This window comes from Homo sapiens, chromosome 19 (assembly GCF_000001405.40).
Source record: "Homo sapiens chromosome 19, GRCh38.p14 Primary Assembly".
Taxonomy (NCBI): domain Eukaryota; kingdom Metazoa; phylum Chordata; class Mammalia; order Primates; family Hominidae; genus Homo; species Homo sapiens.
This window is the reverse complement of record NC_000019.10, coordinates 41,534,897-41,773,081: the sequence shown is the minus strand read 5'-3', so window position 1 is coordinate 41,773,081 and position 238,185 is coordinate 41,534,897. Positions and strand designations below refer to the sequence as shown.

The window sequence follows — 238,185 nt, the reverse complement described above, 5'->3', positions numbered from 1 at the left end:
GGCCTCTCAGAGTGCTGGGATTACAGGCGTGAGCCATTGCACCCGGCCATATGTACACATTTTATGCGAACATAAAAAGGACCTCTTGTTCTAAACAGACCTCTCCATATAAATAATGTGGGCTTTCTTGAGTAGATAGCAGGCTCTATCACAAGAACATTCCAGCAGAATCAAGAGAGAATGGGTAGCTGGCTTCTTTGCTAACTGGTAGGGTAGACTGTGTAAGTTGCTGAAGAGAAAGAAGATGAAAGGGCAGATGGGTGAGGGTGAAAGAAACAGGATGTTGAAAGGAAGAGACTGAAAGGAATGTTTACCGAGGGCTCATCAGGTACCACGCTCTGTGTTTAGTATCTTAATTTACTCTTGCACTGTCATTTTCTGATGCAGTAAGTGTCATCCTTGTGCTGCAAATGAGAAGAGACTGTGGGAGGTGAAGTGAGTGGTCCAGGATCATCCAGGCAGTTCACAGCAGAGCTGGTGTGTTTCACCTTGAAGTTTGTGCTCTGGCCTGTGATTCAGGCAGAAAGGTGAGACACAGAAGGAAGGCAAAGCAAATTTTTGTTGTGGGTGATGTTTATGAAAGTTACTTGTGTTAGGCAGAATAATGACCTCCTAAAAATGTCCACATCCTAATCCCTGGAACATGTGCATGTTACATTATTTGGCAAAAATACTTTGCAAATAAGTAAAGTTAAGGATCTTGAGATGGGAGGTTATTCTGGATAATCTGGGCGAGCTCAGTGTATTCAGAAGGGCCCTTGTAAGTGAAAGAGGAAGGCAGGAGGGTCGGAGTGAGAATGACGCCGCCTGAGAGACTCCACTGGCCGTGGCTGGCTGTGAACCCACATCAAGAGACAGAATTACAACAAATTTAGTTATAGAGCTAATTGGCTTTTATTTGTGATTTATGAATTAAAGCAGCACCACTCTACAAGTACAGTGATAGCTCCCCCTGGGCAATACAATACAAGAACAGTGGGTTTTGTCAAATTGGAACAAGGAAACAGAACCACAGAAATAAATACATTGGTTAACATCAGATTAGTTCAGGTTACTTTTTTGTAAAAGTTAAAGTAGAGGGGACTTCTGTATTATGCTAACTCAAGTAGACTGGAATCTCCTGTGTTCTTTTTTTTTTTAAATTGGTTTTAATTTTTTTTAATTGGATCTATCTTCTTCCTTAACATTTCAGTTGGAGTATGTAGCATTTAGCACCACTGGCTCAATGCGCTCACCTAGGTGAGAGTGTGACCAAATCTTAAAGCATTAGTGCTATTATCAGTTACCACCATTTGGGGCTTTTATCCTTCATGGGTTATGATGTTCTCCTGATGACACATTTCTCTGAGTTTTGTAATTCCAGCCAAAGAGAGACCATTCACTATTTGATGGCTGGCTGCATGCAGACATTTAAAGCTTTTAGAGAATACACTACACCAGGGAGTATGACTACTAGTATGACTATTAGGAGGGTAATACCAAGAGTTGGACTACGCACCTTAGGCAAGATACAAACCAACTAAAATAGAATAAAGAATGAGTCAGATGAGTGTAGCCATTTTAACCAAGCAGCACATTTGTTAATTTCTACAACTTAGTCTCAGCGATACCCATTGTATTTAGCCATGTTCAACAACAAGTGTCAGAAACTGCACAGACTCCTCCCTGTTCAGCTGGTAGGGAGCAATTCTATTATTTGGCATTGCATGGCTGGGTTGAATTAAAACAGGGAGTGAGAACAGGTGAGTCTAGAAGTCCAACTCTGAAAAGGACCACTGTACATTTGAACACACGGCTGTGTTAAAGATGCTGCTAATGTCAGTCACTGGGTGCACTAAAGGATCTCTTATTTTATGTAAAACGTTGGGATTGACAAGATAGATCTGACACTCTGTTAAGTTACCCTCTGAAGCTACTTCTTGTGAAATACTAATGACAGCATCATCCTGCCAAGCGAAAGAGGCAGGCATAAGCAAGGACAAATTAAAAGGGGGTAAGAGCCTTATCATGATGAGGAGTCTTGTTTTGACATCTTGGGAAAAGCTGTCCATAGTGTGAAGTCGTCAATTTCTCACCATGGTTTGCAGTTTGACTGTCTCTAGTTAGGTGAAGTCTCTGAGTGGCACACACCTCAGGCCTGAGGGTTTTCCCTTTAAATTTTCATTGAGTTGTCCATCTCCAGCATATAGGGCTTCAGGAGCAGAGCAGACCTTGTTTTTAGTGGTTCCATGGGATAAAATGGGATTGGAGGAGCTAGAAGAATTCAGGGTCTGGTCCAATCTATAGGTGGATAATGAAAATAAAAAACAATAAGCAGAGCTGTGATGTCATAACAGGTGTACTATAGTTTTTTTCAACATAATTTTTCTCTTCATAGGCATCTTTATTTCTACCAAAGATAATCCCAGTAAGACATATTTGTTTTCCAAATAAGTTTAGTCTCATCGAACTTGGCCTCATTCTTTATATAAGTGCAACAAGAGTAGCAGGTGACCACATAGTCTTTTTTTTTTCCTTTTGAGACAGAGTCTTGCCCTGTTGCCCAGGTTGGAGTGCAGCTCACTGCAACCTCCACCTCCCAAGTTCAAGCGATTCTCCTTGAATAGGAGTATAGGCCTATGTATAGCCCTATGTATGCACATGAATAGTATAGGCCCATGTACGCACATGAATAGTATAGGCCTATGTATGCACTCCCAGGCTGGAGCGCAGCTCACTGCAGCCTCTACCTCCCAGGTTTAAGTGATTCTCCTGCCTCAGCCTCCCGAGTAACTGGGATTACAGGAGCCCGCCACCACACCTAGCTTTTTTTTTTTTTTTTTTTTTGTATTTTTAGCAGAGACGAGGTTTTGCCATGTTGGCCAGGCTGGTCTTGAACTCCTGATCTCATGATTCACCCACCTCGGCCTCCCAAAGTGCTGGGATTATCGACGTGAGCTACTGTGCCCAGCCTGGGGTCTTTTCAAGTTTGTTTTACAGGAAGTTTTTATAAGGAATCTCAGATTAAACTTTTAGAAACCTCTTGACATGAGGAAGCCAAACCAAGGCCGACTTCAGACTTTGCCAGCAGTGCCTATGGGTTCATCTATGTATATTCCCAAATATAACATCCCAATCAAAGCCTGGGTAATATAACCAGTGTTTTCAAATGTATCCTGTTATAAAGGGAGCAGATTTTTATTGAGCAAATAACTATACTATTATATTTATTATATAATATTAATATTAATTAACAATTACAATTAGTCGTTAAATAATAATTATTAATTTATTAATAAATATTAATAAATTATTAAATAATGATCATCAAATAATTGTTTATCAATAATAATTATTTTATAACAATTAATATTAATAACTATATTTTTTGTGCAAATAACGATATTATTATAAACATATAAATATTCATGAATAATTTCCGAATTCTGGAGCAGTCAGGTAGGGAGAAAATATAGATGTTTCAATTTTTGTTCGCAAAATTGTTGAAGCTCTAGATAGCTTAAAAGAAAAAATGTTTCCTGAAATCTGGGAAACAAAACAAAGAATCCACAAAATTTCAAATAAAAAATCATAAAAATATTATTTTCATTATTATCTTTTAGTCTCATGAAATGAATTCTCTGCTTGCTCTTGGTTGGCAGTTTCATGAAGCTATCAGTTTGTTAAAATTTTGGAAATTCTTAAATAGTCTAATGGTATGATTTTAATGTTATCAGAAACTTGTATTCAAGAGTACATGTCGGAGTATTTTCTGTAAATATCCTCAATGAAGAAGCAATTTTGGATGGTAGCTGATTGCAAATGCTTTAAGGAAGGAAGAATCAAAATAATTGTCGGGGCTGGGCGCGGTGGTTCATGCCTGTAATCCGAGCACTTTGGGAGGCTGAGGCGGGTGGATCACCTGAAGTCAGGAGTTCGAGACCAGCCTTATCACCATGGAGAAACCCCGTCTCTACTAAAAATACAAAATTAGCCGGGCATGGTGACGCATGCCTGTAATCCCAGCTGTGCAGGGGGCTGAGGCAGGAGAATCGCTTGAACCCAGGAGGCAGAGGTTGCGGTGAGCCGAAATCACGCCATTGCACTTCAGCCTGGGCAACTAGTGAAACTCCATCTCAAAACAAAAACAAAAACAAAAAACAACCCCCCCACCAAACAAAACAAAACAAAAAACAATTGTCAGTGAATGACAAAGATTGAAAATGAGTATGGTTAAACATCTGATGAGAGTTCATTATGATAAGAATGCATCTCCCAGGTGAGGGGCGCCTCTGCCCGGCCGCCCCTACTGGGAAGTGAGGAGCCCCTCTGCCCGGCCAGCCGCCCCGTCCGGGAGGGAGGTGGGGGGGTCAGCCCCCCGCCCGGCCAGCCGCCCCGTCTGGGAGGTGAGGGGCGCCTCTGCCCGGCCGCCCCTACTGGGAAGTGAGGAGCCCCTCTGCCTGGCCACCACCCCGTCTGGGAGGTGTACCCAACAGCTCATTGAGAACGGGCCATGATGACAATGGCAGTTTTGTGGAATAGAAAAGGGGGAAAGGTGGGGAAAAGATTGAGAAATCGGATGGTTGCCGTGTCTGTGTAGAAAGAAGTAGACATGGGAGACTTTTCATTTTGTTCTGTACTAAGAAAAATTCTTCTGCCTTGGGATCCTGTTGAACTGTGACCTTACCCCCAAACTTGTGCTCTCTGAAACATGTGCTGTGTCCACTCAGGGTTAAATGGATTAAGGGCGGTACAAGATGTGCTTTGTTAAACAGATCCTTGAAGGCAGCATGCTCGTTAAGAGTCATCACCACTCCCTAATCTCAAGTACCCAGGGACACAAACACTGCGGAAGGCCGCAGGGTCCTCTGCCTAGGAAAACCAGAGACCTTTGTTCACTTGTTTCTTTGTTCACTTGTTTATCTGCTGACCTTCCCTCCACTATTGTCCTATGACCCTGCCAAATCCCCCTCTGCGAGAAACACCCAAGAATGATCAATAAAAAAAAATAAAAATAAATAAAAATAAAAATAAAAAAAGAATGCATCTCCCATAGACATTTAGTTACTTCTGTGGCATATGACATTATGGCTTATAATCTGTTAGATTTCTGGGAATCTCTTATAATTTTTGGAACACTCACATCAATAACATAACCATAAATATAACTTAGAGAAGGTTTAGCATCACTTATCATTTGACAGTGCTTCCCATATAATGTAACATATCAAATAAGGCGGCTTTTCCTTTTAGTTTCTGTTTCTCAGTTAGATTACTGAGTTCTTGGTGGAGCCCATTAATGAATTAGGCCAACAAAGTATAGGCCCATGTATGTTGAAAAAGCTCCAGAGGTAATTCTAATCCTCCTAGCTAAAAACCATGGGTTTAGCCCCAAGTCCTACCTATTAGAACAGGGATCCTCCATCGTGGCTACACATTAGTAGCGTCTGGAGAGGCTTAAAAATTACCAATGCCTGGGTCCCACTCCAGATCAGTAGATCAGAATTTATGGTTGGGGCTTGAGCATCCGTTTTTAAAAATGTTTCGGAGTGATTCCAATGTGTAGCTATATTTCCCATCAGATTTATCTGAATTTTTGTGGCATTCGCTCCTTTCTACTTTGGTATCATGATTATTTTTCAGGTCTTATCTCCTGTCTTGGGCTTTATGTTCCCTGGGGGTAGGGACCTTGCCTTCTTCATTTCTGTATCTGTTATGAACACATGAATTGATTGTCAGGAAAAGGTTCTCAGCCACATGCAGGATGTGTCCAAAGTTCACATATTAATACTACACAGTCTGTGTTCTCCATGAAATAAGAGGTTGCTTGTGATGAAGGGTGTGAGTAAGTCCACAGGGCAGGTAGTGGAGGGGAGATCACCCTGTTTTTAGGTGTAACATTGAAACTAAGAATTCTATGTGCATCCGGGGTAAAGGGGCAGGGATGTGTAGAGAGTCAGATTCTAATTAAGATGGAGGAATTATACTGGGAAGTAGAGGGAAAGAAAGTAAGAAGAATTAGTAAAGAGAAGAAATTTGAACTTAACTAGTAGGCCAGAGCAGGTTCCTTTGGCTTCTTTTTTTTTTTTTTTTTTTTGAGACGGAGTCTTGCACTGTCGCCCAGGCTGGAGTGCAGTGGCACGATCTCGGCTCACTGCAAGCTCCACCTCCCAGGTTCACGCCATTCTCCTGCCTCAGCCTCCCGAGTAGCTGGGACTACAGGTGCTCGCCACCATGCCTGAATAATTTTTTGTATTTTTACTAGAGACGGGGTTTCACTGTGTTATCCAGGATGGTCTGTATCTCCTGACCTCATGATCCGCCCACCTCGGCCTCCCAAGGGGCTGGGATTACAGGCATAAGCCACTGTGCCTGGCCCCCTTTGGCTCCTTAAGTAGGTGAGTGAACTAGATTTTAGGAAGGTAATGAGGCAGTCATATGCAAGAAGGATTCCAACCTTACAACAAGGGGTCAAGCAGGATGTTGAACAATTATTGAGGTTGATGGGAATGGAGAGACTGACAAAAGTGAGAGATGTTGAAAAAGGACGAAGAGGCTTTGACAATGTATTGACTCTAGGAAACAAATGAGCAGAGGCTGGGGATAATTATATCTAGGAGACAGTGGGGTACAGGGAGCATGAAGACCAGGGAAGAAGAGACCTGCAGGAATTAGTGCTGAGAAGCAGGAGTTTAGCGGTAGAAGGAGATCCAGTCCCAGATACAGGTGAAGAAGTTTTTTTCCTTTCCCAAGCATGGTGGTCAGCCCTGCAGGAAACATGGCAAGAGGAAAGGCGATCATACCTGCCAGTCTTCCTGAAATATCGAAAATACACCAGGGCTGCTATATCAGAGCCACCCTGGCCAGCACTCCAATCGTGATGCCGACGGTGGCCACAGCTGAGAGGACAGGAGCACTTCCTTGTGGGAAGAAGAGAGAAGGAATGAAGGTGATGTTATTCTACAGTGGGGTCCCCAAGAACTAGCTGTCAACATGAAGTAGGCTTGACTTGTTCCTTCAAGGAATACACTAGTTTTGTGGGAAAGTTGCAATTTTTTTTCTCTCTTACCACGTTTCTAGGTTGGTGATCAGTCTTCTGTCAATTTCATCCTGTTCTTTCTGCACTCAGACATTTTTGAAGGCTTTGAAAATTTGAGAAAGTCTGATTGCTATTTTTGCATGTCATTAGAACTTTCTATATTTTTATGTTTGCATCTTTTTCTCAGTGTCTCAATTGTGGCAGCCATGAATAAGAGCCTGTTGGAGCTCTATGGCAGGGACTTGATGGACAGAAGGCCCAGGCTAGTGCATTCTGAATTTACTATGTTCTTTGCACAGAGAACTCACTTCCCATGGGCTCCCACCAGGGGAAAGAAAGCAAGCCCAGGTCTGTGAGACCCTGCTTCACTCTCATGGGTGAGGGGTTCAAGGACTCCCCATCGGTCTTGGGGAAACTCAGAACTGCACTGCTATGTAAAACTTCCCTCCTTCTCTTTCTCCTTCTCAGGAATGAGATCTGCATCGTGGTCTGAGGGCTCTCTTAGGCTCTCCTGTCACTGCTGCTCCACCTTCCCTCATGGCTGTTTTACCCAGTGAATTATCTTGTACCTCTAATCCCATCTTGGCTGCATCTCAGTGGATGAAAGCTAACATACCAGGCTTGATTCTTTGCACTGTTTTTCCTCTCTCCCATGTTTAGCCAGTAACCATGTCCTAGTGAGTTTCCATTTGGTGCTTAGCCCTCACCAGTCATCTCAGTGCGATGGTTAATGCTAGGTTAGCTACTGTTGAGGGGCATGTCCTAGATACCAGGCCCTGTGCTAAATACTTTACCTGTATCTCATTTGATTTATACAGTAACTCTCTTGGGTAGACATTATTTCCATTTTACAGATGAAAAGACAGAGGCTTAGGGTGATGAGAAAACTTATCCAAAGTCACATGGTTAGTGACAAGTGGATTTAGAATTTGACTCTAGGACTACCTGACTTTAAGGTTAATGGTAACAGTAGTAATAATAATAGCTAATATTTGTGAAGCTTTTCTTTGTGTGTGGCATTTTGCTGAAGGCTTAATCAAATGTTACATTAAATCTTCAAAACGATACTATGAAACAGGCATTGTTATTTCAATTTTCATTTTTTCCACCCATTTCTTAGTGATGAGAATTATTGCAATTTTCAGTTGAAGAATTGAAGGCTCAGAGAAGTTAAGAATCTTGTGCAAGAAATTGATAGTGGTAAATACTTACATTAAAGAGAGACCTCAAATCAACAACCTAACTTTACAAATTCAGGATATAGAAAAAGAACAAAATCAACCCAAAGATAGTGAATGAAGGAAACAATAAGAATTATAACTGAAATAAATAAAATGGAGGCTATAAAAACAATAAAGGGAGTCAATGAAACCAAAAGTTGGTTCTTCAAAACAGATCAACAAAATTGACAATCATTTACTAGGTTGACTGAGAAAAAAAGAGAAGATTCAGATTACTAAAATCAGAAATGAAAATGGGGGCATGGTGGCTCACACCTTTAATTCCAGCACCCTGGTAGGTCAGAGGATGAGGGTTGCTTGAGGCCAGAAAGTCATGACCAGCCTATGCAACATAGGGCGACACAGTCTCCACATTTTTTTTTTTTTAAACTAGCCAGGCATGATGGCATATGCCTGTAGTCCCAGCTACTCAGGAGGCTGAGGTAGGAGGATCACTTGAGCCCAGGGGGTTCAGCCTGCAAGTAAGCTATGATCAAGCCACTGCACTCCAGCTTGGGTTGGGTTACAGAGTGAGACCTACTCTCAAAAAAATTGATGACATTGCTACCAATTCTACAGAAATAATAAAGATTAAAAGAGTGCGGTAAATAATTGTATGCCAACAAATTGGATAACCTAGATGAAACGGACAAATTCCTGGAACACACAAAAAAATCTGAATAGACCTATAATTAGTAATAAGATTTAGCCAATAAAAGCATTTGACAAAATTCAACATTCTTTTATAAATAAAAACACTCTGTGAATGGAAGGAAACCACCTCAACATAATAGAGGGATACTCAATGGAGAAAGACTGAAAGCTTTCCCTGTAAGACCAGGAGCAAGACAAGGATGCCTGCTTGCCCCACTTCTCTTCAACATAGTGTTTTAAGTCCTAGCTGGAGAAATTAGGCAGCAAACAAACAAATAAACAGACATCCAAATCGGAAAGAAGTAAAATTATCTCTGTTCACAGATAACTTAAACTTATATGTAGAAAACTCTACAGGGTTGGAGTTGTTGCTGGTGACCGAGGGCTTGGGCAGCTCCGCTGTGCAGAAAACAGAGAGAAGATTGCCGTGTGTGGCACCTTTGATTCCTCTGCAGGCATCGTTCAGTCAGAGTTGGCATCTCCCACCCCTCAGTCCACCCAAGTCCTTAAGAGCCCAGGGCAGGTGTGTGTGTCAGAAGACGGATGCACAACGATCTGAGGGCTCGGAGATCGAGGCCACCTGCTTTGTGTGGGAGAAGTACAGACTTTCTCAAATGTGAATAGGGCAGAAGCATTGAGTCTTGGGCAGATACAGGACTGACAGCCACAGCCTCTGGCACCTCTCCTGTTTCTTCCCTGACTGGCTGACTGCCTGGTCTTTTGGGGTACTCACCTGGAACATGCAGGTGCTGTTTCTTTCAGCTGCACAGTCCCACACCACCCAGCCAAGGTGTGTTTTTTCTGAGGCTTTGCTATTTAAGGACATCCTGGAGATGGGTGATGATGGGGATGGGGGTTTGAGCGGGAGACCAGAAGCAAGTCTAGAGGTGAGTTCAGGGGTCAGGCTGTGGGTCACAGGTGGGCAGCTCTGCCCAGGAGTTTGATGGGAACAGAGTTTCATTTTGGGAGGAAGAAGAGAGTTCTGTGGGTGGGTGGTGGTGATGGTAGCAGAACAACGGGAATGTGTTTAATACTACGGACCTGCACACGTGGAAGGGTTGAAAAGGTAAGTCCTATATTAGATACATAGTGGCTGGTAGTCTTATCCTCTCTATAAATACACACTTTTTGTCACTGCCCCTTCCCTGCCATGCAGAGTCCCCATGGCTGAATCTCCCTATGTCTCCAAGTGTGCGTCACTTGCTGTCCTCTGTGCTGTGTCCCATGTGCTGTGCCCACAGTCTTATACAGCCAGTGACTTCAGAGCCAGGACACAGCTCAGCAGTCTGTCATGAGGCTCCATGTCTTCCCATTTTCCTGCGGCCTGATCCAGGGGAGGCTTTGGTGTTGATTAGCATCTTGATTTAGCCTGATTCAGGACAGACACCTGGGCACCTTCTCCATATGCCCTGGTTCCACCTTAGGTGGCTTCAGGGTGGGGTCAGTCAGTCACTGGGGGTGCTGGGAGCAGAGATGGGGGCAGAGTCTGAGCTGCTCCTCCATCACCCAAGGGGCTTCCTCTTCTCATTTAAGGAAAAAGTGTGAGCTCATTTCAAAACCTCCTTGTCCCTTGTAGCTTATGGAGTAGGTAAAAGAACACAAAGAAGTGACAGAAAGGGAATTGTTGGTGACAGAGAGCAGGAACTTGACCCTGAGGACCCTTCCTCCTTTTTTCTCTGTGAAGCCCCTTTCACTACACAGGGCTCAGTGCTGAGGGAGCCCCCTCCTCTCATTCCAGGATGGACCCAAAGTCAGACATGAGAAATCAAAAAACAAAAAACAACAAAAAACAAAAAAACAAGGGGAAAAGAGTCTGCAGAGGTGAATTGGGAGGGTTCAGGGGAGAATTTGGGATTTGCGTGTGCCCCTTGGACACAGGTTGGGAAAGAAAATTTCTTCCTGGCTCTTCTCTGAGAGCCAGACTCCACCTGAAAATGTGATGCTAGTGCTTCATGGATCCACTTACCAGAGACTGTGATCATCGTGACTGTGGTCCTATTGAGGCCAGTGGCTGAGTTATGGGCTTGGCACATATAGGATCCGCTATTATTCACAGTGATGTTGGGGATAAAGAGCTCTTGTGTGGATTGCTGGAACGTCCCATTGATAAACCAAGAGTACTGTGCAGGTGGGTTAGAGGCTGCGTGGCAGGAGAGGTTCAGATTTTCCCCTGGACGGTAATTGGCCTTTGAGGGGGAAATGGTGGGGACATCTGGGCCATCTGGAGGAAACAGAATAAAGCCACAGGTGATGTTGTCAGAGGGAAGCATAAGTTCCTGGTCTGTGGAAGGGCCACGGTGTCCCCCTGAGCCATGTCACAACCCTGAAGTCTCAACCAAACCCCCGCTATGTCCCCTGAGCCAAAGTCTGAGACATTCACCTGTTTCTCCCATCAGAAAATGTGAACCCTGAGCCTTAAGGACATCCTGGAGATGAGTGATGATGGGAATGGGTGTTTGAGCAGAAGTAGCACAGGAGACAGCCCCTCCCCTCCCATTCTTGGTCAAGGCCTGGTCTGCCCAGGTTTGCTCAGGGCAGGAAGTCATGGCCAGCCTGGGTGAGGGTCTGAGTCCTTAGACCTGAGAGGGACTGAGAGACCTGGACTCTGGCTGTGTGGATTTGGGCTGGCAGCCTGGGCCACAGAGGAACAGAAGATACTCACAGAGGACATTCAGGGTGACTGGGTCACTGCGGTTGGCACTCGCTGGGTTCTGTATTTCACATTCATAGGATCCTGCATCGTTCCTTTTGACGCTGAGTAGAGTGAGGGTCATGTTGCCATTGGACAGCTGCAGCCTGGGACTGACCGGGAGGCTCTGACCATTTACCCACCACAGGTAGGTTGTGTTCTGAACCTCAGGTTCACAGGTGAAGGCCACAGCATCCTTGTCCTCCACGGGGTTGGAGTTGTTGCTGGAGATGGAGGGCTTGGGCAGCTCCGCTGTGCAGAAAACAGAGAGAAGATTGCCCTGTGTGGCACCTTTGATTCCTCCACAGGCATCTTTCAATCAGAGTTGGCATCTCTCACCTCTCAGCCCCCTTGAGTCCTTAAAAGCCCCTGGCAGGTGTGTGTGTCACACAACAGATGCACGATGATTTGAGGGCTGAGATTGTGTGAGATCACCTGCTCTGTGTGGGAGAAGCACAGTCTTTCTCAAGTGTGAATTGAGCAGCAGCATTGGGTCATGGACAGACACAGGACCCGGGGTCACAGCCCCTTGTGCTTCTCCTGGTTTCTCCCTGACCAGCTGCCTGCCTGGCTTCCCTTGGAGTCCTCACCTGAAACATTCAGGTGCTGGGTCTTTTCAAGCTTTAGTCCTACTTTGCCCCCCTAGCTGTATTTTCTGTGTGGCTTCCTTTTCTAAGGACATTCTAGAGATGGGTGATGATGGGACTTCTTATTGTCCTTAAACCCCAAGGATACTGTGCAGCCTGGCCTGGGATTGGACCTTTCAGCAGAAATAACACAGGGGACACCAGGGGCAAGCCTGGAGGTCAGTTCGGTCATCAGGCAGTGGAACCACAGGTGGGGCAGTTTTTCCCAGGTGTTTAATAATGACTGACTTGAGCCTGTGACACCTACAGATAGAGCAGAATTCAGAGAATGATCTAGAAGACAGTGAGGGGGACAGGCAGGAGCTGCCTGAATTTCCCAGCAGAACCGTGTTCCTTTTCTTTGGCCTTTAATGTTTCTTCTCCCTCTGCGGAGGGCAGGTGAGGACCCTGTGGCTCTCTCCATAAACACATGTGGATGTTTGCAAATGCACAGCTGAGTGGTGGAAAGGGGGAGCATGAAATGCTGCAAATCTGACTCTCAAGGACCATGTGTGTTTGACAGATATGAGACAGAAATTTGAGGAGAAGTTTTGCAAATATTTTCTCCCATTGGACATTATGCTAAATGCAATAAGTCACTCACAGGACAGATACTGTAGGGTTCCACTTATATGAGGTCCCTAGAGTAGTCACACTCATGGAATCAGAGTAGAATCATGGTTGCCAGGGATTGGGAGAGGCAGAATGGGGAGTTAGTCAATGGGTGTGCGCTTTCAGTTATACACAGGATGAGGTTCTAGAGATTTGCTGTACAGCTTGGTACCTATAGTTCATACGGATTGAGTATCACTTACGCATAAGGCTTAGGACCAAAAGTGTTTTGGATTTCTGACTGTTTCTGGATTTTTGAATATTTGCAGTAGACTTACCCGTTTAGCACCCTAATTTTGAAAACCCAGAATCTAAAATGCTCCAGTGAGCATTTCTTTTCAGCATCACTTTAGTGGTCAAAAAGTGTTAGATTTGGGAGCATTTCAGATTTTGGATTATTGGATGTGGGATGCTTGACCTGTAGTGTTGTAATTTGCTTTGAAAAGTTTGTCAGGAGTTTAGACCTCATGTTATGTTCTGAATATAGTAAAAAATAAAAGAACTTTGGGGGAAACATTTAATTTTTTCCATAAGTGGAGATCGTTACTAATGTCCTAAAGATCAAAGATCAAGGGCTGGAAGTAGTATTTTTCTTGATAACATACTAAGGTTTAGGTGTGCTGTGAATTCCAGCAGGATCATATTGTCGTCAAATGAAGATGCTGAAGTTGGTTTGAAATTAGCAACTCCTTGAGTAGAGAGAGGCATATGAGTCCTCTTAGGAGGATAGAACCAGTAGGAGAGGAAGTCTTAGGTGTGTGTCAGTTACATAAAGGAAGGAACGATGCCAAATTAGAAGCAACGTGTGTTATGTTAGTAAATTTAGAAAGAGCTCCCTGCCCCTAATTCCTGTGCAGTTAGGCAAATAGGGAAGGAGCCCCAAACAGTCATGTGAAATGCTTTCTTCCTCTCCTGTTAACCTGAGAAAACACAATGAGAGTTTAAGTTCATCTAAACTGGGCAGAGTCTATGTGAGACTCCAGTGGCTGGTGCACTTCTCAGTCCAAGGGACCCCACCTTATGACAATGGCATCATCATGAGGACACAGTAGTGTATGTGGAATGGGCAGCAAACCCATCAGACAGCACCTGCCTGGCCGGCTCCACCTGGGGAAGGTCCTGGGGAATGACTGGAGGATGTGAGCCTCACACCAAGATGAGGACGGAAGTCAATGGATGAAATTAGCCTCTGGGCCTTGGGGAAAGCAGACCTGTCATCCTGCCTCTGACTGCCTGGTGAGTCAGTAGAGACTGTATGGAGGAGTCGCTTGTCCCTGTCCCGTGGCCTGTTCCACATGTCGGCCTCACTGGGGGAAAGAGCCCTGGATGGGGACACAGTGGAAGCTCATTCTCCTGTTGACTTGGGGACATTGGCTCGTGATGGAGCCCGGCAGGGGCGGCTGCTCCGGCTGATTTCTGTGCCTTCTCTGTTGCCTGGGATGTGGGCCAGGACACAGTGTGAGCAGGAAGGGAACAGGACAGCCAGCCTTGTTAGAGGGGTTTTCTGGGGAAGGCCTAAGGGTGGAGGAAGCTGTGCAGGGCAGGGCATCCCAGCTAGAATGAAAGGGGAGGAAAATGAGGGACAGAGAGGAGCAGAAAGAGCCAGAGATACCCATGGCAGTGAGCAGTGGGGGATACAGTGACCTCAGAGACCCCAGGGACCAGGAGCCTCTTGGCTGCCCCAGACCAGGACCAGGGAGACCTGAAAACCCTCTAATGACCAAGGAACCCCAGAGTCACATGAGATGGGGTAGGTTTAGGGACAGGGGTTCAGAGGGATGGAACATGGGTGTCAGCCCCTGAGGGACAAGAAACAGGTGTGGCCAGAACCTCATAGGATTCTGCATCCAGGAGCCGGTCTCTAAAGAGGTTATGGATCCTTTTTTCATTCCTTCTTCCTTTCTTCCCTTTTTCAAGAGAGAACTCCTGAGCGAGCGTGTGTCTCACTTTGGGCCTGTGCTGGTGCAGGGTGTGAGTGGGGAGAGAAAGCAAAGTCCTCTCCTTTATCCTCCCATGGGAGTGACACCCACACATCGGGAAACAGGATTTCAGGTGCAGTGAGGGGACTGTGGATCGAAGGGAGAGGCCTGGACAATCCCAGCACTGACTCTGTTATTTGAGGCAGGTGATTTAGTTCTAGAGTAAAACTGATTAATTCTCTGTTTGCTTCTTACTTTCCAGACCAGAATCTCCACTTCTGAGCTGCGGATGCACAAGACAAAAGGAAGTGAACCCATGACTGGCCTCAGATGCAGATGCCTAACAACAAACAGCCCCATCACCCCCGGTTGAGGAGAGGAGGGGGCTGTGGCTGCAGACAGACCTCATATGTCTCTAATCTGCCACCTATGGCCTGTGTGACCCTTGTTAGTGACTGTCTCCCTGTCCCTCAATTTCCTTTCTATAAGTAGGATAAGTGCTATTTGGCTGTGAGGTTGTTTGTGAGTTAACCTCAAAATATTTACAATTACTTGATCTCAGCTCTGCACAGAGGAGCTGCCCAAGTGAACAGTTATCTATGATTATTTGCTTCCAAGACAGAGGGCCCTGGGCCTGATCCCTGGTGGACATGGAGCTGCCAGGAGCATCCTCTCTTCTCTGTTCCTCCCCTTGGGGACTCTGAACTTCCCAGGGAGTAACCTGTGTCCCCCAGGGCAGTGGGCTCATGCACTAGTAATTTTTTCCATCTGTCCTTTCCATGCTGAGCCTCAAGTGAAGGAGGAGGCCCTATCCTCAGCTAGATGAGGCTCTGGGTGCTCGGACCTGGCTGGTGACCAACTCCAGGAGTCATGGCCCTTGGATAGCTCACATCCTTGCTCCCAGCCAGCCCTGCCCAAGAGGCCACCACACAGCCCTGGCACAGACTCCCCAGGATCACCTGGAATCAGGAACCAGGGACAGGGCTTTGTACAGGGGCTCAGTTCAGGGAAGAGTTGAGCTTCTCTCTGAGGGGTCCCTAGGGGGACCCCTCAGGCCAGGCCCTGATCCAGTTCTCCAGGGTCTTTCTCAGGGTCAGGTCCATGGGGAGACCATGGGGTGCTTGTCTGACACTGACCTCGCCCTGCTGAGTCCCCCCATCAGACTGTCCTTCCTCTGCAGCGAGTGTCTGCAGGGTCTGGATCCAGGAAAGGAATTCTGATCTGTGGAAGTTTGTCTCCCCCGTGTGTGTCCTGCACTAAATGTCCAAACCCTGATACAGGATGTAATGCAGAGAGGGCCACAGGCACAACCCAGGCCTGACAATCCCGTATGTGGGAAGTAGAACTGACCCCCAACACCCAGAGGTCATGTGGAAATACTCACGGTATACATGGAACTGTCCGGTTGCTTCTTCATTCACAAGATCTGACTTTATGACTTGTAGGGTATAGAATCCTGTGTCATTCTGGGTGACGTTCTGGATCAGCAGGGATGCATTGGGGTATATTGTCTCTCGACCACTGTATGCGGGCCCTGGGGTAGCTTGTTGAGTTCCTATTACATATCCTACAATTAGACTGTTGCCATCCACTCTTTCGCCTTTGTACCAGCTGTAACCAATACGATTCTGGGGCAGGTTGTGGGCGAGTAGAAGAACCTCCTTCCCCTCTGCGACATTGAACGGCGTGGATTCAATAGTGAGCTTGGCAGTGGTGGGTGGGTTCCAGAAGGTTAGAAGTGAGGCTAGGAGAGAGGAGAGAGCATCGGTCAATATTGGGACCTATGCATTAGGGTGGAAAAACAGGGCCCTGGGTCCTGAGCAGGTCTCTTCACCCCTCCACGTTGGAGCGTGTGTGTGTGTGTGTGTGTGTGTGTGTGTGTGTGTGTGTCCTACTGAGTCAAAGTCAGCAGTGTGACACCCCCATTCCTTCAGCACCTTTGACCTTGGCATTTCCCTGTGTGGAATGCTCTTCCCCAGGGGTCTGCATGGCTCCCTCCCCACTGGCCTCAGGTCCTGCTCACATCAGGGCATTCTTGGGAGATCCCTTCCCTGACACCCCCTCTACAGACCCTGGGTCTTTTCTTTCTGACCTTTCCCTGCTCTGTTCCTTCCAGGGCTCTTGTCAACACCTGACCTCACATTCTATATCTCTTTGTGTGTGTGTTTTCCTCTTCATGACAGCATAAGCTCTGTGATGACTGAGACTTGTCTGATGCTTGTTGTATGCCATTGACTAAAATTGATTGCAAATGCTTGTGGATGAGTTAATGAGTGTATCTGGTGGTTATTTTTCAACTTCTGATTGGTGAGTAAGGGCAGCATTTAGTTTCCTTGTTATATTTTTATTTGGAGTGTCATCCTAATGCAGTTCTGATTTCTATCATTTTTCTTTTTTTTCAAATGGTAATGACAAATGATGATTAACTTGGAAAACATGATCAATTGATTTTCCTCCCTTTTTATCAATCCCAGTTTAGTGTGACTTTCCTGTTGTGACCCCTGTCCCTCTCTGGTGTTCTGTTTCCTCAGGCTTCAACAAAAGCCCTCTGTCTCCTCTCAGAGCCTTGTCCTCCCCAGGAGACCCTAGCCAGTCTCTGTGCTCCCTCCTCCCATCCACTCCGAGGGAGTCCTCCCCTCACCTGTGAGCAGGACCTCCTTCCAGGGGACATGCAATCTGCAGGGAGGGGCTGAGGGGGGTCCCATGGTCTCTGCTGTCTTCTCTGTCCACCTCTTTGTAGAGGAGCTTGAGCTCCAGGAATGCTCTGGTCAGGGCTGCTGTGACTGTTGGCCCTGCTGTCCTTCCTCCTTCTGTGCTGAGCCTCCTCTCAGGGATAGAAGCATTTCCCAGGGTCACGTGGGTCATGGGTGCGGTCTCTGTTCAGGAATCCTCTATCCCCTCCCCTCTCATTTCTGTCTCTTTTGTCCCTCCTCCTCTTCCCTTTCTGTTTATATTCAGTTCCCCAGAAGATGCTCTGAGAAGCAAGCTTGTTTGGACCCCTGTTCCATAACAGGACGACCCGCCCTCCCCAGCACGGACCTCTGCTGTGTCTGGGCCTTGGGTCTGTCAGCACCACACAGAGAGTCCCTGGGGTCCTCAAACCTGGTGTTATTTTCTCTGTGACAGAGAAACCCCTCTATGTGTGCAGGATGTTCCTAGTGTTCTCACACGTCTGGGAAGGTTGGATTTACCTCCAGCAAGGAGGTCACAGAGATGTTTGGGGTCCTAGGAGTGGACACATCCAGGGCTAAAGCCCGGGTCTAAGATTCTGAATTGTTCTTTCTGCAGTGTTATGTGACTCTAATTTCCTGGGAGTAACTGAGAATGAAGCTGCATGGTGCTGTAGTATTATGTCATCCAGACCCCAGACATTTCTAGACCAACTTTATGATTTTCTCTACAGCTTTACCACCTTTATTATTATTTACTTCATACTTTTTTTGTAATTAAATTTAGTTTACAAAACATCCTTGTCTTAGCAGGGCTTGGTGGCTCACACCTGTGATCTCAGCTACTCAAGAGGTTGAGGTGAGAGGATGGCTTGAGGCCAGGAACTGAAGACAAAATATTTTTGTCTTATGCAATATTGTCCATGAAATCAGAGATTTGATGTGTGCTTAATTTTTTTTCCTGTCATGCGTTAAAATAAACACAGTTAAACTTAAAAGTTTATTTATGTTTCACCTAAAATCAGTTTTGGGAAATGCTTATATAGTGGCATAAGCATGGAATTTATATCCAGATATAGACCTGGGCTCAGCTAATGGTTCTGTCACTTAACTATGTTGACTTGGACAAGTCACTTGGCTTCTATGATCCTTGATTCCCTGATTTGTAAAAGGAGGATGGTAAAATCCTCCTTGCAGAGTTGTTGGGAATATGTGGGAGCCCAGTGTCCAGGCGGGTGTTGAGTACGTGATGGTTATCATTGTGTTTATTGCTGTGGAATTCTGGTTATTTTCCAAAGAGAGTGTCTATGCTGGAATATTGGGCTTGTGGCTTTCTGCTAACATGCATGTGTGAAGAAGTTACTTTTGCTTGTTAGGACTTGTGCATCTGTCATTATTTTTGTTTTCCAGTTCTACTACCTATTTTCTCTGTGATGTTGGTCAAGTTGTCTAACTTTTCTGTGCCTCATTTACCTAATTTGTGAAATGTGGGTAACAGTACACTAGTGTGGGTGTGTTATTTCCCAGCTCCGACCACTAGAGGGCATAGAAGCACCGGCACCTACTAGCAATGGGCATATGGGTGCCCATGGTCTGTAAACATCATTTTCCCATGAAAGGAACCAGGGGTCCCTGGAGAAATAGCTGATCCAGGGCTGGGCAAGAAAGCACAAGAGGAGCCTTGTGGGGCCAGAAGTAAACATTCTGTGGGGCCAGAAGTAAGGAACTGCTTGAAAAATGATGGGGTTGTGTCAAAAGTCACAGAAACCAACTAGAAGGAACTCCCAATGGCCAAATTTGGGACAATATCAGCGACATAATAAACAATGCCAGCCACTCGGGGCGGTGGTTTACGCTTTGGCACTTTGGCAGGCCGAGATGGACGGATCACTTGAGGTCGGGAGTTCGAGACCAGCCTGGCCAACACGGCAAAACCACGTCTCTATTAAAAACATGAAAATTAGCTGGGTGTGGTGGCAGGGACCAATAGTTCCATCTACTAGGGAGGCTGAGGCAGGAGAGTAGCTTGAATCCAGGAGGCAGAGGTTGCAGCGAGCCGAGATTGCGCCAATGCACTCTAGCCTGGGCAACAGAGCAAAACTCCATCTCAAAAAAAAAAAAAAAGGGATATAAAATAAGATTAGATTTTATTTTGAGATTTATTTTGGGAATGGAGGGGCTATTATTTCTTCCAGCCACTAAGTAGCTCAGAGTCAGGCCCGCATTACAAACTACTTGGCTGGGAAACAAAGCTCGAGCCCGGCGCCACCCACCGAGGTGGTTTGTGATGGCGCCCCCTGGCGGCGCAGCGAGCTTTCCCCAGTTCCTCACCCTAGTGCTTTAGGAGCGACTTTAGAAATTCCATTCAGTCCATTTATTGAACCCTTTCCAGGTTACACTGAGGTTCATCTAATCTTCACAACAAGCCTGTGTGAACAGTGGTATTTATTCATCTTAAGACGATAAAAAGGCTAGAAAAAAAATGAAGCGACTTGTCCAGGGTTGCAAAGGGAGTGACAGAACCAGGATTTGGATCTAGGCCCCCCTGACTTCCAGGCTGAGGGTAAATGCCTAGATAAGTGTAAATGTGTGGGCCAGGTGGAGAACTATTGGTATAAAGCAATGGTTGTCGACTAGGGGTGGTTTCCCTCAAGGAGACATTTGGCAATATCTAGAAATATTTTTTGCTTTCATGAAGGAAGAGGGTGCTTGAGGGAGGGGGAAGGCTGCTATTGGCATGTAGTGGAGAGAGGGCATGTGGATGCTGCTGAACATCTCACAATGCACAGAACAGCCCTCACTACAAGGAATCGGTCAGCCCAGTTGTCAGTAGACCTGCTCTGAAGCCCTGGTTTGATTTAGAAACCTGAGGACGCATTCGTGCGGTTAGCTAATGGTTGCTGAGTGCTGAGCTGGATAGCATGAGGGATATGGAAACAGTGCACCAGTCTGTGCTGCCAAGGAGGCTGCAACCTCTAAGGGTAGTGGGTGGAGGCAGGAGAGACACAGGAAGGTCTTCAATATAAGGCAGCAGATAAGTGCAAGAAGAGAGAGTCCAGTAGGGCTAAGCCAGCTTTCAGGATGGAGAGTGATTGTCTGGGTGTGGGAGGAGCTGAGCACTTGTCTGGCCTGTGGGAAGATGGTTTTTGAGTTGAGTGTATCTGCAAAGTTGAACTGGTGGGAAAACACAAGCCCTGTTCAGGGAAGGGCAAACAGTCTAGTTTGGGTGGAGAGAGAGTAATTTTTAGTGAGTGGAGGGGGTTGCACTGGAAACGGAGGTTGGGGCTAGACCTTTTAGTCTAGGCTGAGGACTCTGGCCTGGGTGTCTGTCACAGTGATGGAAAAACCTTCCCTTCCTGAATGGTGGTTTAGGCCCCAGGGCTATGGGGCTCAGCAGCTTCCAGAGCGCTCTCTCTACAAAGCAAGGAACATTGGAAATTGGAGTGGAGAAGGCTGAACATCTCCTGATTTTAGGACCAAGTTGACGCTGAGTATGTAACAAAGCTGTTTCACCTCAAAGTGGCCCTTGGGGAGATGGTGCTCCCAAGTGGAAATATACATGGGGCTAAGCTGTCTTCTGCATGATTTCTTTGCAAAGGGCTTGGCCACTTTGGTTGTAGTGAAAACTGGAGCAGATTAGAAAGCCTTAGCCAAAGGTCTGCTACCCAAATGGTGCACTGTTGCAGCAGGGCTTGGTGTGGCTAAAGCTTCAAATACGGACACTACCTGGTGATAGGATTTTCTTCCGTTTATTAGCTACCATTGAATAGCATTAAAGTATGTCATGCTTGGTGCACTCTAAAGAATATAAACAATACAAGCAAAGTTTGAGATCTGACTGAGAAACATAGTGATACTTTGACTCTAAAAAAAAAAAAAGGAAAAACTAGGCAGGCAGAGTGGTGCACACTTTTAGCCCTACTTACTTGGAAGACTGAGGCAGGAAGACTGCTTGAGCCCAGGAGTTTGAGCTGTAATGAGCTATGATTGCACCATTGTACTCCAAGCTTGGGCGACAGCGTAAGATCCTGTCTTTAAAAAAAAAAAAAAAAGAATATAAGCAAAGAGTTCCTTATCTTTTATAAATATATGGTTGCCTTCAATACCCTCCCACTACTGCCACCAAGTTTGACCCTGGGGAAATGCATTACTCTTCTGGAAAAGGCTTGGGGGTGAAGGCATGGGAGCAAATATTCGTTGAACCAATATGTACATATGTATATATCTGCCAGCTGTAGTTGCAGACACTTTCACATACAATATCTCATTTAACCCTCACAACACTAGATGTAAGTACAGTTTGCTCCTTTCAGTAAATGAGGAAACTGGCACTGAAAAAGGCTCACTTGCTCCCAATCCCTGTAGCTGAAAGGGCTACATTTTGATGCACCTGTGGCCTGTTTTGCTCCATTTCCTCCCCCCGTTTTCCCCTTCATAGACAGTCTTATTTACCTGGATTCAGGCTGCTAGAGACCATGGACATCAGCAACAGGAGGAGGGAAGATATTAGAATTTTTATTGTGACTGTCGGTGGAGCTGTACGTTGCTTGAAGAGTGTATGAAAGGTTCCCGGTTGGAAGCTCCTGACCTCTGGGGATGGCTCAGCCTGGTGGTCTGCAGTATAGTCCCAGGGCAGTGTTCCTACTTGAGGGCAAGAACAGGTGAGATCATGCTTTCCTGCTGTTAGGTAACAGATTAGACCATGTGCTTTACGGGAATCTGGGAAGTGAAACTGGTCAAACAAAAGAAATGCAGCATTCTTAAGAACATAAGAAGGTGACTGACAACTTGGCAGCCATGCCAGTTCTCTCCTGTACTCCTTCCCACCTCCCCACACCCCAATGCCTCATGGTTTCTTCCTCAAGTCTTTTTTCTCATTTGAATTTTCTTGTACTTTCAGTGACCTTCTCTATCTGAGTATTTGGCAGGAAAGTGGGTGTTATGTGTTGGTGGAGGAGACGTTGACAAGGTCTGTTTTCCCTCTGTGCTCCTGCTCCCATCCTTGGCAAAATATTGGCAATAGTAGTGTTGTTGCCTGGGAAGTTGCCCTGTCCTCTCTCTGTTCACAATTCCCTCCAATTCTGCAGCCACATAAGGTGGCAGCAGAGCAGGATCCGGGACAAGAGGCAGCTCCCCTGCCGAGAACACCGCCCCTGGAGCAGTGGGTGACACCAGGCCTCCTTGTGTGTCCATCGGGAAGGTGGCCATGGCTTAGTTGTTCTGGTCTAAAGGGGAGGGAACTGGGTTGGGGGAAGAGACCCCCAGAGCTGCAGGTCCCAGAGGGTTTGAGAAACAGGAGCCACAGGAGGGAAGGAGCCCTGAAGTGTGTTTGCCCAGCTGCTGGGGCGCCTGGCTCCAGCCCTTGTTTGGAAATGGCCCCGGGCAAAAGAAGAAAGGTAATAATACTTGAAGTAAACATTAGGGGCATAGAATATCAGCACTCACTAAACTTGACATTTATTTGAGACTTTAGGCAATGTGCTCAAAGGGAGAGGAGAGGCTGGGCTTGAATGCTGGGTGATATTCATGGGGGCTGAAGGGAAGGCTAACAAGGGAGCCCTCCCTGGAAGCCTCCAGGCAGGAGTGAGAGCAGGGGGTGTGACTTTGTTTCCCTGAGAAAAGGGAAGAGGCAAGGCATGAGTCAAAGCCCTTTGATTTTTGTTTGACTGTTCTTCTCTGTCTGCATTTTCAACTTATCCCAGCCTGTTGACTGACACACGAGTTGATTGTGGACTTTGCTACTGCAGGGTTTATAAAGCACTGCAGGGACCAGGGACTGTGCTAGGCAGTGGAGTCTCTGTCTAAGTTGAAGGCTTGAGCAGAGTCTAAGCTTGTTCTGATGCAAATTACTGATGTGGCTTTTTTTCTGGAAAATTCTAAAAATGGTCTCTGCCTTCAGGAGGCTCAAGTCTAACCAGGGAGATGACATCCACTTCATAAAACCTAGAGATATGAGTGCAGTCATCTCTCAAAGTGGCAGGAGTGCAGGGGGACTGAGAGGGACTTGGTTGGGTGGAACTTGAGCTGGAGGTGGAGGAGGATTTGGGTTGGTGGAGGGCAGAGAGGAGGGCCGTGCAGAGCAGGGGCGTGTTGTAGGAGAGGTGCTCCCTGGAGCTCATTGGATGGGGATCTTAGAGGACAGGAGCTTTTATGTTCATTTTTGTATTGCCTGAACTCACACAGGGCCTGGCACTTTGGGAGTATTCTATAAATGACTGCTGAATGGAACGATGGTTTGTAACCTATTAACTTGTCCTGATGTGTTAGAAAGTGGGCAAAAGTGAAGCCCATTAGCAGAAAGAAAATCTTACTGAAAAATGGTCCCATGTATGCATAGAGCCTGGTGCGGCCACTTTACTTACTTATGCTGCTGAGTTCTGCATCAGTCCACACCGAGGCCACCGCAGGGGTTGGGAGCAACTCCTCAGACCTCCCTCCGGGTGCCTCAGTCTCTTTACCCCCTGTTCTTCCAGGTCCTGCTCCCTGTCAACTCACTCCATCTGGTTTCCCCTCCATGAACTTAGGGTGGGTGTTGCACCCTGTGTGTCATCAGAGGGGGCTTCGGGTCCTTCAGATCCATTGACTAAAACACCCCCAAGACAAATGGACTTTCCTCTTGTTAACATGACTTCTTGCAATGCATCTCAAGAACATTATTTGTGTCAAGAGTCTCCCTGATGTACAGAGTCCTTCCCACCTTCAGGAAGGTGGTCAGGGGAAGTTAGGAGAAAACACCACCCTGCCTGGGTTACTTATTTCCCTATTCTACAGTGTACTTGGTAGATGTTCAAAAATATTTATTGACTTTGTCCATGATCCACATGGCTCTCATATAGTCATTTATTCACACACACATTCAGTGAGGCTTTGAGCGTCTAGTGTGTGCCTGGTATTTGCTAGATGGTGGATGCGAGAAGATCAGATGTGCTGCTGTCTCTCAGGAGCTCTCACTATATAGCTGCACCTAGGGTGACCGAATCCACCTGCCCCACTTTACAGACGTGGAAATTAAAGTGCAGGGAAGTTATAGGAGTAGTTCAATGTCACAAGGTCACTGGCCTCAAATTTACAGGAGTAAATCAAGTTTTCTGACTTGCTGGATTTTCTATTAGTGTGCAGCCACCTGGCTGCTGCAGGTGCAGACGTGGTGAGCTCCGATAGGAAAGAGGACGCTCAGAGTGAAGTGGGAGCCCTGAGCACCCTGGATTAACTGGGAGGACATGCCGGGTACAGCTGTGACCGCACAAAGGACCATCAGGGACATTTACATTCTCTTTTTCATTCTGAACTTGAAATGAGAAAAACTGAGCCCAGAAAACCAACAGCAGATTTTTCACAGGGCATTGGTGAGATGGGTCAGAAAACCCTTTTCTGATGCCTGTCACGGTGTTTCTCACTGAATAGTAATGGTCTGACTTTGAGTGGGTTCCGTCCATAGCCTGGAGCTCTGCAAGCCAGGGACCGGGTGTGATTCACCTTTGTCTCTCCAGTGACAGTACACAGCAGGCTCCTATAAATCAATCTTTTCCTTCCTTCCTTCCTTCCTTCCTTCCTTCCTTCCTTCCTTCCTTCCTTCCTTCCTTCCTTCCTCCTTCCCTCCCTTCCTCTCTCTCTTTCTTTCTCCCTTTCTCTCTTTCTTTCTTTCTTTCTTTCTTTCTTTCTTTCTTTCTTTCTTTCTTTCTTCCTTCCTTCCTTCCTTCCTTCCTTCCTTCCTTCCTTCCTTCCTTCCTTTCTTCCTCTCTTATCTTTCTCTTTTGATGGAGTCTTGCTCTGTCGCCTGGCTGGAGTGCAGTGGCGCGATCTCGGCTCACTGCAACTTCTGCCTCCCTGGTTCAAGTGATTCTCCTGCCTCAGCCTCCGAAGTAGCTGGGACTACAGGCGCACGCCACCAAGCCCAGCTAATTTTTGTATTTTTAGTAAAGATGGGGTTTCACCATGTTGGCCAGGATGGTCTTGATCTCTTAACCTTGTGATCCACCTGCTTCAGCCTCCCAAAGTGCTGGGATTACAGGCATGAGCCACTGTGCCCAGCCTCAGATAAATATTTCTTACAAATAAAACTGAATAAAAAGTAGACACCTGCACAGGTGTGGGATGACTGAGCAGTGGCATAAGCAGGAGAAGTCAGCGTCCCCAGATCAGCTGATGTGGCATTTGGCTTCTAGGTAGCGGTGAGGCGCCAGGACGGGGACGGGGGTCCTGTGGCTCTGCTGCTCTGGGGACACTCCTAGGATTCAGAGTGTCTGTTGTTGTTACTGCACTTCACTTGCCCATTGGAACGTGATCAGAGGGTGTGGGGCTTCAGGTGACCCCACATGGGAAACGGCCAAGGAATGGTGGTATGGGCAGCACATGGTGGTTTTGTTTTTTTCTTAACCAATATTTGAAGGTCAGTTGTATGAAAAGCTGTTAGACTTATTCAGCCTACAGAGAGTAGTGTGAGGATCGGTGACTGCGAATCAGATACATTTTGTCTCCGGATGAAAAAGAACTGTTACAGTAGAGTAAGTTTCCTTGGAAAGTTACAAGTTTACTGGCAGAGTTCAGGCTGAGGCTGATGTTGAAAATACCTGTTAGAGTAAGTTTTAAGGTTACAAGGGCAGAGCTTGACCTGGAACCATTTCCTACTGATATCACATAGTAAGTATTATAAAAACTGTCCTTTGCAAGGGGACATTGCTTTATGATGCAGGCTGAGCCCCCTCTGACAGTTACTTCCAGCCTTTGTGGGTGGTTATAACTCCCTTATCTCATCTGTGACTTGGAGTTCATCCCGTATACCCTCTCTGCTCCAGCCCCGTCCCGTCCTTGACTGGTGAGACTGGTTAAGAGTTAAGTGCGTTTCCTGATGATAGTCACAAGGTGGCAGCCCTGCCTCTCTGGTGTTTTCTAAAACCTCTACCCAGATGCGGGCGAGTCTAAGAGGCTGTTAGGATTAAGAAAAGGTCACGAACGAGGTAAAATGTAAATGCCATTTTCCTTCTTTCTCCTGTGAGGTGACAAAGTTCAGATGAGTGTGAAATCACTGCATTTTAGAACTGGAAGACATTTCGGAGAACTGCTTCACAATCTTTAATGTGCTCACAGGTCACCCCAAGTTCTTGTTAAAATACGGATTCTGATCCTTCTGGTGGGGTCTGAGATTCTGCATTTCTGAGGAGCTTTTGGACATGTTGTTGCTGCTGGTTGGTGGGCCACACTTTGAGTAGCAAGGGTTGAGGGTCATTTAGACATTAATTCTCACTCCATGTGATTTATAGATGAAGAGATACCAAACTGCAGAGAGAGAATATAACTTGCCCTCCACAGCCATGCCCTTACTTTATGACTTTTTGCATTTAAACTCAGGGCTTCAGCTTCTCCATCCAGTTCTTTCTCCACACATCTCATGGCTCCTTCACTGTTGTTGGTGGCATCTCTTTAGCTTAGGAACCCAGAACCCCATTTTCACACCCTCTTTTGTCTTGTCTTTTCTGTAATCAGAAGATCAAGTTCACACGACTGTCTAGTGTTCATGCCTCTGCAACATATGATCCCCATTTAGCAAGCTTACCTAACTTCCCTGTTTTAAAATGGTTTCTTTCTGCTTTAACTCTCTCTGCTCCTACCTGTTCCCTACACATACCCTGTTCAGGGCTCTCGGTGGTAGTGGTGGTGGCATGGGCTCCGGTGTTAGACTCACTGAGGTTCTAATCCCACATCCACCAACAACCTTGGCAAGTTACTTCCCCTTTCTGAGGACGAGAATCCTCCTTGTGAAATATCCCCATATGGTGTTTGAGAAGAGCAAATAAAATAACATCTGCAAACCCACTCTTCTTCCTGGGACCTTCTTCAAAACTAGCATCTCCAGTGGGGCCTGTGTGCATCTTTGTGCATCCAGAGTGGTGCAAAGTGTGTATCTTTGCGTGCGTTGTGTATTTCTATCACACGATTCATAATTTCCGTCCCATCTGTGGCAATTAGGAGCTCATGTCAGGCTTAGGATAGTAAATTTATATGACATTTGCTTTCACTACGATAAAGGTCTCTCTGAAGTCTGAATAGAAAATTGGCCAGGAAGGCTAGATGCTTTTCTTGGGCTTCTGTTTCTCTTTGTGTCTGCTTTCTTAAGGCTGAGTCTTTCGGGGCCTAACCCAAATCCTTCCCGTTTTGTGAAATCTTCAACCTTTTCTGACCCAGTTGATCCCACCCTTCTGTAAATTATTTTACCCATGTATTGGCATTTAATTATGTGCCAGTCCTCCCAGTGAGGCCCCACAGGGAGGCTGGAAGGGTATTGGCTGTGTGAGAACTGAAGGTGAATTGAGTGAGCTCCTTTCTTACTACCCCCTGAGTGTTAGAGCTGCCGTCCCTTTTTTTTTTTTCCAGCTATTGCCAGCAGCAGTTCCTCCTGCACCAGCTGCACCAGACCCTGGCAGGCATGTGAATACCTTAGGGATTGTTCCTGTCAGGGTCCTTCCTGCCTCTGGGTTTTGGTGAAATTGGCATTTCCTTTTGCATGTTATTAGATGGTCCCTCTGAAGAGAGGATTGATGGCATTCCTTTATGGAGAACCCAAGATAATAACTCTAGGGAAGTTGAGCACAGTGTCCTGTTGCTTAAACAGCCAGGTGACAGGAGATTTGTACACTTCCCTATTTTGTGAAATTTACAACAGTCTTCGTTCTCTTACTTCAGAAGAGATTAAGGACAAAGGACCAAGTGGGGAGGGCGGGGTGGTGTACCTCTGACGTGGATTCTGTGAATTTTTCATTCAACTGTATCCGGAAGTGTGCATCTCTGCATATGTGGTCATATATTTCTATCACATGATTTATAATTTCCTTCTTCTTAGTGGCAATTAGGAGTTCACATCAGGCTTATGATAGTTAAATTTTATGGTGTGTGCTTTCTCTACAATACAGGTTTCTCTATAGTCTGGAGAGAAAATACTCCAGAAGGGCTGGACACCTTACTTAGCATTTTGCCTTCTCTCTCTCTCTCTCTCTCTCTTTTTTTTTTTTGAGACAGGTTCTTGCTCTGTTGCCCAGGCTGGAGCACAGTGGTGCAATCATGGCTCACTGCAGCCTCAACCTCCTGGACCCTAGCAATCTTCCCACCCCAGCCTCCCAAATAACTGGAAGTACAGACACATATTACCTATGCCTGGCTATTATTTTTTTTTGTAGAAATGGGATTTCACCATGTTGCCCAGGCTGGTCTTGAATGCCTGAGCTCAAGTTATCTGGCTGCCTTGATCTCTCAAAGTGCTGGGATTACAGTCATGAGCCACCACACCTGGCCCTGCCTTCTATTTTTATTGGACAGCAGTCTACTCACCCATCATTTTCCCAATCAGGAGATTTTTGGCCTTCCATTCCCCTACCATGGGCCCATGCCAAATGTTGTGTCTGGAACTGGATGTTAGGCCCAAAGAATGGCTTCCTGACTGATTTCCAGGATTCTAATCTTCACTGTCTAAGCTGTGGGTTTCCAATCCTGGATGCTGGTTACAGTCAGCTGTAGGGCATTTAAAACCTACCAATGCCTGTGCCTTTTCCCAGGAGTGTCTGATTTGATTGGTCCATAGTGTGGCCTGGGGTATTGGTCACTTAAAAATGCTTCCAAAGAAAATAGCCATTTTACAGTGGAGGAACTTTAGCCCAGTGCTCAAAGTTAACATCTCCAGTAATCAGAGATATCTGCATCTTAGGGCATCTTAATACAATGCATGGAGAAGGCGCAGCATCATATCTATGCTATTCTTGCCTAAAGTGCATAATCTGAGTTTAATCAGGAGAAAATATTAGAAAAGCCCAAACTGAGGGCCATGCTACAAAATAACTCCAATACTCTCCATAAATGTTAAGGTCATGAAGGCAAAAGAAATTCTGAGGAACTGTCCCAGATTAAGGGAGACTGAGAGGACAGAAAAATGAGATGCAATGTGTGATCCTGGATTGGATCCTGGTCTAGAAAGAGGACATCACTGGGAAGATAAAAGGGATTTGAATAAGGTCTGCAATTTATTTACTGTACAATGTCAGTGATCATTTATTGATTTTAATGTTTGCACTGTGGTTATCTAAAACAATATTTGGGGAAGTTGAGTGAAAAGTATATGGGGACTCTATTTTTGGAACATTTTTGAAAGTCTGAAATTATTTCAAAATGAGAAGTTAAAAAAAAGAAAAAAAAAAAGATGAAAGCTTCCAGATAATTCTATTAAGTTGCCAGAGTTCAGAACCACTTGTTATCTTGCCTAAGACTGTTGTAACCGAGTACCCCTATTTTTCTAGAGGTGGCCTAATTTTTAAAATTATTTTAACAGAAATAATTATTTTATTTCTCATAGCCCCACATTGTTGCTACACCAATGGGTAGTGTCCTGATTTGGGTCAGAACCATCCTAGTGGCAAAAGCTGCTTGTAATATTGGCCCTGCTTGCAGGGATAGGAATATACCTCTGTTTTGGAGCTTCCTGCTTTTACATCCTCTATATAAAAATACAAGGCAGGCTTTCCAAGAGACCTTCTAGACCTCACATCATAATGCTCCAACCTATATCATCTATAAGCCTGGGTACTCATAAATATTTTTAACTCCAAGTAAATTGGTTCCATTCTGCTGTCCAATGACTATGCCCCCTTTCAGCAAAAAGCAGGCAGAACATATGTGCCACCCATATCTCATAAAGATAAAATAAAGCTTGGCAGTGGAAAACTGGAAGTGAGTACCTCTATTTTTCTAGAGATGGTTTAATTATTTCCCTCTCTTTTCTCATTTTTCCGGCACCCCGTTTCCTACTTAGTCCTTCAGAAATGTATATATAACCTTTCACCTCCCCCATCACCAGACACTCCCTAAGGGGCAAGTTCTTCTAGATAGGTGCTCCATGACGGGTCTCTCCTCAAGAGTTGACAGTTGATCAGCAGACCATAGCATACCTGCCATGGACCTTTCATCTTTAGGGGATTGCCTTAGAACTTCCATCCTGGGCCACCTCGGAACTCACACACTTTCGGAGGGTGCGTCAGAAGCATATCCAGGTGACTGTTTTTATAACTTACTTCTGTCCAGGAAAGTGCCAACTCTGCTGCCCAGGAGACACCTGCCCAGTAGCAGGAGGACCGGACAGTTATCTACTGCTCATTTTCTCTTTTGCTCATTTGTTGGTCATTCTCGCTCATTTCCTCTCTTAACTTATAAAAATACCTGCTTTTTGCTCCAAAGGCGAAGCAGCAAATTTAAAGGCAGAATGCTTTGTGCCCCTTCCTCAAAGCTAGCTTTGGAATAAAGTTACTTTTTTGTATCAGATCTTGCTTTTTTTTTTTTTTTTTTTTTGAGACGGAGTCTTGCTCTGTCGCCCAGGCTGGAGTGCAGTGGCACGATCTCGGCTCACTGCAAGCTCCGTCTCCCGGATTCACGCCATTCTCCCGCCTCAGCCTCCCGAGTAGCTGGGACGACAGGCGCCCGCCACCACTCCTGGCTAATTTTTTGTATTTTTTAGTAGAGATGGGGTTTTACCGTGTTAGCCAGGATGGTCTCGATCTCCTGACCTCGTGATCCACCCGCCTCGGCCTCCCAAAGTGCTGGGATTACAGGCGTGAGCCACCGCGCCCGGCCCAGACCTTGCTTTGGTTAGTGGGACTCTACATGCAGCCTGCAACTAATCTGCTTTTTGGTTACACTGTCAGAGTAATCTTCCTGGAAATGCTGTTTGTCATGTCTCTGACCTTCTCAAAGCTTTCCAATGACTCCTATCATCCATAGGATGAAGTTCCAATTCCTTAGGCTGCCATTCAAAGCCCCCATAACACAGCCCCAGTCTACTCCCTTGGTCTGTGTAGAAAGACTTGACCCACATTTTATGTTTTCATGTCTGAACTTATTCTAATTCTTTCACACCTTCCCGCAATACCTTCAACTGTCTTCTCAGCCTCCTGAGCTGTTCTTTGTCCTAAGGCCCGTTTCAGACCCTGACTCTTCATTGAAGCCTGTGTGGTTATTTCTGTTAGAATCAGTCATCCTGTCTTTCTTTGAGTTCATGTACGCTCAATCGCTCTGCAGTGAAACAAGACCTTTAGATTCAGAAATATGTGAGTCGGAATCCTGGTTCCACCTTTGACCAATTCTGAGATAAAGGACAAGTTAATTGATGTCTTGGGATAGGGTGATAATAGTGCCTACTTAAAACATCATTGGGGACATTAGATAAGGTGGAAATATAAAGGTCCCAGCATGTAGCAGGTTCCTTCCCCATCACTTTTGTAGCTCAGTGCTCTCCAAAGCTACTGTGGGTTGTGCAGAGGCTCTTATCACAATTTTCTGGAGAGCGTTTTAAAAATATTTGTGCCTGGTCATCATTAAAATGAGAGACACTCTTGAACTGAATTAAATGCTTGGAGCTTTAAAGAGTTCAATTGAGATTTTTTTCCCCGTGGAAAACAACTCAGTAAATACGTGATCTATGGACAGAGGAATGTAACCCAATAAGGGAGAAGGAAGGGACAATGGATTTCTAAATGGGAGAAAGGTGTGATGCCTTCCACACCCATCCTTTTGACCTCAGTCAGACAGCATCAAGGAAGTACAACTCCTAAAATTATGTAAGGGAAAATAAAAATCTCATGTCACACTCATTACACCAAAGGGATAGTTCAGTCTGAAGACTGAGTCACATAATGCCACCATCTTTTCTCCAGATGAACAACTGTTACTACACAACCTTGTGTCAAAGCATTGTACGTTATAGCCAGACCTCCCACAAGAAGGTGAAAAGGCCTCAGGCATCTCTAGATGACTGCCTTCACAAATTGTTCTTTGCTGGCCTTGAAACCTTTCAAGATGTATATCCTTCCACAAAACAAGGACATGTCAATACTAACTTTAGGTTTGCAATCTAAGATTTCACACTGATAAGGCTTATCTATCCAAGAAGAAAGACAAGATGAGACAAATCATTCTTTCCTCTACTTGTATCTTCCTACGTGCCTTCCCCCTTTTAAGGAGAAGTATAAATACCAGGCCTCCTGAAAACCTCTTCAAAGACAACACAAGCCACAGATGGTTTCTATGACTTATGTTTTTCCAGGGTGCACCCTCAAGCTCTGGCTCAGTAAACCTCAATGGACTGACACTTGCTTGCCTCAGTCAATCATTTTGGTTAACATTTTGGTGACCATGAAGGGATCCTCTGAGTGGAGCTTAGCCCCTTAGGCCTGCAGCGATTCTCCTGTTTATGCTCAGTACCAACTATCGAGCTTTAGCTCTGACCAAATGTGTGACTTTCCAAGGACTGGATCCTACTCCCTCTTGAGGTCCCTGCTCCCCACAATTTTTTGTTTGAGATCCGAGTTTTGTTTTGCCATGGAACTCCTCTACTCATGCAGCTTTGCTCACTTCCTATAAGGAAGGTGAGTTGCCTTCTCCTGTGACAATGGAGAGCAGCCTTCAGCTTGGTCCCCTCTGAGATAAAGAGCTGGGTTGGGGTTTTGTTTTAAAATGTGGTAGCTGCAGGTCAAAGTTTATTGCTAGTTTGCTTTAATCTCTCCTCATGCTTACAGTGTTCAACAATATGTAATATGTAAAGTGCAATCACTTTTTGTGTTTTTGGTTTTTGTCATTCTTCCTTTGAGTTTGTCCAACTCTTGGCCCTGTCTAGTGTCCAAAACACCTTCCAACTTGGTCAAATCCAGCAGGAGCTCTACATTATGGTGAGCTGGCCTCAAAATTGGCTAAAACCCCTGCAACTGCAGAACATCAAGTTCTACCTCTGGGAATCACCTGTCAGTTGAACGAAATAAGAATATTGTACCCAAAAATATATTTTTTGACATATTTTGAGATGTCTGTCAGAGGGCCAGCAGGCAGAAGTGGCCTGCAAAGCTGTCTTTCATGTGAAAAATTGGCATCTGTAGAGAATCCCCATTAATACAGACAGGCTTTCTTTTGTCTGGATCTGGGAAAAATGAACTGAGCCTTATACCTTAAAGACCTGAATGAAATATTTACCATTTGTTCTCTCTGAGGGCTGCTACCTGTGAGGTTTCATCTATATAACAAGACCATCTTCGTTAGCCAGACTTCCTCCTTTCTCCCTCGAATAACCTGTCTTGCTACTTAAACCTGATTTACCCCCATAACCTGTTTTTGGCCATGCAGGAATCCAGGAAAATGATCAACCACCAAAAGGGTAGAGTTTATTATCAGCGAGGCTCCTGGCTTCTCCCTGTGCAATCTGGTCAAGCAGACAGGAAAAATCAGTTTTCTCTGCAAAATTTTGGTTAATGGGAGAAGATTTGTGTATGACTAGCCTGGGTGTAGAGATTGTGGTGTAGTATTTGGTGCATTTTTCCATATGAATATTTATATTGTTTAATCCCTTTCCTTCCAGAAATAGTCTTTTCCTCTGTCTCTTTCATTCTGTGTTGTTTATAAAGAAGGGTACCAAATAAAATTCCCTCTCATCTTGTTTTATGTCCTTGAAGGCTTCATTTGTGACCAAGTGGGAGCACTTGCTCTTGGTCCCCACCATCTGGGAGGTGTGATTTTTGAGTCATATCAGGTGATCAGCCTGAGAATGACTGGGACCTGAGATTTTTTTGTTTTGTTTTGTTTGTTCCAAATGAGTTGAACTCCCAGGAGGATTTGTTATAAGAAGTCCCATCTATAAGGGGTTTTTGTTGTTCCAACCGTTGTTGCCTGGTTAGTGCTATGGAAACAAAAGTCTTTTGCTGTCCTGTTCTATTCCTGGGAGTGAATATTTTATTTTGTTGAGGGGACAGATCTTTGGGATTGCTTCATCACTGAAGAAACTGCTGGGTTGATTCATTATTGGGATCAGTACACCATTGGAAATTCTAATTACTAATGGCCAGAAGATGGATCCTTTAAATTGGACTCCTACATTAAAAAAAGATTTTGGAGATCTTTTATTTTAAATAGGTGATGGAAAGATAAAATTAAAAGAAAAAGACGCATCATAGTGTTGTAGCTAGCTTTAAAAATTCTCTTGAGTAAATTACAAAAATTTGACCTAAAACAAAGTTAAAATCTTTTGTAAGCTCAAACTGCTTGCTATAGATCTCCTGAGAAAATACGAATAAAAGGCACTCCACCTTCTCTTCTAATAGTTAAAATTCTGTGCTTTAATACTGCAGCCTGGGTTTAATTCTAGTCAGGAAACTAGTCCCTTTTGGTTTTATGTTTCTGTGATTTTGGACTATTTTTTTGGGAGTACTCATTCATTTTTTTTCTTTTTTTTTGAGGCGGAGTCTCGCTCTGTCGCCCAGGCTGGAGTGCAGTGGCAAGATCTCGGCTCACTGCAAGCTCTGCCTCCCGGGTTCATGCCATTCTCCTGGCTCAGCCTCCCGAGTAGCTGGGGCTACAGGCGCCCACCACCACTCCCGGCTAATTTTTTGTATTTTTGGTAGAGACAGGGTTTCACCATGTTAGTCAGGATGGTCTCGATCTCCTGACCTTGTGATCTGCCAGCCTCGGCCTCCCAAAGTGCTGGGATTACAGGCGTGAGCCACTGTGCCTGGCTCATTCATCTATTTGGATATGCCTTGTACATCCTTGGTTAAGTCACAACCCTGGTTAAGCCTTATTAGTTTTAATTGGGAGGGCAACTTTGGTTAAAAAAAAAATTCAAAAACCAGAAATAGCAGTTGTTTGTCCCAGCTAAAATCTGATAACAAGGTACCTAAAATATTTTTTTTTTTAAAAAAAGTCTGTTTTTCCTCATGGAGCCTCAGGAATTTTAAGTGACCAGATTTCTCTCAGGTCTAACACTCTGCTCTTTTCTGTTGTGTTATCTGATGTTTTTGGCTTCTGGAGGCATCAGAGATTGCATCGTACTGTAAAAATACTCGGCCTTGTGTGTGTGATGGCTGCTGGGTCAGGGGTGAGAGCTACAGTTTTGGAGATGACTGACAGTGGTTACAATAAATAATTATTACTTCAGAAGGCTACTCATTTCTTTGCATGTTTTGATAAGAAAGACACGGTTTAAACAATTAGAAAAATGCCTTTGTAGCAAAGTACAACTGTGGAAGGGTTGTACAGCATGGTCCTTTTTGCATTTTCCTTTTTTTGGGGAACCTGGGGTTCAGTGGAATCCTTAATGTTTAAAGATCTAAATGCTCTGCTTTCCAACTGTGCCCACTTTTCCCATATTTAAATTATTAGGCCCCACAAACTGCAAATAATTTGTTGGCCCTGCTGGGCTCCATCTTGAGCTCAGCGGTCCAGTTGGAAAACACACCCTAAATCAAAAGTGACCTATCTAAAGAAAATAAATCTCCTCATAAAATCCTAAGGTAAATATCTATCATTTTGTGTTACCTTGGTGTCTATTTTTTTCCTAAGCTAATTAACACAGGTGGCATCTTTTTTTTCCCTTTTTTAAAAATTATACTTTAAGTTCTAGGGTACATGTGCACAACATGCAGGTTTGTTACATATGTATACACGTGCCATGTTGTTGTGCTGCGCCCGTTAACTTGTCATTTACATTAGGTATATCTCCTAATGCTATCCCTCCCTCCTACCCCCACCCCATGACAGGCTCCGGTGTATGATGTTCCCCACCCTGTGTCCAAGTGTTCTCATTGTTCAGTTCCCACCTGACTTTAAGATCAGCCTGGGCCACAAATAGAGACTCTGTCTCTACAAAAAACAACAACAATAACAAAATTAGCAAGGTGCGGTGGCATGCACCTGTAGTCCCGTATACTCAGGTGGCTGGGTTGGGAGAATTGCATAAGCCCTGAAGGTCAAGGCTGCAGTGAGGTATGATGGTGCCACTGCACTCCAGCCTGGGTGACAGAGCGAGACCCTGACTCAATAAATAAATAAATAAATACATAAATGAAAAAAATGAAGATTTTTCCCTCTTAAAATTTTTGAATTATCACTTTGGCTAAATTAATAACTATGATTTTATAGTGACCTATGACCAATTTTGAACAAGTGTCTTAGACCTTTGATATTTGACAAACTTTCCAAAATGAAAATTTCAGGCCAAGTATAAGACTAAAACTTATTTTGCAAATAATTTGGGTCCTACTATAATTTGGCTTTTGTAAAAATGGAGAACTGGAGACAGAAAACATTATGTTTCAGAAGAAACTACAGTACAGCTGTTATTAAATTCTGGTGTTGCTCATTGTTTTTGAGTTTTGTTATTTCCTTACAATTTGTACTGAATCCTGAATTCTTTCCTGGCTACAAGTCTTGAAAATAACACTTTCAAATTTTTCTTCTGTTTTTCTGACTTGGAATCATTAGAAATTAAAACTGTGCTTTTTCCTAAAGCCCTGCAACCTGAAGCTAGACAACTTAAGTGAATTTCAGGAGAAATTACAACTTATATAACAACAACCTTTGTGCCTGCTGATGTATGGCTACTCAAAAGGTTCACTTGAACATCTAATTCAAACTACAATCCAGAGAAATCTGCCACTGCAATCTCAAGGAGCTTCAGAGGCTCTAGAAAAACTAGTCCATAGACTGCTCCAGATATTACGATCGAACCAACATACAACTGAAACGGTTAGGGTGATGATTGCTCAAAGAATTGCTTTAATTGAAGAGGCAGCTGTGTAGCCCAAATAGGGCTCCACAATTACTTTCCTTTTGTTCCTGTAACTTGGCTTCGGTCCTTTTCTGATGCAACTTCACTCCCTTCTCCATGAGACACAACTTCCTAGGAATGAGCTTTCCTGGTGATGTAGGATCAGATGAAACATACAATCACAAACTCGTATCTTCTATAATGCTTTCTCTGAAAGATTTTGAGGAATTTCAGGGGTTGGCCAGGTGCAGCGACTCATGCCTGTAATCCTAGCACTTTGGGAGGCCGCAGTGGGTGGATCACTTGAGCTCAGGAGTTTGAAACCAGACTGGGCAACATGGTGAAACCCTGTCTCTACAAAAAGATACACACACACACACACACACACACACACACACACACACAAATTAGTTGAGTGTGGTGGGATGGGCCTGTAGTCCCAGATACTACTTGGGAGGCTGAGGTAGGAGGATTGCTTGAGCCTGGGACGTGGAGGTTGCAGTGAACCATGATCACACCACTGCACTCCGGCCTGGGTGACAGTGAGACCCCGCCTCAAAAAAAAAAAAGAGAGAGAGAGAGAGAGAGAATAGCAGGTCAGGTAGCAGGTAAATGTAAAGGGAAAGAAAAACTTCAGGACTCTCTTTAGGTCAAAGGGAAAGTTAAGCTTTGAGACTGAGTCATGCAACATCATCATCATTTCCCCAGATGGATCGCTGTTACTATAAAACCTTGTGTCAAAACATTGTACATTAAACAGACCTCTATAGGAAAGCAAAAGGCCTTAGGTATTTCTGGATGACTGCCCTCACAAATTGTTCTTTGCTGGCCTTAAAATTTTTAAGATGTATATCCCCCCATATAACAAGGACATGTCGATTGTATCTTCAGTTCTGAAATCTAAGTCTGGTTCCTAAGGCTTTAGTCTTAGTCCTTAGGATTTCAGGCTGATAATGCTTATCTTTCTAGGCACAGAACAAAGACAAGAACAATCATTCTTCCACCTACCCGCCTCTTCCTACCTGCCTTCCCCCCTTTAAGGCCTCCTGAAAACCTCTTCAGAGAGAACACAAGCCACAGAGGTTTTCTGTGACTTGTGTTTTCCTAGGGTGTACCCTCAAGGTCTGGCTCAATAAACAATTAATTTAGACACTTGCCTCAGTCACTCATTTTGGATAAACACCATGAGTTCTGCACAGCCCTTCACTAAACCATTTCCCGCCCAGGTGATGTGTACCTAAGTGAGTCAGGTCTTCATAAGTCAAACACTCTTCTCCCTTTTCAGCTCCTCCACCCCACCACTCAGTGCTGTGTGCACTGGTCTGGCCCCAATTCCAAGCTATTAGTATCGGTTTAATAAAGCAAGGCCGGGTGGGGCAGGTTGAGAAGGAAGTCAGAGGCCACCAGCCATGGAAAGAGGCAGGTGGGGCTGTCATTGCTCAGAGGCCTCACACTCTGGGTGTGTTTTATGACTGTTTCTGGATTTGAAATCTTCTCCTCTTTGTGACCATTCCAGGAACTCATGCTTTTCCTGCTTTCTTCTCATTACACTTATTGTTGGTACTATACATCATTTATGGCCAGGGAATGGCTGTGCAAATAGTTGACAATAGAGTACAAATGACTTTTTATGATGACTGGGAACCTGGCCCTGTTTTTTTCCCAAAGAGATTGAGGTCCGTAAAAGCCAGCTTTTATTCCGGGCTGTGCAGTTGTGAGTGTGGCGTTAGAGAACAGGTGCATAAGTGAAGGGTAAGACAGAAAACGAAATACTGGCTGTTTGTCAAATCCTGAGAGTAGAGGGGGCAAAAACCATTCTGGAAGGTGGATGTTATTCAGGACATCTTGGAAATCTTAGGGTGTCCTCTTCCCAGATAAAGTGGAGGATGAGGTTAAATGAGTTGGGTGACACTGGGTACATTACTTCACATCTCTGCCTCAGTTTTTTTTTAATCTGTAAAAATGGGGATGATAACACTCAGGATTTTTTGGCGAGGACTGTAGCTAGCTAGAAAGCTCTTAGGATAGTGCTGGTGCACAGTGAGTGCTGCATCAGTGTGAGCTATTATAGTTATGGGAATGGGCAAAGGTGCCACCCTGGGCATGGAAGGTGGGGAGGTATTTCCCAGCCATAGTCCTGGCAGGCCAGCTGGAGATGAAGATGTTGAAGGGGGAGGCTTAACCTCCAGGAGTGGAAGGATTGGGGAACAGTAATTCATGCACAACATTCTGTGAAAATGCAGCAGGCATACTAAGAGTGGATGTGGCTTCTGTCACTGTTATTACCTCCTGGGGTCTAGAATGTGTCCTAGAGCCAAATGATTTTTCTTCTTCTTTTTTTGTTTTTTGAGATGGAGTCTCGTTCTGTCGCCCAGGCTGGAGTGCAGTGGAGCGATCTCGGCTCACTGCAAGCTCCGTCTCCTGGGTTCACGCCATTCTCCTGCCCCAGCCTCCTGAGTAGCTGGGACTACAGGCGCCCACCACCATGCCTGGCTAATTTTTTGTATTTTTAGTAGAGACGGGGTTTCACTGTGTTAGCCAGGATGGTCTCGATCTCCTGACCTCATGATCCGCCCACCTCAGCCTCCCAAAGTACTGGGATTACAGGCGTGAGCCACCGCGCCCAGCCAGAGTCAAATGATTTCTCTAAAAGCCAATCCTAGGAACAGGTTTCAGGAGTGCCTTGCAAATTAGCATTCATTATGGCAAAAGAAAGCATTCATCTTTTTAAAGGAAAGCATTCATCTTGCTAAAGGAATCCTCTCTTTTGGCCCAGCTCATTATTTTTGTCTCTGTACTATCCAAATTTATAAAGTGTAAAGAGAAATACTGAAGAAGAGTGAAAACAAGAAAGTGCATGTATAAATTAACGGGGCAGAATTGGGACTGGTATGTGTAAATTAAGAGGAAACATGTATAGGTTTTACGTGAACATAAAAAGGACTTGTTTTAACTAGACCTCTCCATATAAATAATGTGGGCTGTCTCGTGTGGATAACAGACTTTATCACAAGAACATTCCAGCAGAATCATGAGAGAATGGGAAGTGTGGCTTCTTTGCTAACTGGCAGCTTAGACTGAGTAAGTCACTGAAGAGAAAGGAGATGAAGGAGCAGATGGATGAGGGTGACAGAAATAGGATGGTGAAAGGAAAGGACTGAAAGGAATGTTTACCGAGGGCTCATCAGGTACCAGGCTCTGTGTCTAATGCCTTACACGTCTTAATTTACCCTTTCATGTAAATTTTCTGATGCAGTAAGAATCACCCTTGTGCTTCAGATGAGAAGAGGCTGAGGGAGGTGAAGTGAGTGGTCCAGGGTCATCCAGCCAGTTCACAGCAGAGCTGGTGTGTTTCACCTTAAACTTTGTGCACAGACAGAAAAGTGAGACACAGAAGACAGGCAAAGCAAATTTTTGTTGTGGGTGAAGTTTATAAAAGGTACCTGTGTTGGGCAGAATAATGGCCTCCTAAAAATGTCCACATCCTAATCCCTGGAGCCAGTGCATAACACTTTTATTTGGCAAAAGGCTTTCCAGATGTGATGAGGTTAAGAATCTTGAGATGGGAGGTTATTCTGGATAATCTGGGTGGGCTCAGTGTAATCAGAAGGGTCCTTGTAAGTGAAAGAGGAAGGCAGGAGGGTCAGGGTGAGAATGACGCAGCCTGAGAGACTCCACTGGCCATCGCTGGCTGTGAACTCGTATCAAGAGACACGATTACAACAGCTTTATTTATAAATCTAATTGGCTTTTATTTGGGATTTGTAATTTGGGGCAGGTCCCACTTTACAAATACAGTGATAACTCCCCTTTGGCCATACAATAACAGAACAGTGGGTTTTGTCAAATTTGAACAAGAAAAGAGAGCAGTAGAAATAAATATATTGGTTAACATCAGTTTAATTCAGGTTACTTTTTTATAAAAATTAAAGCAAAGGGGACCTCCTTATTGTGTTAATTTAAGTAGATTGGAATTTCTTTTCTTTTTTTTTTTTTTTTGAGGTGGAGTCTCACTCTGTCATCCAGGGTGTAGTGCAGTGGTGCAATCTCAGCTCACTGCAACCTTCACCTCCCAAGTTCAAGTGATTCTCCTGCCTCAGCCTCCTGAGTAGCTGGGATTACAGGGCATGTGCCACCACACCCAGCTAATTTTTGTATTTTTAGTAGAGATGGGGTTTCATCATGTTGGTCAGGCTGGTCTCAAACGCCTGACCTCGTGATCCGCCTGCCTCACCCTCCTAAAGTGCTGGGATTATAGGCGTTAGCCACCATGCCTGGCCTTTTTATTTTTTAATTTATTTTATTTTTTTAAATTGGTCTGTTTTGGGATCTATCTGCTTTCTTAAAATTTCAGTTGGAGTATGTAACATTTAGCATCAGTGGCCCTATTTGGAGTCTCTATGCTCTCACTTAGGTGAGAGTGTGACCAAAACTGAAAGCACTGACATTACTCTCAGCTACCATCATTTTGGGCTTCCATCATTCATAGGTTATGATGTCCTCCTGATCACACATTCCTTTGAGTTTTGTCATTCCAGCCAAAGAGAGACCATTTGACATTCGATGGATAGCTGCATGCAAACATTTAAAGCTTTTAGAGATTATAGCACACCAGGGAGACTACTAGTGTGACTATCAGGAGAATAATACCAAGAGTTTGGAGTATGCACCTTAGGCAAGATGCAAACCAACTAAAATGGAATAAAGAATGAGCCAGATGAGTCTACCCATTTTAACCAAGCAGCATGTTTGTTAATTTCTGCAACTGAGTCTCTATAATACCCATTGTATTTATCTATGTGCAACAAGAAGTGTCAGAATCAGCACAGGTTCTTTCCTGTTCAGCTAGTAGGTAGCAATTCTATTATCTGGCATCTCATGGCTGGGTTACATTAAAACAGGGAGTGAGAACAGGTGAGTCTAGAAGTGTAACTTTAAAAGGGACCACCTTGCCTTTGAACAAACAGTTGTATTAAAGATGCTGCTAATGTCAGCCGTTGAGTGGACTAAAGGATCTCTTATGTAAAAATTTGGTAGTGATATCATAGATCTGATACTCTGTTAAGCTACCCTCAGAAGATACTTCCTGTGAAATTCTAATTACAACATTATCCTGCCAAGTGAAAGAGGCAGGCATGAGCTAGGACAAATTAAGAGGGGTAGGAGCCTCATCATGGTAGGAAGTCTTGTTCTGACATCTTGGGGAAAGCTGTCTACAGCGTGAAGTTGTCAATTTCTTGTCCTGGTTTGCAGTTTCAGTGTCTCTAGTTATAGTGTTGAACATACTGGTGAGCTCTGAGTGGCCCACACCTTAGGCATGAGTGTTTTCCCATGAAATTTACATTGAGTTATCCATCTGTAGCTTATAGAGCTTCAGGAACAGAGCAGACTTTGCTCTTAGTGATTCCATGGTAGAAAATGGGATTGAAGAAAGTGGAAGAATTCATGGTCCACTCTAGTCTACAGGTGGATAATAAAAACTCAACAATGTACAAAGTGACAGTCTCATAACAGGTGTACTATAGTTTTTTTTCAACATAATTTCTCTTCATAGGCATCTCTATTTCTACCAAAGATAATCCCAATAAGACAAATTTGTTTTCAAAATAAGTTTATTTTCATCAGACTTGGCCTCATTCTTTTCATAACTGCAGCAAGAGTAGTGACTGACCACATAGACTTTTTTTTTTTTTTGACGGAGTCTCACTTTGTCTCCCAGGCTGGAGTGCAGCGGCATGATCTTGGCTCACTGCAAGCCCTGCCTCCCGGGTTCATGCCGTTCTCCTGCCTCAGCCTCCTGAGTAGCTGGGACTACAGGCCCCCACCACCACGCCCGGCTAACTTTTTTTGTATTTTTAGTAGAGACGGGGTTTCACTGTGTTAGCCAGGATGGTCTGGATCTCCTGACCTCGTGATCCGCCCGCCTCGGCGGATCAAAGTGCTGGGATTACAGGCGTGAGCCACCGCGCCCGGCCCACACAGACTTTTTTAAAGTTGCTTTGCTGGAAGTTTTTATAAGGAATCTCAGATTAAACTTTTAGAAGTTTAATTGACACTAGGAAGCCAAACCAAGGCTGACTTCAGACTTTGTTTGTAGTACCTGTGGGTTTATTACCTATGGGTTTATATCCTCAAATACGACATTCTAGTCAAAGTCTTGGTAATATAACCAATGTTTTCAAATGTATTCTGTCATACAAAGAGCAGATTTTTATTGAACTTGTGCAATAACTATATTACCATACAATATAAATATTCATGAATAGTTTCCCAAGTCTGGAGCGACCACATAGGGAGAAAATGTAAATGTCTCAATTTTTGTTCACAAAAGTATATTTTATCAAATTGCTGTAAGCTGTGGATAGCTTAAAAGAAAAAAAGTTTCCTGAAATCTGGGAAACAAGACATTTAAAGAATCAGCAAAATTTCAAATAAAAAATTATGAAAATATTATCCTCATTAGTTCATTTAGTCCCATGAAATTAATTATTTTCTCTGCTTGATCTTGGTGGACAGTTTCATGAAGCTGTCAGTTAGTTCATTAAAGTTTTGGAAATTCTCAGACAGTGCAGTGGTATCAGAAACTTGTATTCAAGAGTACAGGTCAGAGTCTTCTTTTCTTTTCTTTTTGAGATGGAGTCTTGCTCTGTTGCCAGACTGGAGTGCAGTGGTGCGATCTGGGCTCACTGCAATCTCCACCTCCCGGGTTCAAGCGATTCTCCTGCCTCAGCCTCCCGAGTAACTGGGACTACAGGTGTGCGCCACCAAGCCCAGCTCATTTTTGTATTTTTAGTAGAGATGGGGTTTCACGATGTTGGCTAGGATGGTCTCGATCTCTGGTCAGAGTCTTTTCTGTAAATATCCTTGGTAAAGAAGCAATTTTAGACTGTAGCTGTTGCAAATGCTTTAAGGAAGAAGCAAAACAACTGTCTGTGAATGACAAAGATTTAAAATGAGTACAGTTAAAAATCTGATGATAATTTATTATAATAAGAACACAACTCACATAGAAATTTAGTTACTTCTGTGGCATATGACATTATGGCTGATAACCAATTAGATTTCTAGAATTTCTTATATAACTTTTGGAATACATCAATAACATACTCATAAATATAACTTAGAGAAGGTTTAACATCACTAATGATTTGACAGTGCTTCCCATATAATTTAACATATCAAATAAGGTGGCCTTTCCATTCAGCTTCTGTTTCTCAACTAGATTCCTAATTTCCTGGTGGAGCCCATTAATGAACAGGGCCAACAAAGTATAGGCTTACGTATGTTGAAAAACTCCACAGGCAATTCTTTTTTTTTTTTTTTTTTTGAGACGGAGTCTTGCTCTGTCGCCCAGGCTGGAGTGCAGTGGCACGATCTCGGCTCACTGCAATCTCCACCTCCCGGGTTCAAGCGATTCTCCTGCCTCAGCCTTCTGAGTAGCTGGAATTACAGGCACGTGCCACCATGCCCAGCTGATTTTTTTGTATTTTTAGTAGAGAGGGGGTTTCACCATGTTGGTCAGGCTGGTCTTGAACTCCTGATCCGTCCGCCTTGGCCTCCCAAAGTGCTGGGATTATAGGCGTGAGCCACCGTGCCCAGCCAGAAAAACTCCATGGGCAATTCTAATCCTCCTAGCTGAAAGTCATGGGTTTAGCCCCAAGTCCTACCTATTTAGAACAGGGTTTCTCCATCCTGGCTACACATTAGTAGCATCTGGGGAGGCTTAAAAATTACGAATGCCTGGGTCCCACTCCAGACCAGTAAATCGGAATTTATCGGTGGGACTTAAGTATCCATTTTATAAAATGTTTCTGAGTGATTCCAATGTGTAGCTATATTTTCCGTCAGATTTCTCTAATTTCTTGTGATGTTCACTCCTTTCTATTTTGGCATTATGATTATTTTTCAGGTTTTGTCTCCTGTTATAGAATTAAGGACCTTGCCTTCTTCATTTCTGTATCTGTTATGAACATATGAATTGGTTATCAGGAAAAGGTTCTCAGTCACAGGCACAGTTGTGTCCTGAGCTTAAGACTCACAGGTTAATGCTACAGTCTTTGTTCTTCATGAGGTCAGAAGTTGCTTGTGATTAAGGGTGTGGGTAACTCCACAGTGCAGACAGTGGAAGGAGGTCACCCTGTTTGACATGTTTTTAGGTGTAACACCGGAACTAAGAATTCTGTGTACATGTGGGGTGGAGAGGCAGGGATGTGTAGGGAAACAGATCTATTAGGATGATGGAATTATATAAGGGAGTGGTGGTAAAGGAAGTAAAAAAGATTAGTAAAGAGAAGAAATGTGAACTTATCTAATACACCACAGTAGGCCCCTGTGTCTTCTTGAGTAGGCGAGTGAACTAGATTTTAGGAAGGTAATGAGGCAGTCATATGCAAGAAAGATTTCAAAGACTGGCAACAAGGGGTCAAGCAGGACTTTGAGCAGTTGTTGAGGTTTATGGGAATGGAGAGAATGACACAAGTGTGAGATGTTAAAAAAGGACCAAGAGGCTTTGACAATGTATTGAATCTGGGAAACAAATGAGCAGAGGGTGGGGATAATTATATCTAAGAGACAGTGGCGTACAGGGAGCATGAAGACCAGGGAAGAAGAGACCTGCAGGAATTAGTGCTGAGAAGCAGGAGCTTGGGGGTAGGAGGAAGAGATCCAGTCCCAGATACAGGTGAAGAAATCCCTTCCCTCTCCCAAGCATGGCAGTCAGCACTGCAGGAAACAGAACAAGAGGAAAGGCCATTATACCTACCAGTCTTCCTGAAATGAAGAAACTACACCAGGGCTGCTATATCAGAGCAACCCCAACCAGCACTCCAATCATGATGCCGACAGTGGCCCCAGCTGAGAGACCAGGAGAAGTTCCAGATGCTGAATCGTCCGTCATGGAAAGAAAAGAGAAGGAATGAATGTGATGTTATTTTACAGTGGGGTGCCCCAGGTTCCAGCTCTCAGCATGAAGCAGTCTCTACTTGTTGCTTCAAGGAATGCATTAGTTTTGTGGGAAAGTTGCAATTTTTTCTCTCTCACTGTGTTGCTAGTTGGTGATCAGTCTTCTGTCAATTCCACCCTGGCCTGTCTGCACTCAGCTATTTCTGAAGGCTTTGAAATTTGAGAAAGTCTGATTGCTATTTTTGCGTGTCATTAGAACTTTCTATCTTTTCATGGTTGCATCTTTTTCTCAGTGTCTCAGTTGTGGTAGGCATAAATAAGTCTGTTGGGTCTCTGTGGCAGGGACTTGATTGGCAGAAGGCCCAGGCTAGTGCATTCTGTATTTACTAAGTCCGTTGCACAGAGAACTCGCTTCTCATGGGCTCCCACCAGGGGAATGAAAAGCCCAGTTCTGGGGGACTCTGCTTCTCTCTCATGGGTGAGGGGCTTGAGGACGCCCCACCAGCCTTGTGGAAACTCTGAGAACTGCATCACTATCTAAAACTCTCTCCTCTTTCTCCTTCTCAGGAATCAGATCTGCATCGTGGTCTGAGGGCTCTCTCAGGCTCCTCCCACTTCTACTCCACTTTTCCTCATGGTGGTTCCCCCCGGTAAATTATCTTGCACCTCTAATTCCATCTTGGCTGAATCTCAGTGGATGAAAACTAACATACCAGGCTTGATTCTTTGCACTTAACTTTTTTTTCTCTCCCCCATTTTTAGCCAGTAACCATGTCCTAGTGGGTTTTCATTTGGGGCTTGGCTCTCACTAGTCAACTCAGGCTGATGATTAATGCTATGTTAGCTACTGTAAATGCTTTTCTGGCATCTCATTTGATCCATACAATAACCCTGTTGGGTAGGCATGATTTCCATCTTACAGATGAAATGACAGAGACTTGGAGTGGTGAAAAAACTTATCCAAAGTCATATAATTAGTGAGAAGTGGATCTAGGATTTGGCTCTAGAACTGCCTAACTTCAAGCTAATAATAACAGTAGTGATAATAGCAGCTAATATTTATGAAGTTTCCCTCTGTGTGTAGCATTTTGCTGAAAGCTTAATCGAATATTACATTAAATCTTTAAAACAATACTGTTAAACAGTCATTCTTATTGCAATTTTCATTTTTCCTCCATTTCCTGGTGATGAGAATTATTACAATTTTCAGTTGAAGAATTGAAGGCTCAGAGAAGTTAAGAATCTTGTGTGAGAAATTTAATGGTAAATACATTAAATATAAAGAGAGATCTCAAATCAACAACCTAACTTTACAACTTCAGGATACAGAAAAAGAACCACCTCAAACCACAGATAGTACATGAAGGAAATAATAAGGATTAGAGTTTAAATAAATAAAATGGAAAATTGAAAAACAATAGAAGGAATCAATGAAACCAAAAGTTGGTTCTTCAAAAAAGATCAACAAAATTGACAATCATTTATTAGATTGACTAAGAAAAAAGAGAGAAGATTCAAATTACTAAAATCAGAAATGAAAATGGAGGTATAGCGGCTCACACATTTAATCCCAGCACATTGGGAGACTCAAGCAAGAGGATTACTTGAGGTCAGGAGGTCAAGACCAGCCTGGGCAACATAGGCAGACACAGTGTCTACAAAATTTCTTTAAAAAACTATCCAGGCTTGGTGTCACATGTCTGTAGTCCCAGCTTCTCAAGAGGCTGGGGCAGAAGATCACTTGAGCCTTGGAGGTTGAGGCTGCAGTAAGCTATGATGGCACCACTGCACTCTAGCTTGTGCTGGGCTACAGAGTGAGACCCTGTCTCTTAAAAAAAAAAAAGAAAAAAAAAAAGAAAATGGAGATATTGCTACCAATGCTACAAATTCTACAGAAATATTAAGGACTACAAGAATGCTATGAATAATTGTATGCCAACAAACTGTTGAATAACCTAGATGAAATGGACAAATTCCTGGAAACACAAAAAAATTTAATAGGCCTATAATTAGATAGAACCAATAAAAGCATTTGACAAAATTCACCATTCTTTCACAACAAAAACACTCTAATTATGAATGGAAGGAAACCACCTCAGCATAATAAAGGCAATGTGTGAAAAGCCCAATGCTAACATGATACTCAATGGAGAAAGACTGAAAGCTTTCCCTGTAAGACCAGGAACAAGACAAGAATGCCTGCTTTTGCCACGTCTATTCGACACAGTATTAGAAGTCCTAGCCAGAGAAATTAGGCAAGAAAAAAAAAGACATCCAAATTGGAAAGAAGTAAAATGATCTGTGTTTTCAGATAACTTGGACTTCTCTGTAGAAAACCCTGAAGATTAAAAAACTTGTTAGAGTTAATAAATAAATTCAGTGATGTTGCAGGATACAAAATCAACACGCAAACATCAGTTGTACTTCTACACACTAACAATGAACAATCTAAAAGGAAATTAAGAAAAAATTTCCAATTCACATTAACATAAAATAGTATAAAATAGTTAGAAATAAGCTTAACCAAGGAGGTGAAAGGATTGTACCCTGAAAACTATAAAACACTGCTGAAGGAAATTAAAGACAACATCAATAGATGGAAAGACATTTTTTTTTCATGGATGGGAAGTCTCAATATTGCTAGGAGGACAATACCACTCAAAGTGAGCTGCAGGTTCAACGCAATTTGTACCAGAGTCCCAGTGACATTTTTTGCAGAAATAGAAAAACATATCCTGAAATTCATATGGAATCTCAGGACTCTAAATAGCCAAACAACCTGGAAAATAAAGAATGAAGCTGGAGGACTCACACTTCCTGATTTCAGCATTTGCTATAAAGCCACAGTAATCAATACAGTGTGGTATTGGCATAAAGGAAGATATTGAAACCAAAGCAATAGAATATAGAGCCCAGAAAGAAATGCTTGCATATATGGCCAAATGATTTTTGATAACGGTGCCAAGACCATTTAATGGGGAAAGGACAGTCTTTTCAACAAATGATATAGGGAAAGCTGAATATCCATGCACAAGAACAAGTTGAATCTTTGCCTGATACCATATATGCAAATTAACCTAAAATGGATCAAAGACCTAAATGTAAGAGTGAAAAGTATAAAACTCTGAGAAGAAAACATAGGGAAAAAAGCTTAATGACATTTAATTTCACAGTCATGTCTTGGTTATAACAACAAATAGGCAACAAAAGAAAAAAATTGATAAACTGGACTTCATGAAAATTAAAAACTTTTTTTTTTTTTTTTTGACAGAGTCTCGCTCTGTCACCCTGGCTGGAGTGCAGTGGTGCGATCTCAGCTCACTGCAAGCTATGCCTCCTGGGTTCATGCCATTCTCCTGCCTCAGCCTCTTGAGTAGCTGGGACTACAGGCGCCCACCACCACGCCTGGATAATTTTTTTTGTATTTTTAGTAGAGACGGGGTTTCACTGTGTTAGCCAGGATGGTCTTGATCTCCTGACCTTGTAATCTACCTGCCTCGGCCTCCCAAAGTGCTGGGATTACAGGAACCACCGTGCAGGGCCTCGAAAATTAAAAACTTTTATATATTAAAGAACATTATCGAGAAAGTGAAAAGGCAACCTATGAAATGGGAAATATATTTGCAAATCATATATCTGATAAGGGATTAATTTCCAGAATATATGAAGAACTCTTACAAATCAACAACCACAAAAATCCAAAATCCCAATTAATAAATGGACAAAGGACTAAAGTAGAGATTTCTCCTAGGAAGATATACAAATGGCCAACAAGCACATGCAAATATGCTCAACATCACTAACACTTAGAGATATGCAAGTCAAAGCCACAATGATACTCCACCTCACACACATCAGGATGGCCACAAAACAATAAGTGTTTTCAAGGAGGTGGAAAAATTGGAACTCTAGTGCATTGCTGATAGAAATGTGAAATATTAGCTACTGTGGAAAATGGTATGGTGGTTCCTCAAAAAATTAAATAAATAATTAACATTTGGGGCCGGACACGGTGGCTCATGCCTGTAATCCCAGCACTTTGGGAGGCCAAGGCAGGCGGATCACGAGGTCAGGAGATCGAGACCATCCTGGCTAACACTGTGAAACTCAGTCTCTACTAAAAATAAAAAAAAAAAAATTAGCCAAGCTTGTTGGCGGGCACCTGTAGTCCCAGCTACTCGGGAGGCTGAGGCAGGAGAATGGCGTGAACACGGGAGGCGGAGCTTGCAGTGAGCCGAGATCGCGCCAGTGCACTCCAGCCTGGTCGACAGAGCGAGACTCCATCTCAAAAAACAAACAAACAAACAAACAAACAAACAAAAAAAAGAATTAACATTTGATCTACCAATTCCATTTCTGGACATACACCAAAAAGAATTGAAGGCAGTGATTTGAACAGATATTTGTACACTGATGTTCACAGCAGCATTACTCACAATAGCCAAAAGGTGGAAACAACTGAAAAGTCCATTGAAAGATAAGTGGATAGAAAAATGAGGTGTATCCATACAATGGAATGTTCTTCAACCTTAACAAGGAAGAAATTGTGATACATGGTGCAAAATGGATGAACCTTGAAGACATTATGCTAAGTGAAATAGGGCAGACACAAAAGGACAACTATTATATAATTCCATTTTTGTAAGATCGTTAGAATAGTTGATTACCTAGAGACAGAAAGTAGAATGGAGATTACCAGAGTTTAGGGGAGAGAAGGAGTTACTGTTTATTGGGTACAGAGGTTTAGTATGGTAAGATGAAAAAGTTCTGGAAATGGATAGTGTGATGTGATGGTTAGACATGAGTATAAAAAGACTTGATTTATTTTTTCCTTTTTTTTTTTTTTTTTGTGATGTAGTCTCACTCTGTCACCCAGGCTGGAGTGCAGTGGCTCAATCTCGGCTCACTGCAAACTACACCGCCCAGGTTCGAGCGATTCTCCTGCCTCAGCCTCCCGAGTAGCTGGGATTACAGGCACCCACCACCATGCCTAGCTATTTTTTTTTTTCTGTATCTTGAACTCCTGACCTCAGGTGATCCACTCGCCTTGGCCTCCCAAAGTGCTGGGATTACAGGGATGAGCCACCACACCGGGCAATATACTTGATTGATATTTATGCTGTTTCACTTAATTGTACACTTAGAAATGGTTAATGGTAAGTTTTATGTTAGATATATATAGTGGCTGATAGTCTTACCCTCTCTATAAACACACACTTTTTGGCACTGCCTGTTCCCTCCCATGCAGAGCCCCTATGGCTGAATCTCCCTATTTCTCCAAGTGTGTGTCACTCACTTTCCTCTGCTGTGTCCTATGTGCTGTGTCCACAGCCTCATACAGCCAGTGACTTCAGAGCCAGGACACAGCTCAGGAGTCTGTCCCGAGGCTCCCTCTTTTCCCATTTCCCTGCAACCTGACCCAAGGGAGGCTCTGCTGTGGATTGGCAGCTTGATTTACCCAGATTCAAAACAGGCCACCTGGACACCTTCTCCACATGCCCCGGTCCCACCCCAAGTGGAGCCAGGGCAGAGCCAGTCACCGGGTGAGCCGGGCGCAGAGCAGGGAGCAGAGTCTGAGCTGCTCCTGCCTCATCCAAGGGGCTTCCTCCTCTCATTTGGGGAAAAAGTGTGGGCTGGTTTCAAAGCCTCCTTGTTCCTTGTAGCTCACAGAGTAGGTGAAAAAACACAAAGAGGTGACAGAAAGGGACATATTGGTGATAGAGAGGAGCAACTCGACCTTAAGGACCCTTCTTTCTTCTGGACTATGAAGTCCCTTTCACTATTGGGGGCCTTCTGGGGCTAAGGGAGGCCCCTCCCCACATTCCAGGCTGGACCCGAGGTCAGCCGTGAGATATCAGAGAAGCCGGGGAGGAGAGAGTTGGCCGAGATGGAGTGAGGGGGCTCAGGATAGAATTTGGGATTTCCTTGTGCCCATGGAACACAGACTGGGAAAGAAAATGTCTTCTTGGCTCTTTGGTGAGAACCAGATAGACTCCACCCCAGAATATGATGCTGATGCTCCAGGGAGCCACTTACCAGAGACTGTGATGCTCTTGACTATGGAATTATTGCGGCCAGTAGCCAAGTTAGAGACAAAACAGGCATAGGTCCCGTTATTATTTGGCGTGATTTTGGCGATAAAGAGAACTTGTGTGTGTTGCTGCGGTATCCCATTGATACGCCAAGAATACTGCGGGGATGGGTTAGAGGCCGAGTGGCAGGAGAGGTTGAGGTTCGCTCCCGAAAGGTAAGACGAGTCTGGGGGGGAAATGATGGGGGTGTCCGGCCCATCTGGAACAAAGAGAACAAAGCCACAGGTGATGTCATCAGAGGAAAGGGGAAGCTCCTGATTGTAGAAGGGCCACAGTGTCCCTCTGAATCCTGTCCCAATCCTGTGTTAAAAAGTCCAAATCGGCCGGGTGCGGTGGCTCACGCCTGTAATCCCAGCACTTTGGGAGGCCGAGGCGGGCAGATCAGGAGTTCGAGACCAGCCTGACCAACATGGTGAAACCCCGTCTCTACTAAAAATACAAAAAACATTAGCTGGGCATGGCGGCACGTGTGTGTAATCCCAGTTACTCGGGAGGCTGAGGCAGGAGAATGGTGTGAACCTAGGAGGCGGAGCTTGCAGTGAGCCGAGATCACACCACTGCAGTCCAGCCTGGGCGAAAGAGCGAGACTCCGTCTCAAAAAAAAAAAAAAAAAAAAAAAAGTCCAAACCATAACCCTCATGTCCACTGAGTCTGGGTCTGAGACGTTCATCTGTTTCTCCCATCATAGGCTGTGGACTCTGAGCCTCCTAGGACAGGAGCAGCCTCTCCCCTCCTATTCTTGGTCCAGGCTGAGGTTGCCCAAATTTTCCTGGGACAGGAAGTTATGGCCAGCCTGGGTGTCCAGGGGTGGGAGTCTGCCTCTTTGGACCTGAGGAGAACTGAGAGTCCTGGCCTCTGGCTGTGTGGATTTGGGTTGGAAACCAGGGCCACAGAGGAACAGAAGATACTCACAGAGGACATCCAGGGTGACTGGGTCACTGCGGTTTGCACTCACTGAGTTCTGGATTCCACATACATAGGCTCTTGCGTCATTTCTTGTGACATTGAATAGAGTGAGGGTCCTGTTGCCATTGGACAGCTGCAGCCTGGGACTGACTGGGAGGCTCTGACCATTTACCCACCACAGGTAGGTTGTGTTCTGAGCCTCAGGTTCACAGGTGAAGGCCACAGCATCCTTGTCCTCCACGGGTTTGGAGTTGTTGCTGGAGATGGAGGGCTTGGGCAGCTCCGCTGTGCAGATAACAGAGAGAAGATTGCCCTGTGTGGCACTTTTGATTCCTCACAGGCATCTTTCAATCAGAGTTGGCAACTCCCACCCTTCAGCCCACCCGAGTCCTTAAAAGCCCATGGCAGGTGTGTGTATCACAAGACAGATGTACGATGATCTGAGGGCTCAGAGACTGTAAGGCCGGCTGCTTTGTGTGGGGGAAGCACAGACTTTCTCAAGTGTGAATTGGGCAGCAGCGTTGGGTTGTGGACAGACCCAGGACTGGGAGTCACAGCCCCCAGCACCTCCTTTGGTTCTTCCCTGATGGCTGACGGCCTGGCCAACCTGGGGACTTGTGGGTGCTGAATTCCGTTCAGCTGCACGGTCCCACACCACCCAACCGTGGGGTGTTTTCTCTGAGCCTTTTGTTTCAAGGCTATCCTGGAGATGGGTGATGACGGGGATGGGTGTTTAAGCAGAAATAGCTCAGGAGACCAGGAGCAAGTCTAGAGGTGAGTTCAGGGGTCAGGCTGTGGGCCACAGGTGGGCAGCTCTACCCAAGAGTTTGATGGGAACAGAGTTTCATTTTAGGAAGAAGAAAAGAGTTCTGTGGGTGGATGGTGATGATGGTAGCAGAATAATGGGAAAATATTTAATGCTACTAAACTGCATACATAGAAAGGTTAAAATGGTGTCTTATGTTAGATATATATAGTGGCTGGTATTCTTACCCTGTCTATAAACACACACTTTTTGGCACTGCCCCTTCCCTGCCATGTTGAGTCCCCATGGGTGAATCTCTGTGTGTCTCCAAGTGTGTGCCACTGACTGTCTTCTGTGCTGTGTCCCATGTGCTGTGCCCACAATCTCATACAGCCGGTGACTTCAGACTCCAGGACACAGCTCAGGAGTCTGCCCCGAGGCTCCCTCTCTTCTTATTTCCCTGTAGCCTGACCCTGGGAAGGCTTGGCTTCATCTGGCATCTTGACTTAGCCAGATTCAGGACAGGCCACCTGAGCACCTTCTCCACATGCCCGGATCCCACCCCAGGTGAAATCAGGGCAGGGCCAGTCACTGGGGGAGCCCGGAGCGGAGCCGGGAGCAGAGTCTGAGCTGCTCCTCCCTCATCCAAGGGGCATCCTCCTCTCATTTGGGGAAAAAGTGTGAGCTTGTTTCAAAGCCTCAGTTGTTCCTTGTAGCTCATGGATTAGGTAAAAGAACACAAAGTGGTGTCAGAAAGGGACATATTGGTGACAGAGAGGAGCAACTTGACCTTGAGGACCCTTCTTGCTTCCCCCTCTGTGAAGCCCCTTCCACTACATAGGGCTCAGGGCTGATGAAGACCCCTCCCCACATTTCTCAGGGTGGACACAAGGTCAGCCATGAGAAATCAGAAAAACAAGGGGAAGAGTGTTTGTAGAGACAAATTGGGAGTGCTCAGGATTGAATTTGGGATTGCTTGTGCCCATTGGATGCATACTAGGAAAGAAAATTTCTTCCTGGCTCTTTTCTGAAAACCAGACAGATTCCGCTCCAGAACATATTGCTAACGGTCCAGGGATCCACTTACCAGAGACTGTGATTGTCTTGACTGTAGTCCTGCTGTGGCCACTGGCTGAGTTATTGGCCTGGCAGGTATAGAGTCCGCTGTTCTTCTCAGTGATGTTGGAGATAAAGAGCTCTTGTGTGTGTTGCTGGATGTTCCCATCAATCAGCCAAGAATACTGTGCAGGTGGGTTAGAGGCTGCATGGCAGGAGAGGCTGAGGTTCACCCCTGGACGGTAATAGGTGTATGAGGGGGAAATGGTGGGGTCGTCTGGGCCATCTGGAGCAAAGAGAATAGGGCCACAGGTGAATGTCATCAGAGCAAAGGGGAAGCTCCTGGTCTGTGAAAGGGCAACAGTGTCCCCCTGAGCCAAGTCACAATCCTGAAGTCCTAACCAAACCCCTACTGTATCCAATTAGCCAGAGTCTGAGACATTCATCTGTTTCTCCCATCACTAGCTGTGGATCCCGAGTGTTACAGGACAGGAGCAGACCCTCCCCTCCTATTCTTGGTCAGGACTGGGCCTGCATGGATTTGCTGGGGGTAGGGCCAGCCTGGATGTCCAGGGGTAAAAGTCTCTGTCCTTGGGCCTGAGAGGGACTGAGAGGCCTGGACTTTGGCTATGTGGATTTGGGCTGGCAGCCTGAGCCACAGAGGAACAGAAGATACTCACAGAGGACATTCAGGATGACTGGGTCGCTGTGGTCAACACTTAATTCGTTCTGGATTCCACACTCATAGGGTCCTACATCATTCCTTGTGACACTGAGTAGAGTGAGGGTCCTGTTGTCATTGGACAGCTGCAGCCTGGGACTGACCGGGAGGCTCTGATTATTTACCCACCACAGGTAGGTTGTGTTCTGAATCTCAGGTTCACAGGTTAAGGCTACAGCATCCTCATCCTCCACGGGGTTGGAGTTGTTGCTGGTGATGAAGGGTTTGGGTGGCTCTGCTGTGCAGATAACAGAGAGAAGATTGCCCTGTGTGGCACCTGTGATTCCTCCACGGGCATCTATCAATCAGAGTTGGCATCTCCCACCTCTCAGCCCAACTGAGTCCTTAAAAGCTCATGGCAGGTGTGTGTGCGTCACAAGACAGATGCACAATGATCTGAGGGCTCAGAGACCATGAGGCTGGCTGTTTTGTGTGGGAGAAGCACAGACTTTCTCAAGTGTGAATTGGGCAGTAGCATTGGGTTGTGGACAGACACAGGGCTGGGGGTCACAGCCCCCAGCACTTCTGGTCCTTTCCTGACTGGCTGGCTGCCTGGCCCATTGGGGTCCTCACCTGGAATTTGAAGGAGCTGCGTTTCTTCCAGCTGCACAGTCCCACACCACCCAGCCAAGTTGTGTTTGCTCTGAGGCTTTGCTATTTAAGGACATCCTAGAGATAGGTGATGATGGAGATGGATGTTTGAGCAGAAATAGTGCAGGAGACTAGGAGCATGTCTAGAGGTGACAAGTCAGGGATCAGACTGTGGGCCATAGATGGGGCAGCTCTGCCCAGGAGTTTGATGGGAACAGAGTTTCATTTTGGGAGGAAGAAAAGAGTCCTGTGGGTAGATGGTGGTGATGGAAGCAGAACAAGGGGAATATATTTAATACCACTGAACTGCATGTGTAGAAAAGTTAAGATGGTAAGTTTGTGTTAGATATGTACTGTTACCATCTGTATAAACACACGATTTTTGACACTGCCATTCCCTGCCGTGCAGAGCCCCTGTGGTGAATCTCCTGATTTCTCCAAGTGTGGGTCACTTGCTGTCCCCTGTGCTGTGTCCCATGTGCTGTGCCCACAGCCTCATATAGCTGGTGACATCAGAGCCAGGACGCAGCTCAGGAGTCTGCCCTGAGGCTCCCTCTCTTTCCATTTTCCTGCAGCCTGACTGGGACGAAGGGAAGCTTTGGTGTTGATTGGCAGCTTGATTTAGCCGAATTCAGGACAGACCACCCGGGCTCCTTCTCCACACACCTCGTTCCCACCTAGGTGGAGTCAGGCAAGGCCAGTCACCCAGGGGAGCCCAGAGCAGAGCAGGGAGCAGTCTGAGCTGTGTCTCCCTCACCCAAGGGGCTTCCTTCTCTCATTTGGGAAAAAAGTATGAGCTTGTTTCAAAGCCTTGAATGTTGCTTGTAGCTCATGGAGTAGGCAAAAGAACACAAAGAGGTGACAGAAAGGGACACATTGGTGACAGAGAGAAGCAACTTGACCTTGAGAACCCTTGCTCCTTCCCGCTCTGTGAAGCTTCCTCCACTACACAGGGCTGTGGGGCTGAGGGAGCCTCCTCCCCACATTCCAAGCTGGACCTGGGGCCCGCCATGAGAAATCAGAACAAGAAGAAAAGAGTCTGTAGAGACATATTGGGGAGGTTCAGTGGGAGAATCTGGGATTTGCTTGTGCCCACTGGACACAGGCTGGGATAGAAAATGTCTTCCTGGCTCTTGTTTGAAAACCAGACAGACTCCACCTCAAAACATGATGTCAGTGCTTCGTGGATCCACTTACCATAGACTGTGATCGTCGTGACTGTGGTCCTATTGAGGCCAGTGTCTGAGTTATGGGCTTGGCACGTATAGGATCCACTATTATTCACAGTGATGTTGGGGATAAAGAGCTCTTGGGTGGATTGCTGGAAAGTCCCATTGACAAACCAAGAGTACTGTGCAGGTGGGTTAGAGGCTGCGTGGCAGGAGAGGTTCAGATTTTCCCCTGATCTGTAAGATGTGTTTAGAGGGGAAATGGTGGGGGCATCCGGGCCATCTGGAGCAAACAAAATAAAGCCACAGGTGATATTGTCAGAGGGAAGTGGAAGTTCCTGGTCTATGGAAGGACCACAGTGTCCCTCTAAGCTGAATCACAATCCTAAAGTCTCAGCCAAACCCCTCTTGTATCTACTGAGCCTGAGTCTGAGATATTCACCTGTTTCTCCCATCATAGGGTGTGGACCCTGAGCCTCCCAGGACAGAAGCAGCCCCTCCCCTCCTATTCTTGGTCAAGACTTGGTCTGCCCAGGTTTTTCTGGGGCAGAAAGTCACAGACAGTCTGGATGTCCAGGGTTGAGGGTCTGTGTACTTGAACCTGAGAGGGACTGAGAAATCCTGCCTCTGGCCCTGTGGATTTGGGCTGGCAGCCTGGGCCAGAGAGGAGCAGATATACTCACAGAGGACATTCAGGATGACTGAATCACTGCGCCTGGCACTCACTGGGTTCTGGGTTTCACATTTGTAGCTTGCTGTGTCATTTCTTGTGACATTGAATAGAGTGAGGGTCCTGTTGCCATTGGACAGCTGCAGCCTGGGACTGACCGGGAGGCTCTGATTGTTTACCCACCACAGGTAGGTTGCGTCCTGAGTCTCAGGTTCACAGGTGAAGGCCACAGCATCCTTGTCCTCCACGGGTTTGGAGTTGTTGCTGGAGATGGAGGGCTTGGGCAGCTCCGCTGTGCAGATAACAGAGAGAAGATTGCCCTGTGTGGCACCTTTGATTCCTCACAGGCATCTTTCAATCAGAGTTGGCACCTTCCACCTCTCAGCCCACCTGAGCCCTTAAAAACCCACGGTGGGTGCATGTGTCACAAGACAGATGCACGATGATCTGAGATCTCAGAGACTGCGAGGCTGCCTGCTCGGTGTGGGGGAAGCACAGACTTTCTCAAGTGTGAATTAAGCAGCAGCATTGGGCTGTGAACAGACACAGGACTGGGGGGGAGGTCACAGCTCCTGGTGCCTCTCCTGGTCCCTCCCTGACCAGTTGACTACTTGGCCCACTGTAGGGTCCTCACCTGGAACATTCAAGTGCTGGGTCCCTTCCACCTTCAGTCCTACTTTGTTTCCCTAGGTATATTTTTTCTGTGGTTTCCCTTTGCAAGGACATCCTAGAAATGGATAGTGATGGGTCTTCCCATTGTCCTTAAACCCTGTACATATTGTGCAGCCTGGCCTGGGACTGGATGTTTCAGTAGAAATAACACAGGGGACACCAGAGGCAAGCCTGGAGGTCAGCTCAGTCGTTAGGCAGTGGAGGCACAAGGTGGGGCAGTTTTTCCCAGGTGTTTGATGATGACTGACTTGAGCCAGAGACCCCTAAAGATAGAGTGGAGTCCAGGGAATGATCTAGAACTTCAGGTGACAGGCAGGAGCTGCCCGGATTTAACAGCAGAACCATATGTATGTTCTTTGTCTTTGGTCTTTGTTTGTTTGTTTGTTTTTTGAGATGGAGTCTTGCTGTGTTGGCCAGGCACGATCTCGGCTCATGGCAACCTCTGCCTCCCGGGTTCAAGCGATTCTCCTGTCTCAGCCTCCCGAGTAGCTGGGACTACAGGCGCCCACCACCACACCCAGCTAAATTTTGTATTTTTAGTAGAGATGGGGTTTCACCATATTGGTCAGGCTGGTCTTGAACTTCTGACCTCAGGTGTTCTGCCCACCTTGGCCTCCCAAAGTGCTGGGATTACAAGCATGAGCCACTGCACCCGGCCTGTCTTTGGTCTTTAATGTCCCTTCTCCCCTTGCAGAGGGCAGGCGAGGATGCTGTGGATCTCTCCATAAATACATGTGGACATTTGCAAATGCAGAACTGACTGGTGGAAAAGGGGGAGCATGAACTGCTGGAAATCTGGCCCTCAAGGACCATGTGTGTTTGACAGTTATGAGACAGAACTTTGAGAAGAAGTTTTGCAATTATTTTCTCCCATTGGACATTATGCTAAATGAAATAAGCCACTCACAGGGCAGATACTGTAGGATTCCACTTATATGAAGTCCCTAGAGTAGTCACACTTGTGGAATCAGAGAGTAGAATGGTGGTTGTCAAAGCCTGGGAACTGGGGGAATGGAGAGTTGTTCATGGGTCTGCAGTTTCAGTTATGCAGGATGAGGAGGTTCTAGGGATCTGCTGTTCAGCTTGGTGCCTATAGTTCATACAGATTGAGTATGTCTTATGTGTAAGGCTTAGGACTAAAAGTGTTTTGGATTTCTGACTGTTTTTGAGTTTTGAATATTTGCAATATACTTACCAGTTTAGCACCCCAAATCTGAAAATACGGAATCCAAAGTGCTCCAGTGAGCCTTTCTTTTTTCTTTTCTTTTCTTTCTTTTTCTTTTTTTTGAGATGGAGTCTCGCTCTGTTGCCAGGCTGGAGTGCAGTGGCACGATCTCAGCTCACTGCAACCTCCACCTCCCGGGTTCAAGCGATTCTCCTGCCTCAGCCTCCAAAGTAGCTGAGACTGTAGGTGCATGCCACCACGCCCAGCTAATTTTTGTATTTTTAGTAGAGACGGGGTTTCACCATGTTGGCCAGGATGGTCTTGATCTCTTGACTTTGTGATCTTCCCGCCTTGGCCTCCCGAAGTGCTGGGATTACAGGCATGAGCCACCGTGCCCGGCCTTCAGTGAGCATTTCTTTTGAGAATCATGTCAGTGGTCAAAAAATGTTGGATTTTGGAGCATTTCAGATTTTGGATTTTAGGATTTGGGATACTCAATCTGTAGTACTATAATTTGCCCTTAAAAATTTGTCAGGAGTTTAGATCTCATGTTATTTTCTGACTATAGTTAAAAAAGTGAAAGACATTTGGGGGAAACATTAAATTTTTTCCATAAGTGGAAATTCTTATCAATGGCCTAAAGATCTAAGATCAATTGCTGGAAGTAGTACTTCTTTTAATATTATGCTAAGGTTTAGGTCTGCTCTGAATTCCAAAGTGATCACATTATGCTCAAAGGAAGATGCTGAAAGTGGTTTGAAATCAGTGACTCCCTGAACAGAGAGAGGGATGTGAGACCTGTTAAGAGGACAGAACCGGTCAGAGAGGAACTCTTAGGTGTGTCAATTACATAAAGGGAGAAATGATGCCAAGTTAGGAGAAGCAATGTGTGTGATGTTAGTAAATTTAGAAAGCGCTCCCTGCCCCTAGTTCCTGTGCAGAGTTAGGCAAAAAGAGGAGAAGCCTCAAAACAGGCATGTGAAAGGTTTTCTTCCTCTCCTATCAACCTCAGAAAACACAACTAGAGTTTAAGTTTTTGTAACTGGGTAGAGTCTAAGTGAGACGCCAGTGGCTGGTTCACTTCTCAGTCCAAGGGACTCCACCTTATGACAATGGCATCATCATGAGGACACAGGTGTATGTGGAATGGGCAGCAAACCTATCAGACAGCACCTGCCTGGCCAGCTCCACCTGGGGGAGGTCCCAGGATCCACTGGAGGATGTGAGCCCCACACCAGGATGAAGATGGAGTGGGTAGTGAAGTGAGTGAAATAAGCATGCGGGCTTTGGGGACTGCAGACCTGTCCTTCTGCCTCTGACCCCCTGGTGAGTCAGTGTAGGGAGTGGATGGAGGAGTCGCTCATTCCCGTCCTGCTGCCTGTTCCGTGTGTTGGCCTCATGGAAGTAAAGAGCCCTGGGCAGGAACACAGCGGAAGCTCATTCTCCTGGTGACCTGTTGACATTGGCTTGTGATGGAGCCTGGCAGGGGCTCCATCTGTGCCTTCCCTATTGCCTGTGATTTCTGTGCCTTCCCTATTGCCTGGGAAGTGGGCCAGGACACAGTGTGAGCGGCAAGAAAACAGGACAGCCAGCCTTGTTCAAGGGAGTGTCTGGGGAAGGCCTAAGAGTGGAGGAAGATGTTCAGGGATGGGCATCTCAGCTGGAATGAAGAGGGAGGAAGACGAAGAACATGGAGGAATAGAAGAAAGTCAGAAATGCCCATGGCAATGAGCCATGCGGGGTATAGTGACCTCGGAGACCCCAGGACTAGGAGTCCCTTGGCTGTCCCGACCAGGACCAGGGAGCCTTGAAAACCCTCCCATGGCCAAGGAACCCCAGAGTCACATGAGATAGGGTGGCTTTCGGGACAGGGGGTCAGAGGAATGGTACATGGATCTCAGCCCCTGATGGACACGGAACAGGTGTGGTCAGAACCTCCCAGGATTCTGCATCCAGGATCCAGTCTCTATAGAGGTTATGGATCATTCCTTCACTCATTCCCCCCTTCATGAGAGAGCTACTGAGCAAGCGTGTGTCTCACTTTGGGCCTCTGTTGGCACAGGGTGTGAGTGGGGAGAGAAAGCGAAGTCCTTTCCTTTATCCTTCCGTGGGAGTGACACTGACACATCGGGAAACACAGGATTTGAGGTCATGTGAGGGGGCTGTGGATCTCAGGGAGAGGCCTGGACAATCCCGGCACTGACCCTGACTGTTGAGGTGATCTAGTTCTAGAGTAAAACTGATTATTTCTCCATTTACTTATCACTCTCCAGACCAGAATCTCCGCTTCTGAGCTGTGGATGCCCAAGACAAAAGAACGCAAGCCCATGACTGGTCTCAGATGCAGATGCCTAACAACAAACAGCCCCACCCACCCCCAGTTGAGGAGAGGAGGGGGCTGTGGCTACAGACAGACCTCATGTGACTTCAATCTGACACCTATGGCCTGTGTGACCCTTGTTAGTGACTGTCTCCCTGTGCCTCAATTTCCTTTCAATAAGTAGGATAAGTGCTATTTGGCTGTGAGGTTGTTTGTGAATTAACCTCAAAATATTTACAATTACTTGATCTCAGCTCTGCACAGAGGAGCTGCTCAAATGAACATCATTTATGTTTATTTGCCTCCAAGAGAGAAGGCCCTGGGCCTGATCCCTGGTGGACAAGGAGCTGCCGGGAGCATCTTCTCTCCTCTGTTCCTCTTCCTGGGGACACTGAGCTTCCCATGGAGTCACCTATGTCCCCAGGGCAATGGACTGACACCCTAATAACCTTGTCTATCTATCCTCCCCACATTGAGTCTCAAGTAAAGGACAAGGCTCTGTCCTTGTCCAAATGAGACTCTGGGGACAGGGAACAAGTGTGGCCAGAAAGTCCGATTCTGCATCCAGAATCCAGCTCCAGGAGCCACAGCCCTTGGACAGCTGCTAAGTCCTTGCTTCCAGTTAGCCTTGCCCAGGAGGCCACAACACAGCCCTGGCACAGGCTCCCCTGAGTCACCTGGAACCAGGAGCCCTGGGGCTGAGCTTCTCTGTGAATATCCCAGGGGTCCCTCAGGCCAGGCTCTGATGCAGTTCTCCAGGGTCTTTCTCAGGGTCAGGTTTACGGGGAGGGCACGGGGTGCTTGGCTGAGACTGACCTCCCCCTGCTAAGTCCCCCACATCAGACTGTCCTTCCTCTGCAGTGAGTGTCTGCAGGGTCTGGATGCCGGAAAGGAATTCTGATCTGTTGAAGTTTGTCTCTTCTGTGTGTATCCTGCACTAAATGCCCAAACCCTAACATGGTGCGTAATGCAGAGGGGGCCACAGGCACAGCCCAGGCCTGATAATCCTGTGTGTGGGAAGTAGAACTGACCCCCAACACCCAGAGGTCATGGGGGAATCACTCACGGTATACCCGGAACTGGCCAGTTGCTTCTTCATTCACAAGATCTGACTTTATGACGTGTAGGGTGTAGAATCCTGTGTCATTCTGGATGATGTTCTGGATCAGCAGGGATGCATTGGGGTATATTATCTCTCGACCACTGTATGCGGGCCCTGGGGTAGCTTGTTGAGTTCCTATTACATATCCTATAATTTGACGGTTGCCATCCACTCTTTCACCTTTGTACCAGCTGTAGCCAAAAAGATGCTGGGGCAGATTGTGGACAAGTAGAAGCACCTCCTTCCCCTCTGCGACATTGAACGGCGTGGATTCAATAGTGAGCTTGGCAGTGGTGGGCGGGTTCCAGAAGGTTAGAAGTGAGGCTAGGAGAGAGCAGAGAGCATCGGTCAATATTGGGACCTATGCATTAGGGTGGAAAAATGGGGTCCTGGGTCCTGAGCAGGTCTCTTCATCCCCCAGCCCTGGAGTGAGTGAGTGTGTGTGTGTGTGTGTGTGTGTGTGTGTCCTACTAGGTCAAGGTCAGCAGTGTGTCTCCTATTTCCTTAGCACCTCTGACCTTGGCATTTCCCTGTGTGGAATCTGCTTTTCCAGGGGTCTTCACGGCTCCCTCCCCATTGCCTTCAGGTCCTGCTCACATCAGGGCATTCTTGGGAGATCCCTTCCCTGACACCTCCTCTAGAGACCCTGGGTCTTCCTTTTCTGACCTTTCCCTGCTCTATTCCCTCCAGGGCTCTTGTCAACACCTGACCTCACATTCTAGATCTCTTTGTATGTCTGTCTTCCTCCCCATGAGAGCATGAGCTTCATGAGGGCAGGGATTTGTGTGATCTTGGTTGCACCCCAGTGCCTGGGACAGGCTGCAGATTCCTGTGGATGAGTTCATGAGGGTTCCCAGGGCCCTCCACAGCCTGGGGCTTATTTTCCAATGTCCGCGGTAGGCGGATGAGGACAGTGTTTCATGCCCTGGTTATGTTTTTATTTAAAGTGTCATCTGATGCAGTTATTATGATTTTTAAAAACGTAGTGGCCAGTGACAATTAACTAGGAAAATAGAACTCTTGAGGTTTTCCTGCCCCTTTCCAATTCCAGTTCAATTTGATTTTTCTGGTGTGACTCCTGTCCCTCTCTGATGTCCTCTTCCCTATTCAGGCTCCAACAGGAGCCCTCTGTCCGTCTCACAGCCCTGTCCTACCCAGGAGACCCCAGCTCCCTCCTCCCACCCTCTCCCAGGTTGTCCTCCCTTCACCTGTGAGCAGGAGCCTCTGCCAGGGGATGCACCATCTGTGGGGAGGGGCCGAGGGAGACTCCATGGTCTCTGCTGTCTGCTCTGTCCTCCTCTGTGGAGAAGAGCTTGAGTTCCAGGAACGTTTTGTCAAGGCTGCTGTGACTGTCTGGTCTGCTGTCCTTCCTCCCTCTGCCCTGAGTCTCTTCCTAGGGCAGGAGTACTTCTCAGCATCACGTGGGTCATGGGTGTGGTCTTTATTCAGGTGTCCTCTGTCCCCTCCCCTCTCATTTCTGCCTCTTTTGTCCCTCCTCTTTTTTCCCTTCTATTTTCAGTTCCTCAGACAAATCTTTTCGGCAAGGTGGATGGACCCCCATCCCCTGGGAGGACAACCTGTCTTCCCCAGTGCTGACCTCTGCTGTGTTCTGTCCTTGGGTCTGTCACACCAGGGGGATTATTTTCCTTTGTGACAGAGAAACCCAGCAGGGTCCCGGGTCTCCCCATGCTCTCCAGGGCTCTGGGAAGGTGGGATGATGCCCAACAGGAAGGTGACAGAGGTGGCTCTGGGGGCTAGAAAAAGGCTCACTGGGTGGTGGCTGGGGAGGGACCAGCCCTCTGTCTCCAGTACCACCAACCCCGCCACTGACCCAGGGATGGAGACCCAGGCCCAGAGGTCTCAGGAGTCCCCAGATCCTGCATGTGGAGGGGGAGGTGTCTTGTGTGTCCTGGAAAGAGAGGACTGTGGTGGAGGGAGGTGGGTGACTCTGGGCTCTGCTGTCCTTGGGGAAGGCTCCAGGGGGACCCTCCCTCTCCGTGTCTGTTGGCTGAGCTGCGGCTCAGGGCCTGTCCATGTTCTCCCTGACAGTCCTGGGTGGTCTCTGTCCTCTGCGAGGCTGACTGTCCTGTGATCACCCCACCTTCCCCATGGTGGTACCAGGAGGGAGTCTGGAGTTGCACAGGGACCCCTGGCAGAACAGGGTCCTCATAGGACCCAGAAAGGAACAGAGCAGGTATGTGGGAGAGATCAGAAGGGTCTGTTGGAGCAAGGGATGGAAACCAGGCTCCACCTCCACTTCCTTAGCAAAGCCAGGTTCCTGTCCAGGGGAATCCGTTTCCTGAGTGATGTCTGTGTGCAATGTCACCCCCTGGAGGGCAAGAGGAGACCTCCGGCCTTGTCTGGAACTGCCCTAGGGATGCTGACCAGGGTCGACGTGGTGTGAGCTGACCCTGAACTCTGGATTAGGCTGCAGGGTCAGGCCGGAGGATCTATTCCCTGCAGGCCTCTGTCCTCCCTTCTGAAGCTCTGGGGGTTGAGGCCTCATTCCTGGGGCAGCCGCGGGCACTTGCTGGCCTCCTCCCATGCTGGTGCCAGTGCCCCTGTGTCCACATGGAACAGACTCTGACTGCTGGGGGCCACACGGAGGTGATATGCTTCTTTTTAGAGATCTCCCACACATTTAACCAGTATTTATGGAGCATCTGTTCCGTGTCAGGCACTGGGCTGGGCCCTGGGATTCCACAGAGAGCAGGACAGACGTGGTCCCTGTCACAGAGTTTTCCTGTAACCGGGAGACAGGCGCTCAGTGAACTTCATGGGACTGAGGAGTTAATGGTAATGACAGGGCTGTGAGGTGACAGCATAGGGGGCGTCGGAGCCTGTGAGAGACTGAGCTGTCCTGGAGATCACAGGGAGCTGCCCTGGGAGACGCCCTTTCAGCTGAGCCCGGGGAAGGAGGGGGTGTAGGGGACAGGAGCTGCCTGCAGAGGGCAGCCGACAGGCCTCAAGTGGGCGGCCGACAAGCCTCAGGTGGGCGGCCGATAGGCTGCAGGGAGGAGCTGACAGAGTCCGTGTGAGGAGCTCGGAGGGCGAGGAGGACGTGGGCCGAGGTGACCCGGGTGAGGGTGGACCCTGCTGGGCTGTGGGCCCGGCTGAGGGAGGTCAGCAGCCCCTGGGGAGGCTCCAGGGTGGGAGGAACTCTGCCGCCCTCTGGTGGACAGGAGGGAAGTGGGGACAGCAGCGGCCCCAGACCAGGCTGTTTTACTCAACACTGATCTCTAGACATTGAACACGGGTCATGCACATGTTATGCCAAAGTGCTACCAGGTTTCAGCTCGGTGAGCCCCAGTCTCTGTGGCTACAAGTGTACTGTCCTCCCTCTTTCACAATCAGATGTCCCCAAATGCAGATTTTTGTCACCTTTTGTGACTTTGCTTTTGTCGGCAGGAGGCTGCGCTGTGCATGCTCCCAGGGGCAGTGATGTCTGGGGCTAAGCGTGTGCGGGGATCTGGGAGTAGAAGATTGTATTAGTCTGTCCTCGCATTGCTATAAAGAAATACCTGAGACTGGGTAATTTATAAAGAAAAGAGGTTTAATTCGCTCATCATTCTGCAGTTGTACAGGAAGCATAGTGGCTTCTGCTCCTGGGGAGGCCTCAGAAAACTTACAATCATTCTGGACGGTGAAGGGGAAACAGGAACGTCTTACATGGCAGAGCATGAGTAAGAGAGAGAGAGAGAGAGGGGAGAGGTGCTACACACTTTTAAACAACCAGATCATGTGAGATCTCTATCACAGAAACAGCATCAAAGCAGAAAATCCACCCGCATTATCCAATCACTTCTCACAAGGCCCCACCTCCAACATTGGGGTTTACAATTTGACATGAGATTTGGGCGGGGACATAGATCCAAATCATATTTGAGAGAGAGGGGCATGAGGAGAAGGTGAATGTTGGGGTAGCAGAGAGGAGCAGGGACAAGTCAACCTCACTTCTCACTCCCTGGGGACCAGAACAGGAGAGCCCGACTCTGGGGGCACAGCACCACACACTCTGTGTGTCCGTGCATCAGGGGAGGTGGGAGCTGCTTCTCTGTTCATGGGACCTGGCCTCACCTGCTGAGATGTCTTCACACTTAGTCCCATCCTGGGCTGCAGCCCCACAGAGCCTGTGTCCTCCTCTCCTCTCCTGCCCATTCCTGGATTTTTCTTCCTGAACCATCTTCTCCCATCTGTGGCTTCACCTGCTCCCGTTTCAGGCAGCTGCCCCTGGATCATTGCCCTGTCACCATCTCTGGGCTCACTGGCCTCTGCCATTTGTTCTGAGACTTGAGCCCTGAGCCCTGAGCCCTGTGAGGGAGGAAGAGTGAAGTGGGGTGGGCGCTGTCCAAGGTGCTGCCCTCTCTGGACAGCTTGAGTGAGGGACCCTGATGTGTCACCTGGGAGGAGGCTCCGGGAGGGAGCTGTGTCAGGGATGCCTGGATCAGGGGGATGGGGCACCTACACCAGGGTGAGCTGGACCTGTGGACTGCAGGAACCCTGCTCTGTGTCATCCATCAGCTCCTCGAGCCCCGTCTTCCTCTCTGTACCTGATTCTCTGGTGTGATCCCTGAGCCCGCGCTAGAGTCCTCCTCACAATGCCTAATGGTCAGATCTATGTGTGGAGACCTAACGGTGGGGGGGTGGGGAGGTCTCGTGTGCTCACACAGAGTGCCCTGGGGACAGGCTTTATGACCTCCCTTGTCCCAATCCCACAACAAGATCTGGACAGTGGGCCGGGTCAGATAAAGTCAGAATCCACGAGAAGGGTGTGTGTCCTGGCAGTGCTGAGGTTTGTGCCCCCAGCTTTACTCTCAGTCTGTTTGCAGATACATTTATGTTGTGCACCTGCAGTTGGCTGGGAAGCCTCATGTCCTTAAATCCTTAGTTATTCCTGTGCAGGTCATGAGGGGCCTGTACCTGGGTACAATGAGGACTATCTGATTAGGGTGGGTGTATTTTACATGGTGGGCTTTCCCTCTCCCAGTGTTTCTTGGATGTAGTCAAATACATAAGATAAAATATGCCACATTAATCATGTTAAGTGTACAATTAAATGCCGTTAATTATATTCACAATATTCTACATCCTCACCACTATATTTTTTTTTCCAGAACATTTTCATCATCTCACATAGAAACTTCATACTATTAATCATTAACTCTCCACCTTCCCCTGCCCCTAGCCCTTGGTAGCCACTGATGCTATCTTTCTCTTTTTTTTTGAGACAGAGTCTCATTCTGTCACCCAGGCTGGAGTGCAGTGGTGTGATCTCGGCTCACTGCAACCTCTGCCTCCCGGGTTCAAGCAATTCTCCTGCCTCGGCCTCCCAGAGGCACCTAGGTGACCTAACTCTTAAGAGCCTGGGGCCGGCAGGTGGGTGTCCTAGGCATAAATGGTGCCCACTGGACTGGAGGAAGGTGAGAAGCCATGGGTATTCCATGTCTTCTCCCAGCTTCCCAGCTCCTGGGTTGGTGCTGTCCTGCAGTAGGCAGTGGGTAGATGGGCATGGCTGCACGTTAGGCTGGGAAACATGTCGTCCTCTCAGACATTGTCACTGCAGAAGGAGGATTCTGTTCACAGGCCTGGTATGGGCATATGGGAGAGACCACCCTGTTCTCATCAGGGGCTTAGACACTGGTGTTCCCACTCCTGGTGCTGCCTCCTGCTTTCCCTGCCCTGGCCCTCAAGGAAGAGCGGCTCCTGGTCAAAGCTCCATCTCTCTCTCTGAGGCTTCAGCATGGTCTCATTGGTGCAGGGGTCTGGGTAAACCTCAGAGAGAGAGGCTCTGAAGAGCGGGGCACCTGCTGGGGATGCAGAAGGGTCCCCACTATGCTTAAGGGGAGTAATCCTGAGGGTCCCAAGGCTCCTCACCACTACCAGGTGCCAAGAAACTCCCAGCAAATTGGGGCTGCCTTGTGGCGAAGCACCTCCAAGCCTCGCTGCCTGCCATGTGCAGTGATTGGTGGATCCCAGTTAGGGGCATCTTGGCAGGTGGTCACAGATTCAGGGCTGGACTTGGTGCTCACAGTCCATATGTGTTGTAGACCCCAGGCAGGGTTCTGTGGCATGGTTTTGGATGTTCACAGGTATCTGCCCTGGAGAAGTGGGCAGTAATTTGACTTCCAGAAGTTCTTGACATCTGCAGATCCGGGCGACAGCCAAGTGTTCAAGGTTCCAGTGACCACTGGTGTGAGGGCACAAGGTAAGCATCAGGCCACCAGTGAGGCTCACCACCCTCCAGGCTGGTGCCCCTGGGAACAGGAGCGACATTCTAGGAACACAGCTTTATCGAGCAAGGTTAAGCTCCCTAGCCCCCTATTTTGACCAGGGAAGCTCAGGCCTCTGCTCTTCGTGGGGCTGGTTGCAGGCAGCTGACTTTGGGGAGGGGGCCCAGGAGCTGCCTTTAGTTTTGCATTTAAGATTTAAAGGGAGAAAAGACAATACATTCTGCCAGGGAACAAAAATTACAGGCAGCATATTGACTGAAGGGCACTCCTGTCATCACTGCAACACACATGGAATGCTTTTTCTAAGAAAAAAATATCTGATTTAGCTTTACCAGCAACTGTGATGCATGTTTTATTATTCTAGTTTACTGTTAGTGTAACTTTTGTAGTTTTAGCACTGGTAATAATTTTATATGGGCTCTCTTAGGATTTTAGACTCTCATTCATTCACATAAAGGTCTTCTTCTCTCTGAATAGTAATGCGATTTCCCTTTTTCTATTTCCTCTGCATATTCCTGTGTAGAGAGCATACAGTATACACCCTCAAGAGGTGGAAAGCATCTGACTAACAGAAAAAGGGTCCAAATGCTGCTGGTAATGGTGATGGGGACACAGGTGGAGGTAATTCAAAGAGGTGTGAGAAAACTTATCTTGAGAACCTTCTCCTCAAAAATCACATGGAGAAGGCACCTCTTAGGCCTGTCACATTGTTGAAATGGACAAGGGACAGAAATAGAGGTCATTAATTCGAGGATCAAATCCAAGAGTGGGCAACTGATTCTTCCCAGTGTCTAAGAGGTGGATGGGTGAATGGTGAGAATATTAAAAACACCCTTCCTCTCTTCCTCCTAATGAAGGAGCACCCAAAGCTCTCAGGAATCAGAGAGGGCCCAGGGCTGGGGAAGCAGGGCACTGTCACCACACAGGGGTTGGGAGTGAGACACCAACACTATCCAGTCAGTGATAACATTTACTTAGGGGGATAGATTCTTCTTTAAGGAATGATCTAAAAGTATATGAATTTGAACATAAAGAGAAAAAAGAGCATAAAGCACTTCTAGCCTAGATTTTTCCTCTTAATAAAACATGTTTTCTAATGACAGATGTGGCTATGTTCATGGCTGAGATGTCTCCTAGATGGTGAGAGCCTCAAAGTGGACTGTCCACTGCCTTAGGCTGTGGGCTCACGTCATACATTTCCCTTCCCAAAGTCTACAGAATTCCCCACATTCCACTTTGTAATGTAACCCAGTGAGTGTCATTCCAGTTGTGGTTACAGGCCCTTGGAAAACCCACTCTGCTCCTGCTGTGAGGTACAGGCAGCCATGTGGCATCAACTCTAAACACTCTAAATGTATCTTCTCCTGGGACATCAAACTGCTGATTAAGTAAAACTCTTTTGGAAAGATTTTGAAGTCTGCAGTTTCTACCCCTCTCACACTTGTGATTCTTCTCCCAAGAGGTGAAGGATTTCGCTGATGAGTCACTTTTAGAGACTGACGTAGATCAGTGATTCTGCCAGAAGCAATTTTGCTCTCCAGGGGACATTTGGAAAGTCTGGAGACATTGTTGGTTGTTAGAGCTTGGGGAGGGAGTCCTGCTGGCATTTAGTGGGTAGAGTCCCCAGATGGTGCTGAACACCCTACAACTTACAGAACCCCACTAGCACGACCACCCCAAATGTCAATGCTGAGGAGTGGAGAGCTCTGCTGTACCCTCCCCCGGCCTCCCTGGGGCTTCCCCTTACCTGCTCCTCCCATCTCTCCCGACCACTCCCCTACTTCAGCCCCCTCTTTGCACCTCAGTCCTCTCCATCTGAGCCTTAGTCCAAGGCCAGCCCTGATCTCTCAACTCTCCTGGCCCCTTTTTGCTCATTAACAGGAGGCGCCCACTAGAGGACGCCATCGCCCTTCCTGGAGCTCATGTCCTCCCTTTCCTTCCTGAGACAAATGTGGCTGCTTTTACTGCCACAATCCCAGCCCTCTGCACTCTAGATTTGCTCAGGGGGCAGCTCCTGGACAGGCATCAGGGACTCAAGGGAGGACCCTCAATCTGGAGATTTTGGTGGCATGGACTGGAGACCTGGAGCCACCCCAGGGGTCACGTCATTGGGGAAGGGCTGGGTTCAGTCGCGGGAGCTACACACTCAGGGTCCAGATGCCCCTGCTCTGTGTGGGCACTGGGGACATGGCCGTGCACCTGTGTCCCTAAAGGTTCTCTCACTCAGGATCTGTGTCCAAGGGCCTTAGCTGGGCTGCTGTGGAACCGTCCACACTGGGCCTTTCCCAGTGGGGGTTGAGTCCTCCCTGGGATTTCAAGAAGGGCCCTCAGCTGAAAGAATCAGGAGGGATGTGGCAGCCTCCAGGGTGCAGGTTCCCCTCAGGGACAGAGGGGACCAGTGGCCTCCAGGCCAATCCATCACCCCCAGAGTCAGTCCCCTGGGCATGGGGGGACGTGTGATCCTCCTGACCGCACCTCCATAGGACCCTGTTGCTGGGTGGTCTGTGGGAACGTGACCTCCACTCCTTGCAATGCAGAACAGGGACCCCAGAGGCCCTTTTGTGTGGAATGAGACAGGAAAGATGCACGTTAGGGCAGGAGTTGTGTCCCTAGAGGCGGGGGCTGTGAGAGGATGGGCAGCGGGGAGGTACACAGACCGTCCAGTGCTGCAGGCTACATCGGGGTGGGAGCATTTCCTTAGAGCACTCAGGCTTGTCCAGAACATTCCAGAACTTCCCACTTCAGTGCTTCTTTTCCCACTGAGGCTCCTCAGGTCTGTCCCTGAACTCTCAGCTGAGCCTCCCGACCCGTCTGAAGCCCTGAGCCCTGTGTCACCCTCTGTCCGCGTCATCTTGTGCAGCTCTGTGGGATGCCCAGCTCTCTTGACACCCCTAGTCTTCAGAATGGAGGCCAAGTCCTGCCTTCCTGTCAATCATGGGGCCAGCTCTAGGATCCCTTGTCCTGACCATCAGTCACCCCCAGGAGGGGCGGCAGTTGAGCCAAGAGGAGGAGCAAGGACAGATGTCAGCCACCCTGTGCACCTGCAAGTCAGACTGGGGGCATGGGAGGACCCCAGGAGTGACTGAACTTCCTGATTTAAAGGGTGCTAGCTTGTGCTTAGGGAATTTGAGATAGTAGAAAAAGTAGGGTTATTTCCTATTTTGTAGGCACAGTAGTTTAAGTTTGGAATCACAGATGCCCCTTGGATGTCACGGTCAACCTCCGTCCCACCCAATGGGGCACGAAATTTGGAATCCACACCCTGGCCCAGGGCAGTCATGGGGGCTCCTGTGTCTGTGCAGCTGCTGCAGGAAGATGTGCTCTCTGTTGGGAACAGTGCTCCTGCCTCCCTGGAGGGCAGTACCCAGCTCCCTGCAGCCCCCTCCCTGGAGGGCAGTACCCAGCTCCCTGCAGCCCCCTCCCTGGAGGGCAGTACCCAGCTCCCTGCAGCCCCCTCCCTGGAGGGCAGTACCCAGCTCCCTGCAGCCCCCTCCCTGGAGGGCAGTACCCAGCTCCCTGCAGCCCCCTCCCTGGAGGCCCCACCCTCTCTAAGTCTCTCCCCTGCCTAGCCCCATCTCAGCCCTCACAGGGTCTCTGAGCTGATGGGGCCCAGGGCACTGCATGGGTCATTCACGCTGTTTGCTCTGCCTGTGAAGCCTGCCTGGTGCTGTCCAGGATCCTGCACTTTCCCTGTGTGTGTGTGTGTGTGTGTGTGTGTGTGTGTTTGTGTGTGTGATGGGCCTACACACAGGTGAGCTCTCATGGTGAGGGAATTTGACTCATTTAACAAACGTTTATTTAAATGCAGGGGTCATGGAGCAGGGCTTCTACTTATGATAGACGATGGTTTGTGCTGTAGGTTGGACCACCCTTCCTAACTGCTCATGGCCTCTCTTTGCACTGACCTTGGGTTCCATCACTAAAGGGGATGCTGTTTCCTTCCTTCCACATTGGTCCTGGGCTTGGTCATGTGACTTACCGAGGCTGATGCATGCAGGGGAGTGGCCTGGGTCAGTCGCAGCCATGCCATGGGGGCCTGGCATGGTGTCCCACTCTCTCCTGATCTGCCACGAGAGCAGGGTCCCGTGGTGGCCCCTTCATCTCGGGTGCATTCAGCGATCCTGTCGTGTCAGGGTCCCCTCAGAGTCACCCTAGGAAAGGCCTAGAGTGCTGGCTCCTCCCATGCGGGCTCTGAGGTTGGAGCCCGGAGCCTGGTTGCCCCCATCCAGGGAGCTGCCTTCCCTTAGGCCTGGGTGTCCTCAGGAAGCTCTGACCCCAGCAGCTCTGCTCTCCAGCCCCCATGGCTCTGGCGTCAGCTCCTGCCATGTGTGGGCATCAGAGGGCTCTGCCCTGTCCTCATGCTCTCCCCATGGGGTGGCCAAAGGAGAGCCTCTGCGGGAGGTTGAGGCCCACGGGTTGGAGCCTGTGTGGCCATCGCAGGCAGCCTTGCCTGGGGCTGATTAAAGGGGAGGTTACAGTGATTCACTGGGAAGACGGGTGCTTGCTGGAGCTGTGTGGACATGTTTACCGGGTGACGGAGGTCCCTCTTTTTATTGTCATTGGCGTCTGCACTGTCTCCATCATGATGATATGATGTGGAATTTTAGGAAGGCCAAATTGCTTCTGTTCTGCTAGTTGTAATTTTTTTCTAGCTAATCTGTCTATGTAGTAAAGGCAATGATTGATTTTCAGGTGTTAAAATCACCTTGCATACCTGGGGAATGAACTCAATGCAGTAAATCTTAGCTCCTTCTGGTAATGTTTTATTTGTGGATTTTCCCTCTCTGCACCCAAGTAGGGCCTGCAGTTTTACTTCCTCATTGTGTCCTGGTCTCCTTTTGACATGAAGGTTTTATTGCCACAAAAGTGAGTTAATGAGTATTTGTGTTTCCTGTTCTCTGGCAGAGTTGTGTAAGTTTGATAAGAGCTGGTGTTTGTTTTGTGGATCTTTTTTTGTTAACCCAAAGAGATTTTATACTTTCTTTTCTTTTTCTTTCTTTCTTTTTTTTTTTTTTTTTTTTTTTTTTTTTTTTTACAGAGTCTGGCTCTGTTGCCCAAGCTGGAGTGCAGTGGCACAATCTTGGCTCACTGCAACCTCTGCTTCCTGGGTCCAAGCAATTGTCCAGCCTCAGCCTCCCGAGTAGCTGGGATTACAGGCGCGCACCACCATGCCCAGCTAATTTTTGTATTTTTAGTAGAGCCGGGGTTTCACCATATTGGCCAGGGTGGTCTTGAACTCCTGACCTCAAGTAATCTGCCCACCTCAGCCTTCTAAAGTGCTGGGATTACAGGCGTGAGCCACCGCGCCCGGCTGATTTTATTCTTCTTTTCCGGTGAAGTAAAATGAACACAGCAGTAATGTCTGCATTCCTATGTGCTCATGAAAGCCCTGCCCAGATTAAGATACGGCACATTGCCTGCACTAAGTGACACTCCCGTGACCCTCACAGCCATTGCAAGGCACAGGTCACCTCCATTCTGATCTCTAGCAGCAGAATTGGGTTTTCCTCTTGGAAACTTTATAGAGGTGGAATTAGTGATCATTTTCTATTCTGCGATTGACTCCTTTCTTTCAACTCTATGTGTGAGATCATCCATGTTCTGTGCAGCAGCAATCCCTTCCTTTCTCATGTTCCAAAATATCCCTCAGTTTGAATGCACCACAGTTTTATCCCCTGCACTGTTGCACATTTGGACTGTGACACTTTTTGATTCTTCTGAACCATGCTGGAATTTGACACAGATTCTCCTGCCCGATAGCTGAACACATCTAAATTTCCACAAGTAACATCTCCATGTCCACTTGTTCCAACTCTTGATGTTGTCAATCCATTGGGTTTTAAGCTTTCTCATGTGGATGGATGAAGATTTGATGATGAGATTTGAAACACCTATTTGTTGGTTGAGATTTGGGAAGGAGGAAGAGGTCAGAGGAGGGGCAGGAGCTGCTTTCATCTCTGGACAGAAGGATCCTTGCTGTGCCTCACAGAGCAGAGACCCTTAAGGTCCCGAGTTCTCAAGGACAGGCACGTGCTGCCCCCGCCTGCCCCGGGCACAGCCCTGAGGCCCGGTCTCCTAGGAAGAGAGAACTGGCTTCCCCTGGGTACAGACTGTCCCCACATGTATTGTACCTGCAGGGTCTGGGGCTGGGGTTTTGTTGTGGTTTCAGGGTGACTGGGACAGACGCAGAAGTCACTGTGGCCACCCAGGGTCGACCCTCTCAGTGGCAAAGGGAGGAGCTGGGGCCCTTTCCTCATTGCCTAGTCCTGGAGACCAGGGATGTTTCCTGATGTGCCTTTCAGACTCTGATGAGAGTGTCCCCAGAGACTCAGCTTCTCCCAACACCTCTCAGGGGACAGGTCCAGGCCAGGGCTGTCCAGGGCATCTGGAGAAAGACCCAGAGTGGCTGGAGCAGAGAGGGTAGTGGATGGGCAGAACCAGCAGCATCTGGCTGGGCAAAGGCGCCCCTTCATGGGCAGTGTCCCCAGGTTGTGACTATGGGAGGGAACTTGGCAGAGCCCAGGGAATCCCACGTGCCCACTCCCACAGACCCCCCATTGCTATCACCCTCCCTGATGGGGCAGCCTTTCCTGACATCCATCTCCCCATCTGGGCTCCCATGCCTCCTCAGACCAGGTCCTGCCTGCCCTCAGGTTTCTCTCTTTGGTGCCCCCAGCACATGCCATGACCCCTCCTAGCAACACAAGCTCCTGGCTTTACATGGACTCCCCAGAACCCACCAGGTAGATGTGGTCGGCTTCCGGATGTTCCTTCAAGGAATCCTGAGGGACAAAGGGAGAGCCCAGCCCAGGAGGACCCTGCATGCCCATTCATCAGTCACCTGCCTGGGTGGGGACACTGGGGTCCTCCTATCCTGGGGATCCCCTGTCCTGCTCCTTCTCCATCTGAACCCCGGCCATCTGGTTCTATGGGGCATGGAATCCCCCACCCCATATACAGAGCAGGAAGCCACGTGCTCCCACTCTTGTTCATGGGACCTGGCCTTACTTGCTGAGATGGCTTCACACTCATAGTCCAACCCTGGGCTGCAGCCCCACAGAGCCTGTGTCCTCCTTTCCTGCCCATTTCTGGGTTTCCCTTCCTGCATCACCTTCTCCCTGTGGCCCCGCCAGCTCCTGCTCCAGGCATCTGCCCCTGGGTCACTGCCTGTCACCATCTCTGGGCTCACTGGCCTCTGCCATTTATTCTTTGCCCTGAACCCTGTGAAGGAGGAAGGGTGAAGCTGAGATGGGCGCTGTCCAAGGTTCTGTCCTTTCTGGACTGCTTGACAGTGAGGGACCCTGATATGTCACCAGAGAGGAGGTGTGTGTCAGGAGTGCCCAGATCATAGGGGGCAGAAAAGGCTCCCGGGACAAGGGAGAAATCCATGATGGGGGAGAATCAGCGTCCTATTTTGGGAAGAATGAGAGCAGAGAGGTCATTGTCATGGGATTGAAACTGGCCTGTTTGGGAAATTGGGCTGTTATCTCCCCTGATGGCTCTAAGGTTAGGTAGCACCTCAGTTTCCCTTTGGTGACCTGTGACGTTGGGGAAGGACTGCATTGTGCTGTTGGTCTGGTCTGTTGGGGCCTGGAGCAGGAGCTCAGCCACTGCCATGGCCTCCTCTGACTGCTGTTTAGCAAAGCTCTCAGGCAGGGCTGATGGCGCTGTCCTGGGGAGGCCCTTTCAGTAGCAAGGCTGGTGCACCCCTGTCCCCTGGGTGGATGACCCACCCTCCCTAGGGCTGACCTCTGCTATCTCCTGGCCTCAGGTCTGTCAGCTCCACATACAGAGCCCTGGGAATCCGAACCTGGGGGATTATTTTCTTTGTGATGCAGAAACCCAGCTAGCCAGGTCTCCCCATGCTCTTTAGTGCTTGTGAAGGTGGGATGATGCCCAGCAGGAAGGTGACAGAGGTGGCTCTGGGGGCTGGATAGGAGCTCACTGTTTACTGAATCCACCCACCCAGCAAGGGGGTATTTGCAGGCTCAGGATCTGAGGGGTGGTCCTGGACATGGTCACAAAGTGGAGAGTGGAAGGGCCTGGACAGGCTGGGTGAGATCAGCACCTACCATGGCTGATGCAGTAACTACAGTCCCTGAGGTGTGAGACAGAGAACCTGGACCTCCCAGGAAGCCATGTCCTGGAATGTCCTTTATGTCTCTTGCCAAATGGTGGGGAGAGAGGACAAGGCCATTGTCCTATTTCAGCATGTCCAGGCCTGAGTAGAGAGTCTGGCCATGGCAGGGACACTGAATTCAGGGAGAATCTAAGACACATATGCCCCACCAGTGTCCTGCACATGCAGCCGGCCCTGCTTTCCCTCGGGGCCTTGATCCTTCCTCTCAGGCAAACCCTGGTGGTCTGACTCCTTTCTTGGGTCCTCGGTCCCTTTCCTGGGTCAACATTCTCCTGGTTCAGCATCTGATGGTTTTTCCCCTCTGGCCAGGACAGATGTGACTTCTTCAGACCTTTCCTCAGCTTCTGTCTCCTGGACCCTCCTTACCCTAGAAGTAATGGGTCCTGGGTTATCAGGGTATTGGGTGGATGCAGCCGGGCCAGGGACTGGGGTGCTGTGTCCAGGGTGGGAGGCTGAGATCAGGAAGCAGAGCTGGTCATTGCTGAGGGAAAATGACCAAAGGTAGATGCAGGGAAGTAAATCCTGGATGGTCAGAGACAAGAACCTTCCAGGCTGGGTCTCGATGACCCTTCCTCCCTGTCCCCTGACGTCCTTTCTCCCCTGCCCAGGCCCCGTTGGCCCAGCCCCAGGGAAGCCATTCCCATCTAGGAGGTCAGTATGGGTGATGAATGTTCTGGCCCTGCAGGACCCAGGAGGACCCATGATCTTTCCCACCTGCTGTCCTCACATGGCCCCGGGGATGAAGGCCATGCACAGACCCTAGCCTGTGTCCTTCTGTGAAGGTACAGAAAATGGGGCCATCTGATATCAACAGAAAGGTGAGCAATGAAGGAGCATCCATGGGTGGTGCAGATCATGGGTGTGGTTTTCACTCAGTCCCCAGTGTCTCGAGCCTTCCTGCCCTCTTCACCTAGGCCCTCGTGGGATTGTCATCACTGGCCTCCACAAATAAACGTCTTTCCCCAAATCCAGAGTCCTGGTTGCTTAGTCTTGCTAACCAAGGAGTGAGAAGAAGGCAGATCCCAAATGCATTCTCCTGGATTGGGAACATGAGCAACCCCCTTCTCCTTCCCATGCAAAACATTTGATGCAGGGGTGGTTCCTTCACTTCTTGCCTCGTCATATCTCTGGGCATTTGGTGCACCTGCTCACCTGGATTTGGACTTTGGGTTGCCCCTCTGTTTCTGTTCAGAGAACCTGGGGCAGTGATAGTTTGCCTGCTCCTCTCCCAGGTATATTTTTAGGCATTTGACAGCTGTCCCCCCAGACCATGGTTGGATCTGGTGTTTGTACCTTCCTTACCCTAGAAGTAATGGGTCCTGGGTCCAATGGTTCTCAGGCCACTGGGAGCCCTGAGGGTAGGCTTGCCTGGTTTGGCTCCACCCAGCTTCACCCTTCACTTCTGGGGCTGAGTATGGAGCCCAGGTCACTTGGGTTAGACAGACCAGCTCACTGTCTAAAGCACTAAAAAGCTTCTTCTGGTAAACAAAGCATAAGCCCCACTGCTATCACTGCAGTACTGCAGTTGGCTCTCTCTCTCTCTCTTTTTTTTGTGAGATGGAGTTTCACTTTTGTTGCCCAGGCTGGAGTGCAATGGTGTGATCTCAGCTCATTGCAACCTCTGTCTCCTGGGTTCAAGCAATTCTCCTGTTTCAGCCTCCCGAGTAGCTGGGATCACAGGCACGGACCACCACATCTGGCTAATTTTTGTATTTTTAGTAGAGATGGGGTTTCACCATGTTGGCCAGGCTGGCCTCGAACCTGACCTCAGGTGATCTGCTCACCTTGGCCTCCCAAAGTGTTGGGATTACAGGTGTGAACCACTGAGCCTGGCCTGCAGCTGGCTCTTTACCTTCAAATGACACCTAATGGCTTGGAGGCTGATCTTCTAAACCCAGTGCAAAACTTGACAATCAAGTGCATGGAACTTGGGAACAAGATAAGTTTCTTTTATTATTATTATTATTATTATTAATTTTTTTAAAGATAAGGTTCTTGAGATCTCTGCCACTCTAGTTCTGCAGGAGGCCATGAGTTTGCTCACATACCTGACGCACTGCTACAGTCACTGGCATTTGAAAAAGCCACCACACTAAGGCTATCTATAACCAAAGAATTCATATAGAGTGTCTGCCATTGAAAGCACCCAGAAGGAAAGCCAATTGACCCTACTCAACATGCAATATAATTGCAATTTCAAGAAAAAAGTTCCATCAAAAGTAAATTCAAAAATAAAAAGAAGTGACAGTTTCTACAAATGAGAAGGAACCAGTGTAACAATTCTGGAAGCATAAAAAAATAGGATAACACCCCAAAAAGATCACACTAACTATCCAGCAATAGATTCTAATGAAAATAAAATCTTTAAGATACCAGATAAAGGATTCAAAATATTGATTTTCTAGAAGCTCCATTAGATCCAAGATAAATATGAAAACTAATGCAAAGAAATCAGAAAATCAATTCAGGATATGAATGAGAAATTTACCAGAAAGATAGATATTAAACAAACAAACAAATGGAACTTCTGAAAATAAAAAAAAAATTGAAGGAATTACAAAATGCAGTTGAAAGCTTTAACAACAGACCAGATCAAGCAGAAGAAAGAATCTCAGAACTTGAAGACAGGTCTTTATAATTAATCCAGTCAGAGAAAAATAAAGAAAAAACATTTACAAAGGAACAAAACCTTTGAGAGGCATGGGGCTAAGTAAAACATCCAAACCTAGGAATTATAGGTATTTCTGAGGGAGAAGAAAAACTGTAAAGTTTGGTCAACCTATTTGAGGAAATTATTGAGGAAAACTTAGCTAGTCTAGCAAGACATCTAGGCATTCAGATAGAAAAGGCTTAAATAGAACCAGGCAGATACATTGCAAGAAGGACCTCACCGCAACTATAGTTATCAGGCTGTCTAAGGTCAACATGAAGGAAAAAATCCTAAAATCAGCAAGAGAAAAGTGTTTAATCTCCTATAAAGGAAACCCCATCAGACTAGCAGTAGACTTCTCTGCAGAATCCCTACAAGCCAGAAGGGATTGAGAATCTATTTTCAAAGTACTTAAAGAAAAAAACAACAATAAACATCAACTTTGAATTTTTTATCCTGCAAGAATAAGCTTCAAAATGGAGAAATAAAGTCTTTCCCAGAAGCAAATTCTGAGGGAATTTAAGAAATGCTCGAAGGAGTTCCAAACAGAAAAGAAAAGTCCATAAACTAAAAAAAGAAACAAGCTACAAAGTAACTAGCTGACAATTATCATTATGACAGGAAGAAAACCTCACATGTCAATATGAACCTTAAATGTAAATGGATTAAATGCTCCACTTAAAAGATACAGATTGGTGAAACAGATTAAAAATATGAAACAGATAAAAAAACATGATCCAAGCATATGCTGCTTGCAAGAAACTCTACTTATTCATAAAGATACTAACACACTGAAGGTATATACAGATATATTTATATCTGTCTCTGAGGAGGGGTCTGGGGAGGCCTGAGGGGTGACTGGTGCTCCTGACACTGAAACCTGATGTCTCTGCTAAAAATCTCTGGGTGGGTCTGTAAGGGCCCATCACGTTTCTTCATATGAGGAGGCCCAAGAATTCTGCTGAGGGAGAGGAGGGCGAACTCCCCAGAGAGAGAGAGGAAGGGAGGAGGAGGAGGCACAGAGCCCCAGCCCCACCCCTGGATTCTGATTTCATCAGGCTCTGCTCCCTTGTTCTGAGGACTTTTGGGGTCAAGTGGAGCCTTATCCACCCAGACACCCTGGCTCTTGTGAGGATACACGGACACGAATCCTCCCTTCTACCCACACATGCTCCAGCCGGCCCTCAAGTGTGAATACTGTGTGGGATCCCTCTAAGTGCACACAGAACTTGACCTGACATAAGACCACAATCTAATTTTGATGATTCGCTGGGGGTAGAGTAGAGAAGAGCTTGCGTGAGAGATATCTAGAATTTAAAGCGTCAAGCAAACGTGATCAATGCTTAATGATCACGTTGAGTTAAACCTATCCTGATTTTTCCGTCTACACTTTCCTCATTGTCCCCCAGAGGGCAGCAGAGTCCCTCCCGGCCTGGCACCTCCCCAGCGTCCGCTGACGTCCTTCAGCTGGACTAGAGTCCCCCAGGGTATACCCTCACCAGGATCACCTCGACCCACCTCCTCCTCGCCCTCCAAGCTCCCCAGACGCACTCTGTCAGCTCCTCCTTGCAGTCCAGTGGCCGTCCACCAAGTCACAACTTCTGCGGGCAGCTCCTGCCCCCACATCGCCTCCTCCCTGGGGCTCAGCCGAAAGGCATCTCCTAGGGCAGCTCCCTGTGATCCTCAGAGCACATTCACAGCCCTTCTCTCATTAGCATTAGCTCTTCAGTCCCATGATGTTCACTGAGCACCTGTCTCCCTGTTACAGGGAAACTCCATGAGCACAGGGGCCACGTCTGTCCTGCTTTTTGTGGAATCCCAGGGCCCAGTCCAGTGTCTGACATACAACAGATGCTCAACAAATACTGGTTAAATGCGTGGGCGGTCACACAACAGAAGCACATCACCTCTGTGTGACCCCCGGAGTCAGGGTCTGTTCTTTGTGGACACAGAGGCACTGGTGCCAGCATGGGAGGAGGCCAACAAGTGCCCAAGGCTGCCCCAGGGACAGGGCCTGAACCCTCAGAGCTTCAAGAGGGAGGACAGGGCCTTCTAAGAGAGGGGGGTCAGAATCTGACTCATCCCAGAACAGTGACACCCCTTCCCCGTCTCTGACTTGTGAGTCATGTCACGACTCCCAGGGGGCCTGGGCCAGCAGCCTATGTCCTTCCTCTTCTCACAAAGACACCTGACCTGCTGCAGACTCTGGATCCTCCATCCCAGATGGAGTGACCACCAGGGGACCTGATCACAAGGAAGTTGGGTGATGACACCCCACCCCCGAGGGTCCCTGGAGATGGGGGCTCCTGGCTGTGGTCTCTGGAGACCTCTAACCAGCCCAAGGAGACCTGGGGACCCAGGGGAACTTCCCCTGCAGGAGGACAGGATAACCCAGGATCTGCCTTTGTTTCCATCTCAGAGAGGCTAAGGGTCATAGGGCCTCCCCCTCCCATAACAGAGGAACCAGGAAACCCCTGCCTGAGTATCCAGGTGGGAAATGCCCCAGCTCCTGGGTCCTGCCAGGAGGCCTGGAGCAGACGACAGACAGGGACACAGATGACCTGGAGGCAGCACCCCCAGTGCTGTGATGGAGGAACACAGGGCTCTCTGGGGACCACCTCCTAGGCTGGTGTCCTCTCTCTGAAGCCCCCAGAGACACCTCTCTGGGTCCTACCTTTGAAACCTTGGGGACAGGTGGCTCCTTCTGAGGCAGCCTATCCCCCTGGTGGACAGTTCTCCAAATCTTGATTTGCTGTTCTCTGGACAACTCCTGTCCTCTCCTTGAGCTCATCCTGCACTGCATGGAGTTGGGCAGCCTGGGACTCTCCATGAGCAGGACCTGGGGTGACCTGATCCTGTAGCTTGGAGGTCACACCATGTGGACCCTCGTCAACATCCCTGGAACAGCCCCTGACTTTGACCACAGATCTCTTGCCTTCCAGGGGTGCACATCGCACACAGAGAACACTCAGGAAATTGCAGTTGATTCTCGAATAAGGCAGGGGTTAAGGGTGCTGAGGACCCCGTAGAAAATCTTTGTATAACTTTTGGCTTCCCAACAATTGAACCACTAAAACCCTACTCTTGACCAGAAGCCTTATTGTTAACATAAACGGTAAATCAATGTATTTTGCATGTTTATTTATATTATATACTGTACTCTTACAATAACATAAGCTGGGGAAAATAAAATGTTACTATGAAAATCATAAGGAAGATAAAACATATTTACTATTCATTAAGTGACAGTGGATCATCATAAAGGCTTTTATCCTTTTTTTGTCTCCAGGTTAAGTAGGCTGAGGAGGAGGAAAGGAGAGGGTGGTCTTGCTGTCTCAGAGATGGCAGAGGTAGAAGAGGTGGAGGGGAGGCAAGAGGAGGGGACACACTCAGTGCAACTTTTAATTTAAAACATCTGCATGTGGCTGGGCATGGCAGCTCATGCTTGTAATCTCAGCACTTTGGGAGGCTGAGGTGGGTGGATCATTTGAAGTCAGGAGTCTGAGACCAGCCTGGCCAACATGGTGAAACCCCGCCTCTACTAAAAATACAAAAATTAACCAGGCGTGGTGGCGGGTGCCTATAGTCCCAGCTACTTGGGAGGCTGAGGCAGGAGAATCACTTGAACCCGGGAGGTGGAGGTTGTAGTGAGCTGAGATCGTGCCACTGCACTCTAGCATGGGCAACAGAGTGAGACTCTGTCTCAGGAAAAAAAAAAAAGCAAAAAACAAACAAACAAAAAACAAAAAACAAAAATCAAACAAACAAACAAACAAACAAAAAAACATCGACATGTAAGTGGACCTGTGTGTTCAAATCTGTGTGTTCGAAGGTCAGCTGTAATTCCCCTGGACATGAACTTGGCCTTGCTAAGGTGGTGAAGGTGGAGCCTGGTTTCCATTCCTTGCTCCAACAGACCCTTCTTGTCTTTCACGCGTTCCTGCTGTGTCCCACCTCTTCCTTCCTGGGGCCTTTGAAGACCCCGCTCTGCCAGGGGTTTCTGTGCAGCTCCCCATTCCCTCCTGGCACCACCCATGGGGAAGGCGGGGTGACCACAGGACTGTCAGCCAGACAGAGGCTTCCAGGTCAGGTAGAACATGGAAAGGACCTGAGCCACAGCACATCCAAAAGACAGGGAGAGGGAGGGTTTCCTTGAAGCCTTCCCCAAGGACAGCAGAGCTCAGAGCCACACACCTCCCTCCACCACAGCTCTCTTCCCAGGACACACCAGACACCTCCCTCCACACCCAGGAGCTGTAGCTCCTCCTGAGACCCCTGGGCCTTGGTTTCTGTGCCTGGGTCACTGGAGACAGAGGGCTGGTCCCTCCCCAGTCATCCCCCAGTGAGCCCCTTTCTATCCCCCAGAGCCACCTCTGTCACCTTCCTGCTGGGCATCATCCCAGCAGAAACCCAAGGCCCAGCTGGGTTTCTCTGTCACAAGGGAAATAATCCCCCTGGTGTGACAGACCCAAGGCCAGAACACAGCATAGGTCAGCACTGGGAAAGGTTGGTTGTCCTCCCAGGGGACAGGGGTCCATCAGCCTTGCTACTCAAAGCTTTGTATCGGGAACTGAATATAGACAAAAGGGAAAGAGGAAGAGGGACAAAAGAGGCAGGAATGAGAGGGGAGGGGACAGAGGACTCCTGAGCAGAGACCCCACCCCTGGACCATGTGATCTTGGAAAGTGCTCCTGCCCTGGGAGGAGGCTCAGCACAGAGGTAGGAAGGACAGCAGAGCTGACAGTCACAGCAGCCCTGACAAGAGAGTTCCTGGAGCCCAAGCTCTTCTCCACAGAGGACAAGCAGGCAGCAGAGACCATGGGGTCCCCTTCAGCCTGTCCATACAGAGTGTGCATTCCCTGGCAGGGGCTCCTGCTCACAGGTGAGGGGAGGACTTCCTGGGAGTGGGTGGGAGGAGGGCCAGAGAGACTGGCTGGGGTCTCCTTGGGAGGACGGGGCTCTGAGAGGGGACAAAGGGCTTCTGTTGAAGTCCTTTGGGAGAGGACACCAGACAGGGACAGGAAACCAGAACAGGAAAATCACATTGGACTGGAATTGGAAAGGGTCAAGAAAATCTCACATGTTCTCTTTTCCTGGTTAATCATCACTAGCTGCTACATTTTGAAATATGATAATAATAACTATATCATGTGACGCTTCAAATAAAAACATAACCAGGGCATAAAACATTGTCCCTAGCCACCAACCTCAGGCATTGGAAAATAAACCCCAGGATGTGGAGGGAGGGCCCTGGGAACTCTCATGAACTCATCTACTGGAGCCTGCAGCCTGTTCCAGGCACTGGGGTGCAATCCAGTTCACACAAGTCCCTGCCCTCACAGAGCTCACGCTCTCATGCGGCAGAAGACAGACAGGCAAAGAGATCTAGAATGTGAAGCCAGGTGTTGACAAGAGCTCTAAAGGGAACAGAGCAGGGAAATGTCAGAAACGGAACACCCAGGGCTTCTAGAGAAGGTGTCAGGGAAGGGGTCTCCCAAGGATGCCCTGATGTAAGCAGGTCCAGCAGTATGGAGGGAGCCCTGCAGATCCCTGGGGAAGAGGATTCCGAACAGGGAAATGTAAGGTCAGAGGTGCTGATAGGGGACATGCTGCTGACATTGATCCAGTAGGACACACACACACACACACACACTTACTTCAAGATGGGGGTGGGTGAAGAGACCTGCTCAGGATCCAGGGCCCCATCTTTCCACCCCAATACATAGGTCCCAATATTGACTGATGTTCTCTCCCCCTCCTAGCCTCGCTTTTAACCTTCTGGAACCTGCCAAACAGTGCCCAGACCAATATTGATGTCGTGCCGTTCAATGTCGCAGAAGGGAAGGAGGTCCTTCTAGTAGTCCATAATGAGTCCCAGAATCTTTATGGCTACAACTGGTACAAAGGGGAAAGGGTGCATGCCAACTATCGAATTATAGGATATGTAAAAAATATAAGTCAAGAAAATGCCCCAGGGCCCGCACACAACGGTCGAGAGACAATATACCCCAATGGAACCCTGCTGATCCAGAACGTCACCCACAATGACGCAGGAATCTATACCCTACACGTTATAAAAGAAAATCTTGTGAATGAAGAAGTAACCAGACAATTCTACGTATTCTGTGAGTGATACCTCCATGACTTCTGGGTGCTGGGGGCCAGTTCTACTTCATACACACGGGGTTGTCAGGCCTGGGTTGTGCCTGTGTCCCCATCTACATTTTATCCAGTGTTGGAGTTTGGGCATTTAGTGAAGGACACACATGGGGGAGACAAACTTCTACAGACCAGAATCCCTTTCCTGCATCCAGACCCTGCAGATACTTGCTGCAGAGGAAGGACAGTCTGATGGGGGGCACTCAGCAGGGGGAGATCAGTCTCAGCCAAGATTCTGTGCCCTCCCCCTGAAAAAGACCCTGGAGAACTGGGTCAGAGCCTGGCCTGAGGAGTCCCCTGGAATCCTCACAGAGAAGCTCAGCCCTGGAAGCACAAGTCCCAGATCCCTGTCCCAGGGCTCTTGACTCCAGGTGACCCTAAGGAACCTGTGTCAGGGCTGGGTTGTGGCCTCCTGGGCTGAACTGACTGAGAGCAAGGATTTGAGCTGTTTGAGGATCATGGCTCATGGAGCTGGTCACCAGCCTGGTCACCCCCAGGGCCTCATCTGGGCAAGGACAGAGCCTCATCCTTCACCTGAGACTCAGCCTGGAGAGGACAGATGAACAGGATTACTAGGACCTCAGTCCCCCTGGATGAGGAACTTAAGAGAGGTCCTAGGGGAGTCAGTGTCCTCAGGGGGAGAAAAAGAAGAAGAAAGTTTCTGCTGTAAGTTCTTTGTACACCAGGAATCAGGTCCAAATAACCCACTCCTGGAGGCAAACAATCAGAGATCCTGCTTGTTTGGGCAGCTCTTCTACACAGGGCTCTCATCCAGGTAATTGTGATTATTTTAAGGTAAATTCACAGACAGCAAGGCAAGCCAGAGACCATTTACGCTTTATCTCATTTTGTTAAAGGAAACTGAGGCAGAAGGAAATACAGCCACTGAGGCAGGGTCTCACGGACCGGACAGTCACATCAGAGTCCCCAGGTCTTTGTAGCCACAGAGCTTGCTTCCTAGGCATCCAAGCCAGAAGTGGGAGATTCTGGTCTAGGGAGTGAGGAACAAATAGAGAATTAGTTTTTACCTAGAACTGAATCTCTTGCCTCAACTATCAGAGTCAGTGCTGGGAATGTCCAGGCCTCTCCCTTAGATTCACACTCCTACCCTCACTGGACCTGAAATCCTGTGTTTCCTGATGTGTTGGTGTCACTCCCACAGGAGGATAAAGGAGAAGACTTTGCTTTCTCTCCCCACTCACACCCTGCACATGCCAGGGCCCAAAGTGAGAAACACACTCGCTCAGTAGTTCTCTCATGAAGGAGGGAGGGAATGAATGAAGGAATGAATGATCCATAATCTCTTCAGAGACTGGAACCTGATGCAGGATCCTAGGAGGCTCTGGCACCTGTTCCCTGTCCCTCCAAGGGACTGAGACCCATGTTCCACCTCTCTCATCCCCTGCCCCTAAAGCCACCCCAGTGGGAGACTGAGACAGGAGGGTGTCTTGAGCCCAGGAGTTCAAGACCAGCCTGGGCAACATAGCAAGATCCCTGGATCTTAAAAAAAAAAGAAGCCACCCAGGTGTTGAGTCTCATGACTGTGTAAATGCTTGGCCATGGGACAGGGATGAGCAACTCCTCTATCTGCTCTCTACACTGACTCACCAGGGGGCCAGAGGCAGGACAGGTGTGCAGTCCCCAAAGCCCATGGGTTCATTCCACCCATTTTACTACCAACTCCATCCTCGTCTCGCTGTGGGGCTAAGGTCCTCCAGTCATTCCTGGGACCTCCTCCAGGTGCAGCGGCCTAGGCAGGTGCTGTCTGATGGGTTTGCTGTCCATTCCGCATACACCTGTGTCCTCATGATGACACCATTGTCATAAGGTGGGGTCCCTTGGAATGGGAACTGCACCAGCCACTGGCATCTCACTTAGACTCTGCCTAGTTTAGATGAATTTGATCAAACTCTTGTTGTGTTTCCGTAGGTCGAGAGAAAAGGAAGAAAGCATTTCTCATGCCTGTGTTGGGATTTCCTCCATTTTGCTGACTGCACAGGAGCTGGGGACAGGGAGCTCTTTGTAAATTTCCTAACATAACACACATCTCTTCTCCTAATTTGTCTTCATTGTTCTTGTTATGTCATTGAGAATCCTCAGATTTTCAGCCAGCCCCTGCTTGTCTCACTCACCCTTTCTCTATCTTCTTCTGGACTCTGCTGCACTTTCCTGGCGGTCACTAGCTCTTGTCAGTCACCATCAAACACCCGGGTAGAGCTGCCCCACCTGGAGGCCCTGCAGTCTGAGTACTAAACTCACCTCTAGACTTTTTCCTGGTCTCCTCTGCTATGTCTGCTCAAACACCCATTGTTATCATCACCCATCTCTGGGATATCCTTGGAAAAAAAAGGCTCAGAGAAACACCCCTTGGCTGGGTGGTGTAGGAGTGTTCAGCTGGAAGGAACTCAGCTCCTGCCCATTCGAGGTGAGGACCCCAAAGGGCCAGGTAGGCAGCCATCAGGAAAGGACCAGGAGAGGCACCAGTGGCTGTGATTGATGGTCCTGGGTCTGTCCATGGGCCAACGCTGCTGCACAATTTACACTTGAGAAAGTCTGTGCTTCTCTAAGACAAATCAGGCAGCCTCACAGTGTCTGAGCTCTCAGATCATTGTGCATCTGTCTTGTGATACACACACCTTCTGTGGGCTTTTAAGGACTTGAGTGGGCTTAGAGGTGGGAGATGCCAACTCTGATTGAAAGATGTCCGTGGGGGAACCAAGGGGCCACACAGGGCAATCTTTTCTCTCTCTTATCTGCACAGCGGAGCCACCCAAGCCCTCCATCACCAGCAACAACTTCAATCCGGTGGAGAACAAAGATATTGTGGTTTTAACCTGTCAACCTGAGACTCAGAACACAACCTACCTGTGGTGGGTAAACAATCAGAGCCTCCTGGTCAGTCCCAGGCTGCTGCTCTCCACTGACAACAGGACCCTCGTTCTACTCAGCGCCACAAAGAATGACATAGGACCCTATGAATGTGAAATACAGAACCCAGTGGGTGCCAGCCGCAGTGACCCAGTCACCCTGAATGTCCGCTGTGAGTATCTTCTGTTCCTCTGTGGCCCAGGCTGACAGCCCAAATCCATGCAGCCAGAGACCAGGCCTCTTAGTCCCTCTCAGGTCCAAGTACACAGACCCTCACCTCTAGGCACCCAGGCTGGCCATGACTTTCTGCCACAAGCAAACCTGGGCAGACCCAGCCTTGACCAAGAATATGAGAGGAGGGGCTGCTCCTGTCCTGGGAGGCTCAGGGTCCACAGCCTGTGATGGGAGAAACAGGTGAATGTCTCAGGCTCAGTGAACACATCGGGGTTTGGTTGGGACTTCAGGATTGTGATTTGGGTAAGAGGGACAGTGCAGCCCTTCCACAGACCAGGAGCTTCCGCTTCCCTCTGAGGACATCACTTACGGCTTTATTCTCTTTGCTCCGGGTGGCTTGGACACCCCTTCTACCCCAGTTATATCTTACGAGTTAGGAGCAAACCTTAGACTCTTCATCCATGTGGCCTCTAACCCACCCTCTCCGTATTTTTGGCTGAGTAATGGAAACCTTCTGCAACACATGCAAGAGCTCTTTATCCCCAAAGCACTGCAAAGAATAGTGTATCCTATACCTGCTATGCCCACAAATTGGCCACTGACCGCAATAGTACCACAGTCAAGATGATCACAGTCCGTGGTACATGGATCCCTGGACCGTTGGCATCATATTTTGAGATGGGGTCTCTCTGGTGTTAAGGAAGAGCTGAAAAAACTTTTCTTTTCCAGCCTGTGTCCCATGGGCACAAGCAGATCCCAAATTCTCCCCGCTGAACCCTCTCACTCTGTCTCTGCAGACCCTCCTCCCTGTACTTCAGTAATTTCTCATGGCTGATTATGGATCCAGCCTGGAATGTGGGGAGGGGGCTCCCTCAGCCCCAAAGCCCCAGGTAGTGGAAAGAGCTTCACAGAGGGAAAAGCAGGAAGGGTCCTTAAGGGTTCTCTCGGTCATCAATACGTCCCTTTTTGTCACCTCTTTGTGTTCTTTTGCCTAATTCATGAGCTACAAGGAAGAAGGAAGCTTTGAAACATCTCACACTTTTTCCCCAGATGAGAGGAGGAAACCCCTTGGACGAGGGAGGAGCAGCTCAGAGTCTGCTCCCTGCTCTGCTTCCGGCTCACCTGGTGACTGGCCCTGCCCTGACTCCACCTGGGGTGGGACCTGGGTGTGTGGAGAAGGTGCTTGGGCGACCTGTCCTGAATCTGGCTAAATTGAGCTGTCAATCAATGGCAGAGCCTCTCCTGGGTCAGGCTTCAGGGAACTGGGAAGAGAGGGAGCCCTGGGGCAGACTCTTGAACTGTGGCCTGGCTCTGAAGTCACCCGCTGTATGACGCTGTGGACACAGCACAGAGCACAGCTAGGGATGAACATTTGGACAAATAGGGAGATTCAGCCACCGGGACTCTGCAAGGGAGGGAAGGGGCAGGGCCACAAAGTGTGTATTTATAGCGAGGATAAGAGTACCAGCCACTATATATTCATAAAGGTTAAGCACTCATAACCTGAAATTTACCATATTAGCCATTTTACATATACGGTTTAGGGCTGGGCGCGGTGGCTGATTCCTGTAATTCCAGCACTTCGAGAGGTTGAGATGGGTGGCTCGCTTGAGCTCAGGAGTTCAATACCAGCCTGCACAACATGGTGAAACACTGTCTTCCCAAAAAATTAGCGAAACATGGTGGCACATGGCCTGTAGTTCCAACTACTTGGTGGGCTGAGGCGGGAGGACCACTTCAGCCCAGAATGTCGAGGCTCCAGTGAGCCTTGATTGCGCCATTGAATTCCAGCCTCGGTGACAGAGTGAGACCCTGTCTCCAAAAAAAGTATGGTTTAGTGATATCAATTATATTTATACTGTTGTGCAACCATCACCGCTATCCATTTCCAGAACTTTTTCAACTCACCATGCTAAACCTCTGCACTCAATAAACAGTAACTCTCCACTCCTTCTAACCCTAGTCCCTGGTAGCCATCATTCTACTTTCTGTCTGTCTGTAATTGACTATTTTATTAATAAGTACCTCACATCAATAGACTCATACAAAATTTGTCCTTTTGTGTCTGGCCACATTTCACTTAGCATAACGTCTTTAAGGTTCATTCACGTTGTAGTATGTATCAGAATTTGAGTCTCATGAGTGTGTAAATGCTCGGCATTTTATTTTATTTTATTACCTGTTAAGACTGAATGAGTTTCCATTGTGTGGATATATTTCATTTTGCCTCTTGACTTATCGTTCGGTGGACTTTTGAGCTGTTTCCACATTTTGGCTATTGTGAGTAATGCTACTATCAACATGGGTGTATAAATATCTTTTCAAAGCCCTACTCTCCATTATTTTGGGCATATGACCAGAAGTGGAATTGCTGCATCAAATGGTAATGCTTTGCTTAATTTTTTTGAGAAACGGCTCTACCATTTTCCACTGTGGCTGCACCATTTCACACTCCCACCGGCAATGCACGAGAGTTTCAATTTTCCCACCTCCTCAAAATACATGTTTTGTGTTTTCTTTTTTTTCTTTAAATCAAAGCCATCCTAACATGTGTGTGGTGGTGTATCACTGTGGTTCTGATTTGCATATCTCTAAGTATTAGTGATGTTTAGCATCTTTGCATGTGCTTATTGGCCATTTGCATATCTTCCTTGGAGAAATCTCTGTTTTAGTCCTTTGCCCATTTTTAAATTGGGTTTCTGGGTTTTTGCTGTTGAGTTATATTAGTTCTTTATATATTCTGAGAATTAATCCCTTATCAGATATATGATTTGCAAATATTTTCTCCCATTCCATGGGTTGCCTTTTCACTTTCTGGATAATGTCCTTTGATGTAGAGAAGATCTTATTTTTTATGAAGTCAAATTTGTCTGTTTTTTTTTTGTTGCCTGTGCTTTGGGTGTCATAGCCAAGAAATCATTGTGAAATCCAATGTCATGAAGCTCTCCCCCTATGTTTTCTTCTAAGAGTTTTATAGGTTTATCTCTTAGATTTAGGTCTTTGATCCATTTTGGGTTAATTTTTATATGGTGTTAATTTTTATATGGTGTTAAGTAAAGATTCAACTCATCCTTCTTCATGGATATCCAGCTGTCCCAATATCATTTGTTGAAAAGACCATCCTTTCCCTATTGAATGGTCTTGGTACCCTTGTCAAAAATAATTTGACTATAAACGCAAGCATTTGTTTCTGGGCTCTCCATTCTATTCCATTGGTTTCTATGTATTCCTTTATGCCAGTACCACACTGTGTTGATTACTGTGGCTTTGTAGTAAATTCTGAAATCAGGAAGTGTGAGTCCTCCATCTTCATTCTTTCATATTGTTTGGCTATTTAGAGTCCTGAGACTCTATATGAATTTTAGGATTTTTCTATTTCTGCAAAATATGCCACTGGGATTCTGGTAGGGATTGCATTAATATTATCATCTTAATGATATTAGGTCTTCCAATCTATGAAAATGGAATTTCTTTCCATTTATTAATATATTCTTTAATTTCTTTCAGCTGCATTTTATAATTTTCAGCTTACAATTTTTTCACCTCCTTGGTTAAGTATATTCCTAAGAACTTTATTCTTTTTGATGATAATGTGAATCAATTTTTTTCTTAATTTCTTTTCAGATTGTTCATTGTAAGTGCATAGGAATACAACTGTTTTTTGGCTGGATGCAACGGCTTACACATGTAATCCCAGCACTTTGGGAGGCTGAGGTGGTCAGATCATTTGGGGTCACAAGTTCGAGACCAGCCTGACCAATATGGTGAAACCCTGTCTCTACTAAAAAAAAAAAAAAAAAAAAAAAAAAAAAAATTAGCCAGGTGTGGTGGCACACGCCTGTAATTTCAACTACTTGGGAGGCTGAGGCAGGAGAATCATTTGAACTGGGGAGGCAGAGGTTGCAGTGAGCCGAGATCATGCTACTGCACTTCAGCTTGGGCAATAAAATGAGACTCTGTCTCAAAAAAAAAAAAAAAAAAGAGAGAGAGAGAGAAAGAGACAGAGAAAAAAGAAAAAAGAAATACAGCTGATTTCAACTGATTTTTGCATGTTGATTTAGTATCTTGCAGTTATACTGAATCTGTTTATTAGTTCTAAAATTTTGTTTTAATCTCTAGGGTTTTCTACATGTAAGTTCCTGTCATCTGCAAAGTTAATTTTACTTCTTTCTGATTTGGATGTTATTTTCTTTCTTCTTGCCTACTTTCTCTTACTAGAACTTTCAATACTACATAGAATAGAAGTGGTAAAACTAGGCATTCTTGTCTTGTTTTTATCTTAGAGGGAAAGCTTTCAGTCTTTCTCCCTGGAGTATGATGTTAGCGTTGGGCTTTTCAGATAATGCCTTTATTATATTTGAGGTAGTTTCCTTCTATTTATAATCTGAGTGTGTTTACTATGATAGAATGTTGAATTTTGACAAATGTTTTATTGGTTCAGTCTCCCTAGTAGTTATTAGTCTATTCAGATTTTCTGTTTCTTCATGGTTCCATTTGGAAGGTTTTATGTTTCTGGGAATTTATTTCATCCAGGTTCTCTAACTTGTTGGCATATAATTATTCATAATACTCATAACACTTACTATTTCTGTAAAATTGGTAGTAATCACTTTCATTTCTGATTTGAGTAATTTCTATCTTCTCATTTTTTTTCTTAGTCGATCTAATTAAAGGTTTTGAATTTTGTTGAACTTTTTTGAAGAACCACCTTTTGGTTTCATTGCTTTTCTCTATTGTTTTTCTAGTCCACTCTAATCTTTATTATTTCCTTCATTGGCTAACTTTGGGTTTCATTTGTTTTTCTCCTATATCCTTAAGTTGTAAAGCCAGGTTGTTGATTTCAGATCTTTCTTCTTTTTAAATGTATGTATTTATAGTTATACATTTCTTGCACAAGATTCTTAACTTCTCTGAGCCTTAGTTTCCACAACTGAAAATTGCAATAAGAGTGCCTGTTTCACAGTATTGTTTTGAAGATTTAATGTAATAATCAATGAAACATTCAGCAAAATGCCACATGCAGAGGAACTGTTTCATAAATGTTAGCTGCTGTTAAAGCTACCATTATTATTAGCCTTGAAGTCAGGTAGTCTTAGAGGCAAATCCTAGATCCGCCTGTCACTAGCTGTATGACATTGGGTAAGTTTTTTCACCACTCTAAGCCACCTCTATTTTCTACCTGACAGTATTATTTTACAGCTCAAATGAGATACATGTAAATAATTTAACACAGGGCCTGACACATAGGAAGCACCCCTCAACAGTAGCTAATATTAGTGATTATTAATCATCAGTCTGAGTTGACTGATGACTGATGAGAAATTAAGCCCAAATTATTGCAACAGAAATAAAGAAGAAACAGATGCAGAAGGTATTATATATACATGTGCATATATATATTCACATATATACACACATATACATATACATATACATATACATATACATATACATATACATATACATATACATGGGAGAAACAGGCATTACACAAAAAGTCCACTGGGACATGGTTACTGATTAATATGGGAGAGGGAAAAGAACAGAGTTAAATATGAAGTCTCAAGCCTAGTATGTTAGTTTTCATTCAGAGAGATGCAGTCAAGATGGGATTAGACATGCAATATAATTTTGAGGGAAAAACACCTGTGAGGGAAAGTGGGCTGGGAGGGGGAGGAGCCTGGGAGAGCCCTCAGATCATGATGCAGATGTGATGCCTGTGGAGGAGAAAGAGAAAAAAAAGAAAGTTTTAGATTGCAGTGCAGTTCGAAGAGAGTTTCTGCAAGACTGTTGGGAATTCCTCAAGCCCATCACCTTTCAGAGCAAAATAGTCTTGCAGAACTTGACTTGCTTTCACACACCTGCTGGGAGCCCATGGGAAGTGAGGTCTCTGTGCAAAGGAGGTGGTGAATTCAAAATGCACTAACTGCCACAACTGAGACACTAAGAAAAAAAATGCAACCATGAAAAAGTGGGAAGTTTTAATGACATACAAGATTAGCAATCAGTCTTTCTCAAATTTCAAAGCCTTCAAAAATATCTGAGTGTAAAAAGGTCAGGATGGAATTGACAGAAGACTGACCATCAACCTGGAAACCTGGTGAGATAAAAAACCTGCAAGAATTTAGTTGGATAATCATCTCCCAGCAACCTTCCCACAAAAATAATGTATTCCTTGAAGGAACAAATAGAAACGACTTCATGCTGAGAGTTGGTTCCTGGGGGACTTCCCTGTAAAATAAGATCAACTTCATTCCTTCTCTTTTCTTTCCATGGCAGATGAGTCAGTACAAGCAAGTTCACCTGACCTCTCAGCTGGGACCGCTGTCAGCATCATGATTGGAGTACTGGCTGGGATGGCTCTGATATAGCAGCCTTGGTGTAGTTTCTGCATTTCGGGAAGAGTGGTAGGTATTATGACCTTTCCTCTTATCCTATTTCCTGCAGGGCTGACTGCCATGCTTGGGAGAGGGAAAGGACTTCTTCACCTGTATCTGGGACTAGATCTCCTCCTCCTCCCACTAAACTCCTGCTTCTAAGCACTAATTCCTGCAGGTCTCTTCTTCCCTGGTCTTCATGCTTCCTGTACTCCACTGTCTCTTAGACATGACTACTCCCAGCCTCTGCTCATTTGTTTCCCCAATTCAATACATTGTGAAAGCTTCTTGGTCCTTTTTAAAACATCTTTCACTTGTGCTGTTCTCTCCATTCCCATAAACCTCAACAACTGCTTGAAGTCCTGCTTGACTTCTTTTCTCTAGTCTGAATGCTTCCTAGCATATGACTACTTCATTACCTTCCTAAAATCACCTACTGAAGAACCTGCAGCGGCCTACTCTAGCCCATTAGATAAGTTCACATTTCTTCTCTTCATGAATCCTTTTTACTTCCTTTACCACTACTCCTGAGTATAATTTCTCCATCCTAATTAGATCTGTCTTCCTATACATCCTGCCCTTCCACCCCATGTACACATAGAATTCTTAGTTCCAATGTTATATCTAAAAACAAGGTAACCTTCCTCCACCACCTGCATTGTGGAGTTACCCACACCCTTCATCACAAGCAACCTCTGTCCTTGTGGAGGACAAAGACGGTAGCATTAGTATGTGAACCTGAGACTCAGGACACAACCTAAACGTGGCTGAGAATCTTTTCCTGATAACCAATTCATGTGTTCATGAAAGATACAGAAATGAAGAAGGCAAGGTCCCTACTCCAGGGAACATAAAGCCTAAGACAGACGATAAGACAAAGGGCCAGGTGCATTGGCTCACAACTGTCATCCCAGTGCTTTGGGAAGCTGAGGTGGGAGGATCCTCTGAGCCCAAGAGTTCAAGGTTGGAGTGAGCTATGATTGTGCCTCTGCACTCCAACTTGGGCCACAGAGCAAGACCCTGTCTCCAAAAAATAAGACATGAAAAATAATTGTAATACCAAAATAGAAAAAGATAAATTCCACAAGAAGAAAGAGAAATCTAATGGGAAATATGGCTACACACTGGAATCACTGGAAAATTTTTAAAAGAACAACTGATTTCCAGGCTCTGCTCATACATTTTGATTTAATGGTCTAGAGTGGGACCAAGGCGTTATTATTTAAGCCTTCCCACATGCTACTAATGTGCAAGCAGGATGCAGAACCCCTGCTCTGATAAGCAGGACTTGGGCTTAAATCAATGGTTTGTAGCTAGGGGTATGTATCAAAATTACCTGGGGAACTTTTTCAACATACATAAGCTTATACATTGTTGGCCATATTTGTTAATGTACTATGCCCTGAACTCAGTAATCCAGTTGAGAAACAGAAGCGAGATGGAAATTCACCTTAATTGATATGTTAAATTATATGGAAAACACTGTCAAATGACAAGTGATGCCAAACCTTCTCTAAGTTATATTTGCGGGTATGTTATTGATGTGAATGTTTCAAAAATTATATGAGATTTCTAGAAATCTAATATTTTGTCAGTCATAGTGTTACATGCCACAGAAATAACCAAATTTGTTTGTGAGTGGTGTCATTATCATCAAATCTATCAAATCTGAAGTCTTATCAGATTTTTAACCATTGCCATCTTAAGTCTTTGTCATTCACAGACAGTTGTTTTGATTCTTCTCTAAAAGCACTTGGAAATGGTTACAGTCCAAAACTGCTTGTTTTCCAAGGAGATTTATGGCTAAGACTCTGACAAGTTGTCTTGAATACAAGTTTCTGATAACTTTAGAATCATACCATTGGGCTAAGAATTTCCAAAACTTTAATGAAGAGATATCTTCATGAAACTGCCAATCAAGATCAGGCAGAACAAAAAATTAATTTCATGGGACTAGATGAACTAATGAGGATAATGTTTTTATGAATTTTTAGTTGAAGTTTTGATGATTCTTTAAATGTTTTGTTTTCCAAATTTGAAGGAATATTTTTCTTTTAAGCTATCTATAGCTTACAGAAACTTGGTAAAATACAACTTGTGAACAAAAATTGAAACATTAATTTTTCTCCCTACATTTTCCATCCAGAATCAGGCAACTATTCATGGGTGTTCACATTGTTATGAAAATAGTTATTTGCATAAGTTCAATAAGAATCTGTTCTGTTTATAACAGGATACATTTAAAAATACTGGTTATATTACCAAGGCTTTGGCTGGGATGTCATATTTGGAAATATACATAGAATGAACCCGTAGGTACTGAGGTACTGCAGGCAAAGTCTGAAGTCAGCCTTGGTTTGGCTTCCTAGTGCTGAGAGGTTTCTAAAAGTTTAATCTGAGATTCCTTATCAAACCTTCCAGCAAAGCAATCTTAAAAAGATGCTATGTGGTCAATCGCTATTCTTGCTATACTTCTTATATAAAGAATCAGACCAAGTTTGATGAGACTCTACCTATTTTGTAAACAGATTAGTCTTACTCTGATTAACTTTGGTAGAAACAGGGAGAGATAGAGAAAAATTATGTTCAGAGGAAAGACTATAATACAACTGTTATCAAATTGTAGCCCTGTATTTTGTTTTCAAGTTTTTATTATCCACCTGCAGACTGGACTGGATTCTTCTAGCTCCTTCAATCCCATTTTCTCCTGTGGCATCACTAAGTATAAGACCTGCTCTCTTCCTGAAGACCTATAAGCTGGAGGTGGACAACTCAATGTAAATTTCAAGGAAAAACCCTCATGCCTGAGATGTGGGCCACTCAGAGCTAACCAAAATGTTCAACACCATAACTAGAGACACTCAAATTGCCAACCAGGACAAGAAGTTGATGACTTCATGCTGTGGACAGTTTTTCCCAAGATGTCCCAAGCCTCATCGTGACGAGGCTCTTATCCCACTCCATTTTTCCCTGCTCATGCCTGCCTCTTTAATTTGGTAAGATAATGCTGTAACTAGAATTTCACAATCAGCGCCTTGTGCAGGTAATTTGACAGAGTGTTGGATGTGTCATGTCATCATGTCAAACCCAAATATTTGACCTAAGGGATCCTTTATTCTGCCCAGTGGCTAACTTTAACAACATCCCTAATACAACTGTTTATTCAAATGCACGGTGGTCCCTGTTAGAGTTAGACCTCTAGACTCACCTGTTCTCACGCCCTGTTTTAATTTAACCCAGCTATGGGATGCCAGATAACAGAATTGCTGCCTACTAGCTGAACAGGGAGGAGTTTGTGCAGTTGCTGACACTTCTTGTTGCACATAAATAAATACAGTGGGTACTATAGAGACTCAGTTGCAAAAATTAACAAATATGCTGCTTGATTAAAATGGGTAGGCTTCTCATGTGGCTCATTCTTTAATCTATTCTCTTTTATTTGGTTTGGTTCATGGGGTCTCTGCCTATGGATCATACTTCAAACTCTTGGTGTGATCCTCCTGATTGTCACAATATTAGTTACCCTGGTGTGCTGTATTCTCTAAAACCTTTAAATGTTTGCATGCAGCCATTCGTCAAATGTCAAATATTCTCTCTTTGGCTGGAATGACAAAAACTCAAATAAATGTATGATTAGGAGGACATCATAACCTATGAATGATGGAAGTCCAAAATGATGGTAACTGACAGTAGTGTTAATGCCTTATGTTTAGTCAAACTCTCATTTAGGTGACAGCCTGGTGACTCCAGAATGGAGCCAGTCATGCTAAATGCCATATACTCACACTGAAACATGAGGAAGCAGGTAGATCCCAGAACAGACAAAATTTTCCTAAAAACATGAGAGTCCAGGCTGTCTGAGTCAGCACAGTAAGAAAGTCCTTTCTGCTTTAACTCTTAGAAAAAAGTAATATGAAGTATTCTGAAATTAACCAATCAGTTTATTTAAATCAATTTATTTATATTCTTCTGTTCCTGGATTCCCATTTTACAAAACCCACTGTTCTACTGTTGTATTGCCCAGTAGGAGCTATCACTATATTTTGCAGAATGGAAACTGCCCTGACTCATGAATCACAAATAAAAGCCAATTGTATCTATAACTGAATTTGTTATAATTTTGTCTTTTGATGCATGTTTACAGCCAGCGATGGCCAGTGGAGTCTCTCTGGCTGCATCATTCTCACCCTGACCCTTCCGCCTCTCTCTTTCACTTACAAGGACCCTTCTGACTACACTGAGCCCACCCAAATTATCCAGAATAACCTCGCATCTCAAGAAACTTAACTTCATCTCACCTGCAAAGTCTTTTCTTTTGCCAAATAAAGTAGCATGCACAGGTTCCAGGGATTAGGATGTGGACATTTTTAGGAGGCCATTATTCTGCCTAATACAGGTAACTTCTGTAAACTTTACCCACAACAAAAATTGCTTTGCCTTCCTTCTGTGTCTCACTTTTCTGTCTGAATCACAAAGAGCACAAACTTCGAGGTGAAACACACTAGCTCTGCTATGAACTGGCTGGATGACTCTGGACCACTCACTTCACCCACTTCAGCCTCTTCTCATCTGCAGCACAAGAGTCACTCTTACTGCATCAGAAAATGACAGTTTGAATGGGTACGTTAATATGTGGAAGGCATTAGACATAAAGCCTGGTACCTGATGAGCCCTTAGTAAACCTTTCTTTCAGTCTTTTCCTTTTGCCATCTCACATTCTCTCACCCTCACCTATCTTCTCCTTCATCTCCTTTCTCTTCAGTAACATACTCAGTTTAACCTACTATTTAGCAAAGAAGCCACACAACCCATTCTCTCATGACTCTGCTGGAATGTTTTGGTCCTGCAGTCTGCTCTCCACTCAAGGCAGTGTATATTATTTTTATTTTTACACAGAAGTCTGTTTAAAACAGGAAGTCTTTTTCTTTTTTTTTTTTCTTTTTGAGACGGAGTCTCGCTCTGTCGCCCAGGCTGGAGTGCAGTGGCACGATTTCCGCTCACTGCAAGCTCCGCCTCCCGGGTTCACGCCATTCTCCTGCCTCAGCCTCCTGAGTAGCTGGGACTACAGGCGCCCACCACCACGCCCGGCTAATTTTTTGTATTTTTAGTAGAGACGGGGTTTCACCGTGTTAGCCAGGATGGTCTTGATTTCCTGACCTCGTGATCCGCCTGTCTCTGCCTCCCAAAGTGTTGGGATTACAGGCGTGAGCCACCACGCCGGCCAACAAGAAGTCCTTTTTATGTTCACATAAAATATATACATGCTTTCCCTTAATTTACACATACTAGTCCCATTTCTGTCCTGTTAATTCATACATGTGCTTCCTTATGTCACTCTTCTTCGGTCTTTCTCTTTTCAATTTATAAATAAGGATAGTACAGAGGCAAAAAATACTGACCCAGACCATAAGATGGGATTTCTTCATTAAGATGAATGCTTTCCTTTAAAAAGATGAATGCTTTCCATTGGCAACATAAATGCTATTCACAAGGTGCCCCTGAAGCCCATTTCTAGGCTTGGCTTTCAGCAAAACCATTCGATCTTAGGACACATTCCTAGACTCCTAGGAGACAATATTTGTGACAGAAGCCACACCCACTCTGGCTGTTCCTGCTGTCGGGTAAAGGTATTTTTCACAGAATGTTGTACGTCATGAATATTGCTCAAGATTCCAAATCCAGAAACATATGAAGAGGGCGAGTCCCTGGAATGGTCACAAAGGGGAGAAGATTTCAAAGCCAGTAACAGTCATAAAGCACACCCACAGTGTGTGGCCTTTGAGCAATGACAGTCCCCCTGGCCTCTTTCCATGCCTGTTGGCTTCTGAATTCCTTCTCAGGACTGCTCCTCAATCCTTCCACTGTGGAGTTTAAGCCCCCTTAACCATCTTCATCTCCAGCTGCCTGCGAGGACCCTGACTGGAAGGCACCTCCTCACTCTGAATGCTCCTGATGGCACCTTTGCCTATTTCCATAACTATAATAGCTCACACTGACGCAGCACTCACTACTCACCAGGCACTATCCTAAGGGGTTTTCAGGTAGCTACAGTCCTCATAAAAAATCCTGAGTGTCAGCATCCCCATTTTTACAGATTTAAAAAACTGAGGCAGAGAAGTGAAGTCAGGTAATGAGTGTCATCCAACTCCGTAATTTAACCCCATCCTCCACTTTATTTGTGCAGAGGACACTCTAGGTCTTCCAAGGTCTCCTGAATGACATCCACCTTCCAGAATAATTTTTGCTCCCTCTACTTTCAGGATTTGATGAACAGCCAGCATCTTTTTTTTCTGTCTCACTCTTCACTTTTGCACCTGTTCCCTAACACCACACTCACACCTGCACAGCCCTGCATTAAAGCTGGCTTTTATGAACCTCCAGTCTCTTCTGGGAAAAAGCAGGGTGGGCCTGGCTCTCAGTCCTCACAACAAGTAACTTTCACTGAATTGTCATCTAGTCATACAGCCAGTCTCTGGCCATAAAAAGGGTGCACTGGGGACAGAAAGTGCAATGAGAAGGAAATAGGAGGAGGGTGAGTCCCTGGAATGATCACAAAGGGGAGAATATTCCAAAATCCAGAAACAGTCATAAAACACACCCAGAGTGGGTGACTTTGAGCAATGACAGCCTCATCTCTCTCTTTTCATGCTTGGTGGCCTCTGACTTTCCTCTCAGCTGCCCGTCCTGGTCTTGCTTTCTTAGACCAATACTAATGGCCTGGCAGCTGGGGCCAGACCAGAGCACACAGTAGTGAGGGTCAGGGAGCTGAAAAGGGGGAAGAGTGTCTGACTTATGGAGATCTGACTCTTCACCTATGCACACATCACCTGGGCAGGGAATGGATTAGTGAGGTGCTGTGCAGGACTCACGGTTTAAGGGATTGTACTAAGGAGTTGTACTTCTTTGATCCTGCCTGACTGAGAGCAAACTCTCAGAAGGCATCACAGCTTTTTCCTAAGAAGGCATGGCTGTTATATGAAACCATTGCGCTTCCCTTCTCCCTCTGTTGGGTTACATTTTTCTATCCACTTGTTTACTGAGTTGTGTTCCAGGAAAAACAAATCTCGGTTGAGTTTTTTAAAGTCCCATACATTCAGTTCAGTTCAAGGGTGTCTCTCATCTTAGTGATGGCCAGGCACAAGACTTTTTAAAAGGTGCTGCAGAAAATTTTGATAAAAGCCTTTGCATCACCCATAATACCTTTGGGGACCATTGAGCAGCAAAAATGATGAGGAAGAAATCTGTTATGTGCTGGAGACCTTTGTGTTTGCACCTCATCTAATGCTCACAATGACCCTTTAAGTAGGTACTATTATCCCTCTATCCCAAGACATCACTAACTTGTCTTTTATCTCAGAATTGGTGAAAGGTGGAACCAGAATTCAGACTCACATATTTCTGAATCCAAAGCTTATGTTTCAGTCCACACCATTGTACCTTCCAGAATTCAAAGAAACAAAGGATGACGGCTTCTAACAGAAATAACCATACAAGCTTCAATGAAGAGACAGGGACTGAAATAAGCCTTAGGATGAAGAACAATTTAGGAGGTGAACAGGCAGGTATGCATGTTATATGAAGGAGTCAAATAATTGCAAAATATTTAGACATGAGAAAGTCAAATGTGGATCAAGGGAGTAGATTGGGGTCATATTATGGAGACTTTGAATGATGGCTTAAGAAATTGGAATTTCATCCTATAGATGATAAGAGTCACTGGAAAGCTTTGAGAAGGTCAGTAACATCACAAAAAGCATTTCCAGGAAGATTACTCTGACAGTATTAGGCAAGATAACTTAGGCAAGTGGTCTTCAACTCTGGGAACTCAGGATTATCTGGAAGTTTTTTCCCCCTTCTTTTTTATAACTTTCATTTTGAAATAATCTTACACTTCCAAAAATGTTCCAAAAATAGTCAGAGTCCCCATATTCTTTTCGTTCAACTTTCCCTAATATTAACGTTATAGATAACCACAGTGTAATCATCAACATCAGTAAATGATCACTGACATCTTACAATGAATGAACTTGCAGACCCTATTCAAATCCTCTCCATCTTCCCACTAATATCCTTTTTCTGGACAAGGATCCATACAAGATCACACACTGCATCTCATTATTCTGTCCTCTCAATCGCCTTCAATCTGGGATGGTTCCTCAGAATTACTTTTGCCTTCATGACCTTAACATTTTTAAAGAGTATCGGTGAGTTATTTGGTGGAATGACCCTCAGTTTGGGCTTACCTAATATTTTCTCATAATTAAACTCAGGTTATCCACTTTGGGCAAAAATGCCACAGAGGCGATGCTGCACCTTCTCCATCCATCATATTAGGATGCCCAGAATTTCTATATCTTTGATTATTGGGGATGTTAACTTTGAGCACTGGGCTAAAGTTCCTCCACTGTAAAATGACTATTTTCCTTGGAAGCATTTTTAAATGACCAAATCCCAAGGCACACCATGGAGCAATCAAATTAGACTCTCTTTGAGGAAGACACAGGCATTTGTATGTTTTAAATTCCTAAGGTGACTCTAACCAGTAGCCAGGGTTGAAAACCAACGACTTAGACAGTGAAAATTAGAATCCTGGAAATCAGCTAGGAAACCATTCCTCAGGCCTCTCTTTTAAAAAATAACATCAAGCTCCAGGCACAAGTAATTGTATCTGGACATCAGTAATTATATCTGAACCCATGGTAGGAAAACAGGAAGGTCAAAAATGATGGGTGAGTAGACTGCTGCTCAATAAAAAAAGAAGGCAGGACACCAGGTAAAGTGTCCAGCCCTCTTGTCCTATTGTTTCCTTAAACCTCAGAGAAACCTTGTTGCAGTGGAAGAACACACCATATAATTTTACTGTCCTAAGCTTTACATGAGCTCCTAATTGCCACTGACAGGGAGGGAATTATGAGTCATGTGATAGAAATATATGACTGCACATGCAAAGATGCACACTTCCAGGTATGATTGAATGAACATCGTAGAATCCAGGTCAGAGGTACATGACTTCCCCATAAACAACCTTGTCCTCCCCATCTGGTCTTTTGTCCTTCATCTCTTCTGAAGTAAGAGAGGAAAGACCCTATTTTAAATTTCATGAATTAGGAAAGTGAACACAATTCCTATCACCAGGCTTTTTAAGCAAGAGGATACTGTGCTCAACTTCCTTAGAGTTATTATCTTGAGGTTTTCATAAATAAATGTCAACAATCTCTCCCTTGGAGGAATATTTAGAAAAACTCTAAAACCCATTTTATCTGATTTCACACCACATCATCAACACAGAAGAATTCTTTGACCAAATATGGGTGTGGGTGTTCCTCCCCACCACCAAGTGAGCAATCAGTACTGCAGTGGACACTGGCTGGGTGTCCTCCAGTTAAATTCTGCCACGGTCAATCTGTATTTCACAATAACACAAGAGGCCATTGAATAACATGCAAAAGGAAACACAAATGGAACCAAAATCCAGAAGCAGGAAGGACCCTGACAAGAGCAATCCCTAAGGTATTCACATGCCTGCCAGGGTCTGATGCTGCTGGTGCAGAAGGGACTGCTGCTAGCAACAGCTGAAAAAAAGAGAGGGCAGCTCTAACACTCAGTGAGCACTAAAAAAAAATTTACTCAATTATCCCTCAATGATCACACAGCCAATGTCCTTTAAACCTCTCTATAGTGTCTCACCAAGAGGAATGGCACATAATTAAATGTTGACATATGGGAGAAATAATTTATAGAAGGATAGGATCAGCTGGTTCAGGAATGGTTGGAAAAGATTTCACTAAAGAGGCAGGATTCAGGTGAGTACTTGGAAGCATTCAGCCTTAGGAAAACAGAGACAAAGAGAGACATAAACCGAGGGAATCACTGTAAGTTACCACTGTAGATGCTAGTTTTAAAGAGGATCTCAGGAATAAGAGTGGGTTTGCAGATGTTATTTTATTTATTCCTCTCAACCACAATATCTTGTTATTTCAGAGAAGGATACAAATCTTCAGAAAGGTGAAGTAACTTTCCAAGATTGGTGGTGGATCTGGGAATAGAAACTATGTGTACCTAACTCCAGAGCCCATGTCATGACCACTACCACTGACAGAGAACTGAACACAAAACTATGCTCGTGATATTATAAAAGTGAGAGAAAAAAGCATAACTGACTCCATCTTGCCTTTATATTCACAAGCTAACTGCCTTTGCTTATTTCTGTATGTAGGACAGCCTAACTGTGGGAGGAATTTAGTTTATAGTTTAACCTACCCTTCCTTATTCAGGAACAGAAACTACCTTTGAAAAATGGATGAATGTCACAAGGTTAGAATTATCAGAGTGGCCTGAATTCTGCTAAGATGTAGGCATAGTTAAACAGTAAGCAGTCATCATTCCCTACCTTGCTTGCTTTTTAAAATAATTGTTTATTGCTCAGGAGTCAGTCAGCTGATAGTCACAATATTTGTAATTTCTCCATTTGCTCCTATAGATAACATCACTATTGTGAAACTTAAGACTGGTGTTTGAGCCGCATGTTCTCACTCATGGGTTGGAATTGAACAACGAGAACACCTGGACACATGAAGGAGAGCATCACACACCGGGGCTTGTTGTGGGGTGGGGGGAGGGGGGAGGGATAGTATTAGGAGACATATCTAATGTAAATGACGAGTTAATGGGTGCAGCACACCAACATGGCACATGTATACATATGTAACAAACCTGCACGTTGTGCACATGTACCCTAGAACTTAAAGTATAATAAAAAGTATATTTAAAAAAAAAAGACTGGTGTTTGAGATATTTTTCAGACTTTTCGTTCTGGTGGAGCAACTGACACTATTTGGACCAATGACCCATACCAAGAAACTGAATCAACTGGTCCTGTGACCCTCACCCAGGAACTGAATCAGCACACAAGACAGTTTTCACACCACTGTGTTTTCATCCCTGACCCAACCAGTCAGTAGTGTCCATTTCCTAGCCACCTGCCCACCAAACAATTCTTAAAATTTCTAGTCTTCAAATTCTCAGGTAGGCAGATTTGAGAAATATCTCCTGTCTTCATTGCTTGAGCCTCCTGCAATTATTAAGCTCATTCTCTGTTGCAATACCTTCTGTCTCAGTGTGTTGGCATTTTCTGTGCAGCGGGCAAGAAAAACCCACTGGATTGTAACAGATTTGGAGCATCATTTGAGATTGCCCCTGTAGGTGCGTGGCCATGGTTTGGCAGCCCTTCACTGGTGCACTGGCCCTGGAGGTGAGCTTTCTTAAACTGAGGGCCACCTCTGGCACAATCCTTGCTGGTGGGTGGATGGTCAGTCCATGGTACTTGGACTTGCTTGCAGTGGGGAAACATTTTCTGGGACTGGACGATGTCTTTTGATAAGTATTCTAAAGGCAAACAACACCCTTTTTCTTTTTCTGATCTGGTGGCCCCTGTGGAGGCATTGTGCCCCCTTGACAGATCTTGGTTGGCTCTTCCTAGGTGGTAGAAAGAGTCCTGGCGTGGGGAAATTCCTGCCCAATTGAATGGAGAATAGGAGGCTTGTTTGGAAGAATACTCCTGAAAATTTTCTTATCTGGAATTTAGGTTGGTAAGGTATTTTGATTGTCTTTGTCTTGTTTTTCCCCCATCTTTTTCTTTTCTTTTTTAACTTGTTTTATTTCCATAAGTTTTTGGGGGAACAGGTGGTATTTGGTTACATGGATAAGTTCTTTAATGGTGATTTGTGAGATTTTGTTGCACCTGTCGCCCAGACAGTATACACTGAACCCAGTTTGTAGCCTTTCATTCCTCAACCCCTTCCCACCCTTTCCTCCAAGTCCCCAAAGTCCATTGTATCATTCTTATGCCTTTGCATCCCCTTAGCTTAACTCCTACTTATGAGTGAGAACATATGATTGTTGGTTTTCCATTCCTGAGCTACTTCACTTAGAATAATAGTCACCAATTCCATTCAGGTTGCTGCAAATGCCATTAATTTATGAATGTATTCCCTTTTATGGCTGAGTAGTATTCATATATATATATAAAGAAAATATGAGATATATCTCATACTTTCTTAATCCACTCATTGATTGATGGGCATTTGAGCTGGTTCCATATTTTTTCAATTGGAAATTGCTGCTATAAATATGTGGGTGCAAGTATCTTTTTTGCATAATGATTTCTCTTCATCTGGGCAGACACCCAGTAGTGGTATTGCTGGATCAAATAGTATTTCTACTTTTAGTTCTTTAAGGAATCTCCACACTCTTTTCCATAGTGGTTGTACTAGTTTACATTCCCACCAGCAGTGTTGAAGTGTTCCCTTTTCACTGCATCCACACCAACTTCTATTATTTTTTAATTTTTTGATTATGGCCATTCTTGTGGGAGTAAGGTGGCATTGCATTATGGTTTTGACTTGTATTTGCCTGGTCATTAGTAATGTTGAACATTTTTTCACATTGGCCATTTGTATATCTTCTTTTGAGAATTGTCTATTCATGTTCTTAGCCCACTTTTTGATGGGATAGTTTGTTTTTTCTTTCTAATTTGTTTGAGATCCTTGTAGATTCTGGATATTAATCCTTTGTCAGAGGTACAGATTGTGAAGATTTTCTCTCACTCTGTGGGGTTGTCTTTTTACTCTGCTAACTATTCCTTTGGCTGTGCAAAGGCCGTTTAGTTTAATTAAGTCCCACCTATTTATCTTTGTTTTTGTTGCCTTTGCTTTTGGGTTCTTGGTCATAAAATCTTTGCCTAAGCCCATGTCTAGAAGGGCTTTTCCGATGTTATCTTTGAGAATTTTTATAGTTTCAGGTCTTAAATTTAAGTCCTTGATCCATCTTGAGTTAATTTTTGTATAAGGTGAGAGAGGAGAATCATTTCATTCTCCTACATGTGGCTTGCCAATTATCCCAGCACCATTTGTTGAATAGGGTGTCCTTTCTCCACTTCTTGTTTTTGTTTGCTTTGTCAAAGATCAGTTGGCTGTAAGTATTTGGGTTTATTTCTGGGTTCTCTATTCTGTTCCGTTGGTCTATGTGTCTACTTTTATACCAGTACAATGCTGTTTTAGTGACTATGGCCTTATAGTATAGTTTGAAATCAGATGATGTGATGCCACCAGATTTCTTCTTTTTGCTTAGTCTTACTTTGGTTACATGGGCTCTTTTTTGGTTCCATATGAATTTTCAGATTGTTTTTTCTAGTTCTGTGAAAAATGACGGTGGTATTTTGATGGTGATATGGTTTGGCTCTGTGTCCCCACCCAAATCTCATCCTGAATTGTACTCCCATAATTCCTACGTGTTGTGGGAGGCACCTGGTGGGGGGCAGTTTCTCCCATACTGTTCTCATGGTAGTGAATAAGTCTCATGAGATCTGATGGTTTGATAAGGGGAAACCCGTTTCACTTGGCTCTCATTCTCTTTTTGCCTGCTGCCATCCACATAAGATGTGACTTGCTTCTCCTTGACTTCTGCCATGATTCTGAGGCCTCTCCAGCCATGTGGAACTGCCACAGGGGCAGGGCTGCCCAAGACCATGGATACCCGTATTTTGCATCAGCATTACCTGGATGTGAGACATGCAGTCAAAGGAGATCATTTTGGAGCTTTAAGACTCGACTGCCCCCCTGGATTTTGGACTTGCATGGGCCCTGTAGCCCCTTTGTTTTGGCCAATTTCTCCCATTTGGAATGGCTGTGTTTACCCAATGCCTGTACCTCCACTGTATCTAGGAAGTAGCTAATCTGCTTTTGATTTTACAGACTCATAGGTGGAAGAGACTTGCCTTGTCTCAGTTGAGACTTTGGAATGTGGACTCTTGAGTTAATACTGAACGAGTTAAGACTTTGGGGGACTGTTGGGAAGAAATGATTAGTTTTGAAATGTGAGGACATGAGATTTGGCAGGAGCCAGTGGTGGAATAATATGGTTTGACTCTGTGTCCCTACCCAATTCTCATCTTGAATCATACTCCCATAATTCCCATGTGTTGTGGGAGGGACCCAGTGAGAGATAATTGAGTCACGGGGGCGGTTTCTTTCATACTGTTCTTGTGGTAGTGAATAAGTCTCATGATATCTGATGGTTTGATAACAGGAAACCTGTTTCTCTTGGCTCTCATTCTCTTTTTGCCTGCTGCCATCCACATAAGATGTGACTTGCTTCTCCTTGACTTCTGCCATGATTCTCCCCAGCCACGTGAAACTGTGAGTCCAATTAAAGCTCTTTCTTTTTCTTTATTTTTAAAAAATTATCCTTTAAGTTCTGGGATACATGTGCAGAACGTGAAGGTTTGTTACTTAGGTATAAATGTGTCATGGTAGTTTGCTGCACCCATCTACCCGTCATCTACATTAGGTATTTCTCCTAATGCTATCCCTCCCCTAGCCCTCCACCCCTGACAGGCTCCAGTGTGTGATGTTCCCCTCTCTGTGCCCATATGTTCTCATTGTTCAACTCCCATTTATGAGTGAAAACAAGCGTGTTTGGTTTTCTGTTCCTGTGTTGGTTTGCTGAGAATAATGGTTTCATTTCATGTCCCTGCAAAGGGCATGAACTCATTCTTTTTTATGGTTGTATAGTATTCCATGGTGTATATGTGCCACATTTTCTTTATCCAGTGTATCATTGATGGGCATTTGGGTTGGTTCCAAGTCATTGCTATGGTGAATAATGCTGCAATAAACATACGTATGCATGTGTCTTTATAGCAAAATGATTTATAATCCTTTGGGTATATACCCAATAATGGGATTGCTGGGTCAAATGGTATTTCTGGTTCTAGATCTGTGAGGAATCACCACAGTGTCTTCCACAATAGCTGAACTAATTTACATTCCCACCAACAGTGTAAAACATTCCTATTTCTCCAATCCTCTTCAGCATCTGTTGTTTCCTGACTTTTTAATGATCACCATTCTAACTGCCATGAGATAGCATCTTACTGTGGTTTTGATTTGCGTGTCTCTAATGACCAGTGATGGTTTGGCTCTGTGTCTGTTCATATGTTTTTTGGCCGCATAAATGTTGTCTTCTTTTGAGAAGTGTCTGTTCATATCCTTTGCCTACTTTTTGATGAAGTTGTTTAGTTTTTTCTTGTAAATTTATTTAAGTTCTTTGTGGATTCTGGATATTAGCCCTTTGTCAGATGGATAGATTGTAAAAATTTTCTCCCATTCTGTAGGTTGCCTGTTAATTTTGCTGATAGTTTCTTTTGCTGTGCAGAAGCTTTTAGTTTAATTAGATCCTATTTGTCAATTTTGGCTTTTGTTGCCATTACTTTTGGTGTTTTAGTCATGAAGTCTTTGCCCATGCCTGTGTCCTGAATGATATTGTCTAGGTTTTCTTCTAAGGGTTTTGTGATTTTAGTTCTTATGTTCAAGTCTTTAATCCGTCTTGAGTTAATTTTTGTATAAAGTGTAAAGAAGCGGTCCAGTTTCAGTTTCCTGCATATGTCAAAGATCAGATGGTTGTAGATGTGTAGTGTTATTTCTGAGGCCTCTGCTCTGTTCCATTCGTCTACGTATCTGTTTTGGTACCAGTACCATGCTCTTTTGGTTACTGTAGGCTTGTAGTATAGTTTGAAGTCAGGCAGCATGATGTCTCCAGCTTTGTTCATTTTGCTTAGGATTGTCTTGGCTATGTGGGATCTTTTTTGTTTCCATATGAAATTTAAAGTAGTTTTTTCTAATTCTGTGAAGAAAGTCAATGGTAGCTTGATGGGAATAGCATTGAAGCTATACACTACTTTGGGCAGTATGGCCATTTTCACGATATTGATTCTCTCTATCCATGAGCATGGAATGTTCTTCCATTTGTTTGTGTCATCTCTTATTTCTTTGAGCAGTGGATTGTAGTTCTCCTTGAAGAGGTCATTCACATCCCTTGTAAGTTGTATTCCTAGGTATTTTATTCTCTTTGTAGCAATTGTGAAGGGGAATTCACTTATGATTTGGCTCTGTTTGTCTATTATTGGTGTATAGATGTGCTTGTGATTTTTGCACATGGATTTTGTATCCTGAGACTTTGCTGAAGTTGTTTATCAAGGAGTTTTGGGGATTAGACAATGGGATTTTCTAAATATACAATTCATGTCATCTGCAAACAGAGACAATTTGACTTCCTCTCTTCTTATATAAATACCCCTTTTTTCTTTCTCTTGCTGATTTCCCTGACCAGAATTTCCAATACTATGTTGAATAGGAGTGGTGACAGAGGGCATCCTTGTCTTCTGACGGTTTTCAAAGGGAGTGTTTCCAGCTTTTGCCCATTCATTATGATACTGGCTGTGAGTTTGTCATAAACAGCTCTTATTATTTTGAGATATGTTCCATCAGTACCTAGTTTATGGAGTGTTTTTAGCATGAAGTTGTGTTGAATTTTATCAAAGGCCTTTTCCGCATCTATTGAGATAATCATGTGTTTTTTCTCACTGGTTCTGTTTATGTGATGGATTACGTTTATTGATTTGCATATGTTGAAACAGCCTTGCATCCCAGGGGTGAATCTGACTTGATCATGGTGGATAAGCTCTTTTTATGTGCTGCTGGATTCAGTTTGCCAGTATTTTATTGAGGATTTTTGCATCAATGTTTATCAGGGATATTGGCCTGAAATATTATTTTCTTGTTGTGTCTCTGCGAGGTTTTTGTATCAGGATGATGCTGGCCTCATAAAATGAGTTAGAGAGGTGTCCCTCTTTTTCTAGTGTTTGTAATAGTTTCAGAAGGAATGGTACCAGCTCGTCTTTGTACCTTTGGTAGAATTTGGCTGTGAATCCATCTGGTGCTGGGCTTTTGTTGGTTGGTAGGCTATTACTGCCTGTCTCAATTTCAGAACTTGTTATTGGTCTATTTTTTTTTTTGGTTGGTAGGCTATTAATTACTGCCTCAATTTCAGAACTTGTTATTGGTCTATTCAGGGATTTGACTTCTTCATGATTTAGTCTTGGGAGGGTGTATGTGTCCAGGAATTTATCTATTTCTTCCAGATTTTCTACTGTATTTGCATAGAGGTGTTTATAGTATTCTCTGATGGTAGTTTGTATTTCTGTGGGATCAGTGGCGATATCCCCTTTATCATTTTTTATTGTGTTTGTTTGATTCTTCTCTCTTTTCTTCTTTATTAGTCTGGATAGTGGTCTATCTATTTTGTTAATCTTTTTAAAAAACCAGCTCCTGGATTCATTGATTTTTTGAAGGGTTTTTCATGTCTCTATCTCCTTCAGTTCTGCTCTGGTCTTAGTTATTTCTTGTCTTCCACTAGCTTTTGAATGTGTTTGCTCTTGCTTCTCTAGTTCTTTTAATTGTGATGTTAGGGTGTCAATTTTAGATCTTTCCCACTTTCTCATGTGGGCATTTAGTGCTACAATTTCCCTCTAAACACTGCTTTATCTGTATCCCAGAGATTCTGGTACCTTGTGTCTTTGTTCTCATTGGTTTCAAAGAACTTATTTATTTCTGCCTTAATTTTGTTATTTACCCAGTAGTCACTCAGGAGCAGATTGTTCAGTTTCCATGTAGTTGTGCGGTTTTGAGTGAGTTTCTTAATCCTGAGTTCTAATTTGATTGCACTGTGGTCTGAGAGACTGTTTGATATGATTTCCGTTCTCTTGTATTTGCTGAGGAGTGTTTTACTTCTAATTATGTGGTCAATTTTAGAATAAGTGCTATGTGGTGCTGAGAAGAATGTATATTCTGTTGATTTGGGGTGGAGAGTTCTGTAGATGTCTATTAGGTCTGCTTGGTCCAGAGCTGAATTCAAGTCCTAAATATCCTTGTTAATTTTCTGTCTCTTTGATCTGTCTAATACTGACAGTGGGATGTTAAAGTCTTCCACCATTACTGTGTGGGAGTCTAAATCTCTTCTTAGTTATCTAAGAACTTGTTTTATGAATCTGGGTGCTCCTGTATTGGGTGCATATATATTTGGGATAGTTAGCTCTTCCTGTTGAATTGATCCCTTTACCATTATGTAATGCCTTTTTTTGCCTTTTTTGATCCTTGCTGGCTTAAAGTCTGTTTTATCAGAGACTAGGATTGCAACCCCTGCTTTTCTTTGCTTTCCATTTGCTTGGTAAATCTTTCTCCATCCCTTTATTTTGAGCCTATGTGTGTCTTTGCACGTGAGATGGGCCTCCTGAATACAGCACACCAATGGTTCTTGACTTTTTATCCAATTTGCAATCTATGTCTTTTAATTGGGGCATTCACCCCATTTACATTTAAGGTTAATATTGTTATGTGTGAATTTGAGCATGTCATATGATGTTAGCTGGTTATTTTGCCCATTAGTTGAGGCAATTTCTTCATTGTGTCAATGGTATTTACATTTTGGTTTGTTTTTGCCGTGGGTAGTACTGGTTTTTCCTTTCCATATTTAGTGTTTCCTTCAGGAGCTCCTGTAAGGCAGTCCTGGTGGTGACAAAATCCCTCAGCATTTGCTTCTCTGTAGAGGATTTTATTTCTCCTTCACTTATGAAGCTTAGTTTGGTCAGATATGAAATTCTGGGTTGAAAATTCTTTTCTTTAAGAATGTTGAATATTAGCCCCCACTCTCTTCTGGCTTGTAGGGTTTCTGCAGATAGATTTACTGTTAGTCTAATGGGCTTCCCTTTGTGGGTAACCCGACCTTTCTCTCTGGCTGCCCTTAACATTTTTTCTTTCATTTCAACCTTGGTGAATCTGACAGTTATGTGTCTTGGGGTTGCTCTTCTCAAGGAGTATCTTAGTGGTGTTCTCTGTATTTCCTGAATTTCAATGTTGGTCTGTCTTGCTAGGTTGGGGAAGTTCTCCTGGATAATATCCTGAAGTGTGTTTTCCAACTTGGTCCCATTCTCCCCTATCACATTAAGGTACACCAATCAAACATAGGTTTGGTCTTTTCACATAGTCCCATATTTCTTGGAGGCTTTGTTGATTCCTTTCATTCTTTTTTCTCTAATCTTGTATTCACACTTTATTTCATTAAGTTCATCTTCAATCTCTAATATCCTTTCTTCCACTTGATCGATTCAGCTATTGATACTTGTATACGTTTCATGAAGTTCTCATGCTGTGTTTTTCAGCTCCATCAGATTATTCATGTTCTTCTCTAAACTGGTTATTCAAGTTAGCAGTTCCTGTAACCTTTTATCAAGAGTCTTTGCTTCCTTGCATTGAGTTAGAACATGCTCCTTTAGCTTAGAGGAGTTTGTTATTACTCACCTTCTGAAGTCTACTTCTGTCAATTTGTCAAACTCGTTCTCTGTCCAGTTTTGTTCCCTTGTTGTGATCCTTTGGAGGAGAAGAGGTATTCTGATTTTTGGAATTTTTAGCCTTTTTGTGCTGGTTTATCCTCATCTTTGCGGATTTATCTACCTTTGGTCTTTGATGTTGGTGACCTTTGGATGGGGTTTTTGCTTGGGCATCCTTTCTGTTGATGTTGATATTATTACTTTCTGTTTGTTAGTTTTCCTTCTAATGGTCAGCCCCCTCTTCCGCAGGTCTGCTGGAGTTTGCTGGAGGTCCACTCCACACCCTGTTTGTCTGGGTATCACCAGTGGAGCCTGCATAACAGCAAAGATTGCTGCCTGCTCCTTCCTCTGGAAACTTCATCCCAGAGGGGCACTCACCAGGTGCCAGCCAGAGCTCTCCTGTATGAGGTCTCAGTAAACTCCTGTTGGAAAGTGTCTCCCAGTCAGGTGGCACGGGTGTCAGGGACCTGCTTGAGGAGGCAGTCTGTCCCTTAGCAGAGTTCAAGTGCTGTGTTGGGAGATCTGCTGCTCTCTTCAGAGCTGGTAGGCAGGAACGTTTAAGTCTGCTGAAGCTGTGCCCACAGCCATCCCTTCCCCCAGGTGTTGTTTCCCAGGGAGATGGGAGTTTTATCTATAAGCTTCTGACTGGGGCTGCTGCCTTTCTTTTAGAGATGTCCTGCCCAGAGAGGAGAAATCTAGAGAGCCAGTCTGGCTACAGTGGCTTTGCCATGCTGCTGTGGGTTCTGCACCCAGTTTGAACTTCCTGGAGGCTTTGTTTACACTGTGAGGGGAAAACCATCTACTCAAGCCTCACTAATGGTGGACGCCCCTCCCCCCACCAAGTTCAAGCTTCCCACATAGACTTCAGACTGCTGTGCTGGCAGCGAGAATTTCAAGCCCATTGATCTTAACTTGCTGGGCTCTGTGGGGGTGGACTCCACTGAGCAAGACCACTCAGCTGCCTCACTTAAGCTCCCTTTCCAGGGGAGTAAATGGTACTGTCTCTCTGGTGTTCCAGGTGCCACTGGGGTACAATAAAAACTCCTGCAGGTAGCTATTGTCTGCCCAAACAGCCGCTTAGTTTTGTGCTTGAAACCCAGGGCCCTGATGGTGTAGGCACCCAAGGGAATCTCCTGGCCTGTGGATTGCAAGGACCGTGTGAAAAGCACAGTATATGGGCCAGATAACACCATCCTCACAGCACAGCCTTTCATGGCTTCCCTTGGCTAGGGGAGGGAGTTCCCCAACCCCTTGTGCTTCCTGGGTGAGGTCATGCCCCACTTTGCTTCTGCTCACCTTTCATGGGCTGCACCCACTGCCTAACCAGTCCCAATGAGATGAGCTGGGTACCTCAGTTGGAAATGCAGAATCACCCACCTTCTGCATTGGTCTCACTGGGAGCTGCAGACCAGAGCTGTTCCTATTTGGCCACCTTGCCATACCCTCAATTAAACCTCTTTCTTTTGTAAATTGCCTAGTCTCAGGTATGTCTTTATCAGCAGCATGAAAATGGACTAATACAGATAGGAATTGCATTGAATTTGTAAGTTGCTTTTGGCAGTATGGTCATTTTCCCAATATTGATTCTATCTATGCATGGGCATGGGATGTGTTTCCATTTGTTTGTGTCATCTATGATTTCCTTCAGCAGTGTTTTGTAGTTTTCCTTTTACAGATATTTCACCTCCTTGGTTAGGTATATTCCTAAGTATTTTATTTTATTTTATTTTTGCAGTTATTGTAAAAGGGGTTGAGTTCTTGATTCAATTCTCAGCTTGGTCACTGTTGATGTATCAGAACTACTGATTTATGTACATAAATTTTGTAACCTGAAACTTTGCTGAATTCATTTATCAGTTCTAGAAGCTTTTTGAAGGAGTCTTGATGGTTTGCTAGATGTACAATTAAATCATCAGCAAACAGTGACAGTTTGATTTCCTCTTTATTGATTTGAATGCCCTTTATTTTTTTCTCTTGTCTGATTGCTCTGGATAGGACTTCCAGTACTATGTTTAGTAGAAGTGGTGAGAGTGGGCATCATTGTCCTGTTCCAGTTCTCAGAGGGAATGCTTTCAACTTTTTCCCATTCAGTTTTATGTTGGCTGTGGCTTTGTCATAAATGGCTTTTACTACATTGTGGTATGTCCCTTGTATGCCGATTTTGATGAGGATTTTAATCATAAAGCAATGCTGGATTTTGTCAAATGCTTTTTCTGCATCTATTGAGATGATCATGTAATTTTTGTTTTTAATTCTGTTTATGTGATGCATCACATTTATTGACTTGTGAATGTTAAACCATCCCTGCATCCCTGGTATGAAACCCCCTCGATCATGATAGATTATATCTTTTTGATAAGCTGTTGGATTTGGTTAGCTAGTATTTTGTTAAGAATTTTTGCATTTATGTTCATCAGAGATATTGGTCTGTAGTTTTTTTTTTTTTTTGGTTGTTGTTATGTCCTTTCCTGGTTTTGGTATTGGGGTGATACTGGCTTCACAGAATAATTTAGGGAGGATTGCCTCCTTCTCTATCTTGTGGAAAAGTGTCAGTAGGATTTACACCAATTATTCTTTGAATACCTGGTATAATTGTGCTGTGAATCTGTTTGGTCCTGGACTTTTTTTTTTGTTGGTAATTTTTTGGTTACCATTTCAATCTTGCTGCTTGTTACTGGTCTGCTCAGGGTTTCTAACTCTTTCTAATTTAAGCTAGGAAGGTTGCATCTTTTCAGGAATTTATCCACCTTTTCTAGGTTTTCTAGTTTATGCACATAAAGGTGCTCATAGTAGCCTTGAATGATCTTTTGTATTTCTGTGGTGTCAGTTGTAATATCTTCTGTTTTATTTCTAATTGAGCTTATTTGGATCTTCTCTCTTCTTTTCTTGGTTAATCTTGCTAATGGCCTATCAATTTTATTTAACTTTTCAAAGAACCACGTTTTGTTTTATTCATCTTTTGTGTTTCTGTTTGTTTGTTTCAATTTCATTTATTTCTGCTCAGATCCTGGGAGACTTGTTTTGTGGCCTATCATATGGTCTATCTTGGAGAACGTTCCACATACTGGTGAATTGAATGTATATTCTGTGGTTGTTGGGTAGAATGTTCTGTAAATATCTGTTAAGTCCATTTGTTCCAGGGTATAGTTTAAATCCATTGTTTCTTTGTTGACTTTTGGTCCAGATAACTGGTCTAGTGCTGAAAGTGGAGTATTGAGGTCCCCACTATTATTGTGTTGCTGTATCTCTCATTTCTTAGGTTTAGTAGTAATTGTTTTATAAATTTGGGAACATAAATTTAGGTGCATATATATTTAAGATTGTGATGTTTTCCTGTTGGATAAGGTCTTTTATCATCATATAATGTCCCTTTTTGTCTTTTTTAACTGCTGTTGCCTTAATGTTTGTTTTGTCTGATATAAGAATAGCTACTCCTGCTTGCTTTTCATGTCCATTTGCATGGAATGTCTTTTCCCACCCCTTTACCTTAAGTTTATGTGAGTCCTTGTGTGTTAGGTGAGTCTTTTGAAAGCAGCAGATACTTGGTTGGTAAATTTTTATCAATTCTACAATTCTGTGTCTTTTAAGTGGAGCATTTAGGTCATTTACATTCAATGTTAGTATTGAGATTTAGAATTTTTTTAACTGTATTTTTGTTTTATAGGTCTTGTGAGATTTGTTTCAAAGACATTCTGTTTTGATGTGTTTCCAGGATTTATTTCAAGATTTAGAGCTCCTTTTTAGCAGTTCTTGTAGTGGTGGCTAGGTAGTGTCAAATTCTTTCAGCATTTGTTTGTCTGAAAAAGACTGTATCTTTTCTTTATTTATGAGGCTTAGTTTTGCTGGATACAAAATTCTTGGCTGATAATTGTCTTTTTTTTAAGGAGGCTGAAGATAGGGCCCCAATTCCTTCTAGCTTGTAGGGTTTCTGCTGAGAAATCTGCTGTTAATCTGATGGGTTTTCTTTTATAGGTTACCTGGTGCTTTTGCCTCGCTGCTCTTAAGATTCTTTATCTTGACTTTAGATAACCTGATGACAATGTGCCTAGGTGATGATCTTTTTGCATTGAATTTCCCAGGTGTTCTTTAAGCTTCTTGTATTTGGATGTGTAGGTCTCTAGGAAGGCCAGGGAAGTTTTTCTTGTTTATTTCCCCATATATGTTTTCCAAACTTTTAGATTTCTTTTCTTCCTCAGGAATACCAATTATTCTGAGGTTTGGTTGTATAACACAATACCAAGTTTCTTGGAGGATTTATTCATTTTTTAAATTCTTTTTTCTTGTGTTTGTTGGATTGCATTAATTTGAAAACCTCATCCTTGATATCTGAAGTTCTTTCTTCTGCTTGTTCAATTCTATTGCTGAGACTTTTCAGTACATTTTACATTTCTCTAAGAGTCTTCTTTATTTCCTGAAGTTTTTATTGTTTTTCATTTATGCTATCTGTTGCACTGACAATTTCTCCTCTCATATCTTGTGTCATTTTTTTGGATTTCCTTGAATTAGACTTCACCTTTATCTGGTGCCTCCTTGATTAGCTTAATAATCTATAGTCTGAATTCTTTTTCAGGCAAATCAGGGATTTCTTCTTGGTATGGATCCATTTTTGGTGAGCTAGTGTGATTTTTTTTTTTTGGAGGGGGGTGTTAAAGAACCTTGTTTTGCCATGTTACCAGAGTTGTTTTTCTGTTTTTCTTTTTTTGTTTTTTTGTTTTTTTTTCATTTGGGTAGGCTATGTCAGAGGAAAGATCTGGGACTCAAGGCTGCTGTTCAGATTCTTTAGCCCCACAGGGTGTTCCCTTGATGTAGTACTCTCCCCCTTTTCTGAGGGATATGGCTTCCTGAGAGCTGAATTTTAGTGATTGTTATTTCTCTTCAGGATCTAGCCACCTAGCAAGGCTACCAGGCTCCAGGCTGGTACTGGGAGTGTCTGCACAGAGACCTATGATGTAAATCATCTTCAGATCTCTCATCCATGGATACCAGCACAGTATTTGGGCTGTCTCCTGGGTCCTGCCGGAGCAATCTGCTTCTTTCAGAGGATCTGTGGATTCTCTCAGCTTTCCTGGTATATTCCTGCAATAGTTCTGGAGCAAGAGTTCACAATGTGATTCTACACACCACTCTGTCCCTCTGAGCTGGAGTTGCAATGTAGTCCTGCTTCCTGTCCACCATCTTCCCACAAATACCTTTTAGTGACAGATAATATCTAGGGAAATTTTTAATTCTGGCATGAAGAGCCCAAGTGGAAAACATGAAAATCAATATATAGTTGAGAATCTCTTCTTTCAGATTCAAATCCTGCTTGGCTCCTTACATGTACATCTCCTAGCACATGAGGTATAATGCAGTGTGATCAGAACTGTCATAGGAGATAGCTCCACACCTCTGGGATAGCTGCCGGGAATTGGGACAGCTGAAGAACATGGAGCTGGAGCTGAAGCTGATGGCTCCTCAGTGGCTGAGGATGTGCTGGAGGACAGTCCTGTCCAGGGGCAGCACCGGCAGCATTTTGGGGCATCCCCTTGAGTGCTAAACTCTTGTGTTTCAGCGCGCTGAGGGTGTGGGGTGGGCTCAGCCCACCCAAGAGGTGCTGCTCTGGCTTGCTGACCACAGAAACCCAAAGCTCGCAGTGCACTCGCTGCCTTCAGCCCTGACCATGGGGTCACTGCAGGTTTTTCCCTCCCTTCTTGAATTTGTATTCATCTGTCTTTGTCTTGTTATGTACATTTATGTTTATGGAGGGGATTCCCTGAAGGGCTTGTTATCAGAAGCTCAGCAGGCCTAACTCTGGGAGCTGTTTATCTGGGTAGTCACATTTGGTGAACTCTGAAGGAATCGCTAGTGGAAACTCAGCCAGCCTAACTCAGGGTGACAGTCACTTTCCCATCTTTCCCAGAGACTACCCATTGAACTCCTGGTCAGAGGTTATATCTTCATACCCTGAATGGATCAAAGATGATAGGGGCCAACAAGGGCAAGTTTGAGCTTTGTCAGGTTGATACATGGGTGCTGAGTTGGGTGACTAGTGTCTGTGTTTTGTTATGTGTATATCACTTCAGCCAGAATGGGAAATGTTAATTTGGCTCTCCTGTGCAGCCCATTGGGCTGCATCTTGCAAAATTGGGAGGCCTTTTGCTTATGATTCCATGAAGTGGAAAAGGATGATTTTCTTTTATAACATGGCTTGACCCCAACTCTGGTCTTCTGGAAGCCACAGACAAAGGGAATCCAGGAAGCTGACAAGCTGGCAAAAGGGTAGGAATAACTGTTTGTCTCCTCTATAATGTTTTAATTAATTTAAAAATTTAGAAAAAAATCTTCTGTAAGCTGAACACTGCCTGCTCTAGATTACTTCTGGGAATAGCAATGGAGACTGCCCTACACTGTAGCTCAGTGGCTAAGGTTTGCCCTCTCACTGCAGTGGACTGGGTTTGATGTCTGGCTCAGGCAGATTTTTCTGGTTTGATATCTCTGTGACTTTTGCCATTTATTGATCTTATCCCCTTTCATGGACAGCTTCTGATTCCCTGTCTTGAATTTTCCTTTCAGTGAGCTATCTTTGGAATGAGCAGCCTGCATTCAGAAATTGAAGTTGACTTATAGAGCCAATAAAAGCCCCTTGGAAGAGCTGGTCTTGTACCTTGTCTATGCAGTTCCTTTACAGGATTTCTGATGTGAAGTAAGTAAAGAATGCCACTTTCTGATAGGCCAGGAACCCCAAGTTACTTTGGGACCTTGCAAAGAGAGGAATTCATCCAGTTCATACAGGTATCTGCAGGCTCTATTAGGATGAGCCCACCTGTGTCTCAATAGCCTGCATATCAAGGGCTCCTGCTTACCGGGACATTTTGTAACTCCCTTCTCAGCCTATCTTCATGGTGATAAATTCCACTGATTTCCCCATAGAACAAAACGAGGACTTCAGGCAGACATCAAGATACCTGGTGGCAGAGCCTTCTAGGGATATTTGTTCCTAGTTATGGTGTTTATGGCAACAGAGACATGATCAGGAACCTGTCTGCTACCTTCGGATTGATTGTCTAGAAGAAACTGCAAAAACCCTTAGGGTTCAACAAAGTTCCTTCAGTTTGCTAGCTCACGTAGTCCTAGACAATCTGTTGGTGCTTGATTTCCTGTTGGCTAGACAAAGGGGAATTTGTGCAATATGAAACACCACTTGTTGCACCTATATAAACACCTCAGGAGAAGTTGAAATCTGGATAGAAAGAAATTCCCAAGAAACTTCATGGTTACAGCAGGTCTTTACCGGTGACCCCATGTCTGATTGGTTCTCGGTGTTATTTATCTGGATGCCTTAAAATTTCAGATCAGTTCCACAAGAACTCTTGAGACTTGGGCTTTCACTCTTTATATTAGGGCTCAACACTTACAGTCTGCTGTTCACTTAAGTACTGTGCTGCGGCTGGGGATGTGAATACTAATATCCTTGTCATGCAAAACTTGGGTCCCCAACCAGGCATTCGTGAATATAGGAAGACGACAGCAAGACAGTTTCATTTCTCCTATCCTGGAATAAACCCCAATGATGCCCCCTATCATCAGGAAGAAGTTAGAGTGGTTATCAACCCCTTCCATCTCATCATCTGCTCACACCTCAGGAATAAGGAATGCTTAAGCCCAGGGGGAACTGAAACCACCCTTGGAAAATTTTAATAGTGAGAGAAATCCAATGTAACTGGCTCCATCTTGCTTCTAACTTCACAAACTATCCACCTTTGCTTATTCCTGTACATAGGCCAGCCTAACTATAGAAGGAATTTATAGTTTAACTAATCCCCTTCTTGTTCTGGAATTGAAACCAACTTTGTAAAACAAATGAAATGTTGCAAGGTTAGAATTATGGTAGGGGCCTGAATTTAGCTAAGATATAGGCAGAGTTAAACAGCAAACAGTCATTGTTCCCCATCTTTTTTTTTGTTTTTATAATTACCTGCTGCTCAGGAGTCACGTAGCCAGTGGGCACAAGATTTATATGTTCTTTAATTGCTCCTATAGATTATATTGCTATTGTGAAATTTAAGGCTGGAGTTTGAGATATTGTTTAGACTTTGCATTCTGGTGGATCAATTGACACCACCCAGACTGTTGACCTACACTAAGAAACTGACTCAACTGGTCCTGTGAGCTCCACCCAGGAACTTACTCAGTGCACAAGACAATTTTGACACCCGATGATTTCATTTCCAGCCCAACCAATCAGCCGTGTCCATTTCCTAGTCCCCTGCTCTCCAAACACTCCTTTAAAACCCTAGTCTCCAAATTCTTGGGGAGGCAGATTTGAAAAATATCTCCCATCCTCTTTGCTTGGCCATCTTGCAAGTATTAAACTCTCTGCTGCAACACCTTCTGTCTTATTTTTTTGTTTGAGGAATTTTATCTCCTACATTTCTGGAAAGCACATCGTCTAATCTGTTACTTAACAGTAAGGCCAGCATCACCTCACCTGCTCTTGCCCTCAGATGGAAACACTGACCTGGGACTAAAGTGCAGACCACCGGGCTGAGTACCCTGGCCTGAGCCATCCCCAGAGATCAGGAGCCTCCAACCGGGAAACTTCCATACAGTCTTCAAATGACTTACAGCTGCACCAACAATCACAATGAAAGTTCTAATCTCTTTCCTCCTTCTGTTGCTGCCACTAATGCTAATGACCATGGTCTCTAGCAGCCCAAGTCCAGGTGGATAAGATTAATTGCCTATGAATGGAAAAAAGGGAGGAGAAAATGTGGCATAGTGGGCCACACATGCATCAAAATGTAGCTTCTTTCAGCTACAGGGGATTAGGGCAAGTTAGTCTTTTCCAGTGCCAGCTTCCTCCTTTATCAAAAGAAGTAAACTGTACTTATATACAAACGGTGTCAAGAGAGTTAAGATACTGTATGGGAAAGTGTCCACAACGGTAGCTGGCAAATACACACACACACACACACACACACACACACACACACACGCTAGCTCAACAAATATTTGCTCTCTTGCCTTCTCCTCTAACCCCTTTTCCAGAAGAGTAATGCATTTCTCTGGGGCCAAACATGGTGGCAGAGGTGGGAGGTTGTTAAAGGCAACTGTACATGTATAGAAGGTCAGGAAATCCTTACTTATAGTCTTTACAGTGTACCATACATGCCACAAACATGTCTTAATGCTATTTAATGGTAAAGTAATAAACTAGAAAAATCCTGTCACCAGGTAGTGTCCATATTTGCAACTTTATCCATAGCAAGTCCTGCTGTAGCAACTCACCTTTAGGGTAGCAAACCTTTGCTTAGGGGCTTCAAGTCTGCTCTGGGTTTTCAGTATAAAGTGGCCCAGGCTTTCACAGAGCAACCACGCAGAAGAGAGCTCACCCCATGTAAATTTTCACTTGGGAACACCATCTACCCAAGGGCCACTTTGATGTGAAATGGGTTTGTCACATACTCAGCATGAAATTGGTCCTAAAATCAGGAGATGTTCACCCTCCTACACTACAATTTCCAATGTCCCCTCCTTTGTAGAGAGAGCACTCGGGAAACTGCTGAGCCCCGTAGCCCTACGGTCTAGACAACCATTCTGAGAGGAAAGGCTTTTCCATCTCTGTGACAGACACCCAGGCTTGAGTCCTTAGCCTGGACTCAAAGCTCTAGCCCCAACCTGCTTTTCCAGCATTTCCCTCTCTACTCAATAAAAAAATACTCTCTCCCCACCCAAACTAGACTTTTTGCCCTTCCCTGAACAGGTCTTGTGTTTTCCCATCAGCTCAACTTTGCTCACACACCCAGCTCAAAACCACCTTTCCACAGCTTCCCTCAGTTTCTCCCACAGCCAGACATGTGGTCTCCCTCCTGAGAGCTGGCCTAGCCCTACTGGACACTCTGTTCTTGACACTTATCATCTGCTGCCTTATGTTGAAGGCCTTCATGCGCCTCTCCTGCCTCCAACCCCTGACCTTCTAGGCTGCAGCCTCCTTGGCAGCACAAAGTGGTGCACTGTTTCCATATCCCTCACGTTGTCCAGCTCAGTACTTGGCAAACATTAGCTAACTGCAAGAATGCATCTTCAGGTTTCTAAGTCCAACCAGGGCTTCATAGCAGTTCTGCTGATATTTGGGCTGAACAATTGCTTGTGGTGGGGGCTGTTCTGTGCCTTGTGCATTGTTCAGCAGCATCCACGTGGCCTTTCTTCACTAGATGCCAATAGCAGCCTTCCATCTCTCCCATCCCCACCCCTGTTATGAAAACTAAAAATATCTCCAGACATTGCCAACTGTCTCTGTGGGGGAAACCACCCCCAATTGACAACACCTGCTCTACACCAATACTTCTCTACCTGGATACACATTTAGATTCACCTAGACATTTATACTCAGCCTGGAAGTCAGGGGGACCTAGGTCCAAATTCTGGCTCTGCCACTCCCTTTGCAACCCTGGGCAAGTTGCTTTACTCTTTTGAACCTCAGTTTTATCATCTTAAGAGGATTAAATACTCCTTCTTAGCCAGCTTTGGTGGCTCAAGCTTGTAACCCCAGCACTTTGGGAGGCTGAAACAGGAGGAGCACTTGAAGCTAGGCATTTGAGACCAGCCCTGGCAACAAAGTGAGACCCTGTCTCTAGAAAATTTTTTAAAAAATTAGCCAGGTGCGGTGGTGTGCCCTTGAGGTTCCAGCTACTGGAAGGCGGAGGCAGAGGGTTATATGAACTGGAGGTGGTTGAGGCTGCGGTGAGCATAGTTGCACCATTGCACTCCAGCCTGGATGACAGAGCGAGGCCCTGTCAAAATAAATTAATAAATAATAAATAAAATAAATGTTAAAAATACCACTTCTTACAGAGACATGTTGTGAAGATTAAAGGATCCACAATGTGAGCTAGAAAGCGTTCAAGGAATAGACTGAGTGGAATTTCTAAAGTCGCTCCTACCAACTTAAGTGCCCCTCAACCAACAAGTGGATAAAGAAAAGGTGGTATATATACAACATGGACTACTAACTCAGCCATAAAAAGGAAAGAAATTATGGTCTTTTGCAGCAACTCGAATGGAGCTGGAGGCCATTATTCTAAGAAACTCAGGAATGGAAAAACAAATATCACATGTTCTCAATTATAAGTGGGAACTAAACTATGAGAATGCAAAGGCATCGGGATAATGTAATGGACTTTGGGGACTTAGCGGGAAGGGGTGGGAGAAGGGTGAGGGATTAAAGACTACACATTGGGTACAGTGTACACAGCTTGGGTGATGGGTGCACCAAAATATCAGAAATGACCACTAAAGAACTTATCCATGTAACCAAAAACTATTGAACTAACAATATATAAAATAAAATAAAATAAAATAAAATATCGCTCCTAAAGCACGAGGTTGAGGAACCGGAAAGCTCGCTGCGCCGCCAGGGGGCGCCATCACAAACCGCGTGGGGTGGGTGGCAGCCTGGCTCAAGCTTTGTTTCTCAGCCAAGCAAAGTTTTGCAATCCGGCCTGAATTTCAGCTACTGTTAGTGGCTAAAGGAAATAATAGCTCCTCTATCCCTAAAATAATTCTCAAAATAAAATCTAATCTTATTTTATGTCTTTTTTTTTTGAAACGGAGCCTTGCTCTGTTGTCCAGGCTGGAGTGCAGAGGTGCCATCTCTGTTCACTGCAACCTCAGTCTCCCATGTTCAAGCGATTCTCCCTCCTCAGCCTCCCAAGTAGCTGGGATTACAGGTACGCGCCTACCACACCCGCTAATTTTTGTATTTTTAGTAGAGGCGAGGTTTCACCATGTTGGCCAGGCTGGTCTCCAACACCTGACCTCAAGTGATCCGCCTGCCTTGGCCTCCCAAAGCACTGGGATTACAGGTGTGAGCCACCACGTCAGACCTAATCTTATATCTTTTTTTTTTTTTTTTTTAAAGGACATATCATATTTATTCATACACATGCTGGAATTATTGGTGCAGACATTTAAATACATTTTCTTTGAGAAAGTCCTTTTTTTTTTTTTTTTTTTTGATGGAGTTTCCCTCTTGTTGCCCAGGCTGGAGTGCAATGGTGCAATCTCAGCTCACAACAACCTCTGCCTCCTGGGTTCAAGCAATTCTCCTGCCTCAGCCTCCCAAGTAGCTGGGATTACAGGCATGCACCACCACGCCCAGCTAATGTTTTTTATTTTTAGTAGAGACGGGGTTTCTCCGTGTTGGTCAGGCTGGTCTTGAACTCCTGATCTCAGGTGATCTGCCCGCCTTGGCCTGCCACAGTGCTGGGATTACAGTCGTGAGCCACCACAGCTGGCCTGGGAAAGTCCATTCTTTTTTTTTTTTTTTTTTTTTTTTAATTTATTTTTTTATTGATAATTCTTGGGTGTTTCTCACAGAGGGGGATTTGGCAGGGTCATGGGACAATAGTGGAGGGAAGGTCAGCAGATAAACAAGTGAACAAAGGTCTCTGGTTTTCCTAGGCAGAGGACCCTGCGGCCTTCCGCAGTGTTTGTGTCCCTGATTACTTGAGATTAGGGATTGGTGATGACTCTTAACGAGCATGCTGCCTTCAAGCATCTGTTTAACAAAGCACATCTTGCACCGCCCTTAATCCATTTAACCCTGAGTGGACACAGCACATGTTTCAGAGAGCACAGGGTTGGGGGTAAGGTCACAGATCAACAGGATCCCAAGGCAGAGGAATTTTTCTTAGTGCAGAACAAAATGAAAAGTCTCCCATGTCTACTTCTTTCTACACAGACACGGCAACCATCCGATTTCTCAATCTTTTCCCCACCTTTCCCGCCTTTCTATTCCACAAAGCCGCCATTGTCATCCTGGCCCGTTCTCAATGAGCTGTTGGGCACACCTCCCAGACGGGGTGGTGGCCGGGCAGAGGGGCTCCTCACTTCCCAGTAGGGGCGGCCGGGCAGAGGCGCCCCTCACCTCCCGGACGGGGCGGCTGGCCGGGCGGGGGGCCGACCCCCCCACCTCCCTCCCGGACGGGGCGGCTGGCCGGGCGGGGGGCCGACCCCCCCACCTCCCTCCCGGACGGGGCGGCTGGCTGGGCGGGGGGCCGACCCCCCCACCTCCCTCCCGGACGGGGCGGCTGGCCGGGCAGAGGGGCTCCTCACTTCCCAGTAGGGGCGGCCGGGCAGAGGCGCCCCTCACCTCCCGGACAGGGCGGCTGGCTGGGCGGGGGGGCTGACCCCCCCCTCATCCTCCCTCCCGGACGGGGCGGCTGGCCGGGCAGAGGGGCTCCTCACTTCCCAGTAGGGGCGGCTGGGCAGAGGCGCCCCTCACCTCCCAGACGGGGCGGCTGGCCGGGCGGAGGGCTGACCCCCCCACCTCCCTCCCGGACGGGGCGGCTGGCCAGGCGGGGGGCTGACCCCCCTACCTCCCTACCGGACGGGGCGGCTGGCCGGGTGGGGGGGGCCCCCCCCCACCTCCCTCCCAGATGGGGTGGCTGCTGGGCGGAGAGGCTCCTCACTTCTCAGACGGGGCAGCTGCCGGGCGGAGGGGCTCCTCACTTCTCAGACGGGGTGGTTGCCAGGCAGAGGGTCTCCTCACTTCTCAGACGGGGCGGCCAGGCAGAGACGCTCCTCACCTCCCAGACGGGGTCTCGGCCGGGCAGAGGCGCTCCTCACATCCCAGATGGGGCGGCGGGGCAGAGGCGCTCCCCACATCTCAGATGATGGGCGGCCGGGCAGAGACGCTCCTCACTTCCTAGATGTGATGGCGGCTGGGAAGAGGCGCTCCTCACTTCCTAGATGGGATGGCGGCCGGGCGGAGACGCTCCTCACTTTCCAGACTGGGCAGCCAGGCAGAGGGGCTCCTCACATCCCAGACGATGGGCAGCCAGGCAGAGACACTCCTCACTTCCCAGACGGGGTGGCAGCCGGGCAGAGGCTGCAATCTCGGCACTTTGGGAGGCCAAGGCAGGCGGCTGCTCCTTGCCCTCGGGCCCCGCGGGGCCCGTCCGCTCCTCCAGCCGCTGCCTCCCGGGCGGCGCTCGCCGGCGCGGCGGCAAAGACTGAGACAGCTCCGCTGCCCGCTGAACTCCATCCTCCCGGCGGTCGGGCGGCGGCGGCTGCGGTCGGTCGCGGCGGCGGCTGCGGTCGGTCGCGGCAGCGGCTGCGGTCGGTCGCGGCAGCGGCTCCGCTTCATATCTGCAGCTGGGGCCCGCGGGCGTCAGCGCCGCGACTGTCCTGGCTCCGCACTGCCCCGGGCCGCAGCGCAGCCGCGCCAACCACCAGCCGCGGCCACCATGGCCAGACGGGCTCCCTAAGCCACCGACCCCAGCCCGCGGCGCCTTCGACCCTTCTGGGGCCTCCGGCGCCGCGACCTCCTCTAATCTTATATCTTAAAATAACCAAGTACATGCTCTATATGGATTTAACAGCAGAGAGGAAAAAAATATGAGAATATATGAGGACATTAGGAAATAAATTACTTATAATAACAGATTACTCTTTCCTTATAACATTACTTATTAATTATAAAAGTACTTATAATAATAGCTGACATGTTAAGAACTCCTATGTCACAAGCATTGTTCTAAGCACTATACACTCATTTTGGCCTCACAGAAATCTAAAGCATTTTTAAAATTTTGACTTTTCATTTATCACGTTTATTTATTTAATCTAATTAAATTAATTAATTAATTAATTAATTATTTTGAGATGGAGTCCTGCTCTGTCGCCCAGGCTGGAGTGCAGTGGCGTGATCTCGGCTCACTGCAAGCTCTGCCTCCCGGGTTCACGTCATTCTCCTGCCTCAGCCTCCCGAGTAGCTGGGACTACAGGCGCCCGCCACCACGCCCGGCTAACTTTTTGTATATTTAGTAGAGATGGGGTTTCACCGTGTTAGCCAGGATGGTCTCGATCTCCTGAACTCGTGATCCGCCCACCTCGGCCTCCCAAAGTGCTGGGATTACAGGCGTGAGCCACCACACCCGGCCTCATTTATCATGTTTATTTTTAAACATTCAAAAATCTTTAAAAATAGGGTTCCAGTTTATCCTTTATCCAGCTTTTTTTTTCAAATAACATCTTCTATAACTAATATAATTGTTCATATCAGGGAACTAGCATTGGTGCAATAACATTAACCAAGGGGATCTACAAATATTCAAATTTTGCTAATCATCCCACTCATGTCCTTTTTCTGCTCCCAAATCCAATCCAAGATCTGACACTGAATAACACTGTCACATCTCCTAGGCCTCCTCCAACCTGGGGGAGTTTCCCACTCTTTCCCTCTCTCAGGACCTTGACACTTTTGAGGAGGTCTGGTCAGTTGTTTTGTAGAATGCCTCTCAATTTGGGTTTGTCTCCTGTTTCCTTGGGATGTTTTAGGTTATGCATTTTGGGTAAGATTAGCACAGAAGTGATGTGTCTTTCTCAGGACATCCCACCTGGAGCCCCAGGATGTCCATATCTCTCATTACCGATGAGGTTCACTTTAAGCGCTTGGTTCAGGTGGTGTTTGCCAGGTTTCTCTACTATAAAGTTACTATTCATCTCATTGTAATTAATAAGTATCTTGTGGACAGATACTTTGGGAACAAACCAGTAGCCTGTTTCTTCTCACCTTACTTCCCCTGACCCCTCCTTCATACTCAATAGTTACAGCATCATCTTACCTTTACCCATTAATTTTTAGAATCTGTGGATGGTTCTTGATTCTGGCCTATAAACAATTATTACTGTGGTGTTAGCCAAATAGTGATTTTTTATTTCCATAATTCCTTCTACATTTATTAATTGGAATTCTGCTATAAGAAAGAGCTATTTCTTCTTCCTTATTTATTTCTTTGTTCAATTATTTATATCAGCATGGACTCATGGATATTTATGGGTTGGAATCCATTGCTATCATTATTATGTTGCTCATGTTGTCCCAAAATTGGTAATTCTAAGCTCCCTGTAATCTTTTGAAACATTCCCATAATTTTTCGAGTGGTTCCTTACTTTCTGGCCTCACAAAAAGCTCCGGGCTTCTCTTGTGCTTTCCTGCCCCAGCCCTGGATCAGCTATTTCTCCAGGGAGCCCTGGTTCCTTTCATGGGAGAATGATGTTGGTAAACCATGGGCACCGACACATCCATTGCCAGTGGGTGCCGATGCTCCTACGCCCTCTAGTGGTCAGAGCTGGGAAATAACACTCACACTAGTGTACTGGTAAACCCCACATTTTACAAATTAGGTAAATGAGGAAAAGTTAGGCAACTTGATCAAAATCACAGAGCACATAGGTAGTGGAACTGGGAAATGAAAACAATGGCAGACGCACCACAAGTCCTAACAAGTGGAAGTAACTCTTTCTTTTCTCTCTCTCTTTCTTTTCTTTTTCATTGACAGAGTCTTGCTCCGTCATCCAAGCTGGAGTGCAGTGGTGCAATCATAGCTCACTGCAACCTCCACCTCCTGACTGAAGCAAATCTTATTCCTAACAGCTTGCAAAGTGGATTTTATCATCATCATTTTAAAAATTATGGAATCGAGGATCAAAGAAGCCAAGTGACTCGTGCAAGATGACACAGTTAAGTGACAGAACCAGTAGTGAGTCCCAGGTCTCTCTGGATATAAAAAGTCCATGGTTATTCCACTGTATCAGTGTTTCCCAAAACTGACTTTAGGTGGAACATAAATAAGCTTTTAAGAAACTTTAATAGTTATATGTTTATTTTAATGCATGTTAGAAACAATTTTAAGCAAATTCACAAAACCTTTAATTTCATGGACAATATTGCAAAGGACGGGGATGTTTTGTTTCAAACTCCTGGCTTCAAGTGATCCCCCCATCTTAGCCTCTCAAGTACCTGGGATTACAATGTAAGCCATTGCACGCTGCTGGGACAAGGGTGTTTTGTAAAGTAAATTTATTTAGAAAAAATGTATGAAGTCAATAATAATAAAGATGGTACAAACTGTAGAAAACATTATAGAGATGGTCTATAAATATCTGAGGCTTGGGAGACATAATACTATAGCACCAGGCAGCTTCATCTTCAGTTATGTCTATAAAATTAAAGTCTCATAGTGCTGCATAAAGGAAAACTAAGAATCTTAGACATGGGTTTTAGCCCCATGTGTGCATTTCTAGGAACCCTCTCCCTGGACATCTCTGTGACCTCCTTGTTGGGAGTAAATCCAACTTTCCCAGCCATTAGAGAACACTAGGAAGACTCTGAATGCACAGAGGGGTTTCTGTGTCATAGAGGAAAAAGCTGGGTTGGGGGACCCTAGGGACTCTCTGCGTGGTGCATAAGAGATCCACACCCAGGACACAGCAGAGGTCAGCGCAGAGGAACGCAGCTCATCCTGTTATGGTACAGCGGTCCAAATAAGAGTTGCTTCTCAAAGCATGTTCTGGGGGAGCCAAAATGTAGACAGAAGTGAAGGAAAAGGCAAAGAAAAAGGAGGCAAGTGTGAGAAGGGAGGGGACAGAGAAGCATCCTGGGCTGAGACCACACCTCAGGCCCACCTGGGAAGTGCCCTGGGAGGAGTTTCAGCACAAACAGCACAGCTGACAGTCAGAGCAGCCATGCTTGGGAGCATTTCTGGAGCCCAAGCTCTTCTCCACAGTGGAGGACAGAGCAGGCAGCAGAGACCCTGGGACCCCCTCAGCCCCTCCCCGCAGAGGATTCATTCCCTGGCAGGGGCTCTTGGTAATAGGTGAGGGGAAGATTCTCTGGGAGTGGGTGGGAGGAGGGAGAATAGAGACTGGCAGTGGTCTCCTGGGGAGGGCAGGGCTCTGAGAGGGATCGAGGGTTTCTGCTGAAGTGGGAATAAGGGAGAGGACACCAGCCTCCATCATAGCTGAGACTACAGACACTTGCTACCATGCTCTGCTAATTTTTTAAAAAATTGTTTTAGAGATGGGGTCTTGCTATGTTGCCCAGGGTGGTCTCCAACTCCTATCCTCTAGCAATCCTCCCTCTATGGCCTCCCAAAGGACTGGCATTACATGCCTGAACTATTGCACCTGGTGCCTTTATTTTTTATAAAATATTACAGCCTGCCTGCTGGCCATTCCTCAGGCTAGCAAGTGCAGCTTCCTGCAGAGACCAATAGCAGGCACTTGAAGGAGGGAGGGTGGAACAGGGTTTGACGCTGAACAGGTTGGCCAAGTAGACATTCAATAGGGTTTAGGAGGAGCTATTAATATTCATGAAGGTTTGACTTACACAAGTTTGATAAGAAAACGTGCATGCTATATGCGTTCCATGTTCACTATGGAGTAATCAGGGTGCCCCATAGGGCAGTCTTCTCTCTGTTATCTGCACAGTAGAGCTTACAAAGCCCTCCATCAAGGCAACAGGACCCCCGTGGAGGACAAAGACTCTGTAGGTTAAACTGTGAACCTGAGACTCAGGACACAACATACCTGTGGTGAGTAAGGGGTCAGAGCTTCCTGGCCAGTCCCAGGCTGAAGATGTCCAAGGGCAACAGGACCTTCACTTTACTCAGTGTCACAGGTAGTGACACAGGACTCTATGAGAGTGGAACCCAGAACCCAGTGAATGCCGACTGCAGCGACCCAGTTAGCCTGAATGTCCCGTGTATCTTCTCTTCTTCTGGGGCTCAGGCTGCCAGCTCAAATCCACATAGCCAGAGCTCAAACCATTCACTTCCCCTTGGGTCCAAGAACACAGACCCCTGCCCTTGGATACCCAGGCTGGCTGTGACTTCCTGCCCCAGGCAAACCCGGAAGGGCACAGCCCTGACCAAAAATAGGTGGAGAGGGACTGCTCCTGTCATGGGAGGCTTGGGGTCCACAGCCTGTAATGGGAGAAACAGGTGAATGTCTCAGACTCAGGCTCAGTGAACACAGCGGAAATTTGGTTGGTACTTTCTCAAACAATGTTGTGACTTGGCTTAGAGGGACACTGTGGCCCTTCCACAGACCAGGAGTTTTCCTTCCCTCTGATAACATGTTCTCACCCTCAAACACAATTATGGTCCATCCTCTGAGGGAAACGATGTTGCCACCACTGTGGAGATGGTGCAACTGAGACAAACAGTGGTATCTGGTGTTGAATGGGACCTTAAGCCAACAATGACAACGTCAGTCCACAGTGTTTAGTATTTATGGACTCAATGCAAGTCACCTGATTTCATTGACTATTCACAACAGCTCAATAAAGTAAATGCATCATCACCACCACTTTAAAAAGGAAAAAGGTGCTTGGGCAATTTGTGACTACTGTGGTCGCTGCTGCATTGCTCTCTGGTAAAGCCAAGTAGGTAGTGGGTGCGGCCTCTGGGCTGGGATGATCCACCCTCCTGGTGGAAGCAGGGGAGCCAGGCTGGAGCCATGGCCTGTGCAGTGGTAGCAGCTGTACCGACTGCTGCTGCAGGATTTGCAAGCTGTTATGTTTGGCAAGCCACGAAGCACAGAAAGCCTCAAGTAAAACAAGTTTTTCAAAGTCTACCAAAATATTTTTCAGAGGTTATTACGACAGAGGTGGGGTTGAACCCAAAATGACAAAACAGGAAGCAGCACTAATACTAGATGTAAGCCCTAACGCCAATAAAGGAAACAGTAAGAGGTTCTTATCAACATGTTATGCTCTTAAATCACCCAGACAAAAGAGGGTCTCTTTATATAATAGCCAAGATCAATGAAGCTAAAAATTTACTGTAAGGACAAGCTAAGAAATGTAAATGTATAGTAAATTTCAAGTTTATATTAGTTTATGTGTACGAGTACCAACTTTTTATAATAAAATGCCTCCAAGCAGAGAAAAATTTGATTTTAGATTTAATAACCTATAACAGAGGACTCAGATGTCTGCTATTTCACAGTCAGCCTGAAAGGATCATTTTGCTGGAGGTAAGCTGCTGGTTCAGAAGGAGGAGTGAGCCACTGACCCTGTGGACAAAGAGAGGAGATGAATGACTGAGAGTTTCCTGGGGCCTGGGGCCATGTTCCTTCCCAGAGATCCCAGCCAGCTCTCAGGTTCCACCATGAGGTGTGCAAAGGAAACCATCCAGGGGATGGCCCTGACCCTCTGCAGAAGATCAAGAGTCTTTGCTCAGGTGACAATCTGTAAGGATAAGGTGGCACCTCTCTTTCACCCCAGACCACCCTATGGTGACCTTGGAGTTCTCCCAGACATCTCTGTGGGACCCACAATAGGAACTCCTTCTCAGCTCGCAGATTTTGCAACCTCATCATCAGGTTGAATTTTTCTCCTGTGGACTTTTGTGAGATTCTTTCTTAGCACTCTTTGTGGCTTTATAAAGATCAGTCCCTGTTCCTCATATAAACTTCTATGTATTGGGGGGAAGGCAGGTGTATTAGGCCACTTTTGTGTTGCTATAAAGAAATACCTGAGACCAGATAATTTGCAAAAAAAGAAGTTAATTGGCTCATGTTTCTGCATGATGCACAAGAAACAGGGTGACAGCATTTATTTGGCTTCCAGTGAAGCTTTTACTTGTGGCAGAAAGGGAAGAGGAATAGATATAACACATGGTGAGAGTGGTAGTAAGTGGCAGGGGGGAGGTGTCACTCCATGACAGTCTCACCCTGTCATTCAGGCTGGAATGCAGTGGCACAATCTCAGCTCACCGCAACTTCTGCTTCCTGAGTTCAAGCTATTCTTCTACCTCAGCCTCCCAAGTAGCTGGGATTACAGGTGTGCACCATCAAGTCTGGCGAATTTTTGTATTTTTAGTACAGATGGAGTTTCACCATGTTGGCCAGGCTGGTCTTGAGTTCCTGACCTCAGGTAATCCTCCTCCCTCAGTCTCCCAAAGTTCTGGGATCACAAGCATGAGCCACTGTGCCTGGCACCACACACTTCTAAATAACCAGACCTTGTACAAAATCACTCACTATCATGAGGACAGGACCTAGCCATTCATGAGGGACCTGCCCTCATGACCCAGCCAGGCCCCACCTTTAACATTGGGGATTACATTTCAACATGAGATTTGGAGGGGAGAAACATCCAAACTACATGAGCAGGCTTGCCAGTTGTGTTCATCTCTGAGGCCAGGGCAGCTTTTCATAGAATAGGAAGGGCATGTACTTTTCAAAAAATGTATTATGGAATGAAGATTGCCCAGCTCAGTCCTCATAACTTCTGGATTTGAAGTGACTCCAATCTAAGGATTTCTCAATCTGAAGGGCCCATCAGACTAACAGCGGATCTCTCTGCAGAAACTCTACAAGCCAGAAGAGAGTAGGAGCCAATATTCAACATTCTTAAAGAAAACAGTTTTCAACCCAGAATTTTATATCCAGCGAAATAAAGCTTCATAAGCAAAGGAGAAATAAAATCCTTTATAGACAAGCAAATGCTGAGGGATTTTGTCACCACCAGGCCTGCCTTACAAAAGCTCCTGAAGGAAACATTAAATATGGAAAGAAAAAACCAGTACCAGCCACTGCAAAAACATACCAAAATGTAAAGACCATCGACACTATGAAGAAACTGCAACAACTAATGTGCAAAATAACCAGGTAACATCATAATGATGGCATCAAATTCACACATAACAATATTAACCTTAAATATAAATGGGCTAAGTGCCCCAATTAAAAGACACAGACTGATAAATTGGATAAAGCGTCAAGACTCATTGGTGCGTGAGACCCATCTCATGTGCAAAGACACACTTAGGCTCAAAATAAAGGGATGGAGGAATATTTACCAAGCAAATGGAAAGCAAGCAAACAAACAAACAAAAAGCAGGAGTTGCAATCCTAGTCTCTGATAAAACAGACTTTAAGCCAACAAAGATAAAAAAAAAGACAAAGAAGGGCATTATATAATAGTAAAGGCATCAATGCAAAAGAAGAGCTAACTGTCCTAAATATATATGCACCCAATACAGGAACATCCAGATTCATAAAGCAAGTTCTTAAAGACCTACAAAGAAACTTAGAATCCCACGCAATAATAGTGGGAGACTTTAACACCCCACTGTCAATATTAGACAGATCAACAAGACAGAAAATTAACAAGGATATTCAGGACTTGAACTCAGCTCTGCACCAAGCAGACCTAATAGACATCTACAGAACTCTCCACCACAAATCAATAGACTATACATTCTTCTCAGCACCACATAGCACTTATTCTAGAATTGACCTCATAACTGGAAATAAAACACTCCTCAGCAAATGCAAGAGAATGGAAATCATAACGAACAGTCTCTCAGACCACAGTGCAATCAAATTAGAACTCAGGATTAAGAAACTCACTCAAAACTGCACAACTACATGGAAACTGAATAATCTGCTCCTGAATGACTACTGGGTAAATAACAAAATTAAGGCAGAAATAAATAAGTTCTTTGAAACCAATGAGAACAAAGACACAACCTATGAGAATCTCTGGGATACAGATAAAGCAGTGTTTAGAGGGGAATTTATAGCACTAAATGCCCACATGAGAAAGTGGGAAAGATCTAAAATCGACACCCTGAAATCACAATTAAAAGAACTAGAGAAGCAAGAGAAAACACATTCAAAAGCTAGAAGAAGACAAGAAATAACTAAGATCAGAGCAGAAATGAAGGAGATAGAGACACAAAAAGCCCTTCAAAAAATCAATGAATCCAGGAGCTGGTTTTTAAAAAAGATTAGCAAAATAGATAGACCACTATCCAGACTAATAAAGAAGAAAAGAGAGAAGAATCAAATAAACACAATAAAGAAGGATAAAGGGGATATCACCACTGATCCCACAGAAATACAAACTACCATCAGAGAATACTATAAACACCTCTATGCAAATAAAGTAGAAAATCTAGAAGAAATAGATACATTCCTGGACACATACACCCTCCCAAGACTAAACCAGGAAGAAGTCAAATCCTGGAATAGACCAATAACAAGTTCTGAAACTGATTCAGTAATTAATAGCCTACCAACCAACAAAAGCCCAGGACCAGACAGATTCACAGCTGAATTCTACCAGAGGTACAAAGAGGAACTGGTACCATTCCTTCTGAAACTCTTTCAATCAATAGAGAAAGAGGGAGTCCTCTCTAACTCATTTTATGTGGCCAGCATCATCCTGATACCAAAACCTGGCAGAGACACAACAAGAAAAGAAAATTTCGGGCCAATATCCCTGATGAACATCGATGCGAAAATCCTCAATAAAATAGTGGCAAACCACATCCAGCAGCACATCAAAAAGCTTATCCACCATGATCAAGTCAGCTTCATCCCTGGGATGCAAGGCTGGTTCAACATATGCAAATCAACAAACGTAATCCATCGCATAAAGAGAACCAATGACAAAAACCACATGATTATCTCAACAGACGCAGAAAAGGCCTTTGATAAAATTCAACACATCTTCATGCTAAAAACACTCAATAAACTAGGTATCGATGGGATGTATCTCAAAATAATAAGAGCTATTTTTATCAAACCCACAGCCAATATCATACTGAATGGGCATAATCTGGAAGAATTCCCTTTGAAAACTGGCATAAGACAAAGATGCCCTCTGTCACCACTCCTATTCAACATAGTATTGGAAGTTCTGGCCGAGGCAATCAGGCAAGAGAAAGAAATAAAGGTATTCAAATAAGAAGAGAGGAAGTCAAATTGTCTCTGTCTGCAGATGACATGATTGTATATTTATAAAACCCCATCATCTCAGCCCCAAAATTCCTTAAACTGATAAACAACTTCAGCAAAGTCTCAGGATACTAAATCAATATGCAAAAATCACAAGCATTCCTATACACCAATAATAGACAAACAGAGAGCCAAATCATGAGTGAACTCCCATTCACAATTGCTACAAAGAGAATAAAATACCTAGGAATACAACTTACAAGGGATGTGAAGGACCTCTTCGAGGAGAATTACAAACCACTGCTCAAGCAAATAAGAGAGGACACAAACAAATGGAAAAACATTCCGTGTTCATGGATAGGAAAAATCAATATTGTGAAAATGGCCATACTGCCCAAAGTAATGTATAGATTCAATGCTATTCTCGTCAAGCTACCATTGACTTTCTTCATGGAATTAGAAAAAACTACTCTAAAGTTCATACGGAACCAAAAAAGAGCCCATATTGCCAAGAGAATGCTAAGCAAAAAGATCAAAGCTGGAGGCATCATGCTACCTGACTTCAAACTATACTACAAGGCTACAGTAACCAAAAGAGCATGGTACTGGTACCAAAACAGATAGACCAATGGAACAGAACAGAGGTCTCTCAGTGAATATTGAGAACACATAGACACAGGGAGGGGAACATCACACACCGAGGCCTGTTGGGGGGCTCAGGGGTAAGGGGAGGAACAGCATTAGAGAAATACCTAATGTAGATGACAGGTTGACAGGTGCAGCAAATCACCATGGCACATGTACACCTATGTAACAAAACTGCACATTCTGCACATGTATTCCAGACCTTCAAGTATAATTTGAAAAAAAAAAAAAAAAAGAGCTAGGTCCACAGGTGAGGGTGTGTCCTCCTGAGTTATTGAGAAAATAAGAAAAATGGCTGCTATCAGGATAGGGAGAGGCTGCAGGTGCTGAGGGCACCCACTCTGCACAGGTCATGGGGTCGTTGTGGGGAGGAGGGGGTTCCAGGCAACTGGGTGCTAACTCAGGGATGGACAGATTCCGAGTGTGAGAGCTCGGCTCCTCCAGGACACATACTGGGGGGCCTCCATACTGCCCCTGGGGTCTGCCCCAGCCCTGCCCTTTGACCACTCTAAAGCAACCTCGACTTCCCAAGCCCAAGAACAAAAGGACAGAGGGTACACCCTTTACAACCCCACCTTTTTCTGCATTGCAGATGAGAAATGGAAAGTACTTCTGATTGGTTCCCTCCTGCAACAATCAGACTGGTCAAGGGTCTAGTCTTCATTTGCATAGGGATGTAACTTTGTAACTTCACTTCAGCCTCTGATTGGTTGCCTTCCACGACCAATCAGACTGATTGCAGGCCACTACTTTATTTACATAGGGAGTAAGCCAAGTAGCCAATGGGAAACCTCTAGAGCATATTTAAACTCCAGAAAATTCTATAACCAGCACTCTTGAGCTGCTTGCTTGAGGCCACTTCTACTCTGTGGAGTGTACTTTCATTTAAATGAATCTGTGTTTTTTGCTTCATTCTTTTATTGCCTTGTTTGTGCGTTTTGTCCAATACACCAAGAACCTGGACACCTTCCACTGGTAACAATATTATCCTCTCTGCAATTGTATTCATGGAAAACAATTAAAATTCACCCCATGGGTCCAGTTTGTGGTCTGTGATATGATTTATTTTCTAATTCTTATTTTTATTAGACGAGCCAGTGCTCCTGGAGGCACAGGTGAATCCATATCTTGGAGTAGGAGAAATCTGTACTAGCTCAAAATATCCATAAATGTCAATATAAAGGAAGCTTTGAAAACATTTCAGGGAGTGCTGAAAACAGGGAGAGATCTCGAAGAATCCTCACTGTGCAAGAGTCATAATTTGGGAACCAGAAGGTAATTGTGAAGTATACATAAATGTTTGTGATGAGATGTAGGAGATAACATTAAAGGAAAAAGATACTATATCATGGGGCTGGGCACGGTGGCTCACGCCTGTAATCTGAGCACTTTGGGAGTCTGAGGCGGGTGGATCATGAGGTTGGCAGTTCGAGACCAGCCTGGCCAACATGGTGAAACCCCCATCTTTACTAAAAATACAAAAATTAGCTGGGCGTGGAGGCACGTACCTGTAATCCCAGCTACTCAGGAGGCTGAGGCAGGAGAATCACTTGAACCCGAGAAGCGGAGGTTGCAGTGAGCCGAGATGGCATCATTGCACTCCAGCCTGAGTGACAGGGCAAGACTCTGTCAAAAAAAGAAAAAAAAATATATATATATACCATATCATTAAGTCAAAGAAGTGAATCAGTCAAAAACAATGGATGGAAACACACCAGAAAAGTGGACAATAGAAAAAAATACCCCAAATACAGAAGTATTAAGTTAAAAAACAAAAGTTATAGAATAAATACATATGAACTCAACTCTAAAGTTTAAAAAGATTAGGCCGGACACGATGACTCACGCCTGTAATCCCAGCACTTTGGGAGGCCAAGGCTGGAGGATCACTTGAGCTGAGGAGTTCAAGAACAGCCTGGGCAACATGGTGAAACCCTGTCTTTACAAAAAAGTACAAAAATTAGCCAGGCATGGTGGTACATGCCTGTAGTCCCAGCTACTTGGGGGGCGGGGGCTGAGGCAGGAGGATCACTTGAGCCTGGGAGATTGAGGCTGCAGTGAGCCAAGATCATGCCACTGCACTCCAGCCTGGGAACAAGATGAGACCCTGTCTCAAAAAAAAAAAAAAAATTAAGATCACATTCAATGTGAAAACCACACATAGGCTATATGTTGTTTATGCCATATAATTTAAAAACACTACGGAGGAGTTTCCGCATCAGTGGCTAAAACAATTCCCTGTTGGTTACATATCTGCCTCATATTCCATTGTGTAAATGTATATAACCTGTTTAACTATGCTAATGTAAATGTAGGTTGTTTTCAGTATTTTGCTGTTAAGCCATCACTGCCATGAGAAACCGTGATTAGGTGTCATTTTTCATGAGTGTGTGATAAATTCCTTGCAGTGCAGTTTGGGAGGCAAAGAGAATGCATATGTTAAATTTTGATAAGTGTTGACAAATTTGATGCCACACAGTTGGTACAAATTTTCATGTCACCCAACAAAGTTAGGAAGTACAATTTTTACCAAAGTTCTTCCCACACGTTGTGTTATCAAATGGAATTTTTCAGCATTTAAAACCACTGGGCCATATTATGATCCTCACCTTTCCAGGATAATATCAATGTCCGTTTCTCCTGCATGTGTGCGGGTATTTTGTTCATATGTCTACGAATCATTCAAATTGTTTTTTCTTCTGTAAACTGTTTATATATTTGCCTACTTTTCTACTAGACTTCAGTCTTTTTAATTTTATTTATTCTTTAAGTATTAACAGATGTGAAAGTTGTCAGAGTCAAAATGAGTCACTAGTGTGAAAAAAAACTCTGACAAATAGAGCCAGAGAAGACCATGAAGAGAGGATCCTCATGCCTGATAACAAAACTATCACAAAAGACTCTGCAAAAGCCACAAGTTTATACAAAGGCCATCACAACCTTATATGAAAACTACTTCTGCAAGGACATCTGCCCAGCAACTGCCTATAGAACCTCACAGTGGCATCATTCTGGCTATTGATCTTTGTAGCTAGTTTTTTTTTTTTTTTTTCAAAATGACTAGATAATAATCCCAATTTTTTCCTTTAAAAACTCGAATATGTAGATCATTTTACTATGGCACATGCATTTCCATTGAAATGTGCTACTCCCAAATAAACATCAGTTTCTCATAGAAAGCCTCACTCTGTTTGTTACCATATATGGTGTCAGAAGTGGGATCTGGGAAAGATCACTATCAGAAGAAATCTGTGATCTTTGAACCAGTGTGCACTACTCACTTGAGAAGTTTGAGCTCTCTGCTTCCACACTCACCTTTCCTGCCCTGACAAGTCTTTGCTCAAGCAGAGCCTCTTTTTGGTAGAAGCTCTTGACTTTATTTGGAATCTGATTTGGATAAGGCTGCCTTAGTAAAAGACCATACATTTCTCCTGGGATGATAAAAAAAAAAAAAACTTTTTGTCTTTTCTAGCAAGTCCTTTCTGAGAGAAAGGCGTATATCTTTCTAGATCACGTACTCTGGATTCTACAAAATTTACATTCTGCCTGTGAGGCAAGTCTATTCTGGTGAATTTACTTCCATTTTGGCCTGTGTGCCTAATTTAAATACTTTAAAAATCTGCATGCCTGGGTTAAAATTCTTGTGAATGCTCTTATCTGGATTTCTTTTTATTTGGTTTGACTCTTTTCCCCTTGCTTGCTTCTGAAAATCATCCCAGAACACAAAAAAATAGACATTCTAAATGACGGGCACAAAATGGCTAATTAACAGCCACTAGCGTGGTTGCCACCATCTAAAACACTGGTACAAATGCCTGACATTCTCTGGCAGGATTTGTAAAATTTTCTTCACTTTCAAGAGATTAATAAGAAATGGAATGGGGCTCTCAAGCATTAAGGCATGCCAGGTTTTCTGGGGCTCCAGCTGGCTACATTTTATGGTTCTTTCTTGTGCACATTTTAAAGTTTATGAGCAAAATTACATCAAGGAAAATTCAGTACTCAATGATCATCATTCAACCTGTTTTAAAAAGCCCTGCATCTATAGGGTGGAAATGTAGAGTCTTCTAAATTCTCTATTTTTTTTTCTCTACCTACTTTGAATCTGCTGACTTTTCTACTGGTGTTGAGATAAAACTCACTGCTTATGGCATTCTAGCCCAGAGTTTTAAAAAAGAAATCTTGAAGGGCTTTAAAATTAATGGCTTTACAAATTAAACAACTCCATGATAAGAAACAACTTAGACACCTTTAGGAAATGTAAATTTAAGTTTGTCTAACTAATAATTGCTTATAATGGAGCACAATTAAAAATCAATAATTAAAAAAATACATGGTTATAAAAGTTAGGCTCTCAGATCATACAGGTCAAAATCTTGAACTCAGAGCAATAATTTAAGGTGTCTCTGTCCGACATAAACTTTTTTCTTCTTTTGCCATGCAGAGGCAAAAAAGAAAAAGCCAGGAAAAAAAGCTAAAATCCTTCCTCATCCACATTTGTTAATCAAGCAAACCACATCACCACCACCCGCCCCCCTCCAACCCACACAAAAAATCTAGTTTAAGGCTAGTTGGAGATTTTTTTTTCTTATACAATTCAGCCAGTTCTAGCTAAAGTGTAAGCAATTGAAAATTTAATCCTAAACTCATGTGAAACAGAAAAAAAAAAGATGCTGAAACTGTAGAGGTTTCATTTGTTTATTTGTTTATAAGTTACACTGCCATTAGAAACTGCTTTACCCAAAATATTTCCCCCAGCCTTCATTATATTACCTATAGGGGCAAATAAAGTTTATCCATGTTAACGATTCCAATTTGTCAGAAATACAATTGGATCCAGTTGACTTTAATCAACTAGTGAGTTTGTATTACTATCTCATCACTAAAATTCTAAAATGAAAGCTGTAAGATTTTTATTTGTTTGTGGATATGTGTTTAGGTGTGTTTTTGCATATGTACATGTATTATGGTCTATATTGTGTCTACATGACAAAATCCACCTTAGTTGGCCAGAAACGCCTTAATAAACTCTATTTGCATTTCCTTAGAGAAATGAGCATAAGAACATGGCTTTTACCCTAGTAGCATCGGGAGGGAATTCAGGGTCTTTCTAACAGTGAGGGGCAAACCCAATTCATTCCCTGACATCATTCACTGACATTCCCTCCAGGCTCTAACATATGTCTTTCTCACAAACACACCAAAACTGACACAAACTCCGGATATTCGATCCCAGGTGGATCTTCCACCAGGGCAGAATGACCACAAGAAAGTCAGGGAGTGATTCCCCAGCCTCGAGATCCCCAGTATTTGGGACATCTGCCTATGGTCCCTGCAGACATTTCACCAGGGGATCCAGGGGAACTTCTCCTGCAGGAGGGGACAGGATAACCCAGGATCTGCCTTTGTTTCCATCTCAGAGGGACTGAGGGTCACGGGGCCTCCCCTGCTCTAATACAGGAACCAGGTATCCCTTGCAGCCTGCAGGTAGGAGCTGCCCCAGCTCCTGGGCCCTGTGGAGAGGCCTGGGGCAGGTGACAGACAGGGACACAGATGACCTGGAGGCGGAACTCCCAGTGTTGTGATGGAGGAACACAGAACACACCGAGGACCACCTCCCAGGCCAGTGCCCTCTCTCTAAACCCCCAGAGACACCTCCCTGGGCCCTTCTTTTGAAACCTTGGGGACGGATGGCTCTTTCTGAGGCAGCCCATCCGCCTGCAGGACAGTTCTCCCAAATCAGGACCAGGAGTGCTCTGGACAACTCTCGTCCTCTCCCTGAGCTCATCCTGCACTGCATGGAGTTGGACATCCTGGGGACCCACAGTGAACAGGACCAAGGATGACCTGACCCTGCAGTCTGGAGGTCAGAGCCCACCTCTGCCCAGGGGCCAGGGCCAACTCATACCACGTGGACCCTGGTCAGCATCCCTGGGGAAGCCCCTGACTTTTACCACAGGGTTCCTCTTGCTCTCCAGGGGCAACATTGCACGCAGACAACACAGGAAATGGATTCCCCTGGACAGGAATCTGGCTTTGCTAAGGAGGTGGAGGTGAAGCCTGGTTTCCATACTTTGCTCCAGCAGGCCCTTCCAGTCCCTCCCATGTGCCTGCTCTGTCTCTCCTGATCCTTCCTGGAGCCTCTGAGGATCCTGCTCTGCCAGGATTCTCTGCTCAGTTCTCCACTTTCTCCTGGTATCATGCATGGGGAAGGTACAGTGACAACAGGACAATCACCTTCACAGAGGACAGAGGCCACCCGGGATGGTAAGGGAGAACATGCACAGGCCCTAAGCCACAGCTCAGCCAACAGAAACGGAGAGGGAGGATCTCCCTGAATCCCTCCTCAAGGACAGCAGAACCCAGAGCCACCCACCTCCCTCCACCACAGTCCTCTCTTCCCAGGACATGCAGGACACCTCCCTCCACATCCAGGAGCTGGGGATCCTCCTGAGACCCCCAGGCCTGGATCTCTGTCCCTGGGTCAGAGGCAAGGCTGGTGACACTGGAGAGAGAGGACTGGTCCCCCCCGTAGTCGCCCCCCATTTTCTATCCCACAGAGCCACCTCTGTCACCTTCCTGCTGGGTATCATCTCACACTCCCTGAGTATTGGGGAGCATGAGGAGACCTGGGGGCCCAGCTGGGTCTCTGTGTCACAAAAGGAAACAGTTCCCCAAGTTTGGGAGACCCCAGAGTACCTCTGTTTGTGGTGACATTCCCAAAGGGTCAGTGCAGGGGTGACAAGTCACCCTCTCTGGGGACAGGGGACTCCACCAACCCTGCTTCTCAAAGTGTGGTTAGGAAACTGTAATGTACACAGAAGAGAAAGGGGAAGGAGGGACAAAAAAGGCAGAAATGAGAGGGGAGGGGCAGAGGGGTGACCTGGGAAGAGCCCCGCCTCTGCCCCTGGCCCTGGGAAGTGCTTCTGCCCGGGAGGAGGCTCAGCACAGAAGGAGGAAGGTCAGCAGCCCCGACAGCCGACAGTCACAGCAGCTCTGACAAGAGCGTTCCTGGAGCCCAGCTCCTCTCCACAGAGGACAAGCAGGCAGCAGAGACCATGGGCCCCCCCTCAGCCGCTCCCCGTGGAGGGCACAGGCCCTGGCAGGGGCTCCTGATCACAGGTGAGGGGAGGACTCTCTGGGAGTGGTGGGAAGAGGGAGCACAGAGACTGACTGGGGTCTCTTGGGTAGGAGGGGATAGAGGGCTTCTGGCTGGGGTCTCCTGGGGCTCTGAGAGGGGACTGAGGGCCTCTGTTGGAGGCTGGATAAGGGAGAGAACATCAGAGAGGGGCAGGGGTCACAACAGGAAAATCTCAGTGAACTGGAATTGGTAAAAGGCAGGAAAATCTCAAGTGTTCTCTCGTCCTGGTTAATCATCACTGGCCACTACATTTTGAAAAATGATAATAACTATACCAGATGACACTTCAAATAAAAACATAACCAGGGCATAAAACACTGCTCTTAGCCAACAACCTCAGACACTGGGAAATAAACCTCAGGACTTGGAGGCCCTGAGAATGCTCATGAACTCATCTACAGGAGTCTGCAGCCTGTGCCAGGCACTGGGGTGCAACCAAGATCACACAAGTCCCCGCCCTCACAGAGCTCACGCTCTCATGGGGAGGAAGACAAACACCTAAAGAGATCTAGAATGTGAGGTCAGGTGCTGACAAGAGCCCTGGAGGGAACAGAGCTGGGAAAGGTCAGAAAGGGAAGACCCAGGGTCTCTAGAGGAGGTGTCAGGGGAGGGGTCTCCCAAAAACACCCTGATGTGAGCAGGATCTGAGGGCAGTGGGGAGGGAGCCGTGCAGACCCCTGGGGAAGAAGATTCCACCAGGGAAATGCCAAGGTCCAAGCTGTTGAAGGAATGGGGGTCATGCTGCTGACCCAGGGACACACACACACACACACACACACACACACACACACACACACACACACACACACACACACACTCCAAGGCTGAGGGATGAGGAGACCTGCTGAGGACCCAGGGCCTTATCTTTCCATCCCACTCCATAGGTCCCAGTATTGACTGATGCTGTCTTCACCTCCTAGCCTCACTTTTAACCTTCTGGCACCCGCCCACCACTGTCCAGTTCACTATTGAAGCCCTGCCGTCCAGTGCTGCAGAGGGAAAGGATGTTCTTCTACTGGCCTGCAATATTTCAGAAACTATTCAAGCCTATTATTGGCACAAGGGGAAAACGGCAGAAGGGAGCCCTCTCATTGCTGGTTATATAACAGACATTCAAGCAAATATCCCAGGGGCCGCATACAGTGGTCGAGAGACAGTATACCCCAATGGATCCCTGCTGTTCCAAAACATCACCCTGGAGGACGCAGGATCCTACACCCTACGAACCATAAATGCCAGTTACGACTCTGACCAAGCAACTGGCCAGCTCCACGTACACCGTGAGTGATTCCCCCATACCTCTGGGTGCTGGCGGTCAGTTCTGCTTCACACACATGAGATTGTCAGGCCTGGGCTGTGCCTGCATCCCCCTCTGCATTTTGTCCCGTGTTGAGATTTGGGCATTTAGTGCAGGACACACACATGGTAGGTAAACTTCAACAGATCAGAATTCCTTTCCTGCATCCAGGCCCTGCAGACACTGATGGCGGGGGCGGGGGGGCCTCAGCAGGGGGAGGTCAGTCTCAGCCAAGCACCCCATGCCCTCCCCATGAACCTGACCCTGAGAAAGACCCTGGAGAACTGGGTCAGGGCCTGGCCTGAGGGCGTCCTGGGAACCTCACAAAAGCCCAGCCTCAGGACTCCTGACTCCGTGTGACCCCGGGAAGCCTGTGTCAGGGCTGGGGTGTGGTCTCCTGGGCAGGGCTTACTGGGAGCAAGGATTTACCAGATGTCTGCGGGCTGTGGTTCCTGAAGCTTCTCATCAGTGAGGGCTCAGCTCCCAGAGTCTCATCTAGACAAGGACAGAGCCTACCACTTTCCCTGGGACTCAGCCTGGAGAGGGCAGGGGGACAGGATTACTAGGGCATTGGCCCCCTGAATGAGGAGCTTAAGAGATGCCCTTGGGCAGTCAGTGGCCCAGGGGTAGGAACAGAGGGGAGAAAATGTTCCTGGCAGCTTCTTGTCCACCGGGGATCATGCCCAGGGGTGCTCTCCCATGGAGGCAAATAACAGATGCTGTTGATGTGAACACCTCCTCTGTGCCAAGCTTCATGTCAGATCCTGTGAATAATTTAAAGTTCATTCACAGACAAAGTGGCAAGCCTCAGACCATTTTCCATTTACATATTGTATGGAGGGGAAACTGAGGCACAGAGAGATACAGACACCGGCCACGGTGGGCAGATCGCAGCTGGCAGAGTCACATGAGGGCTGTCTGCAGCTGCTGCCACGTCCTCTCCTTCATCCCTGGTGCCTTACTAGGTGTCTGTGGACCTCAGAACAGCCACTGGTTCGGATGTTTTCTTCTTAGGTGTCTACAGCTCGGAGGGGGAGATTCTGGTCTGGAGAGTTATGAGTAAATACAGAATTAATCAGTTTTTTCTTAACTAAATCACCTGCCTCAACAATCAGTCAGTGCTGGGGAAGTTCAGGCCTCCTCGCTCAGGTCCACACCCCGCATCTCTGGACATGAAATGGTTTCGTGTGTTTTCTGATGTGTGGGTATCATTCCAACAGGAGGATAAAGGGGAGGACTTTGCTTTCTCTCCCCATTCACACCCTGCACCAGCCAGGGCCCAGTGTGAGACACATACTCCGTAGTTCTCTCATGAAGGAGGGAGGGAATGAATGAAGGAATGATCTATAACCTCTTCAGAGACAGAGACCTGGATACAAGATCCTAGGAGGTTCTGGGCCCAACGTGAGACACACACTCTGTAGTTCTCTTATGAAGGAGGGAGGGATTGAATGTAGGAATGATCTATAACCTCTTCAGAGACAGAGATGTGGATACAAGATCCTAGGAGGTTCTGGCCACACCTGTTTTCTGTCCCTCTAGAGCCTAAGACCCATGTCTCATTCATCTGGCCCGTTTCTCCTAAATCTGCCCCTGGGAGCTGAGTCTCATCTGACCCTGGGGCTGCAGGGCTGTGGGAAGGTTTTCAGGGGAGGGATCAGGCTTGCGGGTAGTCCCACACGTTTGCCTTACACCCTGGAGCTCTACCTGGTTCTCACTATGAATATCCCATAATAATCCCCCCTATCCTTTCTGGGGAGTAGAAAAAAAGTAAATATTTAAAAATATGCCAGAGCATCTGTTCTTCTTAGCAAGTTCAGATAGTTATTAGTTAGCAGGAATAAATCGTTATTTTACCAGAGCCTCACCTGCTGGGGGTTTATGGGAGCCTAACTGACTGAGGGGGGTGGGAAATATCCAACTCCAGCCCCCTCTAGCCATCATGTCCCACCTAAAGGAGAGAAAAAACTGAGAGGCACTTGTGACATTCACAGCCCAGGGCACAGACTCTATCCAGGACCACAGAACCCCTCCCTCCCCCCACTCACCACCGCATCACTGAACGCCTGCTCACCCAAGTTCCTGTTGCCCAGTACATCATGTCCTGGCTTTCAACAAAAACTACAAGACAGACTAGAGGCAAAAAAAAAAAAAAAAAAAAAAATGCAGTTCGAAAGACAGAACAAGCATCAGAACCAGATGCAGATGTGGCAGGGATGTGGCAGGGATGTTGAAATTATCAGACCAGGAATTTAAAACAACTCTGGGGCCAGGAGCGGTGGCTCATGCCTGTAATCCCAGCATTTGGGAGGCCGAGGCAGGCAGATCACCTGAGGTCAGGAGTTCGATACCAGCCTGGCCAACATGGCAAAACCCCGTCTCTACTAAAAATACAAAAAATTAGGCAGGCATGGTGGTGGGTGCCTGTAATCCTAGATACTCGGAAGGCTGAGGCAGGAGAATTGCTTGAACCTGTGAAGCGGAGGTTGCGGTGAGCCTAGATTGTGCCACTGCACTCCAGCCTGGGCAACAGAGCGAGATTCCATCTCTAAAACAAACAAACAAAAAACAATACTGGCTAATATGCTAAAGGCTGCAATGGAAAGCATAGACAATGTGCAGAACAGACGGATGCTGTGAGCAGAGAGATGGACAGGCTAAGAAAGAATAACAACAGCTACTATATCTATCTATCTATCTATCTATCTATCTATCTATCTATCTATCTATATATATGTATATATATGCTAGAGATCAAACTCACTGTAACACCTGGATCTCAGAGTGGTTGTGAGGATGTTTATTAGGAGATTAAAGAGATTAAAGCAGAGTTATACACAGGGCGAGAGCTCAACTGATGCTATCAACTAGTATTCTTATTTTTTTGATGTTGTTATTGGCAATAAAATCAGGAACAATGCAGTAAAAATTTGGTTTTATCATGTACGAGTTCTGTGACCTTCCTTGACTTACTGAGGTACTGTAAGTCTCAGATTCTAACTCTGCAGATGGCGGTGATGCCCCTCTCCCTCAAGGTGATGTGAGGATGAGATGAGCTGTAGGTAGGTTGGTGCCCACTGTGCCTGGCACATGGAAGACCCCTGAAAATAGTCAATGAACATCATCCCCGCTCATCAGCATGGAGTTGACAGTGAGGGCTCGCTCTCTGTGACAATCATGGAATGGAAAAGAAGAAACAAGAGGAAGACTGGGCGCAGTGGCTCATGCCTGTAATCCCAGCACTTTGGGAGGCCGAGGCGGGCAGATCATCTGAGGTCAGGAGTTCAAGACCAGCCTGGACAACATGGCGAAATTTCATCTCTACTAAAAATATAAAAATTAGCCTGGCATGGTGGCACAAACCTGTAATCCCAGCTACTTGGGAGGCTGAGGCAAGAGAATCGCTTGAACTTGGGAGATGGAGGTTGCAGTGAGCCGAGATTGCGTCAGTGCACTCCAGTCTGGGTGACAGAGCAAGACTCCATCCAAAAAAAAAAGAAAAAGAAAAAAGCAACAGAGGGAAGAGGTGTGACATGAGAGGAAGAAGGGATTTAAAGGTACAGGAGCAGGGCGAGGTGCAAGCACCTGTGGGAGAATGTAGGAGTTGGTACATCCCAGTGTGTCAAGTCTGAGACACAGAAAATGGTGCAACCGTGGAGAGCAAGGGAGTCAGCTATGAGGACAGCCCAACAGACCACACTCAGGCTCTGGAGCATTTCCTTCCTCCCTGACTATGCCCCTGCCCTGCAATGCCTCTTATGGTTTCCCTTGGAACAAACTTGGGCCTTGTCCCCTTTGCCTTCCCCTTTCTGCAGAAAACAACGTCCCAGGCCTTCCTGTGGGGGCCGTCGCTGGCATCGTGACTGGGGTCCTGGTTGGGGTGGCTCTGGTGGCCGCCCTGGTGTGTTTTCTGCTTCTCTCCAGGACTGGAAGGTACCGCAGCTTTTCCCCAGCCTCCTCCCACCCCTAGGCTGACCCCAGTCAGGGAGGAGGGAGACCCCGCCCTGTATTCAGGGCCAGGCTTTCCGCATCCTCCCAAGGAATCCTTCTCTCTCATTCCATGGCTCCTCCCTTGCCAGCTGCTGATCCTAGGCTGCCTCTTCCTTTATGAATGTGGCACAGTTAAGGTTGCACCCCTGAGTGCTGTCCTAGTTCCCTAACACAGCAAAGCCACAGCTGCCTGGAGGGAGGAAGGGAGGGAGGGAGGGAGGGAGATAAGACGGGAGTGCTCAGAACCTGGTACCTTCTGCTGTTCATTGAATTTACCCACCCAGTGAGGAGGGATTTGCAGGCTTGAGATCCATGGTGGGGGTCCTGGGCATGGTCACGCAGTGGGGAGTGGCAAAGCCTGGACAGGCTGGGTAGGGTCAGCACCCCATCGTGATTGATGTCCCTGAGGTGTGAGATGGGAGAACCTGGACCTCAGGACCTGCTGTCCTTTATGTCTCTTGCCAAGGGGTGGAGAGAGAGAGGACAAGGCCATTGCCCCATTTCAGCATCTCCAGGCCTGAAAGGAGGGTCTGGCCATGGCAGGGATACTGAGTTCTGGGAGAATATGATACATGCTCCTTGCCTCCCCATGCCCCCAGCTCCCCCAGTGTCCTGCACACACAGCCGGCCCTGCTTTCCCTCTGGGGCCTTGACCCTTCCTCTCAGGCAAACGCAGGTGGTCTGATTCCCTCCCTGAGTCCTCAGTCCCTTTCCTGGGTCCCTGGGTCAATGTTCTCCTCACCCGGCATCTGCCTGGGGGGGTCCTTCCTCTCTGGCCAGGACAGACGTGACTGCTTAAGGCCTATCCTCAGCTCCCCGTCCTCGGCCGCTCCTACCACGAAACTGATGGAGACAGGAGGCCTTCACTCCAGTCCTTGAAAATGGAGTCCCTTCCTTGTCCTTTATTCTGCCCCTAAACCTGTGATTTCTCCCTGCACCCTCATGAATAATCCTGACCTTTCCTAGGGCCAGCATCCAGCGTGACCTCAGGGAGCAGCCGCCCCCAGCCTCCACCCCTGGTGAGTGTCCCTTCAGCCCAGGTGTGGGAGCCCCTAGGCCTGCCCTACGGTGTCCACTCCTGCCAGTCACCCCCTGGGGGCCTCTGACCCTTTCTTTGGGGCTGCAAGGAGGATGTCAGGAAACATGACACAGGGGACCCCGACTGTCTTGTTCAGACTGATCTGTGGGCTCTGGGTCGTGGGTCACCTCCTCGACCTCAGCTGCTCAGGTCTCCCCTGGGAAGAGGCTCCCTCTCCCTGATTCTCTGGGAGCTGAGGACCCCTACACTCTCCTGCAGGAGGGGCCCAGGCTCTCCTCCCACCCTGCTGCTCACTCCTGTCTCTGTCCCCAGGCCATGGTCCCTCTCACAGATCCACCTTCTCGGTAAGCCTGTTCCCTCCCCAGCCCTTTTCTACTGGGGTCCCAACAGTGCAGGCTCAGGGCAGGGGGACCATCAACCCCACAGCACAGCACTGACCCACCTTTCCCCAGAACAGTCAGGTCAAAGTGAGTGCCTCCGGCCAGGATCCGGGCCTCTCTACAGGGCCAGGACCACCCACGCCATGTGCTGACCCCTCCCCGGGACCCTCTACACCTGAGGAGAACCCTGGAGTCCAGCAGGTGCAGAGTGGACACTGGGACCATCAGTCAGAGGCCCACATTAACAAGGGTGCGGGGTGGGCCCAGCCAGGACAGGGGTCAGGGTGTTGTGTCCACACTGGGAGGCTGAGCTCAGGGGCAGAGCTGGTCAATCCTGAGGGGAAATGAGTGGAAGTGGAGGCAGGGAAGTAAGTCCTGGCCGATCAGAGACAGGAACCTTCCAGGCTGGGCTTCCGTGACCCTCCCTCCCTGTCCCCTGACATCTCCTCTCTCCCCTGCCCAGGCCCCTCTACCCAGCCCCAGAACAGCCACTCCCATCTATGAGGTGAGTGTGGGCCATGGATGTTCTGGTCCCGCAGGCTCCAGGGGACCCAGGATCTGCCCCCACCAGCACCTGGCTGAGCTCAGATTCAGGAAAATGCAGTGAAAATGAGAACAGGTGGTGGTGAGCAGAGGAGGGAGGGGCCTGGGAACAGGGACCCCCTGAGCACAGCCAGGTTCAGCCCCAGAGAAGCCCTGGGTGGGCCCAGAGCCTGGGAGATGCCAGACACTGTTCTGAGAAGGCTACAGGGGTTGAGGCCTCTTCTCTGTTTTTACAGGAATTGCTATACTCTGATGCAAACATTTACTGCCAGATCGACCACAAAGCAGATGTGGTCTCTTAGGTTCCTCTGGGAGCTGCTCTTGTGGGTTGATGGAGCGTCCCCGAAGCTCCCAGCCCTGGGGACGGGGAAGGACATGGAGCCTGAGCCAGAGAACCAGCTCTGAGTCCTGAGGAGACACAGGCCTGGGGACAGGGAGGGATGGGAGTCCCTGCTGAATATCTGGAGACCCTGACAGGTTGCCCTGGGCTCTGGGTGGGCCGGGACAAAGGCCTCTCATCACCACAGGAAGCGGGGGCTTGCAAGGAAAGTGAATGGGCCTGTGGCCCACCCGGGGTCACCAGGAAAGGATCTGAATAAAGAGGACCCTTCCTCTCATTGGCTCTTTTTCTGCTCACGGGAACTTAGCAGAAACTCACCTGAAACTCCGTGTCCATTCTCTCCCGGGTCACACAGGGAAAATATCTCCACCTTGTCTCAACCACAGTCTCTCTTCCCTGGGAGGCAGAAATAGGGGTTGGGAGTCAGGCTGGGGTGGGCCCTACACAGGAAAGGGCAAGATTCACATGAGCCCTGCCCAGCCAGCCGAGCGCTCAGCTGTCCTCACACTACCCCAGGGACCAAGGCCATGCACAGCCCCAGCCTGGGTCCCTCTGTGAATGCATGTGGGGTCTCAGGAGCACAGAAGATGGGGCCATCTGATGTCCACAAAAGGTGAGCAATGCGGGAGCAACCATGGGTGGTATAGGTTGCGGCTGTGGCCCCTACGCAGCCTCCAGTGTCCTGACCCCTGCTGCCCTCTTCACCCAGGCCCTGGAGGCCCAGTCTATCACTGTCCTCCACAAATGAACTTACCTGTCCCCAAATCCAGGATCCTGTGTGCTTATACCTGGCCACTAGGTTCTCCTCTGTCCCAGTGGCTACTGCTCAGGACATCTTTATCCCTGGTGGGGCACAGAGAGGGGCTGTCAGAGCAACCAAGATTAATACAGACGCATAATTCAGTCCTTGAGCACTACCCAGGACTCTGGCCCCTCATTGCTCATCAGTTCCCACTTTACCCCCTGGCATGGATCTCACTGAGCAAGCCAACTCTTTACACAGGAGCATCCAGGTCAGAGGTGCAGGACTCCCCCATCTAAAGCTCATGCAGGCTCCCATGGCGATGGGACAACCTGTCTGCTCCTCTCCCTGGCCCACAGCCCTATCTCGCCTGCAGCTCCTCCACACACCTGGGACAGCAGTTCTCAGCCCTTCCCTGAGGGCCCCTGGAAGGGTGATGATCTCATATAGGTTCACTTGAACCAGGTGCCACCTTCCCACAAGTGAGCTGGTGCCTGCACTAAAGCACAGAGCCACAGTTCCCAAGAGTGTTCTGCCACTGCCACAGGTTGTTCGTCCTGAGATGAGAGGTAAGAAAACAACCCGCAATGGGTTGTTTTATATCGGGATTTGCATCAGGATTTAGCTCTAAATGACCCCTGATCCCACCTGCACACAGCGTCAGATGAGACAAGGTGAGGCCTCTTTAGTTTTCTGTTGAGGCTGTGACAAATTACCACAAGCTTAGTGACATAGAAACCTGAACCAAAGTGCCCACATGGCTGTGTTCTTTCTAGAGGCTCCAGGGAAGAGTGCATTTCCTCTCCTTTTCCACCTCCTAGAGGCCTCCTGCAACCTTGGCTGTGTCCTCTTTCTCCATCTTCAAAGCCAGCAGCACAGCATCTTGAAACTATTCTGTGCCCTGCTTCCATCCCCACATCTCCACCTCCTCCCACCTCCCTCTCTCACTTAAAAGGAAGGAGCCTTGTGGTTATTTTGGACGCACCTGGGATAAACCACAACAACCTCCCCATCTCATGATCCTTCCTTTAATCTGTAAAGTGTCCTTTACCACGTGACATGTCCACAGATCTGGGGATGAGGATGTACACATCTTTGAGAGGCCCTTGTTCTGTCCATCACTCCTCTCAAGGCCATCTTCTCATCATCGTTCACTACAAACTACACATGGGCACCTGGATGGGTTCATCATGACTGTGGCGTCAGTTCCTGCATTAACATCCCCAGCACCCTCCAGATCCTGAGAGAGGGAGACGGAGGGCTCTCCATGCCCCTAGTACCTCTCCACCTTCTTCTTGGTGACATGCTTAGTTGCTAAGAATAACAGAAAGCAGAGGTGACTGAAAGATCACAACTCACCGGCCCTTCAATAGTTCATGGACATCAGCACCACGGACAGTGACTCAGTGAGGCTAATTTCCAGGTGGCAGCAGGGAGCATGCAGATAGGAGGGAACTGCAGGAAAAGCTGCCCATTCTATTCTATATGAGAAAGAGTGTAAGAAAGAGGAAGCTATTACAGGGATAATGCTATTCTTCTCTAATCCATAAATTGCGAAACCTTTGCATGTCTGGATATCATGGTTTTTAGCACATCTGCTGCCACTCCCTGCAGGGCTGCTTGCTGCATCCAGGATGTGGTCTCTTGGGGGGCTCACAGCCTGCTTTGGCCTCATGGTGAGTCTCCCTGCCCCTGACACTCAGGCCACTGTCTCTGCCTACAACATGGTGGGAACCTTCCATGATTAACGTCTGATTCTCTGTGCCTGACCTTTGAAGCACATCCATCACTCAGCCTGGAGCATCCGCTGAGCTCAGCATCCTGCTCCTCCATCCCCAGCTGAGCCCTTGAGGAGATGCTTGAGAGGATCTCCTGGGCTCCTCTGTGAGCTCCTCCAGGCTGAGCCTTGTGCTTGGTGTCAGAGGCCTTTGCCATCTGCTTGTTCTTTCCATAGGCAAATAATCCTCCTCAGGGACAAGTGGGGCCTGAAGATCTGTCTGAATATCTATCTATCTATCTATCTATCTATCTATCTATCTATCTATCTATCTATCTATCTATCATCTATCTATATGTATGTATATATGAGAATGCTTTATTAGGCAAAACTGCATACTATGAACATGCTTTAAAATGCAACAGGATGAGATGTGAAGACATAAAGAACAAGTGTGTAGTGACACATGGCTATCAGAACACACTGAAGAATCCACACCGCGGCCGAGAGCAGTGGCTCACGCCTGTAGTCCCAGCACTTTTGGAGGCTGAGGCAGGCAGATCACTTGAGGACAGGTGTTCGAGACCAGCCTGACCAACATGGTGAAACCCCATCTCTACTAAAAATACAAAAAATTTAGCCGGGCCTGGTGGCTCATGCCTGTAGTCCTGGCTGTTCGGGAGGCTGAGGCAGGAGAATTGCCTGAACCTGGGAGACACAAGTTGCAGTGAGCTGAGATCGCACCACTGCACTCCAGCCTGGGAGATAGAGTGAGGCTCCATCTAAAAACAAAACAAAACAAAAAGAATCCACACTGCTTCCCCGCTTCACTTTACCCAGAAAAGGAATGTTCTAGGCCACTTCCTCTTCAGCACACATCCCCAGGGAACTAAAATAGGTTCACAGTCACCCCCATCTTCCTCATTCCCATCACCTCTTACCCACAGAGGCATCTCTGGTCCTACAGATCCAGCCCTGCCTTCAAGAGGCACAGGTCCAACCCATCCAGTGTCCCTGCTAGTCACACACAGCACTCAGGGTACAATGGAGGGCTTCTGTGCTTTGGATGGGAACAAACCCCACCTCACATTCCCACACCTGAGAAGCCACCAGGGTCCTCTCTGTCCTGTCCTCACACTCAATGTCTGTCCTGGGTCACCCTTGTCATCTCTCCTGGAAATAGGCATGGCTCCTGACAGGTAGGATTGAGGCTTTGTCTTTTCAGGAGTCCCTCCCACTCTGAGCACATGAAACTGCTCAGCTCCATGCAACCCTCTCTCACCAGGGGCCTTGTTCTCTGGGTCCCTGAATACCTGGGTCCATGCCATGTACATTTTAAGAAAAATGACAGTGACTCTCACCCTGACATCCTCACCCAAGGCACGTGTCTGACAAGAATCACCAGGTGAGATACCTGTGGCTCCACACACCTGAGGCTTCACTGCGCAGGGGTGTCCTCATCCCTCTCCTCCCACCCCTAGGGACAGTAAGCACCACAGGCTGCCTTGGACCACCAGCTCCCCCTCCCAGACACAGCCTCAGATCTATACTGACATGCTACATGGAGAGGCTCTGATGAACAGCAGGTATTAGGAAATCCCACCGAACCAGGTGCCACTTGCGGCCCCACTCCTCCTCATATCTGTGACTGGGACAGACACACATAACACACCTCTGTTCACCGCCCAGCCCCCAAGGTCAATCACAGTCTGCTTCTCCCCTAGATCCACTGCTCCCCATGTCTTCCGTCCTCAGCTGCATCCTGGGTGGCCTCCTTGCTGTTCTTGTACCCCAGAGGCAGGTTCCAACCTTTGTGATGTTGCCTGCAATGCCCAAACTTTCCCTTCCCCTTCCCCTTCCCTTTTCCCCTCCCCCTTCCCCTCCCCTTCCCCTCCCCACCCCTATCCCTTCGTCTTCCCTTGTCTTCCCTTCCCTTCCCTATAAAGCCAAACATACCCATCCACCTACCTTGTGGTCAAAGTCATCAGCCTCCTGCTCCACTCAGTGTTCTCTGACCCTGCATATGGAGGTGGTGGCCCCTCCTAGAACACCCACCACTCACTGTCAGCCTTGCGTGGTAATCACAGATTTTGCAGGGGTTACCTGTGTTCAGGTGTGTCACCTGTGGAACCAGAACTCTTGGAAGGACTGGCAGAGGGAGCTGCTTAGGATATCTCAGGGCTCCTGGCATCTGGTCTACCACAGGGCTATTAACAACAGCACTTAGGGACAAGGTGGAGGATGGACGGTTAAGAGGGTAAATATGGATGATGTGTGGGCAAAGAATAGGACACAGGAACACATGCAGTACTCAAATAATTATGCCAAGAAAGGTGAGGACATGGAGATGGACATTCCCATATACTTCTGATGGGACTGCAGTTTAGTCCCTACAGCAACATTGACCTCACCATGTTTAACGCGCACACGCTCTGACCACTATCCTACTTCTGAAGGCCTCCCTGTGCTGTGAGCTCTGAGAAGGCCAAGCTTGCCTGTTCTGTCTCTGCTAAAGCCAGAGACCAGCCAATAGCCCAGCACAGGGTACTTCATAAATACATGTTGAAGGAATGAGCTCCAGGAACAGTACTCCACATGGTAGAGATGTGTGTATGAGGATGTTCACTGCAGAAGGTCATGTCAATGTGACAAGTGACGAGCAGCCTCAAATCCAGCAACAGGGGTGTGGGTAAAAGATCATAGTGTAGCCATGCAATGGAACCAATGAAAAAACCACAATTAGAGCAAATCCACATGTATTAATAAAGGAGGTGCCCTCCATACATGCTGCACCTAACAGAATGTTGCCAAATAAGAATGAAAAATGATGATATTTGGGCTGTAAAAACTAGAAGTCAGCTAAATAAGAATGCATCGAAAGTATTTGTGAATGCTTACAATTTTACAATGCCTTGGCATCCGTTTTGGATGGAAGTTGGACTTTCTCATACCAGAAGCAGGGCTCAGTCACCTTTGAAATAGTTTCCAGTTCTCCACCTCCTTCCAGTTCCTCAGTGTGATTGATCAGATATCTGATTTATACAACTGCCTCCTGGTGACCTCCTCCCTATGGGACTTCCGGATACAGCCCGTATGACTGCCCCACTGACCCCACACCCTGCCTGCTGCAGTGACCACCTCTAATTACCTGGATCTCATGTCTGCTTGCATTAAATCCACCAATTAAAACTCCCTGAGGACAATCTGTTTGAATAATATTCTGTACCCTAATAAAGGCCTTGACCCATGGGTTCCCCCTCTGTCCTCCCCATACTGCCCCTGACCTCTGTGTGTGTGTGTGGGTGTGGGTGTATGTGTGTGTGTGTGTGTGTGTGTCCTCCAGACAGGGCCTGTATCCCCCAGGACCTGTAAGTAATAAATCTTTATTTTCATCTTATGTCTCTCGCAATCATTGGCAAGAGCTCTGCATCTTAAAGATCGCAAATTTAAGAAATTGGTGTAGTCGGCACAATAGACTACCTCTTCTGTTTAGCACAAGATATCTCGGAGCTGCTGAGGCTTTTAACATCCTCGCCGGTGTGGCTGCCTCACTGGTGAGGCCGTTCTGTTCAGTGCAATTCAGTTGCTCCACTGTGTGCTGCTGTGTTGCTGCTGTAGAGTGCTGCCATGTTGTTCTCCCCAAATTGTTACCGAGTAGGAACCTGTAATGTGCTCCCAAGGTGGTCTACCCCATGAGAAGGGGGATTCTCCATCTAGGGCAAGGGCTAGGTGTGTTTCTGGAATCCTAATAGGGAAGGCATCCACAGAGGGTGAACTCCACTCCTCCTTAGAGTGAGGAGTGACATTTCCCATTTATTTTCCCCATGGAGGTGCCATGTATTGACTTTTTCTTTCACTGTCCCAAGGTTGAGCCAAGGTGAGCTATGGAGACCAGGGCAAGATACCATTTCTGTTAGCAAAGCAAATGGGTGACAACGTGTGGAGAAGCTGTGGTTCTCCTGATGGATATAGCAGAGTGCCATTTAGTAAAATCTTGTCAGGAGGCTGCCCCTGGTTAGACCGGCAGTGTCTGTAGTCACTAAGGTGGATGCGAATTTTAGGCCCTGGGCCATGGATAATCCCTGCAGACACAGCCGTGGCTTCATGTGATGGGGCAATCCCGGGCTAGTGGCTCCCTTGTTTCTGCATTTCTTGCTGTGGTTGCACAATCAACACCTCAGGGGTTGATTGGGTCACCTTGGAAAGAGAAACAGCTGCCTAGGAGGCTGGTGCACATGGAGGCCACCCTCAATTTTATTCTGCTAACAAGTTGTAAGATTAAAACAACAGGGGGCTTTGGGTACCATCAGGAACTTGTCAAGTAAACATCCAAAGACAGAAAGAAGAAAAAGAAAAAGACATTAACCGTCTAGAAATACAAGCCATTTTAAAGATTTTGCTTAAAAGATGCGCTTGGGCTGGGAGCGGTGGCTCACACCTGTAATCCCAGCACTTTGGGAGGCCAAGGTGGGTGGATCGACTGAGGTCAGGAGTTCAAGACCAGCCTGACCAACATGGTGAAACCTCGCCTCTACTAAAAATACAAAAAATTAGCAGGGCATGGTGGCAGGTGCCTGTAATCCCAGCTACTTGGGTGGAGAATCGCTTGAACCCGGGAGGCAGAGACGGCAGTGAGCCAAGATCGCACCACTGTACTCCAGTCTGGGCGACAGAGTGAGACTTCATCTCAAAAAAAAAAAAAAAAAAAAAAAAGACGGGCTTGTTTCGTCGTTGTGGAGTCATCCCAGAGAGAGGCTACTCCCTAGAGTCACTGACCACCTTTCCTCCTCCATCTTTTCCTCTTATCATTCTAGAGACAGAAAACAAGAATCTCAGCTTTAGGTGGCTAACCTCACCCCCCAAGAAAAGAAACTACCACTTTGATTGACTACAAATCCAAGAAAAATAAAAGAGAAACTTTAAACTTTAAGTACTGAGCAAACCACAGGTCTAGCAAACATAATGCTAGCCCTAGGTTACTTATTCATTTACAACAAACCCCTAGATATAGGAGGAAAAAATAAAAGGTAATTAAATATATACACATACAATATTTTAATATAAATATATAATAAATAGTTAAATTATGTATGTATAATATGTAACTAAATCAAAGTAAAATTTCATACTTTGATTCTATTGGAAATTCAAAATTCATTTATTAACTTATATATTAAGGAATTTATGTAAAAAAAGATTTTTAAAAGGGCACCAATTTGCTTTTGTGTCTCTACAACATAGGATCTAATTTAACTTTACATTTGCTAAATACACTAATTGACAAATATTCATGGATTTAATCAATACTGGGGCTCAAATTGTAGCCACACGTGGGAATCCCATAAATTTAAACACTCTGTCCCTATTATCTTGAGAAGAAAACTAAATATAAAATTGAAAAAAACAGGTATGTCTCAATTTACCTGTAACTTTGCCTAAATTTCCCGGAGTCATATACCCATTGCTGTAAAACATTCTCTATTGGACATAGGTGCTCTGAGACAATAAATAAAATAGAAGTGTTTTTGGTACTTAGACATTGGCTTGACAAAATGGGATCCCATGAAACCTCAGTTAAGATAGTGAATATGGCCCAATGTGAGTTGAAATGGGGCCTTTAAGGATTAAAACTTATTACATGAAACCTAGTAAGTAATGGGGTGATTATCCATACTGCTTCTCCATTTCATAGCCCAATTTTGACAGTTGTCAAATCTGGAAAAAACAAACAAACAAACAAAAAAACCCCTGGGAATCTGTTGCCTCACAGAGACACAAAGTAGACATCAAAATTGTATATCTCAGTTCCAGTTCCAAAATGGTGGCATAGAAGCAAGCTGGCTTTACTCCTTCACACAGAAAACCAAAAACAAATATACAGCACCAAAATTATTACCAGATATATTCCAGAACTCAAATATGAAAATGAAACAGTTTTCAGAGCCACAGAGAAGTGAAAAAAACTCCAGACAGATGACAAAAGAATCAGATTTCCCCATCTGTAATGTCCCTCCCTGCCCCATTCTGCCTGGTACCAGGTGTGTGGAAAATTTTACCCCAACTCATGGTTTCTACACTGGGAAATGTAAGATCAATGCGGGCAACCAGTTTCTGCACAATCTTGGGTTCCCTGTCCCTGCCTTAACCCACAAGAAGCATTGTGAGTGCCCGAAGGGAGAAATTTCCCTGAGGACAGTCAAAGAGTGGGGAGGCAGGACTACCATCTCCTTCCCTGGAAACTCTGCTGTGTAACTCAGCCAAGGGAGACATGAAATCAGACTGGTGTTTCAGCAGCTCCATGTTGTAGTAGGTTTGTTTCACAGGTATCCTGGGCATGGACATCTAGCCAGCTTTCCCACACTGCCAGGATATCCCCTTTGGGACCTCCCTCAGTTAGGAAGGGCACACTCTGATCATTTACTAGGGCCAAGGTAAACCCTAAAGGTAACTTAGAGATGAAAAGGAGGTAGTGACCTAGCAGTAAAGAACTCTAAGAAAATCTATCCAATAAAAATCAAAACAAGCCAGACAAAGACTAAAATAAATAATGAATCCTTCAATGTAAAGACCTGGACTTACATCCACAAGAAACAGTAAGCAGGTAACCATGATCTCCCCACATGGACAAAGTGAGGAACAAGTGACTGATCCTGATGAGATGGTGATGTGTGAGCTCTCTAATCAAGAATTCAAAACTGCAGTTTTAAGGAAACTCAATGATCTTCAAGAAAACATGGAAAAGCAGTTCAGAAATTTATCAGAGAAATTTAACGAAGGGATTGAAATAATTTAAAGAAAACAAACAGGAATCTTGGAATTGAGAAATATATTTGCTGAACAGGAAAATTTATTAGAGTCTCTCAACAGCAGAATGGATCAGAGGAAAGAATCAACCCAAATAAGACTCCCCCAAGGCATAAAATAATCGAATTCTCAAAAGTCAAGGGCAAAGAGAAGATTTTAAAACAGAAAGAGAAAAGAAGCAAATGGCATAAAGAAGCTCCAATTCTGTGGCAAGAGATTTTCAGTGGAAATCATACAGACCAGGAGGGAGTGACATGACATTTTCAAAATGCTGAAAAAATATTGACATTTGAGAATACTTTATCCAGTGAAGTTATCCTTCAATATAAAGGAGAGAGAAAGTTTCCTAGACAAACAAAAGCTGAGATAATTCACACCATCAGACTAGTCTTCCTGTAAATACTAAAGGGTAAATACTAAATACTTCAATGTGAAAGTAAAAAAAAAACACTAACATGCAAAATAACCACAACAACAATAACAACATTTGAAGGTATAAAATCCACTGGTGAAATTAAGTACGTAGACAAACCCAGAATACTCAAATAGTAATTGTGGAAAGTAATCCAATCATAACTCTAGCATGAGTCTCAAAATATAAATCTATCAAAAACAATAATACATTTTAGGAGGCCAAGGTTGGCAGATTCCTTGAGGTCAAGAGTTCAAGACCAGCCTGGTCAAAATGGTGAAACCCCATCTCTACCAAAAAATACAAAAATTTGCAGGGTATGGTAGCACATGCCTGTCGTTTCAGCTATTTGGGAGGCTGAGGCAGGAGAATTGCTTGAACCCAGGAGGTGGAGGTTGCAGTGAGCTGAGATTGCACTACTGCACTCCAGCCTGGGTGACAGAGGGAGACTCTGTCTTAAAAAAAAATAGCTACCTGTTTGGAGAAAGGTAATATAAAATATGTAAATAGAGACAAAGTCAAAATTTGCAAAGGATGAAATTAAAGAGTAGAGTTTTTTTGGGGGGTTTTCTGTTTCTATTATTTTATTTGTGATCTAAGATAAGTTGTTACCTTTTCTTCTCTTGAAGATACTTTGTTATATCTATGTTTTTGGAAGTCTTATGGTAACTGCAACGCAAAAAATCTATGATAGATCCACTGAAAATAAAAAACAATGACTTAAAACATACTACCAGAGACAATCAACCACAAGGAAGACAGTAAAAAATGAAGAAAGGAAGAGGGGAGTTACAAAACAACCAGAAAACAGGCAACAAAGTGGCAGTAGTAAGTTCTTACTTAAAAATATTGAACACTGAATATAAATGGACTCTATTCTCCAATTAAAAGGCATAGAGTGGCTGAATGCTGCCTATATGCTGCCTACAAGAAACCACTTCATGTAAAAAGATACAAATAGACTGAAAGTGAAGGGGGTGGAAAAAGATATTTCATGCAAGTGGAAACCAAAAGAGAGCAGGAGTAGCTATACTGATATAAGATAAACTACAAATCAAAGACTATAAAAAGAGACAAAGAAAGTCACTATGTAATGATAAAGCGCTCAGTTCAGCAAGAGGAGATGCCAATTATAAATATCTATGCATCCAACACTTGAGCTCCCAAGTCTCCCAAGTATTTAAAGCAAACAATAGTGGATCTAAAAGGAGAGATAGACTGAATACAATATTAATTAGGGGACTTTAACACCCTGCTCTCAGCAATGGCCAGATCTTTCAGACAGAAAATCAACAAGGAAACTTCAAAGTTAAACTACACACTAGATCAAATAGGCCTAACTGGCATTTACGGGACATTTCACTAACTATCTAACTGTTACAGAATTCACATTATTTTCATCAGCACATAGAACATTCTTCAGAACAGACCACATCTTAAGTCCCAAAACCAGTCAGAATAAATTCAAAAAAGTTTATATCACATCAAGCATTTGTTCTGACCACAATGGAATAAAACTACAATAAATGAATAACTTTCTGGACACATACAACCTACCAAGATGGAAGCATGAAAAGGCAGAAAAACCCAACAAACCAACATGAAACTGTAACAAAAGGAAAACCCAGGACCGAATGACTTCACTGCTGAATTCTACCAAACATTTAATAAGAACTAAAACCAATTCTACTCAAAATGCTTTAAAAAATTGAAGAGGATGGAACACTTTCAAACTCATTCTACAAGGTCAGCATTATCCTGATACCAAAACCAGACAAGGACAGGACAAAAACAAACAAACAAACAAACAAACAAACAAAAAAACACTACAGGATTGCTTGAGGCCAGGAGTTTGAGATCAGCCTGGGCAACATAGTCAGAACCAATCTCTTAAAAAAAAAAAAAAAGAAAAAAATTAGCCAGGCATGGTGGCATGTGCCTTTAGTCCTAGCTACTCGGGAGGCTGAGGTGAGAGGACCAATTGAGCCCAGGAGGTTGAGGCCGCAGTGAGCCATGTTTGTGTCACTGTACTCCAGCCTGGGGAACAGAGCAAGATGCTCTCTCAAAAACAAAAAGCAAGCTGGGTGTGGTGGCTCCTGCCTGTAATCACAGCACTTTGGAAGGCTGAGGTGGGAGAACTGCTTAAGCCCAGGAGTTCAAGACCAGTCTGGACAACATAGGGGGACTCCATCTCTCAAAAACAACCAACCAAAACAAAGCCAAAAAAGAACATAGGCCAACATCACTAACAAACATAGATGTAAAAGTCCTCAATAAAATATTAACAAACCATGTTTAGCAACACATCAAAAGAGATCATTCACTATGATTAAGTGAGATTCATCCCAGGGATGCCAGTATGGCTCAACATATGCAAATCAATAAATGTGATCCATCACATTAAAGAGAACCAAGAACAAAAACCATATAATCACTCCAGCAGGTGCAGAAAAGGCATTTAATAAAAGAATGGGTTGAGGGAGTGGAGCCCATAGTCAGAGCAGCAGTGGTCTGGGATTTTGGAAGTAGAAAGAAGGGCAGCACCACTGGCCAGGACCACCAGGGAACACCCCCATAGGCCCTGGGTGTTGTGCTCCAGGGAGGGTTCCCTCTGGAGTTATTAATCTTGGTGTCCACTTTGCCCAGCTGCCCCTCACAGGGTCAGGGAGGATGAAGGGAAAGCTTCCTTCTAATGAAAGTTCAGGGACTCACAGTTCCTAGAGCCTGTAGGGAGAGGAAGATCTTCGAGGAAGAGCACCTGGGCATTGGGGCGTTTGAGAGGAAGATCTATGCCAGGTCCAAGTGGACAACCTGTGGACTCTCTCTCCAGGGACATACGGGTATCTGGGAATCTCCTGTAGCTTAAAGAGGTAAAGACCTCTCCCTTTAGCCTGAGGACTGGAGGATGCTGGTTCAGGTGAATGAGTCCTGCAGGGGCTGGTACAGGCCTGGAGGGTGGTGGTGTCCAGGGCCTTGGGTTCACCCTTAGCATGATTCAGGCCGGGCGGTGTTTCACATGAGCAAGAGGGCCTGGGTTCATTGCTTCAGGACAATGGTGAAATCTCATGGTGGAAGAAATCTTGTCCTTGCCAGTGCCCAGCTTTCATTTGGTCTTGGCCCAGAGTGTCCTCCCTAGAGAAGACTCTTGTCCCTTCTTCACACTGCCCTTCAGGGATATGCCAGCCTTATGGGATAAGATGGGGTGGAGACTGTAGATGTGGGTGGGAATCTCTCCACAGAGTGCTCCTTCTCTCAGCGGTTGCACCTTGTCTCAGGGCTTCAGCTTGAAATCTGGGATCTCCAAGCCCTTCCCTCCCCAGTCCTGGCCAGGACCACATGGGCAGATGCATTGTGTGAAGTGCATTTCATTTGGGGTGTCCTCTCTGCATGGCACCCTCCCGTTGATTCTCTTTGCCCATGTCAGAGTGCAGGCACCATCCACACCTCCTGCTGGAGGAGGGACGGAGCTGTTGACTCCTGAGAGCTGATCATGTGTTCCCACCCTCACACACAATCATGGTCCATCCTCTGAGGGACATGTGTTGCCACCACTGTGGAGATGGTGCAACTGACAGTAACAAACAGTAAAATCTGGTACTGAATGGGACCTTAAGCCAACAATGACAATGTCATTCCAAGGTGTTTCATTTTTATTGATTCAATGCAAGTCACCTGATTTCATTGACTATTCACAATAGCTCGATAAAGTAAATGCATCATCACCACCACTTTAAAGAGGAAAAAGGTGCTTGGGCAGTTTGTGACTACTGTGGTGGCTGCTGCATTGCTCTCTGGTAAAGCCAAGTAGGTGGTGGGTGCGGCCTCTGGGCTGGGATGATCCACCCTCCTGGTGGTGGCAGGGGAGCCAAGCTGGAGCCATGGCCTGTGCAGTGGTAGCAGCTGAACTGACCGCTGCTGCAGGATTTGCAAGCTGTTACATTTTGCGAAGCCATGAAGCACATAAAACCTCAAGTAGAACAAGTGTTTCAAAGTCTACCAAAATCTGCCTTCAGAGATTATTACTACAGAGGTGGATATGAACCCAAAATGACAAAACGGGAAGCAGCATTAATACTAGATAATGAATGAACACTAGTAATAGTAGGGTAAGCCCTACTGCCAATAAAGAAAAAAATAAGAGATGCTCATTAACATGTTATGCTCTTAAATCACGCAGACAAAAGAGGGTCTCCTTATATAGTAGCCACAATCAATGAAGCTAAAGATTTACTGCAAGATCAAGCTAAAAACAGTAGGTGTATAATGAATTTTTAACTTCATATTAGTTTATGTATATGAATATCAAGTTTTTATAATAAAATGCCTCCAAACAAAGAATATTTGATTTAGGGTTTAATAACTTCTAAGAGGGGACTCAGATGTTTCCTGTTTCACAGTCAGTCTGAGAGGGTCATTTTTCCTGGAGCTGACCTGGGTGGAGGCCTCACACTGATACTCCCCAGCATCCTCTCTCCTGATGGGGTTTATGCTGAGCATACAGTGGCCCTGGGACAGCTCCATTCTCTCCATGAGTCACAGACGCTGGTCATGGAAGATCCACTGGATAAGGTTCCAGAGTCATCTGTGGGGCAGGTCAGGATCACAACATCCTTTTCTTCTGTGACTCTGGTGTTGCTGACTCAGATGGGGTCGGAGCCACTGACCCTGTGGACAATCAGTGGAGGTGCTCAACTGAAAGTGGGCTGAGGGCACGTCTTCTCCTCCATCCCTGGGTCCTTAAGGTATCTGTGGACCCCAGACCAACTGACACAGGAGCTAGAAAGAAATTATTTAGGAAGTTAGTGAGGGTAAGAGCGTCCTTGGCAAGGTTTCCCCTTTAACAAAAAGCAGCCCAAGATAATTCCTTTTCTAACAAAGAGCAGCCTGAAAAATTGAGCTACAGATGTAGATGAGCAAGATGGAAGCTTGCACAGGTGAATTCCAGTAGGTGTGCCAATAGAAAAGGGCTGCCTGGAAGCCAGGTATGTTCAACATGGAGACTCCATCCTCCCTTTTCTCCATTACCACATGTACAGTAAAAAACCAGGCAACATGGCACCGGCCAGGTAGACAATCCATCTGCATGACAAAAGATCAGAGTGGGGCAGCCAGCAAATGGCACAGCTGGTCTAAACAATCTTTCACCCCCTGTATAAATCAGACACTGCCTCCTGAAGCTCATCTATAAAACCTTCTGCATTTCACTATGGAAGTGGCAACCCATTTTCCCCAGGACCCCTCTCTCTGTGCAGAGAGCTCTTCTCTTTCTTTCCCCTATGAAACTTCCACTCTTAACTTCACTCTGGGTGCCTGCATCCTAGTTTTCCATGGCCATGGGACAATGAACCTCGAGTATTACCCCAGATGAATGATGCTGTTTCACAATCACTGGTTCAGCTCCCTTCTTCTTAGGGTTTCACAGCTCGGTGGGGAGAATACCACGCCTCAGTGGTCTGGGGAGTGAGGAACAAATGAAGAATTAATCAGATTTTACTTAGAACGCTATCACCTGCCTCAACCATCAGATCCATGTTGGGAATGTCCAGGCCTCCTCTCTTAGATCTATACCCACTTCACTGGACCTGAAATCCTGTGTTTCCCGATGTGTTGGTGTCACTCCTATGAGAGGATAAAGGAGAGAACTTTGCTTTCTCTCCCCACTCACACCCTGCACAAGACAGGGCCCAATATGAGACACACACTCGCTCAGTAGTTCTCTCATGAAGGAGGGAGGGAGTGACCTCGAGTGACTCTGCCATCTGTAGTCTGTGTACCCTGGCCAGTGGCTGTATCTTCATATGCCTCAGTTTCCCCTCAGTAAAATAGGACACACAATGAGAACTAAAAATAAAATTCTAATTCCCCAGTGAACTGAAAGGATGGCCTCTTGGCCAAGCGGATCCCAGAGTTCCTGATCATGACAGGATGGGAGGTTACACCTCATTACAGCCCCTCCCTTTGGAAGTTTAGAGGTGACAACTGACTAGCATTAACGCTAAAATCGAGATCATGAGACTGACAGAACAGACTCTCTGTGGCCATAAGATACCAAATTATAAACTCAACCTAAGGTCATGCAGGCAAGGGCTAAGCCACACTTTCCTACATTTAAAGAATAAGCTATGTTCTAACACAGAATTTTCTTTCTCTCTAGCGGCTAAAGTAACACTAGCCTTCGAGATAAGCAATATTGAAATGATCGCGGCTCATCCACCAACACTGGCTAACTGACCCCTGTTCCAACAGCCACAACTACACTTCAATTGGACAGGAGACTGATTTCAGTAACTTTCTCCTAATAAGAGACCACTGAGCATGGCCTGGTTCTGCTGGTATACAGACACGGTGCACTGAGTACCATAATGCTTGTTTCATCTTTTGATGTATAAGACCTAACTTAATACATTTAAATCTGAATTCTCCACCCCAAAGTGAACATGGGGTGCATGTAGCATGCATGTTTGTTGATCACGCATGTGCGTGTACTTCCTTTGTGAGTATCCATAGCTCCACCTATAACCTGTTGAATATGTATACCTGGCCAACTCATTCAGCATAAATCTATCTTCCACATTCCCCTCCCTTGAAGTGCCTGCTATTGGTCTCTGCTGGAGGCTGCATCTTCTACCCTGGGGAATGGCCAGCCTGCAGGCTGTAACCCTGTGTAAGAAATAACCTGGTTGGGTGCAGTGGCTCACACCTGTAATCCCAGTGGTTTGGGAGGTTGAAGTGGTAGAATAGTTTGAGCTCAGGAGCCAGAGACTAGCCTGGGCAGCATAGCAAGATCCTGTCTCTTAAAAAAATTTTAGGGAGGAGAGTGAGGATCAGAAAAAATACCTATTGGCTATTATGCTTAGTACTTGGATCATGAAATAATCTGTATACCAAACCCCTGATTACATATATAACAAACCTGCATGCGTATCTTTGAACCTAAGATAAAAGTTTGTTTTAAAAACTATCTGGGTGCAGTGGTGCATGCCTATAGTTCCAGCTACTCGAGACTGAGGTGTGAGGAGTGCTTGAGCTCGGGGGATTGAGGCTGCAGTGAATTATGGTCCCACCTGTGAGTAGCCACTTCACTCAAACCTGGGAGACAGAGCAAGAACCGGTCTCTAAAAAAAAATAAAAATAGAAAAATAAAATGAAAAATATATGAAATAAAGTCTCCTTTCCAAACGTACAGATCTCCGATTTTTCTGCCAACAATGATAAATGGTCAGTGGCTTGCCATGTTGTCTGTGAATTACTTTTAAAATATTCACGATCACCTGACCTAAAGGTTGGTACCAAGGAACCGCCTGAATACACCGTCTCTGATTATTTGCCTCCAACAGAGTGTTCCCTGGGCCTGATCTCTGGTGGACAATGAGCTGCTGGGAACATCCTCTCTTCTCTATTCCTCCCCTGGGGATGCTGACCTTCCCTTGGAGTCTCCTAAGTTCCCCAGGGCAGTCGGCTAATGTCCTAGGGAGCTTACCTGTCTTCTCCATACCAAGTCTCATGTGAAGGACGAGGCTTTGCCCTTGCCCAGATGAGGCTCTGGGGGCTGAGCCCTGGCTGGCTACCAGCTGCAAGAGCCATGGCCCTTGGACAGCTGGTAAATCCTTGTTCCCAGTCAGCCCTGCCCAAGATGCCTCAACCCAGCCCCGGCACAGGCTTCCCAGGGTCACATGGAGTCAGGATCCTGGGACAGGGGACTGGACAGGGGTTTCCAGGGCTGAGTTTCTGAACAGGGGCTTCCCAGGGGTCCCCTCACTCCAGGATCTGACATGGTCCTACAAGGAACGTCCATGGGGAGGGGACCCAGGAGGGGGAACTGACACTGACCTCCCCTTACTGAGCCTCCCCCCAACCCCATCAGACTGTCCTTCCTCTGTAGCAAGTGCCTGCAGGGTCTGGATGCAGGAAAGAAATTCTGATCTGTGGAAGTTTGTCTCCCCTGTGTGTGTCTTGCACTAAATGTCCAAACCCCCAAATGGGATGTAATGTAGAGGGGGACACAGGCACAGCCCAGGCCTGAAAATCCTGTGTGTGTGAAGCAGAACTGACCCCCAACACCCAGAGCTCATGAGACATCACTGTGTACGTGAAACTGGCCAGTTACTTCTTCATTCACAAGATCTGTTTTTATGACTTGTAGGGTGTAGGATCCTGTGTCATTGTTGGTGACATTCTGTATCAGCAGACATGTATTGGGGTATATTGTCTCTCAGCCTCTGTGGCAGGTCCTGGGGTAATTACTTGAGTTCCTAGTACATATCCTGTAATTCCCCTTTGTACCAGTTGTAGCCAAGCCTAAGGCAGATTGTGGGTGAGTGGAAGAATCTCCTTGCCTTCTGCAGCTTCAACAGTGACTTGGGCAGTGGTAGGCAAGTTCCAGAAAGTTAAAAGTGAGGCTAGGAGTGGGGAGAGAGCATCAGTTAATACTGGGCCCTATGCATTGAGGTGGAAAGATGGGGCCCTAGGTCCTGGACAGGTCTCTTCATCCCTCAGCCTTGGAGTGTGTGTGTGTGTGTGTGTGTGTGTGTGTGTGTGTGTGTGCGCGCGCGCGCGCGCGTGCGTGTCCTACTGGGCCAAGGTCAGCAGCATGACCTCCCTTCCTTCAGTGCCTCTGACCTTGGCATTTCCCTGTTTGGAGTCCTTTTCCCCAGGGGTCTGCCTGGCTCCCTCCCTACTGCCTTCAGGTCCTGCTCACATTAGGGCATCCTTGGGAGACCCCTTCCCTGACACCTCTAGAGACCCTGGGTCTTCCCTTTCTGACATTTCGCTGCTGTGTTCCCTCCAGGGCTCTTGTCAATACTTGACCTCACATTCTAGATACCCTTGCATGTCTGTCTTCCTCCCTATGAGAGCATGAGCTCTGTGAGAACAGGGACTTGTGTGATCTTGGTTGCACCCCAGTGCCTGGGACAGGCTGCGGACTCCTGTGGATGAGCTCATGAGTGTTCCCAGGGCCCTTCACAACGTGGGATTTATTTTCCAATGGCTGAGGTTGTTGGCTAAGAGCTCTGTTGGAGTTCAATCAGGCTGGTGGGAAAAATATTAGAGATAGTTATAGAGATAGACACAAATCTTCTTGGAAGACCAAAAACTTTGCATAACTTTGGTAATAGATCTGACTGAAGGTGGTCCCTTTACCTTTAGTTAAACAAATTAAAGTAGTAACAAAGGAAGGCAGAGTAGTTTGTCTAGCCAGCTTGTTTACTCATGTGATCTTAAGACTAACCATTGATGTGCCACAGGTGCTTAATTGCTTTCTACTTGGGAAGTCCACAATGTCAATTACCCTCTAACGGTGTTGACTCAAGCCTTTGTTAATTAATCTTACTGAATAAATATGAGTCTCACTAGCTGATCAAGGCCATGGTCACAACTGTTTATAGGACTCAGCAGGGAGTCTGTAAGCGGCCCTGACAGACTCAGCTGGACTGGCAAAGCAAAATATGTGTGTGTCAGTGTACACTATTCACCCGTCCCCCACAGCTGGTGCCCCTATATGAGGAGTGCTGCCACAGAGCTCTGTTTAGTGTCCCTTGTTTTTTTTCTTGAGTATTACCCCAACTTAAATTGTGATTATTGTCATCTGTTTTCAACATTAACTGCTCAGTGATGATTCACTTGGAAAACATTAACAATCGAGATTGTTTCTTCACTAACAACCTCAGATTATTTAGATTTTCCTGTTGTAATCCCTTCTTCCTGTTTAGTGTCCAACAGAAGCCCTCTGTCCCTCTCAGGTCCCCGTTCTCTCCAAGAAACCCCAGCCAGTCTCTGTGCTCCCTCCTCCCATCCACTCCCAGGGAGCCCTCCCCTCACCTGTGAGCAGAAGCGCCTGCCAGGGATGTGCACTCTGTGAGGAGGGGCTGAGGGAGGCCCCATGGGCTCTGCTGTCTGCTTTGTCCTCCTCTGTGGAGAGGAGCTTGGGCTTCAGAAAATAAGGAGGCCAGAAAGTAAGGAACAGGCTGAGAAATAATGGGGATGTGTCGAAAGGTCACAGATGCCAACATCTTTGTCCTATGCAATATTATCCATAAAATTACAGGTTTGAGATATGCTTAAATTTTCTTCTAACATGCATTAAAATAAACATATAACTTTTAATAGTTATATTAAATTGTATTTAATATAAATTAAATGCTCTTGTCAGAGCTACTGTGACTGTCAGCTCTGCTGTCCTTCCTCTCTCTGTGCTAAGCCTCCTCCCAGGGCAGAAGCACTTCCCAGGGCCAGGGGTGGGGGCGGGGAAAGGTAAGTGGCAATGAGGATCTGCACAGGTAGCCTTTCCGCCTCCTCCCCTCTCAGTCCTGCCTCCTTGTCTTCTTTTCCTCTTTTTCTCCAATCTACATTTCAGTTCCTTAGACCACGCTGTGAGAAGCAAGGCTTATTGGGACCCCCATCCCTTAACAGGATGACCTGTGCTCCCCATAAGTGACCTCTGCTGTGTCTAGGGATTGGCTCTGTCAGCACCTCACAGAGAGTCCCTGGGACCCCCAAACTCAGTGTTATTTTCTCTATGACACAGAAACCCCTCTGGGTATGCAAGGTTTTCCTCATGTTTTCTAATGTCTGGGAAGGTTGGATTTACTCCCAGCAGGGAGGTCACAGAGATGTCCAGGGAGTGGGGTCCTAGAAATGGACAAATCTAGAGCTAAAGCCCAGGTCTACGATTTTCAGTTGTTTTTTTCTGCAGTGCTATGTGACCCTAATTTCCTAGGAGTAACTAAAATGCAAACCTCAGACATTTGTAGACATTTTATGATTTTTCTCTACAGCTTGTACCACTGTTATTATTATTTGCTTTATGCTTTTTCCTAAATAAATTTACTTTACAAAACATCCTTGTCCTAGTAGGGTGCAGGGGCTCACGTCTGTGATCTCAGCTGCTTGAGAGGTTGAGGTGGGTGGATTGCTTGAGGACGGGAATTTGAGACAAAACATCTTTGTCCTATGCAATATTATCCATAAAATTACAGGTTTGAGATATGCTTAAATTTTCTTCTAACATGTATTAAAATAAACATATAACTTTTAATCATCATATTAAATTGTATTTAATATAAATTTATATACAATACATTTTTATATAATAAATTATATATATAAATGTATATATAATAGTTTTTCTTTTTTGAGATGGAGTCTGGCTCTGTCTCCCAGGCTGGAGTGCAGTGGCACGATCTCAGCTCACTGCAGCCTCCGCCTTCTGGGTTCAAACGATTCTCCTACCTCAGCCTCCCGAGTAGCTGGGATTACAGGCGCCTGCCGCCACGCCCAGCTAATTTTTGTACTTTTTTAGTAGAGATGGGGTTTCGCCATGTTGGCCAGGCTGGTCTCAAACACCTGACTTCAGGTGATATGCTGCCTCGGCCTCCCAAAGTGCTGGGATTACAGGCATGAGCCACCATGCCTGGCCTATATATTTTATATAATTATATAAAGTTTTCTATAATAAATTTTATATAATAATATATAAAATGGATATTTATTTAAGATAAAGTTATTAGTTTTATATATTTACATATATTTAGGAATAAATGTGTTACTGTGGGAGCCCAGTGCCCAGGCAGGTAGTCAGTACATGATGGTTGTCATTAGGGTTAATACTTTGGAATTCTGGATTTTTTCCCAAGAGAGTGTCTACGCTGGAATATTGGGCTTGTGGCTTTCTGCTGATGTGCATGTGTGAAGAAGCTACTTCCACTTATTAGGACTTGTGTATCTGTCTCGCAGTTTCACTACCTATTTTCTCGTGATGTTGGTCAAGTCGCCTAACTTTTCTGTGCCTCATTTACCTAATTTGTAGAATATGGGTAACAGTACACAAGTGTGAGTGTGTATTTCCCAGGACTGACCACTAGAGGGCGTGAAGGCACCGGCACTTACTATTACAGCAATGGGTGTAGTAGTGCTCGTGGTCGTAAACATCATTCTCCCATGAAAGGAACCAGGGCTTCCTGGGAGAAATAACTGATTCCAGGGCTGGGGCCGGAAAGCACAAGCGGAGCCTGGAGCATCTCGTGAGGCCAGAAAGTAAGGAGCCGGCTGAAAAATAATGGAGATCTGTCGAAAGGTCACAGATGCCAACCAGAAGGAGCTTTGAATGACCAATTTTGAGACAAAATGAGCACTATAAGAAATAATGATAGTAATAAATTCCAACCCATAAATACCCATGAGTTCCTACTAATATAAATAAATAATTGAATACATAAATATATAAGGATGAAGAAACAGCTTTTTCTTACAGCAGGATTCCAATTAATGAATGTAGAAGGAATGATCAAATAGAAAATCACTATTTGGCTAACAGCACAGTCAATTGTTTGTAGGCAAGAATTATCAATGGACTTTAAATATGAATGGGTAAAAGTATGATGATGCTACAACTAGTGAGTACCAAGGGGGAAAAAAAAGTATGTTGAGAAGAAACAGGCTACTTCCATATTCCCAAAGTATCACTTCAGGAGATACTTATTGATTATAATGGGACAAATAGTAACTTACAGTAGAGAAACCTGGCAACAGAGTCTCTCCGAGGTACAAAGGCTCTCTTCAGGAAGGAGGTAAGGGGAAGGAAGAAGAAAACACTGTCCTGCCTCAATTATTTGCTTTCCCCATTCTCAAGTGTACTTCATAGACATTCAAAGATATGTGTTGATAGTGTCCACGATCCACATGGCTCTATTATAGTCATTTATTCACACATACATTCAGTGAGGCTTTGAGTGCCTAATGTGTGCCTGATATTTGCTAGATGGTGGATGCTGAGAAGATCAGGTGTGCTGCTGTCTCTAGGGTGACTGAATCCACCTGCCCCACTTTACAGATGTGGAAATTAAAGTGAAAAGGATTTATAGGATTAGTTCACTGTCACAAGGTCACTAGCCTTAAAGTTACAGGAGTAAAGCAAGTTTCCTGACTTGCTAGATTTTCTGCTGCAGGTGCTGACAATGGTGAGCTCCAATAGGAGAGAGGACACTCAGAGTGAAGTGGGAGCCCTGAACACCCTGGATTAGCCAAGAGGACATGCCGGGTCCAGCTGTGACCGCACAAAGGACCATTGGGGATATTTGTATTCTCTTTTTCACTTAGAGCTTGAAATGAGGAAAACTAAGTGCAGAAAACCAAGAGTGGAAGATTTTTCACAAAGCACTGGTAACATGCATCAGAAAACCCTGTGCTGATGTCTGTCACGGTGTTTCTCACTGAACGGTAATAGTCTGGCTTTGAGTGTGTTCCCTCTACAGCCTGGAGTTCTGCGAGGCAGGGACCAGGTGTGATTCATCTTTGTCTCTCCAGTGACAGTACACAGCAGGCTCTGATAAATATTTCTTACAAAATAAAATGGAATAAAAAGTAGACATCTGCACAGGTGTGGGATGACTGAGCAGCAGCAGAAGCAGGAAAAGTCAGCGTCCCCAGATCAGCTGATGTGGTGTTCGGATTCTAGATAGGGGTGAGGTGCCAGGATGGGGATGGGGGTCCTGTGGCTCTGCTGCCCTGGGGGACACCCCTAGGTTTCACAGTGCCTGCTGTGGTTGCTGCACTTTGCTTCCCCATGGGAAAGTGATCAGAGGGTGTGGGGCTTCAGGTGACCCCATGTGGGAAATGGCCAAGGGAAGGTGGGGTGGGCGGCACATGGTTTTTTTTAACCAATATTTGAAGGTAGGTTGTATGAAAAGGTGTTAGGCTTATTTCAGCTTATGGGGAGTAGGACAGGGATTGGTGAGTGTGTATCAGGTATATTTTGGCTCAGGATGGAAAAGAACTGTCACAGTAACATAAGGTCTTTTGGGAAATTACATGTTTACTGGCAGAGTTCAGGCCAGGGCTGGGTGTCTGAAAATACCTGTCAGGGTCACTTTTATGGTTACAAGGGCAGAGCTTGGCTTGGAACCAGGTTTCTTACTAATACCACATATTAAGTATTATAAAAACTGTCCTTTGCAATAGGACATTGCTCTATGATGCAGGTTGAGGTCCCTCTGTTTAAGTAATTGTGGGTGGCTGTGATTCTCTCATCTAGTCTGCGACTTGGACTTCACCTCCATCTGCAGTCCCTCTCCTTTGCTGTTGACACTGGTCAGAGTTAAGCGCATTTACTGACGATGGTCACAGGGTGGCAGCACTGCCTCTCTGGTATTTTCTAAAACCTCTTCCTGGAACTGAGCCAGTCTAAGAGGATGTCATGACTAAGAAAAGGGCACTAATGAGGTGAACAGATAATTTTTTTTTTCTTGTTTCTCCTGTGAAGTAACAGAGTGGAGGTGAGCATGGAATAATTGCCTTTTAGAAATGGAAGACAATGGAGAGAAGTGTTTCGCAAACCTTAATGTGTTCACAGATCCCACACAGATCTTTTTATTCAATACAGATTCTGATTTTTCTGGTGAGGCCTGAGATTGTGCATGTCTAAGGAGCTTTTGGATGATGCCATTGCTGCTGGTTGGCGGACCACACTTTGAGTAGCAAGGCTCGAAGATCATTTAGAGGTTAATTCTCACTGCATCTAATTTATGGATGAAAACAAACCAAGGTCCAGAGAGAGCATATACAGCTTGCCTAACAAAGCCATTCCCTAAGTGCCTGACTTCTTGCATTTAAACCCAGGGCTTCAGCCTTTGTCCAGTTCTCACTCCACACATCACACGGTTTGTTCACTGTTGTGAACGACAGTTGTGGCAGCATCTCTTTAGTTTAGGAATCCAGAGCCCCAATTTCACTACCCTCTTTGGTCTTGGCTCATGCTGTGACTTCGAATAGTTTTGCCCTTACTTAAAATCTTCAGTGGCTCTTTTGTAATCACAAGATCAAGTTCGAATATCTCTGTCTAGTGTTCATGGCTTTATAACATATGGTATCTCTTTAGTAACCTTACCTAACTTCCCTGTTTTAAAATTGTCTCTTGCTGCCATAGCCCTCCTTGCTCCTTCCTGCTCCCTAACAAACTGTGTTCACTTCTCTCTCAGTGGTAGTGATGATGGCATGGCCTCTGATGTTAGACTCATGTAACTTCTAATCCCAGATCCACCACCAACATTGGCAAGTTGATTCATCTTTCTGAGGATAAGCATCCTCCTCTGAAATAAACTTAGATGGCGGTTGAGAGGGGTAAATAAAATAACACACAAACCCACTCTCATCCCTGAGACCCTCTTCAAAACTAGCATATAAAAATAGCTATTTGAAGAGGTTCAGTGAAATTCAAGGTAACACAGAGAAGGAATTCAGAATCCTATCAGATAAATTTAATAGACTGAAATAATTTTTAAAAATCAGGCAGAAATTCTGTAGCTGAAAAATTCAATTGACAAACCGAAGAATGCACTAAATCTTTCAACAGCAGAATTGATCAAGCAGAAGAAAGAATTTGTGAGCTTGAAGAGATAATATATGAAAACTCAGAGTCAGAGAGACAAAAGAAAAAAGAATTAAAAGAATAATGCATGCCTACAAGGTTTGATTATTAAGCTACTCAAAGAGATACAAGAGAAGGGTGAAAACCAACATAAAGAAATGTAAAAAACAATCAGAATATAAATGAAAAATTTTCTAAAATGCTAGCTAGTTTTTTTTTGAGACAGGCTCTTACTCTCATCACCCATGCTGGAGTGAAGTGGCACAGTCATGGCTCACTGCAGCCTCAACTTCCTGGGCTCAGATGATTCTCCCACATTAGCCTTCCAAGTAGCTAGGACTAAAGGCGTGTGCCACCAGGCCAGGCTAATTTTTTGTATTTTTAGTAGAGATGGGGTTTTGCCATCTTACCCAGGGCTGGTCTTGAACTCCTGGGCTCAAGTGATCCAGGAGATTCACTGCCAAAAAGGATATAACCAAGTCATATAGTCATAGGTTATCTAAAGTCAATGTGAAGGCAAGAATTCTAAGAGCAGTGAGACAAAAGCATCAATTAACTTATAAAGGAAAACCTATCAGTCTAACACCAGATTTCTCATCAGAAACCTTACAAACCAGAAGGTATTGGGGTCCTAATCTTTTGGCTTCTTAAACAGAATAGCTCTCAGCCAAGAATCTTGTGTAGAGTGAAATTATATTTCAAAATGAAAGAGAGAAATACAGTCTTTTTCAGGCAAGCAAATGCTTCAGGATTTGTCACGGCTAGACCATCCTACATGGAATGTTAAAGGGACTTCTAAATCACAAAACAAAAGATTTAAATAGAACAGAATAGAACCTCTTGAAACCAAAAAATTCAAATGGCCTATAAAACAATAACACAATAAGAAAACAAAGTAGATAACGATCAACATGATGACTGGAACAAATATTAACATTGAATGTAAATGACCTAACACTCCACTTAAAAGACACAGATTGGCAAGATAAATAAAAAATCACAAACCAAATATCAGCTGTCTTCAAGAGACTCACTTAACATGTAAGGATTCTTATAGACTCAAGGTAAAGAGATGATAAAAGATATTCCATGCAAATGGAAACCATAAGTGAGAAGGAATAGCTATCCTTATATCATATAAAACAGACTTTAAGCAACAACAGTAAGAAAAAGACAAATAAGGCAACTATATAATGATAAAAGGATCAATCAAACAAGAAGATATTACAATCCTAAATATATATGCACCTAACTTTGGAGCTCCCACATTCATAAAACGGTTATGATGAGACCTAAGAAAAAAGATCAACACAAAACAGTGAGGGTGTCCTGGGTTTTCTTTTTATTGGACAGCAGTGTACTAGCCTATCACTTTCCCAGTCAGGGGATTTTTGGTCTCCCCATTCCCCTACCATGGGTTCATGCCAAAGTCCATATTTTTTATTAGTGTTTGGAATTGGATTTTTTTTTTTTGAGGTGGAGTCTCGCTCTGTTGCCCAGGCTGGAGTGTAGTGGCACGATCTCGGCTCACTAACCTCTGCCTCCTGGGTTCAAGCAATTCTTCTGCCTCAGCCTCCTGAGTACCTGGGACTACAGGTGCATGCCACCACACCCAGCTAATTTTTGTATTTTTAGTAGAAACGGGATTTCACCATATTGTCCAGGCTTGTATAGAACTCCTGACCTCATGTGACAGGGAAACAGGCACTCAGTGAACTTCATGCGATTGAGGAGTTAATGATAATGAGAGAAGGGCTGTGAGGGGACAGCACTGGGGACACCAGAGCCTGTGACGGGCTGAGTTGCTGTGCCTTGGGAGATGCCCTTTTGACTGAGCCCTGGGAAGGAGGGGGTGTGGGGGCAGGAGCTGCCTGCAGAGGGAGTGGCCTCAGGTGGGCGGCCACCTGGCTGCAGGGAAGAGGTGACAGAGTTCGTGTGCAGAGCTTGGAGGGTGAGGAGGAGGTGGGTTGAGGTGACCTTGGTGAGGGTGAACCATGGGGGGCTGTGGGCCCTGCTGAGGGAGGCCAGCCATCCCTGGACCTACAGGGTGGTTTGGTCTTTTTTGTCCCATTCCCAGCATCCACTGAGTGGTGAAACTCTGCAGGCCAGGGACCATCCCACTGGCCAGAAGGAGCGCACAGTAGGTGCCCACTCAGTGCATGTTGGGCTGGACAGAACCTCACTCTGCCCCCTGCCCCCAGCTTTGGGAGCTGCAGCAAGGTCCCTCCCCCTAGGGATCTCCATGCCTCTGTCTCTGAGGGGTGAGATGGGGAGACTTCAAAGGGCCATCTCAGAGTGTGGGGGATAGAGACGCAGAAGTGTGGGGGATAGAGGGAGGCCTGGGCTCTAGACCCAAAGGACCTTACACACCTCCTGAGTCTTTTCAAATGGTTTCTTCTGTTACTTTAAAAATGATGTAAGTCATCATATTTATTGTAAATCCCAGGAATCTAATCATGCGTAAAATAAGGTGTCTTATCCTTGACCCCACCCCTTCCCCAATTAAATTTCCAGGATGTTACCACTGTTTGCAGTTGGTGTGAATCTCTCTTTAATAATACTCTGTTTATCTCACTTGTCGTTTTACGCCAAAATACCCATTGAATTATATTATTGCTGAAGACCATTCTTTTTTTTTTTTTTTTTTTTGAGATGGATTCTTGCTCTGTTGCCCAGGCTGGAGTGCAATGGTGTGATCTCGGCTCACTGCAACCTCTGCCTCCTGGGTTCAAGTGATTCTCCTGCCTCAGCCTCCTGAGTTTCTGGGATTACAGGTGCACACCACCACACCTGGCTAATTTTTGTATTTTTAGTAAAGACAGGGTTTCACCATGTTGGTCAGGCTGGTCTCGAACTCCTGACCTCATGATCCACCCTCCTTGGCCTCCCAAAATGCTGGGATTACAGGCATGAGCCACCACACCTGCCCAGACCATTCTGTTCTACTGAATCATGTGTGGTGGGCACCTCTTATATCAATACATATGGATTTTATCTTGTGTTTGTTATTGGCTCCCCTTTTTCTCATTGCATGGCTACACTCAATGCTTTGTCCACACCCCTGTTCCTGGGTTGGAATCTTGTGACAGAAAATGAAGTAACAAAGGCTAAAGCTTTCTAAAGTGGAGTCAGGAGATTGCAAGACAATTGCACTTTCACCAGCAAGAGCTCAAACCACAGAATGTTCCAATAGATTTGGATAAACAGCTGAAGTCAGTATTCACCAGCCTTCAACATCTCAACTAGGAGAACCCTAAAATTAACTAAGCACATAGAATGGAATGGACTTGTGATTTAGGATTCCTTCTCAGCCAATGAGCTGCTTCTGAAAACAACTTTTTGTGGAAATTACCTGTAAAGAAAACCCTCTCCTGTGCTTGTCTTACAGAACACTAGTCAGGGCTGCCCTGATTCAGTGGACCCGAATTGCTATTATTTGTTTCCTAAACATATGGTATTTTCTGTGACCTTCATCTCAATCTTTTTTTTAAGTTACTGGGCTGTTTCCCAGTTTTCATAATGACGAGACATTCTGCAGTGTTTCATACACATGTCTTTTCCCCATGTGGAGTATTGATCCAGGAGCTCATTCAGTCAACGCATGTTTATGAAGCATCCTGTGCCAGGCTGTGGGCTGGTCACTGTCTTCAGCAGAGAGAGGACAGGCACAGTCTTGCCTTCACAGAGCTCACAGCTCAGGGAGGCTCTTAGAAGTGGGATACTGGTCGGAGCATGTGCACATTAAACATGATGAGGTCAAGGTTGCTATAGGGACTAAACCACAGTCCCACCAAGATCGCATTGAGTTCCTGTGGTAGACCAGAGGTCAGGGCCCCTAAGATGTCCTGAGCAGCTCCCTCTGCTCAGAAGTTTTGGTTCCACAGGTGACACACCTGAGCACAGGTGACCCCTGCAGAACCTGTGATTACCACCCAAAGCCAAGAGTGAGTGGTGGGTGTTCTAGGAGGAACCGTCACCTCCATGGGCAGGGTTGGGGAAGACTGAGGGGAGCAGGTGGCTGATGACTTTGGCCAGAAGGTAGGGGGATGGGCAGGTGTGCGCTCATAGGGAAGGGAAGAGAAGGGAGGGCATTGCAGGCAACAACACAAAGGTTGGAACCTGCCTTCATGGACTGAGAAAAGCAGGGAGTCCACCCAGGCTGCAGCTGGGGAGGGAAGACATGGGGAGCAGTGGATCTAGGGGAGAAGCAGACTGCGATTGACCTTGGGGACTGGGCAGTGAGCAGAGGTGTGTTATGTGTGTCTGTCCCCATCATAGATATGAGGAGGGGTGAGGCCGCGGGTGGCACCTGGGTCGGTGGGATTTCATAGTGCCTGCTGTTCCCTAGAGCCTCTCTGTATAGAGGGTCAGAATAGATCTGAGGCTGTGGTCTGGGGGAAGGGGCTGGTGGTGCTTACCATCTCTAGGGGTGGGAGGAGAGGGATGAGGATGCCCCTGAGCAGTGAAGCCTCAAGGTGTGTGGAGCCAGTTGTCTCTCATTAGACATGTGCTTTGCGTGAGGATGCCAGGGCCTGGTGGTTATTACTGTTGTCAAGTTTGCATGACAAGGACCCAGGTATCCAGGGATCCAGAGCACAGGGCCCCTGGTGAGGGGATGAGGCTCAGATGGGGCTGACCAGGTTCATGTGGTCAGAGTGGGAGGGACTGATGGAGAGACAGAGCCTCAACCCCTCCTGTCAGGAGCTGTGGCTATGTCCAGGAGAGATGACAAGGATGACCCAGGACATTGAGTGAGTCATTGAGACATTGAAGGTGAGGACAGGGCAGAGAGGACCCTGGTGACTGCTGAAATGTAGGATGTGAGGAGGGCTCTGACCCATGCAAGTTACAGGACCTCCCCACCCCCGAGCCCACAGATGACCCTTAAATTGGGCATCCTGAGTGCTGTGTGTGCCCAGCAGGGACACTGGATAGGCTGGACCTGAGTCTCTGTAAGGGCAGCGCTGGTCTGTAGGACCAGAGTCTTCTCTGTGGGTGTGACGTGGGCAGGAATTAGCAAGATGGGGGTGACAAGGCTTGGCTTGGAGGATCTGGTACAGAAGCCCATGGGCTTGGTCAGCTCAGCTTCTCAGGGGCTCAGCTGGGGCTGGAGGAGCAGGATGCTGTGCTCAGGGCATGCTCCAGGCAGCGTGATGTGTGTGGTTCCAGGGTCAGGCACGGGGGTCAAAAATTAACCATGAAAAGTTCCCACCTTCTGTAGGCAGAGAAAATGGCCTGATTGTCAGGGTCAGGGAGACTTACCATGTGGCCAAAGCAGGCTCTCAGCCTCCCAGAGACCACACCCTGGGTGCAGCACTCAGCTCTGCAGGGTATGGCAATAGATGTGCCAAGAACCCCAACATCCAGATGCATGCAAAAATTTTGCGATATATAAAATAGAGCAGATCAAGTTTCCCTGCAATAACGTTGTTCCTGGTTGTGTCTTTTTCTTGTAAACTAGACATGGACATCTTTCCAGCAGTCTGTTCTCATCTGCCACCTTCCTGCTGCAGCACCTCAGAATGAACATTCCTGAGACACTGTCCGTGGTGCTGACGACCAAGAGCTATGGAACAGAGTGTGATGTAGAATCTTCTAGTTACCTCTGCTCTCCTTTCACTTTTAACAACAGAGCATCATTAACAATGAGAAGGTGGAGAGGTGTTCAGGATCTTGAAGTGACTTCTGTCTTGCTCTCCCATAACCCTGAAGCTGCTGTAGACATTATTGCAGAAACTGACACCACAGTCAGGATGGCCTTGTCCAGGAGCCCATGTGCAGTTTGTAGTGAGCAAGGATGAGAAAATGGTCTTGAAAGGGGTGATGGACAGAACAGGGGCTTTTCAAAAATGTCACATCATCACCCCCAGCATCTGTGAATCTGTCACATGGTAAGAGACCTTACAGATTAAATGAAGGATTATGAGTTTGGAAGATTATTGTAGTTTATCCAGATGGGTCCAACATAATCACAGAATCCCTTCCTTACAAATGAGAGAGGGAGGTGGGAGAGTCAGAGAAGGAGGAGGAGATGTGGGGATAGATGCAGAAGACAGAGCGGTGTCAAGATGCTGCACTGCTGGCTTTGAAGATGGAGAAAGAGGACACAGCCAAGGATGCAGGAGGCCTCTAGGAGGTGGAAAAGGAGAGGAAACGCACTCTGCCCTGGAGCCTCCAGAAAGAACGCAGCCATGTGGGCACCTTGGTTCAAGTTTCTGTGTCACTTAGCTTGTGGGAATTTGTCACAGCCTCAACAGGAACCTACAGAGGAGTCACCTTGTGTGCAGGTGGGATCCAGGGTCATTTACAGCTAAATCCTGATGTAAATATTGCAGGTTGCTTTTCCTACTTCCTATCTCATGGCCAACAACCCTGGACAATGGCAGAACACCCTTGGAAACCACGGCTCTGTGCTTTAGTGGAGGGACCGGCTTGTTTGTGGGAAGGTAGCACCTGGTCCAAGTGAACCTACATGAGATCGTTACTCTCCCCAGGGCCCTCAGGGAAGGGCTGAGAACAGCTGGCCCAGGTGTGTGGAGGAGCTGCAGGTGAGGCAGGGCTGGAGGGGCCTGTGGGTCCAGGTAGAGGGGCAGACAGGTTGTCCCATCGCCATGGGAGCCTGCACGAGCTTTAGGTTGGGGAACCCTGCTCCTCTGACCTGGACGCTCCTGTGTGGAGAGGAGGCTTGCTCAGTGAGATCCACGCCAGGGGGTAAATTGGGAACTGATGGGAAATGAGGGGCTAGAGTCCTGGGTAGTGCCTGGGAGGACCTTGCTCAAGGACTGAATTCTTGGTCTGTTCCCACCTTGGTTACTCTGACAACCCCTCTCTGTGTCCCACGGGGATAAAGATCTCCTGAGCAGTGGCCATTGGGACAGAGGAGAACCTGGTGGCCAGAGCTAAGCATCCAGGATCCTGGATTTGGGGACAGGCAAGCTCATTGCTGGGGGACAGTGATAGATACGGCCTCCAGGGCCTGGGTGAAGAGAGCAGGAGGGCTCAGGACACTGGAGGCTGTGTGGAGGTCACACCCACGATCTGTACCACCCATGGATGCTCCTGCATTGCTCACCTTTGTGTGGACATCAGATGGCCCCAACTTTTGCACTCCTGAGACATCTCATGCATTCACAGAGGGACCCAGGCTGGGGCTGTGCATGGCCTTGGTCTCTAGGGTAGTGTGAGGACAGCTGAGCACTCAGCTGGCTGGGCAGGACTCCTGCGAATCCTGCCCTTTCCTGTGTAGGGTCCACCCCAGCCTGACTCCTAACCCCCTACTCCTGTCTTTCCAGGGAAGAGAGACTGGGGTTGAGATAAGGTGGAGATATTTTTCCTGTGTGACCCAGGAGAGAATGGACATGGAGTTTCAGGTGAGTTTCTGCTAAGTTCCCATGAGCAGAAAAAGAGCCAATGAGAGGAAGTTTCCCCTTTATTCAGATCCTTTCCAGGTGACCCCGGGTGGGCCATAGGCCCATTCACTTTCCCTGCAAGCCCCCACTTCCTGTGGTGATGGGAAGCCTTCGCCTTGGCCCACCCAGAGCCCGGGGCAGTCTGTTGAGGTCTCTATATATTCAGCAGGGACCCCCATCCCTTCCTGTCCCCAGGCCTGTGTCTCCTCAGGACTCAGAGCTGGTTCTCTGGCTCAGGCTCCATGTCCTTCCCCATCCCCAGGGCTGGGGGCTTCAGGGACGCTCCATCAACCCACAGGAGCAGCTCCCAGAGGAACCTAAGAAGCCACATCTGCTTTGTGGTCGATCCAGCAGTAAATGTTTGTGTCAGAGTGTAGCAATTCCTGTAAAAACAGAGAAGAGGTCTTGACCCCTGAGGCCTTCTCAGAACAGGGTCTGGCATCTCTCTCTGGGCCCACCCAGGGCTACTCTGGGACTGAACCTGGCTGTGCTCAGGGGGTTCCTGCTCCCAGGCCCCTCCCTCCTCTGCTCACCACCTCCTGTTATTTTCACTGCAGTTTCCTGAACTTCAGCTCAGCCAGATGCCAGTGGGGACAGATCCTGGGTCTCCCTGGGGCCCAAGGGACCAGAATATCTGTGGCCCCCACTCACCTCATAGATGAGAGCAGCTGCCCTGGTGCTGGGTAGGGGAATCTGGGCAGGGGAGAGAGGGGTGTCAGGGGACAGGGAAGGATTCCTGCTGTGTAGGAATTCCAGGGCTCTCCTCAGGTGATGGAGGGTCCCAGGGTGGGGTTAGCACAGGGAGTGGATGATCCTGGCCCTGAACAGAGGCCCAGCTCATGGCCAGGGCAGGTCTAACCTTATCCAAGTCATTCTGGGTAGGGTGGGTTTGTGCTGGGGATTGACAGTCCCCCTGCCCTGAGCCTGCACAGCTGGGGCCCCAGTGGAAATGGGATTGGGAACGGACAGTCTTACCTAGGAGATGGAGCTGTCAGAGGGTCCATGGCCTGGGGACAGAGACAAAAGTGAGCACGAGAGTGTTAGGATAGCTGGGCCCCTCCTGCAAGAGTGTGTGGGGGTCCTCAGTTCTTAGAGAATTGGGGAGAGGGAGCCTTTCTCAGGTTATTTTAGGGGTCAAGTAAGCAAGTGAGGTTGAGGAAGTGACCCATGACCCAGAGCCCGGAGGTTAGGGCTGACCCGGCCAGTTGGGGTTTCCTGTGTGATGTTTTATGGGATCCTCTTTGCAGCCCCAGGGATAGGGTCAGAGGCCCCTGGGTGTAACTGGCAGGAGTGGACAACTTGGGGCTGGCTTAGTAGTTCCCAGCCACACCCAGACTGAAGGGACACTCACCGGGGGTGGAGGCTGGGGGCTGCTGCTCCCTGAAGTCACTCTGATCGCTGGCCCTAGGAAAGGTCAGGGTTATTTGTGAAGGTGCAAGGTTAAAAGTCACAAATTGGAGTTAAAATAGGGGACCAGGAAAGGAGCCTATTTCCAAGAGGGGTATGGAGACCTCCTTTCTTTATGGAGTTCTGTGGTAGGAGGGGCCCAGGTGAGGGGAGTTGAGGAAAGGCCTTACAAAGCCACATCTGTCCTGGCCAGAGGGGAAGGACTCTCAGGCAGATGCTGGGCCAGGAGAACATTGATCCAGTGACACAGGAAAGGGACTGAGGACCCAGGGAAGGAATCAGACCACCAGGGGTTGCCTGAGAGGAAGGGTCAAGGCACCAGGGGGAAAGCAGGGCCAGGCACATGTGCAGGACACTGAGGGGACTGCATGCATCTTGGATTCTCCTGGAACTCAGTGTCCCTGCTGTGACCAGACACTCCACTCAGGGCTGGAGATGCTGAAATGGGACAATGATCTTGTCTTCTGTCTCTGCCCTTTGGCAAGAGACATAAACGACATTCCAGGATATGCCATATTGGGGCCCCGGTTCTCCCTTCTCACAGCTCAGTGTCTGCAGTTACCATGTCAGTCAAAGGGGTGCTGACCCCACCCAGCCCGTCCAGGCTGTTCCAGTCTCCACTATGTGATGATGCCCAGGATCCCCCCTCAGATGCCCTCTCACTGGGTGGATGGATTCAGTGAACAGGGGGAGGTACCAGGTATTGAGCACCGCTCCCCCCTGCTCCAGGCAGCTGTGGCTTTGCTGTGCTAGGAAACTAGGACCATGCTCAGGGGCATGGCCTTAATTGGACTGAATTCACTGAGGACAAAGCTGTTGAGGAAGCAGCCCAGGGTCAGCAGCTGGTGAGGAAGGTGCCATGGAATGAGAGGGAAGGATCCCTGGGGAGTCGGGAGGCTGGGGAGAGCCTGGCACTGAATACAAGACAGGGTCTCCTTCCTTCTCGCCTGGGGTCAGCGTGAAGGATGGGAGCAGAATGGGGAAAAGCTGTGGTACCTGCCAGTTTTTCGGAGGAGCAGGAAACACACAAGTGCAGCCACCAGAAGACTCCCAACCAGGACCCCGATCAGGATGCCTAGAGTGTTGTCATCTGCTGAAAGAAGAAGGCAAAGGGGATGAGGTCCAAATCTGTTCCAGGGGGAACCATGAGGGGCCTTGCAGGGCAGGGGCATGGTCAGGGAGGAAGGAAATGCCATGGAGCCTGAGTGTGGTCTGTTGTGCTGTCCTCATAGCTGGCTCCCTTGCTCTCCGTGGTTGCACCATTTTCTGTGTCTTAGGCTTGAATTACTGGGATGCATCAACTCCTACATTCTCCCACAGGAAGCCTGCACCTCATCCTGCTCCTGTGTTTTTTAGTCCCTCCTTCCTCTCACATCACTCCTCTTCCCCCTGTTTCTTTTTTTCCATCCCATGGCAGTCGTAAAGGGCAGGCCCTTGCTGCCAACTCAATGCTGATGAGCAGGGATGATGTTCATTGACTGTTTTCAGGGGCCTTCCACATGGAAGGCACAGTGGGAATCAATCTACCTGCAGCTTTTCTCACCCTCCCATTGCCTTGAGGGAGAAGGGTATGTGATATTGTGAAATACGTATTTGGTGTTCATCACCATTGATATGGTTAGGCTCTGTATCCCCACCCAAATCTCACCTTGAATTGTAATAATCCCCATGTGTTATGGGAGGGACCTTGTGGGAGGTAATTGAATCATGAGGGTGGGTTTTTTCCATCCTGTTCTTGTGATAGTGAATAAGTCTCAGGAGATCAGATGGTTTCATAAAGGGAAGCTTCCCTACACATGTCCTCTTGCCTGCTGCCATGTAAGACATGCCTTTCACCTTCCATCATGATTGTGAGACCTCTCCAGCCATGTGGAATTGTGAATCAATTAAACCTCTTTCTTCATACATTACCAAGTCTCAGGTATGTCTTCATTAGCAGTGTGAGAATGGACTAATACAGTAAATTGGTACCAGCTAGTGGAGTGCTGCTATAAAGATACCTGAAAATGTGGAAGTGACTTTGGAACTGGGTAACAGGCAGAGGTTGGAACAGTTTGGAGGGCTCAGAAGAAGACACAGGAAAAAAGTTTGAAACTTCCTAGAGACTTGTTGAATGGTTTTGATTAAAACGCTGATAGTGATATGGACAATAAAGTCCAAGCTGAGGTGGTCTCAGACAGAGATGAGGAACTTCTTGGGAACTGGAACAAAGGTGACTCTTGTTATACTCTAGAAAAGAGATTGGTGGTATTTTGCCCCTGCCCTAGAGATCTGCAGAACTTTGAACTTGAGGGAAATGATTTAGGGCAACTGGTGGAAAAAAAATTCTAAGCAGCAAAGTGTTCAAGATGTGACTTGGGTACTGTTAAAAACACTCAGTTTTATGTATTTACAAAGGTATGGTTTGGAATTGGAACTTATGTTTAAAAGGGAAGCAGAGCATAAAAGTTTGGAAAATTTGCAGCCTGATGATGCAATAGAAAAGAAAAATCCATTTTCTGAGGAGAAATTCAAGCCAGCTGCAGAAATGTGCATAAACAATGAAGAGCAAAATGTTAATCCCCAAGACAATGGCAAAAATGTCTCCAGGGCATGTCAGAGACCTTCCTGGAAGCCCCTTCCATCACAGGACTGGAGGCCTAGGAGGAAAAAATGTTTCCTGGGCCAGGCCCAGGGCTCCCCTGCTGTGTGCGGCCTAGAGACTTGGTGCCCTGCATCCCAGCCACTCCAGCCATGGCTAAAGAGGGCCAAGGTACAGCTGGGGCCATGGCTTCAGAGGGTGCAAGCCCCAAACCTTGGCAGCTTCCATGTGGTGTTGAGCCTGCAGGTGCACAGAAGTCAAGGATTGAGGTTTGGGAACCTTCGCCTAGATTTCAGAGGATGTATGAAAATGCTTGGATGTCCAGGTGGAAGTTTGCTGCAGAAGCAGAGCCCTCATGGAGAACCTCTGCTAGGGAAGTGTTGAAGGGAAATGTGGGGTTGGAACCCCGACACAGAGTCCCTACTGGGGCACTGCCTAATGGAGCTGTGAGAAGAAGACCACAATCCTCCAGACCCCAGAATGGTAGATCCACTAACAGCTTGCACCATGCACCTAGAAAAGCTGCAGACACTCAACGCCAGCCTATGAAAGCAGCCAGGAGTGGGGCTGTACCCTGCAAAGCCACAGGGGTGGAGCCCAAGGCTATGGGAGTTCAGCTCTTGCATCAGTGTGACCTGGATGTGAGACATGGATACAAAGGAGATCATTTCAGAGCATTAAGATTTGGCTGCCCTGCTGGATTTTGGGCTTGCATGGGGCCTGTAGCCCCTTTGTTTTGGCCAGTTTCTCCCATTTGGAATGGTTGTATTTACCCAGTGCCTGTACACCCATTATATCTAGGAAGTAACTAAGCTTGCTTTTGATTTTACAGGCTTATAGGTGGAAGGGACTTGCCTTGTCTCAGATGAAACTTTGGACTTGGACTTTTGGGTTAATGCTGGAATGAGTTAAGACTTTGGGGAACTGTTGGAAGGCATGATTAGTTTTGAAATGTGAGGACATGAGATTTGGGAGGGGTCGGGTGGAATGACATGGTTTGGCTCTTCTTCACCCAAATATCACCTTGAATTTTAATAATCCCCACGTGTTGGGGGAAGGACCCAGTGGGAGGTAATTGAATCATGGGGGTGGATTCTTCCCATGCTGTTCTCATGATAGTGAATAAGTCTCACAAGATCTGATGGTTTTAGAAAGGGGAGTTCCTCTACACATGCCCTCTTGCCTGCCGCCATGTAAGACATGCCTTTTGCCTTCTGCCATGATTTCAAGGCCTCCCCAGCTATGTGGAACTGTAAGTCAATTAAACCTCATTTTTAAAAAAATTACCCAGTCTCAGGTATGTCTTTATCAGCAGCCAAGACCAGCTCGGTCGCGGAGATCCTAACCCAGCAGTGCTAGAGGAATTAAAGACACACATAGAAATATAGAGGTGTGAAGTGGGAAATCAGGGTTCTCACAGGCTTCAGAGCTGAGAGCCCCAAACAGAGATTTACCCACATATTTAATAACAGCAAACCAGTCATTAGCATTGTTTCTATAGATATTAAATTAACTAAAAGTATCCCTTATGGGAAACCAAGGGATGGGCCGAATTAAAGGAATAGGTTGGGCTAGTTAACTGCAACAGGAACACGCCCTTAAGATGCAGATTGCTCATGCTATTGTTTGTGGCTTAAGAACGCCTTTAAGCGGTTTTCCACCCTGGGTGGGACAGGTATTCCTTGCCCTCATTCCTGTAAACCCATAACCTTCCAGCTTGGGCATTAGGGCCATTATGAACATGTTACAGTGCTGCAGAGATTTTGTTTATGACCAGTTTTGGGGCCAGTTTATGGCCAGATTTTGGGGGGCTTGCTCCCAACAGACTAATACACCCATTTTCTGGTATGTGACTCTAAAGTCCTTAGAATCTTCAAAGTGATGTCTTTTTCAAGCTAATAATTGACTGATGACTGGCAGCCCCTAGGCAACTTCAGAATGAGGCTGGTCACTGACCCAGGTAGGATTAGAGGGTTGGGACTTTCAGCCTCACCCCTAATCCCTGGGGAGGGACCTGGAGTTTGAATTAATCACCAATGACCAATGAATCAATTAATGGCCAATGATTGAATCAATTAATGGCCAATGATTAAATCAATCATATCTATGTCATGAACCCCAAAAGGACTGGGTTTGAAGAGCTGAACCCATGGAAGTTTCTGGAGTGTGGTGCATCTGGGGAGGGCATGGAAGCTCCACACCCCTTCCCACATGCCATGCTCTGTGCATCTCTTCATCTGCATCCTTTGTAAAGTCCTTTATTACAAACCGGTAAGCCTAAGTATGTGTTTCCCTGAGTCCTGAGAGCTGTTTGAGCAAACTAATCCAACCCAAACAGGGAGTCATGGAAACCTCAATGTGAAGCCAGTCATAAGAAGCTCTGGAGGCCCAGACTTGTGACTGGTGGGAAGGTGGTGGCAATTTTGTGGGACTGAGCCCTCTGCTGATATGTCCAGGTAGATAGTGTCAGGATGGAATTGGAGGACACCTAGCTGATGTACGGTGCAGAACTGATTGGCTGCTGGGTGTGTGGGAGAAACCCCCCCCCATCACATTTGGTCACAGAAGTGTGTCTGTGTTGATGATTGTTATTGTGGAGTGAGAGCAGAGGAAAAACACAGTTTGAGTTTTTCCAAACAGGGTGGAATCCCATCTGCCAATTTAGAATCTGAAACTTATAGTTTCAGTACTTCAATTAAGATTGAAGTACTTCAATTCAGTACTTCAATTAAGATTCAGTACTTCAATTAAGATTCAGTACTTCAATTAAGATTACAGAACTGGTAAGTGAAAGTGATACAACAAAAATGTAACCAAAGTCTGCTCAACTTAACAGCTAATAACAACAAAGTTCATAAAAATAATACCAGTCGATATTGATAGCACTGATTGAGCCCTGGCTCTGTGCATGACCTTGTTAAGGGCTTTAATCGCATTAATCTCTGAATAAATATCCTCACAACCACCCTGAGGTCCAGGTGTTTGTAACAATTCTACAGATGAGGAAACTGAGGCCCAGGAGGTTGAGTGTCTTGCCCAAGGTCAAATACCTGGTACCTATTGTAACCAGGATGATAACTGGATGAGTCTAATCCCTGAGTTCTTACCCACATTGCTCCCCAGGCTCTGAAGGAATCTCATCCTTCTCATTCCGTGTATCATTTTACACCCCCCCTCCCTCCTAGGAAAATATACAAGGAAAGGAGTGAGAGGGGCCGAGGGTCACTCACATTTTACAGTCAGCTTGAGGGGGTCGCTCCTGTTGGAGCTGACTGGGTTGGAGACCTCACACTGATACTCCCCAGCGTCCTCCTGCCTGATGGGGTCTATGGTGAGCACATGGTTAAACCAGGACAGCTTCATCCTCTTCGTGACCTGCAGACGCTGGTTGTTGAAAATCCACTGGAAAGAGGTTCCAGTGTTATTTGTGTGGCAGGTCAGGACCACGGAGCCCTTCTCTGTGACTGTGGTGCTGCTGGCTTGGATGGAGGGCTGAGCCACTGACTCTGTGGATAGAGTGACCAACAGAAAGTGTCTTGGGGCCATGCTGCATCCTCAGAGATCTCAGAGTCAAATTTAGAACATTCTCCTGTGAATAAAGGAGAAAGATGAAGGACAGGGAGGAGCAGAGAGAACCAGAGACACCCATAGCAGCGAGCAGTAGGGACTACAGTGACCTCAGAGACCCCAGGGACCAGGAGGACCCAGCTGCCTCAGACCAGGACCAGGGAGCCCTGAAAACCCTCCCACAGATGAGCGGCCCCAGAGTCACATGAGATGCAATACCTGGGGTGGCTTTAGGAGCAGGCAGTCAGAGAAATGGAACATGGGTCTCAGCCCCTAAGGGACAAGGAAGAGGTGTGGCCAGCTCCTCCTAGGATCCTACATCCAGGACCCAGTCTGTAAAGAGGTTATGATTATTCCTTTCTTTTTTCATTAATTCCCTCCCTCCTTCATCAGAGAACTACTGAGTGTGTGTCTCAGTTGGGCCTTGTGCAGGTACAGGGTGTAGTGGGAAGAGAAAGCTGAGTCCTTTCCTTCATCCTCCCATGGGAGTGACATCAACAAATCAAGAAATTCATGATTTCACGTCCAGTGAGGGAAGGAATGTGGATCTGATGGGAGAGGCTTGGACAATCCTGGCATTGAGTCTGATAGTTGAGACAGGTGATTTCGTTCTAAGTAAAAACTGACTAATTCTCCATTTGCCCGTCATTCCTCAGACCAGAATCTCCCTCTCTGAGCTGAGGATGCCCAAGAAGAAAGGAGCTGAACCAACATCTGGTCCTGGGGTCCACAGATGCCCCACGGTGGTGGCCACGACCAGATTCTGGGCTGCAGACACACGGTGGTGTGACGTTGAGCACTGACAGCCTGTGTGATGCTGATGCAATTTCTCTTTAATAAAATGGGGTACATGTCAATGGTCCCTGGCTTGCCATCCTCTCTGTAAATTAACATTAAAATATTTACAATTACCTGACCTAAAGCTTGGCACAGAATAGCTCCAAATAAACATCATCTATTATTATTTTACTCCAAAAAAAAAAAAAAAGAGTTCTCTGGGCCTGATTCCTGGTGGAGAAGGAGCGGTCCAGAGTGTCTTTTCTCTGCTTTCCCTCCTCCTGAGGACAGTGCACTTCCCGGGACATCTTTTAAGTTTCCCATCCAGTTTAATGGCCTGGGAAGTTTGTTTGTCTGTCCTCTCCACTCTGACTCTCAGGTGAAAGATGAGGCTCTGCCCTTGCCCAGATGGGGCTCTGGGGGCTGAGCCCTGCCTGGTGACCAGCTCTAGGAACCACGGCCCTGGGACAGCTGGTAAATCCTTGCTCACAATCAGCCCTGCCCAGGAAGCCACAACCCAGCCCTGGCACAGGCTCCCCAGGGTCATCTGGAGTCAGGATCTTGGGACAGGGGCCTGGGGCAGGGGCTTCAAGGGCTGAGCTTCTCTCAGAGGATCCTCAGGCCAGGCCCTGACTGAGTCCTATAAGATCTTTCTCAGGTCATGTCTATGAGGAGGAGGCCAAGGGGGGTTGGACTGAGACTGATTTTCCCCCGCTGCATCTCCCGCATCAGACTATCCTTCTTGCTGTAGGGAATTTCCACGGAGTCCGGATAAGGGAAAGGAATTCTGATCTGTTATAGTTTGTCTCCCCTGGGTGTGTCCTGCACTAAATGCCCAAACCCCAACATGGGACGTAATGCAGAGGGGGATGCAGGCACAGCCCAGGCCTGACAATCCTGCGTATGTGAAGCAGAACTGACCCCCAACACCCAGAGGCACGGAGGAATCACTCACCGTATACACGGAGATGGTGAGATGCCTGTTCAATCTGAGAATTTCTGTATGTGACTTGTAGGTTGTAGTATCCCGTGTCCTCTAGGGTGACGTTCTGGAAATGCAGATCTCCACTGGGTGATATTGTCTCTCGACCGCTGTATGCAGGCCCTGGAGTCCTAACGTGAGTGTCTATTACATATGCTGCGATTAGCTGGTTGGGCTCCACCGTTTTCCCTTTGTACCAGCCATAGCTGTAAAGATTCTCGGGCAGATAAACCACAGAGAGATGAACATTCTCCCCTTCAGCAACTTCAAAGGGCGCTGATGCAATAAAGAGCCAGGCAGTGGTGGGTGCGTTCCAGAAAGTTAAAAGTGAGGCTAGGAAAGGGAGAGAATATCAGTCAATATTTGACCTATGCATTGGCATGGAAAGACGGGGTCCTGGGTGCAGGTCTCTTCACCCCTCAGCCTTAGAGGGTGTGTGTGTGTGTGTGTGTCCTACTGGGTCAAAGTCAGCAGCATGACCCTCATTCCTTCAGTACCTCTGACCTTGGCATTTCCTTGTGTGAACCCTCTTTCCCAGGGGTCTGCATGGTTCCCTCCCCACTGCCTTCAGTTCCTACTCACACAAGGGAATCCCTGGGAGACTTCTTTCGTGAAGCCTCCTCTAGAGACCCTGGGTCTTCCCTTTCTGACCTTTCCCAGCTCTGTTCCCTCCAGGGCTCTTGTCAGCACCTGACCTCACATTCTAGATCTCTTTGGGTGTCTGTCTTCCCCCCCATGAGATTGTGAGCTCTGTGAGGGCATGGACTTGAGTGATGTTAGTTGCACCCCAGTGCCTGGGACAGGCTGCAGACTCCTGTGGATGAGTTCATGAGCGTTCCCAGGGCCTTCCATATCCTGGGGTTTATTTGCTAATGTCTGAGGTTGGCAGATGAAGACAGAGTTTCATGCCCTGGTGGTGTTTTTATTTAAATTGTCACTGTGATATAGTTTTACTATCATTTTCAAAGTGTAGTGGCCACTGACAATGAACTTGAAAACATGGACCAACTGAGATTGTTTTGCCCCTTGGCAATTCCAGTTCACTTAGATTTTTTGGTTCTCCTTAGACGCTCTCTCCCCTGAGTCTCTAACAAAAGCCCTCTGTCTCCTCTCAGAGCCCCATCCTCCCCAGGAGACCCCAGCCAGTCTCTGTGCTCCCTCCTCCCACCCACTCCCAGGGAGTCCTCCCCTCACCTGTGAGCAAGAGCCCCTGCCAGGGGATGCATTCTCTGTGGGGACAAGCTGAGGGGGGCCCCATGGTCTCTGCTGCCTGCTCTGTCCTCCTCTGTGGAGAGGAGCTTGGGCTCCAGGAACGCTCTAGACAGGGTTACTGTGACTGTTGTCTCTGCTGTCCTTCCTTCCTCTATGCTGAGCTTCCTCTCAGGCAGGAGCACTTCCCGTTTATGGGCAAGGGCGGGGCTCTGCCTACAATGTCTCTCTGTCCCCTCCCCTCTCAGTCCTGCCTCCCTTGTCCCTCCTTTCTCCTTCCTTTTTGCCTATATTTGGTTCCCTAGGCAAAACTTTGAGAAGCAACGCTGATGGGGTCCTCATAACAGGACGACCCACTCTCCCCAGTACTGACCTCTGCTGTGTTCTGGCCTTGGTTCTGTCACAGCCGGTAGATTATTTCCCTTTGTGACACACAAAACCAGCTGGGCCCTGGGTCTCCTCATGCTCTCCAGTGCTCCAGGAAGGCAGAATGATGCCCAGCAGGAAAGTGACAGAGGTGGCTCTGGGGGCTAGAAAGGGGCTCACTGGGTGATGGCTGGGAAGGACCCACCCGCTATCTTCAGTGTCACCAGCCTGGCCTCTGACCCAGGGACAGAGACCCAGGCCTGGAGGTCTCGGGAGGATCCCCAGCTCCTAGGTGTGGAGGGAGGTGTCCTGTGTGTCCTGGGAAGAGAGGACTTTGATGGAAGGAGGTGGGAGGCTCTGGGTTCTGCTGTCCTTGGTGAAGGTTTCAGGGGGACCCTCTCCGTGTCTGGGGTCTGTGCCCCCAGCTTAACTCTCATTCTCTTTGCAAATACATATATTTTGTGGATCTGCAGTTGCCTGAACTGTCTCATGTCCCTAAATCTTTGTATCCCTTTTTACAGAAGGTCAGGAAGGGTGTGTACATGAGTATGAGGACTATCTGATCAGGGCGAGTGTTTGTTTCCCAAAGATCTCTTTAGATATGGTATAATACATAAGATAAATGTACTGAATTAGCAATTTTAAGTGTAGAATTAAATGATACTAATTCTATTCACAATGTTGTACAACCATCACCATAATTTTTTACCAGAAAATCTTCATTATACCAAATGGAAACTTCATACTTTTAATCAATAACTCCCCACTTCCCCCTGCCCCACCCACTGGTAGCCTCTGATACTATCAATCTCTGTGAATTTGCCTAGTTTACATGTCTCATATAATAAGGAATTATATACGTGTATTATTTTTTTCTGGATTATTTCTCTTAGGGTAACACTTTTAAGATTCATCCACGTCGTAGCATATATTACAGCTTCTTTCCTATTTATGGCTGAGTAATATCCCAATATATGTTTATACCTCAATTTTAATTCATTCATCTCTTAATGGACATGTGGGTGGTTTCCACATTTTTGCTATTGTGAAAACCGCTGCAATGAACTTACACTTGGAAGTATCTGTTTGGGTTTCTGTGTTCATTTCTTTGGGGGTACATATAGGAGTATAAATATGGGGTCATGTGGTAGTTCTATGTTTAAGTTTTTGAGAAACAGCCAAACTGTTTTCCAGTTTGCTGTGCTATTTTATATTCCCATCAGCAATATACGAGGGTTCCATTTTCTCTACATTCTTGTAAACACTTACTATTTAATATTTTTTAAAACTTATAGCCATTCTAGTAGGTGTGAAGTGATAGCTCATTGCAGTTTTGATTTTCATTTCCCTGGTGGCTGATGAAGTTGAGCATTTTTTCATGTATTTGCTGACAATTTTAATATTTTTTAGAGAACTATTTATTCAAATCATTTGCTGTTTAAAAAAAATGGGTTATCTTTTTATTATTCAGTTGTAATAGTTCTTTATATATTTTAGATACAAGTCCCTTATGGGGTACATGATTTGCAAAATTTTTCTCATATTCTGTGTCTTCTCACTTTCTTCATGGTGTTCTTTGAAGCACAAACATTTTTAACTTTGATGAAGTTCACTTATCTATTTTTAATTTTGTTACTTATGCTCTTGATGTCATATTGAAGAAACCATTGCCCAATCCAAGATCATTAAGTTTTACTCCTATATGTTCTTCTAATGGTTTGATAAGTTTTGCTATTCCATTTAGGTTTTTGAAACATTTTGAGTTAACTTTTGTATGGGCTGTGAGGTAGGGGTCTAACTACACTATCTCGCATGTGGTTATCCAGTTGTTCCAGCACAATATGAAGAGGCTACCATTCTTTCCCCATTGAGGAATCTTGGCACCCATGTCAAAAACCAATGGGCTGTAATGGTGAGGGTTTATTTCTGGACTCTTGATTCTATTCCATTGATCTCTATGTGCATTCTTGTGCCAGAAGCACACTGTTTTAATGATTGTAGTGTTTTAGTAAGTTTTCAAATTAGGAAGTGAGTCCTCCAATTTTTTTTTCCAGATTGTTTTGGCCATTCTGGGGTGACTTTTAAAAAAGATGTAGTTCAATGGTTCTCAAAGCAGGAGTGGTTCAGCTCTCCTTTTTTGGCAGTCTGGAGACCTTTTTAGGACCTTAATCTAAGTAGATAAATTATTCCCACTTTCTTTTCTGAGTTGCTATGTTACAGTGTATATTGACACCCATGAAATAATTGAGAGACCCTGGAAGTGCTTGCCTACATAGTGAGGGACAATTAGTTCCATGATCATGGGCACAGAAGATTTTGTTTTGGGAAACAATTTTGTTGGTGGAGTTATATTCATGCTTACTCTTTTATTTGTCTTCATAGCCTGCATCTCCTTCAGACTTCATATCTGTTTATTTTCTTGTTTGTCCTCTGGGGTTTGGGTGTTGGGTGACCAGTCAGCTGGAGCTGGAGGAGGTGCTTAGCAAGGCAGTGACCCTGGTTGGGAGGAGCAGGGCTCAGCAGGGTGAAAGTAGCTGGGCCTTGAGTCAGGAGTGGCATCTGGAAGGCCTGACTGTAAGGGTCAGAAGGGCCAGCAGGTGGGTGTCCTAGGCACAAACGGTGGCTGCTGCTGTGGACTGGAGGAAGGTAAGAGGCCCCGAGTATTCCATGTTCTTACTGGCTCCCCAACTGAGGATTCCTCTCCTGGGCTGGTGCTGTCCTGCAGCAGGGAGGGGTTAGACAGGGACGGCTGCACATCAGGCCGGAGTCCATGTCATCCTCTTAGGCACTGTCACTACAGATTGAGGATTCTGTTCATAAGCCAAGCCTTTGCACAAGGAAGGGACCCGGGCTCTCAAGGAAGAGCAGCTCCTGGTCAGACCTCCATCTCCTTCTCTCTCATTGCCTGAGGCCTCAAGCTTGGTCTACCTGGCACAGGGGTCTGGATCCTCCTCCCAGGGTTGGGGTCTTACTGAGCTGGGCACCTGCAGGTGGGAGAAGATCTGGAGGGGCCCCATCTGCCTTCACCAGATTGATGTTGAGGGTCCCTGAGTCCTGCACCACTATCAGGTGCTGAGCAACTTCCAGTGTCAGTGACAACCACCCCATGGTGGAAGCAGAACCACCTCGTGAGAAAGCACCTCCAAGCCTCAGTGCTTGCCATGTGTGGGAATTTGCTGGTTTCAGTTGGGGGCATGTTGGTGGGTGGTCATGAATTCAGGGCCGGATTCTATGCTCACAGTGCACATGCTGGATGTGGTACAGACCCCAGGCAGGGCTCAGTGGGGTGGTTTTGGGTGTGCACAGGTATCTTTTCTGGAGGAGCTGGTGGTGATTTGGCTCCCAGAAGTTCCTGAGCTCTGCAGACTCACCAAGCACTCAATATTTGAGTGAACATTGGGCGAGAGAGCAGAAGGTAAGTGTCAGGGCATCGGGGTTGGTGCCTCTGGGAAGAGGAGGAACATTCTGGGAACAAAGCTCTCCCCCGGCTTACAGGGAGCTTCCCATCGCTCCTGCCTTGAGGATCAGGGAAACTAGGGCCTCTGCTCTTCCAGGGGCTGCTTGCAGGCAGTTTGCTCTGGGAGGGGGTGACCCAGGAGTTGCCTCTCATTTTGCATTTGAGATTTAAAAGGAGAAGGGACAGTATATCTTGCCAGGTCACAAAAATTACAGGCATCATATTGACTGAAGGGCACTCCTGTCATCATTGCAATATACCAGAATGGTCTTTTAAAAAAATAAGTGATTTAGGTTTACCAGCAACTGTAATGCTTGTTTTATTCTTCTAGTTCACCGTTAATGTCACTTTTGTAGTTTTAGCACTGGCAATGTTGATTTTATGTTGACTCTGATGATTTTAAGCTTTCATTTGTTCACATAGAGATCATCTTCTTTCTGAATATTAATGCATTTTTTCTCTATTTCTACTGGTTATTCCTGTACATAGAGTAGAGAATCACTTTTCCCAAGGAGGTGGAAAGCTTCTGACTACCAAAAAAAAAAAAAAGTGTCAAAATGCTTTAAAGTCAGTAACTTAAAGATCAAATCCAAGAGTGGGCAACAGATTCTGCCCAGGGTCTGAAAGGTGGAGAGGTGACTGGTGAGGATGTTTAAAAGACCTCTCCTCTCTACTCCCTAAATGGGGGCCATCCAGTGTTCTTGAGGTTCAGAGAAGGCCCAGGGCTGGGGCAGCAGGGCACTGTCAGCTCCCAGCTCCCAGGGGCCAGGAGTAAGACCCCAACACTGTCCAGACACTGATTGCATTCATTTTGGGGGAGAGTAGATTCTTATTTAAAGAATAATACAAAAGTCTACAAATTTGAACATAAACAGAAATTCCTTTGCTACAATTTTCCCCTTAATAAGACATTCCTTCCTAATGACATATGTGACTGCATTCATGGCTGAGATGTTTTCTAGGATGGTGAGAGCATCAGAGTGGACTATCTGGTGCCTTGGGGTCATGCATTTTCTTCTTTCAATGTCTACAGGATCCCCCATGTCCCACTTTGTAGTGTAACTCAGTGTGTGTCATTCTGGTTTTTGTTGTATAGATCCTTGGAAAGCCCATGTCATTCCTGCTGTGAGGTACAGGCAGCCAAATGGCATCATCTCTAAACATGCCTTCTCCTGGTACATCAAATTATGGAATAAATGAAAGCCATTTTGACAGATATTGAAGATATAAGTTTCTACTCTTCCCACACATGCGATTCTTCTCCCAAGTGAAGGATTTTACTGGTGAATTGTTATTAGAGATTAGTGTGGATCAGTGACTCTGCCAGGGGAAATTTTGCCCTCTAGGGGACATTTGGCAAAGTCTGGAAACATTGTTGGTTGTCAGAGCTGGGGGAGGGAGTCCTGCTGGCATTGAGTGGGTGGATGGTGCTGAACACCCTGCAGTTCACAGAGCCCCACCAGTTTGACCACCCAAATGTCAATGCTGAGGAGTGGAGAGCCCTGCTGTGCCCTCCCGCAGCTTCCCTGAAGCTTCCCCTCACCTGCTCCTCCCATGTCTCCCCACCACTTCCCCACTTCACCCGCCTCCTTACACCTCAGTCCCCTCCACCTGAACTCACCCCTTAGTCCAAGGCCAGCCCTGATCTCCGCTCTCCTGGTCTCCTTGCTCCTTAGCAGGAGGCGCCCACTAGATGGCGCCCTTGCCCTTACTGGAGCTCACCGTCTCCCTTTCCACCCTGAGACAAATGTGGCTGCTTTTACTGCCACAACCCCAGCCCTCCACGCTCTAGATTTGCTCAGGGAGCAGCTCCTGGACAGACCTCAGGGACCCCAGGGAGGAGCCTCACTCTGGAGATTTTGATGGCATGGTCTTTGAACTTCACTGTTACCCCCAGTCAGGATCCAGGATGTTGGGAGTGCATGATTCTGCCCGGTCCCACTTCAGCAGGACCCCACTGCTGAGTTGTCTGTGGGGACCCGGGCCTCTCATCTCCTTCTTGCATTGCAGGAGAGGGATCTTAGCACTGCTTTCACATAAAGTCAGATAATGGAGGAGTGCAGGTGAGTTTGGGAAGGTGGACATGAAGAGAGGTTGTGTCCCTAGAGGTGGCAGCAGTGAGAGGATGGGCAGGTGGGAGGAACACAGCCCATCCAGGGTTGCCAGCCATATTAGGAGCGACAGCCTTTCCTCTAAGCCTCCAGCCTTTTTCCTGAAACATTCCAGAACTTTCCACTTCAGCACTTCCCACTGAGGCTCCTCAGGTCTGTCCCTGAGCTCCCAGCTGAGCCTACCTACCCATCTGAAATCCTGAGTCCTGTGTCACCCTCGTTCCCCATTATTCTGTGCAGTTCTGTGGGACGCCCAGCTCTCCTGACACCCCCAGTCTTCAGAATGGCCATCAGCGCTGTCGCTGTGGCACCAGGGTGACTGCCGCCTGGAGGCTGAGTCCTGGCTTCCTGACAGCTGTGGGGCCCGCTCTAGGCTCCCTTGTCCTGATCATTCATCACCTCCAGGATGCACAGCAGCTGGGCCAGGGGGAGGAGCAGGGACAGGTGTCAGCCACCCTGTGTGTCTGCAAGTCAGGCTGGGGGTGTGGGAGGACGCCAGGAATGACTGAACTTTCTGATTTAGAGGGTGAGAGCTTGCACTGATGGAATTTGGGATTTAATAGGAAAAGCATAGCGTTTTCCTATTTTGTAGGCGGGGTGGCTGGAGTTTGGAATCATAGATTCCCCTGGGATGTCACTGTGGACCTCAGTCCCACCCGTTAGGGGCACAGATTTCAGAATCCACACCCTGGGGCAAAGCAGGCATGGGAGGCTCCATCAGCCTGGCCAGGGCTCTCTATTTGTGCAGCTGCTGCAAGGAGATGTGCACTCTGATGGGAACAGTGCTCCCTCCTCCTTGGGGGGCAGTATCTAGCTCCCTGCAGCCCCTCTCCCTGCAGGCCCTGCCCTCTCTGAACCTCACCTTCCCCAACCCGCCCCCCGCAATCCCATCTCAGCTGTAATCCCAACACTTTCTCATCCATTATGGGTGGACTGCTTGAGCCCAGGGGTTCAAGACTATGCTGGCTGGACAATATAGCGAGTTGTTGTCTCTACAAAAAGACAAAAATTAGCTGTGCATGGTGGCATACACCTGTAGTCCCAGTCACTCAGGAGGCTGAGGTGGGAGGATTGCTTGAGCTGGGGAGGCTGAGTTGGCAGTGAGTTGAGATTGTGCCACTGTATACTTCAGTGTAGGTAACAGAGCGAGACCCTGTCTCAAAAAATAAAAGTAAAAAAAAAAAAAGAAATATGGAATACATTATTGTTAACTCTAATCAACCATGCTATGCAATAGTCCACCAGTAATACCAGTAATAGCCAATAATGAATTATCTGAAAAAGAATACAATTTATTCTTAGCTATCTACTGCTAAAATTTTTAAGCTATCTTTTATGATAGCTGAAACAAAAGAAGTAAATTTAACCAAGGAAGTAAAAGACCTTTATAATGAAAACTGTAAAACATTGATGAAATAAATTGAAAAAGACACACGCACAAATAGAAGATATTCCATGTTCATGAATTGGAAGAACTGATATTGCTAAAATGTCCTTACCACCCAAAGTGGTCTACAGATTCAATGCAATTTCTGTCAAAACACCAATGATATTCTTCGAAGAAGTAGAAGATCCTAAAATTAGAAACCACAAAAATTCCTAAAACCTGCACAAAACACCCTGAGTTGCCAAAGCAATCTTAAACAAATAGAACAAAGCTAGTGGCATTACACTTCCTGACAATCAAAGCATACTGCAAAGCTATAGTAACCAAATCAGCATGGTCCTGGCATAAAAACAAGCACATAGATCAATGAAACAGAATAAAAATCCCAGAAATAAACCCATGCATCTCTAGCTAACTGATTTTCAGCCAAGGAGCCACATGCACACAATGGGGAAAGGACAGCCTCTTCAATAAGTGGTGCTGGGGAATTGGATATTCATATGCAGAAGAATGAACCTAGACCCTATCCCTCACCATGCACAAAAAATTAACTCAAAATGTATTAAATAAAGACTTAAATGTAAGAACTGAAACTATGAAACTACTAGAAGAAAATATAGGGGGAAAATCCATGACATTGGTCTAGGCAAAGAGTTTTTGGATAAAATCTCAACAGCATAAGCAACAAAACCAAATATAAACAAACGGGATTTCATCAAACTAAAAAGCTTTTATACAGCAAAGAAAAAAAAGGCCAGCAGAGCAAAGAGACAACCTACAAATGGGAGGAGAATATATTTGTAAATATATACATATATATTTGTAAATATATACATCTGATAAGAAGATAATATCCAAAATATATAAGAAAATTATGTTTCTGTATAGTTTTATCTGACTGGGATACAGAGGCCACATCCACAGTCCCATCCTCAAAGGCCACTTGTTCCCAAAATGTCAAGCACATCCCTCAATGATCCATCATCAACACCTATGTCTGTAGGATGAAGGGTGAATCATGAAGCACTAAAAAGGAAGAAGGAAGCCAATCCCAAAACAAAATGATGCAGGGTCTGGAAAGTCCAAAGCATTTTTTTTTTTTTTTTTACTGCATCTTCCTCCTTTCTTCTCCACATTCCCAATCCTCACTATTGATTAACAAAACAAAAAAAACTGGGACCCACCATCTTCCCTACTGTCAGGAGATCTAGCGAGATTGTTTGAGTCTTAGACCAAACTTTGCCATAAGCCAAATTTCTGGCTGACTTTACAATGATATGAGCTAGCACAGTCTCTTTTTCTGCCAGTCAACTTGTGCTCGGTTTTATTTGCAACCAAATAGAGGTGGTAACCAAATATAGGTGACCCTAAAATTAGTCATCAGGATGAAATCCTAAAATGTGCAACAAACTGGGTTGAATTCAGGATTAGTAGCAACATCTCTGTTGTGGGCTTGAAAAGGGGGCACCCTTTTATGCAGTAGCAAAATTGCTAAATTGTTGTTTGCTGAGTCTTTGGACTCTCATCCCGGATTTTCTATGACCATTCAAACAGGGCTGCAATGAACATCTATGGTTGTTTAGCTTGGCACACTTCTACATTTCTATATAGTAATATCTAGAAGTGCATTTGCTCAATCACAAGATATGCACATTTTATAATTGACTGCTATCGAACTACCTTAAATAGCCTTAATTTGTTCTCAACATTGTTTAACAGGGTCTGTTTAATGTCCTATGTCCAGCAAGGACAGTATCACTTTTCTTAATATTTTTCAAATTATTGGACCTTAACAAATACTTAATGTGCAATTAATTGATTCCTTTGTATTCCCATGCCTTCTTTTATATGTTTCCTTATAGTACACAAAACCACATTATTGTTTCTTTACTTGTGTCATTCCACCCTGGACCATTCCTATCTAAACCATAACATTATGAGAGAGAGAGAGAGAGAAAACAATATGAAAATATAAATTGATTAATCAAAAAAATTTAAATAGGACAAATCAGGAAGACACAAGAGAGATTTTAAAATTATTCAGAGAATACCACAATAGCTGTACCAATATATTTTAAAACTTAGATGAAACGGACAACTATCTCGATAAATGTAAATTACCAAAACTGACTCATGAAAAAATGGATATTATGAATAGAGCAATAATCAGTAAAGCAATTAAAAAGACAGTTGATAATTTTTATTTACTGACAACAATAACAAAATTTCAGGTCCTGATATTTTTATGGTGAATTTTAACAAATTTTCAAGCTCCTCCTCAACCAATTCTCAGAAGGTTTAAAACTTTAACAAGAAAACACTTTCTAACACATTTTCAGAAGCTGTTATAGCATGATACCAAAACCACACAAGAAAATTATAGACCAATCTCACTTACAAATATACATGCAAAATCAAACAAAATCTTAGTGAACCAAATTCAGAATTAATAATAGCAAACAAGCAAAATATGTTATCATACGTATGGCTTATATCAGGAATGCAAGTATGTTTCAACATCAGAAAATACTTCTCCACATTAACAGACTAAAGGAGAAAAACGCTTGTTTAATTATCTCAATAGGTTTTTAGAGAATTTTGAAAATTTTATAAAGTTATGCGTATTCTGTAAAATTGATGAAATCCAACCTTGATTTATTTTTAAAAATTGCCTTTCCTATAGAATTATAGGTAAAGGAAACACATGCATCCTCACAGAGCTACTTCAAGGCTAAGTTACTTCCCATAAGTAACGTATTCTGTAATGTGTGCTTGGCACATATTCAATACTAAACAAATATTTGCAAATCCTCAAACCACTTCTCGCTCAAATAACCCACCTTTGTCTTTTGCCTTTATGTTAGGGTTGATTTTCTCAATTGTATCTTGGAGATCCTTTGGTGGGTCTTTCAGCAATTACCCTGAATTTGCTTTTCTGTTTACAATTTTAATTCCTGGGAACTCTTTCTTGTTCTCTGACTGCACCCTTTTCATGAGAGTTCAGCCATCAATCCTCCAGAACCCCACCCCCCCCGCCCCCCCAAAAAGCAATAAAGATGTCTAAAAGCTTCTTTCTGGGCTTTCGAATGATGTTTACCCCAGGCATTTGTTCTATTCGTTCATCACCCATTTTCCCTACAACTTGCCTACACTTGATATCAGATTTTTATTTATTAGTCACCTATCTTCTTCATTGGCCCATTTTCCTATTTTGCCACTGGTTGTTCTCAAATGTGTTATGATTCCTGGTTGTACAGTCAAGTGGTTGATAATCTTGGATATACGATAAAGATTTGCTCTGTAGCTGTGTGTAAGCCTATATAAAAGCTTTTGTATTTTTCTTCTTAAAAAAGACAAAAGATGGTTGGGAAGATCCCTCCAGTTCACCAGTTCGAGGCTGCAGTGAGCTATGATAGCGCCGCTGCTCTAGCCTGTCTGTGAAAAACAAGGGGGGCGGGGGGCGGGGGGGAAGACTGGAGATGTAAATCTCCCGCAGGGCCCTACCCGTATCCGCAACAGGTCTCTAACAGGAACAGCCTCAGGCCTGTGTTGGAACAAGGTAGGTTACAGAAATCTGGAAGCCAGATCTGTAACTTCAGGGTAAGGACTGGCTCTCAGGGCTGATCCCCCGGGCTGGGTGTCCCAGAGGCACCCGCCCCCGCCCCTTCCCCAAGGCAGGCCAGGACACCTTCACTCCTCTCCTTAGGCTCCCCACCCCCTTCTCCTCCCCACTGTGCCTCCTGGAGTAGCGGTGGCGGTGCCACAGGGGAGCGGGGCGGGGCGGGCTCTGAGGGCAAGGGGGATGGGCCCCGCCGGGGTCACTGGCGGCCACCCTGGAAACTCGACGCAGGCCGGCCCTTCTAGTGAATCGTCCCAGCCACAGCTGGCCTCCCAGCCGCGCTTGGGGCGCCTCGGGGCGCGAATGGTGCAGGTTGGGGAGACTCACCACGCACCGTCGGGGGTCGGTCCGGTTATTCCTCACCGCTCGGCTCCAGTGGGCGCGCGGGCCTCTCCTCCTCAGTTCCTGCGCTGCAGTCCCTCCCTCACCCTTCGCAGCTTGGGAATCCGACTGTGTCATTCCGACGGAGCGCCGTGAGGACCTCCGAGGGTGTTAGCGCCAAGTGATCTCTGTCCAGCGCTCTGAATATCCAAGTAAAGGAGTTCAATGAAGGGCGGGTCAACGGAGGAGAAACCGTGACTCTCTCAAGGGAGCCCAAGGCCTCCTTGTCTAATTAGTGACGCGCCAATGGATGGAGGCTCTTCCCACCATCTCTTCCCAGCATCCAGTGACACCACCGCCAAGGGACGGGCTCGGCGGAACCTGCAGGAAAGAAGCATCGGCTGAGCCTGACTGCAGCGCTGTGAAGAGACAGGGGAGGGGATCAGTAGTTGGTCCCGCGCCCACCCCCTGTTTCCGCGAGGGGCGGAGTTGACTGGCCATGCAGGCAGAGGGCGAAATGTGAAATTCCACTACTCCTACCGTTTTTCCCTGACCCGATGGGGCGGAGTGTCGTCAGGCTAAGTTCCCTGGCGGTAAGGTGGGGAGATTGAGGCGCACACCTGCCGAACGGTAACGCAGGATTAGCTAAGGCGAGCTCAGGACAGAAGCCTCCCGAGGAGCAGGAGGGCAAAATAATAAATAAATAAATAAATAAATAAATAAATAAATAATAAATAACTCACTCCTTGGTCTTTATTTGCGGCAGGAATTCAGAAGGTGAAAGCGGGGCCTTAGGATCTTTCTGACCTTTTGGGTTTTAAGCAGGAGGTGTCAGAAATGTTACCACAGGGCTAGCTGGCTTGTGGCCAGCAAGCGTTCACAATGCCCTCGATTTTTCATCCCTGTCTGTGGGTTCTTTTTTTCATTGTAAGGCAGAATTTCTACGATTGCTCACCCACTCAGAGAACCTGAGCTGGTTTAGACCAGGTGAGACAGGCTAGGTTTACCCTGGTGATGATGTGTTGTTGCCATGGCGATCCTGCCCAGTACCAGAGGCCCTGCAGATTCAGATACTTGGTGCCTGTGCTTGGCTGAGGGGCCAATGGGTGAAGCTGCCATCTGCGGGATGATGACTGAAGCCTCTAAGTCAGAATCCGCCCAGGCTGAGCCTTAGGGCAGCTCCATGGAGCCTCGGCTGGCCTGGGATAGAGAGTCCACCACTGTGCCAGCCCCCAGCCACTGCCTAGGTCCTGTGCTGAGAGCCCCTTGTCCAGGGAAATGGCGTCCAGTGGAAAAGGGACCACCCCCTTGCCCTTCACTCAAGGCAGGTTGGTGACAACCCTGAAGCTAATCCGTTCCTAGAGGAGCTGCTTCTGGGTCCGAGTTTTCTCTGCAGCAGAGCAGCTCCCTGGATGGGATCTGTTCAAAGTCCGCCTTTCACGCGGAATTTTCCGTCCTTGCAATTTTCCACCTCCACCACTAGGGGATCCTCTCTGACCGCCTCATGCCGGCTCTGGCCTCTGAGCAGGGGTCTCTCTTCTGCATGTGCGACCTTGCGCATGCCTAGTGGCCTTTTGGGACCTAGAGCTGCTCCACACCCCGATGGGGTTACAGAGTGCCTCGCCTCCACTCCACCCCACCAGGGTTCCTTCCCTGGCTGGGATGGGATTTCAGAAGCGCCGAGGAACAGCCCAGACAGGTGTGGGAGAGTAGCCAAGGCCCCTGTCCCGGGGTGGCCAGGACAGCGGTGGCCTCGCATAGGACCTGGCTGGGCTGCTGCAATCAGTGTCCTGCCCCTTGGAGAGCAACAGTGAAAACAACAAGACTATCTTCACCCACCTTAAGAAAGAACAGAACCAGTATCCCCAACTCTGCTGTGTATCCCAACCCAATTCCATTCCCCACCCCACTCTCAGTAGCCAATATGCAAAATATTAGAATACTCTTACTGTTATTATTTTCAACCACACTCTGCATCCTGAAAAACCATATATTTCGTTATGTGCTTTTAAACTTCTTGAAAATGAAATACTGAGGCTGGGCGCAGTGGCTGACACCTGTAATCCCAGCACTTCGGGAGGCGGAGGCAGGCGGATCACGAGGTCAGGAGATCGAGACCATCCTGGCTAACACAGTGAAACCCCATCTCTACTAAAAATACAAAAAATTAGCCGGGCGTGGTGGCGGGCGCCTGTAGTCCCAGCTACTTGGGAGGCTGAGGCAGGAGAACGGCGTGAACCCGGGAGGTGGAGCTTGCACTGCGCCGAGATCGCGCCACTGCACTCCAGCCTGGGCGACAGCGCCAGACTCTGTCTCCAAAAAAAAAAAGAAAAAAGAAATACTGAATTTTCAAATACTTGCTTTTTTTTTCGGTCAAAATTATGTTCTCAAATTTCACTCCTGTAGATGTGCGTGGCTGGCTGTAGTTTTTGCATTTTTATTATTAGGTATTCTCCTGTTGCATTAATATGCCACATTTTATTTCTCTCATGTTTTTGGTGACCACTTGGGGTGTTTTTTGGTTTTGTATTTTTGCTGTATACATGCTGCCATGGTGGACATACCTCTTTATACATATTTCCTGTTGTATGCAGACACAATTTTAGGATGTGACATCTTCAGCTTTTCTATTGTGTCGTGTGTCTTTTCCTTCGTGCTTTGTGTTATTTACATATTCTGGACACAGATTCTTTGTCAACTGTATGTGCTGCACATCTCTTTCCCAGTTTGTGTCTTCTTCTTCTTTTTTTTTTCTTAAAAAAAACTTTCTTTATAGTGTTTTTTCTTTCTTTCTTTCTTTGTTTTGTTTTGTTTTTTTGAGATGGAGTCTTGCTCTGTCACCTAGGCTGAAGTGCACTGGCCGATCTCGGCTCACTGCAACCTCCGTCTCCTGGGTTCAAGTGATTCTCCTGCCTCAGCTTCCCAAGTAGCTGGGATTACAGGTGCCTGTCACCACACCCAGCTAATTTTTGTATTTTTAGTACAGATGGGGTTTCACCATGTTTGTCAGGCTGGTCTCGAACTCCTGACCTCAGGTGATCCACCCTCTTTGGCCTCCCAAAGTGTTGGGATTACAGGCGTGAGCCACAGCACCTGGCCTGTGTTCTTTCTTAAGTAGATGTTACTTTTAATATAATAGAATGTATCATATTTTGCTTTTATATTAGTACTTTTTCTATCTAATTCAAACACATCCCCAAGGGTCTTTGTGTGTAGACTGACCAATTTCTCAAGAATCATGAATGAATACTGCTTCTCTTTCCCCAATTTATCTGTAATGCTACCTTTATTATAAAGTTTCTATGCATGTGTAGAAATAGTTCCTGATTTTTCACTCTGTGCCACCAGCATACCAATAGCACGCTGTCTTAAATATTAAATAGCAGAGCTTTATGAGACAACTTGATGTGCAGTAGGCAATTGCCCCCTTGTTACTCTTCTTCAGGGTTCTTTGTTGTACCACATGAATTTTAGAATTGGCTTGTCCAGCTAAAAGACAACTGCAAGGATTTTATTTGGAAGTTCATAATTCTATACATAATTTGGGGAAAGTATTTTCATAATACCAAGTCTTCCTATTAATGAACACAGACTCTCTCTCTCTCTCCCCCACCCCCACCTGTTTAGTTATTTATATCTTTATGGTCTGTTAGTTATTGTTTATTGTCTTTCAACCAGGTTTCATGTTTTTCTACATAGAGGCCTTGCATGTGAAAGTCTTTCTTCCTAGCTTGCTATTACAAATTTTTTTTAATTGCACTTTTTGGGTACAGTGGCTTGTACTGTAATCCCCGATACCTGGGAGGCTGAGGCAGATGGATTGCTTGAGTCCAGAAGTTCAAGACCAGCCTGGGCAACATAATGAGGTCCCTGTCTCAAAAAGTTTGTTTTAAAAATTGCATTTGCTGTTATTCAACAAATGTCATTGTGTCTCATATATGGATTTTTATATCTGATAACCTTGTTCAACAATCTTTTGATTCTAACAATATATCAGATTCTTTTGAGTTTTCCATATAGACAATAATGTCATCTGTAAATTATAATTGTTTCTTCTTTGTTATTTCTTGGACCTTTTATTTTATATTTTTGTCTTGCTGCAAGGCAATATCCCTCTATATATTGTGGGGTCTTTTTTCTCATAAAGTGGGGATGGTGAACACCCTTGTCTTGCTCTCTGATTGTATAAAGCATGCTTTCTGTAGCATTTTGTAGACGCTCTTTTTTAGATTGAGGTAATTCACTTTTATTTCTGGTTTACTGAGTTTTTAGCATAAATTCAGGCTGAATTTGAGCTAAAGCTTTTTCTGGAGACATCATTTGAAAAATTCATATGATTTACTTTCTTTAAGTCACCAAAGTTATGAATTACATTGAACTGAGTTTCTACTGTTTAACTGTATTCTTGGGAGAAAACCCACTTGTCACTGAACAATATCTGTTTTATTTACTGCTGTCTTGTGTCTAAATTTTCTTTTAGGATTTTTTGTATATGCTCAGATTAGCCTGTTATTCTCCTTTCTGTATTTTTTTCTGGTTTGGGGGTCAAAGTTATAATAGCCTCACAATAAGAGCTAAGAAACCAGCCCTAATGGAGGCCGGGGCAGGAGGTTTGGAGTTCAAGACCAGTCTGGGCAAAATAGTGAGACCCCCATCTCTATGAAAAATAGAAATTAGCCAGGCATGGCAGTGAGTACCTGTAGTCCTAGGTACTTGGGAGGGTGAGGCAGGAGGATTGCTTGAGCCTAGGAATTTGAGGCTGCAGCGAACTATGATTGTGCCACTGTACTCCAGCCTGGATGACAGAGCGAGACCCTGTCTCAAAAGAAAAAAAAAGAAGAAATAAAAAGGAAAAGATAAAAGAGCTAAGCATCTGCTTCCTTTTTTCCATTTTCTGGGAGAGTATGTGTAAGACTGTAATTAACTGTTTCTTGAATAATGGGAGAACTCTGTAAAATAATCTGGCTTTGGTGTTACCTGTATTGGAAGGATGAAAAATACCAATTCAGTTTCATTATTGGTTGATAGGGCTACTCATGCTTTTTGTTTTGTTTTGTTTTGTTTTGTTTTTGAGAGGAAGTCTCTCTGTATTGCCCTGTTGTCCAGGCTGAGATGCAACGTTGTTCACAGGCCTGATCCTGGCTCACTACAGCCTCTAACTTCCGATCTCAATAGATCCTCCCGCCTCAGCCTTCCCAGTAGCTAGGACTACAAGCATGCAGCATCACATCCAGCCTCTTTTCCTGCCTGACCCAGTTCTGGTTTCCTTTAGTTTTCTAGGTGTTCATCCATTTTATCTAATGTTTAATGCATTTGGCATAAGGGTGCTCAGTGTCCTTTCATTGTCTGTTGTCTGTAACTGTTGCCATTTTCATTCCTATTTATGAGTACTGGCGTCTTCTCTCACTTTTTCTTAATAATCCTGCTGGAACTTTGCTTTTTAAAGAACATCTTTTGACTTGTTGATTCTTTTTTCATACATATTAACTATTTTCTTATTTTTTGCCTTTATATTTATTTCTTTTCCTGTTTGAAACATTGCTCTTTTCTTACTATAAAAATGGGTAAGTAGCTCATGAATTACCACCTCTTTTAAAAATCTTTTCTACTGTAAGCATTTTAGCAGTTTACATTTGCCCACAAGTACCACTTCAGCTACACCCTATGTGCTTTTACATAAAGTCTTCATTTTTGGTAAGACATATTCTCAAATTTTAATTATCACTTGTTTTTAAATCCATGATGTTTTATTTGAAATGTTGTTTCTAAAGATACATTTTCTGGTTATACTTTTATTCTTCTAATTTAGCACAGTGGCCACAAAACATGGTCTGTGCAGTGCATACAATCGATGAGTAATTTCTGAGCTGTAGTATTTGGCATAATATATGGCAAAATTTCCTAAGTTTTCCATGTGTGCTTTAAAAAACTTCCAGTAAAATACATAAATCTGTTAGATCAAGCTTCTCACATTGTTCAAATAGTCTATATGTTTACTGATTCATTTGACTGCTTGATTTATCAATTACAGGTAGGAATGTATTCAAATCTCCTATTAAAGTGTGACACTCAAGTGGCTTTTTAAAGACAGAGATGCCAAACCAATGAATACATGATTTTCCCCAAAGCCTGCACAAATTCTCTAATGAAATTTTACCATGAAAGTTTGTTTAATTAAGGCTTACTAAAGCAGTATGTTGTCTTTTACTTTTTAAACAGAGAATATATATTTTAATACATCGTTTAAGTTTATGATTAATTATCTATTACTGAGGATAAGAATCTTTGCCTGTGCTCATTCAGCATTTGCACTTCATTTATGATCTGCCTTCTCATAGCTTCTGTTAATTTTTATACTAGAGACATTTATTTGTTTGTATAAATGTTGAAGGTTTTTTTTTGTTGTTGTTGTTTTTGAGTCAGAGCCTCGCTCTGTCACCCAGGCTGGAGTGCAGTGGCATGATCTCGGCTCACTGCAGCCTCCATCTCCTGGGTTAAAGTGATTCTCCTGCCTCAGCCTCCAGAGTAGCTGGGACTACAGGCATGTGCCACCAAGCAAGGCTAATATTTTGTATTTTTAGTAGAGATGGGGTTTCGTCCTGTTAGCCAGGGTGGTCTCGATCTCCTGACCTCATGATCTACCTGCCTCGGCCTCCCAAAGTGCTAGGATTACAGGTGTGAGCCACCGTGCCCAGCTGGGTTTTTTATATTATAAGGAGATGTAATAGATAGATAGATGTTTCAAAGATAGTCAAATGTTTTTAAAATTTAAAACACTTTTTTACAGGTTGACTTTCACCATTTAATTTCATCTATGTGTTTTGCCTTAGAGAAATTTTAAATGCTATGTAGATCTCATGACTTATAATTATGAAGCATTTTGTTTTCTGTTTTCCACGAAACTTAGCTTAACTTTGAGCATATAATAGTTGTAAAGGTAGGAGAGTAACACTGAAAAAAGGAATTGCATTAAAATGGCACATTTTCTGTAGAGTTGTTTATCGCCTGAAAATAGGCCCCATTTCATGGAAGTAAGATGATCAGGCTCAGGTCCCCAGACGAAACTCTTGGCATGGTTTTTGGAGATAGTCCAGGGCTCAGTACTGGCTCTATCATTTGCTACTTCTCCCAAAGTAACCAATATCTCATCCACCCTGAGCCCATTTCCATATCTCTAACATGAGGATAATAGCATCTACCTTACACACCAAGTAGAGGGATCAAATGTAGGAACTAAATCAAAGTACCAGCACTGAATAACCTACATCCTCCCACTTCCCAAAAGGAAGAGAGATGTATCCCCTGTTGACAAACGAGACCATTTTGCAGGAGAGAAAGGAAATGCCAGTTCACTTGCAATGTAAACATGCTCTCTCTTTTTAGGGATGTCCAGGGACCTGAGAGAGAACCCATGCTTACCAAAGAGTTTCTAGTTCCAGACACACAGGACTAGAAGGGTGACAAGTATGGTTTTCAGGGTCCCTGAATCCACCCAGTCCTCACAGAAACTCCTAAAAGCTGTCGATTGACAGCGTTGAGTTCACAGCTCTGGTCCTCACATGCTGATACTGCTTGTGATATCGAACCCGACAGGACCCCACATCACAATTGATTTACCAACTACAATATAATACCTCCTGAATCTCCAAATTGGCTCACCCAGGAACAAAGGCTTGGGGTAAAACTGGATTAGGAGATATAAGCTCTGAATTTTCTGAGGGTGAGACACACAAGGATTCTAAGTGACACGCCACAGAGTAACGGGTCTGTGACTGGAGGACCCACAGATTTGTCTTACTGGAGACACCACATGCACACAAACTCCATCCTTAGCTGTGGAAACAAGGGTCTTTTGCTATCTTAGCCGAATTCTGGGAGTAATTTTTGGAGGGGAGGAGATCTTTGGGATTGCCTCTTTCAGGCCCTTTACAAAAATACCTACTTCTTAAATGGTAAAGCTTACACTAAACTGAAAAAATTACATCCTTGGCTTTTTATGAAGTAGGTGTTGGATTGAATCACTACTGGAAGAAGTATGGCATCGCAAATTCTAAGCAGTGGTCAAAGGATGGATCTGTTAAATTAGAAAAATCTCTAAATTTATAAAAAGATTTTAGATTCCTTTATTCTAAACAATTGACCTATTTGTACTCATGGGACAATCAAATTTCAAAGGAGATATGTAACGATTTCATGGCTTGCATTAAAAATCCTTCTGATAAAATTAAAGATAAAAAATCTGACCCCCTGCCAAAAAAATCTTTTGAAGTTCATACTGCCTGCTTTCAATATTCTGTGGGATTCACAATGAAAGGTGCCTTATATTGTGGCCTAGCTTCAAGTTTATGCCTTCGCCACCATGGCCTGGGTTCAATTCCCAGTCAGGGCCCCAGCGCCTTTGGTTTAATGTTTGCGTGGCATTTGACTTTTTTACCTATTTAGTATTGGTGAGATTACCTTTGGTAAAAAAAAGTTTAAAGAGTGGAAATCGCAATTCTTTGTGTTGGCTAAAATCTGATTATAAGAGATCTGGAAGGTTTTATTTTTCTTTTTCAAAGAGCTCTATGGTCAGAAGTCGGCTTCATGAAAAGCTAATATTTAATTATATGTACATACAGTCTTTCTGGATTTTCTCTTTTGCCTCCTGTTTTGAAAAATATTTGGATTTGAGTGAAACTCCGTTTTAGAAATTAATTGCTTGGTACAATATACCCATGTAACTACCCTGCACATGTACCCCCTGAATCTATAATAAGAGTTGAAATTTTGACAAAATAAAATTAGATTTTGAATTAAAACAAATAGGTGCTTGGTTCCTCTGCTCACTTCTTTTTAAAAGGAATTCCTCTCCCATGTACTTCTTCTTTTCCCTTCTTTACCTTCCTTTTGGCATCTTTGGTATCACATGAAGGGATCTAGAGGGAATTTTAAGTGACTCTGAAATTCCTTGAGAAATACACAAAAAGATCCCACTCACCCCTTTTGGGGGTCTCCTGTTCTCCTTGTGGAGTCCAGAGTCAGGGACAGGCTCCTCCAGGTCTGCAGCTCTGCTCTCTTTTATTTCATCTTGGCTGATTGCTTTGGTTTTGTGAGTACCAGGCATTACTTTGTACTGTGAGAGACACGTCCTTTGTGAGTGCAACGGCTGCTGGGTCACTGGTGAGGGCTGCAGTTTGGAGATGGCTGAGAGCCGTTGCAATAAATGGTTGTGATTGCAGGGGGCTCCTTGTTTCTTTGCAAGTTTAGATGAGAAAGGTGCAGTTTGGACACAGTTTAAAGGCTGTGAAAACACCACCAATGAATATGATTTCCTTTGGGGATGGTCTGATTAAAAGTGGGCTGATTGTTGCTGTGCTACTAGCCTTGAAGACATGTTTCTACAGCATTGTGCAGTGTGGAAAAATTGTGTGGCTTGGTCTTGTGGCATGTCCCTTCTTTTAGAGACCTCAGATTCAATGTGAAATTCGGGATTTTTGATTTTCAAAGATCTAGATGCCCTGCCTTCCAGATGTGCCTACTCTTCACATATTTTAAAATTAGATCCTATAAACTGCAAATACTTTGTTGGCTTCTGTGAGATCAGAGGTCCAGTTAGAAAAGGAAGACAGTTTGTTAAAATTAAAAACTATTTATCTAATCTAACTAGATTGGCCTCCAAATATGACTTTCTGACATTCAGCTGGTTACTCTGAAAAGATTTCTAAATCTCTTGAGGCTCATCTATATGTTTCCTTGCAAAGAAAAAAAAAAAAAAAAAAAAGCAAGCCCAAGCACTAGTAAGAAAAAGATTTGCAATGTTTCATGAAAGGAGTAGATGAGTGAAGCATTTATTTGTAGATACTGGGTTGGATACCTGTGCAAAGAAGAAGAGGTCAATAATAAAAATTGCCAGGGGATTTCTTGGAACTTAACAAGCTGAATTAAATATAGAAATGTCAGGAAATCAAGGCAGGAAATACTCACTTGTGGTTAGGCAGACAGGGCAGGGTTCTGAGCTTGAGATGGAGCAAACAGTTGTGGTGGGTGAAGTTCACATGCTTTAGAGCTCAGCTGTCCTAGTAAAGAAGCCTAAGAGTCTCTAAAGCTCTTATGAGAAGATGGATTTTTTTTGCCTAGATTAAAAGGTTAAAGAATTGCTTTAAGTTGGATAAAATAAAGCTAAATGTTTAAGCAAGTTGTGAAAGGTTTATGAAAAAATTAATTAAAATATTTTTGTGTGTAAACATATTGACTAAAGTTGAAGGGGTATAATTCAGCATTTCTGTAAATTGAGCATTGAAATAAAAACACAATGGGTTTCTCTTAGAGCACTAACCTGCTCTTTAACAAAAATTGTAAAGGGTTATAGAAAGTCTATAAAAATGTTACCTTATGGTCAAACATTAAAATTGGGTAAATATGTCTATCAGGTTTTATTAAGAATTAGGTTTAACATTAATAGTACACTAATGTAAAGGTGAAATTTGGCTTATTTGGTACAAAAATCATACAGGAAGCATTGTGAAATATAAAATGATTTTTAGCTTTCTTTGGGCTATATTTCTATAAATATGTTATTGATGAGGGTTCCAAAGTTATGGGAGACTCCTATAATTCTGCTATATCTCAGTGTACATTATCAGTCATAATTATAATTGTCATGTTAAATTATTGTGGGCCACAGAGGTAACAGATTTCCTTGTCAATTGTGTCTTTGACTATGACTACCCTAAAACGTTCAGTCACCCATATACACATGTTACCTTGTTTTGGCCCTCTTTAGAAGGTAATTTTATAATCAGCTATAAAGCCCTAACAGGTGCTCTTAAATGCAAATTTTGATAACTTTGGAGATTGTGACATCAGAAGAGAGGAAAAATGTTCGGGACACTTGGAGAGCTAAAATGTTCATTGATATCAAGCAGGACAGGAATTAACTGCATGAAGTGAACTAATAGGAGGCTGAAGTGATCTTTTTGACTTTTTGCTTAAAACGTTGCTGATCCTTTGTTTTGCTTTTCAGAGTCAAGGCAAATTTTCTTTTGAGCTATTGACAGCTTTTAACGATTAATCAAAATATACTCCTATGAACACCATTTGGAGCATTATTTGTTTCTCTCTACCCGATTTCCCCAGAATTTGGAAACTATTTGTGGGTATTCTTAATTTATGGCAATATAGTTATTTGCATAAGTGCAATAAGAATGTGTTTTCTTTGGTAACAGGACACAATTTGAAAAACTGGTTATTTTACCAAGGTTTTGACCAGAATGCTGTGCTTTCCTTTAAGGAATCAAACTTGACTTGTGGAGCTAATAAAGCCTTTGGAAAACTGACCTTATATCCTGTGAACACAGTCCCTGTACAGGGTTACTGATCTGTGGGAAGAAAAGAATGTCACATTCTGACAGGTCAGGAATCCCAAGTTATCTTGAAACTTCAAGAGGACAGGAATTCACCCAACCATATGTATTTGATGGTAGAAATCCATGGCAGGGGCTCAGCTTTAAAAAGTCTTATCTCAGATTCCTTCTATAAAACAAAGTCCCATTAAAACCAATTTTAAAAGCCTATGTGAAAAATAATTATTCTTGCTGCACCTCGTACAAATAAAGTGGCAAAGCATAATAAAGCAAATTGGTCCTGTCGTAATTTGTCTTTAGTAAAAACGGGAAACTGGGGTCGGGTGCAGTGGCTCACTCCTGTAATCCCAGCACTTTGGGAGGCTGAGGTGGGCAGATCATCTGAGGTCAGGAGTTCAAGACCAGCCTGGCCAACACGGTGAAACCCCATCTCTACAAAAATACAAAAATGAGCCGGGCATGATGGCGGGTGCCTGTAATCCCAGCTACTCAAGGGGCTGAGGCAGGGAAGCGGAGGTTACAGTGAGTCAAGATCGTGCCACTTCACGACAGCCTGGGTGACAGAGCAAGACTCCATCTCAACAACAACAACAAAAAAGGGTAACTGGAGAGAGGGAAGTTATGTTTCAAAAACTTTTGGAAACTATAGTACACCTGTTTTTAAATTCTAGTCTGGCATTCAGTTTTTATTATTTTCTACAGTTTGGGTTAAATTCGTATTTCTCTGGCTACAAGTCTCCTAAATAATCTTTTCATTTGTTTCCTTTTTCTTTCCCTTTTTCCCCATTTTTCTTAATTGGAAATCACTGAAACCTAAGCTGTGCTTTCTTAAAGCCCTGTGAACTGAAGACTAGACAACCGAAACTTCTGAAGGAAGTAGCAGCAACCTATTTATATGTGTTGCTGTTGCCTACTATTATGTTTTAGCAGGTGCTGCCTCTACACCCCCGAAACAGAGAGTGCTACTGGGAACAAATCGACTTTTTCCACTCCAGTGCTGCATTCGGTGCCCCATAACGATGACCCCCTCTCAGCAGGAAGTAGCCAGAAAGATTACAATGCTCCATCTCCCTATGATTCTTGTGATAAATAAATATACAAGCATGATAGAAATCATGCGCAAATTGACAGTGGGGATTGTGGCAGGCCAGATTTCACTAATGGAGGTCCCCATCACAACTACTTCAGTACTGACTGAGTGGTTAAGTTCAGTATCAAAAGCTGAAAGTGCCAGCGCCTTTCTACAAAGGCTAGAATGTAACAAAAGCCCACCAAGGGTTTTACCTAGGCCTTTCCTGGGCCTTACAGCATGACAAAACAAAGAAGGAATTCTTAACCAGACCTGTTTAGGATTAAACAAATTTAATTGGGGGTCTGAAGAAACTCGCCAGGCCTCCACAAACAAGTTCATTGGGGGTCTAAAGGAACCCCCCCCAAACCTCTGTGATTGAGCAGGAGACAAGGTCAGGGTAATAGCCCCAGCACCTGGACTCATTTAGATTTAAGTAAATGTACTGAGGCTCCAGAGAAAGGTCTCCAAGACTTAGACTAGAGTTACAGATTAAAAGAAGTTAATCACTTATATCTTTAGATAAATGCACACTGACACGTAGACATACATCTTAGAAAATATATAAGCTCTGGAAAACCTTGTAATTTACAGTTGGTCTGGAGATATTTTCTGGGCCTTCTCTCTGTAACCGGTTCCAGAAATAAAAAACTCTCTTCCTCCCCAGTTTATCTGCATCTCGTTATTGGGCCGTGAGAAATAGCAGCCAGACCCTGAGTTTGGTCTGGGAACACACTGGCTGGGCTTCCTGCCTGGCGGTAGAGCTTCACTGTCCTCCTTCCCAGCCAAAATGTGGCCCTTGAAGGCTTCCTCCCCAACTGACCGGTTTTGGGTTCTAGGTACTCAGGGAACACCGTCTTCAAGGAGGCCATTTTCATACTGTTCCTGGTTTGATTTTTCTGAAATTAGGAAATGCCCCTTGAGGCATCCAGGATTGTCTTTATTTCCCCTGAAGCTTCCCCTCCTGAAGAAAAAAGTTCTCAAACACCCTCAGGACTCAAACCCCAAGTTCACCCTGTGAAACATTCCCATTTCCTAAACCCAGGCAGGCTCATGGCCCTCAGCCTCTCAGACCCCATGGAAACCTCCTCCCCCACTTCACGGGTTCTCTCCATATTGAGAGCCTCCCCTGCTCGGCACACAACCCAGAGACTCACCCCAACATGTGTAGCAAATCACCCTGGAAACAATCATGGCTGAACGTGGTAGCCCATGCCTGTAATCCCAGCACTTTGGGAGGCCCAGGAGGTGGATCACCTGAGGTCGGGAGTTCGAGACCAGCGAGGCCAACATGGTGAAACCTCGACTCTACTAAAAATACAAAGTTCACTGGGCATTGTGGTGTGTACCTGTAATCTCAACTACTCAGGAGGCTGAGGCAGGAGAATCACTTAAACCTGGGAGACAGAGATTGCAGCGAGCCAAGATCGCACCATTACACTCCAGCCTGGGCAAGAAGAGTGAAACTACATCTAAAAAAAAAAAAAAAAAGGAAAAGGAAAAGAAAAAAAAAATCATGAGGCAACATTGCATTTAACAATATTTTATTTATCAAAAGACACTTGTCTTTCTCAGGTAAGTGAAGGTCTAGAGATGAAACGAGTCCCGATGTAAATTGCCCCATGGGCATTGCTGAGATCACAAGATCATCACTGCAGCATGCAGCACAATAGTAAATTTCTCAGGATGGAAGTTCAACAATCCAAAAGGTAGTATTTTTTTTCATGATGCTCAGTCCATCATACGAAATAAAAATAAATTCCTTTTCATGATCATCCATTCAGTAGAAAAAATGATAGTAAATTTGTTCTCATGAAGATTTTTACCGTAACATATAGGATTTATCGTTATTATTATTATTCTTTGTTTTTTGTTTTTTTGAAGCGGAGTCTCACTCTGTTACCCAGTCTGGAGTGCAGTCGTGCGATCTGGGCACACTATTAACCTCCACCTCCAGGGTTCAAGCATTTCTCCTGCCTCAGCTTCCCGAGTAGCTGGGATTACAGGCATGCGCCACCACACCCGGCTAATTTTCGTATTTTTACTAGAGATGGGGTTTCACCGCATTGGTCGAGCTGGATTTGAGCTCCGGACCTCGGGTCATCCGCCCATCTCAGCCTCCCAAAGTGCTGGGATTACAGGCGTGAGCCACCGCGCCCGGCCTCAATTTATCATTATTCACGCATCCACAAACTGGGTTCTTATATTTTGTACGTGATTTTTTCCATTGAGGAGAGATATCTGTGCATATTCATGCTGCTCATATTTCATCCACAAACTCGGTTCATATTTCATCCACAAACATAATTTTTTCCGTTGAGAAGAGATACTTGTACATATTTATGCTGTTCAAATTCACATTTCATCATTCTTTTACAAGAAATAGATAATGTATTTTAAGGTTTTCCAGTGGTATTACAGATATTTTACTGGGTGTATAGATAGAAATTAAACCAAACTTCTTTGTTCTGGCCGCCAGTCATGCATCCTGTTTTCAACATAGTTCACATACAACTGGTTGTGTAAAAATGAAATTATTTTGTTTAGTACAATCATCAACAGTTGGTTGATTAGATTTTTAATTATCAAGTTAATCATTGTCATTATGCTTCTCATCGCACTCGTCATTAATTGCTGTGGGAGGAAATTTGTTATGTTCCCTATGAGAGGGTGTATCACAAATTCAAATAAGAATTCAACGACAATGGACTGTATAAAGGAAATAAGCAAGTCCATGGAAAACATATTTTTTTCCGGAAAGGATTAAAATATTTTTAAAAAGGAATTAAAAAAAAATTGGGCACGGTGGCAAATGCCTAGAGTCCCAGCTGCTCAGGAGATGGAGACAGAAGGATTGCTTGAGCCCAGGAATAAGTTGGAGGCTGTAGTGAACAGTGATTCCACCACTGTACTCCAGCCAGGGCAATAGAGGGAAACCCTCTTTCTAAAAAGACAAAAAGAAACAAAACAAAACAAAAAAACACCACATCAAAAAACCCAACAACAAAATGAAAAACCAAATAACAGCAATACAATTGGAGCTATTCGATCCAAAGAAGTAAATGAAACATAAAGCAAATAAAAGAGAAAAGCTAATACCTGTGTCCTGCAGGACTCAGTCCAAGTTCTGCTCTGACTCCCTCCTGGTGAGCCACCCCTTAAAAAGTCACTTGGGGCGGGGTTACTTTGACAGACAGTCTTCTGTCAAAGAGGGAGGCGGTAAATAGCACTTTTTTTTTTTTAATTTAACGCCTTTCCAACAAATTAGCGGCTATGTTGTCTAAGAGTGCAAATGTCAGAGGTGGGTACAGGCAGCAAGACCCTCCCCACAGGGGCAGCAGAAGGAGGAATGACTAAGGGAACAAGACTTTAGTGTGCTCAACTACACAGGACAGGAAACAGATGCTTTTTACAAAAGCTGGTGGACTTGAAGGCAGAATATTTTCAAGTTCCTGTAACTGCGAACTATGACCTGTAGCCTGTGAGAGTGACTTTCTGTGGCAAAGGAGCTTTTGTGAATGTGAGGAAGTTAATTATCTTAACAGTGGGAGGTTCTCCCGGCTTATCTAGCTAGACCCTCGTGAAATCCCAAGTGTCCTTAGGAAGGGGAAGCAGAGAGAGATTTGAGTCCAGAAGAGGAAGAAGGTGATGTGAGGCCCAGTAGGGGAACAAAGGGCGATGGCATGTAAACACTTAGCCCCCAGAAGTGGGAGAGGGCTGGGGTTCATCACACCAGAATCCCTAACAATCAGCCTTATTTTAATTACCCTTGAAATGGAAGGAGGCCTTAGAGAGCCAGAGGCTTGGAGGGGCACCCTCTGCTGCATACACAGATCCCAACTGCTGTGGGCTCCAAATAATTGCACCAGGGAAATCACAAATTATCAAAAATAAAGGATGTAAAGCTTTTAAAAAATATTAAAAGCCCAACAAATAAAAAAAGTTCTAAATCTATAAAATTGACCTCAGTCTGTATATTTAGATGAGTCATGTGTATATAGCGTTTCACTTCAAAATATATGATAAATCTCTCATTCATTGGCTTAAAAATAAACACTTCAATCAAGTCTTTATCAGAAAAATTGAAACGTTAACTCAATTGCCTTTTAGTTCATGTGACTTTACAAAACTTAAAACAATAAAGTCAGTTTTAAAAATTATTAGTAAAGTAAAAGAAAAATATCTTCACAATGTAGACATTTTGTCCACATGAGACATGTGAAATATTGCCATTACTAAATATTTGCAGGTCAAAAACTGTTTCCAAAACATTTTAAATAATCATCTGGCCTGTCTGTTTTAGAGCATTCAATTCTAGCTGAGGTCTGGGGACATGTGAAAGGAGCCACGGCCCGACTCCGTGCTGGGAAGAGTCAGACATTTTCCACAGCTCTGTCCTTTGCTGTGGGCTCTGCAACTCCTACCAATTAAAATTGCTTACGTTTTTGTTTTATTTTTACTAAAGAGGGGTTCCTAAAAGCTAACATTATACTGAGTATATGTAACTAAAACTACTAAGAAAACAATTTCACAATTATACAAATGTGCCAAGTAAATGAAAAAATAAACTGTATTTTAATAAAGGTTATAAAAAGAAAAACATATAGTGGTGTGAGGACTGTCTCAGGTCTTCACTGAGCAAGGGATCATGACATTCTATGGCGGACAGCTGACCTTGGCTTTCTGCTCCTCTTGATTATGTCTACTAAGTGACATACTTACTCTTTTTCCACCTGTCTTGCCTCTAAGGGTAACAGGTTTTATGAGATCCCTCCTAGTGCTTTGCAGGTCAGCCTCCCTTTGCTGCATTCCAATTTTACTGCCTATACCCTCCAGCTGGCTTTTGATGACAAAAGTCCTGGTCCCAGCCATTCTCAGATTCTGTCATCCCCGTGGGCACTATGGAGCTCAGCACTATGGGAGGTTCCCCAAAAATCTCGTTTTCTATGAGGAATGGCCACCACCTGCATCTCAGTGATGCTAGTGACCCCTTTCCTACTCCTGTGCTCACTGGTCCTCATGAAGATCCTGGTTGGTCTGTAGCCCCCTATTTTTCCTATTAAAGAGAAATTACAGTAAGACCAATTTGTGTGCAAAATCAATTTTAGGCTTATTACACTTGGCCTGATAATTTGCATAAAATGCAGCAAGAATTCATCGGCCATATAGGCTACTTTTGAGTTAATTTTCCTGGGTTTTTACCTAAAAATATACTATTTTGGTTAGAGTCTTGTGAAAATAACCAATGTGTTCAATTGTTTTATTTTAAAAGGCTCTTACTGAACACTATAAATATGTATAAGTTGAATATACAAACTATATTGTCATAAAATCACAACCCAAAATGTGGAGAACGCAGAGGGAAAGGTAAATTTGCTCGCAAAAACATACTTCACCCAAATAACTGGAAAAAAAAAAAGACTTTCATGACCCTTCTTTAACCAGAGCAGCAGCTTTCAAACAAGATGTTTGCCTTGGAAATGCCATTCACAAGCCAAACGGCCCTTGAGAGCTGTCTGTCAGGCACTGTAGAATCTAGCAGCTCCTCACAGAGTTAGAAATAGTTTCAGGAAAGAGATTCCCTGCTTTTAGTAACTGCACTTTATATTCCCAGATAGCGAGATTGTATGTAAACCATTTTTATCTTATTCTGGAACTCTTTTGGGTACTTTTTTTTTTTTTTTAAATGATGGAGTCTGGCTCTGTTGCTCAGGCTGGGGTGTAGTGGTGCGATTTCAGGGTATGAGAAAATGCAGCTGGACCTGGCTCTTTCCAGGAAGACCCTCACAGCCAAGGAGTCCAAAGCCTGGGGTTTTCATCTAATTCCAGTGTGACTGGGGTAGGAGCAGCTTTGGTGCTGGGTGTGTGTGTGTGTGTGTGTGTGTGTGTGTCTATGCCTGTGTCTGTTTAGGGTGTTAGGCTCGTGGTTGTCTAGATACAAATGTCCCAGGGCTCAGGAGCCCCAGGGTTATGTCAGGGGCACCAGATGAAGGTGTCAACAGAAGTTAGGGCACAAGGGACAAAGGTGAGAGCAAGGTTAGATTCATTTAGGTGCAAGAAATCATAGAGGGAGGAGGGAGAGGAAGGCCTCCTGCTACCACCGAGGAAGAAGCGCAGCTTAAGGCAGAAAGCCTGTCCGGAGAGGAAGTGAGTTTGAGGGCAGGGCTCTCTGGGTAAAGTACGGTCTGGGACACCAGCCTGGGGGAAGGGTACAGAATGCAGAGTGGCCTGGCGTGGGGACTAAGAACAGAGGAGAGCAGCTTTCACTGGGAGGGTCAGTGTTTTCAGTGTCCAGCACTGAGCAAGGTGAGATTTGGGCAGCTTGCTGTGAAATAAGGTCAGGCTCTGGCATTGTCCCCATTGCGTGTGTGTGTGAGGGGCACTTTGGGAGAGTGAACTCTCCACCTCCATCCTCTCATACGTCCTTCAACCGAGCTTGCCAGTTACCCTGATTCCAAGGAGATCTATTTATTGTTGACAATACTGGATCCTAGCAGAGGCTGGGTAGGAGCCTGGGCACAAGCAAGTGGAGGAGGGGGCCTGGGCCTGAAAGACCTGGGAGGTTTGAGAGAGGACACAGCCCACAGAATGGAGCAGATGGGGTAGAGTCGGCAAGCATTCAGGGCTCCTAGTAAGTTGGACAATGGAGACCCTGAAAGATCCAGTAAAACGGGGAGAACAAACAGGTCCCCAACTCACATCCTTGCAGTGCCTGGAGCTTCAGACTCCAGACAGGTGGGGAAGGAAAATTGAGGGATGTGAACATGTTGGAGAATGTCGTGCCCTGAAGAATGAAGAAAAGGGGGGTGAGGAATGAGAGCAGGAACGGCTTCCAGTGCCTGGTGCCCAGGAGAACTCAGAAAATGGGTGTGGTGGAGAGGAATCGAGGAACCGGAAGTGGTGGAAGTGTGCAGGGCCCCTCCGAGATCACTGTGACTGCCAGGCGTCCTCCCTGGCTGGAGAGCTTCACTGTCCTCCTTCCCAGCCAAAATGTGTCCCTTGAAAGCTTCCTCCCCAATGGACTGGTTCTGGGTCCTATATATTTGAAGGGGTGGCCTGCCTCTCCACACCTGTGGGTATTTCTAGTTGGGTGGGAGGAGAGACAGAGAAAAGAAATAAGACACAGAGACAAAGTATAAAGAAACAACAGTGGGTCCAGGGGACCAGCACTCAGCACACCAAGGGCCTGCACCGGCACCGGCCTCTGAGTTTCCTCAGTTTTTATTGATTATTATTTTCATTATTTCAGCAAAAAGGAATGTAGTAGGAGAGCAGGGTGATAATAAGGAGAAGGTCAATGAAAAACATGTGAGCAAAAGAATCTATATCATAATTAAGTTCAAGGGAAAGTACTATGCCTGGACGTGCACTCAGGCCAGATTTATGTTTCTCTCCACCCAAACATCTCAGTGGAGTAAAGAATAACAAGGCAGTATTACTGCAAACATGTCTCACCTCCCGCCACAGGGCAGCTTTTCTCCTATCTCAGAGTTGAACAAATGTACAATTGGGTTTTACACCGAGACATTCAGTTCTGAGGGGCAAGCAGGAGACAGTGGCCTTCCTCCATCTCGACTGCAAGAGGCTTTCCTCTTTTACTAATCCACCTCAGCACAGACCCTTTATGGGTGTTGGGCTGGGGGACAGTCAGGTCCTTCTCATCCCATGAGGCCATATTTCAGACTATCACATGGGGAGAAACCTTGGACAATACCCCGCTTTCAAGGGCAGAGGTCCCTGCGGCTTTCCACAGTGTATTGTGCCCCTGGTTTATTGAGACTAGAGAATGGCAATGACCTTTACCAAGTATACTGCTTGTAAATATTTTGTTAACAAGGCACATCCTGCACAGCCCTAGGTCCCTTAAACCTTGATTTCATACAACACATGTTTTTGTGAGCTCCAAGTTGGGTCAAAGTGGCTGGGTCAAAGTGGCTGGGGCAAAGCTACAAATTAACAACATCTCAGCAAAGCCATTGTTCAAAGTACAGGTCTTTTTCAAAATGGAGTCTCTTATGTCTTTCCTTTCTACATGGACACAGTGACAGTCTGATCTCTCTTTCCTTTCCCTACATATATTCATGGACCACAGTCTTCAAGGAGTCCATTTCCTCACTGTTTTTGGTTTGATTTCTCTGAAATTAGGAAATGCCCCATTGAGGCACCCAGGATTGTCTTTACTTCCCCCAGAGCTTCCACTCCTGAGGCAGGAGCTTCTCAAACACCCCCCAAGACTCAACACCTAATTTCACCCTCTGAAACCTTCCCATTTCTTAAATCCAGGCAGGGTCATGGTCCTTAGCCCCTCAGATGCTGTGGAGACCTTCTTTCCCTTTCATACATTCTCTCAAGATTAAAAGCCACCCCTCCTCAGCACACACCCCAGAGACTCACCCCAACATGCATTGCAAATCACCCTGGAAACAGTCATAAGACCACACTCATTTAATAATATTTTATTTATCAAAAGACACTCTTTCTCAGGTAAGTGAAGTTCTGGAGAGGAAAAGAGGAGTCCTGATGTAAATTGCCCTGCAGGCCTTGCTGAGATCACAAGGAGATTGTTACTGCAGCTTGTAGCACAATAGTAAATTTCTTCTCTGGATGGAAGTTCAACAATCCAGATCGTAGTATATTCCTTTTCATTATGCTCAGTCCAGCAAATGTGATGATAACAAATTCCTTTTCATGATCATCCATTCAGCAGAGAAAATGTTTGTAAATGTGTTTTCATGAAGATGTTTACCATAACATACAGGATTTACCATTATCAATGCATCCACAAACTCTGCTGTTGTTTTTTATACATAATTTTTTCCATCGAGAAGTGATAGTTGTACATATTCATGCTGTTCATATTTCAACCACAAACTCTGCTGGTTTTTTTATACGTAATTTTTTCCATTGAGAAGTGATACTTGTACATATTTGTGCTGTTCATATTTCATGTTTCATCATCCTTTTACAATAAATAGGTTATATTGTATTTTAAGTTTTTCTAACTGTAGTGCAGAAATTGTACTGGGTGTATACATAGATATCAAACCAAATTTACTTGTTCTGGCTGATAATGCATCATTTATTTCATAGATTATGTATTTCTTTGACACATTTCACGTACAACTAATTGCATAAAAATGAATTTTCTTTTAGTATAGACATCAGCATGTGCTTAATTCGGAATTTAATTGTCGAGTTAAACATCGTCATTGCCTTTTCCGTTGTTATTAATTGCTCTGGTGGGAATTTTGTTATCTCATACATAAGACAGTGTGCCACAATATCTCTTAAAATTTCAATGGCAATAAACTTTATATTTAAAAACAGGGAATCTATGGAAAACACATTTTTTTCTAAAGGATTAAAATATTTTTTTAAAATAATTTTCTAAAAAGTTAGGCACGGTAGCAAACGTCTAGAGTCCCAGCTACTCAGGAGGCTGAGACAGGAGGATTGCTTAAGCCTACGAGTTGGGGGCTGCAGTGAACTGTGATTGCACCACTACATTCCAGCCAGGGCAATAGAAGTTAACCCTTTTTCTAAAAAAAAAAAAAAAAGAAAGAAAGAAAGAAAAAAAGCAACAACACCAAAACCTCACCAACAAAATGGTAAAGAAAAAAAAAACAGCAATACAATGTAAGCTATTTGATCCAAAGAAGTCAATGAAATTTAAAACAAATGAAAGGGAAAAAGTAATACTTGAGTCCTGCAGGACTCAGTCCAAGTTCTGCTGTGCCTCCCTCACGGTGAGCCACCCCTTTAGAAGTCACTTGGGTCATAAGTTAACCCGATAGGAAGTGTCCTGGCCAATGAACTAGGGAGGTGGTAAATGGCACCATTTTAAATTTAAATTCACGGCCTTTTCAACGGATCAGTAGCCATGTTGGGTAAGAGTGCAAATGTCAGAGGTGAAAAGAGGCAGCAGGACCCTCCCCTAGTGCTTGGGCAACAGAAGGTGGAATCACTAAGGGGACAAGACTTTAGCATGCTCAAGTACACAGGACAGAAAACATGCTTTTTACAAAAGCTGGTAAATATGAAGAGGGAACATTTTCAAGTTCCTGTAACCAAGAACTACCGCCTGTAACCGGTGAAAGTGACTTTCTATGGCAAAAGCGTTTTTGAAAAGGTGAGGAAGTTAAATATCTTAATGTTGGGAGGTTCTTCTGGTTTATCTGGCTAGACCCTAATGGAATCCCAAGTGTCCTTATGGAGCGGGGAGCAGAGAGAGAGATTTGAGTCCAGACGAGGAAGAAGGTGATGTGAGTCTGGGTGCGGGACAGGGGGAGAATGATGCTATGTGGGGATCTGGGCTGGGGAATGACTTAGCTGCATGAGCGGAGTGACTTAGACTCCTGAACTAGAAGAAATCTAGGGCTCATCACCTCAGCAGCCCTAACCATCAACCTTATTTTTATTACAGGTCTTCCATCGACGGACTCCCTAAAAAGCCAGCGGCGTGGAGGGGCGCCCTCTATTGGACAAATAGATCTTGACTACTTTCGGCCCTCAAATAGCCTGACTAGGCAAATAACAAATAATAATAATTTTTTTTTAAATCATGGAAAATATTTTAAAAAACAATTAAAAAGTTATAAATCTATAAAATCTGCTTCTGTCTGTGTGTCTGTATATTTAGATGTCTCATGTGTACATAATGTTTCACTACCAAAATATATGATGAAACCCTCATTAATCGGCTTAGAAAACTAAACACCTAAATATTTTCTCAGAAAATACAAAAACTTTAACTCAAATCCCTTTTAATTCACCTGACTTTAAAAATCTTTAAAAAATAAAGCATGCTTTAAAATTATTAGTAAAGTAAAATTAGAACATCTTCAGAATTTAGACATTTGGTTTAAATTATACAGGTCAAATACTGCCCTTAGTAAATATTTTCAGGTCATAAACAACTCCTGTAATCTTTTAAATAATTGAATTACATGTCTGTTTTAGAGCTTTAAGTTCTAGCTAAAGCCTGGGGACAAATGAAGGGCACCATGCCCCCTCTCTGTGCTGGAAAGAGACATTTTCTACAGCTCTGACCCTTGCAGTAGGCTTTGCAACTGCTACCTATCAAAATTGCATACATCCTAAGTTTATTATTAAAAGGAGTTGCTTGGAGTTAACATTATAATGAATATATGTAACTAAAACTATTTCTCATACAAAGTATATGAAAAAGTAGAATGTATTTTTAATAAAAAGTTATAAAAAGACATGAACATATAGTTTTTATAAAAAACAGTAATTTTGTCTAGTTTTGCAGTTCTAAAAAGTTATGTTAAATTCAAAAATAAAAAATAACAAGACAAGACTCAAGGTTTAAATAAGTTGTAAAAGATTTGTAAAAATTAGTTCTATAAAAATTTTACAAAAAAAAGCATTGGTTAAAATTTAAGGAATTATTTTGTTTTTAAAGAAATTAAACATTCATTAAAAACACTCTGATACAAGGCCTTAATTTGGGTTCATGTATCAGAATAGCAGGGTTTTCTTAGAATATTAATCTATTCTTTAAAAGAACTATAAATGTTATGCAAACTTTATAAAAATCTTACCTTAGAGTCAAACTGATTAAAATTCCATAGATTTTACGTAAAATTTTATTAAAAATTAACTTCAACAAAAATAAAATTTGATTTTCTCCTTTAAACAAAAGTTTTGCGTAATATTAAATAATAAAGCATTTTTGTTTACCTTTTAAACTATAAACACACACACACATACACATACACCAACACTAAAGTCAGCTGACCTCATACTGTCTTTATTGGATATTCTTGTTTAAAAAACTATCTTCTTTGGAAAATAAAGTTTTTTATTTTAAACCATATTTTAAATTATCATTTTGACTAAATCCATAACATACAGTGATCTGTAATAATTCTATTTTATAATATCAAGTGTTTTGAAGAACTCCAGGAACAGCCATGAGAGAACACTGTGGTTTAGTAACACTTTATTTCCTCAGTTTGAAAATAGTTGTCTTTCTTGGGGAGGCTGGTTTCAGCAGATGAAAACGAGAGTCATGATGAAAATTACCCAGCAGTGGTTAGTGTGACCATAGGAACATTGTCATCAGGTCAGCAGAAAACATATCAGCAAATTTTTCTCATACTGGCAGTGTGTAGGGGTGGATGTTTACAGTTCCTGAAGCCCCAGTGGTCGTGTGGTCTTTTAGTTTTGCCATTTATAGGCAACTTGTGGTAACTAGCTCAATTAGACACATTCCTTATCACAAGGACAGAGGGCTTTCTGTATCCTAGGGTTCTTGCCTTGGCATTCCAGAAGAATCAGGTCACACGTGGACGTGGAGAATGAGTGCAAGGTTTTATTGAGTGGAAGTAGCTCTCAGCAGATGGGGGAGCCAGAAAGGAGATTGGTTTCTCCCTGGATTGGGGCCGTTCAGCAGCCCTGGCTCTCCTCTGACTGCCCCAGGCAAAATCCACATCGTTCTATAAGTCGGTGCCCTGCTGGTGTGCTGGTGCCTGTTGTCATGTTCCTCTTCATGTCCAGCCGCCTGTGTGTTCCTCCGCTGATGTGCTCCTCTCGACGTCAAGCCTCCTGTGTGTCTGACTGCTAGGGTCTTGGGGTTTTTATAAGCACAGGATGGGTCTTAGCAGGCCAGGATGATCTTGGGAAAGACAACATTCGGTCAGGAAAACAAAAATGCCTGTTGTCATCTAGGTCCGTGGGGACAAGCCCAGGTGTGGAGCTTTTAGCCAGGGACCACAGCCTCCTGTATCCAACACTTCCCTTCACCTTTTCTATATCATTCAAAGGGATCATGCCCTTCCCATCCCAGCACTTCACTTTCATGTCATTTGCCCCCTCTGAAGAGGTACATCTAACTGCCATTAGAATATGGATGATGACCAGTCTTAGCTGCTTCCTGCTGAAAGGGGGCATTGTTTTGGGGGAAAACGGCAGTCAGATTCCTCCCAGGGGTCTCTATAATAAAAGATCGAGGTGGCTACTTTCAGGAGGTCCTCTAATGTACTATCTGGTCCCAAGTCCCATTTCTGCAACCTCCTCCTGATGTCAGGAGCTGCCTGAGTAATAATTTTATCCTTTAGGATTATCTGTCCCTCGATTGAATTAGGAGATAGAGAGGTGTGATTTACCAAGGCCTCTCTTAGCCTCTCCAGGAAGGCAGTGGGATTTTCATCAAATCCCTGGTTAATTATGGACAACTTAGTATAATTGAGAGGCTTGGTCTTAGACCTACGTAAGCCCTCTATTATGCACACCTGAAAGTGTCTCCTCTTCCAGTCTTCCATCTCATTATTGGGATCCCATTTAGGGTCCTTCACTGGTGCTACTTCTCTTCCAGTTGGATAATATTCGCTCCCTTCCCTGATGCTATAGGTGATGCAAAGCTCATCCCCAAATCTCTCTGCTGCTGGCAGAGCAGCCTGCTTCTCAGTGTCTATCAGGTTCTGACTCAAAAGTAACATAACGTCTCTCCAGGAGAGTTCAAATGTTAGGGTGAAATTCTGGAAAGCTTCTATATATCTATCAGGGTCATCTGAACACTTGCCCAGATCTCCCTTAATTTGCTTTAAGTCTTGTAGGGAAAAGAGGACTTGGACCTTACTGGGCCCAAATTCACTGGGCATCTGTAGGAGGGGCAAGAGTGAGACTGGGCTTGTTTGGGATGAAGATTTCTAGGAGGGGCCAGGTGAGAGGCTGAAGCTGGATACGGAGGTTGGGGTGGACCCAGAGGAGCAGGGCTTGAGGGAGCTGGCACGTCAGCTGGGGGTGCGTCTGGGACTCGTGTCTTTAATTCCCTGGGCTTGACCCTGGCAGCCTTCCCCGAGACAGCAAACAGGAGGGCTGGAACAATCCTACATGTCAGCAAAGGTCTGGATTGCTTTGCAAGGTATAGAAAGCCTGCACATTTGGGGCCTCAGACCATGTGTCCTCACATCCAGAGAAAAGTTCTAATTGCAGGATGGTATTGAAATGAATGGTCCCTTCCTGAAGCCAAGCCAGTCCTTCCTGTAAACCATAATTTGGCCAAACCTATGTGCGGAGGGCTATGAGATGCTTTTCCTCTGGATTCTGAGGGTCAAAACAGTCCCAATGGTTCAGGATACACTCAAGGGGAGTACAAGCTGGGGGTGGTGAGGAGAACTGGCTGCCCATTCTGAAAGACAGGGAATAGAGGTGTTCCTCATTTCCCTTCCTTCTTTTGGCAAAAAGCTCAGGGTGTGATGGGGAGGGAAAGCAAGCATCTTCACTTCACTTTCCACCTCTTACCCCTGCGCCCTGGCAACCTTGGCAGGTGCCGGCCACAGGTACAAATGCGGTATGTACCCATGAAGCAGGGAGAACCTGGAGATTAGGAATTAACTGCCCTCACCTATGTTTCCTTTTCTCCCTGCTGTTGAAAAACTTTGAGTTCCCTGGGCCTTTTTATCCCATGAGGCATGGCCTCCTTCTGTGGGATGGGGTTCAGTCAGCAGGAATTGGTCCTGTCCATTTACATTGTGCCTGTTGCCTGGCTTTGAATTCCTCAGACCTGCTTTCTCTTTCTAGGGCCTCAGCCTGAAGCTTGGAATTGAGTTTGGGACTGAAAAAGCATTTCAGAGGCTGTTTATATCCATTTAGTGCCTCAAATAAGCCCTGCTGAATTTGCAATTATCAGCCAGCAGGGGTCACTCCTCTGTTAACTTCCCTATTAGAAACAGAGCGGTGGGGATTCTCACTTAGAAAAGAAAAAAAGAGAAAAACAGTTAAAGAGGCAAAAAGTGGGGAATGCTGGGGGAAGAACCCCTTGCTTAGTGCAAGTGGGCCCCTCTAATCCTTATAACTTTCCCATCCTTCCCCCAGTTCAGACCAGGTTGAATTCCTTGGCCATGGAAGGAAAGGTTCCATTGATGCAGTGGGTGAGAAGCACTCTGTAGGGTCCTGGCTACCATCGGTTTTCTCACACCCCCCTCATCCCAGGCAGTGGAGGGAGACACTTCTGCGACATTGCTCCCCCTGCCCCTTCATGGCTATTGGGTGTGGCCTTTGCCTGCTGCAGGCATGCCTAGGTGCTGGAGCTGGGAGGGAAAAGGGTAAGGAGAGGTGCCCTGGAAGCCGCTCATGCCTGGGGCTGTCAAGGTGGAGGCATACATGGCACCTCTAGGAAAAATTGGTCTGATTTGCACCTTTGGCGGCTGAGCCAAATGCTCATTTTACTTAGTAACATTGCCTCAGCCTGTAGCAAAACTCTTAACATTATAAAGGAAGAGATAAGATCCATTTCAAATAATGTGTGAGAGAGAAAAGAGATGAAAGGAAAACAGAGTCTTTTACCTGCAGGAAAGGGAGAGAAGTGGCAGAGTTTTGGAAGAAAGGCAGGCCCAACAGTTTCCCATTCACTCACACTCACCTTCCGAGATCCCAGACGAGCCACCAGTTGAAATGGGAAAAGTTTCCTTGTCCCCCTCACAGGAGGTGGAGTGGGGGTGTGGCTTGCTTCTTTAGTACTCCGCTGCTCAAACCTCTAGGGAAGCATACAGACTGGCAAGTTGTGGGGCTACAACCCCATGGCAGCATCTAGGGGTAGATGTTTACAGCTGCTGAAGCCCCAGTGGACATGTGGTACCATGTGCTCTTTTAGTTTTGCCATCTATAGGTGGCTTTGTGGTAACCAGCTCAATTAGACCCATTCCTTAACCCAAAGACAGAGGGCTTTCTGTATCCCGCGGTTGTTACCTAGGTGTACCAGAAAAATCAAATCACACGTGGTCTTGGAGAATGAGTGCAAGGTTTTATTGAGTGGAAGTAGCTCTCAGCAGATGGGGGAGCCAAAAGGGAGAATAGTTTTCCCCTGAAGTCGGGTTATTCAGCGGCCCAGGCTCTCCTCTGGCTGCCCCAGCCAAACTCTATGTCAATCCATTGGTCGGTGGCCTGCCAGAGTGCTGGTGCCTGTTGGTGGATTCCTCTCAGCGTCGAGAGTTTTTCCCTCTCAGGAAAGGGAGAGAAGTGGCAGCCACCCATGTGTTCTTGCACTGATGTGCTCCTCTCGACGTCCAACCTCCTGTGTGTCTGCCTGCTAGGGTCCCAGGGTTTTTTTAGGCACAGGATAGGGCATGGTGGGCCAGGGTGATCTTGGGAAATGCAACATTTGGTCAGGAAAACAAAAATGCCTGTCCTCATCTAGGTCCAGGGGCACAAGCCCAGGTTTGGAGCCCTAGCCAGGGACCCCGGCCTCCTCTACCCATCACTTTCCTTCACCTTTTCTGTATCATTCAAAGGGACCATGCCCTTCCCTTCCCAGCACTTCTCTTCTGTATCAATAGGTGATGTTTTTAAAATTTCCCAACTCTAGTGCAGGCATGGTACTAGACATATACATAGAAATAAAACCACACTTATTCTTCTGGCTGGCAAGACATAGTATTTTTGCCAAATTATGTGTTGTTTTGAAGCATTTTATGTACCCCTGGTCATATAAAAATAAAGCTATTTTGTTCAGTACAAACAGCAGCATTTTCTGGATTAGAAAGTTAATCATCTTAAAAGATCATCACGGATTTTTCCATTGCACTCATCACTAATTGCTTTGGCAAAAAATTTCTTATCTCACGCATGACAAAATCAGCCGCAGTATCTCCTAGTAATTTAATGGTGATGATCTTTATAAAGGAAATAAGCACATCAAGGGAAAACATAATTTTTTTAAAAAAAAGAGTAATAAAACTTTTTAAAAGTCTTTTTTAAAAGACTGCTTTTCTAAAATAGTAAAATAAAACTCCACCAATAAAACCACCAACAAAACAGAAAAGAAAAAATAATGATATGATCGGAGCTATTTGATGAAAGATGGTAAATTAAATTTAAAATGATTAGAAGAGAAAAAGCAATACCTGTCTCCCGTAGGTCTCAGTCCAGGTTCTGCTATGCCTTTCTCCTGGTGAGCCACCTATTTAAGAGTCGCTTAAAGCATATGTTAATCCAACAACAGCAGATTAAAAACCAATGCAATCTGAACTATTTGATCTAAAAACATAAATAAAATTTAAAACAAATAAAAGAGAAAAAGCAGTACCTGTGTCCTGTAGGTCTCAGTCCAAGATCTGCTCTGACTCCCTTGTGGTGAGTTAGCCCTTTAGAAGTCACTTGGGGTGGGGCATATGTTAATTCCACTAACATTGGTTCTGGCCAATGAGTCAGGAAGGTGGTAAATGGCACCTTTTCTTCTTGCTGATTTCTTTCAGTTCCTTTGGAGTCTGGACATTAGTCCTTTGTCAGATGCCTAGTTTGTGACTACTGTTTCCTATACTGTGGGTTGTGTGTTTACCCTGCTGATATTTCTTCTGCCTTGCAGAAGATTTTCGGTTTCATTAGGTCCTATTGATCTTATTCTATTTTTATATTTTTGCGTTTGCTTTTGGGGCATTAGTCATGACTACTTGGCCTAAGCCAATGTCTAGAAAAGCTTTTTGGATGCTATCTTGTAGCATTTTTAGACTTTCAGGTCTTAGATGGAAGTTTTTATATGCTTTGTTAAAGATCAGGTGACTGAAAGTACCGGGCTTTGTTTCTCGGTTCTCTATTCTGTTCCATTGCTCTATGTGCCTATTTTTATACTTCCTGCACCATTTATTGAATAAAGTGTCCTTTCCCCAATTAGTGTTTTTGCATACTTTGTTGAAGATTAGTTGTCTGTAAGCATTTGGCTTTATTTCTGGGTTCTCTATTCTGTTCCATTGCTCTATGTGCCTATTTTTATACTTCCTGCACCATTTATTGA

At 45.5% G+C, this 238,185-nt stretch overlaps 5 protein-coding genes, 4 long non-coding RNA genes and 4 pseudogenes across 57 annotated transcripts, besides 5 other annotated features; 7 read left to right on the top strand and 6 right to left on the bottom strand.

Annotated features, from left to right (window-relative positions):
- Window positions 1-870: 870 nt before the first annotated feature.
- On the bottom strand, window positions 871-17,552 carry CEACAM6 (CEA cell adhesion molecule 6). Of its 2 annotated transcripts, NM_002483.7 has the most exons (6): window positions 17,380-17,552; window positions 16,123-16,482; window positions 11,555-11,833; window positions 10,859-11,113; window positions 6,783-6,899; window positions 871-2,280 (listed from the first exon to the last, which is right to left on the bottom strand). In NM_002483.7, the coding sequence occupies exons 1-5, from the start codon at window positions 17,441-17,443 to the stop codon at window positions 6,823-6,825; spliced, it is 1,035 nt and encodes a 344-aa protein (NP_002474.4). In that variant the 5' UTR covers window positions 17,444-17,552; the 3' UTR covers window positions 871-2,280; window positions 6,783-6,822. The 2 variants fall into 2 exon arrangements, with proteins under 2 accessions (NP_002474.4, XP_011525292.1); XM_011526990.3 differs by lacking the exon at window positions 6,783-6,899.
- LOC112268252 (uncharacterized) lies at window positions 13,721-16,314 on the top strand. Its single transcript, XR_002958447.2, has 2 exons — window positions 13,721-14,055; window positions 15,001-16,314. It is a non-coding gene; the product is annotated as an uncharacterized LOC112268252 (long non-coding RNA).
- A 25,010-nt stretch (window positions 17,553-42,562) lies between the features above and the next one.
- Window positions 42,563-64,456, bottom strand: CEACAM5 (CEA cell adhesion molecule 5). Of its 8 annotated transcripts, none has more exons than NM_001308398.3 (10): window positions 64,287-64,456; window positions 63,043-63,402; window positions 57,833-58,111; window positions 57,178-57,432; window positions 55,349-55,624; window positions 54,700-54,954; window positions 52,874-53,152; window positions 51,906-52,160; window positions 45,730-45,848; window positions 42,563-43,898 (listed from the first exon to the last, which is right to left on the bottom strand). In NM_001308398.3, exons 1-9 carry the CDS (start codon window positions 64,348-64,350, stop codon window positions 45,766-45,768), a joined length of 2,106 nt encoding a protein of 701 aa, NP_001295327.1. In that variant the 5' UTR covers window positions 64,351-64,456; the 3' UTR covers window positions 42,563-43,898; window positions 45,730-45,765. The 8 variants fall into 8 exon arrangements, with proteins under 8 accessions (NP_001295327.1, NP_001427249.1, NP_001427250.1 ...); NM_001440320.1 differs by having other exon boundaries at window positions 42,563-43,872; NM_001440321.1 differs by having other exon boundaries at window positions 55,349-55,627; window positions 63,259-63,402.
- Window positions 66,066-66,115: a silencer, noted in NCBI's record as "silent region_10670". NCBI's record gives its function as "represses an Ori minimal core promoter by ATAC-STARR-seq in GM12878 lymphoblastoid cells {active_cell/tissue: GM12878}" and the evidence as "EXISTENCE:reporter gene assay evidence [ECO:0000049][PMID:35858748]".
- Window positions 66,146-66,195: a silencer, noted in NCBI's record as "silent region_10669". NCBI's record gives its function as "represses an Ori minimal core promoter by ATAC-STARR-seq in GM12878 lymphoblastoid cells {active_cell/tissue: GM12878}" and the evidence as "EXISTENCE:reporter gene assay evidence [ECO:0000049][PMID:35858748]".
- Window positions 66,216-66,335: a silencer, noted in NCBI's record as "silent region_10668". NCBI's record gives its function as "represses an Ori minimal core promoter by ATAC-STARR-seq in GM12878 lymphoblastoid cells {active_cell/tissue: GM12878}" and the evidence as "EXISTENCE:reporter gene assay evidence [ECO:0000049][PMID:35858748]".
- On the top strand, window positions 84,812-99,779 carry CEACAM7 (CEA cell adhesion molecule 7). Of its 2 annotated transcripts, none has more exons than NM_001291485.2 (5): window positions 84,812-84,980; window positions 85,861-86,223; window positions 89,019-89,297; window positions 95,579-95,706; window positions 98,343-99,779. In NM_001291485.2, exons 1-4 carry the CDS (start codon window positions 84,917-84,919, stop codon window positions 95,668-95,670), a joined length of 798 nt encoding a protein of 265 aa, NP_001278414.1. In that variant the 5' UTR covers window positions 84,812-84,916; the 3' UTR covers window positions 95,671-95,706; window positions 98,343-99,779. The 2 variants fall into 2 exon arrangements, with proteins under 2 accessions (NP_001278414.1, NP_008821.2); NM_006890.5 differs by having other exon boundaries at window positions 98,323-99,779.
- A 10,052-nt stretch (window positions 99,780-109,831) lies between these two features.
- Window positions 109,832-131,761, top strand: LOC105372405 (uncharacterized). The gene is made up of 3 exons (XR_935972.1): window positions 109,832-109,871; window positions 121,451-121,580; window positions 131,224-131,761. It is a non-coding gene; the product is annotated as an uncharacterized LOC105372405 (long non-coding RNA).
- DNAJC19P3 (DnaJ heat shock protein family (Hsp40) member C19 pseudogene 3) lies at window positions 134,085-134,640 on the top strand (annotated as a pseudogene).
- CEACAM4 (CEA cell adhesion molecule 4) lies at window positions 146,008-159,646 on the top strand. Of its 28 annotated transcripts, none has more exons than XR_001753593.2 (8): window positions 146,008-146,182; window positions 147,122-147,481; window positions 151,314-151,431; window positions 152,455-152,507; window positions 152,786-152,871; window positions 153,371-153,412; window positions 154,307-154,403; window positions 154,998-159,646. XR_001753593.2 is itself a non-coding variant. In XM_047438093.1 (7 exons), exons 1-7 carry the CDS (start codon window positions 146,119-146,121, stop codon window positions 155,611-155,613), a joined length of 681 nt encoding a protein of 226 aa, XP_047294049.1. In that variant the 5' UTR covers window positions 146,008-146,118; the 3' UTR covers window positions 155,614-159,646. The 28 variants fall into 28 exon arrangements, 21 of the variants coding, with proteins under 21 accessions (XP_047294049.1, XP_011524654.1, XP_011524656.1 ...); XR_007066550.1 differs by lacking the exon at window positions 154,307-154,403 and having other exon boundaries at window positions 154,794-155,101; window positions 155,602-155,752; XR_007066549.1 differs by lacking the exon at window positions 154,307-154,403 and having other exon boundaries at window positions 154,794-155,101; window positions 155,574-155,752.
- Window positions 159,647-167,097: 7,451 nt separating this feature from the next.
- On the bottom strand, window positions 167,098-172,025 carry LOC105372404 (uncharacterized). Its single transcript, XR_935971.3, has 3 exons — window positions 170,530-172,025; window positions 168,825-168,918; window positions 167,098-168,241 (listed from the first exon to the last, which is right to left on the bottom strand). It is a non-coding gene; the product is annotated as an uncharacterized LOC105372404 (long non-coding RNA).
- Window positions 167,237-167,543, top strand: DNAJC19P2 (DnaJ heat shock protein family (Hsp40) member C19 pseudogene 2; annotated as a pseudogene).
- Window positions 171,579-171,826, bottom strand: CEACAMP3 (CEA cell adhesion molecule pseudogene 3; annotated as a pseudogene).
- A 14,212-nt stretch (window positions 172,026-186,237) lies between the features above and the next one.
- CEACAM21 (CEA cell adhesion molecule 21) lies at window positions 186,238-223,564 on the bottom strand. Of its 13 annotated transcripts, none has more exons than NM_001288773.3 (8): window positions 223,530-223,564; window positions 208,026-208,400; window positions 195,523-195,882; window positions 193,454-193,812; window positions 188,639-188,735; window positions 187,587-187,639; window positions 187,211-187,242; window positions 186,238-186,618 (listed from the first exon to the last, which is right to left on the bottom strand). In NM_001288773.3, the coding sequence occupies exons 4-7, from the start codon at window positions 193,767-193,769 to the stop codon at window positions 187,211-187,213; spliced, it is 498 nt and encodes a 165-aa protein (NP_001275702.2). In that variant the 5' UTR covers window positions 193,770-193,812; window positions 195,523-195,882; window positions 208,026-208,400; window positions 223,530-223,564; the 3' UTR covers window positions 186,238-186,618. The 13 variants fall into 13 exon arrangements, with proteins under 13 accessions (NP_001275702.2, XP_016882919.1, XP_016882921.1 ...); XM_017027430.2 differs by lacking the exons at window positions 208,026-208,400; window positions 223,530-223,564 and adding exons at window positions 186,887-186,928; window positions 197,132-197,854 and having other exon boundaries at window positions 193,454-193,729; XM_017027432.3 differs by lacking the exons at window positions 208,026-208,400; window positions 223,530-223,564 and adding exons at window positions 186,887-186,928; window positions 197,132-197,852 and having other exon boundaries at window positions 188,639-188,732; window positions 193,454-193,729.
- Window positions 202,956-203,250: a silencer, noted in NCBI's record as "tiled region #9748; HepG2 Repressive non-DNase unmatched - State 22:ReprW". NCBI's record gives its function as "represses a minimal TATA promoter and a strong SV40 promoter by Sharpr-MPRA in HepG2 cells {active_cell/tissue: HepG2}" and the evidence as "EXISTENCE:reporter gene assay evidence [ECO:0000049][PMID:27701403]".
- Window positions 207,630-209,468, top strand: LOC110467527 (RNA, 28S ribosomal pseudogene; annotated as a pseudogene).
- Window positions 209,369-209,663: an enhancer, noted in NCBI's record as "tiled region #9744; HepG2 Activating non-DNase unmatched - State 22:ReprW, and K562 Activating DNase unmatched - State 22:ReprW". NCBI's record gives its function as "activates a minimal TATA promoter and a strong SV40 promoter by Sharpr-MPRA in HepG2 cells, with weaker activation in K562 cells {active_cell/tissue: HepG2 | K562}" and the evidence as "EXISTENCE:reporter gene assay evidence [ECO:0000049][PMID:27701403]".
- Window positions 223,565-236,177: 12,613 nt separating the features above from the next.
- On the bottom strand, window positions 236,178-237,584 carry LINC01480 (long intergenic non-protein coding RNA 1480). Its single transcript, NR_110724.1, has 3 exons — window positions 237,481-237,584; window positions 237,299-237,368; window positions 236,178-236,481 (listed from the first exon to the last, which is right to left on the bottom strand). It is a non-coding gene; the product is annotated as a long intergenic non-protein coding RNA 1480 (long non-coding RNA).
- Window positions 237,585-238,185: the final 601 nt, after the last annotated feature.

Bases quoted from the DNA above. Each gene is read 5' to 3' on its own strand.
- CEACAM6 (NM_002483.7), bottom strand. From the start codon at position 17,443: ATGGGACCCCCCTCAGCCCCTCCCTGCAGATTGCATGTCCCCTGGAAG. The intron at 16,483-17,379 runs GTGAGGGGAGGA...CCTCTCTCCTAG, and splicing joins GAAGGAGGTCCTGCTCACAG to CCTCACTTCTAACCTTCTGG. The intron at 6,900-10,858 runs GTAAGTGGATCC...TCTTCCCACAAG, and splicing joins CACGATGATCACAGTCTCTG to GAAGTGCTCCTGTCCTCTCA.
- CEACAM5 (NM_004363.6), bottom strand. From the start codon at position 64,350: ATGGAGTCTCCCTCGGCCCCTCCCCACAGATGGTGCATCCCCTGGCAG. The intron at 55,628-57,177 runs GTAAGTGGATCC...TTATCTGCACAG, and splicing joins CACGACGATCACAGTCTATG to CAGAGCCACCCAAACCCTTC. The intron at 45,849-51,905 runs GTAAGTGGCTCC...CGGACGATTCAG, and splicing joins CAAGAGCATCACAGTCTCTG to CATCTGGAACTTCTCCTGGT.
- CEACAM7 (NM_001291485.2), top strand. From the start codon at position 84,917: ATGGGGTCCCCTTCAGCCTGTCCATACAGAGTGTGCATTCCCTGGCAG. The intron at 86,224-89,018 runs GTGAGTGATACC...TTATCTGCACAG, and splicing joins CAGACAATTCTACGTATTCT to CGGAGCCACCCAAGCCCTCC. The intron at 89,298-95,578 runs GTGAGTATCTTC...TTTCCATGGCAG, and splicing joins AGTCACCCTGAATGTCCGCT to ATGAGTCAGTACAAGCAAGT.
- CEACAM4 (XM_017026199.2), top strand. From the start codon at position 146,119: ATGGGCCCCCCCTCAGCCGCTCCCCGTGGAGGGCACAGGCCCTGGCAG. The intron at 147,482-151,313 runs GTGAGTGATTCC...CCCTTTCTGCAG, and splicing joins TGGCCAGCTCCACGTACACC to AAAACAACGTCCCAGGCCTT. The intron at 152,872-153,370 runs GTAAGCCTGTTC...TCCCCTGCCCAG, and splicing joins CTCACAGATCCACCTTCTCG to GCCCCTCTACCCAGCCCCAG.
- CEACAM21 (XM_017027430.2), bottom strand. From the start codon at position 197,222: ATGAGGAGACCCAGGGCCCAGCTGGTTTTGTGTGTCACAAAGGGAAAT. The intron at 193,730-195,522 runs GTGAGTGATTCC...CTCTATCCACAG, and splicing joins TCACCATCTCCGTGTATACG to AGTCAGTGGCTCAGCCCTCC. The intron at 187,243-187,586 runs GTGAGTGTCCCT...CTCTGTCCCCAG, and splicing joins GCCCCCAGCCTCCACCCCCG to GCCATGGACCCTCTGACAGC.